General features: G+C 41.0%; 4 protein-coding genes, 1 non-coding gene and 1 pseudogene across 8 annotated transcripts; 3 read left to right on the forward strand and 3 right to left on the reverse strand.

Annotated features, from left to right (window-relative positions):
• The first annotated feature begins 2,470 nt into the window (after positions 1 to 2,470).
• Positions 2,471 to 40,849, forward strand: HELLS (helicase, lymphoid specific). The gene is made up of 22 exons (XM_047825788.1): positions 2,471 to 2,633; positions 3,059 to 3,180; positions 8,535 to 8,657; positions 11,657 to 11,713; positions 15,332 to 15,368; positions 15,454 to 15,518; positions 18,202 to 18,243; positions 21,789 to 22,013; positions 22,373 to 22,555; positions 23,357 to 23,500; positions 26,294 to 26,490; positions 26,683 to 26,779; positions 28,336 to 28,497; positions 29,475 to 29,614; positions 29,701 to 29,839; positions 31,176 to 31,259; positions 31,341 to 31,460; positions 32,925 to 33,041; positions 33,354 to 33,513; positions 36,008 to 36,104; positions 36,183 to 36,259; positions 40,281 to 40,849. The coding sequence occupies exons 1-22, from the start codon at positions 2,603 to 2,605 to the stop codon at positions 40,373 to 40,375; spliced, it is 2,514 nt and encodes an 837-aa protein (XP_047681744.1). The 5' UTR covers positions 2,471 to 2,602; the 3' UTR covers positions 40,376 to 40,849.
• Positions 40,850 to 56,243: 15,394 nt separating this feature from the next.
• Positions 56,244 to 131,622, forward strand: LOC125148039 (cytochrome P450 2C41-like). 4 transcript variants are annotated; one of them, XR_007145394.1, is made up of 12 exons: positions 56,244 to 58,088; positions 58,246 to 58,395; positions 62,806 to 62,966; positions 66,473 to 66,649; positions 70,590 to 70,731; positions 77,182 to 77,369; positions 88,365 to 88,506; positions 91,027 to 91,155; positions 103,620 to 103,682; positions 125,768 to 125,992; positions 130,241 to 130,352; positions 131,471 to 131,622. XR_007145394.1 is itself a non-coding variant. In XM_047825690.1 (9 exons), the coding sequence occupies exons 1-9, from the start codon at positions 56,422 to 56,424 to the stop codon at positions 91,206 to 91,208; spliced, it is 1,473 nt and encodes a 490-aa protein (XP_047681646.1). In that variant the 5' UTR covers positions 56,244 to 56,421; the 3' UTR covers positions 91,209 to 91,399. The 4 variants fall into 4 exon arrangements, 2 of the variants coding, with proteins under 2 accessions (XP_047681646.1, XP_047681644.1); XR_007145395.1 differs by lacking the exon at positions 91,027 to 91,155; XM_047825690.1 differs by lacking the exons at positions 103,620 to 103,682; positions 125,768 to 125,992; positions 130,241 to 130,352; positions 131,471 to 131,622 and having other exon boundaries at positions 56,244 to 56,589; positions 57,926 to 58,088; positions 91,027 to 91,399.
• Positions 62,194 to 62,300, reverse strand: LOC125148486 (U6 spliceosomal RNA). Its single transcript, XR_007145569.1, has one exon. It is a non-coding gene; the product is annotated as a U6 spliceosomal RNA (small nuclear RNA).
• Positions 107,812 to 137,409, reverse strand: LOC125148038 (cytochrome P450 2C21-like). Its single transcript, XM_047825687.1, is given in 9 exon segments — positions 107,812 to 108,416; positions 116,749 to 116,890; positions 121,289 to 121,476; positions 125,344 to 125,485; positions 126,340 to 126,513; positions 128,283 to 128,443; positions 130,469 to 130,618; positions 132,398 to 132,560; positions 136,960 to 137,409. Coding segments are annotated over 9 exon segments (1,545 nt in total). The 5' UTR covers positions 137,203 to 137,409; the 3' UTR covers positions 107,812 to 108,234.
• Positions 137,410 to 138,306: 897 nt separating this feature from the next.
• Positions 138,307 to 146,486, forward strand: LOC125148040 (coenzyme Q-binding protein COQ10 homolog B, mitochondrial-like; annotated as a pseudogene).
• A 16,905-nt stretch (positions 146,487 to 163,391) lies between these two features.
• Positions 163,392 to 211,762, reverse strand: PDLIM1 (PDZ and LIM domain 1). Its single transcript, XM_047826251.1, has 7 exons — positions 211,546 to 211,762; positions 195,199 to 195,350; positions 193,530 to 193,614; positions 188,564 to 188,763; positions 171,690 to 171,841; positions 164,321 to 164,438; positions 163,392 to 163,907 (listed from the first exon to the last, which is right to left on the reverse strand). Exons 1-7 carry the CDS (start codon positions 211,639 to 211,641, stop codon positions 163,721 to 163,723), a joined length of 990 nt encoding a protein of 329 aa, XP_047682207.1. The 5' UTR covers positions 211,642 to 211,762; the 3' UTR covers positions 163,392 to 163,720.
• Between the last annotated feature and the right edge of the window lie 10,684 nt (positions 211,763 to 222,446).

Raw genomic sequence — 222,446 nt, forward strand, 5'->3', positions numbered from 1 at the left:
TTAACTTTGTGGGACTCCTATATGCACTAAGTAATTTGTGTTTCTCTTGTTAATCTGTAACATGGCAATTAAAAATTTGTTTTTCAACGTTTATTTATTTTTGGGGGGACAGAGAGAGACAGAGCATGAACGGGGGAGGGGCAGAGAGAGAGGGAGACACAGAATCGGAAACAGGCTCCAGGCTCTGAGCCATCAGCCCAGAGCCTGACGCGGGGCTCGAACTCCCGGATCGCGAGATCGTGACCTGGCTGAAGTCGGACGCTTAACCGACTGCGCCACCCAGGCGCCCCTGTAACATGGCAATTTAATTAATAGACCAGACAAAAGAACCTAGTAGGGTAGAGGAAAAATATTCCTCCCATACAACTATCTTCCCCTGGGCTAGCTGGCTGCTTGACATTCAATTCTCAGTCTAAATGTGTTACTTCCTCGGATACCTGACTACCTACTCTAAAGTACCCAGTCACTCTTATACCACCCTATGCTAACATTTTGCAGAGTACTTCTCACATGCCCACCCCCTACACATGCTTAACCTGCTTTAACTCCTGAAATGTAGGATCCGTATCAACAGGGATCTTGTCTGTCTTGTTCATTGCTGTACAGCTCCTAGAAATGTTTCTGGTACCCAGGAGACATTTAAATGTAGGCCCTTAGGGGCGCCTGGGTGGCGCAGTCGGTTAAGCGTCCGACTTCAGCCAGGTCACGATCTCGAGGTCCGGGAGTTCGAGCCCCGCGTCAGGCTCTGGGCTGATGGCTCAGAGCCTGGAGCCTGTTTCCGATTCTGTGTCTCCCTCTCTCTCTGCCCCTCCCCCGTTCATGCTCTGTCTCTCTCTGTCCCAAAAAGAAATAAACGTTGAAAAAAAAATTAAATAAATAAATAAATAAATAAATAAATAAATAAATAAATGTAGGCCCTTAAATACAAGTGAATGAACAAACTTTGAACAGCCACTCTAAGGGAAGGTCTGCACGATGGCAAACGTGTCAGGAAATGTACCCGTGCACTTGTATTAACAAGGGTGGGGCCAGATGTTAGATGAGATGTCTACTTTGAGAATCAGATGAAATTGCCTTGAACTGCATCTCATGTGCATTTGGACAAACCTTCCCTACTCTCTTAGGAATCAGAAGGGAAGTCGTCAGCCTTGAGCTGATCATTGAAGCCTGAACAGCAGATGCTACCCGTACAGAATATATACAGAAAAGCAACAGATGGAGGAAAGATTTTGGGAGCTGGGCCACAATTGAATTCAAAAGAAGGAACAAGAAGAGATTTTTAATACATTAGAGGAAAACCCCATGAAAATCTGGGTTTCAACAGTAAGGGAGAAAGAAATTTTAGGGGATAGGTTGGGGAAGTCAAAAATCTTAAGTGAGACTGATAGCCATTGTCTTAGGTTAGAGGTAGGATTTAAGAAGAAGTATTAATCGAGAGATTAAGAGATTAATCAAGATAAAACTATATTAATACTGAAGTAGGAGTCAAAAGGCCTGGGTTTGGCCCGTTTTATCACAAAGTATCCATAGGCCTCTGGGCAAGTCAGTCTTTTCTGAGCATCAGATTTCTCACCTACAATGTAGGAATAAAAATAATCTCATCTCAGAGTCTTAGGAAGGTTGCTGAAGATGGTTTGATGGACGTGTGTTGCAAGCCCTTAATTTTGTAGTAATACAATCATTAAAGTTGTCTGGAGTCAGAAATGAAGGAAACGGTTGGTAACGCAGGTATACCACAAATTCCCAGAAGGGAAGGGGAGCCAAGTAATTTATTGAAAGGAACTGCAGACAAAGTGGAATTATAGGCTGAAGAAAAAACCAGCAACAAAAGTCCAGTATCTTCTTTCAAGCACCCATTCTAATGATTGGCTTATTGAATTCTTGAATCTTCTGTCTTTTCTACTGGCCACTCCTCTCACCTTATCACTACATTCAGTTCTTCCTTATCCAGAAACACCCTTCTTGAACTCTGCCATAATCTTACTTTCCTATCTGTCTCTCCCATCTCACCCACAAAGGAGCTCTCTTCTGGGTCACTCTGGGCAGTTTTCACCCACAATGTACATTGTGCACGAAGGATGGAGGGCGAGATTGGCAATATTTGCTTCTGACATCCTTACCTGAATACTCATACAGATTTCCTACCTAAAGGATCATGAGTTGGCGCGATTTAATCACATCAGCCAGTATGTGAAGGTGCCTTGCAAATAAGAGCGCTACTAAAGTATTGTGTAATTCAAAGCCATCATCCAATACGTGAGGAAACTGGGCCCTCCGCTGTGGGCGGACGCGTCCAGTGTCACAAAGAAAGCTAACTTATTTTCCCGAGATAAGACTTCTACGTAAACACTCACCGTCGCCCAGGTGGGTTCTGGTGAAAACTAAATTGCGCCAAATCTCGTGCCGCCGCGGTTCGGGGGCGGGGCGGGGCGGGGAGCACGAAGTATCGCGAGATGATGGCGTTTTCCCGCGAAGGAGAAGCGCGCGTTTTTCCCTGGCCGGGGATTTGGCAAGGAGGCTGGGCAGGCGGCAGCCGAGAGAGTTTAGCGCGCTCCGTTGCGGACGCTGAGGAGAGGACCCAGTTTTGGAGTGTGTGTCAGCCATGCCGGCGCAGCGGCCCGCGAGCAGCGATGGTGAGTAAGCAGACCCTTTCTCCGGGCGCGGGCGGCGGCGTCCGGGTCGCGGGGAGGGAGACAGCATGGAGGCGGCAGCCGAGATTGGGGAGTAGAGCGGACTCCGGGCAGAGACTGGAAAGGAAAGGAGGTGCAGAGGCTGTGGAGGGCGCCCGGAATTGCACATATGTGCACGATATAGGAGATTTTACACAGGGGAGCTGCATTTCCCCGAGCATCCCGATTGGTAAACTGGGTCCTGGCCGCTTGTTGACATTGTGGAGATCCTGGGATGTCTTGAGAGAGCTGATGCTGGCGTCCCCGTGGGTCTTCAGCTTTTGCCTCGAATGCATCCAGGAAGGTTGTTCAACGTGGGAGTGAACTGGTAATGACCCAGTGAACTGGCAGTTTAAAGACTGCAGTTGAAAAGCTTTCTCCCCTCATAGAGTCCCTGGCTCCAGATCCGGTTGAAGAGCCCGAGACCGCCGTGATTACCCAAGCCATGCTGGAGGAGGAAGAACAGCTCGAGGCTGCTGGACTCGAGAGGGAGCGGAAGATGATAGAAAAGGTACTTTAGGACTCAAGTTCATCGTCGTTAAAGCCGGTAGTCCGCTTCCTCGGAGGTTTGTCTGGTTCTTCGGTCGGCTTCTTCCAGACCCTTTCAAACGGGCTATGTTGGTTATCTCTATGTTTACGCACGCTCTCTGTGAGACACCTTTGCTCGCGCTCTGAAAGATGCTTCTGTGAGACGTAGTCTTGGCCGTGGAGCGTTTCAAGGTGCTCCTTTAGCCGTAGCCGTTCTTCCAAAACCGGTAGTGAGTTTTTGAGTGAGGTATTTCAGTGCCGTTTTCCACGCGAGGGATAAACTTGCTTTCCGTTTTCCTTTTGCTTTCTTGGACCTATGCGAAGGAAGATTCTTTAGGTAAAAATGGGGGTGTACTTTTTCAGTGATTAAGTTATTATGCCAGTGGTTTCCTTGTACGGGGTGTGTGTTTTGTAGACTACTTACTGAAAGCAGTTTTCAACCTCCTGAAAATTCAATCCTCGAGTATATTTCACTCAGTAAGAAAGTGCCATCTTGCCTGTGCAAGAAAAGGAATGATAGCCACTAGCTGGTAGGTACTGCCTACCAAGTGAAGTGATTTTCTTGTAATAATTTATTTTGCACTCCAAATATTGTGATGCTGCAGGTACTTTTGGTATCTCTCCATTTACATATGAGGAAACTGGGGCAGTTGGGGTCACACAACAGTGAACTCAAATTTGAACTCTGGCTGTCTTCAGAGTTGTTGTTTTTGACCCTATACCTAAGGAAATATACCTTAATGTTTAATTAACTCTATGTAATTGCAAAATTACTTAAATTGGGAAATGCACCCCAAAGACAACTAATGAATCAGTTGGTTCTCTGCCATTTTATATCAACAGTAATGATTTCTTTTGCTGGCACTGTGAACACTTGTGAATGTTGTACACGTATTTCCCCATTGAATCTTCAACTAGACTGTAAAGTAGATACGGTTATTAAATACATTATTATATTATTAAGCCTAATGGCTTAATTACTAGTATAAACTATTTTTATTAAAGCATTCTATGAAGTAGATCTGTTTTCACCTCATTTTGCAGATGAGAAAACTGAGGCGTGGAGGGGGTGGGGAAAGGGGGAAGTCCCACAGTTTGTAAGTGGTAGAGCCAAGATTGTTTGTAGGCCATGTGATTCCAGAATTCACACTTTTTAACCACCATGCTATACTTTCACTCCAGTAATACTAGTTTTGTTATTACTCACCCATAGTTGACCATAATCAGTTACGGTAATGTTAAGAAATTTTAATAGAATTGGGAAGTTGACTGTGAACCACCTTTCCTCATGGTATGAATTTCCATAGTACTTTGTTTCACAGTATTATCATTACTCACTTGATTCTCATTTTGTTTATTGAAAGCACGTCACTTACTGTTTTGTTTTCATAGGCTGTGCACCTAGCAAATAGGCAATCAGTGAATGTTCTTGAATTTCAAACTGTGGTAAAGAATATTTTATATTACACAGCATATATAAGATTATATAAATAAAATAAAATATATGTACTTACTAGCCATGTAATAGGATGATAATTATAAAGGGTGAATCCTGGGGCAAGTGTCCAGAATTGAATCAACTTCAGAGATTATGAGAATGATAAAGCCTTCATTCTTTTTTTCAAATAGAGCATGCGGGGCGGATGGGCAGAGAGATAGAGAGAGAGAGAACCCCAAGCAGGCTCCGCACTGCCAGTGCAGAGCCCTACACAGGGCTTGAATCCATGAACCCTGAGATCATGACCTGAGCTGAAACCAAGAGGCAGATGCCTGACTGAGCCACCCAGGCACCCGATGAAGCCTTCATTTTGAGTAGTATATCTTCAGTTTTGTGACTCATGAAGGTTTTTGGGTAAAGAAGTACTACTTGAAGAAAGATCATGAGGTGCAGTAAGAATGAATACATTTCTAGCATGCATTAATTCAGGAGATGAAAACTCACATTTTTCTTTTGAAAGATTTTTATTTAAGTATCTCTGCACTTGGGACTTGAACTTAAAACCCAAGATCAAGAGTCCCCTGCTCCACCTACTGAGCCAGGCAGGTACCCCATTTTCACATTTTATAGAAAGATCTCTCAAAATTTATAGTACCATAAGTATTTGCTGATTAAACTAGAATCAAATGACATATACTTTCAGTAAAATTTTTAAGTTTCTGAGCAAGCATTTTATAATCAAAATTTTTGGAGTTGTTATTGTTGAGGGATAGGTACAGTAAATGTAGCATTTCTTCAGTATTTCATCATAGAACTTAAAACAGCAGTTTTTAATCCACTTTTAGTCCTTCCATGAATAAAGTGTATAGCTCTTTTCAGTTTTTATGCTAATATAATATACTAATATAGCCAAAAAGCTAGCAGTATTATGGTCTATTATTATTATTATATTTTCTTTTTATGTATAAATATTGAAAGAATTTGATTAATTTTTATAGTTTTCATTTCTAAGTTATTCCCTACTTGACCATGGGGAAAATTCTAAGAATTAGTTTCTCTCTACATGTCTTTGGAGGACAAAAAATTCACTATACAAAAATAAAGATTCTTTTTCTTTTAGAAGAATATATGCCCACAATATTTATGGGCATATATTTAGAAGTACCTAAGAGAGGAAGAGCTTGCTTAAATTCCTTAATGAGAAGCATTTACCTTGCTTTAGGAGATTTTAAGATTTGTGAAGAGTGGAGAATGGCTTTGACATTGATTTGCTGCAGTTATTTTCGTTGGCTTTTCACCTTCATTTCCTTTTGAAAGAAGTCATTGTTAGTCTAAGACTTAAGAGTAGCCTTAAAGTATATGTAGTGGGGGAGGGGAAAGGTAAGAGTTGGGGTAAGTCTTAGGCAAAAGGAAAACAGTTCGTATGGTGAGAATGAAATATAACTCAACCCCCATGCCCCCAAATCTGGTGTTGGTGTTGGGAGAGATAATGAAGTGTAGGCCCTGGGGAATTTATGCCCTTGGTGTCCATTGGCATACTCTTTCACTCTAGTCATCGAGAGATTCTCCGTGCCAGGCACTCATTGCTTTCCACAGCTGGAACTACAATTTACTTTAATATAACAAATAAAATTACTAAAGAACAGTAATGGTAGATAAGGTTTACTACAGAATTATTTTGAAATATGGAGTTATTTTAAAGGTTTTAAAGGTTAGTCATTGATTTCGTTTCCTTAATTATATACAGATTAGTATAACATGATATTATCTTAAATCTTTAATTACTTAAAAAAATGTGTGCTAATTTATTCTGGACAGGATTGAGGTAGCAGATATATCTAAATTAAGTCCAGAATATTTAATTAAAATTTAAAACAAATTTTAAAAATTAAGATTTTTTTCAAAATCTAAGTAATTTCATCTCCCAATTTATATCTGTTTCATTCATTGACTTCCTGTTGTAATCACAGTAATATATTGGTAATAGTAAAAGAAAGGCTGTCCTGAAAGAACTGAAAATAGAGTTTTGTAAGATGTCAACAGATTATCTTCATGGATAGAATAACGGGTGTTTGTTTTATGGGTCTGTTTTTAATTTTCTATAATGTGTATTTATTATTTTCATTGGATTTCTTTTTAGGTATCTTATTCTCATTGCTTTTGTAATAGAAAAATGTATTTTGAAAGAAAAGCTAGAGAGATAATAGAACATCTAGGAAAAACAAGCCGATACACAATGATGTCTGAATTACAAGGTCAGGCCTTAACCATTAAATTAAAGTTAGTTAGGTTATGCTAACTCAGCTTCTGCATCTGCTCTCTCTCACTCACTCACTCTACTCACACATTTTGTCCCAGGAGTAGAACTGCTGGTTTGTAAGGTTTGCATGTATTTGGCTTTGGTAGATGAATTCAACTCTTGGCTCACTTCAGCCCACTTAGTGCTTTTTTTTTTTTTTTTTTAATTGAGATCATACTGGGTTGACAAATTATGAACTGGATTGTGCCTGTTTAGGTAAATAAAGTTTTATTGGAACATCACCCTTCCCATTTGTTTACATATTGTCTGTTCTTGTGCAAAAGGCAGAATTGAGTATTTATAAGCCATACGCTTCAATATTTAAATATTTACCCTTTGGCTGTTTACAGAAAAAAATTTGTGGACCACCGAACTGTAGTATTTATTTGTTGCTTTTATGTATTATCAGTGTGATAAAGGATGATCAGTGATTAATGTGAGAGGATTCCTTCTCAGCCACTAGACTATTGTAGACTTAGAAATCACTTAATAAATAAATGGTGTGTAAAAGTAGTATGAAAAGCAGGTTTGTGAGTTGAAGATATACAGAAGTAAAAGATAAAGCTAACCGTAGGGGAGAGTAAAGTCTAAAAGAATGGCAAAGCTCTGGGGAACAAAACGCTGAAGAGGAAGGAGGAGAAACTTGTGATAAATCATAAGTAGATTTAGCATGTTGAAATATTTTGACAATGCAATTTTTAAAAAATTTTTATTTTAGGATTTTCTTTTCTTTTTGTTGTTGTTGTTCTTTTTTTTTTTTTAAGGTAATCTCTAGGCCCAGTGTGGGGCTCAAACTCACAACCCTGAGATCAGGAGTCACATGCTATATACTGACTGAGCCAGTCAGACACCCACCCACCCCAGTAATATATTTTTTTGTTTGTTTTTTTGTTTTTAAAGTTTATTTAAATATAAAGTTTATTTGTTTTGAGAGAGAGAGAGAGAGAATATCCTTAGCATGTTCTGCAAGTGCAGGGCTCAGCTCACCAACTATGAGATCATGACCTGAGCTGAAATCAAGAGTCCAATGCTTAACTGACTGAGCCACCCCGGCCATACAATTTTAAAATTCTAAGAATAGATGTTCTAGTTCCTAGCCAATGAAATGAGTTTTTAATTCAAATGCTCTTTCAAATAAACCTGGTATCTAAAAATGTTCTTTCCTGAAGTCATTTGATTGTTTAAAAACTTAAATCTACTTGAATTAAATATTTACTTTCTAGTGTTATGAATTAAATATTTACTTTCTAGTGTTAATTTTATATATTTAAAAAATGGACCCTGAATTCAGTGGATGCCAGTAAACATGTCCAGTGTCTAAAATTTCAATATTTTGGTATGCAAGCTGCATCATACCAAATGGCATGTTGAACCCAGGAATCAAATTTTTTCAGCTTTGTTCTAGTTTTTGGTTTGGAAAATAAACCATTTTTACTAAAGTAAAAATTATAAAAATCTTTTCCCCCCCATTAAAAACAGAAAAACTATTAAACCCGAAGAGCATTTATTTATACTTTTTTTTTTTTTTTTTTTACGTCTTATGAAAAACATCACATATGTCAGAAATCTTAATAATTATGGAAATTTTCTTTTTGGATAGGCTCGCATGTCTTGGGATAGAGAGTCCGTGGACATTCGGTACCGTAGACTTCAACATTTGCTTGAAAAAAGCAATATCTACTCCAAATTTTTATTAACTAAAATGGAACAGCAACAACTAGAGGTATGTGTATGTGATTGATTATAACTGGTACCTTAAATTAAAAAAAAAAACAACTGCTTTATTGAGAAAGAAATTACGTACAGTAAACTGCACACATTTTAAGTTTACTGTTTGATGAGTTTTGACCACTGTATACACCTGTGTAACCACCAATACAGTCAAGATAAAGAACATTTCCATCACCCCAAGAAGTTCTCTTGTCTCAGCGATCCCCATGCCTGGCCCCCAGACCAGTGATTTCTGTTTTCTGTCACTATAGGTTAGTATTGCTTTTTCTAGAATATTATATAAATAGAACCATGTGGTAAGCACTTTTTTTGTGTCTTCTTTAGCTCAGCATGTTGAGATTTTGTTTATTCATACAGGCCGTTTCTTTATTCCTGAGCATTCCATTATATGAATATACCACCATTTATTTTTCTGTTGCCTATTGACTGATTTTTATCTTGTCTAGTCATATTTTTTGGATGATGGAAATTGTGAACTCTGTTTCCCAGTCCATTTTTTTGGAAAATTGCTTTATTGAGATATAACTGATACGCACAAAACTGCACCTTTATAGTGTATAATTTTATAAGTTTTAACATGAATACACCCATAAGGTGATGACATAACCATCAACTCAGAAACCCCTCCCCTTTTTCTATTGAGGTATAATTGACATATAACATTAGTTTCAGGTTATGATTCAATATTTGTATATGTTGTGAAATGATCACCACAGTACATCTAGTTAACATCTGTCACCATACATAGTTAAAAAAGTTTTTTTCTTAAGAGAAATATATATATATTTAGTGTTTGTTTTTTTTGTTTTTTTTAATGTTTTTATTTATTTCTGTGACAGAGAGACAGAACATGAGCAGGGGAGGGCCAGAGAGAGAGGGAGACACAGAATCGGAAGCAGGCTCCAGGCTCTGAGCTGTCAGCACAGAGCCCGATGCGGGGCTTGAACCCACAGACCGTGAGATGATGACCTGAGCCGAAGTCAGACGCCCAACTGACGAGCCACCCAGGCGCCCCTAGTGTTTGTTCATTTTTGAGAGAGAGGGAGACACAGAATCTGAAGCAGGTTTCAGGCTCTGAGCTGTCAGCACAGAGACTGACACAGGGCTCGAACTCTTGAACCATGAGATCATGACCTGAGCTGAAGTTGGACGCTTAACCAACTGAGCCACCCAAGTGCCCCTCTTAGCAACTTTTAAATATGCAGTAGAATATTACTAACTATAGTCACCATGCTGTATAGTACATACCGCTGACTTATTTTATAACTGGATGCTTGTACCTTTTGACCTGTCAAAAGGTCCTCCCACCACCACCTGTCTGTTCTTTGTATCTATGAGTTTGGAGGGTTTTTGTTTTTGTTTTTGTTTTTAAGATTCCACATGTTAGATTATGTGGTATTAGTCGTTCTCTGAATCCTTTCACTTAGCATAGTGCCCACAAGGTTCATCCATGTTGTTGTAAATAGCAAAATTCTATTTTTTTATGGCTGAATTCCTGCCCCTTTTAGAATTTTTTCCCATCCTTCACTTCCTGTCTTCATCACCAAATAGCCACTGATCCACTTCCCATCATTATAAATTCATTTGCACTTTCTGTTGGTAATTTATTATTTTAGATTTTATATTTCTGAAAATTTCTTCATTTGTCTTTGTTTTTGAAAGATTATTTTTTTTGTAATCTTTATTTTTGAGAGAGACAGAGTGTGAGCAGGGGAGGGGCAGAGAGAGGGAGACAAAGAATCTGAAGCAGGTTTCAAGGTCTGAATTATCAGCACAGGGCCCAATGTAGGGCTCAAACCCACAAACTGAGATCATGACCTGCGCAGAAGTCGGATGCTTAATCGACTGAGCCACCCTGCGCCTGAAGATATTTTATTGAGCAAAGAATTTATTTTTGTTTAGTGCTTTCTTACTCCTGCCCTGGTGTCCCTACCCTCATGATGTTTCACTGCTTTCTAGTTTACATTGATCATGACAAAACCAAAAAATTTTTTTCTTTAAACCAAAGTTTTAATAATGGCCCACAAGACCATAAGTCTGGTTGCCTCACTCAACCCCATTACCTTTCAGACCTCATTTCAGGTGTGTTTCCTGCCTTGGGGGCCTTGCACTGGCTGTTTTGTGCTTGGAACCATCTTCTCATAGATACCTGCATAGCTAAGTTCATCATCACCTTCAAGCCTTGGCTTAAATGTTTTCCCAATGAAGCCTACCCTAACAACCTTAAATGAAATTGCTATCTGACACCTTTTCCATCAGCACACTCCTAGTACCCTTGACCTTGTTCTTGTCTTCCCATTGCACTTAGTAAGATATATTATTTTTGCCCACTAGAATGTATGAAGATTTATAAATTTGCAAATATCAAGACTACAATAATTTCCTGTTCCCATCATTCCCATCTCATAATTATCAGTCAAGATTTTGCTGTATTTGCTAAATCTTCTTTTTCCTTTGTTGAATTCCTTTTTAAACCTTTGTATGGTAAAATGAAACACAGGTATATGAGAATAAAACAATCATGCTTAATGAGTTGTTTCATGCTTAATGAGTTATCAGAAAAATATCTTCTAACCACTTCTTGGGAATGGTTTGAATCCTTTTTTGTCTGTGTTTTAAAGCTTTGTTAGGGTGTATATGGAATAGCTTTTAGTCTAGAAATAACTTGGCCCCTCTTCTGAGCACTCTGCTTGATGCCTTCTATGTTGGCAGGCCCTTTTACTTTGCCTGACAGGGGTGTGAACTGTTCCTGTTTCCTTGTGAGCACAAAGATTGTTCTACCAGCTTCTTTCTGGTGGCTCTTTCCTGGCCTTTCTGTTCCTTCAGGCAGGAGAGGAAATCTGTTCCCTATTGCTCTGTAAAGGCTTGAAGTGCAAATTCTCCCTTGTTTTTAAATCTTTATATAGTTTTTTCATTGTGAACATGTTTTTTGAGGTGTGTGTTCTAGATTTTGCACTTTCTGCTTGTGACACTAAAAACATTATCTTGCAGGAACAGAAGAAGAAAGAGAAATTGGAAAGAAAAAAGGAATCTTTAAAAGTTACTAAGGTAATATATAGTAAGATGGAAAATCCTGTATGCATTCTTAAATATTGAAGAAATACTTTTGTAATCCTTTTTTTTATTCTTTTCAGTTTACTTATTTATTTTGAGTAAGGGAGAGCACACAAGTCAGGTAGGGGCAGAGAGATAGGGGAGAGAGAGAATCCGAAGCATGGGGACTCGAACCTATGAACCATGAGATCATGACCTGAGCCAAAATCAAGAGTCAGACGCTCAACCTTCTGAACCACCCAGGCACCCCTCTTTTATAGTCTGACTTTATTGAACATCTACTTTATTTTAACCTTCTGAAAACCTATCTTTGTTACGAGCTGCATAGAAACATGTAAATATGTTTCTCAGTATATTTAGATATGGAAAGACAGCTAAATATAACCCTTTTGTTTCTCATTCTGTTTTTCATAATGGCAAAATTTCACTTTTATAAGTGGCCAGCTCTTTTGGTGCTCATAATGATTACTAATCTTTTCTCCTTAATGTCTCCAGCCTCATGTCAACTTGCATCCATAATGATAATCTAAATTTGTATCTTATGCGTGACTACAGCAGTGGAGCCAAAATTGGAGAGATAAACATTTCAGATAAGAGAGCATTTGTTTAGGGATAGCCTGAATTTTATTTTATCTTATTTTTTTTATTATTTTTTTAATGTTTGTTTATTTTTGAAAGAGAGGGAGAGACAGAGTGTGAGTGGGGGAGGGGCAGAGAGAGAAGGAGACCCAGAATGTGAAGCAGGCTCCAGGCTCCACGCTGTCAGCACAGAACCCAACGTGGGGCCTGAACTCACAAACCGCGAGATCTTGATCTGAGCCAAAGTCAGATGCTAACCGACAGAGCCACCCAGGTGGCCCAGGGATGGCCTGAATTTTAGATGTGGTCTTTTGAGGGGAATATGTTTTAATATGAGTCTGTTTAATGCTGTCCTGATGGGAATTGTATGAAGAACAGCTGTACTCGTGAAAAGAGAAATAAGGCAACATTTATTGAGTTCTTACTATGTGTCATGTATTTCTAAACTTTGCATTTATTTTTTTAAGTAAGCTCTATGTTCATTGTGGAGTTGCATGCTCCGTTGACTGAGCCATCCAGGTGCCCCTACGTTTGTTTTAATTCTCAAAAGGCTCTGTTAGATAGAGGTACTGTACTTCTCCCCATTTTCCATATAAAGAAGCTGAATGCATAAAGTACAGTCCATCCTCATTATGCACAGATTCCATATTTGCCAGTTAGCCTACTTGCTAAAATTTGTTAACTCCAAAATCAGTACTTGGGATTTCATGGTCATGGTCATTTGTAGACCTGTTCCTGTGCAGAATAGCAAAAAATTTGTCTTCCAACACGCAAATTTCTAACTGAGGTTAAACACAGTGGTGCTCTGCCTTACTTAAGCTTACTATAAACAAATGCCCTTTTCATGGTTTATTTAATGTCATGATTTTTTCATTTTGATGGGTTTTGTTGATTTTGCTGTTAAAATGGCCCTCAGCCATATTGTGCTGAAGTGCTGTCTAGTGTTTCTAATGCAAGAAGACTATGATGTGCCTTATGGAGAAAATAAATGTATTTGACAAACTTCCTTCAGGCATGAATTATAGTGCTGTTGGCTCTGAGTTCGCTGTTAATCAACATCTATATTAAATAAGATGTCCTTAAATAGCAACACACATAAAACAGGGTTATGTGTTGATCAGTTGATGAAATTGTGACCAGAGGCTTGCAGGAGCCTGAGCTTGTATTTCTTCCAGAAGTAGTGATTCGTTGTTCACTAATCTAGTATTTGTAGTTACTGTATAGAACAGAATGAGAATTCACTAACCTGCTGATAGTTACATATTCAATAAATAGTAATGTTGGAGTTTGTTTCATACCCCACACTTCTTTACTAATCTGGCTTGATCAGGTAATATCAAAATGCCAATAAGGGTACCTTCAAGTCCACTTTATTCTTAGTGTGGTTATTGGTGATGTTAAAGTATATCATAGATAATTTTGCAACAAAAGCAATTTTTGAAAACTGATACAAGATAATTTTTAATATTTATTTAATTTTGTTATTTTTTTAGAGAGATCGTGAGCACGGAAGGGCGGAGAGAGAGGGAGACAAAATCCCAAGCAGGCTCCAGACTGTCAGCGCAGAGCCCATTGTGGGGTTTGAACCCCAAACTGTGAGATCATGACCTGAGCCGATAAGAGTCAGATGCTTAACCTGTTGAGCCACCCAGGCGCCCCTAAGATAATTTTATTTGCTTAATCATTTACTCCCTACTCTTCAACTTGTTGTTTTAATCCATTGTTCACTTTTGCCTAGCTAACTTTTTTTTTTCTTTTTTAATTTTTTTTTTTTTCAACGTTTATTTATTTTTGGGACAGAGAGAGACAGAGCATGAACGGGGGAGGGGCAGAGAGAGAGGGAGACACAGAATCGGAAACAGGCTCCAGGCTCTGAGCCATCAGCCCAGAGCCTGACGCGGGGCTCAAACTCACGGACCGCGAGATCGTGACCTGGCTGAAGTCGGACGCTTAACCGACTGCACCACCCAGGCGCCCCGCCTAGCTAACTTTTTATACCAGGGTTTTCTAAAGGTGTCAACCATTAAGTTCTGCCTCTTCCATCTCACAGATCCCTTTTGGTACTTTCTTGTTTTAATCTTCTTTTTACTTTATTTTAAAATTTACCTTCTTGGGGCGCCTGGGTGGCTCAGTCGGTTAAGCGTCTGATTTCAGCTCAGGTCATGATTTCGCGGTTCGTGAGTTCAAGCCCCGCGTCGGGCTCTGTGCTGACAGCTCGGAGCCTGGAGCCTGTTTCAGATTCTGTGTCTCCCTCTCTCTCTCTCTCTCTGACCCTCCCCTATTCATGCTCTGTCTCTCTCTGTCTCAAAAGTAAATTAAAAAAAAACATTAAATAAATAAATAAATAAATAAATAAATAAATAAATAAATAAATAAATAAATAAAATTTACCTTCTTGGGGTGCCTGATTGGCTTAGTTGATAGAGCTTGATCTTGGGCTGTGAGTTTGAGCCCCATGTGTGATGTGGAGTTAACATTAAATAAATAAATAAAATTTACCTTGTTAATTTTGATTTCTTATACATATTTTCTCCCTACATTTGGTTGTCTTTTCCAACTTTCATTTTGAAACTTTATTTTTGAATATCTCTTCCTTTCCTCTGTTTTCCCCTCATTAATATTTTTTCAACTAGTATTCTCTTCTATTTCTGCTTTCAGTTGTATTTAGCTTAAAATTCTTACTGAAAATGAGTAGTTCTTCCATACCATACCTAATGAATATCTTTAGCATAGACCTACAGTTACAGAAGATGTGTGTAGTAATATAAAAATAAAAATGTCTTCTATGTTTAATTTAGAAATTTCTCAAATGGAAAAAAAATTAAGGAAAGTAGAGTTGGCAGGAAAAAGAATATGGTTACAAACAACTTTTAATAGGGAAATGTAGAAAAAAGGTTACATGCTGGTAAGTATAATAGTAAAGAGTTGTGGATGTGGTTCAACTGCAAGAAACATTTACTTAATCAGTGCCTTTTAATATTTAATACCATAGAAGTCCCTAGAAAAATAATATTTTAAATTCTTGTTTTATAGGGTAAAAATTCCACTGATGCAAGTGAAGAGAATCCAGGTGAACTTCCTTTTTCTGCTTTTGAAGCATGTGTTTTTATTTTTGCTTTCATTGCTATCAAAAATAAAATGATTTTTTTTAATAGTTATGAGAAAGAAGAGAGGAAGAGAAGATGAATCATACAATATTTCAGAGGTCATGTCAAAAGAGGTAAAAAAGTGGGGAGGGCACATAAGATTCAGTGTTCAGTAAAACCTATTGTGGATTTTGAACCACATTAAAGCTATATGGATTGCTGTTACTTATTTGGCTTTTCAGACTCTTACGGGAAGTTTTTCAGACTGTTGAGGGACTGTTTCAGGCAAGAAGATGGTACCATCTTGCTGTTTGTTAAAGGAGCATGAGCTTGGCCTAATCAGAAGTTATTATAATTTCTTATAACTTCAAGACCTTATCTTCAGAACTTTGTTCTTGTTCCTTGTTAAGGAATTTAGGGGAACTAAAATATACTTTTTTTTTTTTAAGATTTTATTTTTAAATTATCTCTACACCCAGTGTAGGCTTGAATTCACAACCCTGAAATCAAGAGTCGCATGTTCCATTGACTGAGCCAGCCAGCTTCCCCATCATATACTCATTTTTAAAACTAAATCCTTTTTTACCTTCCTACTTGTGACCTCATAAAATAGGAATTAAAAAACATGTTCATTTATGACGAACCTTAATATTCCTTAGGCATATTTTAATGTGTTACATTCTTAACATTAAAAAAAATTCTTACAGTATTATCTACTACATTTTTCTTTAACCTAAAATATAAAATTTCACATAGTATTTGTCTTTACTTTAGGGATGCACTCTGGTATTTTCCTTTTATTTTTTTCCTTTCATTTAAAAATAATGGTCAGGACCCATTTTATTGATTATGGAACATGGCCTGCAGTTTGAAAAACACCATTATTTAGATGTATCATAGTTTAGCCAGTCACAACTGTTACTTTAATGTAGCAAATGTTGCTGGCATATTGGCTGTTGGCAGATGTTGTCCTACATGGATAAGATCAATTAGTAAAGTAGACTGTCTTTGCCTTAGCCTATGTCCAGTGAGAAATATATAGAAAGTAATCAATTATAATTGAGTGCTGTTGAGCCTATAGAAGGACTCTCTAAACTCAGGCGTTAGGTTCTTAAAATCTTCTAGAAGGTAACATCTGAGTTGAGACTTGAAGGATAAAAGTTAAATCATCCGGAGGTTGAGGGTAGTTAATAGGGAAAAGTAAGATACAGGGAAGATAGTAGAGAAGTGTTCTAGGAAGATAGAATAACCTTTGACCAACATCCAGAGGCAGGAGAGATCCTGGCAAATTTTAAGAACTTGAAAATACATATTTGTTTCCAGTTTGTATGTAAAGGAAAAGGTGTGGTAAAAGATGAAGCTAGAGGTAAGCAGAGTCAGGAGGTTAGTTATGGGATTTAGTTTTTAACAATAGTTCATAGCTGGTATTATGTTTATGTTTTGATTCATTCACAGATTGTTCAAAAAGATTCAGCTTAGCTAGTCATTTTAAAAGACCACTCTCCTGCCTGTTCACTATATCCCTTCAGCCTTAGGGTATGAATTCCTATACTTGCATAATACTTTACATACACACATGACACACATAAATCGACATGTATATATGTATGTATGTGTCAGCCACTTACTGATATGTCCTATCATTCTCCTATGCATCTTAAATTTAAGATATGTTCAGAGTTTCGTGAATGTATCTACTATTTCATCCCCTTTGTCCTCTGCACGTGGTATTCTCTTCTTGAAATGAAACCCTAACTTTTATCTTCAGTGATTATGCCCTGATGACAACTTTTTCAGATAATTTGATGTAATACTCACCTAAGTCACCAAGTGGCACTCAGGTATTGCTTGTCTTCATACCCTTAGCATCTAGTAAATACTTAAAAATCAGAACACTTTAATTCTGTTTTTTTTATATTTTATTTTATTTTAGAGATTTTTTTAAAAGGAGAGTGAGGGAGGGGCAGCAAGGGGGAAAGGGAGAGGGAAAAGAGTGAAAATAACTCAAGCAGGCTCCATGCCGCACAGACCCCAGCTCAGGGCTTGATCCCACAACCATGAGATGGTGACCTCAGCCAAAATGAAGAGTTAGATGTTTGACCAATAGAACCATTCAGGTGCCCGTATTCTGTAATTTTAACTTATTTGCCTTACCTCTTGCTCAGGATTGCAGACTCAGGTGTCTATCCACAGAGGCCTAAAGTGGGCAAGAGGTGGAACTATAAAACACTTGGAAGAGAATCTTTAAATACCAAGAATACCTCAACACACTAGAGCAGTGTTTAGAAAACCTTTTCTGTAAGGGTATAGATAATGTTTTTGGCTTTGAATAATTTAGTGGGTAACTACTCAATGCCGAACTTTGCCATTATAGCCTGGAGGGCAGTCCTACACAAATTAAACAAATGAGCTTGACTTTGTTCTAATTAAACTTTATTTACAAAATCAGGTTGCCAGCTGGAGTTTGTCCACAGGCTGTAGTTTGCCAACCCCTGTACTAGAGGATTATTGACATGTATGCATTTGGACCAAAGTCTCTTCAGATAAACTTGTATTTAAAACACAAACCAAAAAACCTTGAAAATTTAAGAGGAAATACCCCAATTTTTAAGAGTTGCTAACTAAGGCGAAGAGTTTTATGAGACACTATAGGGTTAATTTTGCCTGAGGTCCACCAGTTTGAGTCCTCTGTACTTTAATTAGCTTGAGAGCCTTATCCCCATTTCCTGGCATGAAGTCAGAACAGAATAAATGTTGAATAAATAAATGAATGAACCACATGCATTGTTACTTTATTTTTGTTTTCTAATGTTCTAGGAAATTTTGTCTGTGGCTAAAAAAAATAAAAAGGAGAATGAGGTAAGAGATTTATGACATATACTAAATTTAGGAGCCATGTAAGTAATAGTTTATGGGTCCTTGGGAGTTCAATAATGATGCAAGTGCCTATAACCATATGGATATGTGCATTCCATGTGTATATATTTCACAGCTTGTAGAAGCTGTGAGAGATGTCTTAATCTTGTTTCTGACCTTAAAGATTGTCTTTGGTTCTTTTGGGGAAGGTTTGATTCTTACCCCACCCCCTGTTTTATGTAGAGAGGTTCCTTGTTACCTGAGTATTCACTATCCAGGTACCTTCCATTACAAGATTTCTTAGGGAAGCAAAAACAATTCTAACATGAAAAAATGTTCACCGAGGGATATAAAAATTAACTTACCTATCAAAGATTAGTAGGTTCTTGGGAAAATTGATGACATGATTATAAGTGAGAGCTATTCTGTTTGGCCACCATAATTTTGACCAAATTTACATCTTTTAAGTGCATTTTTTTATGCTTTGTTCAGCATAAGGATTAGTTTATGATACAATTACAACTTAATGTTAAATGTAAATATGATTTAGCATATTTTTTATACTAGTTGTACTTTTTTATGTTTTAATTTTACTTAAATCCAAGTTAGTTAACCTAGTGTAATAATGGTTTCAGGAATGTATTATTTTTGGGGGAAAAAGAGAGAAAATGTGAGTGGAGGAGGGGTGTGGCAGGGCGGGGAGCAAGGGTTGCTGAGAATGCCAAGCAGGCTCTGTGCTGAGAGCAGACAGCCCTATGCAGGACCCGAACTTCGAACCATGAGATCATCAACTCAGCCAAAGTCGGACGCTTAACTGAGCCACCCACACACCCCTTAGTTGCATTTTTAAAGATAAGGGTTCAATCAAATCTTGTCTGATGTACTATGGAGTTTTGGCCTCATTTTATAATATATGATAAATAAGGATACTGCTGTCATGTTCAATCTGATGAATTTTGACAAATACTTACATCTGGGTAACCACCATCCAAATCAAGCTCTAGAATCTTTCCATGTGAAAGAAGGATCCTTGTATCCCTTGCCAGTCATTTCTCCACCCCCAGACTTAGAGGCAACTGCTTTTTGACTTCTGTCAAAAATCTGCCTGAATTTTGGAGTGCCTGTGTGGCTCAGTTGGTAAGCTTCCAACTCTACATTTCAGCTCAGGTCATGATCTCCATGTCGTGGGATTGAGCCCCACATCGGGCTCCATGCTAATAACTCAGAGCCTGCTTGGGATTCTGTCTCTCCTCTCTGCCCCTCCCTCACTGGTGTTCTCTCTTTCTCAAAATAAATAAATGAACATTTTTTTTAAATCTGCCTGATTATTTTTTTTAACCTTTATCATGGGTTAGTTTCCATACAAATAAAATCTAAATACATAGCCTTTTATTTCCTGCTATTACTCAGCTAGTTGATATTCACTTGTATTGTTGAGTTTATTACTAGTTGAAGTTTTTTTTTTATTGCTGAGTAGCATTCCATTGAATGAATATTAAAATTTCTTTATCCGTTCTCTTGGTGGGCATTTGAACTATTTCCAGTTTGTGACTTATGAGATAATTTATGTACAAGTCTTTGTTTGGACATGTTTTCATATTCTAGGGTAAATACCTGGAATGGAATTGCTGGGTCATATCGTAAATGTGTGTTAAACTTTATAAGAAAATACAGATCCTTTCCTGGAATGAGCATCATTTTACTCTCACCAGCAATGTATAAAAAGTATCTGTTCATGCTATTGCCAGCAATTCATATTAGTCTTTTAATTAAAAAAAAATTTTTTTTTCAACGTTTATTTATTTTTGGGACAGAGAGAGACAGAGCATGAACGGGGGAGGGGCAGAGAGAGAGGGAGACACAGAATCGGAAACAGGCTCCAGGCTCTGAGCCATCAGCCCAGAGCCTGACGCGGGGCTCGAACTCCCGGACCGCGAGATCGTGACCTGGCTGAAGTCGGACGCTTAACCGACTGCGCCACCCAGGCGCCCCTAGTCTTTTAATTATAGTTATTTTCTTGAATGTGAAATGAATATTCTGGTTTTATTTTGCATTTTCTTAATTACTTGATGGGTATTTCCATGTTCTTAATGGCTGTATGTTTTATAAAGTTTCTGCCCATAGCTTTTGCCCATTTGTTGGGTTATTTGCTTTTTTTCTTGATACGTGAGTTGTTTATATAATAAGGTATAAATTCTTTGTCAGATTTATACACTGTGTCTTTCAGTCTATGGCTTGTTTACTCATTTTCTTAATGATATCTTTTAGTAAACAGAACTTTTAAGTTTTGGAGTAGCTCAGTTTATCACTTTCCCTTTTGGTGGTTAGTGATTTATTTGTCTTATGTAAGAAATTTTTGCCTGTCACAAGATAAATCTGTTTACTTCTAAAAGCTTGATGGTTCTGGTTTTGATGTTTTGATATTTGATTGTGATGTTTATCGCAAATCAGTTTTACATATGGAATAGTGAAACTCAGTTTGTAATTTTCTAGCTGAATATCCAGTTGTGGCATTATTTATGAGTTCTCATTTATAAGACTTTTTTCATTTGAATTGACTCAGTCATCCTTTTCACATTCTTTTTTATTAAATATTTTTATTGAGAGAGAGAAGGGGGAGGAACAGAGGAGAGAGAGAATCCCAAGCAGGCTCTGCATTGTCAGCACAGGGCCCTATGTGGGGCTCAATCCCACGTAAACACTGTGATCATGACCTGAGCTGAAATCAAGAGCCAGCCACTTAACCAGCTGAGCCACTGAGGTGCCCCTCGTTTTCCTATTCTTAAAATAGAGTTGTGGACAATGGTAACCAGTAAAGTCTGTCATTAGTCATAGGTTGGTAATGAGTGTCATTACAGATGAATTGATACTCTTAGGCGTGATGTAGTGAGTTCTTAAACTTTGCCCCTTTTTCTGCAGTGAAAGTATTTGGATGGAAGTAAATGTTTCCTTGATAAGAAATTTTTTTTCTTTCCTATTTTTTACAGACATTATCCATTATCTTTGCTTTAGAAAGTGAAAGAAATTATGAAGAAAATATTAATAAATTTTTGAGTAGTTCATCTTAGAGGTTTGGGAGGTGTAATTTGTAAAGGTCATTTCAGTAGTGTGTGCCTATAATCTGTAAGAGTTATTTTCAGAAGTTGTTTTTTCTCCAGTGGCTTTGCATTTATGGGAGAATGGAAGTAGCATCTCTAGGGTTTTATTAACAAATGGTTTTAATTCTCCATACTTAATGATTATGGGACTGGGTAAATTTTGATTAGTTTTTTTAATGTTTATTTAGAAAGAACAAGCGAGAGAGCAGGAGCGGGGGAAGGGCAGAGAGAAAGGGAGGGAGGGAATCCCGAGCAGGCTCTGTGGTACCAACATGGAACCCAACAGGGGTCTCAAACTCAATACAAACCGCAAGATCATTATCTGAGCCAAAATCAAGAGGCAGATACTCAACTGACCGAGCCACCTAGGCCCTCCAAATTTATTCAGTTTTCTGATAGAGGGTAGTAGCATTATATACCAAACTCCTAATTAAAGTTTTTTCTTTACAGAATGAAACCTCCTCTTCTAATCTCTGTGTGGAAGACCTTCAGAAAAACAAAGATTCAAATAGTATGATTAAAAATAGATTGTCTGAAACGGTTAGGCAGAATACTAAATTCTTTTTTGACCCAGTTCGGAAATGTAATGGACAACCCGTACCCTTTCAACAACCAAAACACTTCACGGGAGGAGTGATGCGGTGGTACCAAGTGGAAGGCATGGAATGGCTTAGGGTAATGAATTCTCAGTTTTAATACAAGATACTGGTTCATTTCTATATAATAACATGTTAATGTGCTGTAACACAACTTGAGTTGTTCCTTCCAAGTTTCATTATTAAATATGAAATGAACATTTGTGTGTAAATACTTATTTTCTAATTTATTTATCCATCCATCCATCAAGACTAAATTTTTGGTGTCTTACTCAAGACTGCCAACACTTTTATGGCTTTGATAACTGACTTCTCACAAGTGTTGTTAACCGTGAACGTGTCAGTCTCATCAGAATTATTTCTGGGTAAAAAGAATAAACTATTGCTAATTCAATAGGTGTTTATATCAACTTAAATACAGTGTGTTATTTTGTCCAGATGCTTTGGGAAAATGGAATAAATGGCATTTTAGCAGATGAAATGGGATTGGGAAAGACAGTTCAGTGTATTGCTACAATTGCACTGATGATTCAGAGAGGAGTACCTGGACCTTTTCTTGTCTGTGGACCTTTGTCTACACTTCCTAACTGGATGGCTGAATTCCAAAGATTTACACCAGACGTAAGATATGTTTCCTTTTGTTGAATACATTTCATTGCAAATATTTTTATTGTTTTGTTGCCTGAATTAAATTGTAGAACTGTTACTATAATTAATGTTGATTTCTGCACTACAGAAACACTACATCTTATTTGAGGTTTTGTGTGGGGTTTTTTGTTTCGTTTTTAAGTTTATTTAATCTATACACCCAACTTGGGGCTCAAACTCATGACCCTGAGATCAAGAGTCGCACACTCCTCAGGTTGAGCCAGCCACACACTCTTATTTAAGTTATTTTTCAAATGTCTGCAAAATCTACTTTTAGTGTATATGGAAAAGAGTAGGTATTAATAGTTTTGGATATTTGCCAAAAATAATTCTAAATGTTTATTTAGAGAGAAAACAAGCAAGAGAGCGCAAGCAGGGGAAGGGCAGAGAGAGAAGGAGGGAGAGAATCCCAAGCAGGCTCTGTGCTACCAACATGCAACCCAACAGGGGGTTGGCTTGGATGATTTTGAGTGTACTGGGAAATTTGATTCACCTAAGTCTGACCTAGGTAGAATTTATTTCTCTTACTGTGATTACCTTCCATATATGTGTGTCATCCTAGCTATATCCTTGCTTTAAACTTAATTTGTTTTTATGACTTTTCCTTATTCCCTTATAGTAATAAAATAATTTAGTAGAGGTGATTGACTCATTTGGTATAGAGAAATAGAGCTAAGATTAAATTAAATTGTCTTTTTTTCTCTCCTAAATGATTAATGTTATGTTTTCCAAATTGTTGATACTTATATTTTGTTCCAATGTAAAATCTTCTAGATTCCTACTATGTTATATCATGGAACCCAGCAGGAACGTCGAAAATTAGTAAAGAATATTCACAAGCGGAAAGGGACACTGCAGATTCATCCTGTGGTAATTACTTCATTTGAAATAGCCATGAGAGACCGAAATGCATTACAGGTATGATTTGTTTACATTGAATTCTTTGTAACTTATAAACCATATTTTTCTTAGTTCATAGCACTTTCTTATCATCCAGTAGCATTTAATTTTTTTTTCCTAATGGAAGTCAGATTGTGTTTTACAGTTTCTAGTTCTAGAAACTAGAGGTTTATATTAACAGAAAGATTGAGCTGAAGGTTGTAGTCTTCTAACAAGAAAATTAAGGCCTATAGTACCTTGCCTTTAGCCATAATATCATCTTAGTGTGTTAGAATCAAGTAGACATACCTAATCTGTGAATGTATTACAGACATGTCTGACATGTGGTTTAAGTATATAGTACTTATACATTTAATTTTAATTAAATAAGAATACAATATATGAAAAGTTAATTTTAGACTGTCTTCTGGATATATGGCATAACATTACCAATTAGTGCCCAAGTTTTAATACAATTGGAATATTAACTTTTGCTCATTGCCTCTATCATCAGTTCATTGTTTGGTATTTGAAATACTTTACCACTGTTTCACCTATTTCACATAGTTCTTTACTACTTTGTTTTTCCTTTCTCTGTTTGATGGATCAGATTTTACGTGGGACGCCTGGGTGGCTCAGCCGGTTGAGCTTTTGACTTCGGCTTAGGTCATGATCTCATGATTTGTGGGTTCAAGCCCCGCTTTGGGCTCTGGGCTGACAGCTCAGAGCCTGGAGCCTGCTTCGGATTCTGTGTCTCCCTCTCTCTCTCTGCCCCTCTCCCACTCATGCTCGCTCGCTCGCTCGCTCTCTCTCTCTCTCTCTCTCTCTCTCTCTCAAAAATAAACATTAAAAAAAAAATTGACTTGTGTGTGCTAGTGGAAATTTGGAATATGGATTGCAGTTATGTTACTTCTTCACAGTAAAATAATACTGCTTGTAGAAAAAAGCATGCAGACTTAAAAGCAATTTTAATTATTATTTTTTTTAAGCTTATTTATTTTGAGAGCACAAGCAGGGAGGAACAGAGAGAGAATCCTAAGCAGACTTTGCACTGTCTGCACAGAGCGTGACGTAGGGCTTGAACCCACGAATTGTGAGATCATTACCTGAACCAAAATCAATAATTGGATGCTTAGCCAATTGAGCCATGTGGGCACCCCAAAAACAATTTTAATTCTGAGAATGCTACTGCTATATAAATATTTTTCTTAGCATATAAATATAATTTATATATAGGGTTGTACTATACATTGTTTCTGGAAACTTCAGTTTCCTACTAAATAATATAACGTGAAGACCTTTCTAATTATTTTGATCTCCCTATCCCACCCATATTGAAACATATAAGCTTTCTTGTCAAGTCCATTCACTAGTGGCTAGAATTTTGTAATTTTCTTTCACTGAACTTAAAATTATTTTAAGGATCTTAGCTTTGGGGGTGCAGGGCTCCTATTGCTGAGTGGCAACAGAAGTATCTGTTCACTTAATTCATTTTTCAGAACCCTCATTTCTGTTGCATTGGGTTTTCTGATTGTTGTGCATATTCATTTATTTATGTTTGGGTTTTTTAAGACAGATGTCTGACAGATTATTCAGGTTATCTGGTTTGTCATGTTACCAGCAAAAGAAGTCCCAATTTGTTTTTCTTAAAGTCGTAATATTATTTGAAAAAAATTTTTATTCTGCTTTGAATGTATTGAAGTGAAATGCAAAAATGCCCCATTTCATCCTCTTCCCCCAATCTGCCAATCCTGTTATCCAAGGATACTTAAACTTGACAAGTTGGTATTTATATTTCCCAGAAATATTCCATGTTTCTGTATTTTTAAGCAATAAAATAGATGAGCTTTAAGTTTGCCAATCAACATAAAAGAGAAAGATAATAAAAATGAGAGTAAGATTTTTTGGTTTTGTTGGTTTTGCTTTTTTTACAAGGGGTTTTTTTCTCCTTTGACATTATAATGCTTGAAATAAAAAATTTGGGGGTTGTTTTGGCTTTTTTTTTTTTTTAATGGTCAATTTCTGTTATTTGAAGAGGGAGCCAAGGAGAGGGACAGAGGGGGGAGAGAGAGAGAGAATTAAGAAGCAGGCTCCATGCCCAGTGCAGAGTCTTGATGAGGGGCCCAATCTCACTACCCTGAGATCATGACCTGAGCTGAAATCAAAGAGTCCAATGCTTAACCTGACTGAGCCACCCAGATGCCCCTACAAGGTTTTTTAAAATGAGAAATTAAAACAATTTTTATGACAACTTAATGAAAGTAGATGGATGGCTTTCTGTGAAGATACAAATTACTAAAACTGACTCCAGAAGAAAGAGAAACCTAAATAAACCAATAATTATGTAAAAAATTGAGAACACCATAACATTAAATAAGTGTCAGTTTCAGATGTATGCCTCAAGAATGAAAATTATAATGATATTTAATGTTTCAGAGCATATGGAACTAATAAAAGCTTTTAGTTCTTTTTTAGGAATCTAGTTTAATACTAATCAAAACCTGACAAAGTATTACACAGGGAAACCACAGATTGCTTTGCCTAAAGAATGTGAATAGAGAAATTTTAAATACATAATAGCAGGTGGGCTTTAATTATTAGTTCATAGCCAAGTGAGGTCTATTTTAGGAACACAAGTATATACCCGTTTTAGGAAATTTACTTACCCTTTCAGTAGCTCGAAGGAAAACATGGTCACCTCAGTAGATACAGAAATGCCATTGGTTAAGATTGGACATCTATCCCTAATAAGGAGGTTTTATTTTTAGAATTGTTTGTAGGAAAAATTGTGAGATCATAATTATAAGGTTTTTCCCTAAATTCCTTTTCTAGCACTGCTATTGGAAATACTTAATAGTAGATGAAGGACACAGGATTAAAAACATGAAATGCCGTCTGATCAGGGAGTTAAAACGATTTAATGCAGATAACAAACTTCTTTTGACTGGTACTCCCTTGCAAAACAATTTATCAGAACTTTGGTCATTACTGAACTTTTTGTTGCCAGATGTATTCGATGACTTGAAAAGGTAGGTAAGCCAGTTATTGAACTACTTTCTTTATTTTTCTAGTCTTTTCAAATATGTGCTCTTAGTTAAAATTCCTTTCTTCTAAGTAGTTGGAATAAAATGATAGCTTTTTGGCAAGTTCTTTGTGATAATTATGTTAATACAATTGATTTATGTAATAGGTTAACTTGTAATCACTTTTTTCTCTTACAGCTTTGAATCTTGGTTTGATATCACTAGTCTTTCAGAAACTGCTGAAGATATTATTGCTAAAGAACGAGAACAGAATGTATTGCATATGCTGCACCAGGTGTGACTTTGTCTTATTATGCTTACTATGGACTACTAGGAATAAAAAAGGAACCCCACAGATTATCTGTTCAACCCTTTGTAGTAGATTTGGAAAAATGAAGACCCCCTCAAATTTAACAACTCCCTTTCTCTTCCCTCACCCCCAGATGTCACATGGCTTTTTAAAAAAAATTTTTTTTTTTTTAATGTTTATTTATTTTTGAGACAGACAGAGACAGAGCACGAATGGGGGAGGGGCAGAGAGAGGGAGACACAGAATCGGAAGCAGGCTCCAGGCTCTGAGCCATCAGCCCAGAGCCCGACGTGGGGCTCGAACTCACAAACCGTGAGATCGTGACCTGAGCCGAAGTCGGACGCTCAACCAAATGAGCCACCCAGGCGCCCCATGATGTCACATGGCTTTACAGCAGAACTCAAGTGAAAAGTTTGCCCTACTCATGTATATTCCTTTTTACCCCTATGGTTGCTGATATATTTGTCAGCCAAAAAAATGAAAATGGGTGATTTTTATGAATGTTTTTTATGAATGTTTTTTTGCTGTTTTCTGTGGTTTCCACCAATCCTACCTATGTTTCCTTTAGACACATTAATCTGTCAAAGGCCTCCTGGTCATTTCCATATGAGAGCCCAAAAAAGCTTTTCGATTGTGCATTGACAATTTTATTCAAAGTCCATGGTAATTTTTTTGTTTTAAAATTTATACATATTCATGATAAAAATGTGAAACAGTACAAAAATTGAAAGTAACAATAAAATCCCAAATCATACTTTCCCTACCAGATCATTTGTATTTTTTTTTCTTGGCAATTGGTATATGTGTTTCTGAGCAGCTTATTTACAGATAACTTTTTTCTTAAACTGGTAGTAATATTCTCTCTTTTAAAGCCTTTCTTGTATTTGACTCTGTACCTATGGAATATTCAACTACAGAGCCCTAAAATGAACTTTCTTTATGTAAATGAGTTATCAATGTGTATTTCAAGATAAGGCTATAAAGGATACAAAATTATTTAAACAAGTTCATGTATTCTTCTGAAGACTTCTCAACAATTTAATAATGATATAATTACCTGTTACTTCTGTGTTGTTTTATAAATGTGAAAATCACATGACATCACACAGTAGGAAGATGAATGAGAATAATTTCAAGCCTGAAATTTTAGAACTTATAGAAGGAAACTCTTATGTTTACATCTCTGGGTTGGTTGGTGTGTTGGTTTTATGCTAGTCCAAAATCTCACTGTAAATGTTGTGGGTTATCACTTTAATTCTAAAAGGCACAAATGTCATCTTTCTACTTTTTAAAATATTTAAGATAATAAGAGTTTTTGAAAAAGTTAAATTTTGGAATGTTGTGGATAAATACCATGAGTTTGGGATGTGTTCTGGTTTGGGGAAATTTCAAGGAGATATTTTATCTCCCCTTTCAAGATTTGATAGTGTATATATATAGGAAGAAAAGAGAAAGAAGGGTAAAGAGGTTTGTGGAGAGAGTATTCCTTGAAAACTTGGAAATGCTTAATATTCACATGTTTATTCATGTTTAAATTTTAGATTCTAACACCTTTTTTACTGAGAAGACTAAAATCTGATGTTGCTCTTGAAGTTCCTCCCAAGCGAGAAGTAGTTGTTTATGCACCGCTTTCAAAGAAACAAGAGATCTTTTACACAGCCATTGTGAACCGTACAATTGCAAACATGTTTGGATGCAGTGAGGTAGAGTGTGGATTTGAACTAAACTGTCAATGACAGTTGGCATTGAAATTTTTGTGGTTAATTTCAGCCTTGGAGCTTATCACCTGTTTTTAGGACTTATAGAGGGTGAATTTCTAACTGGAGTATAAGGCATAAGGTCAGTAGCAAAAGTTGTTTCCTAGTAATTCTGTGATCCTACTGAAGTTCAGGTGATGATTCACGTATCAGTTGCTTTATCGTTATCTGGAATGCTTGTTAAAATTTTTTATTCCTGTCCCAGATTAACCCTAGTCATGCTGTGGAGTGATGGACTTGGAAATACATTTGATCAAGCACACAATATACTAAAAGAATTTCCCAACTAGACACAGCACATAGTCCCTTTATAGGAGGTTAAAGACCCTTAGATTTTGTTTAAATGTCCAGATTTTTTTACTATATGCTATGGACCTATGTATTTCTTTTCAAAATATTTATGGGTCTATACATTTCTGTTTTGTACAACCATTAGACTGTTCCCCAATTTTTATTATATAATTAAAGGGAAGATCTGGCTTTTTAGCTATTCAGAATTTAATATTGTTCCTTATTGTGAGGAATTTCATTGCAGTGTTAATACTAATCCAAAGAAATACTCTCTATTGCAGATATGTGGAGCCCCTAAGTTATTAAATTCCTTCATATGAGTTCAAAACAGCTCTACCTATCCTTAATTTTTTCCATGGAGATATGAAGGCATTTACTCTAATTCTCAGATATTGTCATAAACATTAAAATAATTAGGCTTCATATGACCACATTTGCACTTGGCGAAAGTTTATGGATCCTTGATTTTATGCCTTTGGAAATCACTAAAGTTGATGATGAAAGACAAAATTATTATTTCTATATGTCTTAAAACATTTGTACATAAAAGTATTCTATCACACTTTGTATATATTTAGAATTCAAGGGTATAGCTTTTTTAAACATATTCCTTTTTAATTGTTCACTTTTAGAAAGAAACAGTTGAGCTAAGTCCCACTGGACGACCAAGACGGCGTTCCAGAAAGTCAATAAATTACAGCAAAATAGATGATTTCCCTAATGAATTGGAAAAATTGATCAGTCAAATACAGCCAGAAGTAGACCGAGAAAGGTGTGAGTTTAAAATAAATTTAAGTATCCTTTAAACTGTGATACTTTTTGTATTTCTCACATTCGTGGATTACGTGTTTTTGGTAGAGCTGTTGTGGAAACGAATATCCCTCTAGAGTCTGAAGTTAATCTGAAGCTGCAGAATATAATGATGCTCCTTCGTAAATGCTGTAATCATCCGTATTTGATTGAATACCCAATAGACCCGGTCACACAAGAGTTTAAGGTCAGTACCATTTAATGTACTGTTTTGATTTCTGTAACTTTTTTGTATTGAAGGAAAGTGTCATTTTGTTTTTTTGATTATTACTTAAGTATTATAATCCTTAAAATATAAAGATTGTAATCCTTCCAGTAAGTGAAGATCATCTCCCCCAAAATTGAAAGAACTTTTTGAGTGTTAGAATGATAGTCACTTTCTACATGTAAGCGAAATATTTCTGTTTACATATTTTATCTGAACACTAAGAATCACCCTAAATTTAGAGTGATAGTGAAAATAGTTTTTGTTTTATTGATGTATTTTTGTTTTGTTTTGTTTTGCTATTAATACCATTTATTTCTACTTTGTGTTTTACTTGCTATCTATTAGAGATAGTTGTCACCTTTTCAGTATTACTTTTAGTTAGTATTTAGCTTGTCAAAATCATTCTGGCTGCTCATTACCTACATCTCAACAGATAGTCACAGAACCAAAAAGTATACTAAGTTACGGGCATTCAAATTAGGTGAATGAAATTACCTTCTTGGGCACTTGATGGAAAAATGGCATAGTATTAAAATAAATCTGTTTTTAGTAATCCTCAATAACCCTATTTCACACTAGCTTACACAGTAGAGTTTCTTATCCCTGACAATATTGACATTTGGGGCCAGATCTTTTTTACAAGGTGCTGGCCTGTGAACTATATGCCATTTAACATTATCCCTAGTCTCTGGTCACTGGATACCAAATATGTTTTCCCCAGTTGTGATAACCTAAAATGTCTCTAGATATTGCCAAATATACCCTGGGATGGAGGGCAAAATTGCCCCCATTTGCAAACCACTTCTTTACAGTTTTTCATTCAAGTAAGGAAGAAGATCATCTCTGATGAGGAAATTAATAGTCACCAGGTGAAATTTTTCTTCAATATTTAGGTTGCTTATAAGCTCTTATGTTTAATTTATACTAGAATTCTAGCAGTAATATTCATATTTTATTGAAAGTACATTTATAAAGGAAAAACTTCAACATGTGTAGTAGGTTTAAACTTAACAGTTCTCTTATTACAAACAAAGCCTTTGGGAGAGGGGTGGGGAAGATAGATCAAGGTTGGACTTAGACTGATTTTTGTTTTTGTGAAATCATTGGTTTTAAATTCTAGAGTGTGTCTTTCCCTGAGAAAGAACTATCTTCTTATTTAAAAAGATCAAATAACAAGGTCAATTTTTAAAAATTTTAGTTTTATAGGGACTTATTTGTCATTAAAATGAACTGTTCATCTGGATTTTATTTGACAAAAGTTATTGATAATTATTGTGACTATTTTTTCTGTTGTCCCTCTTTGTCTGCTTTTAAGATTGATGAAGAGTTGGTAACAAATTCTGGGAAATTCTTAATTTTGGATCGAATGCTGCCAGAACTAAAATCCAGAGGTCACAAGGTGGTACTTTTGATTGGATTTTTGGTTATTTAATTACTTCCTATTAATCAGAATAGATACTAAGATATATTTAAATTTCAGGTGCTGCTATTTTCACAAATGACAAGAATGTTAGATATTTTGATGGATTACTGCCACTTTAGAAATTTCAACTTCAGCAGGCTTGATGGATCCATGTCTTATTCAGAGAGAGAAAAAAATGTAAGACTATTTATGTCATACGTATCAAATTCCTTTTTGTAATTCATATCTTGATTTCTAAAGTAATGTTCAGAGTAGACCCACAAGTTGATAGACTGAAAACCTTGTAACAGGATCAAAAACCTAAGCATTTTTTAGTTATAATAAGTCTTAGTGATTTTTTTTTTTTTTTTTTTTTTTTTATGTTTGCTTTTGAGAGAGACAGAGCACAAGCGTGGGAGGGACACAGAGAGAGGGAGACACAGAATCTGAAGCAGACTCCAGGCTCTGGGCTGCCAACACAGAGTCCGATGTCGGGCTCGACCCACAAACCATGAGATTACGACCTGAGCCGAAGTCGGATGCTTAACTGACTTAGCCACCCAGGCACCGCTGAGTCTTAATGATCCTTAAATTATATGTGTCTTTTGGTCCACCTTTACTTCATAATATCCTACTTCACCACCACTATAAGAATATTGAGATAACAGGGGCACCTGGGTGTTTTAATTTTTGTTTTTTAATTTTTTAATGTTTATTTTTGAGAGAGAACATGAGTGAGGGTGGGGCAGAGAGAAAGGGAGACAGAATCTGCAGCAGCCTCCAGGCTCAGAATTGTCAGCACAGAGCCTGACGCAGGGCTCAAACTCATGAACCACAAGATTATGACCTGAGCCGAAGTCAGATGCTTAACCGACTGGAGACACCCAGGTGCTCTCTCAGGAACAATTTGTAACCTCACATGTGAAGTAAGCCAGGGAAGCTCATCTGAGCCTTGGTGTCCATGGTTTCCACTGAAGGTTAGTTACATAGGTATGACCTACCTGTGTGACTGGCCTGACTGAACTACTCAGTGTCAAGCCCCTCTGAAGATCAAATTGATAGAGTGCTTCTTAAAGTCCCTGGTTTATTGTCTTAATTTGGGCAGTAGATATGCTTACAATTATTTATTTTGTGGGAAGGAAGTCTTTGATAATTTTACCTCTTTCCAGCAAATTAGTCTTTTTCAGCTTTTAAAAAAAAATTTTTTTTAATGTTTATTTTTGCAAGAGTGACAGAGCATGAGCAGGGGAGGGGCAGAGAGAGAGGGAGACACAGAATCCATAGCAGACTCCATCCAGGCTCTGAGCTGTCAGTGCACAGCCTGACATGGGGCTCGAACCCACAAGCCGTGAGATCATGACCCAAGCCAAAGTCAGACACTTAACGAACTGAGCCACCCAGGTGCCCTGTCTTTTTCAACTGTAATGACTTCTGGGGTTTTCATTATTTTTTTACTCCACATCAAAAATCCTGTAGGTTATGAAGAATTCATACCTAGTTTAGAGAATGCTGGCTTATTATATCCCTTGGCATTGCCTTCCCCCCTGCCTTTGCTATAAACACATGGTTATAAGATGGTTGCTCCACATGCAACACCATATCCATATTCCAGGCAATAATAATTTCTTAATTCCTTGGGTCTGTACCCTTTTTTGCTTTTAGATGCACAGCTTCAACACAGATCCAGAGGTGTTTATCTTCTTAGTCAGTACACGAGCTGGTGGCCTGGGCATTAATTTGACTGCAGCAGATACAGTTATCATTTATGATAGTGATTGGGTAAGTCAAAAGTATAGCAATATGCTGATTATATTTCCATTCTGAATTTTTTTTTATCTTTCATTGTATGCTTTGCAATTTTATTTTGAAAAGGTATCCCATTTTAAAACAAAAATCATTATCAAGTACCCTATGTATAAAGACTTGAACATGTTTTATCATTGAAGTCATTCTAGAGATCTAAAATGAGTTTAAGACACTATTTAAAAGATTCTGATTGGATCATGCATGCATGTGACTTTACCCACATATTATGAGTTTAAGTAACTTTAATATTCAACTGTTAAATGTTATTTTTCTTTTTACTCTAAGAATCCCCAATCTGATCTTCAGGCCCAGGATAGATGTCATAGAATTGGTCAGACAAAGCCTGTTGTTGTATATCGTCTTGTCACAGCAAATACTATTGATCAGAAAATTGTGGAAAGAGCAGCTGCTAAAAGAAAACTGGAAAAGTTGATCATCCACAAAAGTAAATAATACTTTGTAGTACTTTTTTGTTTCAGTTGCCTGTTGTATGTTGTGGGATTTTGTTACTGATATTTTCCTTATTATATTTTTGAAGATTTTTTTTTAAGTGTGTTTATTTATTTTGAGAGCGAGAAAGAGCATGAGCAGGTGAAGGGCAGAGAGAGAATCCCAAGTAGCACTGTCAGCGTAAAGCCCAATGCGAGGCTCAGTCCCATAAACTGTGAGATCATGACATGAGCTAAAACCAGGAGTTGGACGCTTAACTGACTGAGCATCTCAGGCGCCCCTGAAAGATGTTATTTTTAAGTAATCTCACACCCAGTGTGGGACTTGAACTCACAACCCCAAGATCAAGAGTTGCATGCTCCACTGACTGAGCCAGCCAGGTGCCCCACTGATTTCTTTATAAAAGAAATTAGTACGGGGGCGATTACGTGGCTCAGTCATTGGAGCCTCCAAGTCTTGACTTGGGCTCAGGTCATAATCCCAGGGCCATGGGAGTAAGCCCCATGTCAGGCTCTGCGCTGAGAGTGGAGCCTGTTTAGGCTGTCTCTCCTACTGCCCCTCTCCCCCACCCACCTGTGTGCATGCTCTTTCTGTAAAATAAAAAAATATATAAAGTACAGCTTGATTAAGATTTTAGTAAGCAGTGGGGAATTTGCAGCTGTAAAGACCTAAACTAGATTGGTGTAACCATAAACACAAAGGAAAAACATTAGTGTCTAGATGAGGAGCAGAGGGGCAAGGAAACCCCTATCCAGGACACTTTTAAAATGCCATATCCTAATCTCTGACATGATGTTAATGCTTATTCTTGATAAGAGATTTGCCTGTCGAAAGGCTTTAAGAAAGTTTCAAGCCTCTTCTTGGAAGTTCAGTATATTAAGTATTAGAATATTGGGGTGCCTGGGTGGCTCAGTTAGTTGAGCATCTGACTTCGGCTCAGGTCATGATCTCATGGTTCATGAGTTTGAGCCCTGTGTTCAACTCTGTGCTGACAGCTCAGAGCCTGGAGCCTGCTTCAGATTCTGTACCCCTCCCCTGCTCATGCTCTGTCTCTGTCTCTGATTCTCTCTCTCTCTCAAAAATAAATAAACATTGAAAAAAATTTGTTTTAGAATATTAAGGATACATTGAAGTAGTGCTATAAAAACTATTTACTTGATTTAACTTGCTATTTCAAAAAATATGTGGCTCTAGAATGTCCTTTTCATTGTTTCAAATATAATCTTCTTTAAAATACAGTGTTTTAGATTGTGAGAAGTAGGGGAAGTGAAGTAGGTGAGGCATTGGCATTTTATATTCTGTTCCCTAAGATTCCTTGGAGAAGTTTCTGCTTTTATTCATTCGGTATGAAAATCTATTTGCAGAAATTGGCTTCATGGCTACATCACAAAAGTTGAAAACATCTGTTAAGTTGTGAAGCCTAGAGTAATGGGAACATGATGTCAAAAATCACTATTTATTTTATGCTACTTTTCTTCTTGCTCTCTACTTGCAAATACTTCCTCCAGTGTATCTGACATTGAGGTTAGGTTTTAGAAATCTTTAATTTGACTTCATGGAACATTCAGATTGTAGTTGGAATTTACATTGGAGGAAAAAAGAACTTTTCTAAGAAGATTTAGTGCAAATTAAAATTTTTTCACCTGTGCTGCTTTAGGAATTTAAATGATGAAATATATTTTCTTTATTGAATATAGTTTAAATTCAGTAAAATTTGTCTAGTTTTATTTTCCCAAGTCTGTTTTCAGTATTTTGAGAAATTAATTTCAAAGAACGATTTGAAAAGAATTTTTAAAATACTGTCAGTGTTTTATTGAGGTATAATATGGATACAGTAAAATAACCAGATCTTAAATGTACAGGTTGATGAATTTTGATAAATGAATACACACAGTGTAACTATCCTCTAGGTCAAGAGGTCAAGAGTCAACAGTTCCATCATCCAAAACCATTTTCCCCTACACCAGTCATTTTCCATGCTCTCTTGTTCCTCACCAGAAGGCAGCCATTGTTCTGATTTTTGTGACACAAATTAGTTTTTCCTTTAACTTCATATGTGGATTCATTTGTATGTATGTAGCTACTACTTTTTTCAGCAGAACATTTTGAGATTCATTTATGTTATATTAGAAGTTAATAGTTTGTCCATTCTTTTGTTGGTTGACATTTAAGTTGTTTTTCAGATCTTGGTTTTTCTGAATAAGCTGTTCTTGTACAAGTGTTTATGGACACATGCATTTGTTTGTTCTTGGTCTTTGGATGGGTGCATGTTTACTTACAGGAACCTGCTGAATTTTTTCTCCAAGCAGACATACCATTTTACATTTCTACTAGCAAAGTATGAGAGCTGTGATTGCTTTTCTCCTTATCACCACTTGACTTTGCCTATACTTTTTAACATACACCATTCTGATTGGTTTATAATGTAGTATATTTTGGTTTTAAAGGCAATTTTCAATGTTTTGATTTTCTTGAAAATTTTTTTCTAGATCATTTCAAAGGTGGTCAGTCTGGATTAAATCAATCTAAGAACTTCTTAGACCCTAAGGAATTAATGGAATTATTAAAATCTAGAGATTATGAAAGGTAAGATATTTTAATTTTAAAAATGTAATTCATAGTTTTGATTTATCATATGGACTTGAATATTTTGTTTTCTTATAGAGAAGTAAAAGGATCAAGAGAGAAGGTCATTAGTGATAAAGATTTGGAGTTGTTGCTAGATCGAAGTGATCTCATTGGCAAGTAACCTTTTATTTTTCTTTTACTGGAAACTGAAACAGACATGTAAGAAGAGAGAATAGTAATACTTAATGAACCCCTATATGTAATTGATTCAGCCACAATAGTCCACAACATTTAACTAGTCTTTTATCATTTTGATTCTCTTTTGACAGAATCTTAAAATCATGACATTTTACCCAGGCATTTTACTCAGGCATCTTTTACTGGGAAGAGCAGGTCTTTAAATGTAGCCACTATGTCATTACATTTAAGAGAATTGGCACTAAAACCTTGATATCATCTACTACCCAGGCCATATTCAGATTTCCCCAGTTGTCTCAAATCCTTTTTTACAGTTTGAATCAGGATCCAAATTTCATTGTTTGTTAAGACTCTTCTGTAACATCCTTCTCACTTTCATTGTTGCATGTCATAGAGGAAAAGTGGGTTGTCGTATAAAATGACCTATATTTTGAAATTGGCTGATTTTTTTAACCCGTTTTGTGTTCGTTGATTTGTTCCTCAATCTACTTATTTTCAGAAAAGTGATAAATAGCTATGTAAATAGCTCTATAGGCTTAATTAGATCTAGGTTCTGTTTCTTTTTCTTTTTTTTTTTTTTTAATTTTTTTTTAACGTTTATTTATTTTTGAGACAGAGAGAGACAGAGCATGAACGGGGGAGGGTCAGAGAGAGGGAGACACAGAATCGGAAACAGGCTCCAGTCTCCGAGCTGTCAGCACAGAGCCCGACACGGGGCTCGAACTCACGGACCGCGAGATCGTGACCTGAGCCGAAGTCGGCTGCTCAAGAGACTGAGCCACCCAGGCGCCCCTAGGTTCTGTTTCTTATGAATACTTTGTAATACTTTGTTCTTTCTCTCTTTGAGAAAAGCACCTGTTAGCATTTAATGAGCTCCCTCCACCTGGTTTTAAGCTACCAGGCTCCCCCACATAGACACCTGTAACCTTCTCCACTCTTCCGCTGAAGAGTTTAGCCTTCATGATGATAGATTGTTTTGGGAACTTTCTCTTTCCCGGATGTTTGCAGCCCAATTTCATTTCATCAATGGTAGAATCAGCTCCAGTCTTGTTTTGGGGAGCATTTATCAGGGTTGATAGGTGGGCAGAGGCTCTGGTTCCTCTGTAAGTGGTAATGCCTCATTCCAACTTTCCCAAAGTAACTTCAGTGATATTTGTTGAAGTGGATCCTGTGGTCATGCCACCAGCATCACCCTGGCCTCCTGGGTACTTCTGGTGTTTTCTGACACAGTTCACATGGTCCTGAAGTTTCCAGGTCTTCCTTAGTCTAGATGGTATGTCACCAGCTGAGACCAAATAGCTATTGTCATATTTTAAATCCTACCAGGAAGTGCTTTTCTGGGTTTCTTATTTTTAGTGAGCTAAGATTGGTCAGGTCATTCAGGCTGATCTTATCAAGTTTTCTGTCTTTTATTAAGCCTGATGATTTTAGTATCCACTGATAATTGTTTTGAACAATTATTACCTTAAGGATTGCAAAATGGTGATTTTCTTGTTTTGTTTTTCCTTTATTAGCCAGAATGAGTCTATTAAGAACTTTTCCTTACCAACTCTGGTTATTCTGAGATATAGTTTATACAGGTGAAGCAGGATAAATTGCTTCTTCTGTTTTTCAGTTTTTAGAATAATGAGTTGATGTCTACGTTGGTGACCATAAATTATTTTGAAAACAAATATATTTAAAACTCATCAGGGGCGCCTGGGTGGCGCAGTCGGTTGGGCGTCCGACTTCAGCTCAGGTCACAATCTCACAGTCCGTGAGTTTGAGCCCCGCATCGGGCTCTGGGCTGATGGCTCAGAGCCTGGAGCCTGCTTCCAGTTCTGTGTCTCCCTCTCTCTCTGCCCCTCCCCCGTTCATGCTCTGTCTCTCTCTGTCTCAAAAATAAATAAACGTTAAAAAAAAATTATTTTTTAATAAATAAATAAATAAATAAAACTCATCATTCCCTAATTATATCATAACCTACTGGTAATCTATGCCCAATTATGTGTATTGTAACTGCGTAGGGGAAATACTGTATAAAGCTATACTACTGCACATCTTTTCCTACCTTCAGCACTGTTATGTTGGTAGTGTGGTATTGGTGAAGGCAGGAATATGTTAATACTGTGGAAATAGGGAAAAACTACAAATCCAGGGCCTTTTGATGGGGCAGGATATCCGGGAAGCCAATTGTTGAACATTTACAAGCACATCACTGCATATAGTCTCGTGATATCTTCAGCTTCATTTCAAATAGCTCTTCTTAAAATTGTGTTATTGAGTTGGAAGAATTCTTTATATATTCTAGATACAAGTCCTTTATCAGATATTTGTTTTGCAAATATTTTCTCCCGGTTTATAGCTTATCTTGGATGCTCTTTTTTTCCCCCCCCCAACTAAACTACACCCAAAATAGGGCTCGGACTCATGACCTGAAATCAAGAGTTAGTTGCATGTTCTACCAACTGAGCTGGCCAGGCATCCCTTATCTTGCACTTTCTTAATTAGTGTGTTTTGAAGGGCAAAACTTTTTAATTTTCATAAAGTCCAGTTTATCTTTTTTTGTTACCACTTACTGTTTTGGTGTCATGTGTAAGTAATCTTTGCCTTGCCAAGGTCATGGTGTTTTCTTTTGAGAGTTTTATAGTTTTGGGGCATCTGGGTGGCTCAGTCTGTTAAGCATGCCCCGGGACATTTCTAGTCAACAGCTAGGACACCATACCACACTCAAGAACAAATTGTAAATAAATTAACAGGTCAGAACCTAAATGTTAAAAGCAAAACTTTAAAAACACAGGAAAATACATGTATGACTTTAGGACAGGAAAATATTTTTTTTATGTTTGTTTATTTATAGATTGATAGATTTAATTACATTAAAGACTTGTATAAAAACAGATGATACTGGGGTGCCTGGGTGGTTCAATCAATTAAGCTTCGGACTTCAGCTCAGGTCACAATCTCATGGCTAGTGGATTTGGGCCCCGCATCGGGCTCTGTTCTGACAACCCCGAGCCTGGATCCTACTTTGGATTCTGGGTCTCCATCTCTCTCTTTCTGTCTCTCTCAAAAATAAACATTAAAAATTTTTTTTTTTTTTTTTAATTTTTTTTAACGTTTATTTATTTTTGAGATAGAGAGAGACAGAGCATGAACGGGAGAGGGGCAGAGAGAGAGGGAGACACAGAATCGGAAACAGGCTCCAGGCTCTGAGCCATCAGCCCAGAGCCCGACGCGGGGCTCGAACTCACGGACCGCGAGATCGTGACCTGGCTGAAGTCGGACGCTTAACCGACTGCGCCACCCAGGCGCCCCTAAAAAAATTTTTTAAAGCAGATGATACTGTAAACAGATTAGAGACAAACCACAGAAATATATTTGCAACACCTAACAGATAAGGAAGTGTTTATCACATATAGATAACTAAAAGTCAACAAGAGAAAAGGACAACGTGAGTAGGCAGGAAAGTGGCCAGGGAACATATTAAAGATGCTTTAGCTTCCTAAGAAATCAGAGTAATGCCACTCAACACCAGTAGAGATTTCATTCCATAGCTATCATTGACAAAAATGTAAAAGACCACATGTTATCAGCTGGGGTGTGTATTAAGATAAATTTTCATGGTATCATGCTTTCCAGCCTTTAACAAATAATTAGGCTTTTGGTATTTTTTAGACATCTCTGAAAATGTAATTCACACTGTTTCCCTACACTTAATATATCTTAAATTCAACAGAAGTGATTTTGATTAGCAAACTGATATTTGTTCCTTGGAAGCCAGTTCTCATTATATTAAGAGTACATTTTACTTTCTGGCTTTTGTTACATTGACTATTAATGATTGAGGAATAAAGTGGCTCACATTTTTGTGGTTTTTTAGGTTTTGGACAGATGGCTCTTTTCAGAACAACATATTGGACATTTCTTTTAATATTCTTTTTTAGGTTCTTATAATTTTTAAAAAATAAATACTTGTTTAAAAAAATAAAAAACATTTATGTATTTTTCTCTTAGATCAAATGAATGCCTCAGGACCGATTAAAGAGAAGATGGGGATTTTCAAGATACTAGAAAATTCTGAGGATTCCAGTCCTGAATGTTTGTTTTAAATTGGAACTAAAGACTGCCCTTAAAGTTCTTGTTTACATCTAGTGATTTACCTGTATTGGTTTTAAAATCCAGATTATCCGCTTTACTTTTTTGGTTGTATCAGTTTACATAATGAAACTTGTACCATTGCATAATTAATAGATGGTAATTTTCTGAGCCTTATTAAGAACAAAGAAGTACTCATAGTAAGTTTAGATTTTTCCGTTAATTTTTTGGGCTCGGTAATATTCTTGGGTACAGGCTGATGTGTACTTAACCATTGCCAGATTTATACAGTCTTCCTGTGGAAGTTTAAAGTCTTTCCCCCCTTTTAGGAGTACAGTTCATGGGTTTGGGGTACTTCATTTATGGAGTAGGCTTTTGATGGGGGAATGATTGGGATTATGCTTTCTGGTGTTTAAATAAGAAATTGTTTGGTTTTAGAGTCTATTTCTATAAAATAAATTACCAAATAAATGTTTGTTATATGATGATCTCAGATTCCCACCCTCCCACCCCTCCCAGGAAGATAATGGTTCAGGTGAAGTAATAGCAGAAGTCTGGACTGGCATTGTGACTCAGTATTATTATGTTGACTTGATTTTTATTCATTAGTAGTACTATACACATACGTCATATGAAGATTACAACTGGACATTGGTTAATGCAGAGAAGGCTCTCAGAGAAACTGTAGGGTCTTGACCAAAAAAGCCAGAAGTTTAAAGTGGTAATATATTGTGCAAAACAAGACTATAAGGAGAGCAAAGACCTTGAAAATGTATATATAGTAGGAGGAGTAAATCGTACCAGAGAGAAGAAAACAATATGTAGGAATGAAATTCCTATGAAATTCATAGTATATAGTAGAGGAATATAAAGGCCAAAATGGGAACAATTTAGGGCTTGTATGTCAGATTGTAAGGAAGAGAGGTCCTAAATGCTCCCTGAACCATACATTTCTGTGTAGGTTGTTTGTCTCTCGCGAAAATGTTACTGTATTCAATATAGATTAGATTATCTCTGCCTTAGAGTAATCAAACTAGGACTTAGAAGGAAAATTGTTCTGAGAGAATATTCAAATGAACAGACTACAGAGCAGGTGTGTTTTTTAAGTGGGAATGTTTACCAGTCGGTCATGCTGGCTAATCATACCTGTAACTTGGTTGTTTAGTAGTCCTACTAAGTTTCCCTAGTCTGTTCTAAATTGTGCAAGAATAGGACAGGAATTTGACAACAGTGCCGCGCAAATGGCAACCAGACAATAAATGGCGTCTCAAGGTGTTACTTGAGCATTTAACTTGGATATAGGCACAGGTTACAGGATTACATTTTCCAGTGACTGTTTCATGGGTTTACTTCTGTTCTTACATCTGTAAGATGTAACCCCTCCCTCTTATCTTGTTCCCTGTTGGCCCTTAGAAAATAGAAATAATCAGAAAAGAACTTGCAAAAGTTGCTACCACTGCACCTGTGAATCTACCAGCATCTGTGCTCATGAGTCCTCCTTTCCTGTTACTATGGATATATCCTCCTGTCTGGAGCCAACAGAAATGCCTCATTTCTCTTTTATAAAAAGCTCCTTGAAAAATTGTCTATATTTACAATTGATGATATAGGGCTATGTTTCTCATAGTGAAATCTGTGGACATAGCTCAAGAATTTTAGCTTTTATGTGCGTATTCATTTTAATCAAATCTAAACAAAATTCATACAACACAGACAATTATTTTTGTTTCTCCTCTTCCATTTTTTTTTTCCTAGATCTGTTCCAGTCAGATTTTCATCCCCTTCTGTCCGTTGGAACAGTTCTTACTGAGGTCTGTCACCTCAGTTTGCTTGGTCTTTAAGCTACAGTGTAACCTCCTAAACAATGTCCTTAGTTTGTTAATTTCTAGTGAACACATTGGCCTGGTTTTCCTTCCTACTTCTCTGATTCTTCCTTGTCCCCTTTGCTATTTCTTTTTTATGTCTTTGACCCCTAGACATTAGAACGTCCCAAGCAGAGCTTAGGGCTCCCTTGATGGTCTTAGCTGCTTTAAGATAACTGCTTTAAGTTACTGCTTTAAGTAGATGGCTCAGATTTCTTTATATCTCTAGCCAGAATTCTTTCCCCTGAACTCATATCCAGCTGACTACTTGACATGTTTAATTGGTTGCCTGATAACTCAGACTATCCCAAATCTGAGCTTCTGAGCTTGTACTCCACCTGTTGAGACTGTTAGAAACCATGCATTTATTTTCCAGCTTCCATAATCTTGTGTTGCCATCTCTTCTCTTCTGGGAGTTTAATACCTCTTTCATCCTATTGTTATCTTAGTTCTAGATTTTAGTAAGGAAGGGGCAGAAGGGAAGAGATGTTCTCACTCTGTGATGCTGAAACATACTCTCTGTCTCACATACTCTTTGTCTCAAAGAATATTCTCAAACAGGGCTTGTCTTCAGTTGATCATTGTCATGAAAAATACTAGCTTTTTTATTGTTCAGTCTTCCATATCCTTAGGCAGGCAGTTCCTTATGTGTTCAGAGGTGTAGTGAAAGTGATACTTGAACATTTCTAATCTAAGCAAACATGTTTGATAGTGTCTTTCACTAATATCTTAGTAATTATATTATTTTTTTAAATCTTAGCAGTTTGAAGTAATACTTTATGGGAAGACTGAAAAGTAATAACATTTATGAAAAGTAATAACGTTTATAATCAAAACATTAAGTACTTCTATTAGTTTTAAGGTCTGTACTCAAATTATTTTGGTTTTGAGCTTCTTTTTAAATTAATGCTAGTTAAGTTTTTATGATCCTGTTTGCTGTATTAGTAATCTCTGCAAATAACATGTTTTTTATTACTTCACTATCAATTATGGTTGCTAAATTAAGCCCAAGGAATCATACTTAGGAGAACAATTTAAAAAGACTTTTTTAATGTTTGTTTATTTTTGAGAGAGAGACAAGGTGGGAGCGGGGAGGGACGGAGAGGGGTGGGGAGACACAGAATCTAAAGTAGGCTCCAAGCTCTGAGCTGTCAGCACAGAGCCTGATGCAGGGCTCAAACCCACGAACCATGAGATCATGACCTGAGCTAAAGTCAGATGCTTAACCAACTGAGCCATCCAGACACTCCAGGAGTAAAATTTTTAACAAATCTCTTTTGCTGTTCAGTTCTTTGGAGTCATTTATGGTCCTGACTTGATTTAACTACCATTACTGTTACATTCGGAGAAGATGTCATTTCTTGTCAAAATCTAGTGAAGCTTGTGTTTCCATTATACACATTTACATCCCTAGTGTAGCTAATAATGCTAATTCTAAATAGGTTTTGATTAGAAATTAAAATAATTTATAAAAATATTTTTATATTTTTTCAAAATCTTATATACGTTTGGCAAACTAAGCTTAAACTACCACATAATGTAGTCCAATTGTGCATGAATAGGACAGGAGTTTGACAACAATGCCAAGCAAACGGCAACCAGACAATAAATGGTGTCTCAAGGTGTTACTTGAGCATTTAACTCCAGGTAAAGTTGTTTGGTCATTCATGTGATCTAGAATGAGCTTCTGTAAATTTTTAGATTTGATTGAAATGAATACACAGGGGTGCATGAGTGGTTCAGTCGATTAAGCATCTCCCTTTGGCTCGCATCATGATCTTGCTGTCCGTGAGTTTGAGCCCCATGTCGGGCTTTGTGCTGACAGCTCAGAGCCTAGATTCTGTCTCCCTCTCTTTCTGCCCCTCCCCCATTCATGCTCTTTCTCTGTCTCTTAAAAATAAAAATTAATGTTAAAAAAAATAACATTTATAAAATAAAGTATGCCTGTCTTCATGCTTAGTACTCTAACAACATCCACTCAATTAAGGTGGTCAAATGAAGGTTTCATTCCTCTGAGCTTTAAAAGGCTATTTAATGAAATATGAAAATAGCATAATCATTAGAGAAATATGACAAATATCTTTTACTTCTTATGAAGGTGTTACTTTTTTCAGGAGAGTACGGAAATCTTAAGTGTTTAGTTGTATACGCAGGTTTCCACTGTGTGACTGCCAATCCGTAATACCATCTAGTGTTCGTAGCATCTCAGAAGGCTCTCTCTTCCTCCTAATTAAACCCTACCCCATGGTAACCACTCTTGTAATATTTGTCATCATGAACTAGTTCTATCTATGCCAGGTACATGCATTAATGAAGTTTGGTAACATTAAGTTAGTAAAAAGCATTTCCTGCAGGACAGATGAAAAAAATAAGAGAACCTCTGGTGAGAACAGATCTGTTACATTTATATTGCCTGTCTTCCTCTTCTGTGTACCATTTATTACTGGATTTTGAATAAGGATTATGTGTTTTGCTACCCCAAACACTTATTTATTTTAAGAGCAAGAGAGGGACAGAATCCCAAGCAGGCTATGTGCTGTCAGCACACAGCCTGATGTGGGGTCAATCTCTTGAACCATGAGATCATGGCCTGAGCCAAAATCAAGAGTTGGATACTTAACCACCTGAGCCACCCAGGCGCCCCACTTAAGTTTATTTCTCTGGTTACTTGCAAGATACAAGATGAATCCTATCTTACTGTTTTATCAAAATGAGCTCTGTGACCTGACTACTTTGTGCTGCAGAACCAGGCACAGACTCACGTGGGAGCACGGGTGCAGGCGGCTTTCCTTTACCCTATTTCTCTCAGTTTCAAGGTTGTTCCTATTTGTTCCTCCATCTTCCGTTGAACCCTTTTTGTACCAGTAGTAGTAGGGTGCAAGAGAGAAGTGATATTAGAATATTAGATAACTTGGCACAAGACAAATTTAATCCTTCCATGAAAGAGAATGGGAAGTTTAAGATCTGAGTGGACTATAACAGAGGCACCAGCAATGCCAGAGATAACCAGAAATTTGCAATTCATCAATTCATAATTCATCAATGCATTATTATTTGGATTTGATGTTTGGTCATGTTCCTCACTCAGATATTTGCACGGTTGGCTCCTTGGCATTCAAGTCTCAACTCACAGTTCACTTTAGAATGAATGTCCCTCATCTATCCCTTCCTCCTGCCAAAGTATCTTGCTCTTTCCCATCTGTCAGCCTCTCATCTCATCATTGGGTACTTTGTCTTGTTCACTGCATAAAAGAGCATGTTGGAAACATGAAGCAGGAATAAAGTTACAAAGAAGAACCAGATGGACACACCAGATTAAAAACTATTATTGACTGTTTCCTGGAATTAAATATGAAGGACCTCCTATTGAATTAGTTTAGTTTACCAGGTGCTAGACAGAAAGGATAAGGAAAACTACACCTGGATGCATTGTAGATAAAATAACCTCAAAGAGAATCATTTAAAACTAGATAGGTCATTCACAGAGGAACAAAGATCAGTAGACAGGCACATGTTTTAACAAAAATAAGACCATAAAATTTTCAATGTGTTGAAATTCCAACCTAAAGTTTTAAATCCATCCTTTGCCATCCTTTCCCAGCCAATCATAATAGGTGGTTAAAACTGAAAGAAGAAGAGAGGAGTGATGTAATTTGAGTTTATTTTGAGAGACTGTGCAAGTCAGGGAGGGGCCACCAAACCCTCCCTGGGGTAAGGATGTTCTCCTTAATCTGCCATGTTTGGCTAACCCTCCATAAGGATGCCCTCTTTATTCTCTTTGAATCTTGGTCCCCTTGCAAGGTAGCCGTATCTTCTGCATTAATAATCTCACTCAAAACTTTACTATTTCATGAATAAAAATAAATCTCCGTAATAAAAATGCAAAGAAATTAAAAGGGACATAAGGCTTGAAAGGACAGTTAACAATGTAAAGCACATGGAGTGTGTGAAAAAGTAATCATTTAATCATATACCAAAGAAACACTAATGAAAAGCACGATGAGATACTAGTCACCACAAAAAAACATTAAAGACTGAAAAAAATCTGTGAAGGTGTAGAGAAATTAGGACTCTGGGGGTGTCTAGGTGGCTCAATCAGTTAAGCATCTGACTTCAGCTCAAGTTATCTGCTTCATGGTTTCTCTCCCTCCTGCCCCTCCCCACTGGAGCTTTTTTCTCTAAATAACCTTTAAAAAAAAACTAGAACTCTCATACTCTGCTGGGGAGAACTCACAAGTTACACCCACTTAGGAAAGGACAGGCAAACATTCATGTGATCTCTGCCAGCTAAGGGTTGAAATGCCAGCACCTTCCTCCCAGGCTACTGTTATCAGGAGGCCTGACGCATCTGAGCACCACAGGAAGGTAAGTTCAGAGGTTCAGGGACCATGGGGTCACTCCTCTGTGCTTGTTTCCACATCTGTACACAGAGCTCCCAGTTTCCCAAAACTGGAGAGCTGTTCCAGACCGTGAGTTTGGCTCCTGCTACACGGGCAAACCTCCCAGGAGTATGTGTTTTTCCACCAGGGTGTTTTAAGTTAACTTATTTTGAGAGAGAGTGAGCGTGCACAAGCAGAAGGAGAGAGAGAGAATCCCAAGCACTGTCAGCACAGAGCCTGATATGAGGGTCGAACCCACTGAGATCATGACCTAAGCTGAAATGAAGTCAGCTGCTTAATGACTGAGCCCAGGCACCCTTCCACCAGGATTTTAAACTACTTGGGGGAACTTTGCAGAGTCCACATAATTCACTGGGCATCCAGAAAAGGAAAAGTGCATACATTTTTGTATGAAAAATTCTGATTTTTAGAGCCTTAAATATTTTGTCAAAATTTCTTTTAGCTTTTTTGCCTTTTTAATTTGTTTTAAGCTGCATTATTGTTCCTTTTTACATGTCATAAATGCTCTCAAGTATTAAGTGGCACAAAGTGTCTTCATTGAATGTTATCTCTGTTCTAGCACAGTGAATACATCCATTGTTAGTGTTTTAAAATTATTGTGCAATATTGCTTTTGGTGCCTTTGATCCAAATATTTATTTAGGAATTACAAAATTTGTTGGGCCCCTAGGTAGCTCAATCAGTTAAGCCTCAGACTGTTGATTTTGGATCAGGTCACCATATTGCAGTTTGTGGGTTTGAGCTCCACACTGGGCTCTGTTGTTGATGGTGTGGAGCCTACTTGAGATTCTCCCTCTTTCTCTGCCCCACCCCTGCTCTTGCTCTCTCAAAATAATCTTTTTAATTTATTTTTTAATTTACATCCAAATTAGCATATAGTGAAATAATGATTTCAGGAGTAGAATCCAGTGATTCATCCCCTATGTATAACAACCCAACAAGTGTCATCAATGCCCCTTACCCATTTAGTCCATCACCCCAACAACCCCTCCAGCAACCCTCAGTTCTCTATATTTAAGAGTCTCTTATGTTTTGTCCCCCTCCTTGTTTTTATATTATTTTTGCATATTTGTCTTTCTCTGACTAATTTTGCTTAGCATAGTACCCTCAAGTTCCATCTACATAGTCGCAAATGGCAAAATTTTGTTCCTTTTGATTGCTGAGTAATACTCCATTTGTGTGTGTGTGTGTGTGTGTGTGTGTGTGTGTGTGTGTGTGTGTGTGTATACACACACACCACATCTTTATTCATTCATCAGTCAATGGACATTTGGGCTCTTTCCATACTTTGACTATTGTTGATAGTGCTGCTGTAAACATTGGGGTGCATGTGCCCCTTGGAAACAGCACACCTATATCCTTTGGATAAATACCTAGTAGTGCTATTGCTGGGTTGTAGGGTAGTTCTATATTAAATTTTTTGAGGAAACTCCATACTGTTTTCCAGAGTGGCTGCACCAGTTTGCATTCCTAATCCTTTCTCCACATCCTTGCCAACATTGTTGTTGCCTAAATTGTTAATGTTAGCCATTCTGACTGGTGTGAGGTGGTATCTCGTTGTGGTTTTAATTTGTATTTCTCTGATGATGAGTGATGTTGAACATTTTTTCATGTGTCTGTTAGCCATCTGGATGTCTTCTGTGGAGAAATGTCTATTCGTGTCTTTTGCCCATTTCTTCACTGGATTATTTGGGGTTTTTTTTTGGGTGTTGAGTTTGATGAGTTCTTTATAGATTTTGGATACTAACCCACTGTTTTTTTTTGTTTTTGTTTTTTTTTTTAAATTTTTTTTTTCAACGTTTATTTATTTTGGGGACAGAGAGAGACAGAGCATGAACGGGGGAGGGGCAGAGAGAGAGGGAGACACAGAATCGGAAGCAGGCTCCAGGCTCTGAGCTGTCAGCCCAGAGCCCGACGCGGGGCTCGAACTCACGGACCGCGAGATCGTGACCTGGCTGAAGTCGGACGCTTAACCGACCGCGCCACCCAGGCGCCCCGGAACCCACTGTTTTTTTAATGTTTAGCTTTGAGAGAGAGACAGAGTGCAAGTGGGGGTAGGAGCAGCGAGAGAGGGAGGCACAATCTGAAACAGGCTCCAGACTCTGAGCTGTCAGCACACAGCCTGACACAGGACTCAAACTCGGGAAACGTGAAATCATAACCGAGGCCGAAGTTGGATGCTTAACTGACTGAGCCACCCAGGTGCCCCTGGACACTAACCCTTTATTTCATATGTCAAATGAAATATCTTCTCCTATTCCGTATGTTGTCTTTTAAGTTTTGCTGGTTGTTTCTTTTGCAGTGCAGAAGTCTTTTTATCTTGATGAGATCCCAATAGTTCATTTTTGCTTTTGTTTCCCTTGCCTCCGGAGACTTGTTGAGTAAGAAGTTGCTGTGGCCGAGGTCAAAGAGGTTTTTGCATGCTTTCTCCTCTAGGTTTTTGATGGCTTCCTGTCTTATGTTTAGGTCTTTCATCCATTTTGAGTTTATTTTTGTGTATGGGGAAGAAAGTGGTCCAGGTTCATTTTTCTGCATGTCACAGTCCAGTTTTCCCAGCACCATTTGCTGAAGAGACTGTCTTTATTCCATTGGATATTCTTCCCTGTTTTGTCAAAGATTAGTTGGTCATACGTTTGTGGGTCCATTTCTGGGTTCTCTATTCTATTTCATTGGTTTGAGTGTCTGTTTTTGTGCCAGTACCTTACTGTCTTAATGATTACAGCTTTGTAATACAGCTTGAAGTTCAGATTGTGATGCCTCCAGCTTTGGTTTTCTTTTTCAGGATTGCTTTGGCTTTTGAGGGTCTTTTCTCTTTCTATACAAATTTTAGAATTGTTTGTTCTAGTTCTGTGAAGAATGCTGGTTTTATTTTGATAGGGGTTGCATTGAATATGTAGATTGCTTTGGCTAGTATCGACATTTTAACATTCTTTCAATCCATGATCATGGAATATGTTTTGCATTTTTTGTGTCTCCTTCAATTTCTTTCATAAGCTTTCTATACTTTTCAGTATAGATTTTTCACCCCTTTGGTTACATTTATTCCTAGGTATTTTATGGTTTTTGGTGAAATAAACTTTTTTTTTTTAATGTTTAGTTTTGAGAGAGACAGAGCATGAGTAGGGGCTTGGCAGCGAGAGAGAGAGGGAGACACAGAATCTGGAGCAGTCTCCAGGCTCTGAGCTGTCAGCACAGAGCCTGACACGGGGCTTGAACCCATGAACCATGAGACCATGATCTGAGCCAAAGTTAGATGCTTAACCCAGACACTCCAATAAATTAAAAAAAAAGGGGGGGGGGATTGCAAAATTTGCAAGCAATTGCTCTGTTTACTTCATACTTTGTTTTTAGTTATTCTGAAATGGGATTATAGGAAATAATCTATATTACATTATTTAATTCTTTTAAAGGTTGAGGATCTTTTGTTGTCCAAAGTGGTGAATTTTTAGTGTTACACAGTCATCTGCTATTAACACTAAAATTACATCACTCCTTGGGGTGCCTGGGTGGCTCAGTTGGATGCATGATTCCATAATGACATATAAATACCATTGAAAATTTGATGACTAGTTCTATAGTTTCAAAGGGTCTACCCTCAGAATATTTCTTAGTTACAAGTGCTATTAAAATAATTTTAATGGAAGAGACTGCCAAAACACTCCTAAGTAATCAAAGTGAACACCCGTAATGGGCAGATGGAAATTGTTTGTCACCTAATAGGATGCGATAAGAAGAAAAAACATTCTGTGGTATTCATATCAAAGATGCATAACCTGCAGACACCTGGCTGGCTCTGTCGGTGGGGTGTGCAACTCTCGATCTTGAGGTAGTAAGTTCGAGCCCCATGTTGGGTGTAGAGATTACTTAAAATATTTTTTTAAAAAGATGCATAACCTGAATCTAATCATGAGGAAATCCCAGACAAGCCGACACTGAGGGACATTTTACAAATATATTCTTCAAGAGTGGCAGGGTCATGGAACTCAAGAAAAGGCTGAGGAACTATTCCAGACTGAAATAGATTAAGGAGACTTGACAACTATTTGCAACATGTGATTATGGTTTCTGAACGGAACATAAAGAACATTATGGGGACTTTTTGATGAAACATTAGTAGAAATAGGGATTGAGTGGTTCTAATGCATCATTTAGTTTCCTGATTTTGAAATTTGTATTATGGTTATGGGAGAATTGCATTGCTTTTAGGAAACACATACCAAAATTTTATTTCAGTTTTGGAACTTTAGGTCAGCAATTTTACTCAAATGTTCAAAATAAATAAAATTCTTTGTACATAGTTCAAACTTTTCTATACCCTTAGGGTTATTAAGAGTAAGTATATAAAAATATACATATGAAACCAGCAATGGGCTCATATCTAAGCTAAACAAACCCTTCACAAAAGAAGAATTGGCATTGCCAATGGACATCTGAGAAAGTGCTCAGCAACATGAAGCTTCATGGAAATGTGAATTAAAACTACAATGAGTTATTAACATACCTGTCAGAATAGCTAAAATGAAAATAAGCTGAATATATTTAGTATTGCCAAGAAAGTAGAGCTACTGGCAATCTTATCATAACATTTTTCAACCATTTGAATAATTCTTTGGCAGCATTTACTAAAAAAGAACACCTGCATTGCCAGCAATTATACTTGTAGATTATACTGAACAGAAATCCAATACATTGGGATACAAAAAAGCCACCTATAGGAGTGTTAGTAACAGCACTATTCATAATAGCCTCAGACTAGAATCAACCCATGTGTCCATTGCAATGCAATGGGAAAAAAACTGGAATAGTTATAAAATAAGACACTGTAATAAAGCCTACCAAGTGCTATCTACAACATCAAGTGAAGAAGCTCGATACTAAAAAATAATGTATGATTTCATTCATATGAAGCTCACAAACTAACATTTTGCCTTATATAAAGGCAAAAACTAACCTTTGATGTGATATTGGACACATTTAGAGAAGGGGAAGGTACTGAATAGGAGGAGGCATAAAGGGGCTTCTGGGGTCCTGGCAAAATTAATTTTCTTGGCCTGTGTGTTGGTTTCACTGTGTATGTTCAGATGATAATTCACTGAGCTGAACTTTCAGAACTTTATATTCTGCTTCAATGAAAGGTTTATTTAAAAAGAAATAATTTTTTCCTTTTTTTAATTTAATGTTTATTTCAGAGAGAGTGCATGAGCATGAGTAGGGGACGGGCAGAGAGAGAGAGGGAAAATAGAGGATCCAAAACTGGTTCTGCACTGTGATGTGGGGCTCGAACTCAGGGACTGTAAGATTATGACCTGAGCCAAAGTCAGAGGCTTAACTGACTGAGCCACCCAGGCGCCCTTAAAAAGAAAAACTTTTTTTTAAAGTTTTGTTTTTAATGTTTTGTTTTATTTTTGAGAGAGAGACAGAGACAGAGTGTGAGCAGGGGAGGGGCAGAGAGAGAGACACAAAACTTGAAGCAGGCTCCAGGCTCTGCGCTGTCAGCACAGCGCACAACATAGGGCTCAAACCCACCAATTGTGAGACCATGACCTGAACTAAAGTTGGACGTTCAACCAACTGAGCCACCCAGGCATCCCAAGAAGAAACTATTTTAATTAACACTTCTGTCCTGAGGTCTATAGTACTCTGACTGTGGAGAGCTTTATGCTGATGCCTCCCTGACCATCTATTTGGGCAGTGATGGGAAATCACTTCAGTGTGTGGTGTCCCTGAACTGGGACTTTTTTTTTTTTAGGTTTATTTTGAGAGAGAGAGTGAGCAGGGGAGAGGCAGAGAGAGAGGGAGAGAGAATCCCAAGGAGGTTCTGCATTGTCAGTGTAGAGCCCGACATGGGGCTTGAACTCATGACCATGAGATCCTGACCTGAGCTGAAATCAAGAGTGGGACGCTTAACCAACTGAGCGACCCACGCACCCTAAGGTGGATTCTAAGTAGAGGTCTTGTACTTGATGGGCTGGTGATACTTCACCTCACCAAGTCACCAATCCCTTACTCCAAAAACTAACGTAGGTATTACACTAGGGATTTCTGATCCCTTCTATCTTGAATCATCTGTCACTCATTTTGTAAAAAGAGAAAGGGCGAGGCAGGAGCCTCAGCAAGAGGGAGGAGGAGCAAAGAAGGGACAGCCATCTCCCAAGTAATAAAATGATTGCTTTACAGAGAGCCAGGGGGAGGTGGTGCCTGGCTGGCTCATTTGGTAGAGTGTGTGACTCTTGATCTCAGGGTCATGGGTTCAAGTGCCACCTAGGGTGTTGGAGCCTATTTAAAAAAAGGAAGAAAGAAAAGAAAAAAAAAAGCTATGGAGTTCATTAGGTAGTGTGGCTCTTTTAAATCTAGAGGTATGTGAGTCAGCAAATTTGCCTCTGCCCTTGATAAATAACGAAGGTTCACCAAGACCTGGACTCAAATGCTAAAGGTTACAAATCTTTTCTGACTCCTGTTTTAACCAACCTGTGCTGCCATAATTGACTCAAATGTTTATTTAAAAGTCACTGGGTGGGGTAAGTGCTGGCATAGTGAATCATACTCAGTATATATACATTCAATAAACATGGGAAACTTGCTTGAACTGAGTGTTTTTCTTATATGGAAGCACGCACCTCTCAGGGCGTGTGGGGCCTGAGCTTTGCCACCTGCAGTCTGTGTGTCCTTGGCAAAGGAGCTAAAACCCTGAGGCCCAGCTCCCTCAGCCCTAAAATGGAAATAATTTTATCTTAGGCAAAGGTAACTGAATGTATCAAAAGAGAGATGATAGGGGCTTCTGGGTGGCGCAGTCGGTTAAGCGTCTGACTTCAGGCCCAGGTCATGATCTCACAGTTTGTGGGTTTGAGCCCTGCATTGGGTTCTGTGCTGACTGCTCAGAGCCTGGAACCTGCTCCAGATTCTGTGTCTCCTCTCTCTGCCCTTCTGCCCGTTGCACTCTGTCTCTCTCTGTCTCTCTGTCTCTCTCTCAAACATTAAAAAAATTAAAAAGATGACAGATGTCAAAATTCCATAAATTTTCAATATTCCTGTAAATATAAGGGATAAAACATTGTGTGAGTGGGGTCTTGGTAAAACTTTAGTAAAAGAGCTTGGAAATATCTGCACTAGTCAGTTTAGAACAGATATGATATTTGCAGAACATCCCTTTGTACAAGCATTACTATTAGTGATCTGATAACGTACATCTCTTATTCCAGTGATATCTAGATCCTTATGACCACTGAATGTCATCTGTTCAGGTCTGCATGTTGTGTTGGTTCTGTGGGGTTTTGTTTGTTTGTTTGTTTTGTTTGTTTTTAAGATTTGATTTTTAAGTAATCTCTACACCCAGTGTGGGGCTGAAACTTCCAACCCTAAGATCAGAGTCACATGCTTTACCAATTGAGCAAGCCAGGTGCCCCAATTCTGTGCGTCTGTATAGTGAATCCCCTGGTTCCCATTCCCATTCACTGAATCCATGCCTTTTGTTTCAAAGTCTTCCATTTCTTTTTTTTTTTTTAAAGGGTTAACATTTATTTTATTTTTTTTAACATTTATTTATTATTGAGAGAGAGGGAGAGACAGAGGATGAGCATGGGAGGGCAGAGAGAGAGGGAGACACAGAATCCGAAGCAGGCTCCAGGCTCCGAGCTGTCAGCACAGAGCCCGACGCGGGGCTCGAACTCACAGACCGCGAGATCATGACCTGAGCTGAAGTCGGACGCTTAACCGACTGAGCCACCCAGGCGCCCCTAAAGTCTTCCATTTCTTGCCATGCATACTTCATTCCGTTATTTCTGACAATGCCAGGCCACAAAAAGCAACAGAAGCAGCTATGTCTGGAGGTGACTGTGAGGTGGGGGAAACCATAGCTTCTCAAGTCTTGCTCCCTAAGTTCTGAGATTGGCTCTTTTTTCAGTTACCTGAGCAAGTTTTACCTCTGCGGTTATGAGGAAGGGAGAATCCCTATCTTTTATTTTTTTCTCTTGAGAACTTACAGCCCTGCTGTCCTTGGAATCAAATAAATAAAGGCTTCTATTTAGTGAAGTCTATTATTTTGTGAACAGTCAATGAGGTGTACATACAGAGGAACTAATGCTTTGGGGCTTGATTTTGTTTTCCTATCATTGTTGAGGCAACCGGTGGATCGTATGTATCACATATAGGCACAGTGGGCATCAAAAGATCTCAGATCAAATCCCCTTTTTGTCACTTATGAGCTGTGCAACACTGAATGGGTCTCCTGTTGTCTTCAAATTTCCCTTTCTCCATTTGTAAAATTAAAATTCCTTTTTCCAGTATTTGGGGGAGCAAGAGTTTGATGGTAAATATGGTATTTATGGTAATATGGTAAATGTAAAAAAAAAAAACCCTTTGGATTGCAAGTAACTTGTTCTGTGAGTGTTCTACAAGATGCACAAACATTTTTAATAAATTTTAACTTGATAAATGAGTGATGTCTTGCAATACAAGTAGTAAGTGACACTGAATGTCACATGATCACAACTGAGAAAATGGTTCTCTCTCTCTCTCTCTCTCTCTCTCTCTCACTGTGGGGTTGTGGATGATCACCAATGCAATGTCACATTTCTGTGAAATCCTCAAAAGGAGGCAAAAGCAAGTGTCATTGGATAGGTTTCTTGTTAAAGTTGCATGAAAAGAGAAAGATTCCATTGAGCCAATAGATATCACTGATTCTGTTAGTAATGGTGAAAGTTGTCCTACACAATAACTCTCCTCTCTCTTGTCTGCCTCCTACCAGCCACAAAGGTTTTCAAAGGTAAGTGCAAGTTAATTTGTTTATTTTCTTTATATTTTGTATTTTCTTTATTATTTTGTATTATATTACAGTACTGTAATCATTTTTGTGTGAATATTTTTGGATTGTGGAACAAATTATCTGAGTTTCCATTATTTCTTATGGGGAAATTTAGTTTGATATACAAGTCCTTTGGATTACTTCCAGAACGAATAATGCTCCCAAACCAAGGTTTTACTGTATAAATTTACTTAATTACTTGTTACATGTTTGGACATTTAAGAGTTACATTACCTAGTTTATGTTTAAATAGTTGTAATGTTAGTACAGTACACTAAAATATTTCAAAAGGCTTTCATTTTCTAGGACAAAATATACTATAGTGTTTGATAAAGCATTAAAGGATAAACTTTTAATATGCAAGGATTCCCCCCCCCCCAAATCATAAATTCACAAACTGGTCATTACTCAAAATCCAGAATATTTTTCAGTTTTTGTGATCAAATAATTTACTTCACTGGCTCTCAATCAGAACCATCTAGAGTGTTTAAAAGAAAAAAAGAAAAGAAAAAGAAAAACATTCCCTGGGCTCCAACCCAGACCTTTTAGAACAGAATCTCCAGGGCATGGCATTAGAAGCAAAAGAAGAGGGGCGCCTGGGTGGCGCAGTCGGTTAAGCGTCCGACTTCAGCCAGGTCACGATCTCGCGGTCCGTGAGTTCGAGCCCCGCGTCGGGCTCTGGGCTGATGGCTCAGAGCCTGGAGCCTCTTTTCGATTCTGTGTCTCCCTCTCTCTCTCTGCCCCTCCCCCGTTCATGCTCTGTCTCTCTCTGTCCCAAAAATAAATAAAGGTTGAAAAAAAAAAAATAAAAAAGAAGCAAAAGAAGAGTAAGGTACCCCATACTTTTATCTTTATCAGTGGGCCAAAGTCCCTTTAAGAGAGAAATGAAAGTAAATCTAGCTGATTGGTTACCTTACAAACATCACAGGTGGAATTAGCAGTGAGTGTACAGAAGCTTTAGACTTTAAGCTCACAGTTGTCTAAGAAGAGAACACTTCCATGGATCCACTTGTGATTCTGGTGCTCTGTCTCTCCTGTTGGCTTCTCCTTTCTCTCTGGAAACAGAACATTGGGAAGGGGAAGCTCCCGTCTGGCCCTCGTCCTCTCCCTTTTATTGGAAATATCCTACAGGTAGATGTGAAGAACATCGGCAAATCCTTATGCAATGTAAGTATGCTTTATGCTCCTCCAGCAGTTTGCAAAGGGTATGTATATTAACCTCTGCTTTTAAATAAAATATCTTTATGAAAATATATTAAATTATAGTATATTAAAATAAAAACATCAAGATATATCTATAAAGCAAATACTCCTTGCGGAGTATTGTCAAGAATAGTGGAATAAGGGGTGCCTGGCTGGGTCAGTCAGTAGAGCGTGCAACTCTTGATCTCAGGGTCATGAGTTTGAGCCCCACAATGGGTGTAGAGATCACTTTTAAAAAATAGTGTAATAAAATAATGTTTTCTATGAATAGAGAAATATTTAGGTCATTCTTTGGTATCATCAAAATAATCAAATGGCAAAAGTGAGGAATGTTGCTGCCCTTCTTTGTTTCAGAGACATTTGGTATGACTTCTGGCTGGAGGTAAACGGTAAGGGAGGTAGTTTGTGATTGGAGATTTCATTCGAGAAGTCATCTACTACATAAACTGTGTGTTTTATTCAGAATAGTCATGAAAATTGAACTCTGAAGAAGCAAATTGTGCCTGATGTCAAGGAAGTAGTTTTGAATAGTAGTTCATTTGCATGAGTGAATGAAAGAAAAAAATCCTTGGGGCCAGCTGGATGGTAACAGAATCCCTTTGGATTCTGTACAGAACTGCTGTCTGTACCCCCAAGAATGCTGCAAGAAAGAAGCAATTCTCCTTCTATGAGATGCTGGTCTCTGTGATGCTTGCTCTCTTTTTATGTTAGTAATAGCAGCAGATCTCAAAGTGGAGTGGGCCTTAGCATCATCTGTGGTGATTTTTTAAAAAAAATACATAATTCTAGTGTACATCGTAAGGCTACAGAGATAGAATCTCCAGGGGATGAGCTTTACAGATGATCCTGAAACCATCAGCTGGGTATTGGTCCCCAGGTAGGCACTGGGGACTGGTAAATTGCTCAGGCATCAGAGGTATGCCAAGCAGGGTTGAAACTGGGTGTTCTGTTATTAGACACTGGAAATATATAGGAAATTCTTTGAACTTCAGTCTCTCTATACAACAGGGTAAATAAACCTCGCTCAAGGTGTTGCTGTGATGGCTAGTTGTAATAATCTGAGTAATAATAGTCTGGGCCATTGCCTGTCACATCAGTGGCCCTCTCTATGTGTCGGCTGTAACAATCTTATTTATACATAACATCCAGAAATAGGTGAAGCTACGTTCGGCAGAATAAAAACATCAACAATATGATGATGATATCAGGTTAATCATGCACACACACACAAATGCACAAAATACAGCCAAATTGTGACTTCTTTGGGTAATAATATATACATTTTCTTTGCGCTTCTCAGCTCTCAAAAACCTATGGCCCAGTTTTCACTCTGTATTTTGGCATGAAGCCTGCTGTTGTGCTGCATGGATATAAGGCAGTGAAGGAAGCCCTGATTGATCTAGGAGAAGAGTTTTCTGCAAGAGGAAGTTTCCCATTAGCTGAAAGAATTAGTAAAGGACATGGTAGGTATGCTGGTATGCAGGTTCAGCACTGGTTATGGGAATAAGAAGGATGGAAAACAGGAATTTGAAGGGTAACTCAGCAGAACTTGGCCCATCTACAAGGCTTCCTCCTCCTTGCCCAGGACTTCTGTCCCAGTTTCTGTCTTCCCTCTGGTAGGAATCCTTTTCACCAATGGAAAGAGATGGAAGGAGATGCGGCGCTTCTGCCTCATGACCCTGCGGAATTTGGGGATGGGGAAGAGTGACCTTGAGAGCCGAGTTCAAGAGGAAGCCTACTACCTCATGGAAGAGTTGAGAAAAACCAATGGTGGGTTATTCTATAACTCTGACCTTGACAGGCTGTTTGTTCTCTTGTCTACTGATATCCTTGGAAACATTTCAGCCCTTTTGTGGAGGAGAAAGGGTGTGCAGCAGAGAACCAAGGGAGGTTTTGTGTATCTATGCTTGTTATGTATGTCCTTCCATGACCGTGAATAGGCTGTGTATACAAAAGGTCATTTAATCCTATTCTGTCCCAAATTTGTTAATTTCCAAATCATTACGTCATGAAGGTAGAACATTTGGGGAGTCATTTTTTCAAAGAGTTAGAGAACAATGTTTTTCCCATAATGTATATGTGCATTACCTGTTTCAGAACATGTCACCAGGGAATACTTGTCAAGTGGACACAGTGGAAGTGACCTCATCACCCCCTGATGGAGCACATGTAACAAGTGGCATGTGCTTTTACTTCATTGGTCTATATGTGTTTGGTCAGCTTCATTGATCTGTCCGAAGGTTTCTTCCCAGGCCCATGTCTACATTTCTGGCAGTAATGATACTTTTTTTATGGTTGTAATTCCCCAGGCATCTTTAGTGCAGCCCTTATCAGTTGTGATTTCCCTATAAACAGCTATTTAAAATTTTTTTTAATTTAAAATTTAAATTAGTTTCAAATGTACAAGTTAGTGATTGAACACTTTCATACATTACCCAGTGCTCATCACAAATGCCCTCCTTAATCCCCATCATCTGTTTAACCCATCCCCCACCCCCCCACCTCCATCTGGTAACCATCAGTTTGTTCTGTATAGTTAAGAGTCTGTTTCTTGGTTTGCCTTTCTCTTTTTTTTTTTCCCCCTTGCTCATTTGTTTCTGAAATTCCACATATGAGTGAAATCATATGGTATTTGTCTTTCTCTGACTTATTTCGCTTAGCATAATACACTCCAGCTCTATCCATGTCATTGCAAATGGCAAGATGCCATTCTTTTTGATGGCTAAGTAATATTCCATTGGTTATGTATATACCACTTCTTTATCCATTCATCAGTCATGAGCACTTAAGCTATTTCCATAATTTGGCTATTGCACATAATGCTGCTATAAACATCGGGGTACATGTATCCCTTTGAATTAGTAGTTTTGTATCCTTTGGGTAAATATCTAATAGTGCAATTGCTGGATCATAGAGTAGTTCTATTTTTTGAGGAACCTCCATCCTGTTTTCCAGGGTGACTGTAAACGATTATTTTTAAATTACCAGTTTGAGTTATTTAATGTTGCTTGCTAATCTGTAGTATTATTTAATATATGTTAAGAAATATATGCTATAGCATAATCCTGAAAATTACACAAATACCAAATTATAAAATGATTTATTTAAGTTTCAGCTATTAATAACTCTTTACCCTGCCTCTCTTATTAGTTGACTTTCCTTATATTACTCTCCTTTATAGTCTATTAATCATGTTTCTAATTTTCTCTATTTTGTAATGTTTTGACATCTTAGAGGCCTTGCAGAACCAGGGAAAAACCTCCCCTCCCAGGGGTAATGAATTACTAGATATAGCAAACATCTTGTCTTAGAGCATGTCTTTGATTTGTAAATCAGCCTATCCACAGCCCATACCCCCAGCTGCCTCCTTTACCAAGTTCTCACACACCAAGCCAATACTCTCCCTGCTCTTTTTTTTTTTTAATTTTTTTTTTTTTTAACGTTTGTTTATTTTTGAGACAGAGAGAGACAGAGCATGAACGGGGGAGGGTCAGAGAGAGGGAAACACAGAATCTGAAACAGGCTCCAGGCTCCGAGCTGTCAGCACAGAGCCCGACGTGGGGCTCGAACTCACGGACCACGAGATCATGACCTGAGCCGAAGTCAGCCGCCCAACCGACTGAGCCACCCAGGCGCCCCACTCTCCCTGCTCTAAATCAACACAGGGCCAATTACTGAAGAACTGGGGAACACCCCTGTAACCCAGAGCCCTCTGCAACTGTTCAAACTATCTGATCCTAAATGTACTCAGCATACCTACCCTGCCTTGTTCACTCCTTCCCATGAAAGCCCCAGTGAAGACTCTGGCCCATGCTTTCCCTCTGTTCCTTCTGCCTCCTCATCTACCTTGGTGCTTCCCTCTTGGTAACTCTGAGTAACAAACTATCTTTTCAATTGCTATCTTCTCCTGATCTACTGGCCTCATGATCTAAATAAAAATTCCAGGTGCATTTTAAAATCATTGGATTTGGGTTAGAACTTGTATGGTAATTATTTTACCCCCCCTCTGTCAGCTCCAGTGACTTATGAAGTGCTTGTCACAATGAATCTGATTTTCAGTGTGGATTTCAAATTACCCTGCTTTTTAATTCTCTCTCTAAAATGAAGCGAAAGATTAAAAACCAAATTTTAGCTGTGAGTCTCTCTCTCTCTCTCTCTCTCTCTCTCTCTCTCACACACACACACACACACACACACACACACACAGAAATCTCAAGGCCTTCTTAAATTTATCCCCTACCTTCTAGAATAAGTTTTTCCAAAAGCTTACTGTCCTTGAGTGTTTCAACTGAAAAGGAGTCTGGAATAGGAGCAGTTAACTAAACATGTTTCCTATTTTTTAATTCTGTCTCATTTCTTCCTCATTTTTGATTCTGGTCACCTTAATTACATTGATGATGTGAATTTGGGGCCTTTTGCATATAAAGTTTATTGATCATTTGATTATAGCAATTTCATTTAAATATTTCCCACTAAAAATATAAAACTTTTCCTCTGCTTTCATTTATCTGTAAAATGACAGAATTGACTTAAATGATAGTCCAAGTAAAAAATTTATAGCAACGATACGGGCTTCTGCTAATGGCTATATATAGTAATATTCCAGAATTCCACAAGAGGGCAGGCTGTCCAAATAAATGTGGGGCCTGATGGACACTATTTCCTAGAGAAGAAAATTATTTTTTTCTATATTGCAATAAAGAAATAAAAGGACTCTATTTATTGCCTTTTCTGTTTTTAAAAAAAATTTTTAAGTAGGTTCCATGCTGAACGTGGGGCTTGATCTCATGAGCCAGCCAGGTGTCCCAGGACTCTTTGTCAAGTTAATCTTTTTTGTCTGCTTATCTGTGACTTAAGTTTGAAATAAAGAGTTCTTATTTTACTTTTATTTTAGGCAAATTGTATTATAATTTGTATTCATTTGTGTTAGTTTTTCTTCTCATATAATATGGATAGCTTTTGCTTTTTTACGTTCATTCCATCCAGTATCTGCATTTTTCCATAATCTTCCTTTCTCTAATCTTTTCCTCTGCTGATTTTACACACGGGTCACTTCAACTATTCATTGTACATAAAAGGTGTCCAGGTCCTTAGTCATTTTTTCCCTTCCTTATATGAGTGCTAATTGCAAGCTTACCAAACAGGTGTGATTCTTCATTCATAACCTGAATCATTACATAGTTTTTAAAAATTTATTTTTATTATTATTATTTTTAAGTAATCTCCACACCCAATGTGGAGCTTGAACACACGACTCCAAGACCAACAGTTGCATGCTCCATGTACTGCCACGCACCCCTATTAGGTATTTTTAAAAGTGGCTTCTTGGGGCATCTGGTGGGCTCAGTCAGTAAAGTCGGTCTTGATCTCAGGGTCATGAGTTCAAGCCCTGTGTTGGCTAAAAAGTAAAAGAAGGGAAGAAGGGAAGAGAGGGAGGGAGGGAGGAAAGAAGGAAGGAAGGAAGGAAGGAAGGAAGGAAGGAAGGAAGGAAGGAAGGAAGGAAGGGACTTCTTTAAATTTGTTTCTTTTGTTCTTCAAAGTAATAGTCCCCTTGGGTAAAAATCAGGTAAACAAATGTAGTGATATACGAATTTGTGTGTCATCCTTGTGCAGGCGCCATGCTAATCTTCTCTGTATTGTTCCAATTTTAGTATATGTGCTACTGAAGCGAGCACCAAATGTAGTGATATAAATGGAGTATTTGGAAAACTATTATTAAACAAACGAGGATGGAATGGGCTTCACATTTTTAAAAAAAATTTTTTACATGTATTTGTTTTTGAGAGACAGAGAGAGTGCAAGCAGGGGAGGGGCAGAGAGAGAAGGAGACACAGAATCTGAAGCAGGCTCCAGGCTCCGAGCAAGCTGTCAGCACAGAGCCGGACTCGGGGCGGGAACCCACGAACCGAACTGTGAGATCATGACCTGAGCTGAAGTCCGATGCTTAACTGACTGAGCCACCCAGGCAGGAATGGACTTCACTTTTAAGGGAAAAGTGACAAGTTGATTTTAAGCATACTAAAATTTTCACCGATAAAGGGATTGCTAGGTAGATATTGCTTTAGAGGTTCTAAAATTACCTTTATCTGTTATCAACAACAAAGACTTTTATATGTATATTTTAATGCTATTTAATAAATCTTTCCTATTCTTTTTTTTTTAATCTCTCCTATTCTTTAGCCTTACCCTGTGACCCCACTTTTGTCCTGGGCTGTGCTACCTGTAATATGGTCTGCTCCGTTATTTTCCAAAATCATTTTGATTATACAGATCAGACTTTACTTGGCTTCCTGGAAAAATTTAATGAAAACACCAAGATTTTGAGCTCCTCATGGGTCCAGGTGAGGTCAAGATCCTCTCTTCCTGAGAAGCTACTTATACTGTTTTGTCCAAGTCCAAAATTCTGTATGAACCATGCTGTGAAGTGAATGAAAACTAGACATTTTGGATGTTATAATGTGGTAACTGTGGAAATCAGATTCTTCTCCCTTCTTGAGATTTGTTTTGTTTTGCTTGCTATAGGTTTGTGCTGTTGTTTTTTTTTTGTGTGTGTGTGTGTGTTGTTTTTTTACTTTTTTAATGTTTTATTTTATTTTTGAAAGAGAGGGGGGTTGGGGACAGAGTACAAATGGGGGAGGGGCAGAGAGAGAGGGAGACACAGAAGCTAAAGCAGGCTCCAGACTCCAAGCTGTTAGCACTGAGCCGATGTGGGGCTTGAACTCACGAACCATGAGATCATGAGGCTCAAACTCATGAACCATGAAATCATGACCTGAACCAAAGTCAGACGCTTAACGGACTGAGCCACCCAGGCACCCCCGTGTGTGCTGGGTTTTTTGCTTTCTATAGGCTGTAGATGTTTATTTAGTGACTTTTCTGAACTGTTTTTGCTAAGTCTCTTCTTTGTCATGTGCGGTCTCTGAAATCTCTGTTCCTTTAGCTTGTATTAAGCTAATGTTTTGATGGAAGTTTCCTTGAATGTGAGGAGCCGAAATGAAGGGAGAAAGAGGGGGTGGGGAGAGAAAGGGAGGGGGAGAAGGGGGAGAAAGAGAGAGAACTGGAAGGAAGAAGGGAGGGACAGAGGAAGGGAGGGAAAGAGAGGGAGGGAGGGAAGGGGGAAGGCAGGAAGGAAGGGAGGGAGGGAGAGGGAGGGAGGGAGGAAGGAACTAATGAATTCTTCCAGATTGGCTCTGTGCTGGGACACACCTTCAGTGCTTTCATCAGGCTGTTTTCAATTCTTTCTCAGCTTGTGCTGAGCCAAGATCATCCAGAGGTGAAAGCTTAGGGTTTTCTGAGGTCTTTTCTTAGCCTATGTCCTGCTTTCTAAACTTTTTTTTTTTTTTAATTTTTGTTTAATGTTTGTTTATTCTTGAGAGAGAGAGAGAGAGAGTGTGTGAGTGGGGGAGGAGCAGAGGGAGAGGGAGACACAGAATCCGAAGCAGGCTCCAGGCTCTGAGCTGTCAGCACAGAGCCCAACGTGGGGCTCGAAGCCACGAACCGTGAGATCATGACCTGAGCCAAAGTCGGACGCTTAACCGACTGAGCCACCCAGGCGCCCCCTAAACTTTAAATTTCTAAGTTCCTCAGTATACATGGGTGCTTTTGAATGCCCTAATTTCCAGAAGTTACTCTCTCCTCAGCTTTTCTTCCTAGGATTTTGATGTTGTATCCTATGCCTTAACTAATCTTTGCCCAAGGAGGCTGTGGGTTATTCATTTGCCTTACAGAGTTTTGGAGACATACCTACTACTTTTCCACCCTGAGTTCTAAGTTAGATGAGACAAAGACCAGAGCCCTTCAGATTGCCCCAGAGAAGTGGCAACAGAGAAAACAATTTTTTGTGAGGATGGTCAGCTCTACTCTTTCTTGAACTAGAAACCAGAGTCCCATGCAAGAAGCTGCCCTTGCTAAGACCCCTGCCAAACTGAGGAAAGAGGTGGGACAAGGACAAATTAAAAACTTCACAAAGCTTTCCCGCCATTTTCAAGTTACCTTTTTCTTAATTCAGCATTCTCTTGATTGCTTTGTTTTCTAGAGTTCAGACAAGTTGATTCTCATGGTTTTTGCTAAAATTTTCAGCCTTTTTTGAGAGGGACCTACCTTTGGAGCTGTCTACTGTGACATTTTCACCAGTTATACTCAGTGAAGTGAATTTTTGAATACCGAACTCCTGCCCAGGGCAAGCGTCCTGGAGTGTGCATCTGAGAAAGATAGTTGAAGCCTTTATTTCACAGACAAGAAGACAAATGTCCAAATATGGAGCTGGTGGAATTCAAGCCCATTTGTTCCCTGGTCTGTGATTTTTCCACTAAACCTCAAACCTCAGTTTCCATAAGCTACTTTGGTGACTGCCTGGAAACATGACCACATCACGCCATGGGCATGCAGGCCCCTGCTGGAAGGTTCCCATTGCCCACAAGGTTTGTCCTCCACTCACTTAGTGACCTCTTCATCACATTACTTAACAGAAGTATGCTAATTTAGGAAGGAAGAGAATGTCTCCTTTAAGAAGAGAAAACGTGTGGGATCACAGATGCTACCAGGGAACACTGACTAGGGAGTAGCTTTGTGCTATATATCAAGTTGCCCAAACTCCCTTAACCTTGGTCTTCATCTATAAAATGTGAATCATAGTAATTCATGTCATTCTATATTTCAAGGTTGTAGGGAGGAATTAATATTTAAAAAATGAGAGAATTGGGGCACCTGGGTGGCTCAGTCACTTCAGTCAGTTGAGCATCCAACTCTTGATTTTGGCTCAGGTCATGATCCCAGGGACATGGGATTGAGCCCCACATTGGGCTCTGTGCTGACAACACACAGGGCCTGCTTGGACTTCTCTCCCTCCTCTCTCTCTCTCTCTGCCCCTCCCCCCACTCACATATGCACCTTCTCTCAAAATAAATAAACTTAAAAAAAAAGTTTCTCTCTCTCTCTCTCTCCCTTTGCCCCTCTACCCTGCTTGTATTCTCTCTCATTCTTTCTAAAAATTAAAAAATAGGCATGCCTGGGTGGATCAGTCAGTGGAGCATCCAAACTCTTAATTTCAGTGCAGATGTGATCTCATGGTTCATGAGATTGAGCCCCACATCGGGCTCTGTGCTGATGGCACAGAGCCTCCTTGGTATTCTCTCTCTCCCTCTCTCTGCCCCTCCCCACTCTTTCACTCTCCCAAAATAAATAAATAAACTTGAAAAAATAAACTCATTTAATGTCGTAGACTCTGGGTCTAGAGTTCTTTCTTGCCCAGCAAGAAAGCAGGACACAGGATTAAAGTGCGAGAGATGACTAATGTCCTGGAGAAGACAAGAGCCCCGATTAAGGGTCCTTGCTCCATTTTTATTAGGATCAGAAGGCTTACAAACATGGTAATGGACGTGCACAAAGGGACAATTAAACTGTGAACATTAACTCATGGACATGAGGGAAAGAGGGGTTTGAAGATATGTGGAGTTAGGGGTTTGGGTCAATACAAAACAAAACCCTGGTGCCAGGCAGCCAGGCAGAAGGTTGTTTACAGCAGACGTGAGGCACCACTTATCTAGCAAGAAAGAACACTAGATCCAGAGTCTACGACAATTTAAAAAATTAAAAAATTTAAGTTAAAAAAAGAGAGAATTGACATAAAGATGCCTTAATACTATGAGGTTGATGTATGTGTATAGGAAATTATTGTTATCTTCCATCATCTGGTCAGAGTTTGTTCCCTTAAGTATCCCTATGAGCATTAGACAGTTACTTTTATATGCACATTAAATGCTTCCCCAGAAGATAGAGACCATTTTTTTCTTTATCTCATTTCTTTAATGTTTTTAATTTAATAATTAATTTTTTTTTTATCCTTAAGGTCTACAATAGTTTCCCTGATCTCATTGATTACCTCCCAGGAAGTCATCGCAAAATATTTAAAAATTTTACTTGTGTACACAATTATATTTTAGAGAAAATCAAAGAACACCAAGAATCCTTGGACATTAACAATCCTCGGGATTTCATTGATTACTTCTTGATCAAAATAAAACAGGTAAAATGTTGGTGACAGATCATTTATTTGTTTGCCTGCATTTTTGGGGTTCACTGATTAGTTCTGTACTTATCAGGGATGTTTCAATAGGCAAGAAATGCTTGGCCAAACACTTTAGGTTCTTATGTATGCATGGATCTGGATTGAGCATCATAGAAGATCTAAGATTGAATTGCTAAATACCTGGAATACATGGAACCTATTTGTCAAGTTTCTACCTGAGAAGAAAGAGAATGTACACTTTAGGGGAAATGAAAATACAAACAGATTAGAAATGACAAAATATTGAGGCGTAAAATTAAGGTGGATGTGATCATGTCACACACAGCATGTGGGAGAGGTAGAAGGAAAGATTTAACCTTGCTAGGCTCCTGCTTGTTTTGAAGGTTGATGTAGATCCTCAAATATTTGCAATAAGGAATAGGGGAGGGAATTTCAGATTGGTAGAGTGGTATGATGAGAGGTTCAGGGGTGTGTATTGTCAAAGAGATTGGATGGATAGAAGAGAGAAGTCTTCGCTGAGTGTAGCCAAACATGAATTTGGACAGATACAGAGTTGAACATTGGTGTCTGTCAAGTAACTGTAAACCTGAGTGTTGGCATGACAAGTTTTGATTTTATCAGGTAGGTGTATGAGCCACAAGAGTGGAATGCAAGTAATTATTGGAGGAAATTATCCTGGGAGCCCTGGAGAATGATCTGTATGATAAGAATGGACTCCAGGACCAACCGTGAGATTTTTCATTTCTTTGGACTTGGCTTGATAAGAGTCTGGACCATGGAAATACAGAGGATCCTGAAATCAAATCAAATTGTTCATCTTGTCACATCTCAGGGATCTATAGAGACTGGTTTTAGTTGGAGGAGAGGATAAGTAGGAACTGTAGGGGAAATTTTAGTAATAAGAACAGATACAGCATTTGAGAAGTTTAACCAAGGAGTGAAAGATTTAGATAATAAATCTGAATGAGTAATAGGATCAAGTTGGAAATCATGTGACAACAGTAATGTAGATGACATAATGACACTTGTGGAGGTACAAAGTCCTCTTTCAACTGGGGAGAGACCAAATCCAGAATGTATCCTAAGGAGCTAATTCTAGAGAAGGAAATTCCTTCATCTGAGGCCATCGTTATTTTATCTAATCACCTTGTAACTCTGGGCAGAAATGAGAAACCAGTTAGTAAGCTAAAATGGCAAGGAGTCAAAGATGCCCATGAGGGTAACTGTCAAAGAATTGTCCATGCATGTCAATTGGACTGCTCAAATCATGTATTCTGGGTGGAATGAAGTGAAGAAGACAGAATGGTTTGAAGAAACTGGAAGAGGGATGAAGCAAATTACTTCCACCCTCTTCTTTCTCTACTGATAGGGCAATTATCTTTATCTCTCTGGTAATCATCTGATTTGAGAATCTGATTAAAAAGTATGGACATTTGGGGTGCCTGGGTGGCTCAGTCGGTTAAACATCCGACTTCAGCTCAGGTCATGATATCACGGCTCGTGATTTCAAGCCCTGAATCAGGCTCTGTGCTGACAGCTCAGAGCCTGGAGCCTGCTTCAGATTCTGTGACTCCCTCTCTCTCTCTGCCCCTCCCCTGCTCATGCTCTGTCTCTCTCTGTCTCTCAAAAAATAAATGAATGTTAAAAAAAAATTTTTTTTTTAAGTATGGACATCTTCCCAGAAGAATGCACCTACATTAATTTTTTTTTTTTTGCACATATTTTGAGGAATTTTCTTAATGCTGGGAAGCCTCTCCACTGATCCTGGGCTAATTAAGGCTCTGACATCTCTCTTTCAATTAACAGTATTTCCTTAATACTATATTTTAAAATTGCATTGTTCCTCTGGTCTTCATCATAGTATTTAAATTCTATCTTATTCCTTTTTGTTGTTAACATCTTCATAGAGTATAATTTACATACCAAACCCTTCACACATTTCAAGTACAATTCAGGAGTTGTGTATTTTCAGAGTTCTGCAACACCACAACAATCAATTACCAGACATTTTCATCACCCTGAAAAGAAGCCCCATACGCGCCATCAGAAATCTCCATTGCCCCTGAATCCTCCCTTCAGGCATCACTCCTCTACTTTCTGTCTTTATAGATTTGCTAATCTGGATGTTTCATATTAATGGACTTCTACAGTATGTGGTCTTTTGTTTTAGCTTCTTTCACTTAATGTTTTCAAGGTTCATTGATGTAACTTATATCAGTACTTCATTCCTTTGGTTGAATATTGTTCTGGAGTGGCTATGCCATATTTTATATATCCACTCATTGGTTGATGGACATTTTGGTTGTTTCTGGTTTTCTGGTTATTATGAATAAACTTCTATGGACATTTGTGTGCAGGTTTTTGTATATACAAATGTTTTAATTTCTCTTGGGTATATACCTGGTGATAGAATTGCCGGGCCATATGATAACTTTGTATCTAACCTTGGGAGGAAGTGTGGTGGGTCAAAGACCTGAATGTAAGAGCTAAAAATGTAAAACTCGTAATTACAAGAAAACTTAGGCATAAAATTGGCTAAAATTGATAATCCATTTGTATGTAAGCACTGATTCTTTAAATTTGCTTCAACAGTAGGAAATGCTAAAAATGGTTTATTAGTGCCCTATTCTTTTTCCTTGCTTTAGAGTGATTTGGGGTTGGCATTGTTAGAAAACTGTGTGAAGTTGATGTTACCGGTGGGTCTAGTAATTACAGCTATTGAGTGGGTTAAGCCTGTCTTAACGGAGTTGATTACATGTTAGGCATGCCACTGGTCACTTGGGGATTATAAAAACCTTATTAAATTAATGCTGGTCTATAGGAAGGGATAGGAAGAAATTATTATTATTATTATTATTATTATTATTATTATTATTTGTATTTTAGTGACCTCCATAGTAAGTATTTCAAATGGCCCTATGGTTATTATCGACTTTGTGTCATCCTTACCTTAAACCAACTTCGGTTGTCCTTGTGAAGTGCTTTTGCTCTCCCAATGTACAGTTTATGAGACCTCTATTCAGTCAGTCTCTTATCCTCAACATCTGCATTTCCCCTACACTCTCCTTCATCCCTTATGAGCAGTTAATGCTTAAATTTTCTGTCTTCATGTCTGTAGTATTTCTTCTGTCTCTATATCCCCATTAATTCCTGCACTTGTTTCCTACTCCAAGTTGCCTCCTGCCTCACATCTAGAATAATCTGTTCTAGGATGTGCTGTCATGTTAGCCTTTGCACATTTTCAACCTCATAATGAGATTTTAGGCAATATAGAATCCACATAAATTCTATAACAGAAGAAGAGAATTGCAAATTCTCAATCTTAGTTTATACCATTTTTTGAGATATTGCTCTAATTTACTCATTTCTCTCTATTCAGATTGTGTTTGCCTACCAACAAGAGAAAACCCAATTAACAATATTTTAAGGAAGTATAGTGGGTTTATTTATCTCATGTGCAGCGAATTTCATGTAGAGCAGTCCAGGACATGTACAGTAGCTCTGAAGTATCATGGACTCAGGTGCCTTCTATTTTTCTTTAGCACACTTAGTGTGTAGGCTTTATGTTCATGCTCAAATACTCGTGTTTCAAGATGATGTCTACACCACCACCACCACCTACATATCTGTGTTTTGAGTAAGAAGAAGGAAAGAGAAAGTAGCATCCATAGGCCATTGGTAAGAAATAGATTGCTTGGCCAATGTAGCTGCAAAGGAGGCTGGGAAGTGGAATTTGTAGGCAAGCAAGGGATAAGGAATAGGAAATGAAGATTGGGTCAGCTAATGCATACAGTTTTCCATACCATACAGTTATTATTTTAACACTGCCCTCTCCACTTTCTAAGTTTGCTTCCCTTGATAACAATATGCTATTTGGGATTTATTGTAATGACATGTGCTGGCAAACCATCAAATAATGGCGTTGAATAATTCCTAGGAAAACCACAGTCAGCAGTTGGAGTTCACTATTGAAAACTTGATAGCCACTGCAAGTGATTTGTTTGGAGCTGGGACAGAGACCACAAGCACCACCCTAAGATATGCTCTCCTGCTCCTGCTGAAGCACCCGGAAGTCACAGGTACCGCCAGCATGGTAGGCAGGGTGAATTTCAGAAATGATGTTGAGAAGACACTCATATGGGCTTCCATCTTGTTTCTCTTAGAGAAGCTTCATTACTGAAATTCCTGTGCCACCAGCTCTAATTTGTCCAAATATGAAAAAGGGAGATAAGTGAGGCAAATTCACACACTAGCAGAGGATGACTGAGAAGTGAAGACACTGTGAGCAATAATAGCAAAAGCAGAAAGCTATGGATTTTATCAACAAAAAGAACTTTGGATAAATGTCTAGATTTTATGGGAAAGGATTTATAGCAAGCATGGCCAGCATAAGTTGAATATCAGTTTTCTTAAAAGAGGCCACTTTGAATGGTAGGTGTGTTCTTGGAGAAATCTTTCCTAGGGTTGCTGGGTCAGTTGAGCATCTGACTCTTGGTTTCAGCTCAGGTCATGGTTCCAGGGTCATGGGATTGGGCTTTGCATCGGGCTCCGTGCTGAGTGTGGAGCCTGCTTAAGGTTCTCTCTCTTTCTCTCTCTCCCTCTCTCTGCTTCTCTCCTCTGCTTGTGCTCTAAGAAATAAAAAATAGAAAGAAAGAAAGAAAGAAAGAAAGAAAGAAAGAAAGAAAGGAAAAGAAAGAAAAGAAAGAAAAAAAAGAAGAAAAGAAAGAAGGGAAGGGAAGGGAAATATTCTGAATATGCAGTTTTCTAATGGTAAGGTAGGGAAGATGGGAACTATGTTTGTTGAAGTATAGCAGAAACTTAGTAAGACAGCCTGAGAAAATTTCCAGTCTGGGAAGTATTTTAGAAGGTTAGATTTATAAAAAATACATGCTATTTAGACACAATGTGGTTTAAAGGATTTTTTTTTCCTTTTAATTTTTTTTTAACTTTGTTTATTTTTAAGTAGGCTCCATGCCCAGAGCAGAGCCCAGTGCGGGGCTTGAACTCACAACCCTGAGATCAAGACCTGAGCTGAGATCAAGAGTTAGACACTTAACCAACTGAGACACCCAGGCACCCCATTTTTTTCCTTTTTAAACAACTATATTTTTCCACCTTATTGAGACATAATTAACAAGTAAAAATTGTATATACTTATAGTATATAATGTGATGATTTCATATACATGTACATTGTGAAATGATTACCACAATCAAGCTAATTAACATATTTACCATTTCACATAGTTACCTTTTGGAGGAGGAGGGTATGGTGACAACTCTTAATATCTACTCTCTTAGCAAATTTCAAGTGTACAATACAGTATTAATCACAGTCACCATGTTGTACATTAGACACCCAAATTTATTCATTTTAAAAGTTTGAACCCTTTGACCAATATCTCTCCATTTCCCCCACCCCCAGCCTCTGGCAGCCACCATTCTACTTGCTGCTTCTATGAATTTGACTTTTTTAGATTCCACATATATGTGAGATCATGCAGTATTTGTCTTTTTGTGTCTGGCATATTTACTTAGTGTAGTATCCTTTAGTTTCATCCATGTTGTTGCAAATGCCAGATTTTCTTCTTTATTGGCTAAATAATATTCTGTTGTTACCCTTTTCTTTATTCATCTATCAACGAACACTTAGGTTTTTCCATATCATGGCTATTGTGAATAATGCTGCAATGAACATGAGAGTGCAGAGATCTCTTTGAGATACTGATTTCCTTTTCTGTGGATATATGCCCAGAAGTAGAATTGTTGGATCAATGTTAGTTCAGGTTTTAATTTTTTCAGCAACCTCTCTACTGTTTTCTATAATTGCTGTACCAATTTACATTCCTATCATCAGTTTACAGGGTTCTCTTTTTTTCTGCATCCTTACTAATATTTTTTATCTCCTGTCTTTTTGATAATAGCCATACTAACAGATGTAAGGTGATATCTCACTGTGGTTTTGATCAACATGTCCCTGATATTCAATACCTTTTCATATATCCACAGGCCATTTGTATGTCTTCTTTGGGAAAATGTGTATTCAGGTCTTGTGCCCGTTTTATTTTAGGTTGTTAATTTTTTGCTATTGAGCAGTATGAGTTCCTTATGTATTTTGAATATTAATCCCTCATCAGATACATGCTTTGCAAATGTTTTCTTCTATTCCATAGGTTACCTTTTCATTTTATTGATTGTTTCCTTTGTTGTTGTTGTTGTTTTTGTGTAAACTTTAAGCCCTATGTGGGGCCCAAACTCACAATCCCGAGATCAAGAGTCTCATGCTCTACTGACTGAGCCAGCCAGGTGCCCCTGTATTCTACCGTTTTGATTACTGTAGCTTTGTAATAGGGCTTGAAATCAGAAAGCACGGTACCTCCAGCTCTGTTCTTTTTTCTCAAGACTGCTTTGTCTATTCAGGGTCTTCTGTGGTTTAGTATGAACTTTAGGATTTCTTTTTCTATTTTTGTGAAAAATTTCATTGGAATTTTGGTAAGGATTACATTGGAGTAGATTACTTTAGTTAATATAGGCACTTTAACAATATTAATTCTTCTAATCCATGACCACAGGATATCTTTCCATTTAATTGTGTCCTCTTAAATTTTTTTTTAAATTTTTTTAACGTTTTATTTATTTTTGAGACAGGGAGAGACAGAGCATGAACAGGGGAGGGTCAGAGAGAGGGAGACACAGAATCCGAAGCAGGCTCCAGGCTCTGAGCTGTCAGCACAAAGCCTGACACGGGGCTCGAACTCACAGACCGCGAGATCATGACCTGAGCCAAAGTCAACCACTCAACCGACTGAGCCACCCAGGCGCCCCGTCCTCTTAAATTTTTTAATCAATGTTCTATAGTTTTCAGTGTACATATCTTTCACCTCTTTGGTTAAATTTGTTACTAAGCATTTTATTCTTTTTGATGCCATTGTAAATGGAATTGTCTAATTTCTCTTTCAGATAGATCATTGTTAGTGTATAGAAACACAACTGATTTTTATATATTGAGTTATATCTTTCTACTTTACTGAATTTGTTTATTCCAACAATTTTTGGTGAAGTCTGTAGGATTTTCTATATATAAGATCATGTCATCTGCAAACAGACACCATTTAACTTCTTTCTGTTCAGTATGGATGCCTTTTATTTATTTTTCTTGTTTAATTGCTCAGGCTAATCCAGTACTATGTTGAATAAAAGTGGCAAGTGTAGGCATCCTTGTCTTGTTCCTAAACTTAAAGGAGAAAACTTTCAGCATTTCACCACTGAGTATGATGTTGTCCTTGGCTTGTCATGTATGGCCTTTATTATATTGAGGTTCATTCCTTTTATATGTAATTTGTTGAGAATTTTTTTTTTTCAACATTTATTTATTTTTGGGACAGAGAGAGACAGAGCATGAACGGGGGAGGGGCAGAGAGAGAGGGAGACACAGAATCGGAAACAGGCTCCAGGCTCTGAGCCATCAGCCCAGAGCCTGACGCGGGGCTCGAACTCACGGATCGTGAGATTGTGACCTGGTTGAAGTCGGACGCTTAACCGACTGCGCCACCCAGGCGCCCCTGTTGAGAATTTTTTTAATCATGAAAGGATGTTAAACTTTGTCAAATGCTTTTTCTGCATCTACTGAGATGATTATATCATTTTTATCCTTCATTCTGTTAATACAGTGTATCATATTTATCTTTTTGAGTATTTTTGAACCACCCAGACATCCCAGTGATAAATCAAGCTTGATCATGGTGTATGATCCTTCCAGGGTGCTGTTGAAGTCAGTTTGTTAGGGTTTTTTGTTGTTTTGTTTTTGTTTTTGTTTTTGTTTTTTTGAGAATTTGATCTGTGTTCATCAGGAATATTAGCCTTTTCTTATACTGATGTCACACTTCTAAAGGAATTTTATTATTTCAGAAGTCTGAGTCCAGAAAAATGGTGTTTGCGACAACAATTTCTTTTTGGGTTAATAGTTTTTATCTTTTGCGAACTAAGAACAACTTAAAAAATGTTTTTAAAACTTCAAGAATATTCTGGTTGTGCACAGCAGATCAGTTATACACATGGTTTTCTGAATCAGAATCCCATTGAAATGATGATAAATTAATTATAAATGAGCACTACTGTTTCAGTTGGAGAAGAGAAGCACAGCAAAACAGTTACCAAATCTTCAACAAATTTCTAAAGCATAGAGAGTGAATGGAGGGTTGATAACCGTCTCAGGAGGGAGGTTGAAGTTGTAAGCTAAATGTCAAAGAAGGAAGATTTAGTCTGGGAAAACAAGCCCCTACAACTACATAAGGCTCAGTATTGAAAGAACCAAACCTCAAGAAAGGTAGAGGGAGATTGGAGTAGAAAACAGGAGGCTCTCCCTGCCTAGCTACCTGCTACAACTTCTCTTAGCAGGTAACTGTTTTCCCTCCACAGAAAAGGGAACCCATTCTCTAGAGAAACTGAACCTAAGAGACCTTGCCCTCAGGGACACTTGGCAGAGACAGAGAAAGAGTGAAGTGTAGGACTGAAAAAGAAAGACTAAGTAATAGTCTACCTGAATTCTGAGACCCTTAGCTCCTTCCTCTATCCTATTCCTAAAATTCAGCAGCCAGATATAGACCTCAGAGAATGAACAACTCCAGAGAAAAGACCTCCCTCTTCTGCCATCTAGACAGAAAATTCTCACCAAATTCCCAGCAAAGTGAATGAAATAATAATATCCTCCCTAAGACAGAGGGTCATGGAATTGCAGAACACCATGATTAAAGAAAAATTCATAAAAACTTTCAGAGATAAATCAAGTACTGTATGGCATTAGAATTCTCAAGAGCAACTATATCCTGAGTATTAAAGGATATTTTCAGATCTACAAGTTGGCAAAAAAACTTACCCTCTGATTTTATTTTCTTAGAAATACACTGGCTCAGTCAGTAGAACATGTGTCTCTTGATATCAGGGTTATAAGTTTGAGCCCCACTTTGGGTATAGAGATTGCTTTAAAAAATTTTTTTTAATTAGGGGCGCCTGGGTGGCTCAGTCAGTTAAGCCTCTGACTTCAGCTCAGGTCATGATCTTGCAGTTTGTGGGTTTGAGCCCTGTGTCAGGCTCTGTGCAGATAGCTCAGAGCCCGGAGCCTGCTTCAGATTCTGTGTCTCCCTCTCTCTATGACCCTCCTTTGCTCACACTCTATCTCTGTCTCTCTCTGAAAAGTAAATAAACATAAAAAAATAAAATAAATTTTTTAATTAAAAAAAATATACTAGAGTGTGTGCTCTATGCAGACGTCTGAAGTCAAGTCAGAGGAAGTTGTGGGCTCCAGGAATCAGGAGGTCCCATGTAGGAGAATGGAAGTGAGAATGTACTGGGCACCAGGCTTAGAAAATATCCATTTCAAATTGGACTAGGTGGACAAAGCAGATGTGAGAGGACATACCCAAGAAGAAAAGAGAAAGGATCAGTTATTTGAGGTTTACCAGTAATTAGAAACATTATTACTAGGAGTTTGAAACATCTACCTGAGCAGTTGCCATAATTCTAAATTAGCATCTAAAAAGTAGGAATTGAAATAAGCAAAGAATGTACAAATAAAACCAAGAATGTACAAAAAATTAAACATAATCATAGTTGTCACACTTATGTAATATTTATTATAGTCATAATATAAACAATGAATATTGAGATAATCAGAAATTATATGAATATATTGGGGAAAATGGAACAAGGGGAAGCATGTGTGTGTATGTATCTGTCTGTGGATGTGTGCATTTTGTATGGGGTGGGGGTTGAAACATAAGTCCTGCTCTCTTACCGGAACATCATTAGACATTGTCTAAAAATGAGTAAGTTGTGGGGGCACTTGGGTGGCTCAGTCAGTTAAGCGTCCTGCTCTTGATCTCAGCTCAGGTCTTGATCCTCATGGTCATGAGTTCAAGCCCTGCGTTGGGCTCTGTGCTGGGCATGAAACCTACTTAAAAATAAAGAAATAAAAATAGAATAAAGAAAAAAATAAAAAATTAGTAAGTTGAGAAATAGGAGTAGTCAATATTTAGAAACGTGAAGCATAAATTTCAGAAGAAACTGCTAGAATCTTTCAAATCTTTCAGAATCTCAAACCTTTGGGAAATGTGAGGATGAGAGAAGATATCATTGTAAGGTGCAAATAACTATACACACACAACATACAGTCACACAAACCATACATACATACACATCAGTTATACAATTTGATTTTTAAAACATTATTTTGATATGAAAAAAATACTTAATCCCCGTTTTCCTTTCTTTGAGGACAGTGATTTCTTGAGTTAAAATGTACTATTAACCTATGCTTATCATAGGTGTGCACAGATTGATCTCAAAGCCTAGCTTGTCTGGAGTCATATGTGTCAATATTACGGCAACTCTCTCTCAGATGTACTTCTGGGCACATAGCCGATGTTTGTGATGATGTTGGAATACGTTCAAAGTGTTCAGATAACCTGAGTTGGCATGCAAATGTCTATGCATTTTTCACTTTTTTCATCAGTCTTATGTGTGTTTTATCAGCTAAAATCCAGGAAGAGATTGGCCATGTAATTGGCAGACACCGGAGCCCCTGCATGCAGGACAGGAGCCGCATGCCCTACATGAATGCAGTGTTGCATGAGATCCAGAGATACATTGACCTTATCCCAGTCAACCTGCCACATGCAGTGACCCGTGACATTAAATTCAGAAACTATGTCATCCCCAAGGTAAGAGATATTTCTCCTACACTGACTTTAGTGCTCTTGAAGTTCCCCTGTTCTCACTATTGGCTCAGTCCTCTACCAATACAAGATGAGAAAGGTGCAAAACTCATATATGTGGCAGCTTGATGGATTTTGTGTTGTTTCCAGTTTGAGGCTACAGACCTTTTTTTAAAGTTTATTTATTTTATTTTTTTAAATTTTGTAATGTTTATTTGTTATTGAGAGACAGAGAAAGACAGAGCATGAGCATGGGAGGGACAGAGAGAGAGGGAGACACAGAATAAGAAGCAGAATCCAGGCTCTGAGCTATCAGCACAGAACCCGATAGGGGGCTCGAACTCACAAACCATGAGATCATGACCTGATCCTAAGTCGGACGTTTAACTGACTGAGCCACCCAGGCGCCCCTATTTATTTATTTTAAGAGAGAGAGAGAGAGACAGCGTGAGTGGGGGAGGGGCAGAGAGGAGAGAGAATCCCAAGCAGGCTCCACGCTGCCAGTGCAGAACCCTATGCAGGGCTTAAACTCATGAACCATGAGATTGTGACCTCACGAACCATGAAATCATGACCTGAACGAAATCAAGAGTCGGACGCTTAACCGACCGAGCCACCCAGGCGCCCTACTGAGGCTACATACTTTTATGGCAGGTTTTGGTATTTGGCTGTGTAAGTCTTCCAAATTTGTTCTGCTTCTTTAATATTGTTTTGGCTACTCTTAGCTGTTTACATTTCCAAATAAATTTGAGTATCAGTTTGTCAATAATCCAAAGCATTTGGCTGTGATTTTTATCAGGGTGATAATAAAATAATTTAGAAAGAATTGACATGTTGGTATCTTGAATCTTTCAATTCATGGATATGGCATATTCTCCCAATTTATTTGGACTTTCTTTAATTTTTTCAATATTTTCAGTGCAGTGGCTTGTATATCTATTAGGTTTTTCCTAGATGAGTGGTATTTTTGATGTTACTATAGATTGTATAATTTTTAAAATGCCTTTTCTACTTTTTTTGTTATATGGAAATATACTTGATTTTATTATTTTGATGACCTTACATCTAGCAACCTTTCCAAATTGACTTATTGCTAATAGTTTGTGGATTTATTTGTAATTTCTATACACAGAATTCTTCAACCTGGTTTAATGTATATTTTTTAATGTTTATTTATTTTTGAGAGAGAGAAAGAGAGAGACAGAGACAGAGAGCAAACAGGGGAGGGACAGAGAGAGATGGAGACACAGAATCTGAAGCGGGGCTTGAACTCACAAGTAGTGAGATCATGACCTGTGCCGAAGTCAGATGCTTAACCAACTGAGCCACCCAGGTGCCCCAATATTTGTTTTAATAATTAATACTTGAACTTTAAATTTTATATACTTTCAATGAGCTTTAATTTAAATATAAATAATCATGGATCACTCAAGGCTACTGTGTTGGACAGAACCGATCTAAGTTGTTGTTGTTATTGTTTTTAATACTTAAAACTTTATGTTAAAACCTTTATTCTGCAATATTAAAAACTCAGAAAATTAAAAATAAATCGAAGTGCAATTTCTTTCAGTGGCCAGAATCTTGAACTGAAGTGAATCAATCTATATATTCCTTATTGATGCACTTTGTGTGAATATTCATGTTTTGCTAAAGAGGTATCAATGTGTTTGATTATATGATACCACATTATTGGGAGTATTTTAAAATTTATGGCATATACATCATAATAACTTTCTAAAATCATCAAACAGTACTTAATTTGAAAACACATTAGGCCTCAGGAGGTTCAGATGAAGGATTGTGTATTTATACTTTCATGAAAACAAATGTTTATATTTGTTGAGCTGATGTAGAAAAATAAGCTAAAATAGTCATGCTGTATATAACTTTGAAATGGTTGATAAAAACAACTTTGGAGGGCTGGCGCGTGGCTGGCTCAGTCGGTAGAGCATGCGACTCTTGATCTTGGGATTGTGAGTTCAAGCCCCACATTGGGTGTAGAGACTACTAAAAAAAATACATAAACTTAAAAAAAACACTTTGGGGTCCCTGGGTGGCTCAGTCGGTTGAGCGTCCGACTCTTGATTTCAGCTCAGGTCATGATCCCAGGGTCTTGGGATTGAACCCCGCATCCCCCTCCACGCTGAGGTCAAGCCTGCTTAGGAATCTGTCTCCCTTTGCCCCTCTCATCCACTAGCATGTGCACACCCATGCTTTCTCTCTCTGTCTAAAATAATTTTTAAAAGACATGGATTTACATATTAAACAGACAAAAAACCTTTGGGAGAGGGATGACTTCCTCTGAGTTGCAGAAAACCATTTGGGCTTCATCTGGCTTTCAGGTTATTTCCCAGCCAGGAAAATGCCTCGTCAGAATCACAGTTGCATGCTTAGGGCAGAAGGGTGAAAGAAGTGACACTTGTGCAGAGAGGGCTATTTGTTTCTCTTCTGGGTTTTCTAAATGAACCAGGCACTTTCTTCTGCCAACTGTATCCTAAAAATGGAAAACCCAAGTAGGTATTTGAAATGCAAGGCAGCAGGAGATAAATTCAGGAGGATAACCTCCGTATAGACTCCGGCTCGGTTACCCTTTACTATAATCTTGAATAAATTTCTTAATCCTATGTGCCTTGGTTTTCTCATTTGTAAACTGTTGATAGCACTGACCTTTACGTCACTAGAATGTTGCAAGAATTCAACCAGGTAACATATACAAAATACAAGCTAAAACTATGACCATTTTTACTTATTAGACTGATGAAGTCAAAGGCTGAGAAAATGTTGTATTGGTGAGGGTGGCAGTCGCAGGATTGTAGATAAGTACATCTTTTTTGGAGGACATTTTGGCAATATCTATCAGAAATAAAATATAGAATCTTATAACGCAAGAATTATAATTCTTGGTATCTACTACAGGTGCTAACAGAGGAATGTTCAAAAAATGTGTCCTTGCATCACTGTTTATAATAAAAACATTCTGTTTTTGTTTCTGAGAGAGAGAGAGAGCAGGGGAGAGGGGCAGAGAGAGAGAGAGAGAGAGAGAGAGAGAGAATATCTTAAGCAGGCTCCATGCTCAGCACTGAGCCCAACATGGGGCTTGATCCCACAACCCTGGGTCATGACCTGAGCCAAAATCAAGAGTCAGATGCTTAGCCAACTGAGCCACACAGGTGCCCCTAAAAAAATATTCTTAACTATCTAAATGTTCATCAGTAGTGTAATGATACATTCATATTATATAGCATGAATAAGGCAGATGTATATGTGTTGATATGGGCCAGTACCAAATTATTTTATTAAATAAAAAATAAGATTTTTATTTCTTTTTATGAAACAAGTACTAAAGCATGACAATGACATCATTGCCTCTAAGTAAGGCTAAATGCACTTTCAAATTATATCTTGTTTAGAAGGCTAAGCAATGCATCTATGGAAGCACTTCATCTTGAGATGATTTTCATCAATGATTCTAGAATTTCTAATAAAATTCCTGCTGTGCCTCTCAAATTCAAGTAAAATTTAAAAAATCAAGATGTAGTGGATGCTTGTCATTTGATAAAAAAAAAAAAAAGAAGAAGAAGAAGGTGATAGGCAGAATAAACATGTAGATTTATTTGCCTGATATATATATTCTCTTTGGAAGGGCATATTCCCTGGAAGGACATATCACTGGTTGTGAATAGTTGTTTTTGGAAAGTATTTAGATGGGAGGGAGACCTACTTTTCACCATATGTGCTTTTTGTGACTTAGTGCATTCCTCTATTTTTAACTTGAGGTATAAGTTAAACAAAAGAAAATTCACATTTTTAAGGGTAAAGTCTAATGAGTTCTGACCAATATGTGAAGTCAAGTAACTACCACCACAACCAAGATGTAAAACATTTCTATCATCTCAAAAAAGTTCCCTCATTCTCCTTTTACAATCAATCCACTTCCCCCAGTTCCAACTCTTGGTAACCACTGATCTGTTTTTGGTTCTACGGTTTTGCCTTTTCAAGAATGCAGTGTAATAGAATGTGACACAAATAGAATAACTTGTAATCAATATAAATAAGCCTTTATCTTTTTTATGTGACAGAATGTATTTGAGATTTATTGCACTTTGTTATTGCACTTATCATTAATTTGTTCTTTTTTTTGGTGAATGATTTTCTATCCTACAGAGTACCACAAATTGTTTATCCATTCACTACTTGATGGGTATTTGGGTTGTTTCCAGTTTGAGACAATATTTGAATAAAAGTGCTGTGAACATTTGCATACAGGTTTTTGTGTGGATATAAATTTTCATTTCTTTTGGGTGAATGCTTAAGAGTGGGACTTTTGCTTAACTGTTTAACTTTATAAAAAACCATCAAATATTTTCTAAATGTGGCTGTGATATTTTACATTCCTGCTAGCAATGTGTGAGAGTTCCAATTGCTTCAGGTACCTTCCATCACTTGCCATTGATGGTCCTTTTTTTTTTTTTTTTAATGTTTATTTATTTATTTTTAGAGAGAGGGAGGGAGGGAGAACATGAGCGAGGGAGGGGCAGAGAGAGAGGGAGAGAGAATCCCAAGCAGACTGTGTGCTGTCAGTGCAGAGCCTGATGCAGTGTTTGAACTCATGACTGTGAGATCATGACCTGAGCCAAACTCAAGAATCAGGTGCTTAACTTACTGAGCCACCCAGGTGCCACATTGTTGGTGTTTTTAAATTTTAGGTACTATAAGTGGTTATGTAGTGACGTCACATTTTGTTTTATTTCTTTTTTCTGGATGGATAATGATGTTGGGCTTCTCTTCATGTATTGATTGACTATTCATATATATTCTTTGGTCGAGTTCTCAAATTATATTCCTATTTTGTATTGGGTCGTTTGTCTTATTTAATTATTGCAATCCTTTATATATTGTATACACAAGTCTTTTATTATATGTAAGTGTTGCTAATATTCACTCTCAATCTGTAAAGGGCTTGCTTGCTTGCTTTTTCTTCTTTCCTTTTCTTTCTTCCTTCCTTCCTACCTTCCTCCCTCCCTCTTTCCTTCTTTCTTTCTTTCTTTTCTTTCTTTTCTTTCTTTCTTTCTTTCTTTCTTTCTTTCTTTCTTTCTTTCTTTTCTCCAAAGAATGTCTTTCAAAGAGCAGAAGTTTTGAATTTTGATGGAGTCCAATTTATCAGTTATTTCTCTTTCGACTTGTGCTTCTGTGTCCTATCTGGAAAATTTTTTGCCAACACAGGTTCCCAAATATTTGCTCTTATCTTTTCTTCTACAAGTTTTATGCTCTTAGCTTTTGTATTTAGGTCTGCGATCCATTTAAAATTCATTTTCACTTATAGTGTGAAGTAGTTTATATTTCATTCCTTTTGTTAGGGACACCCACTTTTTCCACTTACTTTAAGATTTTTTTAAATCTTAAAGTAACACTTCCACATATTACTTGTTTTAAAATGCACAAGGCAATAATATTGAAAACAAAATTATAGACCTTAAATATGATAAACTTAGAGGATGGAACTTCCTTCCAATTTTGAATTTAAAAAATAAAAAAAATCTCAGTAGCATTTAAACACACACAATGGTATATAATGTTTTATGTTTATATAAATAATACATATGAAAATGTGTATACATCTATATTTTAAGTACATATCTATCTGTATCCATTGACCTATCACACTTAACACCTAAATATTTCATATGTGTCTTGTAAGAACAAGGGCTTCTGCAGAGCAGTAATAGCATTCACACTCAAAGAATTATCATATATACAATAACTTTATCTAAAATATAGCTATAGATTTTTTCAGTTATCCTAAAATCTTTTTTTTTAATGTTTGTTTATTTTTGAGAGATAGTGAGAATGCCAGTGTGGGAGGGGCAGAGGGAGATAGGGGATCTCAAGCAGGCTTCGTGATGATGGCAGAGAGCCCAATGTGGGGCTTGAACTCAAACTGTGAGATCAAGACCTGGGTTGAAGTCAGATGCTTAACCAACCGAGCCACCCAGGTGCCCCCCCTAAAGTATCTTTTATAGCTTTTTTTGAGGGGGCATCTAGTATCTAATAAAGGAATAAATATACAATTTTATTATCTGTCCCTTTATGCCCCTTTTATAAAGAACAGTTCCTTTTCTTTTATTTATTTCATTTTAAAAAAAATTTTTTTTTCAACGTTTATTTATTTTTGGGACAGAGAGAGACAGAGCATGAACGGGGGAGGGGCAGCGAGAGAGGGAGTCACAGAATCGGAAACAGGCTCCAGGCTCTGAGCCATCAGCCCAGAGCCCGACGCGGGGCTCAAACTCACGGACCGCGAGATCGTGACCTGGCTGAAGTCGGACGCTTAACCGACTGCGCCACCCAGGCGCCCCTATTTATTTCATTTTAATACACTATGGAAGAGTCCAGGATAGTTGTCATGTAAAATATTCCTCAGTCTGGTTTTGTATGATTTTTTTGTTTTTGTTTTTGGTGTTTTTTTGAGAAAGAGAGAGAGCATGTGAGCAGGGGAAAGGGGCAGAGGGAGAGAATCTTCAGCAGGCTCCATGCTCAGCACGGAGCCTGACATGGGGCTCTATCCCATGACCCTGCGATCATGACCTGAGCTGAAACCAAGAGTCAGATGTTCAATCAACTGAAGCACCCAGAAGCCCTGTGCGATTTTTTTTTGTTTTTGTTTTTGTTTTTTTAGATTAGATTCAAGTTCTGTGTTTTGGGGAAGAACATTACATACGTGATGTTGTGTATGTCCCAGTGAATTACGTTTTGGCTAGAGACATGTAATATCAATTTATATCATTATTGGTGATGCTAAGGTAGTCATTTATTAAGGAGGTATCTTCCATGGGGCACCTGGGTGGCTCAGTCAGTTAAGTGTTGTACTTCAACTCAGGTCATGGTCTCACGGTTTGTGGGTTCAAGCCCTACATTGGGCTGTGTGCTGACAACTCAGAGCCTTGAGCCTGCTTCAGATTCTGTTTCCCTCTCTCTCTCTACCCGTCCCCCACTTGTACTCTCTTTCTCTCAAATATAAATAAACATTTTTTAAAAAGGTATCTTCCATAATTCTCCACTGCTGAAATTCTGTTTTTCATAGGTTATTAATAAAAAAATCTATGGCCCGGTACTTTGAGACCTTATAACTGTTTCCCAAATCTTTGATCCAACAGTTTTAGCACTAATTAATAATCTTTACCTGAATTGTTGAAAAATGATAATTTTTCCAATTTTAGTTTGTGTGTGTTTGTGTGTGTGTTTAACCAGGATTCATCTCTAACAAAGAATTTACCCACAGTTTTAAATTAGAAACAAATTGCATTCCACAGATAAATACTCAGTACTCATTGGTGTATTTGTTAATACTATCTAAGAAGTCATTTTTCCTTTTGGGCGTATTTTCTTTTTTTTTTTATTGTGGTAAAATATACAGAACATGAAAGTTACCATTTTAGCTATTTAAAATTTTTTTTAATGTTTATTTATTTTTGAGAGAGAGAGACAGAGACAGAATGTGAGCATGGGAAGGGCAGAGAGAGAAGGAGACACAGAATCTGAAGCAGGCTCCAGGCTCTGGACTGTCACCACAGAGCCCAAAGCAGGGCTCGAACTCACAATCTGTGAGATCATGACCTGAGCCAGTCGGATGCCCAACCGACTGAGCCACCCAGGTGCCCCTCCATTTTAGCTATTTTAAAGTGCACAATTCAGGGAAACTGAGTACATTCACAGTGTTGTGCAGCCACAGATATTGTCTACTTCCAGAACATTGTCATCTCTCCAAAAGGAGATCCTGCACCCGTCAAACAGTCATTCCCTACTCCTTCCCACCTCCAGCCCCTGACAACCATGAATCTATTTCCATCTGTGTAGATTTGCCAGAGTCATTTTTTAAAAGTAACTTCTGTGCTCAATATGGGACTTAAACTCACAACTCCAAGACCAAGTCTCTCATGCTCTATCAACTGGGCCAGCCAGGCACCCTGCCAGAGTCATTTTAAATCAGATCAGACCTCTATTTTAAAAAGCCCTATGAGGGGCGCCTGGGTGGCGCAGTCGGTTAAGCGTCCGACTTCAGCCAGGTCACGATCTCGTGGTCAGAGTTCGAGCCCCGCGTCAGGCTCTGGGCTGATGGCTCGGAGCCTGGAGCCTGTTTCCGATTCTGTGTCTCCCTCTCTCTCTGCCCCTCCCCCATTCATGCTCTGTCTCTCTCTGTCCCAAAAATAAATAAAAAACGTTGAAAAAAAATAAAAATAAAAATAAAAAGCCCTATGAGGGGTGCCTAGGTGGCTCAGTCGGTTAAGCGTCCGACTCCAGCTCAGGTCATGATCTCACAGTTCGTGAGTTCGAGCTTTGCATTGGGCTCTGTGCTGACAGCTCAGAACCTGGGGCCTGCATCAGAGTCTGTGTCTCTGTATCTCTCTGCCCCTACCCTATTCGTGTTCTCTCTCTCTCTCAAAAATAAATAAACATTAAAAAAATTTTTTAAGCCCTATGAAAAGATTCTAAATACTCCTGACTTTTCAAGAACCAGCAAAGGCTTCCATTTTATTCTATTTTATTTTTTAAATTAAATTAAATTAAAATTTTCATTGAATTTTATTTTTAAATTTAAATTCATGTTAGTTAACATAGTGTAGTCAGTATTGGTTTTGGGAGCAGAATTTAGTGATTCATCACTTACATGTAACGCCTAGCATTCATCCCAACAAGTGCCCTCCTTAATGCCTACCACCCATCTAGCCCATCTCCCATCCACCTCCCTCCATCAACCCTCAGTTCTCTATAGTTAAGAGTCTCTTATGGTTTGCTTCCCCCTCTGTTTTTATCTTATTTTATTTTTCCTTCTCTTCCCCTATGTTCATCTGTCTTGTTTCTTGAATTCCATATATGAGTGAAATCATATGATATTTGTCTTTCTCTCCTTGACTTATTTCACTTAGCATAATATGCTCTAGTTCCATCCATGTTGTTGCAAATGGCAAGATATCATTCTTTTTGATTGCTGAGTAATATTCCGTGTGTGTGTGTGTGTGTGTGTGTGTGTGTGTGTGTGTGTGCGCGCGCGTGTGAGTGTGTATACATACCACATCTTTATTCGTTCATCAGTCAATGAACATTTGGGCTCTTTCCATACTTTGGCTATTGTTGATAGTGCTGCTATGAACACTGGGGTGTGTGCCCCTTCAAATCATCATTTTTGTTTCCTTTGGATAAATACCTAGTAGTGCAATTGCTGGGTCGTAGGATAGTTCTATTTTTAACTTTTTGAGGAAACTCCCTACTGTTTTCCAGAGTGGCAGCACCAGTTTGCATTCCCACCAACAATGCAAGAGGGTTCCCCTTTCTCCACATCCTCACCAACATCTGTTATTTCCTGAGTTGTTCATTTTAGCCACTCTGACAGGTATGAGTTGGTATCTCAGTGTGGTTTTGGTTTGTATTTCCCTGATGATGAGTGATGTTGAACATCTTTTCATGTGTCTGTTAGCCATCTGGATGTCTTCTTTGGAAAAGTATCTATTCATGTCTTCTGCCTGTTTCTTACAGATTTTGAATACTAACCCTTTATCTGAAACGTAATTTGCAAATATCTTCTCCCATTCCATCAGTTGCCTTTTAGTTTTATTGATTGTTTCCTTCACTGTGCAGAAGCCTTTTATCTTGATGAGGTTCCAGTAGTTCATTTTTGCTTTTGTTTCCCTTGCCTCCAGAGACGTGTCTAGTAGGAAGTTGCTGTGACTGAGGTTAGAGAGGTTGCTGCCTGTTTTCTCCTCTAGGATTTTGATGGTTTCCTGTCTTACATCTAGGTTTTTCATCTTTGGAATTTATTTTTGTGTATGTTATAAGAAAGTGGTCCAGGTTCACTCTTTTGCACGTCACCCTCCACTTTTCCCAACACCATTTGTTGAAGAGACGGTCTTTTTTTCCATTAGATATTCTTTCCTGCTTTGTTGAAAATTAGTTGGCCATATACATTTGTGGGTCCATTTCTGGGCTTTCTATTCTGTTCCATTGATCTATGTGTCTGTTTTTCTGCCTGTACCATACTGTCTTGATAATTACATCTTTGTAACATAGCTTGAAGTCCAGAATTGGGATGCCTCCAGCTTTGGTTTTCTTTTTCAATATTGCTTTGGCTATTTGGGGTCTTTTCTGGTTTTATACAAATTTTAGAATTGTTTGTTCTAGCTCTGTGAAAAATAATGGTGTTATTTAGATAGAGATTACACTGAACATGTAGAATGCCTTGGGCAGTATAGACATTTTCATAATATGTGTTTTTCCAATCCAGGAGCATGGGATGTTTTTCCATTTCTTTGTGTCTTCTTCAGTTTCATAAGCATCTTACAGTTTTCAGCATACAGATATTTTAGCTCTTTGATTAGGTTTATTCCTAGGTATCTTATGGTTTTTGATCCAATTGTAAATGGGATCAATTCCTTGATTTCTCATCTGTTGCTTCATTATTGGTATATAGAAATGCCACAGATTTCTGTACATTGATTTTATATCCTCCAACTTTGCTGAATTTATGTATCAGTTCTAGCAGTTTTTTGGTAGAGTCTTTTGGGTTTTCCATATAGAGTATCATGTCATCTTCAAAGAGTGAAAGTTTGACTTCTTCCTTGTCAATTTGGATGCCAGAAGCTTCCATTTTAAACCATAGTCCACATGAGATGTTTGAAAACCAAAGTGACGAAATAGAGCAGAGGGTGGGAGCTACACCATCGTCCAAAGATAGTGATCAGTAGAGGGGATTCAGAGGTCTGGTACCCAAGTAACTAAGCACTCAGCATTTCAAATCCTATTGGGAGGCTACTTTAGCAACCTTACTAGCACTGGTCTTAATCTCATCCCTGTTTATTACTTGGTGTGTCTGACTAGAAATGCCATTGCCTTTTTTGGACCTGGGATTCCTCATGTATAGATCAAAAGATTGAACTAAGTGATATGCAAAATTTCTTCCATCTCCACGATTTCTTTATAATAAAGTTTGTCTTCATCTGTTCATTCCAGGGCACAAATGTACTAATATCACTGACTTCTGTGCTACGTGATGACAAAGAATTTCCCAACCCAGAGACATTTGACCCTGCCCATTTCCTGGATGATAGTGGCAACTTTAAGAAGAGTGACTACTTCATGGTTTTCTCAGCAGGTAATAAAAATTAATTTCTATAGGTACTGAAGGGGACAAGATATTTTTGGGTGATCCATAGAAACTTACATGGTGCCTAGTCTGGGATGAGTAGAATTGTTCTTTGTCCATGACTGGAAGCATAACTCCCAATGCCCATGCACTTTCCCCCACTCACTATACAGTCCCATGATTAGAATTTTGGCTTGGTGACCCAGTTCTTCCAAAGTGAATATAGGTTCATTGAATTCTGCCTCTAGATAGATCACACAGCTACCAAGAGCTCCTCTTAGCAGATGAAACTCATTTAGACTTTACTCACTGCCATGAAAAAGGAATATAACTCCTCAACTTTGAGTTAAGTATTTTCTATGTGATATCCCCCACTCCCCAGAGTGGGCTCCAGGATTACAAGTATCCACAAGCACAGAATGGGCACCAAAAGGGCTCACATCCTAATTAGGGAAACAGATTAGTAAATAGATCGTTGTAATCCAGTGAGACTGGTGTTGTGGAAGAGGAAAGCACAGGCTGCTCAGGAGACCAGAGGAGGAAGCCGCCTGCTTCCTGATCACTTTGTGAGGCATAAAGTGGAATAAGCAACGTTCTGATAGCAGAAAGGCAATTGGTGCTGCCTCTCAGGGGACAGGCAGCAAGGGAAAGAAGAGAACGAAGGGCACTTTTAGAGAGTGGACTTTAGGAGCAGGGCATTTCAATAGATCAGGGCAGTCGGAACGTGCCAACTAGCTGTGGCATTAAGGAAACCTTGAACAAGTGGCAGAATACCCTGCAGCGGTTCCAAACCACCTGATATTCCTCTGCTCAAGATCAGAGATTTCGGATCTTGGGTGTCCACATCTACAGTGTGTGTTCTGAATCTCTGGCCACAGAGTCACCTTTATTTATCTGACAGCTTTTGATGCCTACTTTGGGTCTTATGCCATACATACCAAGATGTCAAAGACTGAGCTTTCCCTACAAGGAAACACACATTTTAGCATGGTAGAAAAAGAAATAAACAGAGAATCGAGATTCAAGGTGATGATCCATGCTTTAACTGAAGAGTGAATAAGATTCTGAGGAAACCCAGAGAGGGCAAGACTATACTTCCCAAGGGAATCACAAAGATTATAAAGAGGAAATGACATGAGACATAGGTCCTGGAAGAAGTATAAGAGAAGTGCGACAACGGGAACAGCAGGAGATACAACTCGAAACTTCACAGTATATTGGAGATCGATGAAGAGTTGGTATGGCTAGAACCAAGAGTAGAGATATGAAGGATGGAAGGAGGGTTATGGCTCATCAGACTGGGAGCAGAATGTGGAGTGCCAGTTCAACCCATTTGACATCATCTCATAGGACAGATCAGGGAGGCATTTAATAATTTAAAGTGAGGGGTACCTGGGTGGCTCAGTCGGTTAAGCGTCCGACTTTGGCTCAGGTCGTGATCTCACAGTTCATGGGTTCGAGCCCCGCATCGGGCTCTGTGCTGACAGCTCGGAACCTGGAGCTTGTTTCAGATTCTGTGTCTCCCTCTCTCTCTGCCCCTCCCCTACTCGCGCTCTGTCTACCTCTGTCTCAAAAATAAATAAACATTAAAAAAAATTAATATTTTAAAGTGAAAAAGTGACACATTTTTTTATTTTTATTTTTAAAAAATGTTTATCTTGAGAGAGAGAGAGCACACATGTGCGTGAATTAAGAAGGGGCAGAGAGAGAGAATCCCAAGCAGTCTCCATGCTGTCAGGTCGGATCCTATGCAGAGCTCGATCCCACAAACTCTGAGATTGTGACCTGAGCTGAAATCAAGAGTCGTTCGCTTAACCAACTGAGCTTCCCCAGGCGCTCCAAGAGAGGACGCATTTAGACATGTGCCTCTGAAATCACATGAAGGAGAAAAAACTTCGTCTAAATTTTGTGCCAGAGGTAGAAAGGGAGACACAGGTTTATGAGTTCCCTTCTCTCAGTCCTCCTCCCTCCAATGCACTTGGACAAGTGGGTGTGTTTCTACAAAGATTTATGGAAACTGGAAATGTGAAAAGTGCAGTTATAATATGGGAATACATAATGAAGTGTTTGATGTAGACCTAGTGCTCAATAGATATTTGTTGAATGAAGGGTTCCCATTAAGACACTAGGTAGGGGCGCCTGGGTGGCGCAGTCGGTTAAGCGTCTGACTTCAGCCAGGTCACGATCTCGCAGTCTGTGAGTTCGAGCCCCGCGTCAGGCTCTGGGCTGATGGCTCAGAGCCTGGAGCCTGTTTCCGATTCTGTGTCTCCCTCTCTCTCTGCCCCTCCCCCGTTCATGCTCTGTCTCTCTCTGTCCAAAAATAAATAAACGTTGAAAAAAAAAAATTAAAAAAAAAAGACACTAGGTGAATAGCAGGTGTTCCCATCCTTCTATCCATCTGTCCCTCTACCCTTCCTGCCAGCTCTCCATCGGTTCAGCCATTCAGCAAATACTCCTTGTGACATACTTCTTTTGACAGTTCAAAACATAATATTCAAGGAACAAATCCCTTGTGTTTGTTATTTTCAGGAAAACGGACTTGTGTGGGAGAAAGCCTGGCCCGTATGGAGCTGTTTTTATTCCTGACCTCCATTTTACAGAATTTTACCCTGAAACCTGTGGTCGACATAAAGGACCTTGACACCACCCCAGTTGCCAGTGGGTTTGGACATATCCCACCCCCCTACAAGATTTGCTTTGTTCCTTTGTGAGGAAGGGCAGGCCATCTGGCCACTACTGTGCTGTTGTCTATAACTCCTCCTCCTCTTGGGTGTCACCCGCCTTCTTCTCACGACTGGGGATGCTTTCTCTGACCTCTTGCCTCATATTTCCCCATTGCCTCCACACCCACTGAACATCCAACCTCAATTAAAGGAGAGTTTCCAGAATTTCATTTCATAAATGCCGTGCCATGCTGTTCTTTATACTCAATAACTCTTATATTTGCCACCACGTATGCTAATAATTATCAAATATTGGGCTATTACTATGTTATCACTGTGAAACAAAGCAAAATGGCTAACACACAGCCATCTATCCTCTCCATGTTCTAAATAGAAAGCACTATTATTTGCTGATCCAGTTCTTAGACTTTTCCTTGCATGATACAGGTAACAATTGGAAAAAAATAGAGTTCAAAGAGGCCACACTGGTCCTCATACTGATAAGTACAGAGAGGAGCAAAGGGGGAGAGTGCAGAAAAGCTCTTTTGGCTACATGCCACCTAGGGTTACTTGATGCTTGGATTTGAAAGTGAGCAGAGTTGTGTCCAGGAGCCGGGTAATGGAAGATGAGCAATAGGGAGGAAGGAATAATTACCATTAAAATTCATTCCTCTGCTTTGGTGCCACTATGAACACCAAAGATTTGACATGCTCTTACTGCTTTGTGTTTCAAACTTAGAGTCAACTATTAACATATGCTTTCATATTGCTAGTCAATTTTTCTTTTTTTTTTTTAATTTTTTAACATTTATTCACTTTTTGAGAGACAGAGAGAGACAGTATGATGAGGGAAGGGGCAGAAAGACAGAGGGAGTCACAGGCTCCAGGCTCTGAGCTGTCAGCACAGAGCCTGATGTGGGGCTCGAACTCACCAACTGTAGGATCATGACCTGAGCTGAAGTCAGACACTTAACTGACTGAGCCACCCAGGTGCCCCTAATCAATTTTTCTATGTGTTATTTTTTTTCTCACCAACCTCGAACAAAATCCCTGGAAGGCGTCTCTAGATAATCTTTTTCTGCTCTCCACCACATTGTTTTATACCTAACATAAGGGTGATGGCAGTGTGGTGCCATGATCCTAAAATCTTTATCTGAACACTTTATTGGGCCTCCTCTGTGGCTCAGTCAGTTGAGTATCTGACCCAGTCTCAGCTCAGGTCATGATCTCATGGTTTGTGGGATTGAGTCTCGCATCGGGATTCTCTCTCTCACTCTCTCTATGCCCCTCCCCCACTCACGTGGGCCCTCTCTCTCTCTAAATAAACATTTAAAAGAAAAAAAATAAAGGCTTTATCTAAAACATAGACAACGGAACATCATATACAAGTCCAATAATTTTCATCTTTTGTTTTCTTATGGCTTTAAATGTAGGAAATGAAATCTATTTAACCTTTTGCCTGCTCATCTCCTAGAGGAAACCTTTTATATTTCGGCATGCATTTTTTTAAATTTATTTTTTTATTTTATTTTATTTATTTATTTTTTATTATATGAAATTTATTGTCAAATTAGTTTCCATACAACACCCAGTGCTCATCCCAAAGGATGCCCTCTTCAATGCCCATCACCTACCCTACCCTCCCTCCCACCCCCCATCAACCCTCAGTTTGTTCTCAGTTTTTAAGAGTCTGTTATGCTTTGGCTCTCTCTCCCACTCTAATCTCTTTGTTTTCTTTTTTTTTTTCCTTCCCTTCCCCGATGGGTTTCTGTTAAGTTTCTCAGGATCCACATAAGAGTGAAAACATATGGTATCTGTCTTTCTCTGTATGGCTTATTTCACTTAGTATAACACTCTCCAGTTCCATCCACGTTGCTACAAAGGGCCATATTTCATTCTTTCTCATTGCCACGTAGTACTCCATTCTGTATATAAACCACAATTTCTTTATCCATTCATCAGTTGATGGACATTTAGGCTCTTTCCACAATTTGGCTATTGTTGAGCGTGCTGCTATAAACACTGGGGTACAAGTGCCCCTATGCATCAGTACTCCTGTATCCCTTGGGTAAATTCCTAGCAGTGCTACTGCTGGGTCATAGGGTAGGTCTATTTTTAATTTTTTGAGGAACCTCCACACTGTTTTCCAGAGTGGCTGCACCAGTTTGCATTCCCACCAACAGTGCAAAAGGGTTCCCATTTCTCCACATCCTCTCCAGCATCTATAGTCTCCTGATTTGTTCATTTTGGCCACTCTGACTGGCGTGAGGTGACATCTGAGTGTGGTTTTGATTTGTATTTCCCTGATAAGGAGCGATGTTGAGCATCTTTTCATGTACCTGTTGGCCATCCGGATGTCTTCTTTAGAGAAGTGTCTATTCATGTTTTCTGCCCATTTCTTCACTGGGTTATTTGTTTTTTGAGTGTGGAGTTTGGTGAGCTCTTTATAGATTTTGGATACTAGCCCTTTGTCCGATATATCATTTGCAAATATCTTTTCCCATTCTGTTGGTTGCCTTTTAGTTTTGTTGATGGTTTCCTTTGCTGTGCAGAAGCTTTTTATCTTCATGAGGTCCCAATAGTTCATTTTTGCTTTTAATTCCCTTGCCTTTGGGGATGTGTCAAGTAAGAAATTGCTGCGGCTGAGGTCAGAGAGGTCTTTTCCTGCTTTCTCCTCTAGTGTTTTGATGGTTTCCGTCAGCATGCATTTTTAAAATATCATATGGGGATAGTGTACATATACATATGTCCAAAGTATATATTCACACATAGTATATATTATATATACACATATACATATGAGGTTAAAAATGTTGTACAAGGAATAGAAGGATCATACCTCAAGATCATAAAAGCCATCTATGAAAGACCCAACACTAATATCATCCTCAATGGGGAAAAACTGAGAGCTTCCCCCCTAAGGTCAGGAATAAGACAGGGATGTCCACTCTCGCCACTGTTATTCAACATAGTATTGGAAGTCTTAGCCTCAGCAATCAGACAACACAAAGAAAAGGCATCCAAATCAGCCAGGAGGAGGTCAAACTTTCACTCTTTGTAGATGACATGATACTCTACATGGAAAACCCAAAAGATTCCACCAAAAAACTGCTGGAACTGACTCATGAATTCAGCAAAGTTACAGGATATAAAATTGATGCACAGAAATCAGTTGCATTCCTATATACCAACAATGAAACAACAGAAAGAGAAATCAAGGAATCGATCCCATTTACAATTGCACCAAAACTCATAAAATACTTAGGAATAAATCTAACCAAAGAGGTTAAAACTCTACACACTGGAAACTATAGAAAGCTTATGAAAGAAATTGAAGAAGACACAAAAAAATGGAAAAGATTCCATGCTCCTGGATAGGAAGAAAATATTGTTAAAATGTCGATACTACCCAAAGCAATCTACATATTCAATGCAATCTGTATCAAAATAACACCAATATTCCTCACTGAGCTAGAACAAATAATCCTAAAATTTGTGTGGAACCAGAAAAGACCCCGAATAGCCAAAGCAATCTTGAAAAAGAAGACCAAAGCTGGAGGCATCACAGTCCCGGACTTCAAGCTGTATTACAAAGCTGTAATCATCAAGACAGTATGGTACTGGCACAAGAACAGACACTCAGATCAATGGAACAGAATAGAGAACCCAGAAATGGACCCACAAACGTATGGCCAACTAATCTTTGACAAAGCAGGAAAGAATATCCAATGGAATAAAGGAAGTCTCTGCAGCAAGTGGTGCTGGGAAAACTGGACAGAGATTTGCAGAAGAATGAACCTGGACCACTTTCTTCCCCATACACAAAAATAAACTCAAAATGGATGAAAGACCTAAACGTAAGACAGGAAGCCATCAAAATCCTCGAGGAGAAAGCAGGCAAAAACCTCTTTGATCTTGGCCGCAGCAACTTCTTACTCAACACATCTCCAGAGGCAAGGAAAACAAAAGGAAAAGTGAACTACTGGGACCTCATCAAAATAAAAAGCCTCTGCACAGCCAAGGAAACAATCAGCAAAACTAAAAGGCAACCCTATGGAATGGGAGAAGATATTTGCAAACGACATATCAGATAAAGGGTTAGTATCCAAAATCTACAAAGAACTTCTCAAACTCAACACCCAAAAAACAAATAATCCAGTGAAGAAATGGGCAAAAGACATGAATAGACACTTCTCCAAAGAAGACATCCAGATGGCCAACCGACTCATGAAAAAATGCTCAACATCACTCACTCATCATCAGGGAAATACAAATCAAAACCACAATGAGATACCACCTCACACGTGTCAGAATGGCTAACATTAACAACTCAGGCAACAACAGATGTTGGCGAGGATGCGGAGAAAGAGGATCTCTTTTGTATTGTTGGTGGGAATGCAAGCTGGTGCAGCCACTCTGGAAAACAGTATGGAGGTTCCTCAAAAAATTAAAAATAGAACTACCCTATGACCCAGCAATTGCTACTACTAGGTATTTATCCAAGGGATACATGTATGTTGTTCCGAAGGGACACATGCACCCCAATGTATAGCAGCACTATCAACAGTACCCAAAGTATGGAAAGAGCCCAAATGTCCATCAATGGATGAATGGATAAAGAAATGTAGTATTTATATACAGTGGAGTATTACCCGGCAATCAAAAAGAATGAAATCTTGCCATTTGCAACTACGTGGACGTAACTAGAGGGTATTATGCTAAGCAAAATCAGTCAGTCAGAGAAAGACAAGTATCATATGGCTTCACTCATATGAGGACTTTAAGATATGAAACAGGGAAGGGAAACAAAAATAATATAAAAACAGGGAGGGGGACAAAACATAAGAGACTCTTAAATATGGAGAACAAACAGAGGGTTACTGGAGGGGTTGTGGGAGAGGTGATGGGCTAAATGGGTAAGGGGCATTAAGGAATCTACTCCTGAAATCATTGTTGCACTATATGCTAACTAATTTGGATGTAAATTTAAAAAATAAAATTAATTTTAAAAAAAATTTTTTTTTTTTTACAGCTAGACTCATAGTACACATAATATTCTACAACTTGCTGGTTTTCTACTATACGGTATTCCAGGGAAAGTTCTAAGTGATAAAAATTCGAGCAGATGATTTGAATGGACAGATTACAGAATAAGTGATGAAATGGTTACTAAACAAATGAAAAGGTTTTAAAAATGTACAAACTAAAGCCGTATTATATTTCTTTAAACCTTGATTGGTAAAAGAATTTAAGTTATTTATCTATTTATTTTGAGAAAGAGAGTGTGAGTGGGGAAGGAGCAGAGAGAGAGAGAGAGAGACAGAGGGAGAGAGAATCCCAAACAGGCTCCAGGCTGTTAGCACAGAGCCTGATGCAGGGCTTGATCCCATGAACAGTAAGGTCATGATCTGAATGAAAATCAAGTTTAACTTGATTTAACTGACTGTGCCACCCAGGTGCTCCCCCCTCCCCCTGCTTTTGTTAAGTTTTTGTTATTATTATTTATTTATTTATTTATTTATTTTGAGACAGAAAGCATGAGTGAGGAAGGAGCAGAGGCTGGGAAATGAAAAGATTTTAATGGTAGTATTAGAAAACATGTGTGTGCCAACACAAAGTGCCTTGTTCTAATGTTATTAGGTGCATGACACCTACCCTGAGATTCTTACTGAAACTTGTAATCTCTTGTCCATTGCCACTTTCCCCATGCTTCATATTCTGAACCTCCTTACAATGTTTTTGCCACTTCTCTTGTTTCGTATTAATTAATCCTTCTCATAAACTTAAGAGGAAGATAGTATTTGTATTCGTTTCCTAATGCTAGTATAACAAATTACCACCAAGTTAATGGCTCAAAACAATACAGATTTACTATCTTATAATTCTGGAGTTAAAAGTCCAATATCTGTTTCTTTGGGCTAAAATTAAGGTGCTGGCAAGGCTCCTTCCTTCTGAGGCTCTAGGAGAGAACCCATTCCCTGGCCTTTGCAGCTTTGAGATGCTGCCAGAATTCCTTGGCTCGTGACTCCTTCCTCCCATCACTCCATCCTCTTGCTTATCTTCCCCTACTTACCTTAATCTTCCTGGCTCCCTCTCTCTCCTAAGGACCGTGCCATTGCATTTGGTCCACCTGGCTAATTTAGGATAACCTCCTTATTTTAAAATCCTGAACTTAACTGTATTTACACCATTCCTCTTTACCCTGTAAAGTATATAATCACCTGTCCTGGGGTTAGGACATGGCATCTAGACAAGGAAATATGATACTTAAGCACTCCTCTTCCCCTGCCCCATGTATTTCCCTTAATTCCTAGCCCAGACCCTGGTGTTAATTGTTCAGTAAATATTTACTGATGAAACACATAGATCAAAGAGTAAGAAGACCTTCAAAGAGGGTTTTAGGATATAAGAAAGTTCCTCAACTCCTGCGAGAAGTACTCATATATCTTTTTTTTTTTTCTATAAGGAAAAAAATGCCCAAATTTCAGTAAGGCTGTTAAAAAAAAATCCACAGGCCTAAAATGATGTCATTTAGGCTGAAGTCCCAAACTGGGGCTTAATACATAATCTAACTGCAACTTCAACCTTTGCCAGAAACATAGTGTTAGTCCAGAATTTTTCATTCAGCACCAATGAATCTGCCACCTGGGTCCTCTCCACTCCCCCAAAGAAAGATGAGTCAATCTGTATGAAAAGACAACTTGCTTTTCTCTCTAGGAAGCAGCCACGTCTTGAAACAATCCTTTTGCTAATAACTCTCTTGCCCTACCCTCTTATAAATACCTTCTCTTTTGTATATCTTCTTAGAGCCCCCTCTATTTGCTAGATGGGATGCTGCCTGATTCAGGAATCAGATCTTCAAATTTACTTGGTTGAATTTTGTTTTTTAACAAGGCTTATTTAAACTGATCTTATTTGAAGTGTTTCTTTAAAAAGAAACAGAAGCAAATCACACCCAAACTTCCCAGTGATTATTTTCCCTAAGATTATTAGACTTAGGCTACCCATATCTTATTTTTGTGTTGTATAAATATAATAGCATTTGATGGTGGAAGTATGAGACTAATCTCATGGTAACTAGGTAGACTTCCAAAAGTAGAAGGCTTCCTTCAATCGTTTAAAAAGATAATTTCATTAATGATAATTTTAAACCTCGAAGATTTGTGTTTGCAAAGAGCCAATTTCATCATTGAAGAATGTCTACTTCTATGAAGTTCTTAAAAGAGGTAAAAAACTAATTGCTAGAACAGTGGTTGCTTCTGAGGATGGGGATTGCCAGCAAGAGGTGGGAAGGAATTTTCCAGGGGGATGGGATTGTTCTGTGTCTTGATACGATGTGGTTACTCAGCTACTGGTGGTTGTCCAAACTGTATAAGCCATAAACCCAGATCTTACCAGAAGGCCCCAGTCCCCGACACACCCTCCCCCCTGCAATTGAGCAAGATGTTTAAGGCCATTTCAAAAAGGGAAGATGTTTCAAGTATCTGAAAGTAAGCCTTTTCTCCTATTCTGATCTTGTCTGATCATATGTTTATACTTGTCCTTTTGAGACAGAGAGGGTGAAGGGACTCCATGAAAAAAACCCATTCTTTTTCCTTGCTTTTCCTGCTTCTTTTCTTACTGGGACCTGCACCCCCACCTTACACATGCCTTAACGTATGTCCTCCTTACGGGGGTTAATGATTTCTTTGGAGTCTTCCAGCACAATAGGTAGCATCTAAGGAGTGACCAGGCAGGCTCATCATAAATGTTCTCCAAGACCACTGATTCCAAACACCTTGACGCCAAGACCCTGGGCTTCAGGGAACAAGTGACTTATGAAGGACACCTATCCTTGTTCCGCCCGGTTCCTGGATGCCTGGGGATGTGTGTACCACACCACAGTTGTCAGTGAAAATCCCAGACACCAAGCAAAGACAAGACTCCCTCCTTTCCTTCCTGAGTCTCCCGGACACTCAGTCTGTATCTGCTCTATGTTTTCAGTAAACTCTGCTTCCACCTCCTGTTGCCTCACGTTTGATTTCCAATCTATGTGAAGCCAAGGGCCTTCTTGGCTAGTCTTGCAGGACCCCCTCTGGGTCTCTGGACCCAGCCTGCTTATATTACTTTCAAGGTACAGCTGGGCTTCATGTTTTGCATTCTGATTACAGTGTTAATCTTGATAAAAATGATTTCTGATGCTAAATAATAACATATTTAAGACCAGACTGGTAAGTGCATATGCAGAAACTCTCCAGGCTTTAAAAAATCAAACCATTGTTTCCAAATAACTTGTGTTATTTTGTTTTCTTTTTTGCTAAACTAATACATGTTCCCAGGGTGCCTGGCTGGCTCAGTTGGTAGAGCATGGGACTCTTGATCTCAGAGTTGTGAGTTCGAGCCCATGCTGGGTGTAGAGATTACTTTAAAAAATAAATTAAACTAATACATGTTCTGTGTTGTATGTGTCAAAACATCAGATACCTAAGAGAAATCATGCAATTTCACCACCCAGTAACTACTTTTAAAAATTGGGAAAATCCCTTCCAGTACTGTTTTCTTTAAAATGGAAGCTGTCTATACATTCTCTTACAACAAGCCTTTCTGGCTTGGTACATTCTGAACGTTTTGTGGCCAAGACAGTGCCCTGAGTAGAAAAGCAGTGAAGTCACACAGGGACCTGCTGGGAAAGGAGTGGGAAGACAGGACTGACCCTATAGCATTTTGCCATCACTCTGCCTCTCCTGGTTACCGTCTGCTTCTGCAGAGAGGCTTGTGTCTCCAGAGATGGGCAACCGGGGGTCTGGTAGTCATGGAGGAAAAGTCACTTTTCTTTCATGGAATCCTGGCTGCGCTGACCTACAAGAAACAAAAAGGAGCACACAGACTTGCTTCTAGCGTGTTTTAGCCAGATTTCAAACACTTAAAGTTTTTGCCAGGGAGATATGAAGCTTGAGTCACAAGCTGTTATAATCATCCAATGGGCAATGTTGTTTTTCTACCAGCATTTTGTGTACTATCCTATTTCAGAAAATTTTTGTTCAAGGCCAGCTTGCAGACAACAAAATTCTAAAGCCATAGTATGATCATAAATATTTGTGTAGTGCTACTGTGTGCCAGGCATTGTTCCAAGCACTTTATCTACACAAAATCTTTCAATATGATATTGTTCCAAGGCCATCTGTGAAGGATATTTCCATGTCAGAGTTCAAGTTACCAATCCAATATGCCTTGTTTTTCCTTTAAAAAAATCAAAGCATATCAAATAACAGCATAATGATTCTCTAATAGCTGCTTTTATATTTCTGTATTTTAGGAAACGATCTAGATTGGTGCTGTCTTTTGCCAGATTTCTACTGTGACCAATTACTTTCTGAGTTTTGTTTATTTTGTCTTCTATGAATCTGTCCTTAGCTCTTATTTCTTTTAAAGAAACTGTCTTGGCACTGTATAACTGGTCAACTGCTCTGTTTAGGCCTCCCGCTAAGTTGGCTCTCTGCACCCACTGTCCCCTCCCAGCACCGTGACCTGTGATTACTGTGCCTGCAACCATCTCACTGGCCTGGGCTGAGCTCCAACCACAGCCACTGAGGGGTCCAATGATCAGCTTGGCTTCTGAAGTGTCTCTCAGCCCTTTAATTTTTCACTTGACAATGAAGGAAAACCATTTCTTGGTGACTTCAGTCTTTCTCTTCAAAGAATATAAAAACTCTGCTCCAAACTTAGAATTAATAATATTTCAGTTAAGAAGGAACTTTATTTAGGAGTTGACTGACTCAAAAGATTTCCTATTATTGATAGCAGTGGTTCAATAAATACAAACATTTTATTGATTAATTTTAACCATCTCATTGCATAAACTTTGCCTCAAGTGAATGACGTGAAATCAATGGGAGCCCTCTCACCGTGCAAGCTGGAGGATATCCTCAAAAGGTAGTACTGAAATTTATACTGAAAATGATTATATATGGCAATATGCTTGAAGACTACAAAAAGCAACATGATTTCCCCATTAAAACTGAAGTTTGAGGGGCATCTGGCTGTCTTCGTCAGTAGGGCATGTGACTTTAATCTCAAGGTCATGAGTTCAAGCCCTACATTGGATGTACTTAAAAAAAAAATGATCTTCGGGGTTCTAAATATGATTTCAAGCAGTACAGGGCAAAATTTCAATTTATTTTGCCTGTTAATAATTGAAATTAAGTTGAAAATTATTCTATAATTTATCTTTGCAATGTCTTATAGTTTTCTATATAAATGTGTTTCACATCATTTCTTAATTCTAAATCTTTTATTATTTCTGATGCTATTGGTGGATGGATTTTTTTTGAAATGTCATTTTCTGATAGTTTGTTACTGGTACATAGAACACTTGATTTTGTTCTTGAGTTTTGGACATTGGCCTTATATCTTGCTAAATTTATTAGTTTCAGGGGCTTTTTTTGTGGATTCTTTGGTGTTTTCTGCCTACAGCATCATATCATCTACAAATAATGACAATTGTACTTCTTTCCCCCAGCTGAAATGCTTTCTATTTTTTCCTTGTCTTAATAAACTGATTAGAATGTCCAGTACAACGTTAAATAAAAATGGTGAGACTGGATGTCTTTTCTCCATTCCTAATCTTTGGTAGAAAACTTCAGCCTTTCCTTATTTTATATGTTATTAGCTGTAGGTTTTTCATGGATGCCCTTTATCAGGTTGAGAAAGTTTCCTTCCTAGTTAGCTAAGAGTTTTAATCATGTGTCAAACAACAAAATTCAATTGAGTAATTTAAAATATCAAATTGGCTTTATCAAACTATTCATGATAAGGCAACATCCTATCCAGCAAATGGAAAGGAGCTCCATGGAGCCCAAGAAAAGGAAAGATTTATAAAGGCAGAGAGGAGGCTGGAAAAAATGCATTATTTTAGGTAGCGTAACCCTCCTAAGCGGGAACAGAAGTGGTCTATCCGTAAATGTCCTAGTGCTGACTAGTGAATTTTATGTTGACTGGTTAAAGATTACATTCCTAGGTGGGTTGAAACTGCAGTTAGGCTAGGCATTATGTCTTGGGGTGCTGATGTGGGACCTTAATATAAGTGACTCTTTTGGGGGGCCCGTGGTTTTCTTTTTAACACAGGAAAGGCTATTAGGCTTTGTTAAATGCTTTTTCTGTATCCAATGAAAAAAATACATAGTTTTCTCCTTTATTAATATTATGAATTATACTGATTGATTTTCAGATGTTAAACCAACCATACATGCTGAAGATAAACTCCACTTCGTCATGACATATGATACCTTTAGTGTAATACTGAATTCAATTTGTTAATGTTTTGTTAAGTCTTTTTGCATCTATGTTTATGAACGTTAGTGATCTGTAGTTCTTTTGCCTTGTGATGTCTTTAGTTCTGAAATCAGGGTATTACTGGCCTCATAAAATGAGTTCAGAAGTGTCTTTACTTTTCTGAATGATTTTGTGTAGTATTGATATGTTGTTGTTGTTGTTGTTGTTGTTTTCCTTTTTCCTTTAATTGTTGGTAGAATTAACCAATGAAGCCATATGAGCCTGGAGTTTCCTTTGCTGGAAAGTTTTTAATTACTAACACAACTTTTAAAATTTATGTAGGGCTGCTCAAGCTTACCATTTCTTGTTGGGTTAGATATGGGATTTTGTGTCTTTTTTTTTCTTTTAATTTTTTTAATTTTAGAAAGACAGCATGAGCAGGGGAGGGGCAGAGAGAGGGGGAGAGAAAGAATCTTAAGAAGGATGCACTCTCAGTGCAGAGCCCAACATGGGGCTCAATCCCATGACCCTGGGATCATGACCTGAGCTGAAGTCAAGAATTGGATGCTTAACCAACTGAGCCACCAAGGTGCCCATGCATGGATCTTGTGTCTTTTAAGGAATTTGTCCATCTTACATGGGTTGACAAAGGTGTTTATAATCTCTTATTCTTTAATACTCTGAAGGCACGATAGTGATGTCCCTTCTTTTATTACTGATATCAGTACAATGTATGTTTTCCATTTTTTTTGTAGCTAGAGGTTTATAAATTTTATTAATTTTTTTAAAAAGCGTCAATTTCTGCTTTTATTAGTTTTTCTCTTCTGCTTTTCTCTCTCTTTTCAAAAGAGAGAGAAATGTATTTATTTTGAGACTGATTGCATGTGCACTCATGTACCCACACACAAGCAGGGTAGGGGCAGAGAGGGGGAGAGAGAGAATGCCAAACAGGCTCCTCACTGTCAATGCAGGGTCCAATGTGGGGCTCCATCCCATGAACTGTGAGATCATGACCTGAGCTGAAATCAAGAGTTGGACACTTAACCAACTGAGCTACACAGGTGCTCCTCTTTTTTATTTCATTCATTTCTGCTTTTATATCTTATTTCCACCTTCCTGCTTGCTTTGAATTTAATGTTCTCTCTTATATTTTATTAAAGTGGGAGATGATATCATTGACTTGGGACTTTTCTTCTTTTTCTATTTTAGGTATTCTAAGGCTTTAAGTTTTCCTCTAAGTGTCCTGTGTTGGATGTATCCCCATAAATTCTGGTAAGTTGTATTTTCATTATTATTCAATTAAAAATATTTTTCTTGTGACTTATTCTTTCACCCAATGATGACTTAGAAAGTGTGTGGTTTAATTTTCATATATTTGGGGTTTTCTTGTTATCTGATATTTTTAAAATTACTACTAAAGTTTACTTAGTATGGTTTTCTTTCAATTTGCATTCATTAGTTTATTATCTTGCAAACTAGTAATTCAGGTCATTTATTTTAAGGCACAGTTAAAATTTTCTGCTCTGAGTTACAGAGTAAAAAAAAAAAAATCTGCCGTTTTAAGTGTTAGAAGTTCAAGTTTTCTTTTCTAGAGATTTTCTTTTTTTTAATTTTTTTTAATGTTTTATTTATTTTTGAGACAGAGAGAGACAGAACATGAACGGGGGAGGGTCAGAAAGAGAGGGAGACACAGAATCTGAAGCAGGCTCCAGGCTCTGAGCTGTCAGCACAGAGCCCGATGCAGGGCTCGAACTCACGGACCGTGAGATCATGACCTGAGCCGAAGTCGGACGCTTAACCGACTGAGCCACCCAGGCGCCCCATCTAGAGATTTTCTTTTGTTTTGAATTTATATAAATGTTTATTAACCTTTATAGTCAAGTTAAAAAAGAGCTCTGTTGAATTTAGGAAAATTTATAATCTAATTCATTAGTTATTTAATTTGGAGATAAGTCAAGGTAAACTAATTTGTTGAGAAAACATTTCATAGTCAGAACATGGAAAAATTCTATCAAACTCTCTTGAGCAAGCTAGGGAATCTATTTGGAGTTCATAGCCAGGTTTCTATTTCTTTATTTGCTCTTTGTTTTCTGCAGTAATTGTGTGGTCAGACTATGGCTTAAGCTAAAGATTTAACTTTAAAGTCCTTCCTGGGGGTCGGCAGCGGGGGGTGAGGGGGTTGCCTGGGTGGCTTTGTTGGTTAAGCACCTCACTTTGGCTCAGGTCATGATCTTAAGATTTGTGAGTTCAAACCCCACATCTGCTCAGCCTCCACCGTCAGCACAGAGCCTGCCTCAGATCCTTTGTCCTCCTCTCTCTCTGCCCCTCCCCTGCTTGTACTCTCTCTCTCTCAAAAATAAATCTTTAAAAAAAAATGTAAAGTACTTGCTGGGACAGGGCAATCTCCTTTATATTTTGACCTAGCTCATTTATACCATTCTGTGTGGCTATTTTATTTCTTTTGAGATGAAAGAGAAAAAATTACATACGCAGAACACTTCAGATTTCTCATGTATTTACCAACAGGAGGACACGAAGCTCCTGATGAGCTAGAAGCATTAATTCCCAGTACAACATGCATTTATATAGTTTATACAATTGTTGTAAATACTAAGAAACCCTTTCTGGAAAGTCCTTTATCTTTGCTTAAAGCCATATAAAATCAGTATAAAGTTTTTTTCTTTAATTTTTATATAAGGAATTTTTTCTAGCCTTGAGATCAGACATATAACATTGTATAAACATAAGGTGTACAGCATAATGATTTATGTATATATTACAGATTACCACAATAAGGTTATTTAACACAAGCCTCCCTCCATAGGTACAATTTTTTTGCATATGGTGAGAACTTTTAAAATCTATTCTCTTAGCAACTTTCAACAATATGATATAGTTTTGTTAACTATAGTCACCATGCTATACATTACATCCCCACAACTTACTCATCTTACAACTGGAAGCTTGTACCATTTGACCATGTTAACTCATTTACCCCACCACCCACCCCTGGCAACCACTAATCTGTTCTCTGTGTCTATCCAGTTTTTTAGATTCCATATATAAGTGAGATCATACAGTATTTGTCTTTCTCTGACTTCGTTTAGCATAACGTGTTGAAGATCCAACCATGTTGTTGCAAATGGCAGATTTTTTTTTTATGGCTGAATAATACTCCATTGTATATACAATTGACCTGTGACCAGCAGAGATTTGAAATAAATATATAGTACTGTGTATTTATTTTTAAAAATTTTTAATAAAAATATACAGTACTGTAAATATATTTTCTCATGATTTTCTTAATATTTTTCCCTAGCTTTGCTTTATTATAGAATACACTACCTAATATACAAAATATGTGTTAATCAACTGTTTATGTTATCAGTAAGGCTTCTGGTGAACAGTAGGCTTTAGTAGTTAAGTTTTGAGGGAGTCAAAAGTTATACACAGAGGAAGCTTTAGTGTTTTCTCTGTATAGTATCACATCATCTGCAAATAGTGACAATTTTATTTCCTTACCAATTTGGATGTGTTTTCTTTTCTTCCCCTGCCACCCCGTTTTTTCCTTTTTCTTATCTGAATGCTGTGCTTAGCACTTCTAGTACTATGTTGAATAAAAGTGGTGAGAGTGGGCACCTTTGTTTCCTTAGAGGAAAAGCTCTAAGTTTTTCACCGTTGAGGTTGATGTTAGCTGTGGGTTTGTCAGATATGGTCTTTGTTATGTTGTGGTATGTTCCCTCTGAGCCCACTTTGTTGAGAGCTTTTATCATGAATGGATGTTGAATTTTGTCAAATACTTTTTCCGAAGTTATTGAGATCATGTGATTTTTTTTTTTTTTATCCTTCACTTATTTTTTGGAATAGTTTAAGGGGAATATGTTTTAGGTCTTCTTCTTTTAAATGTTTGGTAGAATTCACTAGTGAAGCCATCTGGTCCTGGACTTGTTTTTATTGGGAGTTTTTAATTACTGATTAAATTTCCTTACTAGTAATCAGCCTGTTTAGCTTCAGGCTTTTGTTTTTAAGATTTTATTTTTCAGTAATCTCCATACCCATCGTGGGGCTCAAACTCACAACCCTGAGATCAGGAGTTGCATGCTTTTCCGACTGAGCCAGCCAGGCGTCCCCAGGTTTATTCTTGATCCTTGCATGCAGCTCCCCCAAGACTTTCAGGCTTCAGCTCAAGTGGAGGTGTTTACTTGGTCCTTCTTACTTGGCCAGCTCTGATCTCTATTCTTTTTCTTCTACTCCGGAGAATCTGCAAAAATTCTTTTCAGATTCTAAGGCTCTTAAATATTTTATAGTTAGCCTTTCAGCTTCTCAGCACCTGATTTCAAATCAGAAATCACCTCAAGAATAAAATCATACAAGTATCAGATTTCCCAAGCCCTCTGTTATCTTGTCCCCACAAATCCTCACAGCTTTCATCTTTTTCCCATGCTGACAAATTTATATGCACGTGTGTGTGTGGTAAGTCAGAAAGAGAGACAGAGAGACCAAGACCTAGATATATAGATGTTATTTATTTCTGGAAATTCCTGGTCATTGCAATGAAATATTTACAGGTGATAGGATTTCCTACTTGAAAATCTATGAAGTTTTAGTTAAAAATTACTAAATCTACCAAAGAATTCAATCCTCAATATTATACAAGGATTTGGTCAAATAGTGTTTTGATTATATACTCATGATAGAAAAGTAAACAGACACATAATTTTTGTCTTATGCTTCAGTATGTATGAAAAATAAAAGTGCACATGTATGTGCAGCCACTTCACATTTATTCCTGAATAATGAAAGACACATATAGCAGCATTTTTATATCAACAAAAATTCAAAAATAAATACCCTTGAATAAGGAGATAATTTTAAAAATTATAGCCATACAACAGGGTATTTTTTTTATATGACTTGTAAAAATATGTCACCAGCAAATCATAGGTATATTATAAATATATGTGTATACACACATACATAAAAACCCATATTTCTGATATGTGTATTCAAATATAACCATACATACACATCACCTTGCCCTATTCTTTGCCTTACTATGTCTGTGTATGTGTGTGTCTCCATTTGTGTGTTTAACCAGTAGGGGAAAACAGGAAGGGCATCCTTGGACAGAGCAGCAAATTCAAGTTTTATCTCATGTTATTGCCTCTGGCTAGAATGATCTTCTGTTTTCTCCCTGCATGTATATATTTATACATACATGTATACACAAACATGCATCACACACGATTTTTTTTTTAATTTTATTTTGAGAGAGATTGAGCACAAACAGGCAAGGGGCAGAGAGAGAGAATCCCAAGCAGGCTCCAAGCTCAGCACAGAGCCCGACATGGAGCTCGATCTCATGACTGCAAGATCATGGCTTAAGCTGAAATCAAGTGGGATGCTTAACCAACTAAGCCACCCAGGTGCCCCCCCCCCAAGTTATTTTTTAATAATTATTGGGAAAAAAACAAATTGTACATGCCAAACTATCAAGAGATTATTCCCCTGGAGAGCTAACTGGAGTAAGAGACGAGCAAATTTTATATATTTAAAAAACTTTTTTAACTCAGGATAATTTTTAATATTCAATATGACATTTGAAGTCTCTTACATTTGGTATACACTGCAGATGAGATACAGCTTAAGATCTCACAATTACAAAAAGAATTTTATTGGAAAGTGAGTTTTTGTTCCATGTGGGGAAATCTGAACTGAATCTGAAAGGATGAGGAAAATTAGAAGAGACAGGGTCAGGAATGTCATACAGCTAACACACAGGACAGAAAGCATCTGGCTTGTTCACATGAGGCCTGACCTTTCTTCAGACTGGAATGAAGCACAGCTTATATACGGGCGGTGCAGCACCCACCCCACTGACAATTGGGGCAGTTTCAAGGTCCTTTGGATCAACCACAGATTTCAACGTAAAATGCTGTAAAATGTTGGTCAGTAGTAAAAACAGCTCCATGCGGGCCAGGCCTTCTCCAATACAAACTCTCTTTCCTAAAAATGACACATAAATTAAATACTCATTTAATTTTTTTTCTGAGTTAGCACACAGGGAAGAAAATAAATATATTAATAGACTAACCTATGCCTTCTTTTGTCTACACTGAAACCTGGTTACCTTCATTTCCTCAGTACGTTTCTGTGGGCATGTGTAAAGGGCAAGATGGGCCACTTTGGCATAAAAATTATTTTTAGTTAAAAGCAATCAAAACCCAGCAGATTCAAGAAAAGCTCCTTACCTCTCCCTCAACTTCCAGCTTATACCAACAAGAGAGCAATTAACAGAGATTCTTCTTTACCTAAGAAACTTCTCTGCGTAACAGGGAGACCTTTGTTTTTGAAACATCTCTCTCACCTTCCCGCTAACGGTGTTCCTTCCCTGTGAATCCCCAGACCACTTCCCCTCTCCTTAGCTCAGGACGTCATAGAAACCTCATGTTGCCTGACTGTATTTGAAATTTCATGTCTGGGGGCGCCTGGGTGGCGCAGTCGGTTGAGCGTCCGACTTCAACCAGGTCACGATCTCACGGTCCGTGAGTTCAAGCCCTGCGTCAGGCTCTGGGCTGATGGCTCAGAGCCTGGAGCCTGTTTCCGATTCTGTGTCTCCCTCTCTCTCTGCCCCTCCCCCGTTCATGCTCTGTCTCTCTCTGTCCCAAAAATAAATAAATGTTGAAAAAAAATTAAAAAAAAAAAAAAAGAAATTTCATGTCTGTGGATTCCCCATATCTATGAAACTAAATTTGATTTTCTCCTCTTAATCTGTCTCATGTCAATTTCACTTTTTAGTCTAGCTGGGAAGGACCTTGAAAGGCAGAGGAAAATTTTTCATCCTGGACACCTGGCCTAGTTGGTAGTACACTTTAACACACTGGATGCTGCTTGTCACAAACATAGCTGTGGCTGGGAGATCCTTGGGATATCTGACCTAGAGCCGACAGAAGGTAAGATTTCCTACCATGTCAGTATCCTGGAATCTGAGGAGTCTGATAGAGCAAGAACGGTGAGAGTCATTCTCTCTTTCTAAATTCAGATTAGCAGGAGAAAATACTTGTGTAACTAGGTCCTTGGGCTTAGCAACTCTTGGTAAATTTGGTAGAGCACTCTTTTGGAGGAAATAGATTAACCAGAGATAGTCTTTGTTTTCCTTGTTTCTTTTATGTTGTCATAATAAGGAATTAGCATAGGGCAGAAAGCAGGCATAGGCCCTATAAGCCTGCTGCTGTTTAAAGGACATCTTGGAAACCAAAGCTGCAAAACTGGTGGGTGCGGGTCGAACACTTAAAAGCTGTTAGAGCACTTGCCACCTTAAGAAGGTTCCTGTGATAGGATAAATTGGTCACAGAACAGGTTAGATTAACACTTGGCCACCTGCCAAACTCATGGAAACAGCTGTGTAATGAGGTACACTTGAAAACAACACACAATCCCCAACTCTGTGGCACATTCCTCTTAGGAATGAGTGTGGCTCCAAGACACCCAAGATTTAGCTGAAAGAAAAACCAGATAGGGTTTTTCCCTTTGTCTTGTTCATAGAACAAGCTCCTAAGAGCTTGGCTTTGTGAGCAGTGATAATATGCTCTTTGGTCTCCACCATCTGGAGGAGATACACCTATCTGGGTGCACCTTAATGTCCAATTGAAAGGAAGAGGGATATGAGTCTCTCTCTCTTTCTGTCTGGCCATGCCAGCTCTCAAGGGTGTTTGCCATGAGAAGTCCCAGCCCATAGGAGCCTTTATATTCTCAACCTTCATTTCTTGTTAGTGCTGGAAACTGCCATTATAGGAGCACATGCCTAGTGTCACGGATTATTGTCTTTGACTGGAAGCATCTCAAGATTTTGTTGGAGACCAGCAATGAAGGCCTCTGCTTTCTTAGATTAATTATGGGAGTAAACTTTTGGATCATGAGGGCTGTGTCATCTATGCCCTTTCTCTGGACACCTCTTGTATCTTTGGTTAAGGCATTAAAAGGCTTATTGGTTTGAGTTGCTCATAAGAGATCCTACTCATCAATGGCCCGACGACAGATCCTTTAAATTAGTTAATGTTTGAAAAAAGAAGAAAAACATTTTAAACTTAGTTGAATGGCTAGCCTCAGGGATTCCCTTGATAAGATGAAAGAAGAGGAACTAGACTTAAAATAAAGGTCCACATACAACATAAATTCTCCCTAAAATGCCTATTTTAACTTCCCTTTCCCTATAAGGATTTACAGAGAGCACTCCAACTTCATCTCTACGTTCAAATTCTACAGGCTGCTCATGTAATTGCTGAAAGCCAGGAAAGGAATTTAACAAAAGCAATAAGGCTGACTTTGCTTCTACCTTCCAGGGCACTGTAATTAGTTTATGACAGCTTCAGGCATTCCTAGGCAATGTACTTGGCTAGTGTATCCTAGACCCCCAAGGCAAAAGAATTTGTGTCCCCTAGACAGCTGCAAAGCTTTTAAATTATCAAGCCCTTTTAACCTCTACTTTCAAAGGATCCTAGCAAATTTAGAGAGAAATAAAAAAGATTAATCACTAGTCACAACCCTCTCTTCAGAGAGGAAACATGACCAAAATTTCTCATAGGCCCTCCTATAAATGATCAGGGAAAGGCCAATATTCAGGGACTGTTAGAAGCCCAGATTAAATTGTGCAACCAGAAAGAAGGCTTTTGTTAAAATGCTTCACACAGACTTTAGAAAGGCATGAATCTTTTGATTCCCATTTTAATAAAAAATCTGCCTGATATAAAAAAGCAAATTTAGTTAAAAAAAAAAAAAAAAGGGCCAATCCCGTGATATTCAGGCTGTAATCCAGTCCTTTGAGGAATTAGAAACAACTCTCTTTCAAAGCTCTACAAAACCAGAGATGCAACTCTAGAAACAAGTCAAAGCTTACCTCTCTTTACCAATCCCCAAACCTGGTCTATTTCTCTCAAAATGTTTACAGATACTACAGAAGATTACAATTTGGAACAATATTGTTTAGGACTTAAAAGAATAATTAAATTTTAAATAGTAATTACACTGAAACTCTAAAAAAAAATTTTTTTTTTACCTTCTCTGTCCCTTGAAATTATAAATTTAATGTCTTTGAACACAGCCCACAATCACCTGAGACTGAAAAAAAAGCAAAAGGTGGGGTAGGGTGACAGTGGTAGGGGAAGAGGCCTTTCCAAGTACAAACTGCTAAAATGCCTCTTGTGTTCAGACTTGGAAAAAACTTGGATACTTTTCTCTGTGCCTTTGTGATGTAAATTTTCTACATTTATCATCTCTAGGATGTAAAAGCCTTTCTTTTAAATACAAACTTCAGGGGCACCTGAGTAGCTCAGTTAGTTATTTGACTTTTTTTCTTTTTTAAAGTTTATTTATTTTGAGAGAGAGAGAGCATGGAGGAGGGGCAGGGGCGGGGGGCAAGAGAATCTAAGCAGGCTCTATGCTGTCAGTGCAGAGCCCAATTCAGGGCTTGTCCCCACAAACCATGAGATCATGACCTGAGCTGAGATCAAGAGCTTATGCTCAACTGACTGAGCCACCCAGGAGCCCCAGTATCAGACTCTTGATATTGACTCAGGTCATGATCTCAGTCATGAGATCGAGCCCCACATTGGGCTCCATGATGAGCTTGGAGTCTGCTTGGGATTCTCTCTCTCTCTCTCTCTCTCTCTCTCTCAAAATGAAAAAATAAACATTAAAAAAAATAAATTCGTAAAAGAGCTCCATTTAGTTGGCTTGAAGACAAGTACTTGTAAGGATTGGGCATTCTAAAACTCAGGAAGATAGAAACTAACCTAAATATTTTTCAAGTTTATGTGATCTCAGAAAATATTCAATATTAAATTTTTTAATGTTTATTCATTTCTGAGACAGACAGAGACAGAGCATGAACAGGGGAGGGGCAGAGAGAGAGGGAGACACAGAATGTGAAGCAGACTCCAGGCTTTGAGCTGTCAGCACAGAGCCTGATGTGAGGCTCAAACTCACAAGCTGTGAGATCATGACCTGAGCCAAAGTTGGATGCTTAACCCACCAAGTCACCCAGGTGCCCTGAAAATATTCAATATTAAAGCTAATTTAAAGTTGTTGGTTTAGAGTACCTGGGTGACTCGGTTGAGACTCTGACTCTTGATTTCAGCTTAGGTCATGATCCACAGGGTCATGGGATCAGGCTCTACATTGGGCTCTATGCTCAGCATGGATTCTCTCTCTCCCTCTCCCCTGCTCGCATGCACTCTCTCTCTCTCTCAAAAAAAAATTGTTGGTTTAATTAAAATAGCCATGTCTTTAGAGTTATCAGGATTAAATATAAAACTTTTATTCTGCCTATGTTTACTGAAAGTCAAATAAGTCCATATTATAGCTTACAAAATTTGTCAGGAAAAAGAAACTTAAAATAATGGTTGACTTTGTCTAATACCTTATAAAATTTTGTGGCTAGTCTCAGCATAACAGTTCAGAACAAGTAAATAGATGTAGGGGTGCCTGGTGGCTCAGTCAGTTGAGCGTCTCACTTCAGGTCATGATCTCACAGTTCATGAGTTCGAGCCCAACATTGGGCTCACTGCTGTCAGTTTGTCAGCACAGACCCCGCTTCAGATCCTCTGCCCCTCCCCTACTTGTGCTCTCCCAAAAAATAATAAAAATAAATAGATAGATAAAATAGTTTGCAGGTAAACTTTTTATTTAAAAAATAATAAAAATAAATAGATAGAAATAAGATTAAATGGTTTGTAGGTAAACTTTTAAAGGGCTACCAAAATCTTCAGTAACCTGAAGTTTTAAAGTTTGGCTAAGTTAAATGTTAAGTTAAATTCATTGAATATCTAGATCATTTCCAAATAAGATAAAATAATGAAACTTTAAGTACCGAACATAGGTTTATCTGTTTTTGTTTCTTTTTTTAAAAATTTGTTGATTTATTTTGAGAGAGAGAAAGTCAATGTGAGCAGGGGAGGGACAAAGAGAGAGAGCATCCCAAGCAGGCTCTGCAATGTCAGTGCAGAGCCCAATGCAGGGCTTGATCCCATGAACCATGAGATCACGACCTGAGCCAAAATCAAGAGCCAGTCACTTTACTGACTGAGCCACCCGGGCGTCCCTCTATTTTTGTCTTATTACAGAGAAACTAAAGATAAATTTGGGTCTGTGAGTAAACCTGGTTTGTTCTTTACTGAAAGACTGTACTATGATGAAGTACATGTTTCTAAGTTACAAAATGTATTCACAAATTTGCCAATCTAAAAAATACTGGTATTATAGTTCACTGTGAAAGTGAGGTACCTCCGTCACAGACCTGCTAATCTGTGACACCAGGCAGGCACTCCTGTAATGGGTCTTCCTGGCACAAACAGGAAACAAAGGTTGAGATGACAAAGGTTCCTATGGGTTGAGACCTCTTGAGAACTGTCATGGCCAGAGAAAGACTTGGAGCCCCATTCTATTTGGCCACCAAGGTACACCCTGTTAAGTGCATCCTCCAGATGGTGGAGACCAAAGAGAATATTCTCACTGGTCACAAAGTCAAGCTCTTAGGACAAAGAACAAGACAAAAGGAAAAATCCTATCCTGTATATGTGCACTTTAACAGCTTTAGCTAAGTGTTGGGTAGCTTGGAGCCACACTAATACTTGAAGGATGTGCCACAGGGTTGGGGATTGTGTGTTGTTTCACAGGGTGCCTTTTTCTTGAGGCTGGCAGGTGATCTGTTATCAATCCAACCTGTTCTGTGACCAACTTATCCTATCACAGGAGACTTCTTGAAGTGGTGAGTGCTCGAACAGATTTTTAAAAAATATATTTTATTTTTTGGAGCACCTGGGTGGCTCAGTTGGTTGAGCATCTGCTTTTGGCTCAGGTCATGATCTCACGGTGGGTTTGTGAGTTCGAGCCCTGCATCAGGGTCTGTGCTGACAGTGAGGAGCCTGCTTGGAATTCTCTCTTTTTTAAAAAAATTTATTTTTTAAGCAAAATCCACACCCACCATGGGTCTCAAACCCACAACCTTGAGATCAAAAGTCACACACTCCACTGACCAAGCCAGCCAGGAGCCTTAGTTCTAACTTCTTTTAAGTGTTCAACCCATGTCCACCAGTTTTGCAGCTTTGACTTCCAAGAAGTCTGTTAGCAACAGCTTTGACTTCATGTACCCATTAACATAGGGCAAAGTTTGTAGGACAAGTGACATAAAAGACACTAAGGAGAACAAAGACCATCACTGGGGGGAAATAGATCAGTACCGAAGAGTATCCTACAAAACTCAACAAGAGTCAGTCCCTAAGCCCAAGGAACCAGCCCTACAAGTATTTTCTCCCGTTAATCTAAATTTGGAAAGAGAGAAAAAGGACTCTTATCATTCTTGCTCCATCAGACTCTGTAGATAGAGATTCTCAGAGACTGACATGCTAAAAAATCTTACCTTGTGCCAGCTGTCCTCAGGGACTTTTGGCTATCATAGTGTGTGGGGAGAGCAGGGTCCAGTGAGTTAAGGTGTCCTGCTGACACACGAATTGTCTGTTGGGGAGCAAGAATTTCCTGTCCCTCAAGGTCCTCTTAGCTGCACTAAGAATCAAATTGACATGAGACAAATAAACAGAAGAAAACCAAATTCAATTTCACGTGTGCAGAGAATCCACACAGACCTTAAAATTCCAAAGATGATCAGGCAAAATAAGGTATTTATGTTATCCTGAACTAAGAGGGTAGGAAAAAAAGAAATATTACAAATCAGCCACAAACATACTAACTAATCACTAATCCCCAGACTGGCAATTTCAAATGCTGTCTAGAGTCTAGTCATTCCTCCAGCGGAAATAGCCCTCCATTCTACTCTGCCTGCTCATATTTTCTACATCATTCTAGATCCAGCTCAGATATCATTTCTTTTATGCAAAGTTCTTTGATGTGCTCAGAGCATATAACTCCCTTCTTTATCTGTTTTCCATAACACTAGTTAATGCTTCTAAAACAGCACATTTCAGATGAAATTATAATTATTCACCTATCTCACATACTGGAACATAAGTTCTTAAGGTAAGGCCTCAGATCTTGTAATGACACCCACAGTGTCAGGGCAAAAGCAGGTCTGCAAGCCCTGTGACTTGAATATAAATCTCAAGGAGTCTCATTACGCAGTAATGGGCTCAAAATATAGGAAGAAAGGTAAGGAGTAGTATAGCAGCATCTTGCTTTGAGATAATCGCCGGGAGTTGCACATAATCCTGGGACCACGATAGCAAGGGTTGCTTGATACTTGTTTTTCTTAGATATTCAATCAGGAGCAAATCTCCTATTTTTGTCTCTGTTTCAATTACTTCTACAGGAAAGGCCTGTTACCCTCCTGTCTTCCTCCTGTTTCTCCTTTGGAGTGTGCTGAATATTTTCCATTTCTCCTGCCTTCCAGCTCTATTTTGTGTTTGTCTTTTATGCCTACTCTGTGTTCAGGAAGGAGATTTCTTTTTTTTTCTTTTTATTTTTTTTAACATTTATTTATTTTTGAGACAGAGAGAGACAGAGCATGAATGGGGGAGGGGCAGAGAGAGAGGGAGACACAGAATCGGAAACAGGCTCCAGGCTCTGAGCCATCAGCCCAGAGCCCGACGCGGGGCTCGAACTCACGGACCGAGAGATCGTGACCTGAGCTGAAGTCAGACGCTTAACCAACTGCACCACCCAGGTGCCTCAGGAAGGTGATTTCTATAGATGCATAAGCTGAGATGTTAGTTCCCTTCTGAGTTCTGAATAAATTCAGAGCATTGGACATTGAGAAAGTCAGAGTATTTATTCCCTCAATCCTACCCTGTCAGGCTATAGTTCAGGCAGTGGTTGTATCGCTTTACTATAGACACATCTCCCGTTGAGGCATCCACCCTTTCTTTCCTAAAGGTCTATTTAGATCCCAGTAATGCCCTCCTTCCCTCATCCTTTCCAACTTAGGATAGTAACCTCTTCCTGCTTATGCTAGTCTCTGAGTACTTTATACTATCTTGTTATTTACCTTAATCCTACCCACCCTCTGAAAATTGTCTCATCGTTACATTCTCTTTAATTAGCCTTTTTGAGTATGCTACCTGTTTCTTCCCAGGCCACTGACAAATTAAAGGAAGATACTCAATTTTCCATTACCCTCTGCTCCTGCCCCTTTATAGGCATCTCAGTGGTGGGTCCTGGTGCCAAACTTGGTGAGGGCAGACTCCAATTGAACGAGAAATAACCTAGGCTTTGGGAGTGATGCCTTTAGCCTCATACAAATGACAATTTGTTCAGTCCAGAATAGCCTCCATGCAAAGCCTTCCTCATCTCACTGACCCCTGATGCATACATAAAAATGAAGCTTGCTTACCTGCTGAAAAAGCCAGGAAGTAGTCACTCTTCTTAAAGTTGCCACTTTCATCCAGGAAGTGGCCAGGATCAAACTGATCTGGGTTGGGAAACTCTTTGTCATCATGCAGGACAGAAGTCAGAGATGTTAATATGGTTGTGCCCTGATATAAAAAGAAACAGATAAACTGGATTATGATGAAGGTCATGGAGCTTGAAATCCTTTTGTTTTATAGATGAGGAGACTGAGACACAGAAGTGATTTATTTACTCCATGTCACAGAACAAACTAATGACCAACCCTAACAGGTTTTAAATCATGTAATGGCAGTCCAAAGCACTGTTAACAGACTCCAAACTTTGTAGCCTGACACCAGCACTTGCTTTTCAGAAAACTAAGGGAGCTCCCTAGAGTGCACTGTTGACCAATGGATTTCAGTATTGTCTCAAGGTGCTGATGCCACTGAAAATGAGGTCTTCAAAACTCTACTTGAGTGGCCATATTCTTGAAAGCCCTTCATCTTCCCATCAAAATGACAAACTTAGGGGTGTCTGGCTGGCTCAGTTGGCAAAGTGTGGGACTCTTGGTCTCAGGGTCTACGGGTTCTGACGTTGGGCATAGAGCTTACTTAAAAAATTTTTTTTAAAGGTAACAAACGGGTAAGTTTGAAAGAGCTATGCTGTTTCAACTGAATTGTTGCATATTATTGTAGAAATGAGAGAGCATTTCTGCTTCCTAGTAGGGTGTTCTTAAACTCATAGATACAGTGCAACATAATGACTTGGAGGTTAGTTTTCAAAATCAACTGAATCTTTGGAAGACAGTATCATCAGTCCTAGAATAGGCTTCCATATAAAGTTAGTTACAAAACACTTCTCCTGGCTGGTGGGACCATCTACTTCAGACTATAACAGAATAACTGCTTTGGAGTTGTCCTCACGACTAACACGAATATAAATCCAGAAAAAAAAGTATATGAAGAAACAGTTCTCTGGCACAGAACAAGAGGCAATCCAGGATTGTGATACTTCACTAAAGAAAAATTAGGAGGAAAGTGTTGTCAGGCAGAAATTCAGAGTGATTGTAGGGTCTACCTAAGAGTTCAGGGAGGTGAGGGTCAAGCAAAGTGCTACTCTTTTTTGAGCTAAGGAGACAGAGATAAAAACTTGGCATCTAGAATTCATGAAGAAGGATACAGGCCAATAAGAATCTACAAATAGAGAGGATCTCAAAGGTATATAAGACCTATGACCTTATAAGACTCTGTGAGTCCATGATTATGGGTTGGGAGGCACAAACACAGGAAACTCCATGACGCCTATCAGGGTACGACTGCTTGAGAACTGCAGGTGGATAACACATGTTGTGCAGTGATAGAGGAACTGAGGTTCCAACCCAGCTAGGATGGAGAGAACTTTCTTAGCACCTCAGATGCTAAGGCAACCCCAAACTTCTAAATCGTTGGACTAAGGAACTCACATCAGACTAAGGGCCATGCACAAAGACTAATTTCAGAATTGAAACCAATCCACAACGAAAGAGTTATAGTAAGCCTCACAGACTAAAAAGCATCTGTCAGTAATTTAGCTGCCTGCCAAAATAAAAGTCAATGCTCTTTAAAGGAAGACAGCATAATCCAGACTCCCCACAAGGCATCATTCAAAATATTAAGCATATAATAAATCATTAAACATGTGAAAAAACAAATGTGACCCAAAATTAAAGAAAAAAAATTCATAGAAACAGACCCCATAATATCCTAGTTGTCAGATTTATCACATAAGAGCTTCAAAGCATATGAGTGTATGAGTGTGTGTTTAACAGACACAGAACGGTCCATCCAAAAGCAACAGAGTACATGTTCTTCTCAAGCACATGTGGAATATTCTTCAGGACAGATAATATGTTAGTTCACAAAATAAGCATTAACAAAAGGCAGAAGATTAAAATCATATCAAGCATGTTTTCTGACCACAGTGATAGAATCTAGAAACATGAACAAAACTGAAAAATTCACAGATTTGTGGAGATGAAATATCATGCTACTGAACAACCAATGAATTAAAGAATAAATCAAAAGAGAAACACATACCCTGAGAGAAATGAAATGGAAATACAACATACTAAAGCTTACGGGATGCAGGAAAAGCAGTTCAAAGAGGAAAGTTCATAGTAATAAATGCCTACATCAAGAAATAAGAAAAATCTCAAACAACTTAACTTTATGCCTCATGGAACTAAAGAAAGAACAAATGAAGCCCGAAGTTAGGAGGAGCAAGGAAATAACAAAGATCAGGGTTGAAATAAATGAAATAGAAACTAAAAGAATAGAAAATACCAATGAAACTAAGAGCTTGTTTTTTGAAAAGAAAGATAAGCAAAACTGACTAACCTTTAGTTAGTCTAAGAAAAAAGAGAGGACTCTATATCAGAAATGAAATAGGCTATTACAACTGATACCACAGAAATCAAGAGAACATGAGACTGCCATGCATAATTATACACCAACAAATTGGACAACCTAGAAGATATAGATAAATTCCTAAAAACATACAACATACCAAGACTGAATCACAAAGAAATAGAAAATCTGAACAGACCTATTACTCTGATTGAATCAGTAATCAAAACTCTCTCAACAAACACAAGTCCAGGACCAGATAGCTTCACTGGTAGATTCTACCAAATATTTAAAGATGAATGAATACCAATCCTTCTCAACTCTATGTAAAAATAGAAGAGGAGGGAATACTTGTAAATTCATTTAGTGAGTCCAGCATAATCCTAGTACAAAAACCAGACGAGGATATCACAAGAAAAGGCGAATATCTCTGATGAATAAAGATGTAAAAATCCTCAGCAAAATCTTAGCAAACTGAATTGAAGTACAATAAAAGGATCATATACATAATCAAGTGGGATTTATCTTGGAGATGCAAGGATGGTTCAACATCCACAAACCAATGTGATATACATTAAAAAATGAACTATAAAACCATATGATCATTTCAGTAGATGCAGAAAAAAGCATCCGACAAAATTCAACATTCACTTATGACAAATTTCAACAAGTAAATAAAGAGGAAGTGTACCTCAACATCATAAAGGCCATATATGATAAGACAACAGCAAACATCATACTCAATGGTGAAAGGCTGAAAGCTTTTCCTCTAAGATCGGGAACAAAAGAAGGATGCCCACTCTCACCACTTGTAACGTTTTTTTGTGCTTTTTTTGTTTTTGTTTTTTGAGACAGACAGAGCATGAATGGGGGAGGGTCAGAGAGAGAGGGAGACACAGAATCCGAAGAAGGCTCCAGGGTCTGAGCTGTCAGCACAGAGCCCGACATGGGGCTCAAACTCACGGACCGCAAGATCATGACCTGAGCCAAAGTCAGATGCTTAACAGACTGAACCATCCAGGTGCCCCCCACTCTCACCACTTTTATTTAACATAGTATTACAAGTCCTAGTCTAGAGCATTAGCAAGAAAAAGAAATAAAGGGCATCCATACAGGAAAGAAGTAAAACTGTTACTATTTGAAGATAACATGATATTGTAGATCTAAAGACTCTACCCAAACTGTTAGAATAAACTGATACAAAATCAATACACAAAAATCTGTTGCATTTCTATACATTAATAATGAACTATAAATTAAGAAAACAGTCTTATTCACAATGGCATAAAAAATCTAGTAATAAATTTAACCAAGGAGGTGCAAGATTGTACACTTAAACCTGTAGGACACTGATGAAAGAAATGGAAGAAGACACAAATAAATGGAAAGATATTCTGTGCTCATGGACTGGGGAAAATTAATATTGTTAAAATGTCCCTATCACCCAAAGCCATGTATAGATTCAATGCAATACCTATCAAGATTCCTATGGGATTTTTTCCAGAAATAGAACAAGTAATCCTAAAATTTGTATGGAGCCACAAAAGATCCTGAATAGCCAAAGAAATCTTGAGGAAGAAAAACAAACCTGGAGGCATCAAACTTTGTGATTTCGAACTCTGTTACAAAGCTATAGTCATTAAGACAGTATAGTATTGGCATAAAAACAAACATGGATAAATGAAACAGAATAGAGAGACCAGGAATAAACCCATGTATATATGGCCAATTAGTTTCCAACAAAGGAGCCAAGGTATACAATCAAGAAAAGATAGTCTCTTCAATAAATGGTGTTGGAAAAACTGGGCAGCCACATACTAAAGAATAAAACTAGACCCTATCTTATGCCGCACACAAAAATTAACTCAAAATAGATTAAAGAATTTCACATAAGACATAAAACCATAAAACTCCCAGAAGAAAACATAGGCAGTAAGCAGCCTGGGCAATGAATACTATGAAGAAAATCCTGTGGGAGTCTAAGCACTATTACATATAAAATTGTATCAACAGAGTAAAAGGACAGAAGCATGTAGTCAGAGGGTAAGATGCCTGGGTTATGACTGTGCCATGCCTGTAGATGGTTATCTATAATCCTACTATTGTGATGGCTGATAACCTGAGATTCTTAAGGAGTAGTACAGATGAAATATCTCTCACCTTGGGAATGAGGTATTCTCTGAACTTAGTGTCCTGAGTCACTGAATGGGGCAGACTGTTGGGGACGAGGTCAATGAATCTCTGGATCTCATGTACCACAGCATCAGTGTAAGGCATGTGGCTCCTGTCCTGCATGCAGGGGCTCCGGTGTCTGCCAACCACATGGTCAATCTCTTCCTGGACTTTAGCTGGCAAGATAGGAATCAGAATTTATGTGAAATGAAAATGTCTTTTGGCTTAATCTTCTTAATCATGGTTATATTGTGGTAAGAGATTGGGCGAAGGGAAAATCACTTATGGTTACTACCATAGGGGGAAAAAAAAGAAATAATTTGTTTCCTGGGAAAATTGGGATCTCATTAGAGACTTAAATATATGTACATATAAAACATAATTATACCATGAAATTCAGCTCTGATTCTCTTTTTTTTTTTAATTTTTTTTCAACGTTTATTTATTTTTGGGACAGAGAGAGACAGAGCATGAACGGGAGAGGGGCAGAGAGAGAGGGAGACACAGAATCGGAAACAGGCTCCAGGCTCTGAGCCATCAGCCCAGAGCCTGACGCGGGGCTCGAACTCACGGACCGCGAGATCGTGACCTGGCTGAAGTCGGACGCTTAACCAACTGCGCTACCCAGGCGCCCCTGATTCTCTGTTTTGTGTACTTTTGTTTGATAACTCAAGGATCTATGATCTTGAAGGCTCACTACAGACCATGCTGTTTAACCACTTTGTGTATGCCAGTATTTTTAGAAAAAATTTTTAAACTTTATTTATTTATTTTGAGAGAGAGACTGGAGGAGGGGCAGAGAGGGAGAAAAGAGAGAATTCCAAGTAGGCTTCGTGCTGTCAGTGTGGAGCCTGATACAGGGATCAATCCCAGGATTCATGAGGTCATGACCTGAACCGAAATCAAGAGACGCCTAACTGACTGAGCCACCCAGGCATCTTCAGTTTTCGTTTTAAGTATGTAAGTTCCAGGGGCGCCTGGGTGGCTCAGTTGGTTAAGTGTCCGACTTCGGCTCAGGTCATGATCTCGCGGTCCGTGAGTTTGAGCCCCACGTCAGGCTCTGTGCTGACAGCTCAGAGCCTGGAGCCTGCTTCGGATTCTGTGTCTCCCTCTCTCTCTGACCCTCCCCTGTTCATGCTCTGTCTCTCTCTGTCTCAAAAATAAATAAACATTAAAAAAAATTTTTTAAATAAATAAATATGTAAGTTCCAAGAGGGTAAGAACTACCCAGTGCCATAGATGCTTAATAAATAGAACTGAATAAGATATTTGATTCAGCACATAGTAACAAGAAGTTAACATTTATTTAGAATGCAACATATGACAGGCATGCTGTACGACATATTACATTACTTTATAATTCCTCAAAATAGGTCTATGTGTTAGGTATTATTTTATGTGTCTTAAAAATGAGGAAACAGGGGCGCCTGGGTGGCGCAGTCGGTTAAGCGTCCGACTTCAGCCAGGTCACGATCTCGCAGTCCGGGAGTTCGAGCCCCGCGTCAGGCTCTGGGCTGATGGCTCAGAGCCTGGAGCCTGTTTCCGATTCTGTGTCTCCCTCTCTCTCTGCCTCTCCCCCGTTCATGCTCTGTTTCTCTCTGTCCCAAAAATAAATAAAAGTTGAAAAAAAAAATTTAAAAAAAAAAAAAAAATGAGGAAACAGGTCCATAAAAGTAAATATACTTCTCAAGGACACCCAGGTATTACGTGGTTTTTCTCATTTCCAAACCCACAATCTTAGCAATTGAATAAGATTACTGAAATTTATGTTATGTTAATTGAAATGAAATTTATGTAATTTATGTTAATGAGTTATATTTTTCCTTTATTTGCAAAATATGTCATACATAGTTTAAGTAGGACTACTCATTAGTTAAAACAAACGTTTATTAACTTTTTCTTATGAGGGAGAGGCTCTATGAATGTTAGGAAGCATTATCATCTCCCTTAAACAGATGAGGGGCCAAGATAAGCAGAGAGATAGTCATGAGTTGAGGTCACACAGCTACTTACTAGTAAAGTCAGAATCCAAAGCCACTGTAGATAGTCTATAACCCATTTTCTCCAGTACCATGTTGCTACTTTGTTCAAATGGTATTTATCTACTACCTGAAGAAGGAGTCTTTGTTAATGGATTATGTGAAAATTCTGTGGTTTGGTAGCTATCAAGAAAACTTAGGAATTTTAGAGAAGTTTGAAGTTTTACCTTCTCAGGTTGAGAGGCTGGATTTTTATCTAGAAGAGAGTGATTATATAAAGTGGTTAGGAGCTACTTGTAAAATCAGAATGCTTAAAAGAATGGCACAGTAAGGGATGAAAATGGGAAGAAAAGAAAAATACAAACGGATGTGCTGTAAGAAAAAATGAAAATGGAAGCAATGTGGAAATATTACACAAAAAGGGCTTTTGCAATGTACACAAGACTTAAAGGTTTGAAGAAAAATGTCTTGGTATTCATAGTCATAGTCAACATAGGTCTAATAAGAGTTAGTGAAGTTATTTGGCTGAAAGCGTGTCACTCAAAGGAAATAGCGCCATTATATCGCACAACGTATGAAAACGGGAATTTTGAGGCTATGTTTGTAAATTGCATCATTTGGAAAGCAGTTATTCTTTATAATGGGAGGACAGAAGGACCTTCAACAAAGGAGAAAAATCTGGTGATGTCATGAAGAAAAGCTTCCTGAGATGTAACTGTACTAAGAATGTCTTAATGTGCCAAAGCACAGAACACTATACAGTAGTGAAGGAAATATCCTCTGATATTAGCACTCAATAAAAAAAAAAAAAAAGGAGGAAAAATGGAAAGGTATTTGCAAGAGAAATCATATTTGTGAGGAAGAATTTATTTGACCAAAAGGGTATATTTAAAAAGAATTTATTTGAATAAAGTTTTATTTAGGGAGTCTCTTTGATAAAGAAAGATTGTAATTTCGTTGAGTTAATCCCTACACTGCAAATTCATTTGAGAAGAAATATCTTTTGATATAGGCTCCTGGGTGGCTCAGTCGCTTAAGCGTTGGAACCTTGATTTTGGCTTGGGTCATGATCTTGCAGTTTTGTGAGTTCGAGCCCCACATCCGGCTCTGTGCTGACAGTGCAGAGCCTGCTTGGGATTCTCTCTCTCTCCCTCTCGAGCCTTCTCACTCTCCCTCTCTCTCTCTCTCTCTCTCAAAAACAAATAAACTTAAAAAAATATCCTTTGACAAAAATACATTTATCTGGACATGGAAGGCATGTCAAGTGACATCTTTTTAGAGAGAGCAGAAGGCTGATCCTTTTAGATCCTAAGAAAACTCTGCTTATTGCATCTGTCCCAACACAAATCAGGGACATTCCACCACAGCAGGGAAAACAATGGCCTCTGCCCTTCAAATTTCTGCTGCTGTTTAAATATTTCATTATCTTTTTGTACTATAATTGAATTTGAATTTAATTTATCCAATGACAGGAAGATGTACTAATGATGGAAATATTTTTTTTAATTTTTTTAATCTTTATTTTTGAGGGACAGAGAGAGAGACAGACAGACAGACAGAGTTCAAGCAGGGGATGGACCCAGAGAGAGGGAAGCATAGAATCCAAAGCAGGCTCCAGGCTCTGAGCTGTTAGCACAGAGCCCGAAGCAGGGCTTGAATTCACAGCTGTGAGATCATGACCTGAGCCAAAGTGGGACAGACGCCCAACCGACTGAGCCAACCAGGTGCCCCAGAAATATTTTTTAATTTAAATGTTTATTTATTTATTTTTGAGAGAGAACGAGTGGTGGAGAGGCAGAGAGAGAGAGAGGGAAAGAAAGAATCCCAAGCAGGTTCCACACTGTCAGCTCAGAGCCAGACTCGGTGCTCAATCCCACAAACTGAGATCATGACTTGAGCAGAAATCAAGAGTCAGATGCTTAACTGGCTGAGCCACCCAGGCGCTCCTAATGATGGAAAAATTTTCCTGTGCATTGTCTAGGCAGGTGAAGAGCGGGATAGTTGTCAGTGTCGCCTTCTAATGTCTACCAGGAATTTCATCCTGCCCATCACCTGTGACCATACCTGTGACCTCTGGGTGCTTCAGCAGGAGCAGGAGTCCATACCTCAGGGTGGTGCTCATTGTCTCTGTTCCTGCACTAATCACATCCCAGACAGTAAATATCAAGTTATCAATGGTAAATTCAGACTATTTATTGTGTTTTTCCTAGAAATAATGTGTTAGAATTACTTGATAAATGAAAGAGCCTCAGAGGTAACATAACTCAATATGACACCGTTATCTGGTGTGAGGGCTACAGTTAAAATATACTCAGAGTTATAAACTTCCAACAAGCCCTTTCTGATTCTTCACTTTCTCATCCCCTAGAGTTGATCAGTTCCTCTATAATTTCTTTGAAACATAATTTTTATCAAGTCCTCACTGCTACTCACTGTCCATTCTAGTACCTAATTACCTATTTTATAATGTCTGTTTTTCTCATTCAAGCCTCCAGAACCACCCATCCCCCACAATGCAGCTCTATTCCCAACCTCATCAGTCATCACACCCATGACAGTTGCTCAGTTACAATCAAGATCACCTCTCTGAAAGTTCCACACACTTGATCACTGCACTTACCGTTCCCTGGACCTACTTTATGTCTGTTCATCTAAGCTATAGTTTCTTCAAAACCTACCTCATCTGTGAAGATTTCCTAGTGCCACTCCAAAGGTAAGCCTTTCTAGATTCCTATCTGTTCCTGTGTTCCCTTATCTGTTACATCTTCCATTCTCAGAATTTACTTGATGAAGCATGATTATGTTGTGTATCATTTATCTTGAATGTGTGCGTATTTCTGTCTGTTCTCAAATAAAAAAAACCAGCTTTCGCATGATAAATATAAAACCTAAGTCACTTTCAGTGAGAATTTAGAAATATCTCGAGATACCCAATATGAATTGCACGATTACAGGTTATGCAAGCAATTAATACATCTTCAGGATATCCCAATTTCACTGGGAAGAACAAAGCTAATCCATGAGTCTCACCACCCACAAAGATAAAGGGTCACATTATACCTTTTCTATTTTGATCAGGAAGTAGTCAATAAAGTCTCGAGGGTTACTGAGGTCCAGGGATTCTTGGTGTTCTTTTATTTTTTCCGCAATAAACTTACATTGGTTAGCAATGTTTTTAAGTAACACATTGTGACATCCTGGAAAGTGTATTAAAAGAGGAAAAGCATTGCAAAGCTGAAAGAGGAAAGAATCACTCATTAATTCACTCAGCAAAGTCCTATAGGCTCATATTATGCATCAGACACCGAGTTCTATGCTGAGTAGATAAAGGTAAGACACGCTTCCCTCGCTAGAACATACTTGGAACTTGAAGGAGAGAGAACTGACAAAATGTTCGGAGTTAGAGTATGCCCAAGTCACAAAGCAATTTCAGAACCATTTAATTTCCCAACCATAACTCTATGAAGGAATCCAGGAGTATATCACCTCTTCCAAAGGAGAATACTAAGGTTCAGAAAGGTTAGTCAACCATTCTAAGACACCAAACTAGCAACAGAGCTAGAACCTAGTGTTTATCCCGGTTTACTTACACATATTTCTACAGCCCCCTAAAAAAGTTTGCAGGGCTTTTTTCTTTTTTTGTAATTAAGAAACTACATCAGAAAAATTAAAGAAATGGCTAAATTAGCTTATTTTTATTTAGGAGTTTTATACCTTTAAGAATGTGCACATTGCCCTTATTTATCTCTCCATTGCTAGTCCTAGAGTGTATGGACTCTGCTCTAGACAGTACTTCATGACTTAATACCGTTGTTAGGCACTGAAGCAATTTATTCAGGCTGGTAGCATGTATCCAACTAGACAGAGAATTGAGAAATCTAGATTCTGGGTCTAGCTCATTCCTTGCCTCGGCTAGGCCATTTTGGAAAATATGCTTAATATCTCTGGGTGACAGTTTCCTGGTCCAAAAACGAGTAGATGCTTTGTTCTCAAGAGTCCTTTCCAGGTGGAACACATCATAACCTTTTGATCCACACAGAATTTTAGTTCTTAATGATCATACAACATAAGACACTAACATTTCCTGACACTCTACTATAGTAAGACATACGTTTTACATCACCACCTTCTTCATCTATGGATATAAAAAAGGTTTCTCAAAAAAATACCTTGCTATAATTGATGAACTATACTACATTTCTCTATTACTATATTTCATGTTTTAAATTTCATTTCAATACATTAAATTGATTTGATAAGTCACTAATTGGCTACAAACGATAATTTGATAGACATTACTTTAGCCATTTGGAAATAGGGCAAAGGACCAAGGAAGGCATGAGTGATAGATTACCTAGAAAATTATTTCCCATTTATTTATTTTTATTTAAAAAAATATTTTTTTTAAATGTTTATTTTTGGGAGAGAGAGCATACGAGTAGAGGAAAGGGGGAGAAAGAGGGAGACATAGAATCCGAAGCAGGCTCCAGGCTCTGAGCTGTCAGCCCAGAGCCTGACGCGGGGCTCGAACTCATGAACTGTGAGATCATGACCTGAGCCGAAGTCAGATGCTTAGCCGACTGAGCCACCCAGGTGCCCTGATTTTTTTTTAAGTGTATTTATTTATTCATTTATTTATTTGTTTAGAGAGATCATGTGCAAGTGGGGAGGGGCAGAGAGAGAGGGGGGAGAGAGAATCCCAAGCAGGTTCCACAGTGTCAGCACGGAGCTTGACTCAGGGTTCGAATCCATGAACTTTGAGATCATGACCCGAGCCGAAATCAAGAGTCAGATAACCCACTCAATCACCCAGGTGCCCTGAAAATTATTTCCCATTTAAAAAGAACCTTGGCTGGGGGCACCTGGCTGGCTCAGTTGAAAGACCATGTGGCTGTTGATCCAGGCTGTTGTGAGTTCGAGCCCCATGGTGGGTGTAGATTACTTAAACACATTTTTTAAAAAAACTAAAACAAGAATAAAAATAAGGAGAACGTTGACATTACCTGTATCCAGGAGTTGCTTGAAATTAGGAGGTTTTCATGAAAATAATTTATCAAGATTGAAAATTTTTCATCATCATACTCAAAATGATTCTGGAAAACAATGGAGCAGATCACATTGCAGGGAGCACAGCCCAGAAGGAAAGTAGGATCACAGGGAGATGCTAAAACAATAAAAGTTAAAGGTTAGAGCACAATTTTCATATAAATCTTAAGTTGACTGTTTTAAACAATTAAGAAGGGTTAACTTCTGGGATTTTTTTTAAGTATAGGAATTCCCTGGACATGTGATCATCACTATAAACTCAACATGCCTAAAATTTATTGTGCTTCCCCAAACAAAGCTGTCTACTCCAGTCTATTTATTTCCCCCCAAGTGTTCTCCTTGGGGAACTCCCCAAGAGTTCCCCCAAGTGTTCCCCAAATAAGAGCCACAAGATAATTCACAAGAATTACTGGGCACAGTCTGGATAAGCATAGGTCGGGAGCATCCAAAATAATGGAACACTGTACTAGTCTGTTAATAATGTTCTTGATAAACATTTATAGATTAAACCTGTAAAAATATTTAATATATTAAGTTGAGATTTTGCAAAACCATATGTGTAGTGTAAGCCTCACATCTGTATCCCTCTTCTGCCAGGTCTCCCATCCGTTCTTTGTTGATAGACATCAAAAGTCCAAATGACAGTCATTGAAACTCTATTGCCACCTCCAGAAATTTATTCCAAGGAAGAAAGAAGTGCAAATACTTGTAAAAATGGCATGTTTAATATTAATAGCAGGAAAAAAAAAAAGGGAAACAACTTGTCTGGACAATATATAACATTGGTTAAAAAACACAATGCCGGGCACCTGGGTGACTCAAATGGTTAAGCACCCGGCTCTTGGTTTTGGTTCAGGTCATGATCTCGAGCTTTTGTGGATTTGAGCCCCTCGTTGGGCTCTGCTGGAGGCGTGGAGCCTGCTTGGGATTCTCTCTCCCTCTCTCTGCCCCTCCCTTACTTGCGCACTCTCTGTTTCTCTCGACATAAATAATAAACTTAAAAAAAATAATATTGAAAAAAACCACCATGTAGAAAATAGTACTATAATGGGGCACCTGGGTGGCTCAGTTGGTTAAACGTCCAACTTCAGCTCAGGTCATGATCTCTGGTTCATGAGTTTGAGCCCCATGTCGGGCTCTGGGCTGACAGCTCAGAGCCTGGAGCCTGCTTCAGATTCTGTGTCTCCTTCTCTCTCTGCCCCTCCCCTGTTTATACTCTATCTCTCAAATATAAACATTACAAAAATTTTTTTTAAAAAGAAAATAGTACTATTTCCTTAACAGTGTTCTTGAAAAATATTTAAATATTGAGGTTTAAAAACCATATATGTCTTATGATCCTGATCTTATTCCTTCTCTGCCACGACTCCTGTCTACCCCTTCGTCTTCCACCTCCTCTCCCAGTCTGGCACGTGCATACACAAATACACGCACTGAGCCAATTTGTGCTACCGAGGCTCACTCCATTCACATCCATAATCCTCCAGGTGAGCTATATAGCAGCCCTAAGCACTGAGAAGGATTTGGCATGAATCCTAGTGCTGAACCACTCGTGCTTTTTTTTCTCCTGATTTTACTAAGATATGATTGACAGCACTGTGTAAGTTTAAGGTGCACAGCATAATGACTTGACATATATATACTGTGAAATGTTTGCAATGTTCTCAAGAAGTTACTAGAGAAATTACTTCATTTTTCAAGTTATTGTGGCCAAAACTACTAGCTCGTTATCCAAATCCTCGTTCTCCTTGCTTTTCTGTGCACACAGAGAACCACATCTCACACTGCGTCTTAGAGCTGGTGTGGTCCTGAGACTGAGTTAAAGCCCATGGAATGTCTGCCATTGTCATACCCGGCCTACTGAAAACCTTATTTGCTCTTTTCTTTGTTCTTTGCTCCTTCTGCTACCCTGCAGAGAGATGAATCCTGGGTGACACTAGATGCCATGTGTTGAAGATATCAAGGCTCCTGTCAACCTGGTGCCTGAAAAGGCTATTGTGCCAACCCCTTCACTTCACTACTGTCATGTGAGCAAAAAGTAAACTTCTATGGTGCTTGAGCCATCAGATTTCTCTGTAGTCTATTTGAAAGAGCATATAGTCCTCCCAAACTATTACTGTTAAATACGTAAAGAAATACACACCATTGGTGTTTTTTAATGCTTCCACCAGATACAAGGCCTCCTCTTGAATTCTGTCTTCAATACTCTTCTTCCCCATGCCCATATTCCGCAAAACCATGAGGGAGAAACGCCGGACTTGCTTCCACTGCTCTCCGTTGCTGAAAATAATTCCTATCAGAAAAAAAAAAAGGGGGGGGGAGGGATGCCTGGGTAGTTTAGTAGGTTAAGGGTCCAACTCTTAATCTCAGCTCAGGTCTTGATCTCAAAGTCATGAGTTCAAGACCCGCATTGAAAAAAAAAAAAAAAAGCCTCCTTAAAAAAGAGAGAGAGAAGAATGGCCTCCATTGCCATCAATTCTAGCTGAGTCTTTATCTCAGCAAATGATAATGACACTTAAGCAGGAATGTAACTATGGTGTGGTGCCAGCCATAAGAATTCCAATGAGCCCTGCTTTACCTGCTTTCTGTTAGCCCAGCCTCGTATCTGTCAAGACTCTGGGTTTTACATGTTACTTAACTCTTCTTCTCCATCTATTAGCTCCTTTAACCTCAGAATAACTCTGTGAACCAAGTGTTTTGTCTCCATTTTACTGGTGATCATGGAGGCAAAATGCTAGCTCTGTGGACCACACAGCTAATACATCATGGTGACTCCAAGTTGTAGGTGAAATTTTCAGGGCTGATTTTTGTATGTTGTAAGTGAATTGTAGGAGAGGCAACAAAAAGAGTCAATTCTCAAGAGAAGGAGAGAGAGCACTTGTGCACTGGAAGGAAGTTCATGAAAATCTATTCCTCTGATAAGAGACACAGCCTCTGCCCTCCCCATTTTAACATTTCCCTTCTGTGTGTAATGTCTCTGCCATGAAATATGGTTTTAACACCAAGGAAGGTCAATATCAGACTTCTGGAAGCCAAGACAATATCAGGAGAAAAAACAATTCTCGTAGGATACTTGTCCATAGAGATTTTAAAGAACAGTGTAGAGGAGGAAGTGACTCCATTCAGGCCTTATCTCTTTTTACAGGAACCCAGTGACCCACCAGAGGACTGGACAGTTTAAGGCCAGCTCCAGAAACAAATGGAAGACAGTTCAAGTACTTAATATAAAAACCTTTTTAAATTTCTTCTTCCTTCCTTCCTTCCTTTCTTCTTTCTTTCTTTCTTTCTTTCTTTCTTTCCTTCCTTCTTTCTTTCTTTCTTTCTTTCTTTCTTATTGTTGGTCCCCTAGCAACAACTCAGTTCCATTTGGTTCAGCCACCTGAGAACCAAGTGAACTATGTGCCAGGTACTTTTCTAGGGCCTCTTCGTATAGAGATAACATATGAGGAGGATCCTATGACCAATTTGGATTTAAAAAGCTTTTTCTAATATCACTCTCAATCCATGTGTACTCACTATGTGTTTTTCTATAATCCTCTTTCCAGAGCTTATCTGTGTATGTATAAGGATTGTATTCTATTGGATTCAAATATTTCTTACGCATTTTTTTTTTGAAGAATAAAAGATTGAAGTCAAGACTGGGAATATTTCAAACCTATGCTGGTTCCATGCACACTATTCAAGTTTCCTAAACTAGTCTCTTGGCAACCATGACTCAGGCCAAAAAGCAAAATGTTTTGTGGCTAGGATAATTGAGTCATTTTCCTTCCTTCTTTTTCTCTTATTATCTTAACTGAAATGAACATTATCCTAACTGGCCATATTTTCAAATGAACACAAATTTATAGCACATTAATGGTGAGGTGATTTGCTTTCATTGCATTTTATGTTTCATGGAGACACCTTGTCACTTGCCAAATCTAAAATATGGATTAATTATACTTTATGGAAAAAAATGTTGGAATTATGATATTTTCATAGGCTTCTCTAAATACTTACAATTTCTCAATCCCTTAGTTTATAAGTCTTTGGAACTTACAAACCCACATATGTTCCCCAAATGGAGACATACCTAATCCCTGGATGGATTTGTCCAGCACTGGGAAAGGGCCTCTGCCAGAAAACACCTCACTCTGATCAATTAGAGCTTCCTTTACTGCTTCATATCCGTATATCACCACAGTGGGCTTGATGCCAAAGTACACAGTGAACACAGGGCCGTAACTCTCTGCTAGCTGGGAAAGCAATATAAGGTACAGGAGTAGTGAGAATTTCAAAACTAAAAATGTAGATAAGTCTCTTTACTCAAGAGATATTATACTCATTCACCTAATATAAAAGATCTCAACTTCTAGAACTAGTAACTTAATCACATTAAGTGGTAATTATATTATTAGACACATTGCTATTATTATTATCGTCATCAATAGTTAACCTTTATTCAGCTCCTACTATGTGACAGATATTATATTATGGAATTTATTCATATTCTTTTATTAACTTTTGTCTGCCAAACCTACAGCTGCACCAAATTTCTTTCTTCCTATAGTTACAATAATGTGTTTCTTGTCCTGCTTAAGGGAGGCTCCTCCATCTTGTCCCATGTGTAGACTACCAATCATCCCTCATTATCCACTCTCTACATCTTTTTAGCACTAGAGACCTCTAAATACATAAGGACATGGCAACATGGTCACAGACATTTCCCAGCTTCCCTGTGCGGCCATGTGACTAAGTTTTCGTGAACTGATATTAGCAGAAATGATGTGTGCAAATCCTACGCTTTTGTATAAATGGTAATTGCATGCCCTCCATTTCTCCCCCTACCCGGGGACTGAAAGGACAGCATGGGAACAACCTCACTGCCTCCATGCACATGAGAACAATAGCCTAGGTGCCCAGGGTGGTCAACTAGAAGACAAAGAAAAACTGGTTCTCTAGATGACCGCAAGGAAGAGAGGCAGCCCAGTAGCACTCACCTTGATCTCATGCTGTGAGATAGAAATAAGCTCTTATCTTCCTGAAGCCATTGTGTTAATGGGGTGTTTCTGTCATGGCAGCTTCTTTGGTATACTAAATGACTCCTTCAACTTGTCCAAGGTTTGAGTCCTCCTGCTACCTTATAATTCATTCTCCATAAAGCAACCAGAGTGCTCTTTTCACAAGGCAAATGTTAACATGACAGTCCTTTAAGCACGTTAATGGCATCACATTGCTCTTGTGCTAAAGACCAATATTCTTTTTTTTTAATGTTTATTTTTGAGAAAGCGAGAAAGAGAGAGAGATAGAGCACAAGCGGGGAGGGGCAGAGAGAGAGGGAGACACAGAATCCGAAGCAGGCTCCAGGCTCTGAGCTGTTGGCACAGAGCCTGACGCAGGGCTCGAACTCATGAACTGAGATGGCTTGAGCCGAAGTTGGACACATAAGTGACTGAGCCACCCAGGTGCCCCAGGACTAATAGTTTTAAAAGCCTTGTAAGACTTGCATTTCTGGCAACTATTTCTCCAATCATATCCCACACCATGTTTTTACCAAATTGGTCCTCTTTCAGAGACAATAACAACTAATTCTCCTCCAGAATGAAACCGCCTGGAATGAACTTCCATCTGCATTTTGTCTGGTTAATGCTTGAACATTCTTTAGATCTCAGCTTCAGCTTCACTTCCTCAGAGAACGCTTTGCTGACATTCCTCCCATTCCTGCTCCACCGAGCTGCATGGCCTCTTTCTATTGTGTCCCTGTTACATGGTTTGTAATCACACACTTATTTGCGTGATTATTTTACAAAACATGCCTACCCTATAGACTATAAATTCCATAATGCCAGGGTCTGTTTTTTCTTTTTCAGTTACCATTGAAAATCCCCAGCACTGGGGCACCTGGATGGCTCAGTCAGTTAAGCATCCGACTTTTTGATTTTGGCTCAAGTCATGATCTCACAGTACATGAGATCAAGCCCCATGTCAGACTTTGTGCATGGACCCTGCTTGGGATTCTCTCTCTCTCCCTCTGCCCCTCCCCTGCATGCTCTCTCTGTCTCTCTCAAAAATAAATAAATTTTAAAAAATAACCAAAATCCCCAGCATCTAACAAAGTAGATATTCAATAGCTTGTTGAATATGATATATTGAAGGACCCTGCACAAAATAGAACTGTTATTCACATTTTAAAGGAATGGAAATTAACACTGAGAGAGATTTTTAAAACTTGCCCAATGCTGTGAGTTAACAAGCAGATGAGCTAGGGTGCTGATATAATCTCTTTCAATCTCTTAGCACAAAACACAGAAAGGGGTTTCCAGAAGCTGTGCTCTGGTAACTAGCTGTCTCAGCAAAGACAGATTTCAGACAATCCCTTCAAGATTTAGAGAGGTACTGCTATATAAATAGCTAGTAATAGAGTAGTTATTCACACATTCATTGAGCAAATATAATAGAAACAATTCTGGGACCGTATTTCCTTGACTTAAAAAAATGTGTGTTTTTAGGAAATTTTTAGTGTTGTGATCTATAGATCAAACTTTTTTTAAAATTGAAAACAGTTTCATTGCCATTAGAGTTTACCAAAGAATAATTACTAAAAAGGGGACCTGCTCACAACATGGACAGGGAATTCCTTCTTTTGGCAATTTTAACAATCATCTCATGGATCTCATCCTCTCTGGCAACCTTCTAGCTGGATACCCAATGAACACTTCTCTTTAAAATCACTTCTTTTCTTTTTAATATGAAATTAATTGTCAAATTGGTTTCCATACAACACCCAATGCTCATCCCAACAGGTGCCCTCCTCAATGCCCATCACCCACCCTACTCTCCCTCCCACTCCCCATCAACCCTCAGTTCATTCTCACAGTTTTTAAGAGTCTCTTATGGTTTGGCTCTCTCCCTCTCTTTTTTTTTTTTCCTTCCCCTCCCCCATGGTCTTCTGTTAAGTTTCTCAGCATCCACATAAGAGTGAAAACATATGGTATCTGTCTTTCTCTGTATGACTTATTTCACTTAGCATCACACTCTCCAGTTCCATCCACGTTGCTACAAAAAGCCATATTTCATTCTTTCTCATTGCCAAGTAGTATTCCATTGTGTATATAAACCACAATTTCTTTATCCATTCATCAGTTGATGGACATTTAGGCTCTTTCCATAATTTGGCTATTGTTGAAAGTGCTGCTATAAACATTGGGGTACAAGTGCCCCTATGCATCAGCACTCCTGTATCCCTTGGGTAAATTCCTAGCAGTGCTATTGCTGAGTCACAGGGTAGATCTATTTTTAATTTTTTGAGGAACCTCCACACTGTTTTCCAGAGTGGCTGCACCAGTTTGCATTCCCACCAACAGTGCAAGAGGGTTCCCGTTTCTCCACATCCTCGCCAGACTCTATAGTCTCCTGATTTGTTCATTTTAGCCACTCTGACTGGCGTGAGGTGACATCTCAGTGTGCTTTTGATTTGTATTTCCCTGATGAGGAGTGACAGGGAATTCTACCAGACATTTAAAGCAGAGATAATACCTGTCCTTCTCAAGCTGTTCCAAAAAATAGAAAGGGAAGGAAAACTTCCAGACTCATTCTATGAAGCCAGCATTACTTTGATTCCCAAACCAGACAGAGACCCAGCAAAAAAAGAGCACTACAGGCCAATATCCCTGATGAATATGGATGCAAAAATTCTCAACAAAATACTAGCAAATCGAATTCAACAGCATATAAAAAGAATTATTCACCACGATCAAGTGGGATTCGTTCCTGGGCTGCAGGGCTGGTTCAACATTCGCAAATCAATCAATGTGACACATCACATTAATAAAAGAAAAGAAAAGAAAAGAAAAGAACTGTAAGATCCTGTCAATCGATGCAGAAAAAGCATTTGACAAAATTCAGCATCCTTTCTTAATAAAAACCCTTGAGAAAGTCGGGATAGAAGGAACATACTTAAACATCATAAAAGCCATTTATGAAAAGCCCACAGCTAATATCATCCTCAATGGGGAAAAACTGAGAGCTTTCCCCCTGAGATCAGGAACACGACAGGGACGTCCACTCTCACTGCTGTTGTTTAACAGTGTTGGAAGTCCTAGCATCAGCAATCAGACAACAAAAGGAAATCAAAGGCATCAAAATTGGCAAAGATGAAGTCAAGCTTTCACTTTTTGCAGACGATATATTATACATGGAAAACCCGATAGACTCCACCAAAAGTCTGCGAACTGATACATGAATTCAGCAAAGTCGCAGGATATGAAATTAACATACAGAAATCAGTTGCATTCTTATACACTAATAATGAAGCAACACAAAGACCAATAAAGAAACTGATCCCATTTACAAGTGCACCAAGAATCATAAAATATCCAGGAATCAACCTAACCAAAGATATAAAAGAACTGTATGCTGAAAACTATAGAAAGCTTATGAAGGAAATTAAAGAAGACACAAAGAAATGGAAAAACATTCTGTGCTCATGGATTGGAAGAATAAATATTGTTAAAATGTCAATACTACCCAAAGCTATCTACACATTCAACACAATCCCAATCAAAATTGCACCCCTGCAAATATGGCTGGGGCCATATTTTATTTAGACATATGGCTGTAACCACAAACAGTTGGAAGAAAAGTAATCATACTCACCTTGCTTATGGATTTGCTTACATTATTAGTATTTATCTGCAAAATATTTCCAACGATTGGCAGAGGAGTGGGGCCAGGTGGTAGCTTCCCTTTGGCACGGTTTTGATTCCAGAGAAAAAAAAGAATCAAACAAGAAAGATAAATCACCAGAACTATGAAAAGATCCATTGTTGTACCTTGTGTAAATGCAGTTGGAAGCTTGGAATCCAAAGGTTTTATAAATACTAAGTTCCAGCTGATCATCAAACATGCACTAAATCTTCAACCTTTTGGATACTTTTTTATCTTCAGTGGATTTTGACCTATTAGCAAAGAGTAAAACAAAAACAGTCACTTTAGTATTGATAAATATCTGGTTTTCATTGGTAATCCCAACTAAAACAGTAACTCTTACTTCTTCAGAGATGGTCATATTTTAACAGTAAAACTGAAAACTATCAGATTTTCAAAGGGCTGGAACTCATGATCTTGACAAATGATGAAAGAGAGTATCTCATGTCAAAAATTACTACTACATGAGCAGAAGAAAGCAGCACTCTCTCAGTGCCTTTTCACAGAAAATCTAGGAAAAGGCCAGAATTAAGAGATAGTAGGGAGAAGGCAGGGTAAAAAAGAAGAATATACAGAGGTAGTCTTTCCTAAAGAAGAGTAGAGATATCCCAACTCTTGGCAGAGCCCCTTTCTATATGTCAAGAGTTCTTTTTTTTTTTTAATTAAAAAATTTTTAATGTTTATTTTTGAGAGAGAGAGAGAGCGTGTGTGTGTATGAGAGAGAGAGAGAGAGAGAGAGAGAGAGAGAGAGAGAGAGCGCAAGCGAGTGCACATGCAGGGGAGGGGCAGAGACAGGAAGACATAGAATCCAAAATAAGCTCCAGGCTCCTAGCTGTCAGCACAGAGCCTAACATGGGGTTTGAACTCACAAACCATGAGATCATGACCTGAGCCTAAGTCTGATGCTTAACCAACTGAGCCACCCAGGTGTCCCAATATATGTGAGGCGTTCTGACACACTTAACTCCCAAAGGGGATGCAGGGTCAAAAGACATTAGAAGACAGGGATCTACCAAGTCAAAGAAAGAAATCACTTAAACAGTGGAAGGTCCTTTGGCTGCATATCACCCCTCCTTCCCCTTGTATATCCATTTCCAATGAGGGTCCTATAACCAGAATACATTGCTTAATCTCACGTGGGTAAGGAAATATACTCCAGAATTCAATACTATAAATATTTGAAAGTGTCTAGAAGCTCAAAGATATGAACAAAACTTCAAGACTCAAAATACATTTGAGAAAATCCAACAAGGCACGACAAATATCACACTTAAGAAACGAGAACATGAGAGTGAGATGATCATGGAAGCTGGGGCCAGTCAGGGGGCCCTGAGAAAGGTAGTTTCGGGATGCTGTCCAAAGTCAACGGCAGCGGCTGGAACCCTGGCTCCAGCGCAGGGGCCCTACCTGGAACGTCAGATATTCAGCTTCCTGTGGTATACTGATGAGCAGAACTCTTCCACTACATACCTCAGTTTTGCCTAAGGAGATATATGCAAGAACTTTCTTCAAAATTGTTGCACCGTTAATAAACAAAAGAATATTCAGAGAGGAGAATTAGAGGATATTCTATGCAGAAAATGCATGATGTGGTATCAGGAATGGAAGACTACAAGCATTTTGTCCCTTGGCATAAAAAATCAGAGTGTAATATCAAAGAGAACCGGATACTGCAAAACACAATTGGAAATTGGGTTTCCACCTGTGTTGGAGCGCTATACATCAGTAGGAACCTTGGTGAAACCACATTTGGTAAAGGCATCCTATACTGATGGGAAGCTTTTCAATCATTTGAAGGCTATTTGGCATTTTAGCTCTGGTCTTCCTGGCTACCCAAGAACTTGTACCTTGGATTTTTCAATTTCTTCTGAATTCCGCTCCCTTCTGTACTCTCAGCTTGCCACATCATTTTTCGATGAAGTTGTAAAGCAGATGGTAGCTGCCTTTGAAAGAGGAGCATGTCTGGGACCTCATCAAAATAAAAAGCTTCTGCACAGTGAAGGAAACAATCAGCAAAACTAAAAGGCAACCAACAGAATGGGAGAAGATATTTGCAAATGACATATCAGGTAAAGGGTTAGTATCCAAAATCTACAAAGAATTTCTCAAACTCAACACCCAAAAAACAAATAATCCCGTGAAGAAGCGGGCAAAAGACATGAATAGACACTTCTCCAAAGAAGACATCCAGATGGCCAACCGACACGTGAAAAAATGTTCAACATCACTTGCTCATCATCAGGGAAATACAAATCAAAACCACAATGAGATACCACCTCACACCTGTCAGAATGGCTAACATTAACAACTCAGGCAACAACAGATGTTGGTGAGGATGCGGAGAAAGAGGATCTCTTTTGCATTGTTGGTGGCAATGCAAGCTGGTGCAGCCACTCTGGAAAATAGTATGGGGGTTCTTCAAAAAACTAAAAATAGAACTACCCTACGACCCAGCAATTGCACTACTAGGCATTTATCCAAGGGATACAGGTATGCTGTTTTGAAGGGACACATTCACCCCCATGTTTATAGCAGCGCTATCAACAATAGCCAAAGTATGGAAAGAGCCCAAATGTCCATGGATAGATAAATGGATGGAACGAATGGAATAAATGGATAAAGAAAATGTGGTATAGGCCCATTAATTACTCTGGAGGTTTTGTTAGAACATTCTATCTGGTCTCGCTGGATCAACCTCTCCTCTCCAGATCGCCCTATATGGGGAACTGAAAATAATCCTCGTTTCAATGAAATTATTTTGGCAAGGAGAGAGGGAAGATGGTGGCGTAGGAGGACGCTGGGCTCACCGCGCATCCTGCTGATCACTTAGATTCCACCTACACCTGCCTAAATAACCGAGAAAAACGCCAGAGGATTAGCAGAACGGAGTCTCTGGAGCCAAGTGCAGACAAGAGGCCCACGGAAGAGGGTAGGAAGGACGGCAAGGCGGTGCAAGCTCCACGGACTGGCGGGAGGGAGCTGGGCGGAGGGGCAGCTCGCCGGCCAAGCAGAGCCCCCGAGTCTGGCTGGCAAAAGCGGAGGGGCATGACGGACTGTGTTCCGACAGCAAGCGCGACTTAGCGTCTGGGAGGTCATAAGTTAACAGCTCTGCTCGGAAAGCGGGAAGGCTGGAGGACAAAGGGAGGGAGAGCTGCTGAGCCCCCGGACGACAGAGCTCAGTTTGGTGGGGAACAAAGGCGCTCGCCAGCGCCATCTCCCCCGCCCATCCCCCAGCCAAAATCCCAAAGGGAACCAGTTCCTGCCAGGGAACTTGCTTGCTCCGCGCAAACACTCAACTCTGTGCTTCTGCGGAGCCAAACCTCCGGCAGCGGATCTGACTCCCTCCCGCTGCCACAGGGCCCCTCCTGAAGTGGATCACCTAAGGAGAAGCGAGCTAAGCCTGCCCCTCCTGCCCCCGTGCACCTTGCCTACCCACCCCAGCTAATACGCCAGATCCCCAGCATCACAAGCCTGGCAGGGTGCAAGTAGCCCAGACGGGCCACGCCACCCCACAGTGAATCCCGCCCCTAGGAGAGGGGAAGAGAAGGCACACACCAGTCTGACTGTGGCCCCAGCGGTGGGCTGGGGGCAGACATCAGGTCTGACTGCGGCCCCGCCCACCAACTCCAGTTATACACCACAGCACAGGGGAAGTGCCCTGCAGGTCCTCACCACGCCAGGGACTATCCAAAATGACCAAGCAGAAGAATTCCCCTCAGAAGAATATCCAGGAAATAACAACAGCTAATGAGCTGATCAAAAAGGATTTAAATAATATAACAGAAAGTGAATTTAGAATAATAGTCATAAAATTAATCGCTGGGCTTGAAAACAGTATACAGGACAGCAGAGAATCTCTTGCTACAGAGATCAAGGGACTAAGGAACAGTCACGAGGAGCTGAAAAACGCTTTAAACGAAATGCATAACAAAATGGAAACCACCACAGCTCGGCTTGAAGAGGCAGAGGAGAGAATAGGTGAACTAGAAGATAAAGTTATGGAAAAAGAGGAAGCTGAAAGAGAGTTAAAAAAATCCAGGAGTATGAGGGGAAAATTAGGGAACTAAGTGATACACTAAAAAGAAATAATATACGCATAATTGGTATCCCAGAGGAGGAAGAGAGAGGGAAAGGTGCTGAAGGGGTACTTGAAGAAATTATAGCTGAGAACTTCCCTGAACTGGGGAAGGAAAAAGGCATTGAAATCCAAGAGGCACAGAGAACTCCCTTCAGACGTAACTTGAATCGATCTTCTGCACGACATATCATAGTGAAACTGGCAAAATACAAGGATAAAGAGAAAATTCTGAAAGCATCAAGGGATAAACGTGCCCTCACATATAAAGGGAGACCTATAAGACTCGTGACTGATCTCTCTTTTGAAACTTGGCAGGCCAGAAAGAATTGGCACGAGATCTTCAGTGTGCTAGACAGAAAAAATATGCAGCCGAGAATCCTTTATCCAGCAAGTCTGTCATTTAGAATAGAAGGAGAGATAAAGGTCTTCCCAAACAAACAAAAACTGAAGGAATTTGTCACCACTAAACCAGCCCTACAAGAGATCCTAAGGGGGACCCTGTGAGACAAAGTACCAGAGACATCACTACAAGCATAAAACATACAGACATCACAATGACTCTAAACCCGTATCTTTCTATAATAACACTGAATGTAAATGGATTAAATGCGCCAACCAAAAGACATAGGGTATCAGAATGGATAAAAAAACAAGACCCATCTATTTGCTGTCTACAAGAGACTCATTTTAGACCTGAGGACACCTTCAGATTGAGAGTGAGGGGATGGAGAACTATTTATCATGCTACTGGAGGCCAAAAGAAAGCTGGAGTAGCCATACTTATATCAGACAAACTAGACTTTAAATTAAAGGCTGTAACAAGAGATGAAGAAGGGCATTATATAATAATCACAGGGTCTATCCATCAGGAAGAGCTAACAATTATAAATGTCTATGCACCGAATACCGGAGCCCCCAAATATATAAAACAATTACTCATAAACATAAGCAACCTTATTGATAAGAATGTGGTAATTGCAGGTGACTTTAATACTCCACTTACAGAAACGGATAGATCATCTAGACACATGGTCAATAAAGAAACAAGGGCCCTGAATGATACATTGGATCAGATGGACTTGACAGATATATTTAGAACTCTGCATCCAAAAACAACAGAATATACTTTCTTCTCGAGTGCACATGGAACATTCTCCAAGATAGATCATATACTGGGTCACAAAACAGCCCTTCATAAGTTTACAAGAATTGAAATTATACCATGCATACTTTCAGACCACAATGCTATGAAGCTTGAAATCAACCACAGGAAAAAGTCTGGAAAACCTCCAAAAGCATGGAGGTTAAAGAACACCCTACTAACAAATGAGTGGGTCAACCAGGCAATTAGAGAAGAAATTAAATAATATATGGAAACAAACGAAAATGAAAATAAAACAATCCAAACGCTTTGGGACGCAGTGAAGGCAGTCCTGAGAGGAAAATACATTGCAATCCAGGCCTATCTCAAGAAACAAGAAAAATCCCAAATACAACATCTAACAGCACACCTAAAGGAAATAGAAGCAGAACAGCAAAGGCAGCCTAAACCCAGCAGAAGAAGAGAAATAATAAAGATCAGAGCAGAAATAAACAATATAGAATCTAAAAAAACTGTAGAGCAGATCAACGAAACCAAGAGTTGGTTTTTTGAAAAACTAAACAAAATTGACAAACCTCTAGCCAGGCTTCTCAAAAAGAAAAGGGAGATGACCCAAATAGATAAAATCATGAATGAAAATGGAATTATTACAACCAATCCCTCAGAGATAAAAACAATTATCAGGGAATACTATGAAAAATTATATGCCAACAAATTGGACAACCTGGAAGAAATGGACAAATTCCTAAACACCCACACTCTTCCAAAACTCAATCAGGAGGAAATAGAAAGCTTGAACAGACCCATAACCAGCGAAGAAATTGAATCAGTCATCAAAAATCTCCCAACAAATAAGAGTCCAGGACCAGATGGCTTCCCAGGGGAGTTCTACCAGACGTTTAAAGCAGAGATAATACCTATCCTTCTCAAGCTATTCCAAGAAATAGAAGGGGAAGGAAAACTTCCAGACTCATTCTATGAAGCCAGTATTACTTTGATTCCTAAACCAGACAGAGATCCAGTAAAAAAAGAGAACTACAGGCCAATATCCCTGATGAATATGGATGCAAAAATTCTCAATAAGATACTAGCAAATCGAATTCAATGGCATATAAAAAGAATTATTCACCATGACCAAGTGGGATTCATTCCTGGGATGCAGGGCTGGTTCAACATTCACAAATCAATCAATGTGATACATCACATTAACAACAAAAAAAAGAGAAGAACCATATGATCCTGTCAATCGATGCAGAAAAGGCCTTTGACAAAATCCAGCACCCTTTCTTAATAAAAACCCTTGAGAAAGTTGGGATAGAAGGAACATACTTAAAGATCATAAAAGCCATTTATGAAAAGCCCACAGCTAACATCATCCTCAACGGGGAAAAACTGAGAGCTTTTTCCCTGAGATCAGGAACACGACAAGGATGCCCACTCTCACCGCTGCTGTTTAACATAGTGCTGGAAGTTCTAGCATCAGCAATCAGACAACAAAAGGAAATCAAAGGCATCAAAATTGGCAAAGATGAAGTCAAGCTTTCGCTTTTTGCAGATGACATGATATTTATTATACATGGAAAATCTGACAAACTCCACCAAAAGTCTGCTAGAACTGATACATGAATTCAGCAAAGTTGCAGGATACAAAATCAATGTACAGAAATCAGTTGCATTCTTATACACTAACAATGAAGCAACAGAAAGACAAATAAAGAAACTGATCCCATTCACAATTGCACCAAGAAGCATAAAATACCTAGGAATAAATCTAACCAAAGATGTAAAAGATCTGTATGCTGAAAACTATAGAAAACTTATGAAGGTAATTGAAGAAGATTTAAAGAAATGGAAAGACATTCCCTGCTCATGGATTGGAAGAATAAATATTGTCAAAATGTCAATACTACCCAAAGCTATCTACACATTCAATGCAATCCCAATCAAAATTGCACAGCATTCTTCTCGAAACTAGAACAACCAATCCTAAAATTCATATGGAACCACAAAAGGCCCCGAATAGCCAAAGTAATTTTGAAGAAGAAGACCAAAGCAGGAGGCATCACAATCCCAGACTTTAGCCTCTACTACAAAGCTGTCATCATCAAGACAGCATGGTATTGGCACAAAAACAGACACATAGACCAATGGAATAGAATAGAAACCCCAGAACTAGACCCACAAACGTATGGCCAACTCATCTCTGACAAAGCAGGAAAGAACATCCAATGGAAAAAAGACAGTCTCTTTAACAAATGGTACTGGGAGAACTGGACAGCAACATGCAGAAGGTTGAAACTAGACCACTTTCTCACACCATTCACAAAAATAAACTCAAAATGGATAAAGGACCTGAATGTGAGACAGGAAACCATCAAAACCCTAGAGGAGAAAGCAGGAAAAGACCTCTCTGACCTCAGTTGTAGCAATCTCTTACTCGACACATCCCCAAAGGCAAGGGAATTAAAAGCAAAAGTGAATTACTGGGACCTTATGAAGATAAAAAGCTTCTGCACAGCAAAGGAAACAACCAACAAAACTAAAAGGCAACCAACGGAATGGGAAAAGATATTTGCAAATGACATATCGGACAAAAGGCTAGTATCCAAAATCTATAAAGAGCTCACCAAACTCCACACCCGAAAAACAAATAACCCAGTGAAGAAATGGGCAGAAAACATGAATAGACACTTCTCTAAAGAAGACATCCGGATGGCCAACAGGCACATGAAAAGATGTTCAACGTCGCTCCTTATCAGGGAAATACAAATCAAAACCACACTCAGATATCACCTCACGCCAGTCAGAGTGGCCAAAATGAACAAATCAGGAGACTATAGATGCTGGAAAGGATGTGGAGAAACGGGAACCCTCTTGCACTGTTGGTGGGAATGCAAACTGGTGCAGCCACTCTGGAAAGCAGTGTGGAGGTTCCTCAGAAAATTAAAAATAGATCTACCCTATGACCCAGCAGTAGCACTGCTAGGAATTTACCCAAGGGATACAGGAGTGCTGATGCATAGGGGCACTTGTACCCCAATGTTTATAGCAGCACTCTCAACAATAGCCAAATTATGGAAAGAGCCTAAATGTCCATCAACTGATGAATGGATAAAGAAATTGTGGTTTATATACACAATGGAATACTACGTGGCAATGAGAAAAAATGAAATATGGCTTTTTTGTAGCAACGTGGATGGAACTGGAGAGTGTGATGCTAAGTGAAATAAGCCATACAGAGAAAGACAGATACCATATGTTTTCACTCTTATGTGGATCCTGAGAAACTTAACAGAAACCCATGGAGGAGGGGAAGGAAAAAAAAAAGAGGTTAGAGTGGGAGAGAGCCAAAGCATAAGAGACTGTTAAAAACTGAGAACACGGGGCGCCTGGGTTGCGCAGTCAGTTAAGCATCTGACTTCAGCCAGGTCACGATCTCGCGGTCCGGGAGTTCGAGCCCCGCGTCGGGCTCTGGGCTGATGGCTCAGAGCCTGGAGCCTGTTTCCGATTCTGTGTCTCCCTCTCTCTCTGACCCTCCCCCGTTCATGCTCTGTCTCTCTCTGTCCCAAAAATAAATAAACGTTGAAAAAAAACTTAAAAAATAAATAAATAAATAAAAATAAAAACTGAGAACAAACTGAGGGTTGATGGGGGTGGGAGGGAGGGGAGGGTGGGTGATGGGTATTGAGGAGGGCACCTTTTGGGATGAGCACTGGGTGTTGTATGGAAACCAATCTGACAATAAATTTCATATATTCAAAAAAAAAAACAAAAAAAAAGAAAATGTGGTGTATATATATACAATGGAGTATTACTTGGCAATCAAAAAGAATGAAATGTTGCCATTTGCAATTACGTGGATGGTACTGGAGGGTATTATGCTAAGTGAAATTAGTCAGAGAAAGACAAAAATCATATGACTTCACTCATATGAGTACTGTAAGAGACAAAACAGATGAACATAAGGGAAGGGAAACAAAAATAATATAACAACAGGGAGGGGGACAAAACAGAAGAGACTCTTAAATATGGAGAACTGAGGGTTGCTGGAGGGGTTGTGGGAGGGGGGATGGGCTAAATGGGTAAGGGACATTAAGGAATCTACTCTTGAAGTCACTGCTTCACTATATGGTAACTAATTTGGATGTAAATTTTAAAAAATCAAAAATAAAGTTAAAAAAATGTAATTCTTAAAAAAAAAAAGAAAAGAAAAGAAAAGAAAAAATCACGTAAGCTGTATGGTCCAGAAACAAATATACCTCAGAATTAAGGCTTCATGAAGTTCATCACACATAAAGGGAAAAAAAGGATTGGTCACCTGTTTGTAACCTTAGTTTATTCACTTTTAGGCAGTGCTTTTATCATTTGCTTTCAGAAGTTAGAAAGCATTTGTTAAACCCAGCTTTGATTTTAAGCCTACACCGCTGAGAATTTGCATTTGGAACATGGAACCATGTGTATACAGAATTCATTCAAGTGTAATTCATGCAAGTAATGTGCATATTAGCATATTTACAATAATGGGATATCATCACTCTTTTTTTTTTTTTTTTAAATTTTTTTTTTTTTTTTTTCAACGTTTATTTATTTTTGGGACAGAGAGAGCCAGAGCATGAACGGGGGAGGGGCAGAGAGAGAGGGAGACACAGAATCGGAAACAGGCTCCAGGCTCTGAGCCATCAGCCCAGAGCCTGACGCGGGGCTCGAACTCCCGGACTGCGAGATCGTGACCTGGCTGAAGTCGGACGCTTAACCGACTGCGCCACCCAGGCGCCCCGGATATCATCACTCTTAAGCAGAAATTGAAACGGTAGACTTAAGCCTTTTAATTATGACCTTACCTGAAAGCAGTTAGTTGAGTTCCTCACACAGTATGTATTATATTAACCATTATCACCTTTAAGTTATTAAATTCAGACTATGTATAACTTATTGTCATAGGGCCTGCCTCTTGGCTTAGGATATTCGAGTAATCATCAGATATTTAAAGTAAAAACTTAGACTTAAAAATACTGTTAATGAGGGCTCCTTGGCACTTTTCTTATTTTTAAATTGTTCTTCTGGGTAGTAGTTTATTCAGTGCTATATATAGTGAGATTAACTCCCAGATTAAACAGTGAATATTTTTTTGGTGAGTGGTCCAGAGCTTTAATATATTTTTCTTATAGTTTGCACCCCTCTCCCAGGTACTTTGACTGCTCTTTCAATAATGCTGATTATGTGTCAAATTTTGTCTCAACAGTAGGCAACACATGAAGATGAGTTGGTTGATATGTCTCCAGCACCATGCATCCCTGTTTTCCATTTATTGTGTGTATTCACTTTCAATAATGTATTTCAAACTGATATTTTTATAAACAAATCAATGTCTAAGGACTGAAATAGTAACTTAATAAAGTTAATTTATTTTTTGTACAGCTAAAAAAAAAACCAACAAAAAAACAAGAACGTTAGGGGTGCCTGGGTGGCCCAGTTGGTTAAGTGTCCAACTTTGGCTCAGGTAATAATCTCAGGGTTCATGGGTTTGGGCTATGTTTCAGGTTCTGCCCTGACAGTGCAGAGCCTGCTTGGGATTCTCTCTCCCACTCCCACTTGCATGCTCTCTCTCTCTCTCTCTCTCAAAATAAATAAAACTTAAAAAAAAATAAGAATACTAATCCCTGAAGAAGTTAACCTTGACAAAACAAAAATGGTTAAAATAAGTAAAACATCATAAGATATATTTAGCCATTTAAAAAGAACACGTTATTAGAAAAAGTTCTTGGTGGGGCGCCTGGGTGGCTCAGTCGGTTAAGCGTCCGACTTCAGCTCAGGTCACGATCTCACGGTCTGTGAGTTTGAGCCCTGCATCGGGCTCTGGGCTGATGGCTCAGAGCCTGGAGCCTGCTTCCGATTCTGTGTCTCCCTCTCTCTCTGACCCTCCCCTGTTCATGCTCTGTCTCTCTCTGTCTCAAAAATAAATAAACTTAAAAAAAATTTTTTTTTTAAAAAGAAAAAGTTCTTGGTTATTAACAATACGATTACAAAACCTTTTTTTAAGAGAGAGCGAGAGCGAGAGCAGGAGCATGCACAAGCAGGAAGAGGGGCAGAGGGAAGATGGAGAGAGAATCGTAAGCAGGTTCCATGCCCAGCACAGAGCCTGATGCAGGGCTCTATTTCATGACGGTGACATCATGTCCTGGGCCCAAATCAAGCGTCAGACACTTAACTGACTGAGCCACCCAAATGCCCCAAAAGCATTTTTTATTTTTATTTAAATCTAGGTTAGTTAACGTATAGTGTAATAATGATTTCAGGAATAGAATTTAGTGATTCATCACTTACATATAACACCCAGTGCCATCCCAAAAAGTGTCCTCCTTAATGCCCCACCACCTATTTAGCCCATCTTCCCACCCAACACCCTTCAGCATCCTTCAGTTTGTTCTCTGAATTTAAGAGTCTTTTATGGTTGTCTCCCTCTCTGTTTTAATCTTATTTTTGCTTCCCTTCCTTTTGTTCATCTGTTTTGTTTCTTAAATTCCATATATGAGTAAAATCACATATTGGTCTTTTTCTAATTTCACTTAGCATCCACGTTGTTGCAAATGGCAAGATTTCATTCTTTTCAATTGCCAAGTAATATTCCATATATTATATATATGTACCACATCTTCTTTATCCATTCATTGTTGATAGACATTTCAGCTCTTTCCAGTTTTTGGCTATTGTTGATAGTGCTGCTATAAACATTAAGGTGCATGTGCTCCTTCAAATCACCACTCCTGTATCCTTTGGCTAAATACCTAGTAGTGCAGTTACTGGTCGTAGGGTAGTTCTATTTTTAACTTTTGGAGGAGCCTCCATATTGTTTTCCAGAGTGGCAGCACCAGTTTGCATTTCCACCAACAGTGCAAGAGGGTTCTCCTTTCTCCACATCCTCGCCAACATCTGTTGTTGCCTGAGTTGTTCATTTTAGCCATTCTGACAGGTGTGAGGTGGTATCTCAGTGTGGTTTTGATTTGTGTTTCCCTGATGATGAATGATGTTGAGCATTTTTTCATGTGTCTGTTAGCCATCTGGATGTCTTCTTTGGAAAAGAGTCTATTCATGTCTTTTGCCCATTTCTTCACTGGATTATTTGTTTTTCGGGTGTTGAGTTTGGTAAATTCTTTATAGATTTTGGATACTGACCCTTTATCTGACATGTCATTTGCAAATATTTTCTCCCATTCTGTCAGTCGCCTTTTAGTTTTTCTGACCAAAAACATTTTTTAAATGAACAAACATGCTGAGTAATAAACTAGATTTAGCTGTATTTCAATTTATTTAGCAGGAAGACATTGGGAAACCAAAGGTTTCCCAAGAATAGAGTATAAAGTAATAATAATGAAAACTACAAACAAAGTTAAATGGTATGGACAATAGTTCTAGAAGTTCTAATGAATTTATGATAGCAGTTTCAAGGAGAGAGAAAAAAATACTTAAATGGAAAAATAAGCAAAGGAAATTGAAGTAAAATTTCCTAAACTGATGAAAAATGCAAAGGATCCACACCAAGTTTGAAGAAGCATTAAAGTAAAAAGACCGACACTCCCACAATCTTGTGAGACCTTGGAACATCAAGAAACAAAACAAAGACAAAATGTAAAAAATCCTGGAGAGGAAAAGGAAGTTATAAAGAATAAAGATCAGTTTAAAGCTTCCCATATACGATGCTTTTACATGACAGACTACAGTGGAGTAAGGCATTCAAAGGTTCAATAGGAAATGATTTTCAAAATTATTAGTGTATGCCAAAATAGGATTCAAATATGAGGTCAAAATACAGGCATTTTTGAACATGTAAACATTCAGACATTTTATAACCTTGAAACCATTTCCAAAATGATTGAGAAAAACTCCAACAAAATAAAAATGTATCCAAGAGGGGCACCTCAGTGGCTCAGCCAGTTAAGTATCTGACTCTTGATTTCTGCTCAGGTCATGATCTCATGGTTTGTGGGACTGAGCCTTGCGTCAGGCTCTGTGCTGATAGTGTGGAGCCTGCTTGAGATCCTCTCTCTTCCTCTCTCTCTGCTCCTTCCCTGCTTGTGCTCACTGTCTCTCAAAATAAATAAACTTAAAAAAAATGTATCCAAGAAAAGGGAGAAGGTGGGATACAAAAATAATGTGCAAAAGAAAACTTTTTTTTTCAAGCACAAAATGAGTATTTTAATTCAGTTTCAGAAAAAGATGTTACATGAATTTGGATTATAAAAGAAGCTTGTTTTTCCAGAAATAGAGGGAAAAGAAATAACCCATAGTAGATTCAATGATAATTTTCTGGATTTTCCTTTTGCATCAAAAGCTGTATATCTTGGGGCGCCTGGGTGGCGCAGTCGGTTGAGCGTCCGACTTCAGCCAGGTCACGATCTCGCGGTCCATGGGTTCGAGCCCCGCGTCAGGCTCTGGGCTGATGGCTCAGAGCCTGGAGCCTGTTTCCGATTCCGTGTCTCCCTCTCTCTCTCTGCCCCTCCCCTGTTCATGCTCTGTCTCTCTCTGTCCCAAAAATAAATAAACGTTGAAAAAAAAATTTAAAAAAAAAAGCTGTATATCTTATTACAATCCAGGCCTATCTCAAGAAACAAGAAAAATCCCAAATACAACATCTAACAGCACACCTAAAGGAAATAGAAGCAGAACAGCAAAGACACCCCAAAGCAGAAGAAGAGAAATAATAAAGATCAGAGCAGAAATAAACAATATAGAATCTAAAACAACTGTAGAGCAGATCAATGAAACCAAGAGTTGTTTTTTTGAAAAACTAAACAAAATTGATAAACCTCTAGCCAGGCTTCTCAAAAATAAAAGGGAGATGACCCAAATAGATAAAATCATGAATGAAAATGAAATTATTACAAAAAATCCCTCAGAAATACAAGCAATTATTAGGGAATACTATGAAAAATTATACGCCAACAAACTGGACAACCTGGAAGAAATGGACAAATTCGTAAGCACCCACACACTTCCAAAACTCAAAGAGGAAGAAACAGAAAACTTGAACAGACCCATAACCAGCGAAGAAATTGAATCAGTTATCAAAAATCTCCCAACAAATAAGAGTCCAGGACCAGATGGCCTCACTGGGGAATTCTACCAGACATTTAAAGCAGAGATAATACCTATCCTTCTCAAGCTGTTCCAAAAAAATAGAAAGGGAAGGAAAACTTCCAGACTCATTCTATGAAGCCAGTATTACTTTGATTCCCAAACCAGACAGAGACCCAGCAAAAAAAAGAGAACTACAGGCCAGTATCCCTGATGAATATGGAGGCAAAAATTCTCAACAAGATACTAGCAAATCGAATTCAACAGCATATAAAAAGAATTATTCACCACGACCAAGTGGGATTCGTTCCTGGGCTGCAGGGCTGGTTCAACATTCGCAAATCAATCAATATGATACATCACATTAAGAAAAGAAAAGAACTGTATGATCCTGCCAATCGATGCAGAAAAAGCATTTGACAAAATTCAGCATCCTTTCTTAATAAAAAACCCTTGAGAAAGTTGGGATAGAAGGAACATAAACATCATAAAAGCCATTTATGAAAAGCCCACAGCTAATATCATCCTTAATGGGGGAAAACTGAGAGCTTTCCCCTGAGGTCAGGAGGATCCCCCTGTGTTGTTCAGTGGTCAACTGTATGACTTATGAACTCTATAATGGAAAGTATTTCAACTAAATTACATCCTACAAACATTTGTTGAGTAAGTATCTTGCAGAATCACTTGGACGTCAAACAATCTGTTGAAATAGTGAGTTGACAGTTTCACAGTGGGTAAATAAAAAGGGAGGTTAGAAAAGTTTGTCTCTTTGCAATCTTTATTTACTTTTTTAAAGAGCGAGAAAGCACGCATGCATGTGCTCTCATGGGGGAGGGACAGAGGGAGTGAGGATCTTAAGCAGGCCCCATGCTCCTAGCGTTGAGCCTGGAGTCATGACCTGAGCCAAATCAAGAGTCAGACGCTCAACCGACTGAGCGACCCAGCCACCCGTCCCTTTGCAATCTTTAGAACTCTCTTCTTCCTCCTCCTCCTCCTCCTCCTCCCTCAGCAGAGCATGGAGCCATGGGGGCACATGCTGGTAGGCCAGGGCCTCTGAAGCTGCTTGTGGGTCCAGATCAGGCTCTGTCTTGTCACCAGCCTGCAGCACCATGTGCACCTATAGCCAGCCCCTCCAGCTGTGCACGCCTGGCCTAATCCTCACCATCAACCATCATTGCAGTGTGCACACCTGGTGGGAGAGTGTGCAGCCGTGGGAGGGAGGGCACACCAACAGCTAGGGCCACTGCAACAGCCAGTGAGCCCTTCGTTGGACTGACTCCTGCTGCCTGCCCTTGCTAAGTGAGGTAAAGCAGTCACAGAAGGACAAACACCACATGATTCAACTTAAACGAAACATCTAAAATAGTCAAACTCATAGAAACAGAGCAGAATGGTTTTTGCCTGGGGCTTGGCAGAAGAGGAAATAGGAAGTTGCTGTTCAATGGATGAAGAGTTTCAATCACGTAAGATGTAAAGTTCTAGAGATAGCTGTGCAACAATACTGTATTGTGCACCTAAAAATTTGAGGGGACAGGGGCGCCTGGGTGGCTCAGTTGGTTGACTATCTGACTCATGATTTCAGCTCAGGTCATGATCTCGCAGTTCATGGGACTGAGCCCCATGTCAGCATCATCTGTGCTGTCAGCATCAGAGCCTCCTTGGGATTCTTGCACTCTCTTTCTCTGCCCCTCCCCCGCTCTCTCTTGCTCTCTTTCAAAAATAAGTACATATTGAGGGGGGAAAAAACAAAAGATTGACTCAGATATTCTCACTCTGTACTCACTACTTTTCTGGACATAGCTTTCTTGGATAGTAGGTTTCCTTCAGCTACATCTTTTGTCATAGCAGGTTCTCTTCTCCTGAAGCTAACTTTTTAGAATGCTTCTCAGACTGTAAAACCATCTGAGACAATTTCATACAGAATTCCAGAACTTATTTCATTCTTCAGTAATAGAAAGTGGAGTATCCATTTTCGCAACTGCAACATTGGAACACTACTCTGGACATCTTCGCTATGAAGAATGAATTTTGAAAAAATGCACACTGATCAATGAAGTAGCCACCTCTTAAGAAAAAAACAAACAAGCACCTTAGACAACTCAAGTTGGTTGTGCCCAAACCACAGCTATGAAGCTGGGATTCTGCATTGTTCAGAGAATGATCACATCTCCTACTGTCCACTCCGCCCTTCAGTTTTCCCTATCATTCTCCCCTTTGGGTTATCTCCTCTCTTCAGTCCTGCCAGGCAATTTGAACAGAAGATAGCCGTGGGCACATCAACTTAAAAACTTTTTAAGAAAAAGAATCAAGGTGGGGTGCCTGGATGGCTCAGTCGGTTAAGCATCTGACTCTTCATCTCAGCTCAGGTCGTGATCTCATGGTTTGTGGGTTCAAGCCCCATGTTGGGCTCTGAGTTGGCAGTGTGGAGCCTGCTTGGGATTCTCTTTCTCCCTCTCTCTCTGCCCCTCCCCTGCTTGCGTTCTCCTTCTCTCCCTCTCTCTCAAAATAAATAAAAACTTTTTAAAAATTAAAAAAAAAATGGGGGCGCCTGGGTGGCGCAGTCGGTTACGCGTCCGACTTCAGCCAGGTCACGATCTCACAGTCCGTGAGTTCGAGCCCCGCGTCGGGCTCTGGGCTGATGGCTCAGAGCCTGGAGCCTGTTTCCAATTCTGTGTCTCCCTCTCTCTCTGCCCTTCCCCCATTCATGCTCTGTCTCTCTCTGTCCCCAAAATAAATAAACGTTGAAAAAAAAAAAAAGAAAAAAAAATTAAAAAAAAAAAAGAATTAGAGTGAATACTATCCATGCCTTTCCAACTTCTATAATTCTATTCTAATCTATCCCCAAATTCACCTTTCTTGTTATCAAACCTGTGCTCTTAGGATGTTTCGACAGAAGAAAGAGTCTACATCTCAGGATAAGGTTCATTATTTCTATTTCATCACAAGTCAGATATAATCATTATCAGGTTGTCATAGGTAAGTTTTTTAGCATTTAGCACTTCCTAGGAGTTATTAGATGCAATTACTTGACAAAATAATTGCCCAACATATATCCCAATATAAAGAAACAATAGTACAAGTTTTCCCTGGATATACCCATCTGTTCAAGTGCATCAGGGGATTCAGTGGTTCTCATACCTGGCCTATCAAAATTATGCTAGAATCAAAATAAAATAATGTTGCCCAGAACAATGAAGGTATATTTAAATACAGTACTGGGGCAATAGCTACTGATAACTCAGACACCAGAGGACTTGGAGCCCTCCTCATCCTGGGAGTAATGAAGAGGCTTTACAGCATCCATAACGCCCATCAAAATGGGCAAAAAAAGCAAGTGGTGCATACAAGTGAATTCTTCCCAGAAAGAACTATGGCCTCCAAAAGGTTAAGAACCATTCCTAAGGGATAGAAAAAAAGGACAGATACTGAAAGGAATTTGCTTCTTCTTACAGCTCCTTAAATCAGCTACTTGACCTCATCCAGATCCCATGAAATTGGTTGTTCAGACCAAATTCCACAGAAAATTATTTGAATGTCATTATTTTTGACCTTCTAGACTCTACCCATTTAGGGTCCTAGGTCCTGCCCGCTAACCAATTTCTCCAATCCACCCAGTGTAACAGAAAATAGATGATTAAACCAATTGTAATTTCAGAGGAAGAAATGTCCTTTTCTTTCTGGGAGTACCTCTCTTCCATGTGTTCTAGAATCTTCCCTGTCCCATTTCGGTGAAAACTTTGCACTCACAGTTATGTATCAATAAGTATCTTTATTCCCTTCCCATGTACTTTTTCCACTTGACCCAACCACTATTTAAATCTGTCACCCAGATCTTTCCCACTTTGGTTTAACTTCTCAAAGAGAAGATCTTCCATTACTGAAATTTCTCTCACCATCATCTCCTTCCTTCTAAATTGCTCTTTTTAGTTATGACTCACCAGCAAATCCTCTTAGCCCATCCAAAGGTCACCCAGGTGTCTACCTTCCTCGCTCAATCTGATCTATTCCTTCTTTTTAAAAAAATGTTTATTTATTTTTTAGAGAGACAGAGACAGAGTTTCCGGAGCAGGCTCTGCACTGACAGCAGTGAGCCTGATGCAGGGTTTGAATTCACAAACCATGAGATGATGACCTGAGCTGATGTTGGATGCTCAACCAACTGAGCCACAAAGGCGCCCCATTCCTTCTTTTTAATGTTTTCATTCTCCTTTTGCTTCTTTGGACTTGCCCAACTGATTATCTTCCTAGATCCATGAGAACGCAGAGAGACAATCTTCATGTAATCTTTTTTTTTTTTTTTTTAATTTACCCATTTTGAGAAAGAGAGAGCACGAGCATGCATGCATGCATGCACATGATCAGGGAAGGGGCAGAGAGAGAGGATCCTAAGAAGACTTTGCACTGTCAGTGCAGAGCCCAATGTGGGACTCCATCTCACGAACCGAGACAAAGACCTGAGCCAAAATCACAATTCAGATGCTCAACCGACTGAGCCACCCAGGGGCCCCAATCTTCATGTGATCTTCTCTGCATTTCCATGGCTATGATGATTATCCAGACTCTCAGATACTAGGTCTAGAAATTAGAGACCTCCAGCAGACCCTTGAGCTACCCCCTCACTGTATTTCAAAACACTCCAGGGAACTCCTGCATAATTTCCCTCAAATATCACCTGCAAGCACATCCCTGTTCTTGCTCAAATTTCCACCGAATCAAATAAAAAATTGCTAACTCAGTATTCAGATCACTCCATACATACCAAACTCCAATTCCTTATCAGGCCAAAGCCCATTTTTACCAAACCACTTAAAGTCCTCTGCTCCCTCTACCCAGTCTCCTTGCCAATCCACTTGTCTAAAGTTGGGCATGTCCTCACCAGATACAGAATTCCCTTCCCCATCCTTCACGGCCAACTTAACGCCATCACTTCTTTTAAGTGCACTATGTTTAATCATCAATTATAGCTTCACTTTAGAGCACAGTATTTTGCATATGCTGCTCCTTAAAAGTTATAATTATTTCATCCAAGACATAAGAGTATGTATGTTCTGCCTTTCTTCAGTTCTACCTTTACCACTCACCAAACAGGGATCATGTTTTATCATTCTCTAACCTTACAAGATTGAAAGTCCCCCATGATGCTTAGTGTAGGTCCACACACATAGTACATGCTGTTGTAAATGCTTGCCAAATAGTATTTGCCCAATCACCTAAATGCCTCCAGAAAGAATAAAATGATGAGCCTTATAACCTAGTTCACATTTGTTCTGTTCCATTTTGACCAGAAAGAATCAAAGAAGTTCCAGTGATTGTTAGTGTCCACGATTCTTGTCATTCCTTTAGTCTCTCCAAAATAAAACTATTTGAATCAGTATTGTTAAATAACTTATTATGGCTTTCCTAGATAGAATGGATGAAAGAAGGGAAAGTAAGCTTAATAGAGGAGGCCTCATCTACCTAATTAAAAAAAAAAAAAAAAAACTCGGGCACCTAGGTGGCTCAGTTAGTTAAGTATCCGACTTCAGCTCAGGTCATGATCTCATGGCTCATGAGTTTGAGCCCCACGCTGGGCTCTGTGCTGACAGCTCAGAGCCTGGAGCCTGCTTTGGATTCTCCCTCTCTCTCTCTCTGCCCCCTCCCCTACTCTCCCTCTCCCTCCCCCCCATATAAACAAACAAACAAACAAACAAACAAACAAACCTCACTGAGCACACTTATACCTATGCCACATCCTGCACGAGGCTTTGGGATCATAAAGATAAATATTACGTGGTCCCTGCAATGGAGGTGAAACTTCTACTACACATATAAAATAATTCTCTATACTGGAACTCAGAAAGAGGCTGAGAGAAAAAACTATAATTAGAGACAACAATCATTCCTTATACTCATATATCATTTTGGTGTTTATAATTCATAATAGATTTTTTTAATTACATAAAATTACATATTGAAAATATGCCTCAATAAAAATGGCTACATAAAAAGATTTTCAGACATTCCAAATGAAGTAAATTCACCATGGCAGACCACACTGATTAAGATTATGACTAAAATAAATTATTCATGCTGAAGGAAAATGCTCCCAGAGGAAAGCATGGATATATAGGAAGGAATGAAGACCACTGGAAAGGGTAATGTGGGAATTACTTAAATAAATTTAGAAAATTATAGAGTAATTTTCATATCTTTTTTAAAGACTACTGTTGGGTTTAAACATGTGTAGAAATAAAATACATGACAAAAATGTAAAAGATGGGAGACAGGAAATGGAAATATGCTATTATAAGGTTTTTTTTTAATGTTTATTTACTTTTGAGAGAGAGAGAAAGAGGGAGAGAGGGAACATAAGTGGGGGAGGGGCAGAGAGAGAGGGAGACACAGAATCCAAAGCAGGCTCCAGGCTTTGACCTGCCAGCACAGAGCCCAACGCAGGGCTCAAACCCATGAACTGTGAGAGCATGACCTGAGCTAAAGTCAGACACTTAACTGACTGAGCCACCCAGTACTTTGATTGTAAGGTTTTTATAATATGCTTGATATAGTATATTATTACTTGAACACTGACATTAAGTTGGTGATATAAATTGTAAACCACTAAAAAACAACACACAAAAATAGAGCTAATAAATAATTGAGATCAAATGGAACCATAAGAAATAACTGATCCAAAAGGATGTAGGTAAAAAAGAAAATAAAGAACAAAACTATGAGAAAACCAATAGCAAGATGACAGACTTTACCCAATGACATAAAAAATTAAATGAAATAAAAATGGTCAAAACCAAAAGGTAGAGATTGGCTGGCTGAGCGAAAAAGCAAGACTCAAACAAATACTTTCTAAAGAAAACCAACTCTAGATATATAGACACAGAAAAATTAAAAGGATGGAAAAAGATGTAACATTCAAACACGGATCAAAGAAAGCTGGGATGGCTCGTTTAATATCCAAGTAGGTTTCAGAACAGGGAATATTACCAGAGATAAAGATGTTCATTTCATAATCACAAAGGAGTTATCTCATTACAAAATATAAGAACCTTAAATATATATGTACCTAAAGCAGAGCTTTAAAAGATATAACACCAGGGTGCCTGGGTGGCTCAGTCAGTTAAGAGTCCCTCCCACTCTTGACTTTGGCTCAGGTCATGATTTCAGTTTGTGGGATCAAGCACCATGTTGGGCTCTGCACTGACAGCACGAAGCCTGCTTGGGATTCCGTGCACACGCTCACTCTCTCTCTCTCTCTCCCTCCTTCAAAAATAAATAATCATTTAAAATATCAATAATAAAAAAAAAGATATAAAACCAGGACTACCTGGCTTGCTCAGTCAGAAGAGCATGCGACTCTAGATCTCAGAGTCATGAGTTCAAGCCCCATGCTGGGTGTGGAGATTATTTAAATAAAAACTTTAAAAGATATAAAACCAAACCAATAGAACTAGATGAATTCATATATTATAGCTAGAAATTTCAAGTGTCCACTCTCACTAAATGATTGATCAAGTAGACAGAAAATCTCAGTAAGAAGATAGAAGACATGAGCCTAATTACCTTGAAACTATTAACTAGCTTGACCTAATTTAGTTTATAAAACACTCCATCCTAAATAGCAGAATATACATTCTCTTCAAATACATATAGAATGTTCACCAGTCTAGACTATGATCTGGGCTACAAAAGAAACTGAAAAGAATTTAATTCCAACTCACAGTGGAATTGAATTAGACATCAATAACAGAAAGATAGCTGGAAAACCACCAAATATTTAGATATTAAGGACAACGATGGGGCGTCTGGGTGGCTCAGTCAGTTAAGTGTTCGACTTCAGCTCAGGTCATGATCTCGCGGTTTGTGAGTTCAAGCCCCACGTCGGGCTCTGTGCTGACAACTCAGAGCCTGGAGCCTGCTTCGGATTTTGTGTCTCCCTCTCTCTCTGCCTCTCGCCTGCTCATATTCTGTCTCTCTCTCTCAAGAATAAACGTTTAAAAAAATTTTTTTTCAACGTTTTTTTTGTTTTTTTTTTATTTTTTGGGACAGAGAGAGACAGAGCATGAACAGGGCAGGGGCAGAGAGAGAGGGAGACACAGAATCGGAAACAGGCTCCAGGTTCTGAGACATCAGCCCAGAGCCTGACGCGGGGCTCGAACTCAGGGACCGCGAGATCGTGACCTGGCTGAAGTCAGAGGCTTAACCGACTGTGCCACCCAGGCGCCCCCCAAAAAAATTTTTTTAAATAGATACTAAGCGCAACGCTTCTAAATATTCCAGGGGTCAGAGAAGAAATCCCAGGAGAAATTGGAAACTACTTTGAAATGAATGAAAATGAAAACGCGGTAGTGTATCAAATTTGTGGCCTGCAGCGGAAGGAGTACTTACAGGGAAATACACACCATTAAATGCTTACATTAGAAAAAAAGCGTCAAACCAATGTTCTAAATGTCCACCACGAAATAATGAGAAAAAGAAGATCAAACTACCCTAAGGCAAAGAGGAAGAGGGAAATAATAAAGATTACTACAGAAGTCAAACAGAAACCAAAAAGAAAACAGACTGATGGAAAACAGAGGAGAAAATGACGCAGGGTCGCTACTTCAAGAAGGGTGAGTAACTTGGCTAAGTTCCACAGCTAGGAGCATTAGACCCGGTCACCCTGGGAAAAAATCTCAGTCCCTTCCAGCATGGGAGGAGCCCAGGGGACTGGAAGTCTGGCTGAGGCAGGTCCCTCCCCAGCAGAGTCATCAGGTACTCAGATCCCTCTCAGCGGGGAGGTCTCACCCACGTGGGGAGAAGAGGAGAAAGCCTTGCGTAAAGGCAGGATTCCAACCTGCCAAACACACTTGGGCACAAAAATAAAATGCCATTTCCTCGCCTGCACAGTGAAGCCCACAGCCCGCGTTCATTCTGTTGGTGGCTCATTTTGCTTCAGTCTGTCCGTTGCCCTTGGCCTTTGCCTACCTGCGCCCACCAGTCACTGTAGCACTGGGATCTATGGGCTCACATCAAATCAAGGGGAGCTGAGGGACAAACCGACAAAATCCCACCACAAGATAATTTACCCAGCCCTCAGCCATACGGTGCACACGGGACAGGAAACAGCCAGATCTGCAGCTTCTGTAACACAGACCAAGGCACGAAGGCAAAGTTAGATCATTTTATTATCGGTGTTTAATGGCCCACACTGTGCTCTTTCCTCCCGCCGCTAGGCTCTGCGCACCTGTCTTTCAGCAATGACTGATCCACATGCCCGGCCTTGACCAACAGCCTCCGATGGCATGCAAGACGGGTCACCTTTCTCCTCAGACTCCAGGATTTTCTGCAGAAGCTTGGAACAGGGTGGACTATTTTTCTAGCTCCTGCTTCTCCGTAGCATCTCATAAACCTCAGATTCTTGGCCTATGCCAAGGTTGCCGAGAGGACAATGCTTCAATCTGGGAAGAGCGTATGGAAATGTGTCAGAAGTCAGAAATAATTCACCATGCGTTCCTCTCTGGTAAATATTAGACACAGATCCCAGGATATACACAGGTAATCACAATGCAGTAAACCCTCTCTTAAATTCAACAGATGGTTTGCCAAGGTTTCGAGGTATATTTGTCACCAGAAGCGGCTGCTGCTTCAATGCAACGTGTGTCTTCTGCCAAACAGTTTTGGCAATTCAGTTCCTTGTTTGTTTAGTCCCATTGGACAGAAATGCTTTACTTCTTTTCAAATTGATTCAGTGACATGGCATCAAGAGAATATTTAGAGTGAGGAGGGCAGTCAGCCACGACCCAACCACTACAACAAATCCCCTGATGCTCTCAGACCCTGACCACAGGCACTCGCCCACAGAGCAGAAACCACAGCATTCCCTGTAACCCACTGCACATGTTTTCTCACGACCCTATACGTTCTATTTCTCATTTGCACCAAGTCCCTGGTTCCCCACCTATGAAATTGCCCATTGGTATGGTTTGTGATGCTCGCAGAGCAACAAATATAAATGCATTTTGTAATATGGAAAGTGCCATCAATGTAAGGGACCGTTATACCTGATGTACTTTCTAGATGTTACTCTTTCCTCTAGAACAGGGCTCTTGGGGGTAGAAGAGGGAAGCAGGTGAGGGAGCCAACCTTCAGCACATGCCCAAGGGACTGGGGACACCAGGCCACACCTGCCACACTCCTTTCTCCTGCCATTCCGAGCTCCGGGCATAGAACAATGGGGTCCGCAGAGCTGAAAAGTCTGCCTTAGTGGCCCATTATGGGGGAGAAGCTCTTTGGCGTCTGGCAGGAGAACAGCCTCAGTCTGCTCTACGTTTAAAATCTGTCTCAGGGGCGCCTGGGTGGCTCAGCTGGGATGAGTGTCTGACTCTTGATTTCAGCTCAGGTCATGATCCCAGGGTTGTGGAATCAAGCCCCATCTCAGGCTCCGTGCTGAGTGTGGAGCCTGCTTAAGATGCTCTTTCCCTCTGCCCCTCTCCCTCTCTAAAATAAAATGAAAATAAATAAAGTAAAATCTGTCTCGAATCCAGTGACTTCCCACCACTCCCACCCCCACCCCCTGTGCCAGTCTTTCCATTCCTTACCTGGACCGGGGCAGTAGCCTCCTACCTGGTCTGTTTATACTTCTGCCCACTATGGTGAATTTTTGACATGGAATGCAAATCAACCATTTAAACGGGTAAGTCAGTTTAAGGTACGTCCCTGTGAAAAAAACTCTCCAAATAAATCCCACCTCAGAAAAAAAAAAAATCCAAAGTTTCTGTCATGGTCGTCAGAAGTGTTTTCCCAGGAAGTAAACTGTGACCCCGGGATCAGCGTAAGGAAAAGTTTATGAGGGGTGCCCTTGGGACCAAGACCTGGGGAGGGGAGGTGGGGGGAGAAGTTGGCTACGTACGGCCTAGAGGGAGGTCTCGGCGGACCCCTTCAAAGCTGTCCAGGGCTCGGGGCCCGGATGTGCCTGCCTCTCCAAGCACTGGACCACCTGGGAAAGGGAGCGCTCTTCAGCTGATGGACGTGGCCCTCCGCTGGCAACTCGGGGACCAAGTCCTTGGGTTCTGAAGGGGTAGCCAAGTGATGTGACACTGTCAGCTTTGGAGAAATCTTCATGCGACTCCTCGAGGCCGCCCCTCCCAGGTTCTGGTGGGCCAGCCTTCCCTGCGGGAAGCTTAGGGAAGGTCAGTGGGATAAACAGCCCCTGCCCCCGAAGTTGGTAACTTATCATCATTACCTCGGTCTATTTCCCTTCACCCTCACCTAGCGACTCTGAGCATCTGAGGCTTACCTGATGGCAGGACCACGACCGGTCCCAGGCCCTTCTCAGGCTGCAGCTGCTGAACTTGTCTACCAGCCATTCAAATTCCACAGACTACCAAGAGGTGCCTGAGTTTAACACCTACGTGAGATCTATCCTGAGTTTGCGTCCCTCCAGAAAGGAGGGGGGCTTGGGGCACGTGGGTGGCTCAGTCGGTTGAGTGTCCAACTTCGGCTCAGGTCACGATCTCACAGTTCGTGGGTCCGAGCCCCACTTTGGGCTCTGTGCCGACAGCATGGAGCCTGGAGCCTGCTTCGAATTCTGTCTTCCTCTCTCTCTGCCCCTCCCCCACTCATGCTCTGTCTCTGAGCCTAGAGCCTGCTTCGAATTCTGTCTTCCTCTCTCTCTGCCCCTCCCCCACTCATCCTGTCTCTGTCTCTCTCTCTCTCTCTCTCTCAAAAATAAATAAGCACTAAAAAAACCCCAAACAAAGGAGAGGGGCTTAGTGGCAGCAACCAGCTGGAGAGGGACTCAGGGAATATTCAAGGTCAACTGGTAAAGCTCTCCATCTATTATTTGAGAAGCATTCATTTCCTCAGATAAGTCCCAGAACAGCCAGATATAAAAGAAAACATCATTTCATTACAACATAACGAGGTTGATCTTATAGTAGCATCAGAGAAAGAGAATTTGGAGCAAGCTTCCAAGAAAGGTGAGAGTATGGCTCATTCAGATGTCAAATTTCTCACACCTGGAGGCAAAAGGCCTGCAAATGTCAGAGATTTGTTTTGGGAAAGGCCAAAATAAGAGGAGAGAGGCCTCGGAAATCCCATCTGGCTTCAGACAGGAAATAGAGCACATGGTCAAATGATAGAGAACGCCACACCACCTCGGTGTCTATAAATTTATTGAGTAAAAACAAAATCAACGTCACACATATTAAATTTGGTTTGGTTCCAATTTGGCTGATGTCCATTTGCGGCAGAGATAAACCGAGGCGAAGAGAAGACCCCGGGATGCTGGCAAGGGGGCCACCGAACGAAACAACCTCCTGTTAATCGTACAAGCAGGTGTCACAGGGCCAGCGAGTCAGTTAGCAGAGGCAGGCAGACGTGGTGTTTAAGGAGCAGGGATAAAACCAAAGTTGGCAAGACCTCGGAGGGGAGGAGAGGGCCAGGGCAGAGAGAGGACAAGTCGCGACAGGTGCAGGTCTGCCGGTTCACTTGGGGAACACGGTGACCACGTCGTAGCCCTCAGGGGGTGTGACCCGCTCCCGGGCGTGCTTTTCACAGTAGATCTGATCCTCCACAAAGAAGTGGCCCTTCTGTTTCAGGTTGGTGCCACAGTCAGTGCACACGTAGCACTCAGGGTGGCGGTGACGGTCCCGCAGCTTCACAAACACACCGCTGCAGGAGGGAGGCAGGACAGGGCTCCGTTAGTGACAGGCACCTGAAGAAGGCACTGCGGCCGGGGCGTCCTTCCCCGAGGCCCATCAGAGGGCGGGTCAGGGCCTCAGAACGGGCCTCCACTCATAAAGCAGCTGCTCATTCCTGGGGTCTCAGACATTCCTCTTGAAACCCTCCCGCTCCGACAGAGCAGCCCTTCCTGGGTTTACACGTTCACACTGTGAGGGGTCCGTGGGCAAGGGAAACCTGTACACCTGGCTCTGGACCAAGGCCTCCTTGGCCTCTCTGTTCCGTTTTCCAGGCGGGACTTTCTCCCCATCACACCCAAAATGCACAACGTCCGGCACCTGCCGCGTTTTCTTGCTTTACCCAATCTGCAGGGCCTCCCACGCCCGGGGAAGGCAGGTACTCACACGATGCCGGTGCCGCATTTGTCACACATGGGCAACTTCTGGGCGTTTCCAATAGATGCAGCCACTTTGGTGACCGGAGCCTTAACACTTCTGAAACCTGAGGGCTTGTTGGGGTCCCCTACAAGGAGGAAAACACTTGGGTTGGCCAGGAAGGGTGGGACTGCAGAAGTTTCATTTAGTTCTTTCAGAGTCACTTATACATACGTTCCAGCAAGTTCCTGGGCACTGCAATCAAACAGACCTGACTCTGCTGTGTGACCCTGGGCAAGTTACTTAATCTCTCTGGCCTCCCAATTTCCTTTTCTATAAAACAGGAGATCATTTTTCCCTCCACAGTGGTACAAAAAAATTAAAAAATACAAAGCCTTTCCACAGTACATGGCACAAAGCCCTGAAACAAATGATAGTTCATTTTGATTAAATGCATGCATATACTGATACGGGAACTTAAAAATGACTTACACGGTTGGAATAAGTAAATAAAAACATTATCTGATAATCAAAAGACAATGTATTTAGATGCCAAAATAAACCCACATCACAAGGGGGCGCCTGGGTGTCTCAATCGGTTAAGCATCTGACTCTTGGCCTCAGTTCAGGTCATGAGCTCACAGTTCGTGGGTTCGAGCCCTGTGTCAGGCTCTGTGCTGTCAGCGCGCAGCCTGTTTGGGATTCTCTTTCCCTCTCTCTCTGTCCCTTCCCTACTCATGCTTTCTCTCTCAAAACAAATAAACTTAAAAAAAGAAAGAAACCCACCTCACAAGTGGTACAAAGTCCTTCCAGTAGAGCATCTATCTACAAGCAGCCAGATAAAAACCACCTGCTACAGAGCAGAGACAGCAACCTCCCTGCAGTCACCCCTGGATGGATAATTGAAGCCCCCAGTTGATGGGTGCCTCACTGCAGCCCAGTTCATCACGCCTTCAGAGCCCTCTATCGTGGCTTCTATTAACAATGGCAAGCTATTAATATTACTATTATTGCCATATATTCGGCTGGCAGTATTGTCGTTCGTCAGCTATTTACACATCTCTGTGACTGGACTGCAAATTAGTGGACCATGACCCTGTTTTACATACTTAGCAAGATTCCACAGAGCCTAGCCTTGGGCTTGGCAAATAGCAGAGGTTCAGTAAAAACGCAGAAGTGAATGGTGAAATGCCATGAAAAATGCTCGCTGGTCCCCACCCTAGTCTGACATGTTTTGGCCCAAGAAGCCATAGAAATCTCTACACTAGTGGTTCTGAACAGGCATCTGTGAACATCCCAGGCACCAGAAGAGACTTCCTAAAATTCACAGACCAGGCTCGTAGCCAGAGCTGCTGACCAAACATCTCCAGGTGCAGGGGCCCCAGGAGATCCTACTCTATATGTCCCTGGTTAAAACCCACTTCTTCAGACTAAAGCAGCTCTTCTCAAATTTTACTGTGCATCAGAGTGATCTGGAGAACTCACTAAAATGCAGCTCGCTGAGTCCCATGCCGAGTTTCTAAGTCAGTAGGCCTGGGGTAGGGCCTAAGAATTTGCATTTCTAACAAGCTCGCTGCTGCTGCTGCTGGTCCAGGAACCACACTTTGAGAACCACACAAGAGCAAAAAAAAAAAAAAAAAAAAAAAAAAAAATGGTTCTCATGTAAGGTGAGGAGGTAAGAGTCATCCTATAGCTGTGGCCAGGCTGGGCAATCCTGAGCTGACAAATGAGGGCCCTGTTTCTCTCGTCCTTTTAGAAAATGAGTCCCCACATATTGACTGGTGCTTCTGAACCAAAAATTGAGAGGAATTCAAGTACGGGGCATTTATAATTGGCTGGGATGGTAGGCTGTTTATTTTGTTTATAATTATCTATACCCTCCCTACCCTTACCATACATCTAGGTCAGTAGATCTCTACTGGGGTGGGGGTGGGGGGGCGGTGATTCTGTCCCTTAGGGATCAGTTTTGCTCATCACAACTGGAGGGCAGTGCTTCTGGCATCCAATGGGTCCAGGCCAGAGATGCTGCTAACTGTCCTAAAATGCACACAACAGCCCCACCACAAGGATTTATCTGGCCCCAAATGTCAACAGCACCAAACCGAGAAACCCCACTCTCCGTGGAGTATATGTCCTGCCCCATGGGCCTCAGGTTTGGTCACATGACTCACTCCGGCCAAGGGAAATGTGAGCAGATGTGAGCCCTGTTCTGGGGGAAGCATGAGGTGCATTTGGGTGGTTTGGTCCTGTCCCCTGGAGCTTCCGACCTCTGCCCTAAAAAACGGCAAGCTCCAGAGAGTGACACCTCCCCCTGCTGGGCTCTGGGATGGGAGGACTCCTGGAGCCAGGCCGGGCCCAACCAGCAGCCCTCCTGTAACAGGAACAAGAAATGCATTGGCTGCTGCAGCCCACTATGGCTGATGCAGCCTGACAGCTAGCCTGGGATATTTTGTCACCTTACAGAGAACAGCAAGAGGGAATATTTGAAAGCAGCCTGTCTTAAAGGCCCCATCATGGGTGTTGATGGCATGGTCTCTCGGGGTTACCCATCAGTGCCGGGAACTGATCGACACAGACATCCATCTGGCAACACATGAGAAGGGGCAGATGTTAGGAGGCTCCAGGGTTTCCGCTGTTTTCAGCCATAAGCTCTACAAATAGGCTTCGGGAAGGCTTGGTGCTGCCCCATTAGCGGCCTTTGGCACTTTGCTTATCCTAAGTCCAAAGCCCCCTTTTGCCTTTCCAAACCTTCCTCCTTCCTTGGCCACAGTCCTGACTTTATTATACTTTCTGCATTAATTGTGATTTTAAAAAATATTGCATTAAAGTATAATTTTTGTCTTGGCTGTTGAGTTTTTGTGGTGCTCCCTTAAATTCTGTACCCAAGGCAAAGCCTCCCTCCTGTCACTCTAATCCTGGCTCCCTCTGGGGATCTCAGAAGGGCCTGGGTGGCCAGCTTCATACCTCTAAGCATCCCAAAGAGGCTTCTCCCTCATCTGCGGGCCCCTGTTGCTAGAGCCACCCGGGGTTCCGCCTACCCTGTGAAGGAAGGACATGCGGTGTCTCTGTGCACCCCAATGGCTTGGAAGGGAAACTGTGCCCAGGGAACCAGTTCAGTGAGGTCATGGTCTCACACGATGGGGCTGTTTTTCACATAATGCATTCCATCTGCTGACTCGGTCAGTAGAACATGGGACTCTTGATGTCAAGGTCATGAGTTCGAGCCCCAGGTTGGGTATAGAGAGAACTTAATAAAATGAAGGAAGTTGGGGGGAGGGAGGAAAGGAGGGAGGGAGGGGCAAAGGGAGGAAACAGCACAGGGGGAGGAGAGGCAGCTGTGTGCTGGACAGAGCCAGCCTTCAGGGTTGTTCAACCCTGCAGCACCATCTGCTGGCTCCATCTTCTTCTCTCACTTATCCAGCCAGCACTGCAAACTCAAAGAAATTTCACTTTGTCTTTTTCAACTAGCTTCCGGTAAAAATATTAGCTCCCTTTGGACTCTGGTAACCTATAAAAATTTCCAAATTTCTCTTCTTCCAGTGAAACTGGCATTGTCCAAGCTTTCTGGAAAAAAAGTGAAAATGGGTTGAATAAAAGCACAGCTTTTTTTTCTATCCACTTCACTGCTCAACCACCTTCCATGGCTCCACATTTCCAAAGAACCAAATTCATGGTCCTTAACCTAGCACCTGGACACTTCCTGAGCCAATCTCCAGCTTTCTCATCTTGAAGCCTCTGGTGCCCACTGTACTTTCTCAGTCCTTGATGCCTCCTTCCAAGTCTCCTCTCATTTCAAGTCCTCTTAAGTGGACAGATGGATGATAAACAAGATTCGCTGCATACATATCGTAGAAAGCTCAGCCTTAAAAAGGAAGGAAATGCTGACACCCGCTACAACACACGTGAACCCTGAGGACATTATGCTAAGTGAGAGAAGCCAGTCACAAAAGACAAATACTGTAGGATTCCACTGATAGGAAGTGCCTGAAGTAGTCAGACTCATGCAAACAGAAGGTACAATGGTGGTGTCCAAAGGCCGGGGGAGGGGGCGAGGAGGAGGCAGCGCGGAACGGGTTCCAAGCTTCAGTTTTACAAGATGGGCTTCTGTGGATGGGTGGTGCTGATGGCAACCCAACAGGATGGATGCAGCTAATGGCACCGTGTACACTTCAATATGGTTCAGACAGTACATCTTGTGTTAGCTGCAGTTCACAGTTTAAAAAAAAAAAAAAAAAGGAAATCCTCCTTCTCCCTGCAAATTTGGAATCTGATCCAGGGCAAGATGAAGTCTGAGAAACCCAGGACCCTTTCTCGTACTTCAGAGGCTGAATTTCACCCAAAATGAGAAGACCCACAGCGAATCTTTTGGAGGCTTATCACCAAACCCTACCGCAGCCAAGCCTCCCACGTGGGCCTCACTGATGGAGGGCCTGGCACCTGACATGCACCATTTCCCTTGACGCTTTAGACCATCTGTGAAGTAGCCATTATCAGCCTCCCTGGACATGTGCAGAAACCAGGGCTTGGAGAGATGGACAACCTGCCTGTGGTCTCAAGGCGGGTCACAGGCAGGGCCTGGACGCCAGTGCTGGTAGGGCGGCATTGCTTTCTGAACCCCAAGCCTTCTTGAATGAGAGTAGCCCTCACTTCCCTGAGCTCTGACCATTTCATCTCAGATAAAAGATGGCATTTGAGCTCCCTCCCGAGAGCCTTCTGAATGCAGTGGATGTATGAATTAGAACTTATGGTGTTTCGTTCAGTGAAAATTTAATTCAAGTACATAATTAAGGGATATGGGAGAGACTGAATTTTTATTTTCTTTGAGGCAAAAGAATAACCATAGCAGGAAGGAAAGAACTATAATTCTGATTCTCCTGCTACGAGATGTGGTCATGTGACTAAATTCTGGTCAAATTAAATGGAATACTAGTGTGGGACTTCTGGAAAAGAAAAAGCTGGCTTGTCTGAAAGGAGGAGCCTCCACTTAGCCCTTCTTCCTCCATGGTGCCTGGATGTGGGTGTGCCGGCTGGAGCACCAGCTGCCAACTAGGGCCATGAGGTAACCTTGAGAATGGAAGCCACTGCATGGAAGGAGTCCAGATCATGATGAGCAATGGAGCTGACACATCAGGAGTGAGCCTGGGCTTTAGGTCCTTCTCTGGGACATGGGGGCGTTTGACTAGATGAGTTCTGCAGTGTCTAGGTCTTCGTCTGGGCTGGAATGGACTAACTTTTCCTCTCTTAACTGAAGGGGTTTGCACCCACTTACTCAGAGAGTAGAATAAATTGTGGTTTCTCATGTTTTGACAAAACTGTCATTCTCTAGGGTTGGTCCCCAAGTCACTTGTCAGTTGGCCCTAATCCTGGAACTTAATACAGAATATGACTCATTCCTTCCAAAATGCACAGGTACTACAAGCAAAGGGGGAAACTGCTGGTAAAACAATATCCTTTTAGCATAATAGGAGAACTTTCCCCCTAACTTCCTGTGCTTGTAAATTACCAATTTCGGGAAAGAACCCACCCAAATGGGGAGGAAGCCTGGGTTTGGGTTTGTTCAGTAGGGAACTTTCAGCTCAGGCAGGACTCCCAAGAAGCCACACCTGCGTTTGGGGCTGGGGGTCCTGGGGGAGGGAAGTTACTCTTACAGAGGGTGCTCAGCTCTGAACAGGCAAGTGTTCCCTCGGGCCGGTAAAGCCAGTTTCACCATCAGCATCACCAACTCTCTCTTCACAGGTGGACACATGGGGTGGGGGTTGGGGGAGAAGAAGAGAGACCAACGGAAAGCAGGGCTCCAGCGACATCTGAGCCTCAGGGAAAGCAGGGGAGACAGAGTGTGGGGGGCTGGGCAGCACAGAGATCAGGAAGGGGTGCAAAACCCAAGCCTCCAGAAAAGTCATTCATGGCTAGGCTGACAGAAGAATCAGGAAGTGCTTGTGAATAACCACCAGGGAGGTGGGCGGGGCAGGGGCTGTGGCTCCCAGGTCACCTTCGTGAGATAGAAGAAAAGGCACCCGTTTGCCAGCGACACCATCTGTCCAAGCCTTCTCATAATAGACTGTAATTGTTAAAGATAGCTTTAGTCCTATCTGCTTGAGCTGTCTGTATACACAGTCTATGACATCTGCAATGCAAAGGCTGTCTCCCGAGGCCTGCAGAGCCACACAGGTGGCCCTGGGTCCTCAGGCATCAGAGTTCGCTCCCTGGACAAGCTAAGGCTGGCCTGGCACCTGCTGATGAGGTTTGCAAACAGAATCATGGGCACCGAGCACACACTGCATGCCGGTCATGTAGCAGGTGTCTGTGCGGTTTATAACACTGGATCTCACACCAGCCTTAGACGAGAGGGCTTCTGTCCCCGACTGACAGATGAGAAAACAGGCCTGGAAAGGTTCGGAGACTTGTCTAAGGACACGCGGGGAGGATGGGGCCAAACCAGGGCTCTCTGGCTCTCGGGAGTCCACCTACCCTAAAGCAAGAACAAATGCACCGCCCAGAGTAAAAGCCCAGCACCCAGCTCCGTGTTGCTGCTTCCTTTTCATTCTGCTTGTCATGGCCCACAGCCTTCACCCAGTCACGTGTGTCAGCCACCGCAGCAGCATGGGCTCAAGCCCAACAAATGGCCAAGGGAAAGAAGAACAGGTTCCCACAACAGTCGAGCTCACCCTGACGTCAGCCTCCTAAAGCTCATGTGACAGAGAACACCTGGCCAGGTGTGCTTGGGAGCCCATGCATTCTCATTCATTCTCTCTCTCTCTCTCTCTCTCAGAGCTTTTATTTATTTATTTATTTATTTATTTATTTATTTATTTTTAAATGTTTTTTTATCATTGAGAGACAGAGAGACAGACTGTGAGTGGGGGAGGGGCAGAGAGAGAGGGAGACACAGAATCCAAAGCAGGCTCCAGGCTCCGAGCTGTCAGCACAGAGCCTGACACGGGGCTTGAACTCGCGAACCGCGAGATCATGACCCGAGACGAAGTCGGACGCTCAACCGACTAAGCCACCCAGGGACCCCTCTCTCAGAGCTTTTAGCATTTTTTTAAATTAATTTTTTAATGTTTATTTATTTTTTGAGAGAGCGAGAGCAAGCCGGGGAGGGGCAGGGTGGGGGGAAAGAGAAATCCCAAGCAGGCTCTGCACTATCAGCACAGAGTCCAAGGTGGGGCTCGAACCGATGAACTGTGAGATCATGACCTGAGCTGGAACCAAGAGTTGGACGCTCAACCGAATGAGCCACCCAGGCGCCCCTCGGCATTTAAAAGCCATGCTTTCCAAAGCACACCGTGCCCCTTTCACCCACTCAAGACTGTAGTCCCTTTGTTTCAGCCACGATGGACCCTCACCCAGGCCTTGCCCAAGAGCCTCTGAGCACACGCATGCACTCAGGGTTGATTACCTTTCTCCTCAGACTCCAGGATTTCCTGCAAAACCAGGAATGAGGTGGACTGCTTGGGGGGCTCATTTAACTCCTGTTTCTCTTGGAGCATCTTGTAAACTTCAGATTCTTTGTCAATGACGAGTCCACTTGGAGGCTGAGAATGGTCTAAGCTGTAAAGAATGTTTGGAAATTCATTAGGACATGTCAGAAGTTAGAAAAAAATCACGAGGCACCCCTTTCCAAGTGAAGACACCCCTGAATCAAAGGGTAGATAGAAAGGATCCCATTGGACAAAGCCCTCTCTTAACTCAGCTGCAGACGTCCCACCAGTAGTATGAGGTGTCTACAGTCAGAGCTGGTACTGCTTCAAGGCAGTAAGAGGCTACCTTCTCAAAGAGTTTCAGTAATTCAATTACTATTTGGCCTAATCCCATGGAATGGGAAAGTTCTGCTTCTTTCTTAATTACATAAACAACATTATGTCTAAAGAAAATTTAGAGGAGAAAAAATGTCAACCACAACCTGACCACTAAAAGCTCAGCTGGGTCCCCTCAGTACAGGCCTCATAAATTCTTCTCAATAAAGTGCTGTTCCAATGTGAGGGAGGGGCTGAGGCCTGAGCTCGGTTCCCCAGGGCAGGAAAGGATGGCTCCCTGGGACAGGACAGGACGGCTCCCCAGGACAGGACAGGTCGAGCTGGGGCTGCTTCCCCCCAAGGCCTGTCCAGGGAGGAGTCTCTGCTGCCTGGTGTCAGAAGGGGTAACAGGGAGGGAGACCCTAGTCAGCTCTACCTGCAAAGTCTGTCCCGACCCCCGTCCTCAGCACCCCCCACCTCTGCCGCGTGTCCAAGCCACCGCCACCGACCGGCACCATGGACCACCCTCATCACTGGCCCCTGCACTGCCATCCTCTGCCTGGGACAGTCTTGTTTCCAAACAGAGGCCACGTGATGTATTAAACACAAGAACTGCATGGTGTTGTGATGTGGCTCCAAGTGTCTCATCTGACTTAGAACCAAATATTTACAGTTCTAATAACAAAATACAAGTTTAATCAAATTCATCTTCTTTGGCATAAACATTCATTACATAAAGTTGAAAGGCCCGGAGGATGTGATCTGCTCCCCTCTGCAAGCACACGGCCTGCCACCCCTTGCTCGCTCGGCTCTAGTCACACCAGCCTCCACGCTGTTTCCAGAACACGGCAGCCTTAGACCCTCTGCACTTACTGCTCCCGGTGCCTGGAGTGCTCTCCCTCCAGATCGCCACATGGCTGCCATGTTTCCCTCCTGTCTCTGCTCAGATGTCCCTCCTCAGAGAGGGCTTCCGGTCCCCAGCTGAAAACAACCCGCCCACCCCCGCGGTCACCCTCTTCCCTCTACGGCATCTTCCCCCACGTTGTTTCTCACCCTCGTCCTATGAATCCTACGTGCATCTGTTTCCTTATTGTCCCTCTCCCCCTAGACAGTGAGCCCCATGAGGACAGGGCCTTGGTCGGTCTTGTTCACCAGTACGTTCTTCTTTTTTTAATTTTTTTTTCAACGTTTATTTTTGGGACAGAGAGAGACAGAGCATGAACGGGGGAGGGGCAGAGAGAGAGGGAGACACAGAATCGGAAACAGGCTCCAGGCTCCGAGCCATCAGCCCAGAGCCCGACGCGGGGCTCGAACTCACGGACCGCAAGATCGTGACCTGGCTGAAGTCGGACGCTTAACCGACTGCGCCACCCAGGCGCCCCTCACCAGTACGTTCTTGACCCTCATCAGTGCATGGCACAGGGCCAGGGCTCAGCCGGTGTGAGGGAAGTGAAGGGCAATTGCCAAAGGGATCAATTTGCTGCACCCTCTCTGCTCCTATGGGGTCACAGGGTACCCTACAGGGTGGCAGGACCTCCCAGGGGTGTGCCAGGGAAATGGCAGCCCAGCCTCCTGGGCCCAGATCAACCTTGTTTCTCAGGCTCAGTTGCTTTTCCAGAAGCTGCCATCCTCTAGGGAAGAGGGACAGTGCGCCCAGCGGGGCCAAAGAGCAAACATCAGAAGGACGGACAGTTTACCGATGCAGATAGATAGGTCTACGGGTCTGTGCGCAAGCAGGTTGTAACCTGTGGGTGACAGAGCTCTGTGCTACCCAGCCCGCCAGGCCACCTCCCAGCAGCGGCTCTCAGCAGTCTTTCTCAGCAAATCTAACCACTCTGTCTTTAGGGCTGAAGCCACTTCTCTAAGTGCAAGTGAGTTGTGCCAATGACATTTGCTCCCTCATTGCCCACCCACCCTCCCACCCACTGTGTAATTCGTTCACGTTCCCTCTTAAAAAGAAAACAGGCATCTGGGTAATTATAGGGGTAATCCCCCCCAGGTTACCTCTCCCTCTCCTCTTTCTCTCCCTTTCCCAGTCAGCCTCCCGGTGGGGGGCGGGGGGCACTCGGGGTGCTCAGGTCCCCAGCTGGAAGCAGAGTCAGTCACATCAGTGAAGCTCAAAGATTGAGGGAAGGTCAAAACGGAAGTAGACGCATCAGCTGGTCACCTGCACTGGCTGCCGTGCAGGGAAGGGAAACCAGCTGCCGGTCCCTGCCTTTGTCTCTCTCCCTCCCGCCCACTGGGGACTGTGGGAGCCTCCCATCCCCCAGGCAGGTGATGGGCCACCTTGAGGAGTGGTCTTTTTTTTTAAATAGTTTCATGAAGTTGGGTTTTTTTTTGTTTTTTGTTTTAAAATTTAAACCCAAGTTAGTTAACTTATGGTGAGAAGTGGTCTTAACCAAGGGCCATTGTCTTCCTCTGGCCACCTCTGAGTTGTATGCCTGATTCTCTGTGAGTCTTGAGTTCTGAGCTTGCCCTGTATAAATATATTACATTATTTTTGATGAATGTTTAATGTTTTTTCCTATTACACTTAGAACTATTTTAAAATCGAGATCAGACCATGGAATGTTCTTGGGAGAATTCTTCCCCTTCTTTGGGGTATGTCGTTATGTCTGGAAGCCACCAAGGGAACGTTAAAAATGACAAAGCTCAAACCACAAGGTCATCACTTACTCTTCCAAGAAACAGTCTTGTAAACTATTTCCGTGATTAAAAACAAGGAAAACAATTTACTGTTTATTCTCAAGCAATGATTAGATTGTTCTACCACTTGGCAATTTATAAAACACGATCCATTACCTCATTTCAAGCACTGAGACATGTAAGTAAAAAAAAAATATCATCCACAAAACAAACGAACAAAGAAGAAAAGAGACAAACCAAAACCTCTTAACTACAGAGAAAAAACTAATGGTTCCCAGCGGGGGGTAGGAGGGGGTGGGCATTGGGTGAAACAGGTGAAGGGGATTAAGAGGACACTTATCATGATCACTAAGTCATGTACAGATTTGTTGAATCACATATTGTATACCTGAAATTAATATAACATATTTAACTACACAGGAATTTTAAAAAAATCAGTATCTTCTTTAAAAAAACAAAACAAAAATAATATCCTCAGTTAAAAAAAAAATTGATTCTAAGACAAAAACATACATAAGAAATGGAGCCCAAAAAAGCATATTCTCATTTTTCATATGTAGTAACAAATGGAAGGACGAATTCTACAGCAATCAGTTACAAAAAGGTAACAGACGGGACTGAGTCACCAGGGAACAAGTAGTTGTGGGGTCGGTGGCGGGGGGGTGGGGGGGGGACACTGAAAATTAACCACTTTCTTCTGAACCCAGTTTTCCCATTTTAATAACAAAATACAAGCTTTTAATCAAACTCGACTCCTTTAAAAAACAAACTCAACGCTGTTGCACTAACCCTATGTTACACACTTGGTTTCCTAGTCCTGGTTTCTCCCCTAGTCACAGTAGTTACTCTTGCTATCAAATGTTTGACGTTTTGTTATCATGTTATCTAAACGTTTCATAGTTTTTCTCACTCTTTTAGATCCCAACCCTGGGACCCCTCTCCCTGTGATAGCCAGGTGTTCAAGGATGCCAGTGGTCCTTGGGACGAGAAGAAACTCCCTAGAAGTTTGTCTAGCAGAGGAAGATTCTGGAGGCCAAGCCTGCTGCCCCTGTGTGACCCCCTAGGCCTGCTCCAGTCAAGAGTAGTGGGGGTGAAGGTCAGAAGGTCAAGGAGGACAGAGAACAGCAGATCCCTGTCTCTGGGGAAGGGATCAGCACAGCGACCGCGGGATGCAAGTCCGTTCGATGGAAATAATGAGGTGACCAGAGTGGGGACATAAGGGCTCTTTAATCTTTTTAGAACTTGAACCAGCCCCAGTGCAGCAACTTGATAATCTGTATTATCAATCCCAACTAAAGTAAGGAGGCCACAAGAAAAAAGTTCCCACGCTGATAAAACCTTAATGGCCCAGTTTCTCACATAGTAAGTCAACTTTGGTTCCTCCCTAAAACTGCCTGTGTGTGAGACAAAGTTTGGGACAAAAAGGGGCATTACTTGAATTATAAGAAGCATCCAGCAGAGTGTCCAATGTGGGGCTTGAACCCACAAACTGTGAGATCATGACTTGAGCTGAAACTGGATGCTCAACCGACTGAGCCACCCAGGTGCCCCTATATTAGTCATTTCTTAGATTTTTTTTAATGTTTGTTTATTTTTGAGAGAGACAGGGTGTGAGCGGGGGAGGGGCAGGGAGAGAGGGAGACACAGAATCCGAAGCAGGCTCTAGGCTCTGAGCTGTCAGCACCCGATGCAGGGCTCAAACCCAAGAAACGGGAGATCATGACCTGAGCCGAAGTCAGATGCTTAACCGACTGAGCCACCCAAGTGCCCCATTCATTTCTTAATGGTCCATCTCCAAAAGGTGGCCTGAGTGGCCTTCAAAGGCCACTGAGATCACATCGAAATCTTTAGCTGCTCCATCATCTCTTTTTTTTTTAATTTTTTTTTAATGTTTATTTATTTTTTGAGACAGAGAGAGACAGAGCATGAACAGGGGAGGGTTAGAGAGGGAGGGAGACACAGAATCCAAAGCAGGCTCCAGGCCCTGAGCTGTTAGCACAGAGCCTGACACGGGGCTCGAACTCACAGACCGTGAGATCATGACCTGAGCTGAAGTCAGACGCTTAATCAACTGAGCCACCCAGGCACCCCCATCTCTCTTCTTTTAAGTAAACTCTATACCCAACGTGGGACTTGAACTCATAACCCTGAGATCAAGAGTCACAAGCTCTATGGACTGAGCTGGCCAGGTGCCCCCCAGGCCAGTGGGAGGTCTAGATTTACACACTCGCCAGGCTGTAATGAGGCACCCCAAGTATCCACTGGGGTGGTATCAAAGAAGGCCCAGTAGGGAGCCTTTTTTCATCCTATGCATCTGGAATGAGAAAAGCCTAGGAGAAAGTGAGGACTCTGAGAACCAACCAGTAGTAACAAGGCCACCACTTACTCCAGTGGTCGCAGCAGAGGGCACGTGGGTAGCCAGACGTCTCACTCCTGTCCAGCAGTAAGGAATAGGCCTGAGTAACCTCAGTGTCAAGACAGGCAAAGTGGGGAAACTGGACTTCTACCCCTACCTTGGTCAAGACCACTCCTCAAGGTGGCCCATCACCTGCCTGGGGGATGAGAGGCTCCACAGTCCCCAGTGGGCAGGAGGGAGAGAGACAAAGGCAGGGACCCGCAGCAGTGGACAGGGCCGGTGGCTGGCTTCCCTTCCCTGCACGGCAGCCAGTGCAGGTGACCAGCTGATGCGTCTTTCTACTTCCGTTTTGACCTTCCCTCAATCTTTGAGCTTCACTGATGTGACTGACTCTGCTTCCAGCTGGGGACCTGAGCACCCCGAGTGCCCCCCGCCCCCCACCGGGAGGCTGACTGGGAAAGGGAGAGAAAGAGGAGAGGGAGAGGTAACCTGGGGGGGATTACCCCTATAATTACCCAGATGCCTGTTTTCTTTTTAAGAGGGAACGTGAACGAATTACACAGTGGGTGGGAGGGTGGGTGGGCAATGAGGGAGCAAATGTCATTGGCACAACTCACTTGCACTTAGAGAAGTGGCTTCAGCCCTAAAGACAGAGTGGTTAGATTTGCTGAGAAAGACTGCTGAGAGCCGCTGCTGGGAGGTGGCCTGGCGGGCTGGGTAGCACAGAGCTCTGTCACCCACAGGTTACAACCTGCTTGCGCACAGACCCGTAGACCTATCCATCTGCATCGGTAAACTGTCCGTCCTTCTGATGTTTGCTCTTTGGCTCCGTTGGGCGCACTGTCCCTCTTCCCTAGAGGATGGCAGCTTCTGAAAAAGCAACCACGGCTGAGAAATAGGGTGGGATCTGAAACTGGATATTGAAAAAAGGACCGGAGAGTATACTGATGGCAAATAAGCCCATGAAAAGATGTCTGACATCCTTTGCATGAGGAAAGTGCAAATTACAAGCAGAATGAGATATTACTACACACCTATGAGAATGGCTAAAATAAAAAATAGTGACAATACCTAAAGTTAGAGAGGAGATGGAGAAACTTGATTATTCAGACATCGTGAGTAGGAATGTAAAATGGTACACTGTACAAAAAACAGTTTAGCAGTTTCTATAAAATTAAACATGTAACTAATTACCTTATGATCCAGCAACTGCACTCCTGGGCATTTCTCCCAAAGAGCTAAAAATTTATGGTTGCCCAAAAACCTGTTCACAAATGTTTACAGTAGCTTTGGGGGCGCCTGGGTGGCTTAGTCAGTTGAACGTCTGACTTTGGCTCAGGTCATGATCTCGCGGTTTGTGAGTTTGAGCCCCACGCTGGGATCTGTACTGACAGCTCAGGACCTAGTCCCTGCTTCAGATTCTGGGTCTCCCTCTCTCTCTCTGCCCCTCCACTGCTCACACTCTGTCTCTCTCAAAAATAAGTAAAAACATAAAAAAATATTTATAGCAGCTTTATTTATAACAGCAGAAAAACAGACACAACCCAGATGTTCTTCACTGGGTGAATGGTTAAACTGTGGTCCATCTGTGCCACGGAATAAAGACAAATTAGGATACAGTGATCAGACAGAAGATCAATAAGGAGACACAGGTTTTGAATCACACTGCAGACTGGACTGTGACGGACTATAAAACACTCCATCCAACAACAGCAGAATACGCATTCCGCTCAAGTGCACATGGAATATTCTCCAAGACAGAACTTGTGTTAGGCCACAAAGCATGAGAAAAAACTTAAAGTCTTAAATTTAGGAAGACTAAAATCATCAAGTATCTTTTCTGACCATGATGGAACGAAACAAGAAATCAAGAGCAGAAGGAAAACCGGAACATTTACAAATATGTGGAAATTAAACAATACACTCCTGAATAACCAATGGGACAAAGAAGAAATCACAAGGGAAATTAGAAAATATTGAGACAAATGAAAATGGAAAACATGGGGCGCTTGGGTGGTTCAGTCGGTTAAGAGTCAGACTTCAGCTCAGGTCATAATCTCACAAATTTGTGAGTTCGAGACCTGCATCATGTTCTCTGCTGGCAGCACAGAGCCTGCTTTGGATCCTCTGTCCCCATTTCTTTCTGCCCCAATCCGCTTACTCTCTTTCAAAATGGATAAACTTTTTTAAAAAATCAGCAAAAAATATAAATAAATAAATAATAAAAGTACATCTTAAAAAAAGAAAATGAAAAAATAACATACCAAAACTTATGGGATGTGGTAAGCTGAGAAGGGACTTTATAGCTATAAATACCTAATTAAAAAAAGAAGAGAGATCTCAAGTAAGCAAACTTTATATCTCAAGGGAGAAGAAAAGAACTAAAGCCAAAGTTAGCAGAAGGAAGGAAATAATAAAGAGCAAAGCACAAATAAACAAAATAGTGGAGAGAAAAACAATGGAAAACCATCAACAAAACTAAGAGTTTGTGTTTTTTTGTTTTGTTTTGTTTTGTTTTAAGATCAACAAAATTGGGGCACCTGGGTGGCTCAGTTAAGCATCCAACTTCGGCTCAGGTCACAATCTCACAGTTTGTGAGTGCTGACAGCTCAGAGCCTGGAGCCTGCTTCAGATTCTGTCTCCTTCACCCTCTGCCCCTCCCCCACTTGCACTCTGTCTCTCTCTCTCAAAAATAAATAAACTTAAAAAAAAAATTAGGGGTGCCTTGGTGGCTCAGTAGGCTGAGTGTCCAACTTCAGCTCATGTCATGATGTCATGGTTTGTGGGTTTGAGCCCAGCATTGGGCTCTGTGATGACAGCTTAGAGCCTGGAGCCTGCTTCAGATTCTGTCTGTCTCTCTCTGCCCCTCTCCCACTCACACTGTCTCTCAAAAATAAACATTAAAAAATAAATTAAAAAAAATAAACAACAAAATTGACAAACTTTCAGCTAGACTAAGAAAAAGAGGGAAGACCAAAATAACAAAAAAATCAGAAATGAAAGAAGAGGCATTACAATGAATAGGACAGAAATAAAAAGGATCTTAAGAGATCTTTATGAACAATATGCACAAACTGGATAAGCTAGAAGAAACAGATAACTCCTAGAAACATACAACCTAACAAGATGGAGTCATGAAAGGAAAAAACCTGGACAGACCTATAATAAAATAACAAGGTTGACTCAGTAATCAAAAATCTCTCAACAACAAAAAACTCAGGACTAGATGGCTTCATTGGAGAAATCTACCAAACAGTTAAAGAAGAATTGACACCAATTCCAAATAACTCAAGAGGAGGGAACACTTCCAAACTCATTCTATGAGGCCAGCATTACCCTGAAACCAAAACCAGACAAAGGTACCACAGAAAAATAAAACTACAGACCATTATTCTCAATGAGCATTGATGCAAAATCCTCAGTAAATGGAATTCAACAGCATGTTAAAATGACTATAAGCCATGACTAAGTTGGATTTATTTCTAGAATGCAAAGATGACTCAACATACAAAAATCAATCAATGTAGGGGCACCTAGGTGGCTCAGTTGATTAAGCGTCTGACTCTTGGTTTCGGCTCAGGTCATGATCTCCCGATTTGTGAGTTTGGGCTCTGTGCTGACAGTGCGGAGCCTGCTTGGGATTCTCTCTCTCTCTGTGCCCCGACCCCTCTTGCACCCTCCCTCCCTCTCTCTCTCTCTAAATAAGTAAAAAAACTTAAAAGAAAAAAAAGTCTTGTTAAAAAAAAATCAATCTAATACACTTCATTAATGGAACAGAAGACAGAAACCACAAGAGCATCTCAATAGTTAAAAAAAAATTGATAAAACTCAACATATTTTCATGATAAAAACACTAAGAAAATCAGAAATAGAAAGAAATTACTTCAACATAATAAAAGCCATGTATGACAAGACCACAGCTAACATCATACTTAACTGGTAAAAAATTGAAAGTTTTTCCTCTAAGATCAGGAATAAGACAAGGATATCTACTCTTCTTTTTTAAATTTTTTAAAATGTTTATTTATTTTTGAGAGAAAAAGAGAGAGCACCAATAGGGGAGGAACAGAGACAGAGGGAGACACAGAATCCAAAGCAGGCACTAAGCTCTGAGCTGTCAGCACAGAGCCCGACATGGGGCTTGAACCCATGAACTGTGAGATCATGACCTGAGCTGGTTGGTTCCTCAACAAACTGAGGCACCCAAGATGCCCCAATATCTACTCTTACCACTTCTATTCAACATAGTACTAGAAGTCTTAGCCTAAGCAATTAGGCAAGAAAAGGAATAAAAATTATTCAAATTGGAAAGGAAGAGTAAACTTATCTGTTTATAAATGATCTTATATGTAGAAAATCTTAAAGATTTTCCACAATAAAAAAATTTTTATTTCCACAAATAAAAACATTGAAACATTGTCAGAATTAAGGAATTCAGCAAAGCTGCAGGACACAAAATCAACACACAAAAATCAATTGTGTTTCTATACACTGACAATGAACAATCCACAAAGAAAATTAAAAAACAATCCCATTTACAATAGCATCAAAAGAATAAAATCTTTGAGAATAAACTTAACCAAAGAGATGAAGACTTGTACACTGAAAACTATAAAACACTGATGAAAAAAATCAAAGAGGACACAAATAAATGGAAAGATATCCATGTTTATGGACTGGAAGGATTAATAATGTTAAAACGTCCAGAGGCACCCAGCTGGCTTAGTCAGTAGAGCATGTGACTCTTAATCTTGGGGTTGTAAATTTGAGCCCCACATTGGGTGTAGAGATTACTTTTAAAATTTTTTAAATGTCCACGTTACTGAAAGCAATGTACAGATTCAGTGCAAGCCCTACCAAAAATTCGACGGCTTTTATTTTTTTTGCAGAAATAGAAAAAAGCATCCTAAAATTCATATGAAATCTTAACGGGACCCCAAACAGCCAACACAATCTTGAGAAAGTAAAGCAAAACCAGAGGTATCACATTTCCTGATGTCAAAACATAATATAAAAGCTACAGCAACCATAACAGTGTGGTACTTGCATAAAGATAGACATACAGATCAATGGAAGAAAATACAGAGCCCAGAAAAAAACCCTGGCAAATACGGTAAAAATGATCTTTGATAAGGATGCCAAGAATACACAATGCAGAAAGGATTGTCTCTTCAATAAATGGTTTGAGAAAACTGGGTATCTGTATATAAAAGAATGAAAATGGACCTTTATCTCACCATAAATAAATCAGCTAAAAAATTGACTAAAGACTTAATGTAAGGCTTAAAATCATAAAAATCCTAGAAGAATACATAGAGGTAAAGCTTTCTGACATTAGTCTGGGAAATGATTTCTTGAATTAACACCAAAGGCATGGGCAACAAAATCAAAATTAGACAAGTGGGAGTATTTAAACTTTTTAAAAACAAACTTCTAAACAGCAAAAGAAACAATTAACAGAGTGAAGAGGCAATCTATGGAATGGGAAAAATATTTGCAAACCATATATTTGATAAGGGGTTAATATCCAAAGTATGTAAAGGACTCCTACAACTCCATGACAAAAAACCCAAATAACCTGATTTTTAAAATGAGCAAAGGGTGTGAATACACATTTCTCCAAGAAGATACACACTGGCCAGCAACAATATGAAAAGTTATAGAATAGCTGCTACCAAAAAACACACACACACAAAAACAAAAAAAACAACCATCCAAACAAAACCAAAACCCAAAACCCAAAAGAACCACAAATGTTAGTAAGGATGGAGAAACTGGAACCCTGTGCACTGTTGGTGAGAATGCAAAATAGCACAGTGCTATGGAAAACGCTATGGAGGTTCCTCAAAGAATAAAAAAGAAAATTACCATATGACCCAGAAATCCTGTTTTTGGGTATCTAGCCAAAAGAATTAAAATCAGGATCTCAAAACGATATTTGCACACTCACGGTCATTGCAACATTATTCACAATAGCTGAGGGGTGGAAGCAACATAAATGCCCATTGACAGATGAGTGGATAATCAAAGTGTGGTACAGACAGACGGTGGAAGATTACTGAGCCTTAAAAAAAAAAAAAACAAAAAAAACCTGTCACATGCTGCAACATGGATGAATCTTGATGACATTATGCTGAGTGACATAAACCAGTCACAATACAACAGACAGCTGCGTAATTCTACTTATATGAGGTACCTAAAATACTCACTCTTAGAAACAGTGCAGGAAGGGAAGAGCAGAGTTGTTCAATGGATACAGAATTTGTTTTGCAGGAAAAAGTTCTAGAGATCTGTTGCACAAAGATGTGCATATAGTTACCAGTCCTATACACTTAAAAAATGGTTAAGATAGATTTTATTTATTTATTTTTTTTAAGATTTATTTTTAAGTAATCTCTATACCCAACATGGGCTTGAACTCACAACCCTGAGATCAAGACTGAGCCAGCCAGGTGCCCGTAAGATGGTATATTTTAAGTATTTTTACTACAACGAAAAAAAAAATCCTTAGAACAGGAAAAAAAAAAGTTACTATTGGTACAACCTGAATAAATCAAATAAATCTCCAGTGAACGATGCTAAGTTAAAAAAAACAAAAGCCAATTCCAAAAAGTCACATCTTGTATGATTCCATCAATATAACGTTCTTGAAATAACAGAAATATAAATAGCAGATAGCAGATTAGGGGGTTACCAGAGGTTAAGGAGGGTGGGAGGAGTTGGGTGTGGCCATAAGAGGTGACATGAGAGATCCCTGTGGTGATGGAAACCCTCTCTCTTGCCCGTATCGATGCCAACATTTCAGTTTTGATACTGTGCTATAGTTTTCAAGGTGGTACCACTGAAGGGGACTGGGTAAAGGGTATAGAGGACCTCTATTATTTCCTATAACTGCATGTGAATCTACAATTAAGATAAACAGTTTAATTACGTTTCCCCACATGATGGAAGTTAAGCATTAATTGGAAATAATGTAGAGATAGATCTTTAGTGCTTGCTATTTATGTAAGTGGGGGTGAAGGATGCAGGTTGAATCAGAAAAACTCTTCATGTCTGAGATGCCTCAACTTGGTTACCCCACTGTTCACCAAAAAATGCAGTACTGAGAAACCCTACATAATCATTTTTGGAAAAGGAGCCTAGCCAGAATGCTCCCGACGTTTTAGTCTTCAAAGGCCTGGATGCTGGACCTGTAATAAGAAACCAGAGGAGTCATCATGGGCACCAGGAGAGGACTCCAGACTCCCGAGCCAATTTTCTGTGGGCCGCGGGCAAGTTTAGCTAGGTGGCAAACAGCCACCTTCATGATAGAGATTTTCTTCCCATCCAGCTGTGAATGTGTCAGGATTAATACCATCCCTCTGATATCATCTGAATAGAGAACAATGCATCCCTTTATTCCCCCTGCACCTTAGATACAGGCCTCGTGAGTATATGGGGAGATCTCCTGAGAACACAAGTTGGAAGAGTTAGTATGCTTGGACTACTGTGTTGGTCAAGGGAGCCCAACCAATCATTCCATGAAGAGGCCACCACTCCACCAGGAAGGTGATGAATGGTGCTGGTTGGCAGGACTGAAGCCACAATGCTGGAAAGAAAGAAGTCTACCATAAGTCACAGCAAAATCTTCTCCACAATGTTTATCTGCATGCTTCTGCTCTTCTGGAGGCCCCAGTAGTCAGAAGTGATGGGTATGGAGTCCTCATGGGCAGTGAAATCAGGAATAACTGGCATTCACTGAGCACCTGCCAGAGGCCAGGTGCTGTGCTGGGTGCTATTTGCACACCTCAGCGCATTCTCTGAATAGCCTGCTGGTGAGGTAGGTCATTTAGGTGTATTATGCACACCTGAGAGATGGGGGCTGCGTCTCAGAGAGGTTACATGGTCTAAGAAGCCCAGTTGGAATTCAAGGGCCCTCTATCTACGAAGCCTGTACCTTTGGGAAAGTATTAAGCGGCATCACATCTACAAGGAAATACAGGCTCTGAATCACCAGAAAATGGCTACAGCCCCTAAAATCAGTTGAACGAGGTCAGAAGGCAGGTGAAAGCTTTCGTTTGAACACAGCAACATTTCCTCCACCCACCTGGTACACAGAAAGCACTCAATAAATGAGTGTTAGGCTGAACTGACCTAAAGGCTCTCCCAGTCAGCTGTGTGTGCGCTGGGAGCACAGGCGGCGGATGGTGCCCTCTCGTCCTCCATCCTAGTTTAGTTTGGAAGCAGCAAAGCGGTCTGTATCGGTCTGTATCGTCACGTGGGGACGCGGCCCTAGGACGCCCTGTGAGACACGGAGCCACACACACACTAGGCTGCTTTGAAGTGCATGGGACAAAGAAACTCAGAGTGAGCCCCAGGGAATCAGTGATGACCTCAGACACAAAGCATGAAGAGAGCCAATTGTGGAACCTCTGAATTTTACAGACTAAACAGTGGGGGTGAGTGAGTGCCTGGGACTTCTGCTGACTGAGCAAGCAAGTTACCCCGCGGCTGCTGGGTATGCAGGACAATCCTTCTCTGAGAATGCACAAGTGGCTGCTCTAGAAGCAGGCTAGTAAGCAGAGCCCCACGACGGGCAGCATGGCCCTTTCGGTCACTGTCTTTGCCACAGGCTGCTGGTATTCCCACTGTTTCTGGATTCATCTTCAAAGAGTTTGAGATGAGGCAGAAGCTCGGCCCCCTATGCGGAGAAAATCTCGAAGGAGATTCTTGGTACAAGACTCAGAGCCTGCTGCAGCCAGGGGACGGGGGCTGGAGGAAAGGCTTGCAAGTGTCCAGACAGTTTCAGACTTAATTGTTTCAGATTGGAGGCGGAGAGCAGGCAGGGAGCATGAAAGGAGAAAGAAGACATTAATGAAGGAATAACCGCCAAGGCCATACTAAAAATACTTCCCAGGCACATATTTCTCCCAATGCATAGCAGCTCTTTCAATTAAGGATGTGTCATTTCCTGGGTTATTAAATCCAGATCGCAGAACATTCCACTCTAGGACAGTAAAAGAGGGTCACGTTCTCAGCCTCCACCAGCACCAAAGCAGCAAAGAACAGGGATCATGGCCCTTGGTGTTCCTGTCACTCAGCTCCCAATGGAGCTGCATGAAAGCAAGGTTCCCTTCAGGGTGTGTCTGTGGAAAGCTCGGGGGGCCCGGCACGGCGCTCTTTCTCAGATACCCCCAAATTCCCCTGTAGTCACTTTGAAGGACATCATCACCTCAAGCAACTGGCTTGAGGCACTGCAGGAATCAGAATTTGGGGGAAGAAGACATTAGTAGCCACTTTGCCTCAGTTACTACAATAAATGTCAATAACCTTGAACATCTTGTAAAGCCAAAGGCATCTGGCAAAAAGTCTCCCCTACCAGACACTAAGAAACTTAAAAGGAAATCACAGAGCCTTTTGGTGCTGGGCACAGGGACCTGCATGCACTGGCTACCCAGTAATGTCCATCTCCCTTTGCAGGGAGAGGGGGGCAATATGCACGGTAGGACCAAGGAGCCCTTGAGAGGGATCCCCATGACAGCCCTTTCCGAACAGTTAAGTAGTCTGGAAACTCTCACCTAACCTGCCTCAACTCTCACCTAACCTGCCTCTGAAGCAACGGGTCTGCAATTTACTCACTCTAAGAGCCGAACAGACTCTTGTTAAAGGTAAATTGGGAAGAAACTGAACAGCAAAATGGGCTTTAGGGCTAATGTAAGAACTGAGGATTCTAAGTGGGAAAGATCCTCAGAGATTGGACAAGGTTTGGACCACATGGTATTTTCCAACAAATGTGACTGTCACCAACATTCATAAATCAGGGGGTTTCAGGGGCACCTGGGTGACTCTGTTGGTTAAGTGTCCGACTTCAGCTCGGGTCATGATCTCACAACTCCGTGAGTTCAAGCCCCATGTCAGGCTCTGTGCTGACAGCTCAGAGTTTGGAGCCTGCTTCGGATTCTGTGTCTCCCTCTCTCCCTCTGCCCCTCCCCTGCTCATACTCTGTCTCTCTCTCTCTCTCTCTCAAAAATAGAAACATTAAAAAAAATGGGGGGGCACACATGGGTGGCTCAGTCGGTGAAGTGGCCGACTTTGGCTCAGGTCATAATCTCACAGTCTGTGAGTTCGAGCCCCGCGTCAGGCTCTGTGCTGACAGCTCACAGCCTGGACCCTACTTCGGATTCTGTGTGTCTCTCTCTCTCTTTCTCTGACCCTCCCCCACTCACACTCTGTGTTTCACTCTCTCTCAAAACGAAATAAACATTAAAAAAATTTTTTTTAATAAAAAATTTTTTTTAAATCAGAGGGTTTCAGATAAAAAGAGGCTTTCTGAGAGCTTCTGTTTCAGTGAAATTAATTAGCAGGAATTAATTAATGAGCAGAGCTGCTGGAACCACTCTGGGCTGCTGCACATCCAGCTGCTTACAGGCCACTCTGCTCTCTTTGTCTTCACTCTGAGCTCTGCCCTCAGGTCCTTATCTTCCCTGCCACATTTGGGCATGGGAGGTGGCAACTTGGGACCTAGTCTGTCCCCTTTTAACCCACAGAGAGAGAACTGGTCCCACCTCCTATTCTCCATCCTCAAACCCAGTTCCTTTGCTGTGGGTTCAAGTATCCCCAGTGTTTCCAGATTCATCTTCAAAGAGTCCAGGATGGAGCGGACACCGGGCCTCCTATGCTGGGAAGACAGAGGATACTCTGGATAAAAACTGAGATTGGTGGCAGGAGGGGACAGGCCTCCCCAGCCCTGAGAAAGCTGTTTCCTTAGAACTCTCTACCCTGTCCACCTGCAGCCCTCCTCTCCCCTGTGTCTGCCCCAGATCAGAACCAGTTCCAATAGACACACATTTATTTCCTCACAAACTTCTATTATTTCCAGTGGGCCACTGTAGGGAAAAAAGCAGATGCTGGTTCCCAAACATTTCATCATGAAGTGCTCATCCTTTGTTCAGATCAGATGGTGAACACAAGCAGAAACCCCAAACTATAAATACTAAAGAATATCTCAGGGGGCACCTGGGTGGCTCATTCAGTGGAGTGTCTGACTCTTGATTGCGGCTCAGGTCATGATCTCATGGTTCGTGAGTTCGAGCTCTGCGTCGGGCTCTGTGCTGCCAGTGCAGAGCCTGCTTGGGATATTCTCTCTCTCTCTCTCTCTCTCTCTTCCTCTCTCTCTCTCAAAAGAAACAAAAATATCTCAGGAATCAGTAGGGCTGTCAAAGAGGGAATATGCTCACTGAGAAGATGATGATGACCAGAGAAATCAGGGAAATAACAATGTCAGTCTTGGTGAATAATTGATTAGTTTATGCCAGATACGGTGCCAGACGCTTTACATGTTACTTCTTATGCTCACAACAACCCTATAAGGCAGGTGGTATTTGCCCCTTTTTCAGAGATAATGGAAAATGAATGCAGAAAGAACAGTGCTAAAGCAGACGGTTTTCTCTCTGGGTTGGTGGCTCAGCCTCTTCCCACCCGTCTGGATGAACCTGGTCCTGCCACGCACAGCCTTTTCCAGGACTGGCCTGTGGGGGGATCCAAGAGCCTACTTACGCTCTGCCATTTGTCTCTTGCCCGCTGGCTGCTGTCTTGGACTCCAAGGCGTTGTTGAAGTTGGAGATGTTTTCAGAGGAATAGAGGCCAGCTGGATTGTTGTACTGGTTTGTGATGACCCTGGGGGCAGAGCTGGTGGCCGGTGAGGCGGTAAAGGGCACGGCACTCCGGTTGTGGGCACTCCCTATGTGTGGGACCTCCTGTAGGCAGAGATCAGAGGAGATCAGTGCACACCCCTGAGAGACACTGCAGGCTGAGTGCCAGAAAGAAAGGTGTTCTGTTGAGCTGTGGTAGCCCTGGTTCAACACCAAACTTCAACTGAGGGGCTCTGACGTGCCCACCAGACACGCAGGCAACGACCCACCGACCAACCGACCGACTGACCAACCGACCGGGGAAGTCTCCAGCTGGGCATGTGGGTTTCGCATGCCAGCTCCACCTTGTTCTCCCTGGAGGCCCAGTCAAAGCCTAATCTGCTGCTAGGCACCCCCTGGGCATAACACCTCTAGATGCCTTGGGCTGTCATGATCTAAGCTTGGGCTGAAACTCCCTTTCAGAGTACATTCCAAAGGGATTACAGTACAAGGAGGAGAACAGGCAGGCTCTTGGGGCCTGGGTCAGTGCAGAGCAGGAGATGATAAAAGGTAGAGACAAACTTCCTAGAACTAAGGGGATTAGACAAGCAAGATAAGAAGCCCACGGGGCCACCGGGCAAAGCAGCTGCTGAGGAGGCAGAGGTGGTTCAGGGCTCCAGCAGGAAGGGGTAAAGGGAGTTCAGGATCTGCAGTTTCTCTAGAAGGACAAGGCTGCCCAGATGGAAGGCTAGGCGATACCTGTTACAGGGGTGGTGCCTGGGGGGAGCTGACGGAGAGGACTTTGATCTCCTCTGAGCTCATTCCCCCCCCTCTTTCTGTAATTTGAGACAGTGCCCTCCACCCCTTCCCTGGACTGCCAGGAGCCAAGGATAATTCCTACAGCTCCAGAGCTCGTTGCGTCTTTGCAAACACCCCCCCCCCCCAAACTTTTTAAACTAACATTCCTGGTTTTAAAAATCATGGATTTTTCTGACAACTCCATCAGGAAGGTGCTTTCTGCACGAATGTCCTGGACCCACCCGACAGCATGCTCTGTGCAGCTACTAAACTCAACATGCATCATATTTTCTGTGTTCCCCAACACAGAACCTTCCTGAACGCTGGTCCCCTTCTTAACACTCAGGCCCAGAAGAACTGATCCCCAAAGATTTCCTTCCAGTCTTCTGTCTGTTGCTCTTTTTTTTCTTAATCTCTCTTTCACTGAACCGTTGTCTTTCACGCTTTCTTAGAATACACTACAATGAAAAGTAACAATTTAATTCACTGTGTACTGATTTTTTTTTAATGTTTATTTATTTTTGAGAGAGAGAAAGAGAGCGTGAGCATGTGCACACAAGTAGGGGAGGGGCAGAGAGAGGGGGACAGAGGATCTGAAGCAGGCTCTGTGCTGACAGCTGATGCGGGGCTCAGACTCACAAACTGTGAGATCACGGCCTGAGCTGAAGTCGGACTCTCACCTGACTGAACCACCTAGGCGCCCCTCGCTGGGTACTGATTAAAAATAAGAGACAAAAAGAAAATAGTTTGATGATTGAGATTTTTCACTATTCAGATAGGCTTCTTTTCAACAAGTCAGAACCAGTGAGGTTTTAATGTATAAGTTACATTGAGTGGACTTTGTCCACACTGGACAAAAGCTAAGTACACACAGATCATTCACAAAAGGGGAAGTATAACTAGTTAAGAAAATGACTTTAGCAGGGATACCCCGGTGGCTCAGTCAGTTCAGCAACCAACTTTGGCTCAGGTCACAATCTCACAGCTCATGAGTTAGAGCCCTGCACTGGGCCCTCTGCTGTCAGTGCGGAGCCCGCTTCAGATCCTGTTTCCCTCTCTCTCGGCCCCTACCCCGCTCACTTTCACTCTCTCTCTTCCCCCCAAAATAAACCAAAAGAAAATAAAATGACTTTATCAGTAATCAAAGCATGGTTATTAAGTAAATCCTATGGCACAACTACCATGAGGAATAATACATAGTCGTTAACAGCAGGGGACTTGCAGATGGTTGGTGGCCTGGGACTTTGGCCCACGTCAGTGGCTGCCCTACAGCACTGCAGGACAGACCCACAGCTGCAGCCAGGGACGCAGTTCTGTCGTCACCTCCGTCTCCACAGCAATTCCAAGGAGCAGCACAGGATGCTGAGCACCAAGGAAGATTCCTATTTTTCTGTTTTGGCTCCATTTTTCCCATCATTTCCTCTCTGGCTTTGGGCAAGTTATACCTCTCTGAGGCCATTTCTCATCTTTACATGGAAGTAAGTAAAGCTTTCTCTCACAAGCACTTGGTATGACCTATCAGTGTACCAACGACAGTGACTGCCACAAAGCAGACATTCAGTCAGTGTCCGGTCCCTTCTCCCTCCCCAGACACACATTTCCAATTAGAATGGAGAGTCAATAGAAAATTATTCCGGTTGGACAGTCTCCTTTTTCACTTTATAGAGAATTTTCTGAGAATACATCCATTTTGTACTTAAAAGGAGTATCTCTAACCCCATGTGCATACTGGTCTTTCCAGAAGTCAGGCGGTTAATTCAGGGCCTGCCTCTGGAATGGATGATGTAATTGTTTGGGCTTTGTATTTATCAGTCTCCAAGGAAACTGAATAATGAGGAAATATAAACTAGGTGTGTGACTACCCTGACCTCAGATAAGCCGGGGTGGTGGCTGGCATTACATGAACTAACAGATCTTTTAATTATAGATGAACTCTGTTCTTACTCATTCTTTTATTTTAGAATGACTGGAAGTGAAAGGTTTTGGGAAAAGGAGAGTGGGAAGTTTTTCATAGGAACAAAGAATTACTGAATCAAAAGAAAAATATACTCAAGTTAGGTGTTAAAGCATCAGAGAATTTTTTAAATTTTTTTTGAAGAAGAGAACTACCTTCAAAATACTAATACAGGAACCGGACTATAGGCTTAACGATGAAAATTCAAGCATAAGATATAAAAAGTATAACTGAAATGGAAGTATTCCCTTATGGAAGTGAAAAGTAAGATTTTAGGTAGACCAAATCAGAACAAAACCATTTCTTACGTATTATAAAACATGTCACAACTTAGCACATTAGAACTTAACATTTATAGTAAATTCAGTGAAGTGGCTAAGAACGCCTTGGGAAACTGGAATTAACGGCGCATTTAAAATTAGTTTGCACGCGGAGTCTGGCTGGCTCGGTAGGAAGAACATGCAACTCTCGATCTCAGGGTCATGAGCTCGAACCCCATGTTGAGTATAAAGATTGCTAAAAATAAATAAATAAACTTAAAAAAATTAACTTTTTTACAACTGCCAGTTTACAACTGAGTGCCATTTTATGAGCTTTCCTTATAGGAGCTGAACATGTTCATGCCAGTTCTGAAACGCCAGATTCAAAATTGTCCTTGATGTAACTCTTAGGATTTCTTGAGTATGATTTTTATTATATTAATGAAAAAAATGCTGTATGCCTACATTTCAGAAATTTTAATGGATACCTTTGAGAAAACATGACTTACAAACAACCATTCATTTATTCACACCAACATACTTTGTGAGTTCATTTTCATAGAAGCTTCTGTCATGTATAAAGGAGATCTAGTTATGTGCTACCTTTTTATTGTATCTTGATTCATCATAAAAAGTAAGTTGTGTCCCAAATTTTTTTAGGAAAAAAAATTAAAGTTCAAATCTTCAGCTGGGGTTAAATGTATAACAATCACACATCAGTCTAAGAGAAGTTTTCAAAAGCCATTCTCAACTTACTTATTATTTTTTAAGATTTTAAATCAAGTAATCTCTACATCCAACATGGGGCTTGAATTTACAACGCTGAGATCAGGAGTCACATGTTCCACTGACTCAGCTGGGAGCCCCTATTTATTAACTTGTTATTAATAATTAATTTATCCAAGATACACACTTTGTAAAAAGTAGGTCAGGCACAAGGAATTTTACAAAAATGTTCTAAACATTCTTAAGTTTTTTCCACTTTTTTTTTTTAAGTTTAGTTATTTATTTTGAGAGAGACAGAGACAGCATGAGTAGGGGACAGGTAGAGAGAGAGGATCCCACGCAGGCTCTGTGCTGTCAGTACAGAGCCCGATGAGGGGCTTGAGCTCACAAAGCTGCATGATCGTGACCTGAGCGAAACCAACAGTTGGACACTTAACCGACTGAGCCAGCCAGGTACCCCTCCCCTTATTTCAAAAGAATACCCATTCATTGTAGATAATTTAGAAGACACAATTAAGGAAGAAAGAAAGAAAATCACTTACAATCGATTTGTTTACAAATATGGGATCTTTAGACAGTTTACCGTCCTCGGAAATTCTATTCGGCTGACAAATTGTGCGCTGACCGCCTAGCAGTTTCAGTCTGAAGTGCACTTTATTTTAGAGATTTTAGGGTCTCAGTGAAACAAAAATGGAGATTTCCGTTGCAAGGTTCATGGAAACAAGAGAGTGGGGTCTGGGTTTCCCAGGAGAGGCAGGGTTACGATTCTGATTCCCCTCCAGGTTCTAGACCTCAGGACCCACACTGATTTTCATGCCTGGTATGATTCACATGTATCTGAAATCCACAGTGAGCTGAGCCAGCTCATTTATTTCATGCAGTCCTGCCACCCTATTCTGCACAGGAAAGCTTCCACCCGCTTCCTGTATCGCTTCCTACACTCTGTGTCCAGCCCTGGCCCTGGCGTCACTGCCTTGGGGCTTTCCAGCTCTTTCCTCCCGCGTTCCCTTACGGGAAGAAGTGAACAAGAGCCAGGTCCCAGGGTTGTCTGTGGAGGGCTCTCCTGACCTTGGCCCAGGCCCCCAGGGCAGGCCAAACAGTTGTGTCAAAGGAAGACAAGACAGGAGCAGTGGCAACGGTGAACAAGTACTTACTTGGGGTTCAGAGGCTAAATTCATCTTGTATGGATGACGTTTCCCTTCCTCTGTCACCAGGGGAGACCAGATTTTTTGTTCAGATCTGCAACACATTGACAATGTTGTTTCATTCATGCTAAGTCACATATACTAAAAACAGGACGGGAAAATGCCCACTGCTGCCTGACTTCTGCGCTCTGAACTAACACTCTGCCTGCCACTCGCCTTCCCCTCTGTTTGCCACGAGTGTGATCTTCCCAAAGCACCCATCTGATCACGTCTCGTCTGATGGCTTCCCATGTGGCGCAGACCTCTTTCAGCCTCACCCTCCATCACTGCACTGTGTCGCTGACCCCCAGCCACACCAGCCTCCTCTACAGTCCCGAGCAGCCTCACATGGCCTACCTCTGTCGGGACATAAAGAGCTTCTTCTTTACCCCTCCCAGTGTTCTTGAGCCAGACTGGGGAACTGACTCACCAAGTGGGAAGGCTGGCTGGTCCAAATAAAAGTGGTGCCTCCCTTCTTGAGTGTGCAAAGGATTTCTTTGTACTGATCACATAGCATAAACCTCAGTCTAGTCTAAGCTTTCATTAGTGTAGAATGAAATAGAACATTTATGCGTATCCTGTATTGTTAGACTGCCAAGCACAGGGCCAGATACAAGATACACCTGTTGAATTTGTTGGTAGATGAATAAAAAAAAAAATGAATGAATGAGTGTCTTGGAAAGGATTTGGACTGAGGTAGAAATGGAGAGGAGAATGAGGGACAAACGTGCTTTTGAAGGGATAGAAAAAGTGATGTGGGGTGACTCTCGATCTCAGGTTCTTGAGTTCAAGCCCCATGTTGGGGGCCTCCTATAGGGGCAGGGCTCTAACATATATGAAATATTCTGACCTCCTGCCCTACACCTGGTCCTCCCACTAGTCCTATAGCACAAGGTAGAAAAAGCGATAAACCTATTTCAGATAAGAACCTGAGCAAAGGGCCCACAATGAAGAGCAGTGGAAGCCAAGGTTAATTGCATTAAACAGCAGGTAAGCAGAAGATCAGAATGAGGAATGTGAACTTGATCCAACAGGAAAGAGGCAGCCAGCAAATATTAAACCAAATCTCTCCTGACATCCAGCCCCCCACCCAAGACTAATCAGAAAAAGAATGGGAATTCTACCCCAGTGACCACTCCCAAGCCCAAGTGCTCTCCTCAAGCAGCGACCAGACCCGTTGAGAACATTCAACTATCCTTTCTCGTAGCACTTAAGCTTACACGAAGCACTTTGTCTAACGTGTTGGTATCTTTCTTTGCCACTGTAACCTCCAGGGGTGGTACCCCCGGCTTCACATGGTGTGATGCAAGCAGCATCCTAAGTAGATTCTCCATGGTATCTGAGAAGAAATTTTCATTTCGTCATAGCTGACTGCTTAACTGATTTGACTTCCTCAAAGTTTTGGTTGGTTGTGTTGGAGCAAGTGAAAACACAGAGCTCCTGGAGAGAGATGCCCACACTATAAGAAACACTGGGAAAATGCAAGAGGAAAAAAGAAAAACCTGAGGAAACCCCAATCCCACAGACCTGCTGGCCTGCCACAGGGCACAGGGCTCGGGCCGGAGGGGATCTGGGACAGGTGCGGTGGACCTTCCCACAAGCAGCCTGCAGGCGAAGAAGGAGCATTTCCATGCCTTACCTGGTGACCGTGAGAGTCATGTTGTCTGCGCAGCCCTTGATTTTGTTCTGAGCTTCCAAGTGTGTCAGACTGCTGGTGTTTTCCCCATCGATGGCTGTGATTACATCTCCGATGCACAGATTAGCCATCGCAGCCTTGCTTCCGGGAGTGACCTGGAAAAAAGGGAAGAGCAGGTTAGTTCCTATTCGTCTCCAAGGAAACCATTGAGTAAATGACCACTGGTGTAAGTATTCACTGATCAGAGCACTTCAAAGGGGAAAAGGGCTGAAATCGTAACTTTAAATAATAATAATCCTTTATATCCATGCAATACACATGCTTTACAAAGAGTCCTTTTCAATATACCGTGTCATTGGATCCTTACGACAACCTTCTAAGAGAGGACAAATGTCAGTCCCTATTTTAGAGACCAGGACACTGAGGCTTAGAAAGATCTGCGATTTACCTGGGATCACCCAACTATTTTATCACTGTATTACTAATCATCCAACTAGTATATTTATAGAGCCAGAACCCAAACCCAATGTTCTTCCCACTCAATCTTGTTGCTTCCTTAAAATAAGTTACCAAGTATGTTAAAAACACACACACACATAGGGATGCCTGGGTGGGTCAGTTGGTTAAGCGTCCGACTTTTGATTTCAGCTCAGGTCATGATCTCACGGTTCGTGAGTTCGAGCCCCGCGTCAGGCTCTGTGCTGACAGCGCAGAGCCTGTTTCAGATCCTCTGTCTCCTCTCTCTCCACCCCACCCCTGCTTGCACTCTCTCTCCTTCAAAAATAAATAAACATTTAAACACACACACACACACACACACACACACACACACAGAACATAATGCATAGCAACATCCTATTTATTTCTATAAAAATCTTATATTATTTATGCACAGAACAAATTGGAACACTTCACACAAAATTGTTCACAGTTATACATTTGTATAATGTTTTTGGCTTTTACAATGATCTTGAATTATTCTCATAATTAAAAAAAAAAGCAATAAAGAATACTTTAAAATATGGTGGTGCGGCTTACATGGTCTGTTTCCTCCCACTGAGAAGTTGATTACAATTAGGATCATTTCCTATAGGTGGCTGGTTTTCTGCAGCCCAATGCTTCTTTTTTTTTCTTTCCCAAGATTTAATTTTACTTATTTTTTAAATGTTTATTTATTTTGAGAGACCGACCAACCATGAGCAAGTGGGGGAGGGGCAGAGAGAGAGGGAGATAGAGAATCTTAAGCAGGCTCCACACTGTCAGCGCAAAGCCCGATGCGGGGCTCAATCCCACGAACCATGAGATCGTGACCTGAGTGGAAATCAAGAATCAGACACTTAACCAACTGAGCCACTCAGGCACCCTTCAAGATTTTGTTTTTAAGTGATCTCTACACCCAGCGTGGGGCTCAAACTCACAATCCTGAGGTCAAGAGTCACACGGTCTTCTGACTGAGCCAGCTGGGTGCTCCGGGCCAATGCTTCTGAACTAGCAGTTCCCAATTTATGGGCCACCCATGCTTGGGGAAAGCCAGTCAATTACTGCAATGGGTTGTCAAGTCCATTTGCCTACTGAGCAGCAATACATGTGAACTGAATAAATATCCTGCTTCACACACCGACAGATGTACAGCTATTTTTCAAGTGAACTACAGACGTTATTGCAATGAATGAAGTACAAACTCATTCGGAAGCAGTACTAACCACAGAGTAATTGTTTGCTACTAGGTATTTTCTAAACCAAGGTATGCTAAAAATACTACTGTCATCCCAGAGTTGGTCTATGACTTGTGATATTAAAAGACCTTCCTTGATGGGATTCCAAGTCCCCTGGGAGCAGAGTGGTGGCAACACACCCAGACTCCCAGCGTTCAGGGCATCCTGCCTCCCCTTGGAGCCACCGTGGAAGATCCTGTGAACATCCGGGTGTCTCCACAAAGCCACACCATGGGTCAGAGGCCCTTCGAGGCACCAAACCAGAACACAAGGTTTGTGTGGGAGGCCTCTGTGGCTGATGCAGTTTTCAGCAGCCATGGGTTCTTTTTCTTTTTTTTCAATGTTCACTTATTTTTGAGAGAGACAGAGAGACAGAGTGTGAGTGGGGGAGGGGGAGGGGAAGAGAGAAAGGGAGACACAGAATCTGAAGCAGGCTCCAGGCTCTGAGCTGTCAGCACAGACCCCGATGTGGGGCTTGAACTCACGAACCGCGAGATCATGACCCGAGCCGAAGTCAGACGCTCCACTGACTGAGCCACCCAGGCGCCCTAGTAGCCACAGTTTCTATTCAGCCCTCACCCATCTGAAAACACTGACCCTTCTGAGATGGCTGGTGCGATGCTGTCGTCATGGCCCATCCCTCCCAACAGTTCCCTGACCCCAGGGAATAAAGGGTGGATGACTCGATCCTTGGGGTCCCTTCCAGCTCAGACATGCTATGACTTTATCAGGCAAAACTCTTCTGGAATGTAGCAGGAAGCCAGTGCAGGGATCGTGACCTCCTAACCTTCCTTTCTGGCTTTCGCATCATCTATTTACCAGAGATCTGGCTTGTAAAAAGCAAGAGACCTTGGGCGCCTAGCTTGCTCAACTGGTGTAGCATGCGATTCTTGATCTCAGGGTTGTGAGTTCAAGCCCCACATTGGCCATAGAGCTTGCTTAAAAAAAAAATGGCCCCAGGCATTACTCTGTTTGGGATTGGCAATAATTCTGTCGGCAAATTCTATCTCCAGAAAGAGCAGCCTGATGGAACCCATCTATCATAAAATCTAATATTAGTGTGAAATCTAATAGCGTTAAAGAGACCCCCTTAGGATAAAATCCAGAATCACTAACAAGGTCCGTGCAGACCACACTTCCTTCCTCACCTTCATCATACCACTCTCCCCAACTAAGCTCTAGCTACATGGCCTTCCTTAGTTCTCTCCAACCACAGGGCCTTAGCATCTCCTGTAACCTCTGTCCTGATTAACTTAGTCTCTTCCTTCTGGTCACACTTAAATGACCCACTCTCAGGCCTTCCCTGACCTCCAATCTAAGGTAAATCCCCGCTTTCCTTCTAACACACTGTTTTTCTTCCTCATGACACTTGTCACATTAGATTTGTAAATCTATTTTGTGGGTTTATTGACTTAATGCCTGAGGGCCTACTGAACAGTAAGGTGTGTGAGGGCAGGATTTTTGTCTGCCTTTTGTGCTGTGGTATCCTCAGTGCCTGACGTAGTCACTCAATAAATATTTGTCCAATGAGTGACTGAATCTAAAATATCTAGTGTTGTTAAATATGTAACATGTTGCTTTATTATACCCTTTCATAAATGGCTATTTCAAAAGGAATCAAATAATCATTTCCCTCAATAGCGCTATCCTGGAATGTAACTACCCACAAAACTAAAATGATGAGATGGGGGTGGGGTGGGAAGGGACAGGCTTGAGAAAATGAAAACAGAAGTTTCTTTTTTACTTTAAAATGCTCAGCTTCTAAGAACTCTGGAATTTCCAGCATTGGTTCAAACTGTCTTGTGGGAGAGGCATTTGTTAAGTACATCCCGACAGGTCCTGGACAAGCTAGAACCAGTCTTAAGAGTCCCAAGCCTGAGTAACTGGGCCCTGACCACCCCGTTTCCTGGTCTGATTTTTTTTTTTTTTTTAAAAGACAAACTGATGGGAAGCTAAGGGAAATCTCAGAAAGTTATAAGAAAATATCATCAGCTGGGACTTGGATGAGATCACACAGAGAAACGGATCACTTTTACTTTTGAAAAAAAAATGGATTTAAACAATGCAAAGCCCTTTCACATTCAATCTAGTGTTTGATGACCTCACCACCAACATATGACAATTTCACAAAGGGGCACCTGGGTGGCTCAGTCTGTTAAGCGTCTGACTTTGGCTCAGGTCAAGGTCTCACAGTACGTGAGTTTGAGCCCCGCGTCGGGCTCTGTGCTGACAGGTCAGAGCCTGGAGCCTGCTTCAGGTTCTGTGTCTCCCTTTCTCTCTCTGCCCCTCCCCTGCTTTCCCTCTGTCTCTGTCTCTCAAAAATTAATACACCTTAAAAGAAAATTAAAAAAGACAATTTCACAGATAAGGAAATTGAGATTCAGAGAAGCCATGAATGATTCAAGTTCTCACAGCTAAAGGCTTGAGCCTGAACTTGAAAGCACATCCCCTCATTCCAAATTCCATTCCCTTTCTGTTTACCAAGATGCCACAGGAGATGCTCCCAACCTAACTGCCAGAGCCAAAGAGAAACCCAGATTTAAGAAGACTCCTCTGCCTTAGCCTCCTGCACAAGGAACTGGTGTCACAAACTTCCGGGGCGTCTCCGCCCCAGGACAAGAATCTCTGCTGCTCTGTACTGGGCTGGGCCCGGTGACCCCGCCCTAGTAAAATACCCAAATCAGAACATGGCACTGGGAGAAGACCTGTGTCTACAACCCTGGTTGGTCTCCATCCTGAATGATGAGCTCCCATCCTCCCGACACTGTTCATCATAATCGTAACAGCCAACAGTTCATACATGCTTCTTATGTGTCAGGCACAGTTTAAGTACCTGGCGAGGGTTAACCTATCAGTGTTCATGCCATGCTAGCAGGTAGCTAACTGGTATTACCTGCATCATTACAGTTGAAGAAATGAAAGAACAGGGGTTAAAGCTATTTGCATGAGGCTACGCAGCTGGTGGGCTCCAGAGTCTATCCACTTAACCCCGTATCCCACACTGTCTATTCTAATTTCCTCCTGACCATCAAATTCCATTAGAACCAGCTCACAGTGGAGTCAGCTTCAACGTCTAACAAAGCAATCCTGTACACTCCTCCGAAGAAACAGACACATTAGCTCAAGAGACATCCTCAAAAACCCTCTACCAGCTTTCTTCCCCAGAGACCACACAACACCACTCTTGCTTCATGAGAACAAATGGGCTTAGGCACAACCATTTCCATTAATGAACAACCTGCCATTTTCTGCAGAATTCACTTAACGTCTGTCTCACCCGTCAGCCCCCAGGCAGACACTTGGCTCGGAGGTCAAGCCATACAACCACCCTATACTGCAAGGTCCTGATGCATCTTTAAAGCCTTGCTGCCAGACTCCTGAGCTCTTAAGGTTTTTGAGGAGTTTAATTTCACTTCTAAATGGTGCAGAATAGAACTGCGATGGAGCTCTCCCACTTTCTTCAATTTACATCTAAATAACTAAACACAGCTGTTACACAGAACCGAATGTTTTGCATACCCGCTGGCCATAAGTGAAAAGATACCCCTTGCTCCTCTGTGATAATGGCATGTTTCTATTTTATCCCTCCTCTGTTCCCATCTTCTCTTTCTCGGTCATGCATTCACCAGCCATTCCTTAAGTACATTCTGAAAGAGAGTGTAGCTTGTTGATTAAGCTGTGGCTTCCAGGGGCGCCTGGGTGGCTCAGTCAGTTAAGCTTCAGCTCAGGTCATGATCTCATAATTCGTGAGTTCAAGCCCTGCGTCGGGCTCTGTGCTGTCAGCACAGAGCCTGCTTCGGATCCTTTGTCTCCCTCTCTCTCTGCCCCTTTCCTGCTTGCATGCACATAAACACGTGCACACACACACACACACACACATAGACACACACACACACACTCTCTCTCAAAAATAAGTAAACTTAAAAAAAAAAAAAAGATGTGGCTTCTGAAGTCAGACGGTCAGGGTTCAAGTCCTGTCTCTGTCACATGTAAGCTAAGTGTCCTTGGGCAGGATATTTCACCTCTTTTCATCTAGGAGACATGGGTGATAACAGTCCTGACACCAGAAGGCTGTTACAAGGATTACATGAAATCATTCAGGCTGAGCACATGGTCAAGCTCCAGAAATACAAGTTACTGTTTACAGATTCTGGGAACCACACAAAGCACTGGGATGCAGCTGTGAAAAAGATGGTGCGTACCATCAAGGAGTTTACAATCTCCTGAGGGAGACGGGCACGTACAACAGCCAGTGGATGGAATCGGGGAAGACTCCCAAGAGGAGGTATTGCTTAAAACTGTATAAAGGCACTACAGGAGGCAGGAAAGAGCATGCAAGTTACAGGCACAGCATGTGGACTGGCAAAGGGAGAGAAAGGGGATGATGCTGGAGACGTAAACACGGACCAGGCTCTAAGAACCCTGCTGTTTTCTAAAAAGACTGTACTTTGACGAACAATGGAAAACTCGCCAATATCTATATATTGGTAAATTTCACACAAAACTCTACATTCTCAGCTCCTTGTGAGAAATCTGGCAATTCTGGACCTAAACAATCAGCACTGGCTGAGAAGCCTCTGCCCCCTTAGATCAGGCACGAGCTCTCCATTCGGCACAGCCTCCCCCCCGCCACACTCTATCGCCCCCGACACAGAAACATGGTACCAGTTGCCACTTATCAGAAAACTCACAGCTCCATGGAGTGTGCACTAACAGACAGAAACCTCCAACCACTCTTGCAGCTACCTAATAGTTTTCTTACTACCTCGCCCTCAAGTCAAAACTCATTTATGTCGCCTCCTGACCCCTCATGCAAATGTGTCTGTGTGATCACTGGCTTAGTTTTAAAGTTACGTGAAGCAAAATTAAATGTAAAATGCTTTATGGCTAGGATTATGAGACACCCTAGTTGGCTCAGGACACTAACCTATTTTCCCAGCTTAATTATCAAAAGCTTTTTGATAATTTCACTTTTAGCAGTGTTCCAGTCTGGATGACAAACTGAATTATTACCCTTTTGACAGAGCAATTTTAACTAAATAGTCACCAAATAGTTTAAACAGTTCTGATGCAGAGCTTTTTTTCCCTAAGGAAAAAAATTATTTCTATTCAGAAGGTTCTTTCACCTGTGGACAGGAATATAGGGCAATTTCCTGAATGTTCACAGAACACGGTTAACCTTGCCCCTTGGAACTGGTATCTACACCTCAGGCCAGAAATGGAGCCATGTTACCAAGAACTCAGGAAAACTCTGATATTTGCAAGGATGATGCAATTGTTCCCAGGCAGGCCAGTCATCAGATCCCCTGGGGAATCTATACATTTTGTAAAGCTTCCCAGAAAATGTTGATGCTCATCAAGTTTGGAAACATGGGTTTGATTACCCCTTCCCCTAAAGCTCTCTCCCTGAAGTTACAAGGTAAGCAAAAAATACTCAGACCCTAAAATCTTCCTCCAGAAACAACCTCAAGGGCTTACACTCCTATTAAGATACACAAAAGGCCCTTGAAAGAAACATCCATGAGAAGAGTATTTCTCTCTTACTGAAACAGAGTAAATATAAATATATACACATACATGATACATATATGTGCACCACATGCATACATACGTAGAGGGGTGCCTGGCTGGCTCAGTCAGTATAGTGTGTGATTCTTGATCTCAGGGTTTTGAGTTCGAGCCCCATGTTGGGTGTAGAGATTATTTAGAAATAAAATCTTTAAATGGGGTGCCTGGGTGGCTCAGTCGGTTAAGTGTCCAACTTCAGCTCAGGACATGATCTTGCCATCTGTGAGTTCGGGCCCCATGTCGGGCTCTGTGCTGACAGCTCAGAGTCTGGAGCCTGCTTCAGATTCTGTGTCTCCCTCTCTCTCTGCCCTTCCGCCACTCACACTCTGCCTCTCAAAATGAATGTTAAAAAATTTTTTTGAAGATAAAATCTTTATACACACACACACACACACACACGTGTGTGTATATATGCGTGTGTGTGTGTGTGTGTGTGTGTGTGTGTGTGTGTATTGCTTCCATCATGCTGGTCAACACCCTTGAAGGTGATATGCAAACTTCATTTTGTAGAAGTAATTTCATTCCAGATGCTGAATCACTCAACATGGTTGCTATTTTGCCTTGGCCAGAACCCTTACAGCTCAGTGTGATATGCAATTAGAGAAACCATCTGATTTAAAGGTCTGGCACATGTCTTTCCTCTTCTATGGTCCAATTTTATTTTAAACCGTATGATGTGTGTTATGTTGAAATATTGTAAATGTCTGTTGTAAATCACCTTAAATTCTTCTTACGAGTAGGTGAGATAGCATAAATGATATAATTCAGCATTATATAAAAGAAGACTGGAATAAGGAAATTTGGAATTCAAGTTCAGTCTCAGTGCCATGTATCGTTAGGGTCAACCTCCACGGATTTAATGGCTGTATCAAAGTAGGGTATAAATTTAAAAGATTCTGAGGTGGGCAACAGAACAGCACCCAACCCTGCAGTATGCCATTTATTTATTTATTTATTTGTTTGTTTTTGAGACACAGAGAATATGCATGAGCAGGGGAGGGGCAGAGAGAAAGGGGGACAGAGGATCCGAAGTGGGCTCTGTGCTGACAGCAGAAGCCTGATTTGAACTCACAAACCGTGAGATCATGACTTGAGTCGAAGTTGGATGCTTAACCGACTGAACCACCCAGGCTTCCCTGCAGTATGCCATTTAGATGTGGAATTTGAACTCTCAAGTCATACTTTTAACTCAATTTCTTTGTGGGCCCAGGTATGGCCCACACTTTGAAGCTACATTATAGTCACAGAACCTGTATGAGCTTATACAGGTTCCCCTGAAAATCCTCAACAAAGTTTCAAAATGTTACACTGTAACCATTTTCTCAACAAAATGAGGCAACAGAGTAGGGTTTGGGTGCTTGTAGATGAGTTGTGCCTTAATTCAGCCTCACTTCATGGTTAGTGTGAAGGAAGCTATTACACTGAGGAAGGACAACTCAGAGACTGCTCTCCTAGTCTGAAAGACCAAACACTATTTCTTAGGTAGGAATAAAATTAAAAAGGAGTTAAAAAAAAAATAGAACACCCTAATTTATCAAGAAATCACCGAATCTCACAAACAAGCCTTTATGAACCCCATGTGTTTTTAAATCGCTCCAATAATTACCATCCATAACCCAAAGCCCAACCATCGACTAACCACATGACCTTGGGCAAGGTGCTCTCTATAACTCAGCTTCTTTACTTATCAAATGGAATTTATAATAGCAGCAACCTCATTAGTTTGTTGGGAGGATTAAATGACATTACGGGTGTCAAAAGTTTAGAACAATGTCTGGCCTATAATAAGCACTCAATGCACAGATCACCCCTGGTATTTATCTAACAGCACTGCGTCCTGATGCTTTCTAGGCGTTCACTATGGTGCTGGCCTCTCTATACACATCACCTTAATCCCCACCACAGTCTTTTGAAGACAATTACTATCATCCCTACCTTACAAGTGAAGACACTGAAGTTTCAGGGGCTATCCCTGCCCAAGGACACAGAGCTAGTAAGTGAACAAGACAGAGTTTGAGCCCAGAGCAGGCTGATTCTGAGACTACATTTCACCATGACATCAAGATGTCTTTAACTTTTGATTTGCTGCAGTAAAAATAAGGCAGAAGGTACAAAGCAATGATGTCTACATGACATATAAATTACTATGACATGGCACATTGATGTTAAAAATGTTACACGAATAGAGAAAAGTCTGCAAAGTTTTGCAGCAAACTGTCAAGAGTTTATTTACCTCTGGGAAGCAGGACTGGGGAAGGGTGTGGGGAGGGGTCTTAACCTTATGCATTCCACATTTTTATGTTATTTAATTTTTTTTATAACAAGCATGAAAGTTTTTTTTTTAATGTTTATTTATTCTTGAGGGAGAGAGACACAGAGTGTGAGTAGGGGAGGAGCTGAGAGACAGGGAGACACAGACTCCGAAGCAGGATCCAGGCTCAGAGCTGTCGGCACAGAGCCCGATGTGGGGCTTGAACTCACGAGCCATGAGATCATGACCTGAGCTGAAGTCAGACGCTTAACCAACTGAGCCACCCAGATGCCCCAAGCATGAAAGTTTTTATAGAAACTTTTAATTGAAGGGTAACACACATATAGAAGAGTGCACAAATCATAAACACACAGCTGGATAGAGTCTCACACAGAAAGGGCTAGGTAAAGAACCCAGCACTAGGTAAAGAAACAGAACTGAACTTCTGAAGGCCCCTCCTACCGCCTTCCCATTGCTAGCCTGACCCTGACTCCTATCACCATGGATTAATTTTGCCTAATTTTACATAACTGAAATCACATAGTATTTTCCCTTTTACATGTTTCCTTCATGTCATTGTGCAGAGTTGCAATTCCTGCAACTGCCGGTGGTGTTTAATGTCCTCTAACTCTACTACTAGTTGTTTATCCATCCTATTGTTGTTAGACACTGGAATTATTCAAGTTTGGGGCTACCGTGAATAGTGCTGCTTTGAAAACTCTTCACGTGTCTTGCTGCCCATATGGACACGATTCTATGGAGTATTTAACTATCAGAATTGTTGGTCATAGGGTATGGGTATGGGTTCAGCTTCAGAAGCATGAGTATTTTTCACAATTCATTTAAAAAAGAAATGGATGTTGGGGCGCCTGGGTGGCTCAGTCGGTTGAGCAACCGACTTTGGCTCAGGTCATGATCTCGCGTTCGTGGGTCCAAGCCCCGCATCGGGCTCTGTGCTCGGGGCCTGGAGCCTGCTTTGGATTCTGTGTCTCCCTCCCTCTCTGCTCCTCCCTCGCTCAAGCTCTCTCTCTGTCTCTCAAAAATAAAACAAAACATTAAAAAAATTAAAAAAAAAAAAAAGAAATGGATGTAAAACCTTGTGGCCCTATCTGAATTTAATCTATCCATATACATTTCAGACATCTTTATCTTCTGTAGGTCATACCTGTGTCCTTACGGTCTCACGTGGTAATATGAGTAGCCCAATCTATAAAAACTGGGCTCTCAGTCCTTGGTCAAGAAGCCGGGCTCCTTCAAGACCATAGTGTTCTTCAGGAAATCATTTCAAAGGTTTATGGAATTTGCCCAGAAGGCAGTGTACCACGTACGTGAAAGCACACCGCAGGCCTCAATTACGGAGGAGCATTCCAGTTCGCCCACGATGAGGCTAACGACATCGACAATCACACAGGGTGCTAAGTGCCATACAGAAATAACCTTTTTCTCCCTTAGGCTTTCATGGGTATGTTTCATTTTGGCCTTGGCTTGGCTGCCACTTTCTAGGCCCACGAGTGGCTGAGCAATGTGGATCTGTTTATCCCTAGTCATCTTCATTTGACACAAAAACTGCCCCCAAATCCCCTCCTACCCACCCTGGCAGGCTTCTCTCTAATCCTTCAAATCCTCTGTGCTTCTGTTCTCCACTGGCCACGTGGTCATGGAATCCCACAGCTGGACTGTCAATTCTCGCAGGTGGGGCCATGGCTTCTGGATTTTCCGGGGATTAGGGAGGGGAAGTGCTGGTCTCTGGGATGCTCTGAGCTCCAGGAGCACCTGGGCTAAGGCGACAAAACAGCTAAGGTCACCACGGCCAACTCTCACGGGTATGATAGGCTCTGGGGTGAGGAGCCCAGGAGGGTCCTCCCTACCCCTTACATTGTACCTGTACCACCATTAGCACTTCTTGGAGCTGAGTTATGTGCCAAGATTCCCACCAATGAAATATTGACAGGAATCATCTAGAGGCAGAACACAGTGGTTAAAGCTAGCCTGGGAGCCAGTCTGCCTCGTTTCAAATCCCAGCTTTGCAATTTACTGCCGGAGCGTCCTGTGTCTCTGTGTCATGGGTTGTGGGGAACACAGAAGATAATGCAAGTGCACACCTAGCACAGAGTGGACATTGAAGAAACGTTAGCCGCTGTTAAAATGATTATTATGAGATAGAGACTAAGGCTGTGGGCTTTGAAGCCAGACCTATCTCATGATTAACACAAGAGTCATCTGAACACAGATAATCACGGATGAATAACACAACACAGAATCACCTGAAAACACTTCTGAATTCAGAATACATTTTCTTAATCAACTCATAGTCGAAGGTACAACCAATACCATATTGCCTAAAGGTGAAACATTTCTTAACAGCGAAGAAGTAGGCCCTCATGTTCAAAGGGTACAAAACCAGTGGGTTTGCTGGTTTGTTATTTTATCTTTACGGATAACTGAACCACAGAGAAGGTGAACAATGTGCCCAGGGTCACCCAGTGTGGTGCTCAGGACCGGAAAGGAGCTCAGCCTGAGTCTCCGCCCTGGACATGTTACCAGGTACCATACAGATGTTCTGGCAGTTTTCCCCAGGCTTTCCTGTGACACACTGGAAGTCAAACCATCCTCTAAAAATTGATTTTCTGACATAGCCACTTTTGCTCATTTTTAACCAATTTCTACCCTCTTCTTTACAAGGAAGCAGTTCAGTCAATGTAAAATTATGTAAATTCAAACAAATTACCTAAAGCAAAGCTCTCTGTGGAACAATGGGGTGGCATCCTCGGGAAGGAGCCGCCTGTCCCTGCTCTCTGCACAAAAGCAACTGCTTGGTGCTCTTCCCAGTCCTGATGAGCCAAGGAGAGTGTGACCTCAGCGGTTAGGTGATAATCTCCTCTTGGTCCTTTGCCGCGCTACAATACCTGAACATCATTCTTCTCCCCCTCTCCTCTTTAAAGACAAATCCTGGCATGCAGAAGGTTGGGCAAGGGCAGAGTATTTGATCAGAAGGTCCCAACACTGGTGAATTTCCTGCCAGTAGGCTCAAGCATTCGCTTAAGTGCTATTCCAGGGGCACCTGGCGGGCTCAGTCAGAGCATGTGACTGACTCTTGACCTCAGGGTTGTCAATCTGAGTCCCACCCTGGGCGTAGAGATTACTTAAAAAAAAAAAAAAAAAAAAATTATTGAAAGCACTTAAGTGCTTTTCCCTTTGACCCTCTTCCTCCTCTCTCCTTCGATCAACCATGGTCAGCTGGAGCAGCTAATATTTCCCAGGTGAGGAGGGGTGCGGGGCAAGGGCTATTAAAATATAGTGAGCCTTTATGGACACTTCTTGCCTTTCACAATTTGACAGGCCCTGTTCTTTCGACCCTTAGGACATGATGCAAATCTATTTCAGTCTGAAAAGAACACTCCTAAAAATCAGAAAAGACCCTCTGGCTACCAAGTATCCATCATTGAGCTTCCTTTAGGACACCCGAGCAAAGGGTACAGCATTCCCCATAAAACCACACTGCTCTTACTTAGCAAAGGCTTACTCAAGAGGCAAATAACAGCTCCTCCCCCCAAGAGCACCCCCTTATCTCTGGCCCCACCCTTTCCTGTCTTTTGTCAGTTGCTGGGACAGAAAAACAGTCAACATAAATTGGGCAGCAATTTCGGTCTGGGTGTGGATTCTCTGAAGGCTTCCCTTGAAAGCAACTAGAGGAAATAAGATATTGATATGGGGGGGGGGCGGGGAACCTTAAGGAGAGACAACTGTAGATTTGGAGCAGGAAGTGACAGAAAAAAAAATCTCAGAGGACAGAGGCAAATATGTGGCTAGATCATCACGGAGTCCACAGTAGGGGCCTTGGGGTAGAAACTGGGAAGAGGAAGCAAGTTGGTTCATGCCCATTTAAAGTTGAAAACCTGGATTGAAATTTTATCACAATAATAGAAATAAACAATGAGTAAAAGAACTACACACACAATGTGTTCTGTATGATTCCGCTCAGAAACAGGTAAACTTAAGCTATGGTGTTCAGGAAACATATTTAGGTGGTAAAACTATAAAGAAAAAAAACTAGGTGATTACCATATGTCAAGATAGGATTATGTCTGGTGCACTTCTGGAGCGCAGGCAATGTTCTAGTTCTTGTCCTGAGTGGGGGACTATACAGGTATTTACTTTATAATTGTTTCCAATGCATTTATATTTTATGACTTTTTTTTTATTACAAAAAAGAAAAAGAACCCCTTTCAAGCATGCAAGATGAGAGTTATATCCGGAAGCTTTAGTAGCTTCACAAAAGACTGGAGCCAATACCAGAATAATTCACGCCACAGAAAGCAAACGCATTTATTCAAATGAAAGGTGCTCCTCTCCTGGCCTAATTTTATGGTTTGCTTTGGCGTGGAGACTCAAAGTCTATGTGTATAAAACCATACCAGCAAAGTGTGTCTGCCCCAGATGATAAATGTAGTGCACCTGCCAGCCAGAAGGCGTGTGTCTCTGTCAGTGCTTACACCTCCCCTCTCCTGTTCCCTGAGCACTCTCACGCTCCTCAACAGGCAGCCGATGGTTGGGGTTACCCCCATCTCAGAGACAAAAATGTAAGAAGGCTCACCGCCAGGTGCAACTCAAGTAAGAAGTAGAAACCAGACCACTGTAAGATCTCAGATGACCACCTCAGGGCCCCTTGAGGACGACTTTCTCATCCCCAGGAGGTGAGGAGACACATCTTTTATCCCACGTAGAAATAATGACACGAAGAAACAACTGTATAACGGAGAGCGTGAGAACGTCCCCTCTTCTGCGTCACTGTCACTTGTCAAAGCCACTGCCAAGGGCATTATAAAGATTAGCTTCCCTCACTAGACCACGGACACCTTGAAAGTGGAGCTGTGTCCTCTCATAGCTGGGACCCCAAGGCTTTGCACAGTATAAGCTCGTTAAACATAAACAAGTCCATAAACAAATGAATAAATATATGAAGGTACAAACCCATGAATTTACTGTTGTGGTTTCCATGCCACATAGTCATTCCTGCACAGTGCCACTTGCACTTTTTTAAAGCAGTTAAAATGACAGGAAGTAACTGCCCTTTTAACAGATTGGCAATATAGCCTCCACTTCTTAAAAAAAGGTTTCATGCCATATATAAATTCAGAAGTGGAAAGGGCTGACAGGTTAATTATAGACACAAAGGGCAAGGACAAATGGACTATGAGGTAAGCGAGTCTAAATGTGCCTTCCCAGGACAAGCATTTATTAATAAGCCTGCAAACACTGACTGGGTACGGTCAGGTTCAGCTCTGTGCCAGGCTTGGGGGCAGGGGTCTAGATTAGGAGAAGACACAGTTTCTACACTTGAGGAATTTGGCTGGTATCTGAGAAGACAGCATGTACCTGTAAGAATAATAAAAGAAGTCCCCTCAGGATAGCAGGTGGAACAAAGGGGGAACAGGGCCTAAGATCAGAGTCACCTGCCCCTTTAGGGGATGGGATAGTCAGAGAAGACCTCACTGGGCTAGACCTACCTGGAAGGAAATATGGCTGGGACAGTGATTGGCAGAGAATCCAAGAAGAGGCCCCCCAATTCTTTGCCTCCGGCACCCCCCACCATATTCCTTCAGCCGCTGGAGGCAGGGATTTAAGTAAGAACAAACAAACAAAACACCCACAGGGATCTTCCCTTCCCTCTCCATCCTCCCACAAAGAACAAAGGGATGTTCAGATGACTGGGGAGGCAAGTTTAGGGTCAGCTTCAGCAAGCAGATGGCCCCCAAAATGGAATACCAGGCCTCTAGGCAGGGTGTTAACACCAGGGAATGCTTTTTGCTCCCCTTTGTCATTTATTGGAAAATATTTATTGGCTGCCTTTTAGATGCAGGCAGTGAATAGGGCAACTCCCACTGGGACATTACAGTTAGTCCAGACTAGAAGACCTAAGCCTGGGCCTCCAAACCCTGAGTCTGAGTCTCCCTGGGGTTTCTGCTTTATTCCAGGGTAATGGGCCTGGTGGTCTCCCATTACACCTGGGCCTTCCCAAAGAAAGGCCCCTCTAAGAAGCTTTCAAGCAGCATTCCCCCTCCACGCAAAGTGAAAACTCTTCCCCACCCAGTATCCCTGGGCAAAAGTGGCTGTTCGGTTGATAACCTGGGAACGGCAGGAAGAAATAAGGCATGGCCATCTCCCGCAGGAGGAGGGGAATGTCCAAGAGGGTTTATCTGGGCTTGCCTGTTTCCAAAATCCCGTACGTTCTCCAAAAGGTAGGAACGAGGTGAGACCTGGCCACGGAGTTAAGTCCAAAGAGAGGAATAGTTGTTTCAGAAATTCATCACACCTGCCCCGGGTTAACTTCCCACCTACTCCACCTCACTTCCAGGTCTTTCCAGCTGCTTCCAATCTACTTTCAGCCACTCGGGCGACTTGTGAAGAACTGGGACGGGATACCTGCCAGCGTGCGGTAGCTGCGGGGACTCTCACGCCCTCGCGCGTGGACAAGGCGCGCCCACACGCCGGGCCGCGCTTCGGTGGCGAAAGAACGAAAACTGGCCCCTCTCTGGCGCGCGCTGACACCGGCAGTGCGCGCCCGGCCGCCGCCCGTTCGCCTCGCCCGGGAGCGCAGCGGCGGGGAAGGGGCGGAGGCCCCAGGCGCACGGGGAGCGCTTGGCGTGAGGCGCACCTGGATGCGACCGGCCGTGCTAGCTCGGGCCCGGGCTCCCTAACATTGGTCTCCAGGCAGCGCGACCGCGGGACCCCGGACCCCCTCCCCCAGGTCCCCTCCGGGTCCGCCGCTCCCCAGCTCGGTGCTCCCCGCTCCCTGAGCGTCCCGAGCGCTCTTACCCGGGAAATGGTCAGGGGTTGCTCGAAGTCCTTGCCCCCCACGAGGCGGAAGCCCCATGGTCCCGGGCCCTGGAGGACTATCTGCTGGCTGGTCATGGCGGGGCGACCCGAGGGCACAGACGGTGCAGGACGGGGTGCGCTGGGCTCCCGGCAGCTGTCGGAGAAAGAGCGCGCGGCGCGGGCCCCGGGAGCCTGGGGCGGGCGTGAGGGGGGAGCGCGCGGGGGTGGGGGCGCGCGGGGGCGGGGACGGCTCCGCCCCGGCGCCCCGCCCCGCCCGGCCCGCGGCCACTCCCCGCCCAGCGCGCCCGCCCGGGGAGCCCCGAGGCGGGTCGGGGGGTCCGGGTTCTGCGCAGCCCCGCCCCAGCAGCGTCTCCCGCCCGCCCCCCTCTCCCCCGCGCAGGCCGCCGCCGCTCCCAGCCCCGCCGGGGGTGCTAGGTGCGAGCCAAGCAGGTTCCGACACACACACCGCGCCGGAGACAAAGCCGGGTTCGGCGCTTTCGAAAATGAGTTTGGAAGTGCTGTGCTAACTCAGCCCTCAGAGGTCCACTGCATTTTTACGTTTGCTTCTCGTGAATGCTAATGATGTTTAAAAGGTGCTTTCGAATGATCTCATGGGATGCGCTGCGGCAGTCAGGGCGTTTAACCCCATTTTACAGATGAACTAAGTGAGCCGGCCTGAAGTTAGAAGGCTCGCCCGAGGCCACACCGCTCGTCAGTGATGTAACTGTAACCCCGCCCGGGCTCCCCGTGCTGCAGAAGCTCACACTGGAACTTTCCTAACGCTAATGAGACCATCGCACGATGTTGTGACTGGACTTCACAACTTTCCTAGAAACCTTTCCTCCAGACAGGAGTTCGGAGTTCGAGTTCGCCGTAGGTTCTGACCTTCATTTCAGACGTCAAGTCCGGGGTGGGCCAAGAGCTAAGTGCGTGGAGAGAGCCCTAAGTTGAGGACAAAAACTTGAGTTCCCAGCCTGCTACCTGCCTTGTAACTGGGCTCCCTGCCACTCTGGCCTTTCAGTGCATTCTCCACGCCAGACCAGACCAGGTTCCCCGCTGTCCGCTGGGTCTGCACTCCAAGTAAGGCTGAAGTCCAAACGCTTATCAGGCCACCCACAGAATAACCCAACTCCCTGTCTGACCTCATATCCTCCTACTGTCCCCCCACCCCTACCCCACACTGGCCCTGCTCCTGCCTCAGGGCCTCTGTCTAGAATTCTCTTCTCCAGCCATCCATGGCCTTCTCTTTGTTCAGATGTCATCATACAGGCCATTGCTGAGTGCACTCAATTTCAAACCCTCTCTCCAGGGGCGCCTGGGTGGCTCAGTTAAGCCTTTGACTTTGGCTCCCGTCATGATCAGTGGGTTCGAGCCCCACATCATCAGCTCTGTGCTGACAGCTCAGAGCCTGGAGCCTACTTCTGATTCTGTCCCTCTCCCGCTCACCCTCTGTCTCTCAAAAATGAATAAATGTTAAGAAATCTAGAACCTTCTCTCTAGACTGCCCTCTTACCTTCCCTATTTTATCTTTCTCCATTGTATTTATCACCATCTGACATATAGTTAATATTTTACTTATTGTTTGTCCCATCCCCACTTCTAACCATTAGTTCCCAGAGGGGAGCTAATTCGATCACTGCTGTATCCCAGTGCTTAGAATAGTGCCTGGCACGTAGTATGTAAGGAATGCAATTCACTGGCCACCCTTATGACCACCTTGCCTCCCTGGGCCCAGGTTCTTCATAGATTTCTTGGTGCTCATTCGTACTGGCACTTGGGCCCCAGCACAGTGCTTGGCACACAGTGCATGCTGTATGCATTTGTTAAAAGCAGAGCTCTGTCTCTGTGACCCCGGCATACTTACCAAGGAGCACTGTGCACAGATTTGCATATAAACAAATACTTTATTTCTCCAATTGTGCCACAGCACAAATGCATATGCCTCGAATTGGTTGCTCAAAGTGGATCTATGTTATCTCTACATCCCTTACAGCCCCCCCCCCCGCCCCCCACCTTCCCCCGCAACCTGACATTCTTCCTTGAATCTGAGAAAAAAGGAATGGACTTATAGCCAGGAACCAGCCACCTGCTTCATCGAAGCCAAACATATACCCTCTTCAATTAGTTTCTGTGGATTAGAAAACATGTTAGTGTTTCAAGTCCCTGCAGAATTTGGGGGAATCATTAAATTCTGAGTCTGCCTTTAGATGTGCAGTAGTTTTGAATATTTTGTGTTCTAGGAGGAGAAAAAGGTTGAAAAGCCACAGCCTCTGTGTTCCCCAAGAGCAGGGGGCTGCCTCTCATTCTTCCCAGGTGTCCCACTGGCATGAACCTGATACGTCGTAGGTGCCAATGAGTGCTTATTGCATGCAATATTCTTTACAAATATGGGGCCCTAGTACTGCTGTGAGGTCGTCCAAGTCCACAGCTGCTGTTAAATGTTAAATGTTCTTGGTTGTTAAATGTTCTTGGTTGCGGTCCGGCTTTCCACAGCAAGAGCTATGAAACAGTCAACCCTTTGACCCAGTCATCCCCTTTCTGGGCACTGGTTCCAAGGACATAATTTCAAAGGAGAAAAAAGCTATATGTACAAAGATATTTATAGCTGCATTATTTATAATGACGAAAAACTGGAATCAAGCAGTAACAGAGAAGTGGCTAAATATGGTATGGCCGTGAGGGAATAGTACACAGCATGAACATGAAAACAGTGAAGGGTACGAGGAGGCAGGGGATGTGCTTTCAAAATACATAAAAAAGAGTTTACAAAATTATGTGTAAACCCAATAGTATTATTTATAAACAAAATTATTTGTTAATTTGATGTTAAAAAATAAAAATGATGCCTACCTGCTATCAAAAATTAGGAGAGGGGTGCCTGGGTGGCTGAGTAGTTTGAGTGTCCAACTCTTGGTTTTGGCTCAGGTCATGATCTCACTGTTCATGGGATCAAGACCCGTGTGGGGGCTCCGTGTGCTGACAGTGTGGAGCCTGCTTGGGATTCTCTCTCTCTCTCTCTCTCTCTCTCTCTCTCTCTGCCCCTCCCTTGCTCTCTCTCTCTCTCCCTCTCTCTCTCTCTCTCTGCCCCTCCCCTGCTCTCTCTCTCTCTCTCTCAAATAAATAAGCATTAAAAAAAAAATTCTCTCTCTCTTCCTCTGCCTCTCCCCCATGTGCATGTTCTCTCTCTCTCTCTCTCTCTCTCAAAACAAAGTCCTTAGATGGATGGAGACTAAATGCTAGTGTTTTGGGGTGGAGGGTAGGCACCTCATCTTCTATCTAGAAGCTAGCTCTGAGATGGGCACACAACTTGTACTCAGAAAATACCCAGTGATTTGACAGTGATTGACAGCTCTGACACCTTGCAAATGCAAGCAAACTTGTCTTATCTTAAACACTGTTACTTGTTTATCTATACTCTCCAGGTCCCTCAGACCCTAGACTCAAACTGAATACTAAGGGAATGCCCTTAAGCAACCTCTCTGAAGTTCAGTTGTCTTATTGTTATTATAATGCATTCCATAAAAGTTTATTGACCTAAACAGCCTTCATCAATCAAATATTTGGGCGTGGGCAGGTGGGGGGACTTGCAGGAGAATTCAGGAGAAATGGGAAGCAAGGAGGGTAGGAAAAAGTGGTCCAGAAAATCAGGGGGGACAGTGGGCCTTCCCAGCTCTCAATTTTACAGTGTGGACAGGGTGGAAGGTGACTGTTGGTGGGTTCCTCCAGTAAGGCTTCTTGCAGATGTAGCGAACACAACGCCCCCCCCCCCCCCCCATTCCTCCACTCCCCAGCGAGCCATTGCCAGGACCCTCCAGAGCCACTGTGCTGAGACTTGGCTTCCTGGAACAACAGCTCCAGTTCATACGGACAGGGAGTCCAGGCTGGGCTAGGCTTGAACTATAGTTTTATTTAATCTCCAGGACAAGTCCTGTACTTGTGACCGCAGAGCCCCCATTCCTGGAGATCGCCGCTAGGACCCCTCCCCTGGGCTAAGCCTTTCTTGAGGGACCTGACTCCTAGACTCTACCCCTAAGGGGGATCTGAGCCCCGCTGGCCCAGAGAGAGTGCGGGCGCGGGGTCGCAGCGGCTCTCAACTCCCCAAACGGGTGCAACTGCCCCAGCCAAATCACACCCGAGCGACTGACTTCCTTCTCTTTTCTTTAAAAAGACCTGAAACTCAAGCTCACAGTCTTGAGAAACAAAGGCATCTCTCCCTGCCTAGTCCTATCCCACCAGTCTAGACCCCGTTGGTCCCCAGCCCCACTCCCAGGGTCGGCGCGTCCTTCACTGGGATCCACGCGCGGCTCCTCCCCGTGCGGCTCCAGGACGACCTGTGGCGAACCGGCCCGGGGAAGTGCCCCCGGCTGTGCCACGGACCGGACAGCGAATGGACTCCTAATTCTTGCTTTTCTCCCACTTCCTGCTCCAGCCGACAGGGAAATCCTGAAGTGGCCTCTTGGGATTGGGCGCCTCTCAGATTCCGTTCGGCACCGAGCATGCTCCGTGGTGCCTTGGGCCGTCAAGACACCTAAGCAGTGGACCTGGCCTCCGGCCTGGTGAGGGTGTGGACAGATGAGCTAGTGGTGCAGGTTGGCCCTGCCCAGAGCAGACCAGAGCTATTTTGTCCACCTGCCTCCTGGCTCCCTTGACAGGTGGCACAAAAGTTATCAAAGGTAGAGAGGCCTGGACCACTGCTGTTTCTCAAGCATCCCTGCTTATTAAAAGAGGAGTGCCTCTGTTAAGCAAGTGTCTGACTTCCGCTCAGGTCATGATCTCAGGGTTCATGGGTTCGAGCCCAGAATCAGGCTCTCTGCTGTCAATGCAAAGCCCACTTCAGATCCTGTATCTCCTTCTCTCTCTCTGCACCTCCCCCCTTCTCTCTCAAAAATAAATAAACTTTAAAGAAAAAAATAAAAGAAGAAGAGATTGCAAACCTGGATCATAGAGTAATGCGTATTAAATGTTTATATTGAAGAAGTTAAGAAGACAATGTCATATAATTGTGTTGTTCACAAGATAATTAATAGATTAATAAACAATGTAATTTGTCTGCTAATGGGACCTGAATTTAAAGTTGTGTGATGAACATATTTCATTGCTGATATTCTATTTCTGTGGCTTTATATGTAACCTCATCTAGAGAAACTTCAAAAGTCTAAATTTGAGTCTTTAGCTCACCTGGAGTCACCCTTTGGCCGCTTCCCCTAATGGGGGAAGGTGGCTTGGGGTCAGTTACCCCTAATGGGGGAAGGTGGCTTGGGGTCAGTTACCCAACAGACCCTAGCCCAATACCCAGACAATGAACATTGCCTCATTACTAAACAGTGACTATGAGTCAGAGTGTGTGCTAGAACTTGACATCCATTGTTGCATTTCATCTGGACAAGAGCCCAGTGAAGCGTCACGATGCCCTTATTACCAGAGGGAGCAGAGGCATGGAGCCACCGCCCTGGACCCCTGGACCCCCGTCATGGAAGGACTTGTTCCAGCTCCTGCGAGGGGGACAGCCTCAGGCTTCCCACCCCTTCAAGGAGTGCCTCCAACTGTGAAGAGCAGCCTTGCCCAAGGGCATGCCCTTCCCCATGCTGCCTGTATCCCATGACTGGTCTAGGTGGGGACAAAGAAGTGACCATTTGGGCCCAAGGTGGGACAAGTTGGCTGGGTCGTATTGGCCCCAGAGTTCCCTGTGGAATAGGCCAAGCCCGACAGGCCTATGTGGCAGTTCAACTTCCCTCTCTGCCCAATCCAGTCTCCTCCCTACTCCCTTCTGCGGACATGGAGCCCGAGGGCGCTCCTTAATAAACATCCTGCATGCTTCACTCTGTCTCTGGAACCAGGGAACCCAGCCTGCAACAAGCCCAGACAGGTTAAGAGATTTTCCTAAAATCACTCAGCAACCAAGTAACAGGGCAAAGTCTGAGCTGGGGAAGCATAGGAAGAGTGGTAGGGTCTGAAGAGCTTTGTAACAGAAGAGGGAGGGGCAGGTGGTTATTCAGAGTTTCCTAGGATTCCAGAAAGACCCCTCAGGCCCACAATTCATGGAGGTCCCAAGGACCAGATCTTCCCACTTCACTGGCATGCACACCCACAGCCCTAGTGCCAGCAACTCAACTCGACTAGATCCTTCAGGAATGGTTTTTTGGACTTCCTCCTTGGAGGATGTGGAACCTGCAAAAAGCTTTAAAAGTATGAGCACATATGGAAGCAGAGAGGCCATACCGGGTGGCAGAAACAGGACAAGGTAGTAGGAAAGGCAGAGGATGGTCTGCTGGAGTGACCTTATGGGATGACAGGCAGGCTGTAAAGTTCTGTGGGGAGGGCTCTGAATGCCAGGGATCTGATGTGGTGTGCAGTGGGGACAGGCACTTAGCCTCATCTCATTCCATCCATTCTCTCTCTCTCTCTCTGACATCCTCCCTCAAATCCATTTCCTTTTGGGGCTGGCCTGTGCTGCTGGCCTGGTCTGGCCGTGGCTGATACTGAAACCAACTATTTATAGCATTTGAGGACAGATGGAGTGGCAGGCCAGTTTCCATGACGCCAGGGCTCCTTGAGGGTAGCTTCCTCCCCGCTGGGTCCCCACCACCCCCACTGGGTCTGTCTCCTCTTCTATTACCTCTAGCTCTCTACTCTCATGTGGTCATTCCTTGGGAAGCAATGAGGGAGGGGGTGCTGCATGAGAACAGAGCTGGAGGCCAGCGGGCAAAGGTGATGCCACCACCTGTCCCCCTACTCCCTGCGTTAGATCACAGTCCAGGCTGAGGAGAGGTCCCAGCCATCACCACAGGATGATGTGGGCCTGGGCTCTTCCACTCTCAAGCCTAACCACCTAGCTTCTGCCTTCACCTCCCACCTGCTGACGGCCTGAGGTTATAAATCCCTTAGAGCTGATGTAACCTACAGGGGTCTGGAGGTCAAAGAGGTCAGAAAAAAATGAAGGGGAGAAAGTGAAGACAACAGCGCTCCTAGCCAGAGGGTAGCTCCTATTCTGGAAGCACCATAGAAAGAGCGTTCTGCCATTTGTCAGCTGTGACAGTTTGGCAAATCATGCAGCCTGTTGTTTCCTTCTTCTCTTTTAGTCAACAACCACTTACCGGACACTTATCATTTGCTACAGGCTGTTCTCTGTGCTAGAAAATCAACAGCAAACCAAATGGACACAAATTTTCTCCCCGGTGGGGCTTACATTTTAGTGTGATGGACAAACAAAACAAGTAAACCATATGGTATGTTTTGTGTATGTATGTGTAGGTAGGTGTGCATGTGTTTAAGTAAGTATATGTATGTATACGTGTATTTGCATGCGTATGTGTTCCAGTCAAAAGGGCCTACAAGCAAAGATACTCCAGAGCCATGAGTACACCTGGTATCCTGATCTTGGTTTCTAAATACCACAGGAGGAGGCCAAGACTTCTCAGAGAAATTCTAGAGCAGCAGCAGGGTAGGTACAAGATTAGCCTGGGCTAGCTTGTTACGCAGAGAGTAAGAAAGTGCTTGAAAAAGTGGTGGGGGCGTGTTCTGGGAGCACAGAAGCCTGCTAAAGGGGCTCTAGCTGGTCACATCTGAGGCAATTTCTTAAAATAATAAGGAATTCTAGCCTATTGGGAAAAGTAAGAAGCTACAAGTCCACACAGTAGATAAATGGATAGGTACAGAAAGGCAGGCAGGCAGGCAGGATGGCAGGAAGGAAGAAGGGGCAGGAAAGGTTCTTGCTTACAGTAGACTTTTAAACCCCATGTAGTAAATGTAGAGGGAATAGCCAGAGTTTGAAAACCATCATTTTGCAGCTATCATGGCAAGGATTAATTTGGGTGTGAATCATCACTGGATGCAAAGTCAAGTGTGAGAGTGCGATGAGAAGCAGGGTAGGGTGTCTGCGTAGTCTTAAAACCTCTCCCCACAGATTGCCTATCAGATACGAAGGGGGAAAAACAACAACAAAAGACAACAACAAAACTTGGCAAACTCTAACACCATCTTGCCAGAAGATCAAAATTAACATCACCTGTGAGGAGAAAAGAACACTGTGTGGCTCAGACAATGATATCCTGAGAAGGACACAATATTGCTTATGTAACATTCCAGTCAGGAATGCATAACTTGACTCGAATCGAATCGCAAGGAAACATCCAACCACCCCCTTTGAAATCTAAAGGGATGGGGAGGTAGTGGGCGGGGTTTAGTGGTTGCCAGCTCCCAAGGAGATGTTTCCAAGGAGAGGGCAGAGGAGAAAAAGTAAATAAATAAAGGGATGGGGGAGGGACTATATTCTTCAAAAAGGGCAATGTCATAAAAGACAAAGTTTGTAGACCCATTTCAGATTAGAGGGGAATAAAGAGACAATCTAAATGCAATGTATCTGGGAGGGGAGGGCAAAAAATGGATGCAGATGTGAGATTAGACGGAAGTTCAATGTTCAATTTACAACAACGTTCAAAAGTATCAGTGTCTAAGTAGAGAACTAGGTTGTGGTTGTGTAAGAGAATATCCGTATCTTTAGGAAATTCACGAGAAAGTGTTTAGTGGTAAAGGGCCACATGTATGTATATGTAGCTTATCCTCAAATGTTTCAGAAAAAAAATGTGCACGCGTGTGTGTGTCGGGGGGTGTAGAGTAAAACTGGGATAAAATGTTAACAATAGGTATACGAGGTAAGGGATATATGGGTGTTCTTCGTATTGTCTTTATTCTTTTTCTGTGATCTTGAACTGATCTCCAAATGAAATGGTTTTTTTTAATTTTTTAATGTTTATTTATTTTTGAGAGACAGAGAGAGAGACAGAGTGCGAGGCAGGGAGGGGCAGAGAAGGAGACACAGAATCCGAAGCAGAACTCACAAGCTGTGAGATCATGACCTGAGCCGAAGACAGATCCCAAACCCCAAACCAACTGAGCCACCCAGGTGCCCCCCAATGCAATGTGTTTTTGTTTGTTTTTTTTAACGAAAAACATATAGGATGATAGATGGTGTTGCAGTCTATGGCGAAAAGTAAACATGGGCTGTAAATGTTAATGATAAAATGATGAAAGTGACAAGGGAGGACTTCTCCAGGAAAGGGATCTGAGTCAAGACCTGAACAGGGGAGCGAGCACGTAGATATGTGGGGAAAGCATTCCAGGCGGAGGAAATGGCACAACGATGGGAACCGGCCTGGCACCTTCCTCAGCAGGGGCTGTGGCTGAGCTGAACGCCTGGAGTCGTGGAGATGAGGTCAGAGAAATACCAGCACCTAACCGGGCAGCGCCTCCCGCGTGGGGCATCTGAGAACCACCGAGAGCAAGAGGAAGGTCTGAGGGCTTTGCTGTGGATTAACAGATCTGCCCCTTGTCCCCCACACTCTGCTGTGTTGGAACAAATGGCAGAGCAGGCAGGAGCGGCAGCAGGGGAGCAGGGAGTGGCTTGCTGCAAGAATCCAGCCTAGAGGTGACGACTGGCAACTGGCGCAGGGACCCAGGGTGGGAGCAGAGGAGTCTGGGGGTGATGCTTGGATTCTGGCTGTATTTTATGGCATTTGCTGACAGATGGGAAGCACGGTGCAGGCGGGAGGTCAAGGATGACTCACGTGTTCCGGCCTGAACAGCAGCTAGGAGGATGGAATTGCCATTAACTGAAACAGGGAGGCCTTTGGGAGAGGCAGCTTTGGGGGAACCCTGAGGAATTTGGGTCCGGACATATTTAAGTGGCAGACTTACCCAGTAGGTACTTCTGTGGAGATGTGTAGCAGGCTGTTGTATGTAGGAGTCTGGGGGCCTGAGAGAGGCCCAGGCAAGAGGCGGGCACACAGGGGATTTTTAGGCCGAGGGGATGGATGAGGGCACTGGGGACAGGGACAAGAAGGGGGCGGGCAGGGAATGGGCCTGGGCCCACCAACTGTGAACGCGGGGGCTGGGGAATGAGGAGGAGCAGCCAGAGCAGACCCAGAAGGAGCCACCAGTGAGGCGGGACCAGAACCTAAAGAGAGTGCGACCTGGGAGCCAAGGAGAAAGGAGTATTCAGGTGTGTCTGAAAAGTCCAGGGAGCTGAGAACTGAGAACCGCCCATACGATTCTCGCCGTTAAGGCCCTTGAGGGTCCTGATTGCAGAGTTTGTTAGGGTGATGGCAAAATCCCAATTGGAGGGGATTCAAGATGGGAAGGCAGCCGAAGAGCGAAGAGCGGGAGACAGCAGGTATGCATAGCTTTCTGAGGGATTCTGCTGTAAGGGAAGGAGAGAAATGACGTGGTCCCTGGAGGAGGAACAGGATAGGAGAGGCTTTTCCTTAAATGGAAGGGGGAGATTGGATCTTTTTTGCAGGGTCATGGAAAGGTTGCTGTATATAAGGGACTTCATTGTTTCTAGGTCAATGGGACCTTCTTGTATTCTTTCCCGGGCCTGATCCTGCTCTGGGCTGACCTTCTGATGCCCCCTGGATGAAAGCTCAGCCTCCTCTCTGTCCCTTTTATGCAGCAATTCTTGAAAATTCTAGTCTCTCTTCCTGGAGCCCCCTCCCCATCTCCTTTGGCCTGTTTCTCCCACAGGTTCCTGGAAAGTGCCCCCTAGTTGCACACCACCTGCTCTGGCCCAGCCCATCTCGATCCATGCTCCATGTTAAGGAGCCCCACTTTAATTCTTTGGAAACGTTTCAAAAATACTACAGACCGTTCACCTACAATTGGACTCCCAAGCAGAAGGTGATGAGGGCACCTCCAAGCCCACAATCATTTTGTGGGTACAAAGCAAGAAGAGGTTTCAGGGAGTGGTACCGGTTGAGGGAGGGCGTAGGATGATGAATTCTTAGTGACAAAGAGGTAAAGACAAATCCAAGAGAAGTGCCAAGGAAGAACTGACAGGTCTTGTCAACCGTTGGGTGGCAATGTGTGTGTGTCAAAAGCCTTAAATATGGTGTGCCCTTTGACCTAGC

The sequence above is a fragment of the Prionailurus viverrinus genome, chromosome D2, assembly GCF_022837055.1.
Source record: "Prionailurus viverrinus isolate Anna chromosome D2, UM_Priviv_1.0, whole genome shotgun sequence".
In the NCBI taxonomy this organism is placed as follows: Eukaryota; Metazoa; Chordata; class Mammalia; order Carnivora; family Felidae; genus Prionailurus; species Prionailurus viverrinus.

Coding starts and splice junctions, on each gene's coding strand:
- HELLS (XM_047825788.1), top strand. CDS start 2,603: ATGCCGGCGCAGCGGCCCGCGAGCAGCGATG. Junction 15,519..18,201: donor CAGAGGTCATGTCAAAAGAG/GTAAAAAAGTGG, acceptor CTAATGTTCTAG/GAAATTTTGTCTGTGGCTAA. Junction 28,498..29,474: donor ACATGTTTGGATGCAGTGAG/GTAGAGTGTGGA, acceptor GTTCACTTTTAG/AAAGAAACAGTTGAGCTAAG.
- LOC125148039 (XM_047825690.1), top strand. CDS start 56,422: ATGGATCCACTTGTGATTCTGGTGCTCTGTCTCTCCTGTTGGCTTCTC. Junction 62,967..66,472: donor TGAGCTCCTCATGGGTCCAG/GTGAGGTCAAGA, acceptor TTTATCCTTAAG/GTCTACAATAGTTTCCCTGA. Junction 88,507..91,026: donor CTTCATGGTTTTCTCAGCAG/GTAATAAAAATT, acceptor TGTTATTTTCAG/GAAAACGGACTTGTGTGGGA.
- PDLIM1 (XM_047826251.1), bottom strand. CDS start 211,641: ATGACCAGCCAGCAGATAGTCCTCCAGGGCCCGGGACCATGGGGCTTC. Junction 193,615..195,198: donor ATGACTCTCACGGTCACCAG/GTAAGGCATGGA, acceptor AATGTGTTGCAG/ATCTGAACAAAAAATCTGGT. Junction 171,842..188,563: donor CAAGAGACAAATGGCAGAGC/GTAAGTAGGCTC, acceptor CATTCTTTACAG/CTTAGACCATTCTCAGCCTC.